We start from the raw sequence: 288,358 nt of genomic DNA on the forward strand, positions 1-288,358 counted from the left end.
GTAGGGCGTTTTTACGCCTGATTGGTAGGGTGGTTCTATCCACCTGATTGATTGATTGTTTGTATTGAAAATCGGTATTTGTATACCGAAATTGTTGGTATTGGTTCATTTAGCTTTGAGGGCTACTTGACATATTGGTTCTCTTCTGAGAACGAGACATTCTCTGTTTTCAAACAGCGGCGAATAGGAACGTCGTCCCTCTTTGCAGATAGAGAAGGGTAGGTAATGTAGACTTTTTGTCCCCGGTATTAATCCGTCATGCCTACTTTTCTCCCCACTGAATTGTTTGAAGTCGATTGATAATCGATTGTTGTTCTTTAAGAATTGTTGAAGTCGATTAATAATCGATTGTTGTTCTTTTAGAATTGTTTGAAGTCGGTTGATAGTCGATTGTTGTTCTTTGAGATCTTCCCTGTCTACAAACTGAGACGAGTAGAAATATTCTGTCTTCCTTTTTGGATAGCGAAGGGCAGGTAATGCAGACATTTGTCCCCGTTGTAATCCGTCATGCCTGTTTTTCTCCCCACTGATTGGTTGGTTGCCTGGACATTGTTGTTCCAGGAATTGTTTCGTTTGAGGTATTTTCTGCCTGCAAACAACGTGGAATAGAAATATTCTATCTAGTCTTTGCAAGTAGTAAAGGGTAGGTTATGCCCCTTTGTGAATTCGTCAGTCCTACCCACTCCCCACTGTTTGGGGGGTAGCTCGCATGGTCCGCCCAGGAGACTACCCTTATGGAGGACATATGCTCCCCGCTCATGGGCCATTTAGTGGAGGTAGACCATCTGGTCCGTCCAGGAGGCTACCCTAATAGATGGAAATACATCGCTCGGTCTGTCCAGGATGATACCCCAATGAAGGAATATATGTCCCCCTTTTTTTTGATCGATAATCTCGTTCCACCCCGGACCATTTATTGGAGGGAACTCGTCTGGTCCGCCCAGAAGTACCCCCTAGTGAAAAGGACACATAAAAATATGAGGTGATCACCGTTCCCTACTAACAGAAAGCCTTGGCTCGAAACACGCTAAGGAAGAGAAAGAAAACTAAAAAGAAATCAGGCTAAGTCAGTAACCCCCTGATGAGCTTTTGACTTCACTAAAAATAAGAAACATTAGAAATAGTTCATAATAAGAAATATAAAATGGCGAAAAGTTTGGCAGCAAAGATAGCCACGAGGTAGCTAGGCTTCAACGCCTGTTCCTGCTCCCAACATGCCTGCCTCATTGCCCGCCACGCCCAAATAACGATCACATGAAATAGAAACAATCCGATAGGTACCTACCCTCATTCCGGAAGCTCCCAAAATGCAACAGGTCCGCGGTTACGCCCATCCGGAAGGTGAGGCCTCGAGGCACGAGGGGCTCGCCTGACCACGGTCGGGAGGAGATGATGTTGGGCAGGCGGTCCAAAGAATGGCAGAGTCCTCTCCTTCTCTCCTCTTCCGCTGCCCTGCAGGCCACGGGGGGGGGCTGTCTTGCTTCAGCCACCGACCACCCCCCCCCCCTTCTGTCTCTCGCCTGGTCCGACCCACGAAGAAGGCAGAAGCCGAAGGCGAGAATGGCGGCGAATCAAGTAGTCCCGCCACATGTCAAATTCCCTGGATAGTTACAGGTAGTGCTGCCACATGTCGACGCCTGGACAGTTCCAGATAGTCCCGCCACATGTCAAGGGAAAGGGGGGGCTGTCTTGCCTCAGCCGCCGACCACCCCCCCCATCTTCAATAGCCAGCACGGCCAATATCGAGACGACGGAGCCGAGTAACGGCGCGGGGTCGCTGGAAGGGGGAGGTGACGCGAACGAGCCTCCCCCACCTCCCTCCAGGTGGAGGCTTCCAGCGACACCCCAATGCTCTTACTTAAAGAGGGTCAACATCATAAAGTGGTCTTCTGCCCAGGATGGGCACACGCTCCACGCCTTCTCCCCTCAACCTTGAAGATTCTATAAGAGCCGGGGGGCACCTCGATCCCTCCGCATGGGTGCCCCCGCCCCCTTCACTGGGAACCACGACACCGGTGCAACTCCTGTCGGCACCAGCCTCGGATTGGAAATGGCTAAAATGAAGTCACGGCACGGGCTTGTTCAGTTCCGGAGGAACGCCAGGATGACCCGGTAGGAAAATTATTGCCGCCCTTCCCACTCTTTTGACTCATGGTCCACATTTGCTAAACTATTAACAACATAGCGCAAACATTTTTGAACTACCAACGGAAAATTCTGGGCCAACAACGCGAGACTAGAGACTCTCTGACTGTACTAGAACTTGCCTGACCCCACCTAAAAATGGCGCCGCCGCAAAATGAAAAGTACTTTGAATAAACTTTGTTGCACCCAGGTTGCGCAGCTTGTTGTCCCGAGATCTATGTGCAGTTTTTGGGATAATGAAAGTAGATATGAAGGGCGTTGAGTATGTGCTTGGATAATGAATTGACTTAGGGTGGGTACTGATTATGATTTGGAAAACGAATTGGTGTAACTTAGATAACGAATGAGTATTGGATAAATGAATTTTTGAATTAATTAAAATGAATTCTTGACATACATCATGTTTGCTCTGTAAGGAAATTTTAATACGATTTTATTTGCACTGCTGCACTTTATGCAATGAACTGCCACCAATTTCGTTTATTAAAAATATTTTGAAGAAGAAAGCATGGTCGTAGCAGTTGCATTAATGAGTTTTGGATGCCTTACTACTGTGAGCGAAGAGTAAGTATGATGAAGGATGTAGATCAAAGGGGATCAGACATTTAGCAGCCACCTTATGTGCCACAAGCAGCCGGAAAAGTGTTTCAGATACCCTTAAAATGATACCATAGAAAATGCCACCTGACCATCACCCTTGCACCCGATAAAGAGGGTTACGACCAAGTAGCTCATGTAGATACTCAGGTCGTCAATGATTATCTATCTGACACCACTGGTCCCGCTGGGCTGAAATGCCGAGATGGCAAGGGAATGCAGTACGAGGAGATCGGGCGAGTATGTGGTAGGTAAAAAGATTTTCAAACTACTGCATGATGATGTGCTTTGAATGCTGCCCCCCACCCCTTCTTTTCCTCCCTTCTGCAGGTCACGTCAGAACGTCGGCTGAGGTGTGGAAGAGCGACGGCTGGACCACCGACGAAAAAGGGAAAGGGGGAACATGTGTTTATTCGTTGTAACGATAAGTTTTTAAAAGACGTAGGCTTAACATGACTGTTCCTCCTTAGGACATAACGACTGAGAGGATGGACTGACATAGAAATTGGACAGGTACTGAATGACGAAAAAATTGACTAGAAATGACGTGTTAAAATAATGTAACTGGACGTTTGACTACGTAGGGAAAGGACAAAGAAAAATTACACGGGCAAGGGTTGCCACAGCACCACCCGTCTAGGAAGTTCGAAATGTTGCTGATGATCAAAATGCGCTACCCCCCTTTTCTCACACTCTTATAGATATAGCCAAGCTGTCCGACTGTTTCCCCGATCAATACTAGCCGTTGCCTCAGCCTGAAGAACTTCCCACCAAAGGAGGAAAAAGAAAGATGGCTTAAGATCCTACCATGGGTAACTAGCACGACCAGGTTAATTACTGATCGACCAACCGAGGTGTGAGTATTGGTAATAGGGAACGCTCGCAGGCGTGACAAGCGAGAAGGGAAAAGGGGGGGAAGGGTAGAAAGAGCTAGGCACGTAAATAAATAGGATAGTAAAAATACGTGGGATATATATATATATATATAAACAGATCTTGTAGGCTAACAATTGTTTCCTGTCTTATCGTGAATGTTTTATATATGTGTAATACATGTGCCGTCTTCCCTGTCTGAGTTTGTGTATAATGTACGGATTTATGTCTCCCCTCTGTTTGTATCTGCACGTTACCTAACCTTTGCTGTCCTGTGTTGTGAGCGCACTAAATGACCTATTTTTGTACACGTCTCTCTCTCCCTACATGTCATACGTGTACCGAATGGCTCGTTTAGATTGCGGACGACTCTCACTCTCTATGAGAGTCTCCCTATTCTCTCTCCCTCATTGGTAAAATTGTGCCCCACCGGCACCAGTCTGATTTGATACATATTGAACGCGAAGGTGTTCAGCGAAATTGGCCGAAACTAAAATGATTGTATCTCGCCATATTACTGCCTCTCCTTTCTGCAAAAATGAATGAACTTGAATTGGCTGAGAAGGAAAGGACAGGTAAGACGACTAAAGTCCCCCAAATCTGGCCATTTATAGGGGAACTGTATGTCAATGGCACCTTATGTCTGTTTTTCAGAGACGAACGTCAACGTCCCGATTGAACACCCAACGCCCGGATTGCCCCACCCCCTTTCGCACCCAAGCGCAAGCGCCCGAAGCATCCCCGCCCCATTTTTGATAAACCCCAATTGCTGTCCCGAATATAAACTTGATGCACATGAGTAGCTGTTGACCCTCAAAACCCTGTTTTGCCTGACTCTCGATAATGGTACCCCCGCCCTGTTCGAAAAGGTTAGCCAGTCCTGATGGGAAATGCTCTGTAAAATGCTGAATATGATGTAGTGCACAGTTGATGGGAACCTCACTTGATTTATAAATAAGACGATGAATAGACCTGCCATGAACCCAGTAGGAATACTGACGCATGCACTGCTTGGTAATGGACCTCTGACTGTGACCAATGAGCGTATCTCCCAAATGCGTAGAGTTGAGGGAGGAATTCACATGCATAGATATCTTCTTTTGCCATTACACTGAAACTTTGTCTTGTACCTATTCAAAGATTCACGATCACCGAAGGAGATGGGTCAGAAGTGACGTACAGCCTGGCTGCGGATCTTGGGACTCGTGTGACCTCGACCAAAGGTGGAGCCGCAGGACAACAGGATACGGGACGAGACCGCAACTTCAACGTGGAAAATGAAAAACGGCGGGCCACCTTGAAGCCACCCGCCTGCTAAACCCACGTGTGCCTGGAGTCTCCGTCCCCCTTCCTTGAGCCCGATGGATGGGCCTGCCTGCTTGTTATCCTTTGCTCCCTTGGTCCCTTTTGTGTGTCCCAGGAACTCTGACCCAACTCCACCCTCTCCCCTATCGACTATTTGGACCACACTCACCCTCTTTTCCACGTGACTTTTTGCCAAAGGAACGAACAGCATCCCACTGGGAATAGGGTGCTGCCATAGAACTATGGGTGCCGAGCATGAGGCGCCACCCACCGGATTGTTTCGGGAACAGGACTGTGGTCTAACAGCAGAGGACTGACCGCACCCTGCAACGCGAAAGGATAGAACAGAGCTGGACCTATAGCTCCACCGCCGGTGCTCAACAGCGCCAACGAAAGTACTCGGATTAGAGCCTACCAGTGATGGCTCACTGACAAAAAGACACTGGGACGAAGAAATATTGTATATTGAACTGAATTCCGCTCTCAACTACCTGGTCAAAACTGTTCATTGGTTACATTTTTTTAATCAGAAACATTTATGCTATGTAGTGCTTTGAAATGGTAGGAACTCGACAAATGCAATATCCTATGTGCCGTATTCTACCAAACACATCAACTGTCCATGATTATATACCATATGCTAATATTGACAATGCTAATTCTGCGACCGTGCCTGTTTATGTGTACCATCATCGATCACGAAAATGAACTTTTGCTATGTAAAAAGGGGCGACTGTAGAAAATTAGAAATATTGATGTACATAAGCAACGTTCATTCCCTTTTCCCACTCCTCTCCCTGCGCGTACCATGAATACCGTAAAGCATTAACTACATCCTACTGCCAGCAAAGGCCTGTACCCATGTATACATGACAGCCATTTTAGACACCCTGGCCCTTTTGCCCGCCTAAGATTAGAATCACCGGCTCCCCTTCTGCGTGTACACTACCCTGCCCTGAAAGGCAGCCCCTTTTGCTCGACCCACGCAAACCCCCCATTCCCTCTTGAAGAGGCATCCTTCGCCTTAGCGGACATAGCCCTCCCCAGCTGCACCCGACTGCCCCCGCTCTCTCATGTACGGGTCATAAGATCTCTCTCTCTCTCTCTCTCTCTGTGTGACTCTGACCCTGTGTCCACCCTGGCTCCCCCCCTCCCTTCTCCTCACACAGGCAAGTCATAAACCTTCTTTTGCAAGACCCTGTCCTTGAGAGTCGCGGCCGCGCCTGACCAACACCTCCTTCCCTTCCATGAATGCCCCTCTGTTGACAAGCCTTCCCTCCGCGCTCGATTGTCCACGCGGCATGAATACCACTCCTTTGATGACCCTTTCCCCCGAGTCCGGCTGACCACACATGTCCGAGGCCATCGCCTGGGCCAGGAGATACCATTTACTGCCCTTATTGTACTAAGTCACTCCTCTTCAAAGGATCCTCTATTGGTCTTAGCCACCCCACCCCCCGGGCTATGATCCGGCGTACACATCCTACAAAACACCCAGCTGCATGATTGCCCTCCCCTCTTATCAGCAGGTCAAGGGTCCCCATTGTGAATGTATATGGGTAGGATCACCACGAGGATTATAGAGATGTCCTCCTTTTGCGTCATACAGTCCTGATTGTGTTATCAAGTGTTCTGTAGAGTATAAAAGCCAGAGTCTCAGCTCACTTGTTAGAGCACCTCCCGAAAGACACTGTGTTTCGTGTCCGAAATGACATGCTCTCCTCATGAGAAATAAACTCTGCTCTTGATTCCTGCTTCCAGCGCCCGTCTCTTTATTTTGGTAACTGATCAACATGGGAACTAAGAGGCGGTTTGCGCCAGCGGCCTGGGCATCGATAGGATTATGGGCTCGTGTTCCACACTACGGCACCTCCTCTTCCTGGGTTGTCGACTTCTCTACCTATACCTGTGTCGCTTACACCTACTGTTCCACACGCTATCTTCCTCGATACTCCTACTGTCCCGCTATCTGTTCCAACTGCTACTGTGTTCTCTGCATCTGCCAGTATGTTGACTCCGCTTTCTGTTCGTCGAAGAATCACTGATTCTGTCTCTAACATTCTGTCTCCTTTCTACAAATCTTTAATTAAGACTCCTACTTCTGACTCTGTACAAAGACGTAGTCAGCTCCCAAGTACTGAGGAACGGGGAATATTAGATTCCACGGCTCTCAGATGGATTTAGAAAAGTAGGAGATATAGCACGAGAGATGTACTAGATACATTTATGCAGTGGAATGAACCAACGCAACGATATGTCTTTGACGAGATGTGCTCTCTTTTACGTGAGGAACTAGAAGAAGATGACTCTGAATCGAATTTAGAAGACTTAATTAAGGTTCAGAAAGAGTTTGCTGCAGGAATGATAGTAGGTCAAAATATAAAAGAAGCGATGGAACTGATTTTAAGTTATAGGAATGATCCATCACTTCGTTCACCGAGAGACTTAGAGAAAGGTAGTACGAAACAGAACCGCCAATATCCAATGAGGGAGGTTCCTCCAATTTGGCGCGAAGCTGTGCAAGCTGATGCCATTAATGGTATTGCAGCCGCTCCGGCGCAATTCCAGAGAGTGTGGATACACATTCCGTGGAAGCGAGCCGAAGTGTTAGCAGTGAAGCAGGCCTTGCCAGACCCGCGTAAGAATCCTGCTGGATATTATAAAGAATTAGCGCAAACAGTTGAGGCATGTGTAATGAATCTAGCGGACATTGACATGTTATTTGGGAATGTAGTTCCGCAACCAATTTGGGCTAAAATTCGTAAAGAGAATCATCCAGTTGCCCTAGGTGGTGATTGGGCAGCTATCATTGCAGCGGATGGTCAGCAAATAGGTGGTTCCAAACCCGAACCTCTAATTGCTAATCTTCCAGGTAGGATAATAGACTTAATGAAGACTCTGATGCCCGCATTGCGTGTTAATTGGGACAAGTTGTCCGCATGCAGGCAAAAGAAAGACGAAAGTGTCTCCGACTTTTTCACGAGGTTGGAAGAGACTTTTGTAGATCATAGTGGTCAGGATATGAGCACAGAAGGAGGACAGAGACTGTTTGTCGATAAATTCGTACATAATTTGTTACCTGAGCTATGCAATAAATTAAAAGATTCCGAGAGTGCGTGGGCTGTTTCTACAACTGCGCAAATACTTGCAACTGCACAGTATTATGAAAATAGGGATAAAGAAGAGAAAGAGAAATCAGATAAAAAGACGAAAGACTTAAAGACTAAAGTTCTTTTGCAGCAGGCATATCCGCCTCGCATGAATCAGACTAATACGCAGCAAGGTTCGTATCAAAGGACAGATTATAGTTCACCGAGACCTCAATATCAGTGGAACCAGTGTGCGTACTGTAAGAAAGAAGGTCATTATAAAAATGAGTGTCCAGTCCTAGCGCAAAATAACGCAGCAGCAGCTCAGAGAGGTCGTGGTGGTTTTGTGCAGAATTCTAGAGGTCGAGGACGAGGTGCTATGCCTCCACAGACAAATGATCGCCCTTCCAATCACTTTGATCAACGAAATGGACAGTCTGCCCAACAAAATAGATCTCAACAGTATCATGTTGAAGACTATTGTGAAGTGGATGAGGGATTTCAACAAAATGGGTACTAGGACAGCCATGGACAGAGAGAGGGAGTAGTATCAGTTCCAGTGGATCAGAGTGGGCCTTATGTCGCAGTAGCAACATCAGGTGTAGTCAAACCGTTTCTGTTGGATACTGGTGCCGCAAAAAGTTCTATCATACATGCGAAACTCCCTGGCGCACCTTTGTCCGGCTTAACAAATGTTTCTGTAGGTTTTTCAGGCGCCCCTGTTTACAACCCGGTATCTGGTCCTTTGTCTATTTCTGTTGGACCGTGTCAATTGAAAGCACCCCTGATTTTGACGACAGGTTGTAATGAAAATCTGCTTGGTTTAGACTTGTTAAAACGACTATATGCGACATTGTACTGTTCTCCGGAAGGAGTACAGCTTACGTTGGGTAAAAGAATCACCTCTCCGATGTACTTGTCCATGGATGCACTCCCGCCAGAGCTGCGTTCACTCCCTGATACTCTTTGGGCGACTGGTCCTAACGATTTAGGCCTTTTGGAAATACCACCATATGTAGTCACTTTGAAAGCAAATGTCAAATTTCCACGAATTCCTCAATACAAAATATCTAGTGAAGGTGAACGTGCACTTTTATTGATTGTACAAGATTTGATTAAGAAAGGTGTGGTTGAAGAAACTAGAGGAAATGTCTGTAACAGTCCTGTATTACCGATTTTGAAACAAACTGATCCTACAAAGCCTCCAGTATATAGGTTTGTCATTGATCTCAGGGAAGTTAATAAGATTGTGGTCCCGCAGTTTCCTGTAGTTCCAGACATTACTGCCTTGTTAACATTGATTCCTGCTACAGCCACATGGTTTTCAGTCATCGACTTGAAAAATGCCTTTTTCAGCATTCCGATAGCCGAGGAAAGCAGAGATATTTTCGGCTTCTGTCTAGGAGGTCGAAGCTTCAGATTTAAACGCGCTCCACAAGGCTATTGTGAGAGCCCATCAATTTACAGTCAGGCATTAAAAAGTCAGTTAGATTCTTTTGTACTTCCTCAAGGTTCTGCTCTAGTACAGTATGTAGATGATCTTCTAGTGGCTGCCGATGACAAGGAAACTTGCAAAGCAGCTACGATTTCGTTATTGCATCATTTGTCCAATTTGAATCATAAAGTGTCACCTTCGAAAATGCAATATTGCTGCCAAGAAGTGACCTACCTAGGTCATCTCTTGTCAAAGGAGGGAAGGAAGTTGACCCCAGAGAGAATAAAAGCAATTACGCAAATGAGTGTTCCTCGCACACAGAGAGAAGTACGTGCCTTTGTTGACCCCAGAGAGAATAAAAGCAATTACGCAAATGAGTGTTCCTCGCACACAGAGAGAAGTACGTGCCTTTTTAGGTATTACCTCTTACTGTAGGCAGTGGATCCCAAATTTTTCTCTTTTAGCAAAACCATTGGTAGCTTTGACTGGGAAAAATGTTCCGAGTCCGGTGCCATGGTCTGCTGAATGTCAGGAGAGTTTTTCTGAGTTACGGAATGCACTTTGTTCAGCTCCTGTATTGGGTACACCCGATTACAGCAAGCCATTCACGCTCTATGTTCACGAGAGAGAAGGTTGCGCGTTGAGTGTTCTGACACAGAAATTTGGTGATAAACAACGCCCTTGTGCGTATTTTTCATCAACATTAGATCCGGTAGCTAGAGCGCTACCTAGTTGTTTGAGAGCTACAGCGGCAGCTGCGGCTTCCATTCGACAATCTGCTGGTTTGGTGATGAATAACATGCTAGTGGTTATGGTTCCTCATGCTGTGGATACACTCATGAACAGAACCAAGACACAACACCTTACCAGTGCTAGATTATCTGGCTACGAGCTGACACTGCTAGCGAGTCATATTCAGATCAAAAGATGCAATGTATTGAATCCAGCAACACTGTTGCCGGCTAATCAAGAGTCGAGTGATTCCGAACCTCATGATTGTTGTTTCAGAACCGAGGAAGAGACAAAAGGACGTATTGATTTAAAAGACACTCCATTGTCAGATCCCGATGGCACGTTGTATGTTGATGGGTCATGCTTTAAATTGGAGAATGGTGACGTGACTGCTGCTTATGCAGTAACGACTTTGAGTACGATTGTGGAGACTGCAAGAGTGAGTCAGAATTCTGCCCAAGCTGCAGAATTAATAGCTCTAACAAGAGCGTGTGTTTTAGCTAAGGGAAAGAGAGTGAATGTGTTCACAGATAGTCAGTACGCGTTTGGCGTGGCCCATAATTTTGGCCGTTTGTGGAAAGAAAGAGGTTTCATTACGTCCCATGGGACTAAGATTCAACATGGTCAGTTAGTTAACGACTTGTTGGAATCTCTAACCTTGAAGTTGCGATTGTGAAATGCAGTGCGCATAAAGCAATCACGGATGATGTTGGTCGTGGGAATGCTTTTGCTGATGAGACTGCTAAACAGACAGCTAGGAATATGATGAGTAGAATGTATGTTGCAACATCTGCAAGATGGATTTCCGAGTCTGGAATGTGTGAGGATACAGTGGAAAGTGTGAAAGAGATTCAGAAAGAGGCAACTGAGGAGGAAAAACGTGCATGGAAAGAGAGTACGGGTAAATTGGACTTGGGTGGGTGTTGGATTGACTTGTCGGAACAACAGCGTTGGATGTTGCCTGATGCGTATGTGCTTGCAGTGGTGACAATGGCGCATGGAGTAGCGCACATAAGTTCTAAAGGAATCTGTAAAATGTTGGCGCCGGTCTGGAAGAATGATGGGATTAGTAAATGTGCAGAGAGAGTGGTGAAAAATTGTATGGTATGCCTGATGCATAATCCTGGCAAGGGAACCCCAACTCCTGCTGGTCACTTCGCTCCTCCTTCCTGCCCCTTTGAGGTAATTCAACTAGATTTCATACACATGGATCGTTGTAATAATCTAAAATACGTCCTGGTGGTAGTTTGTGCTTTCTCCAGATGGATCGAAGCATATCCACTAAAGGACAATACTGCCCTATCAACTGCCAAAATTCTTCTCAAAGAATATTTCCCTAGGTATGGAATGCCACGGATTGTATGGTCAGATAACGGAAGTGAGTTTATAGGGAAAGTTATGCAGAGTGTGTGTGCCGGTTTGGGCATTAAACAGAAGTTTCACAGTGCAAACCATCCCCAGTCTGCTGGTTTGGTTGAGGGTTACAATGGCACCCTCAAACTAAAACTTGCTAAAATACAGACATCCACGGGTTTATCCTGGCCAGACGCACTACCCTTGGCTTTGTTATCGACGAGAGCGACTGTACATTCTAGAGTAGGGCTTAGTCCTTACGAAATAGTTTTTGGTCGTCCCGCTAATGTTTGGGGAGTGCCTAGGCCGAAAGAATTTTGTTCTCTAGAATATCCAATGTTGATTGATTACGTTTACGACTTGACTGCTAAATTGAGTCTTATTTACCAACAGGTTTTCGATGCATTGCCAAAGCCTCCGGAGAGTCCAGGTCATCAGCTGAAACCCGGCGACCACGTTGTGGTCCGAAATTTTACGAGGACAAAGAACCTTCAGCCCAAGTTTGTCGGCCCCTTCCAGGTGCTGCTTGCAACGAGAACTGCCGTTCGTGTGGCTGGACGTAAGCACTGGATACACGCAACTCATGTCAAACGTGTACCTTTGCCACTTCCTTACGACGACTGGGTGAAGAAGGGAATTGGTGCCTCTGAATGCGAGCAAACACCCAAGTTTATCCCTTTCAGCGATGCCGAATTGATAACTGACACTCCGAACTCTGACTCTCCTCCTGAAAAGACTCCTTTGAACTCTGAACATTTGTCCTCTGCATCAGAAAAAACTCTGTCATCTGCGAACCTGAACACTGCAACAGCTACTAAGATACAACTTACGATCTCGTAATATGGACAAATAAAGCAGGAAACTGCCTATTGTGATATTTGAAATTTTGAACTTTTGCCTTCAGCCAGGAAGTTTGCTATTGTTTTATTGTTTTTAAAATTGCCTTGCCGTCTGGGTAGCCGTAGGGTCGTGGCTGTGTACCTAGTTGAATCTGCGGGGGTCTGACACAAGGTCGATCTTTCTGTTGGTTCTGGGAACTCCCAGGGCTGATAGAGGCATTTTCATCTACGTACACATCATCAGTGGTCGCGAGCGGATTGTAGAAGATGGAGCTTCCTGCGCTGCAACGAGAAAATATGATTTATGTTCGCAGAAACAGACTTTACAGAATTCTTCACAGCAAATGCTTTCTGATACAATGTGCCATTACATTCTTGATTGTTTTGATAACGTTGGTGGGTGGAATCGTCTTTGGTATGAGTTTAATCTTTGTGCCAGTCACTACAGTACCTCCCCTTGATCCTGCTTCTTCTACTGTGTCTTCCATACACTCTTTTCACTCGCTTCCTGAACATGAGCAAGCTCGACGCTCAGAATTCATTAATAACACTTTTGTACAGCTCTTGCACCAACACCAACTAGTAGTTAACACTACAGACTGCTGGGTGTGTGGCTTGATACCCCACACTATGGATAAAGGCATTCCTTACCTGGTTTTGCCTTTCAGCTATAATGGATCATTTCAGGCCCTTCAAACCACCTTTGCTTATGCCCTTGAAACCTATCCTCCGCGTCCACCACGTTCCACTAAATATAACTCTGCCAACAAAGCTTTAGTCCAGGGAAATATTGACATGATCAAGGACGTCAATAATACTCCATCTTACCCTAGAGACGAATTACGAGTATATTTGAGTTGGAATTCTTCAGAGTATCGCCTTAGTTTGGGAGAAAGCAAACGGAAAAGCTCCACTCCAATCTGGGTCGTACCTCACCGAGGTCAGGTCTGTTTGCAAGGTAATGGGAGAAATCCGAGAGCTCAGCTAGGGAGGAGTGAGTGCGTAGAGACTTACGTGTTTCCGTCTAACTCTTCCCCTGCCTTCCTTACTGCTAGGGGTACCTACTTCATCTGTCAAGACAGAGCGTATACATGGTTGCCTGCTGACTTTTCAGGTTCATGTTATATTGCTCGACTATTGCCTCCAACATACACTGCTTCATCTGATTATCACAAAACCAGAGTAGCAAGAGGTGTTTTCAGCAAGGAAGACACCGCTGGTCAGGAAGCTGGAGACTTCTTCAAAGGTTTCCTTCCGTTCTGAGGGCCTATGGCCAATAGTAGAAACATACGTCAGCTAACACGGGTAGTTGAATCTACTATTACCGAAACTGCTGGTGCCCTTAGCAATTTGACAGCTGAGCTTCAGGCGGATAGACTCATGACGTTGCAGAACCGTATGGTTCTAGACGTAATACTTGCAGATCGAGGTGGGGTATGCAGAATGATCCAATCGAGCTGCTGTGTCTTTATTCCCAATAATGCTCCAACAGTCTATGAGGCGATCTCTAAGCTACACAAGATTTCCGACTCTATACACGTAGACAAGGGAAACTGGTCCTTCATGGAGTGGTTTTGGACTCTGATATCAGCGTGGGGATGGAAGGTTCTGATGGTCATTGGTGTCATCTTAGTATTTCTATTCTCATGCTGCCTGATTATCCAGTGTGGTCCTGCTGTGTAGTCTTTGTTCTGCAACCTGTTTTAGGAAACCACCTGCGTTTGGAGAAAAGGCGCGAGAAAGGATGATGATACAACAACATGTCACTGACCTGATGAGCATAGAATTAGACTCTGACATAGACTGAGTAATTGCCTATGTAAGGGCAAAAGGAGGGTCTGAGGTTCCGTGACGATTTGAACCCGTGTTTTCAATATTGTCGGAAATACATAATATTGGTATCAGCGAACCGCAAATGATCCATTTAGCATATCCTGGTGTTTTCGCTACGCTACGAGCAAGAGTACTCCTGTAACAAACACATTTGTGATCTATCCATGGCATCCATCTTAGATCATGGCAGCCATTTTGTGTTTCTTGCCCTCACATACGCAATAACCTCTGATCACTTCATTTCAATTAAGGACACGTAGCCTTAGCCGGAGATTCACCTCTCTAGTGACACGTGCACCTTAGACCAGAACACGCTGTAGCTGCATGACTCGACAAAGGCTGCCTCCTCTGCCCGAGGCCAGTCCTGCTGAACTGGTCCTTGTGTCCGTTGGCCTGATCACGATTAGGCGGCCGAAGCCGGTAGCCTTGCCCATTTACAACCCACAAACATCCCTTATCCTACTTTCCTATCTTCCACACCTGGCTCCGTTCCTTTCTTTCCAAATCTTTATTAGGGGGAGGTAACGAAATTTACGATGAGGCGGTCCGGCTCTTGAATGCAATATTGACAAGGGATTGTGATGAACTAGTGGGAACCCCTCTTCGTAATGTTTGGCATCAGATATTATCGACGGTTCCTGTGTAACGCCAAATATTTATTGTTTAAGACACAAAGGTTCTGGGAATGTATTACATGTAAAGAATTTGCCTCAAGCTCAAATTTTAGTATATAAGGAGCAACCCTCTTTGTACAAATCGAACAGGCTCCTAGACACTGCCCATGCGTAGTTTCTGTGACTTCTGTGTCCCTGCAGTAATAAACCTTTGGTCTTTGACGCCACCATCGAGAAGCCCGTGTTTCTGTTTATTTGTGCACCAAGACAGGTGGAACTCCGGGGTCTTCGGGTGTTGTTCCCTGACACCTCTGGACGGAACCAAAAAGTCCAGAACTCCACCTTGTACCCCCCACCCTTGTCCCCCGTGTCCCCCAATCCAAAATCTGGGGGGGGATATTTCCCCAGCGTCCCCCACACTTCCTACGCCCATGGGCATTATGCTAATGTGGGCCGATTTTTTTATGCGTTCCCGGGCCGATTTTTAATCCCAATCCAATCCTGTGCCCCACTGCTGTATTTCGTTTACTCCAGGTATTACAAAAGCCCATTTGTAGCACTCTAACATTGTCCCACGAAGTGCGTCTCTTGCATACATCTGCAGACGCTTTGTACAGTACTCTGAAACTGCTTCATGACGTGTGTGCTATTACACCTCTGCCGTGTCAACCTCAAACAAACCATTATTCCCGATTTGCTAATGTTATTCCTCTCACTGACTCTGGTCAATGACTTCTCCTTCTGTTATTACATTGGTGTCCACATACTCTGTAACTATCACGGTACACTTCGACGGCCTTGTTATGTTATGTTATGTTATGTTATGTTATTCAGAATTTGTTAAGCGCACGGGCACCCAGAGGTTTCATGGCGCTCAGGTGAGGAAAGATGACAAATAATTAACTAACCGTGAGCTTGCTTGAATAACCAGGTCTTCAGTGCGCCCCTGAATTCCATAAGATTAGTGCAACTACGGAGTGACAAGGGAAAAGAGTTCCAGATCTTTGGGGCCAGATAAGCAAAACGACATCCTCCAAGACGTTTCCTTTTGAAGGAGGGCAAAGTGAGGAGGGATAGGTAGGCGGAGCGGAGATTGCGAGTCGGTTCATGTTTGGTTATAAGGTTGTTAATAAACTTAGGGCTTTTTCCGTGGAGAGCCTTGAAGACCAAGCAGCCTGCCTTGAAAGTTACCCGTTGGGCTATGGGTGGCCAGTGCAGAGTGGCCAACAGTGGTTCCGCCGAACTCCTGCCGCTGCTTTTGAAAATTAGTTAGGCCGCCTGATTTTGCACGATTTGCAGGCGTTTAGACAGAACCAGGGGGAGACCTAAATAGATGGAATTAGAGAAATCTAATCGGGAAAGGACCAAGGCGATAATCACCTGAATGAGGGCAGGGTGCGTAAGTAGAGGAGCAATTTTCTTAATCTTACATAGCTGGAAAAAACTAGACGAGATCACCGCTCCCACCTGACTTTTCAGAGAGAGATCGGAGTTGATGGTGATCCCGAGGCTTTTCACCGAGAGAGAGAGGGAGACGGAGAAGATCCCATTGATGATGGCCAGAAATGAGGGCCCCAGCTGGTTGAACTTTTACCTGGGAGTACCAGCTCGGTCTTTCCGGGGTTAAGTTTTAGGTGGTTTAGCTCCATCCACCCTTGAATGTGCAGCATGGTAGCCTGAAATTCCTCGACAGAGTCTGTTGAGTTTAGTGGGAAAATAAGCTGCAGGTCGTCCGCATAGTTGTAGATAATAACCTTCCTGTTTTTTAAAGAGTGTAATAATGGTTTAAGGTACAGATTGAACAGGAGGGGGGACAGTGATGAGCCTTGCGGGACGCCGCAGGTGGTGGGCAGTTTGGGCGCTGTGAAGTTCTCAAGCTTGACTGCCTGGGATCGGTCGCTCAGGAAGGACTTCACCCAGCCGAAGGCCGCGCCTCGTAGGCCGGCTTGTTCGACACGGTGTAATAAGATGGTATGGTCCACCATGCCGAACGCTGCCGACAAGTCCAGGAGCACCAGGGCCTGATGTATGCCCTTATCGGCATTAGACCTCATTGTATCCAGGACAGCGAGGATCACTGCCTCGGTAGAGTGCGCCTGGCGGAATCCGGCTTGGTTGGACTCCAGGTAGTCAGATGTCTCTATGAAGTTAAAGATACAGCTAGCCACATGGGCTTCTAGAATCTTTGCACCAAAAGGGAGGAGGGATATGGGCCAGTAGTTCAACAGATTAGATGAATCGGCACCTGTTTTTTTAATTAATGGGACCTACATAGCGTTTTTAAACGAGTTGGGAACTATTCCCTGCGATAGAGACTCATTCAAGAGAGGGAGTATGCCTAGCGCGAGTGCAGAATAGACTTCCTTTAGTACATGCGGGGGGCAGGGGTCATTGGGAGACCCAGACTTCACACGGTTCATCAATTCAGCTAACCTGGATTGATCTGTCGGAGGGACAACCTCGAATTCGGACGGGTTTCTGCAGATATCTGCTCTGTCTGCCGTGGTAGAGCTGATCGGAATGCTTTCTTTTATAATGGCAATCTTATCCTTGAAAAAATTATTGAGCTGATTACACAGCTTTTGAGTGGGGGGTTGAGAGGGGGAGGTTCTGGCATCATTACATAGGTCATTCACGACCCTGAAGATTTCTCTGGATTTGTTTTGGGCATTCAAATTTTTTTCGGAGAAGAAAGCTGTCTTAGCAGCTAGGAAGGAGTTCTTATAATTCCTGCGGGCAGTTATGTATGATGATCTGTCTTCGTCAGAGTACCCGTGTCTCCATTTTCTCTCCAATTGGCGCAATTCTAATTTTTGTTTTTTTAGATCTGCTGTAAACCACCTATGGGCGTCCATGCGGGGAGCAAGTGAGAACTTGGTGAGAGGGACATGCTCGTTACAGGCCGCCAAGAGCCAGTCAAGTGAGATCTTTTTCCATGAGGTTAATGTCTGGGGAGGGTGCTTGGTTGTTTAATGAACTCCATTTCCTTACTAGCCCCCCAGCGGAAACAGGGGCCTTTATATGGCCGTGAAGAGTATAGGAGAATTGTAGTAGATGATGATCAGACCATATGCAAGGCGTTGTCGTCAGGGTGGACAATGGGACATTGTATGACCAAATCTGGTCCAAAATGTGTCCTTTTATATGGGTGGGAGTCAGGACTGATTGAGAAAAGTTTATATGGGAGAGGAGCTCAAAGAGTTCTATGGCCTGAGGTCCTGCTTCGGGGTCCTTGTACCAGTAATTTAAGTCCCCAATCAGCATTACCTTGTCATAATTGACAGCTAAGCTGGTCATTTGCTCGGTCAGAGAGACTGGGAATGTAGGCATAGTTTTAGGTGGACGGTAGATTAATACCAAAACCATAGTTCCCTTGTCTGTGTCAGATTTAATTACAAGGTTTTCAGTGTCTGGTAGATCCAAGGAGGGTAAGGTATTGAACTTGTGATCTTTATGGATGATGGCGGTGACGCCACCCCCAGGCTTTCCTCGTTCTCTGTTCACTGATAATATGTAGTAGTCTGCCGGGAGATTTACAAGGATATCCGGTAGAGAGTCCTCGGTGAGCCAGGTTTCAGAAATAAGTAGCATGTCCGGTCTATCCGAGTTAAGTAGTAAGAAGATGTCTAATTGATGTTTTACCAGAGATCTGGTGTTGAGGTATAGGCAGCGAAGTGTAAGGGCATTAGGCCTTAAAGTAGGACTGGTAGAGTAGGAGCCTTGGGGCGTGGTCACAGAGGTATCCTGGATTAAGTGGGGAGGGTAGATGTTGTTAGCCGTTAGGCAGGCGCACTTGGCGGGGTCGAGGCAGGGGAGGCAAGAATGTTGTAATAAACAGAGTTCAAGGGAGGTATAGCTGTAATTTTCCCCATTCTGCCTAGTCCCTAGGCCCGACCTGGCGCGGACGGGCGCAGACGGGCTTGCCTTACACGCACAAACGACGTGCCCGCTGCGCTCGTCCGCTGTGCGTCCTCGCAATGCACATGGTTATAGGGGGAGGGGGGTGTGGCCTGGCGATAGTAGGCTTGGCTTGAGCGTGGCCCGGGGAGATGGCGGCAAAGAGAAATAAGACCCGCTGCAGCGCTAGAATCCGCTGCGTGGGAAAGCCCAGATCGTGCCCTGTCACAGATTCACATATCAGGGGGGATGGTGAGTTAAAACACACAATATCACAAGAAAAGGTTAAAAACAATGGCCGCGATTCTCCCGGCTTCCGCCTCAGGAGTGTAGTTCACAGCCACACTTCATCTGGTGTACTCTGTGCTATAGACAACAAGCCAGGGACTGGTGTGCGCAAGCCGTAAGAAATGCAGCTGCCATCGAAACCTGATACAGAACAGATGGCACCCTGCGCGCTCCCGAGACACCTAGGCCATGTTTTGAGGAGAGGCGGGACAAGCACCTATCTTTGACCAGAAAGCTTGGATAAGGTCAATGCACATCCTCCCCGGTTAGGTAGCCTCCGTGTAGCGCATTTATCGTTTGCGGACGACGTGGTAATGCTGAGCCAGGCAAAAATTGGCCTTCAACGCCTATTGCATGACATGTCCGATTATACAAAAAAGAATTTGCTAACAATAAACATCAGGAAAACAAAGATAATGCTCATAACGCGACGACACAAAACTCCACCAACCCTCCGAATAAACAATGACCAGCTGGAAGTGGTAAACAGCTATAAATACCTGGGGGTACATTTAGACAAGCGCCTTAACTTCCAAGTGCATTTTAAGGACATGGAAAAAAAAGGGTCTACTTTATTGCACGCCTTCACTAGTTTGGCAACCAAGCTAAAAGGTCCTCTTGTCTCCCCCTTGCTAACCAAAATGAAAGCAAAACTATTACCCACATTAGCATACAGGAGTGTAATACATCATGGGAAAAGCGCTACTCTCATAGACAAAATACAAACTAAAGTCTATAAACGGGTCTTTTCCTTACCGAACAGTTCCTCACCAGTGCAAGTAAGACTTGAATTCGGATTACAATCTCAAGTACTACTGAAAAAATATGAGGCCATCAAATTCTGGTACAACGTTTGGAGGAACTAGGAGAACTAAATATATGGGGCATTGTGGGAAGCAATCCACACAAGCCCGAACTCCGAGTACGCAAAGTACCTAAAACTCTCACTAGATACAACTGAGCTGGGAACATTGTGGGAAACAAAATTGCTGGTTTCTTCGTTCAAACAAGTGGTTATGAGGATCGCCAAGAAACACTCGTTCCTCAATGACAAAATAACCTTCAGCGCCCGGATGACGATCAAATCATACATAAAGCCCATACCAGCAGCTTATTTAGATATTGCATTCTCATTGTTCATCAAACGTAAATTTCTCCAATTAAGGCTGGGCAATCTTCCGACAAGATTTGACCAACCAAAATGGAAACCACAAGAAACAACAGAATGTGACCTTTGCGATACAGGCAAACAAGATATTATTCACATAGTTTGCATCTGTCCAGCTATGTACCAAGGTCGGCGGCATTGGCTAAAGGACAAGTTCAATGTGCAAGGAGTACGCACCTGCCGGACTGCGATAGTCCAAATCCTATGTACTGTGGATCCACAACTGATTTGCAGATCAGTTAAGTTCCTGGACAGTTTTGTGAAAAAACGAGGCCTATTGTCATTGGCCTGACCTTTATCTTGACTCAAGAACCTTGTTATTAAAGACAATCTGTGTTCTGAATAAGTTTATTGAAACTCACGATAGACTCTCGGTCACACTTTTACGCAGCATTAAAAGCTTGTTTTAAACATTGTGGAATATTATACATTGTAATGGTTTTAATTAACCAACAATAAAGAATTACTTACTTACTTACTTACTCACTAGTATTCCAAACGCACTACGCAGCACACTCTTGCACAACACATGGTGTCAGCACATAACCACTGTGGGCTCCCAGACGTCGGATAGGTTGTGCTATGTCTGCTCGCTGATACCTACGCCGTTGGCATAGACAGTTTTTACTTATCCCAAGTTATAGCCCCAAAAAAAGCTGAATATCTCATCCATTTGAACTTACGTAGGATTAAGGCCGAGTTACAACCCAATAGAGTAGTGGTAAACAACTGCCACATGAAACCAACCCCACCACACTATACCTTCTCACCAAACCTAGCGATATTCAGACTGAACGAAACAGGATGTAGGAGTAGGACACTGTATTCCAGGGTGGAGTTTGTGGATTTCCCCTATGCGGAACTCCGCGAAGTGACAAAAAAAACTCAGCAAAGTTCAGCAAGTGGCGGAGTGCAGCGTGCATTGCCATTCGCGATGATCTTTCTGCTGCTCAAGTAGAAATTCTATCCAAGCAGCAGCTTACCCTCGCCAATTTACCGTTGGTGACCACCAGTGGGGAAAAAACTCCTCTGCACTACGCGGAGTGGAATTTTATGCCCTCTGCAAGCTCTACGGAACACCAAGGCATAGGACACTGTTTGGCTCCAAGATTTTCCAGAATGAAGGTTCTTGGATGTAGCCACCACACCAGTGCATTAAATAAGCCACTACGGACTCTGTTTGTCATCCCAAGTTGGCCCTTAGCGCTTCAGGGGCAGTCTTCCCGAATAAAAAATGGACCCCAGGCATGAAGTTCCAGTGTAGGGAAAATGAGTCTAGAAGGAAAGGGTTAAATGCCAGCTTAAATACCCCATATCAGGAAATCTGGGATACTGAAATAGATAGCTACATGTGGATAGAAGTGAAAGGGCAACCCCTAATTGTATGGAAACTTACACTGTATTCCTTGTGTTCAGAGGCAAAGAAATGATCCTGCTTGGCATAAATGAGAATTGTGGAGCAATACTGCATGTACCAGACATACAATGGCGCTCCTCCGTGCTAATGGATACCTACTGGCAATGTGGGGAGTTTACCTATGCTCACATCGTCCCCGGATAGGGGGCCTCTGCAGCCTTGTAGCCATACACACCCCTACCCTGGACATCCCTGGAGAAAACCTGTCCAGTTGTTTAAACATGCGCTACAAAAGAAAACACATCTATTGCATCTGGCTCGAGAAAAAATAACTACTGATTATTTTGGCTGGGCTCAGTACAAGGCCATAACAGATGAATTTAGGCTGGCTTCTGACTCTTGGCTGGGGCGCTAACTCTTACCATCCAAGAATTACATTGTCTTCAAGCTAACTTGAAGAAAGAGGGAGGTGTCCCTGAGCAGAACTGGTTTGTCGATTTGTTTTCCTGTCTCCCCCGGTGGGTGACTAGATTATGTACATAATTGCTCTCGATTATCATTTTAGTGCTGTTTTTGAGTGGTTTCCTACTAGTGGGGGGGGGGGAATGCTAGTGTTGGTTTCAGTGTAATTGTAAGGGGTGTGGGAGAGGTACCAGCACAAGCACTGTAGAAATGTGCGGATATTTATTTATTTATTTATTTATTTTTTACATTTGTAGAGCGCTCTGTTACCCAGAGGTGTCCTGGCGCTTAGGATAGGCTCCATTTGACTAGACTGATATCTGGCTACAGATGGATTTGGCCACACTCATACTGAATAGAGGGTATACAAAGGTACAACAATACATAACTTTTGAAACATTGCAGGTCTTTATTTCCAGAGGAGACATCAGTAGTCTTCTGGAAATCGGGTGATCGGGGGGTTTCTTTTGCTTTCATGAAAGTGTTAAAAAGAGTTTGTTTGCAAACACAGTCTGTGGTCTTTGGCTTGCACACTTGGGCCTGGTTGGGAATCTTAAAGTCGTCTCTGCAGAGGTGGTGGACCACTGTAAAGGTTGCACACTTTTGGCTTGACAGCAGATCTGTAAGATAAGAGCTGTTGTTTGTAGATTAATTTAGAAAAACAGGCATCTTTATGTATCGTCCTAAATCAACTTTGTGGTTTCCTGTGCCATTCCTTTTCAGTGTTTTGCTCTCTTTTTAAATTTTATCCATGCAATTTTAGTGGTATACCAGAAGATGGCCCCAATTGGGGAATTTTTTTAGAAATTCAGTGGTGAATGGTTGGGTTTTTTACTCATGACTCATTGCCTCTCTCCTCTCACCACAGCAGGAAGGGACGTTTCAGTATGTGGATGAACTTGTCTATTTAGACACTTGTTGTGGGCATCGTCAGTCTTCTAGCCTCCGAGCTTTCTTAATGTGCCAGGAGGTAGATTTATTCATGCGGGTGGAGTCTTTTGGCCTATGCGTGTGCAGGGTGATGTAGACGAGGGATTAGCAATTGAGTGTTTGTTAATGCTCTCACCGTGCCACGAGGTCATGTGTCTGGCCCTCTGACTCCAGCATGCGGCATACAGGATGAGTCTCCCTAGTAGCACCAGGAGTTCTGGTTACACCTTTTTTCTAGAGACTTTTTTGGGGCTGATTTTGTGCTTCTTTTTTGCAGGTTTTTTTGGCGCTTCTCTAGGTTTTCATGTGATTTGGTTACTCCCATTGTCATTTAACGGAGGGGGCTGGAGAGCTGTCCTGCTGCTCCCAGGTGTTTCTGCTGCGGCAGTGTCCGAGATTGGGCTTACTTGCTCCACTAGACATTAGTGTCAATTGTGCACTTGCAGCCAACGTTCCCCCCTCAAGGGTGGTCTTTTTCAATATGTGTTGGACTAGCTTAGCCATGTGTCGTTTGGCTTGCTACTGCCTCTTCCCAATGAGTCTGTTTGGTAGCCTAACCTTTTCAGGCCTGGAGTCCCTTCCGAGGTGGTTGGTAGGGACATTTCTTTGGGGTGGTCTTCTATTTGCTCAATGTGCCAAATTTCCTACGGTGGTTACGCACCTGGGTACCGCATTTGGCAGCCAGAAAGGGACTCAAGTCGTGTGGAATGCAACACATAGTGCCAAGGAATCACGTCTGCGCCACTGTTTTAAGCAAGGGCTGCGGTGGCGATATGAGCTAAGCTAGGTGTTCTTCTCGGGGCGCTCTGGCAGTTGCCGACATTCCCCCTATTACCCATGGCCATGCTTCCCACCCAGTCTCAGAGGCCCGAGCAGGCATGCGTGTGTCAAGGTCCATAATCCCTTCCTTCCTACATACTCTGTTTCTGGGGCTCCCTCGAGTCTCCTTGGCTGACGAGCCGTTGGCGATGCACCTCCGCGCCCGAGAGGCAACGAAGCCTGGATTGTTTGCAGCCTCTTAACCACCCCGGATTTATCTCTACTGATGACAGATATTATCCAGAAACGCGAGCCATGTCTCGCGTCTAGAGACAACAGAGACTAGCACCTGCTTGCACCAACTTGGTGTTATACCCACGAATTTTATCCTGAGGTATACGAACTGCATTGACCACAATGCGATGGGGCGACCCGGTTAAGAGGTCAGGAGTGTGCTCCCTCCCTGTTTCCTGTTTCTGGGGCTCCCTCGAGTCTCCTTGGCTGACGAGCCGTTGGCGATGCACCTCCGCGCCCGAGAGGCAACGAAGCCTGGATTGTTTGCAGCCTCTTAACCACCCCGGATTTATCTCTACTGATGACGGATTTTATCCAGAAACGCGAGCCATGTCTCGCGTCTAGAGACAACAGAGACTAGCACCTGCTTGCACCAACTTGGTGTTATACCCACGAATTTTATCCTGAGGTATACGAACTGCATTGACCACAATGCGATGGGGCGACCCGGTTAAGAGGTCAGGAGTGTGCTCCCTCCCTGTTTCCTGTTTCTGGGGCTCCCTCGAGTCTCCTTGGCTGACGAGCAGTTGGCGATGCACCTCCGCGCCCAAAAGGCAACGAAGCCTGGATTGTTTGCAGCCTCTTAACCACCCCGGATTTATCTCTACTGATGACGGATATTATCCAGAAACGCGAGCCATGTCTCGCGTCTAGAGACAACAGAGACTAGCACCTGCTTGCACCAACTTGGTGTTATACCCACGAAATTTATCCTGAGGTATACGAACCGCATTGACCCCAATGCGATGGGGCGACCCGGTTAAGAGAGGTCAGGAGTGTGCTCCCTCCCTGTTTCCTGTTTCTGGGGCTCCCTCGAGTCTCCTTGGCTGACGAGCCGTTGGCGATGCACCTCCGCGCCCGAGAGGCAACGAAGCCTGGATTGTTTGCAGCCTCTTAACCACCCCGGATTTATCTCTACTGATGACGGATATTATCCAGAAACGCGAGCCATGTCTCGCGTCTAGAGACAACAGAGACTAGCACATGCTTGCACCAACTTGGTGTTATACCCACAAATTTTATCCTGAGGTATACGAACTGCATTGACCACAATGCGATGGGGCGACCCGGTTAAGAGGTCAGGAGTGTGCTCCCTCCCTGTTTCCTGTTTCTGGGGCTCCCTCGAGTCTCCTTGGCTGACGAGCGGTTGGCGATGCACCTCCGCGCCCGAGAGGCAACGAAGCCTGGATTGTTTGCAGCCTCTTAACCACCCCGGATTTATCTCTACTGATGACGGATATTATCCAGAAACGCGAGCCATGTCTCGCGTCTAGAGACAACAGAGACTAGCACCTGCTTGCACCAACTTGGTGTTATACCCACAAATTTTATCCTGAGGTATACGAACTGCATTGACCACAATGCGATGGGGCGACCCGGTTAAGAGGTCAGGAGTGTGCTCCCTCCCTGTTTCCATACTCTGTTGGTTATCCAGGGTGAGGAACCAAAATATAAATTAGGCCTAATGAGTAGGTCGTAAACTCACGGTCATGTTTAGAAATTAGCGTGATGTATCTATTTAGTTCAGTATAAGTACTAACACACTGGAGGGTGTCACATAACTCGATATTTAGTGGTTGCCATTTTTTCTTCTGTCAGTAACTACCTTTTGCCGGGCATTATAACTTAACCCGACCAGCGCCATTTTGTGGCCTAGCCTGACTGTAGCATTAGCGAAACCCATCCCGTCTTAGTTGGTGAGGTTCGCTCTTTCAAGAAACAGTATAACAGTTGCAACAAACTGCTGCTCCTGCATGTTAGCCCTGTCAAGGTTATAGGTGGGGGTAGGCAGGATAAGCACATTCCAGGAGGCGCTGTGCGAACCCTCCTGAACGATAGGCAGAAGGGAGTCACCCTCAACGACCTTGCTATAACGAGCTGAGCTGAACTGAGACTGCTTTGTATCCCATATATGGTTCTTCCTTTTCAGTCAATCTGTATCAACTTGTATTTTTCCTTCTTAGGTAACGGTTTCGATATGTAACAGTATATATGTAACCACTTGATAATGTGTCTTCAGTCTTCTCGGCGGACCTCGAGGGGTTAGGTCGCGAGAGGCTCCTCTGGCAGAGTCTTTGCATAATAAATGATTGAACCTTGGTAATTGGTATTGTAGGCTATTAGTAAGTATAGCTCCATATAGTAATATTTATTTTCGGTACTTCAAGGACACCCTTATGATAAACACTGGGAAGGCTTGTGTGATGTCTGATGCATTCCTCAGACAATCTGAAACACACATGAAAGCTTGTTATAATATTTTCAGGAGCCCATTTGACCTTAAGGATGTTAATACATCTATACTACTAACGACCCCAACCCATGCCATTACAGTACACCGGGACTATAGGAGAGTTTGCACTGTACAAAACATTTGTGGACAGTTTGTTAACATCAGGGTACTTTGAATGTAGTCAACCTATAGAACAGGAAACAGATTTTATGCGCGCCACCAACCCAAAGCACTTGAAACTGTATCACAGTAAGAGGTACTCACCATGGACACCATTGCTGAGTGAGGTAACATGAATAAAGAGGGGGCCAAAATGTACGCTTTAAGAATAAAATGCTGTACAAATGACTTGTATTTTACTAATTCAGCCCCCTTTCGACTTTCCATGAAGCCCCAAATGACTGACCCGGACACGCAATCGGCAGGTGAGTAAATTTGGCAGCCAGAGACCACATAACTTACACAACGGCTCAAAAGAAGGGCAGCTGCAGAGAACGGGATAAGCAGTTTCATATCGTACAAGGAAGGGTAAATATATTTTGAACACATATTGTATTTCTCAGTTTAAATAAACAGGGGCACCAAAACTGCTGTGGCAATACAATAAAGGTAACAAGTATTGGCATAGTCAGTAGGTCTTGCCTTTGGGAGCATATAAGTGCTTAGCCAAAGCTAATGGCTTTGGCAACATCTTTAAGCTATTTTGTAGTGCATTGTGGCTGCTGTGCAGCATGTTGAATAGTTCAAATGAAAAAGTGTTAAAAGCATGTTTGTTCCCTTATATAACACCAAGAAGAAATTATGTACAATTGAACGACCCTATTAACAAAGAATTAACTTAAAAATGTCATCAGATTTTTGTTCTATCAATGTTCGCAACTTCTTCCTAATGCTTGTTTATATAGCTTTTTTGTTGTTGTTGCTATTTTGGGGGGGCATAAACAATGGGAGGGTAGAGGTTGGTAAATAGTACCTGAGTTACAACACGAGCAGCGGGTGGGCACTAGTGGAGATTCAACAGATGCTGTATTCTGAAGGCAGGGGGTGGTGATGCTGAGTGATGCTGAGCTGGCGCTAAGGTGGTGGTGTGATGCTCAGGTGCTGCTGAATGATACTCAGATGGTGCTGAGGGATGCTGAGAGCTATTTGCATTGTAAATGGCAATGTTTTTACCTATGTGTTTGGAATGTATGTATGTGGTGTGTAGTAGAATTATGTGGGTTGGATTGGAATTGTTGATGTTGCGTAATTGTGTGGATAGTAATTATATGTTTTTGAGTGCCCGAGAATTACGTGCAGTGGTGTCGTATGTTTTTGAATGACATTATGTGGAATTCTATTTTGTGTTGTGGAGTTTGTTTGTGGAGTGGAGAGTTTAATTTTGTGGTGTGCTGTTGAATTTTGCGCATTGCTGTGGGATTCTGTGGCGTGGCTTTGGTGTGTGATGTGTTGTGTAATTGTGTTGTTGAATTAAAATATGCGGTTTGGTGTTGAATTTTGTGGTGTGGATTGGGAATATGTGGAATTGAATTGTGTGGAGTGTAACTGTATGGATAGCTTTGACTATTTGGTGAAGAAAAAAACAAATAATTGAGAGCTAAGCTCAAGATGTGATTGTCTTTCGGTATTAACAAAAAAAGACCTGCTATCAAACGGTAAGTAATGGGAGTGCTTCAACCCTTTTCTGTATACAATACCCCTTGCAGCAACAGCGCATTCGTGTGCTGTCAGGCAAGATCTAAAAAAAAGGGGGTGCATAGGCACAAAATGGTATATATTTTGAAAAAATACTGGCAATGAAAAGAATTGCTTTACATTGTTTTAGCACTAGACCCCAACAATTAATGGCTGGGTGTGGGATCTGATGGAATTGGTTGCAGCAGAGGAAATCCTCATCAAGTAAGGGGGTATGATAAACTTGTTTAAGACCTAATGAAATGGGTTGAGTTGATCTGCTATTTATCTGACCCATCGTAAACTGGACCCAATGGATGGTTGAAAGGAATCTTGGGGTAATATATCATAGTTCAAGATAAATGTACTGGAAATAGGGAGGGCCATGGATGAGAGGGTGCATAATTACATATGGAAGTTGGTCGCTGAATATTATGACATAATTACCAGTTGATAGAGTTTCTTCCAATGATAATGATAACAGTAATAGTGAGGCCCTTACTGACCACTTACCGCAGTAGTATGTTGTCCCCACTGATGAACTTATGGTCATTAGTATCATTATTATCCCTCTACTCCAACAGGAGGTTGAATTTCTTTCATCTGAGTTGTGACGGGATCTGTACAAGGGAAACCTTAAAATTGCTACTAGTTCCCTAAGAACATTCCTTTTAATCCATGATTAAAAAGGGAACCATTGCCATCTAGAGACCCCCAGTTCTAACATTGGTGGTCAGCGGTGAGGATTTGGACTTGCATTTGTGACTCATATAAAGTAATTGGTGTACACTACTAGTGAGTGCAGACCAAACGCGACCACATACTTTTCTTGGTACCATTTTTTCCTTGGACTGTTATTTTTTCCTGAAAAACTCCCAATTCTTACTGCCATGAGTAGACCAGCATCTGTTGCATCTATGGATCTAGATTTTTAGGAAGTGAGGTTGGAAACCTACACTTTGAAACAGCTCAAGCATCTCTGCACGTAATTGAAAGTTGCTACACCAGGCATTTCTAAAAAGGATGACTACCAAAAGGCGCTGAGGGCCTGGGTAGAAGCAAGAAATGCCCCTGAGTTGGTGGTGGAGCCAGCTGGGGATGCAGATGGCAACTGGATAGGCCAGTGTTTCCAGCCAGGGGAGGGGTACCGTCCCCGCCTGGCAGTAGTATCTCTTCCAAAGACCTGTCCCCTAGAGAGTTGGAAGACAGGGAGAGAAACAGGGCACACAAGCTGGAGATTGGATATATACCCTGCCTGCTGGAGATTGCTAAGCTTAAGATGGAGGGTCAGAGGGAAATAGAGAATAACAACTTGTCCTAGGAGAGAGAGAGGGTGAGAATTGAACATGAGAGAATGTTGAGGGAGTTAGAGATCAAGGCAAAGGGCTTAGAGATCAATCCCTCTGGTTGCAGCAGGCAGTGTATATATCCCCAAAGATTTCCATAAGCATGAAGATATTGGGCAGTGGTTTGCAGCCTATGAGATAGCACTGTTGGCCCACCGGTCCCTGAGAAGGATTGGGGAGCTGGGCTGTGGGGCTGCTTTGTGAGTGAGGGGAAGAACACTTTGTTAGAACTACCCAGTGAAAATAGGATGTCTTATGCCCCCATGAAGGAAACCCTGATGACAAGGTATGGTTTGAACCCAGAGTTCTATAGACAGAGGTTAGGAAATTGTAAGAAGCTGGAGGCAACCACTTGGGTAGAATATGTATCTTTCTTTTGCAGAGCTATGGATGGTTGGGTGAAGGGTAGCAAAGTGGATACTTTTGAAGCGCTCTATGATTTGATTTGATTGCAAGGGAGCACTTGTCTGCTAATTGTTTTCTAGAGCTACGCCAGCACCTTATTCATAGCAAGTTGACTAACCTTAGGAAGCTTGCTGAGGAGGCGGACCGCTGGGTCAGTACCCGGCTCCACAAGGGCCATGTGGGAGACTCCGCCAAAGGTGCGCAGGGTGCCCAGCAGAAGAGTGGGGGGGACAAGGGTAAACAGAGGGAGTTCCAGAAAGAGCCCCAAAGTAATTCCCAAGAGAACCAAGGTAAGGGTTCCCAGCCTCCCCTTGAGAAAAAGTCAGAGCCCCCGACAGATAAACCTATTTGCAGGGGGCCAGCTACCTGCTTTCAGTGTAAGCAGGTGGGACACAGTGTCTCCAACAGGGTCAGTATTTAGCACCCCGTGCACCACCCCGTCCGATGGCCAGTGTAGCCCTGGGTGGGGAGGAGATGGGTGCCCAAGGCGGGTGGGGTCCAGCAGAAATGTCCCTTGTCTCATTAGGAGACTTTGAGATGGTCCCTAAAACTCAGCTGCCTGATAACCCTAAAAAGTACAGGCAGTGGGTGACCATCAATGGCCATAGATTGGAGGCTCTGAGAGACACTGGGGCTGGTGTGACAGCTGTCAGTTGTCGGTTGGTGTCCTAAGAGGAGGTTATCCCTCATGCATTCTTCCCTGTAGTTGCAGTCGACTACTCACAGAGCCAGGGTGAGGTGGCTCAAGTTCCCTTTGAGTGGGGTGCGGTCTCTGGTACTCTTCAAGTAGCTGGGAGGTCAGCCATGCCTGTGGATTGTCTATCGGGCAATAATTTAGAGAACTCCCCTTGTGCTAAGGTGGAAAAGAAGGCTCATTTAGAGATGTTGGGTCTGCCTGAGTGGGCGTGTGTGACCACTCGGTCTATGGCAGCCAAGGGTGTTCAAGAGATCCTGGAGCCTGAAAGTATGGCCCAGGAACCTGCCTTAAAGAGAAGAGGTAGGGGGCCTGTGAAACCAGCCCCCATTGTTCCCAAAGTCCAATAGAAGGCAGACCTTGAGGGGGATGCCCTGGAACCTACAGAGGAACAAATGGCTGAACTGGGGGACCTACCTGTGCTGACCCATTGGCAGCAAGAAGGAGGATCCTGAAGGGAGGAATTTTGTGCAGAGCAGAAGAAGTTCCCTTTTCTTGTCGATATGCGGTAACAGGACACAAACCAGGCAGCAGGTGATCAGTCTGGATCACATAGGATGTACTGGGAAAACGATTTCCTGTATAGGGAGCCTAAGGTTGCTGCACCTGGGTCAGCCCGTGTGCTGGTGGTACCCCAGCGCTTCAGAGCCTTCCTATTGGGGTTGGCTCATGATATTCCTTTAGCTGGATATCTGGGGCAGGACAAGACCTTTGAAAGGCTTGTCACCAACTTTTATTGGCCCCAGATGCGGAAGAGTTCAGATACTCATTGTAGGACTTGTCAAACTTACCAGACAAGTGGGAAAAGTAGAAGAACCACAAGGCTCCGCTCCAACCTTTCCCTGTAGTCAGTACCCCTATGGAACAGGTGGACATTGACATTGTGGGGCCACTTGCCCCAAAGACAGCCATTTGCAAAAGGTTTATCCTGGTCTTGGTGGACCATGCTACCTGGTACCCGGACGCCATCCTGCTCAGGACAGTGACGGCCCCTGTGGTGGGATATGCACTGATGATGATTTTCTCCTGTGTGGGGTTCCCCAGAGAGGTGGTGTCTGACCGAGGAACAAACTTCATTTCCAGTTATATGAAGTCTCTGTGGAAGGAGTGTGGTGTTACATACAAGTTCACCACTCCTTACCACCCCAAGGTAATGAGCTGGTTTCAACCGGACCCTTAAAGGCATCATTATGGGTCTTTAGGAACCTATGAGGTGTAAGTGGGACGTACACTTGCATGCCTTCTTTTTGCTTACCATGAGGTGCCACAAAGTCCCTAGGGTTCAGCCCCTTTGAACTGTTGTATGGACACCCGGTAAGAGGACCTTTGAGTCTGGTCAAGGAAGGCTGGGAGCAATCTCCCAGGAACCCTCCCCAGGATGTATATAGTTACATACTGGCCTTCAGGAACCAGACTCGGAGATTCAGACAACTCGCTCAGGCAAATCTGGAAGCCAGCCAAGAGGACATGAAGCAGTGGTACTATCAGAATGCCACTCTGATTGAGCTTCAGCCTGGACAGAAAGTATGGGTCAAGGCCCCTGTAGAGCCTTGCGCGCTCCAGGACAGGTGGACCGAACCATTTGAGTTGGTAGAGCGCAAGAGTGATGTCACCTATTTGGTGAATTTGCGGTCTCCTAGGAACCCTTTGTGGGTCCTGCATGTTAACCGCCTGAAGCCCCACTTAGAAAGGTCCGAAGTGGGCATGCTCCTAGTGACAGATGATGGAATGGAGTAGGAGACCGAGCCTCTTCCTAACCTCCTGTCTGCAACAGAGCAAGATGGGTCAGTGTATGGTGCCAGCCTCTCTGTCACACTGACCCTTCATCAGCAGCAAGATTGTCGCCAACTGTTGGGGCAATTCTCTGATCTATCTTCCTTGATTCCTGGTATCAAAGAGTGATGCGTTCATGATGTGTACACTGGGGACAGTCCTCCTGTATAGCACAAGGATTACAGAGTTACTGACAAGGTCAGAGCACACATCAAGGAGGAAGTCTCCAAGATGTTTCCCTTAGGGGTGATCGAGTCCTCTAACAGTCCTTGGGCCAGCCCAGTAGTTCTGGTCCCAAAGGCTGCCGCGCCTGGTGCCGCACCCAAACTCCGATACTGTGTGGGCTACCGAGGACTCAATTCAGTCACCAGGACTGACGCGCACCCCATCCCCAGAGCTGATGAGCTCATTGATCGGTTAGGGGCTGCACGGTACCTCAGCATGTTTGATTTGACATCTGGGTACTGGCAGATCGCCTTGACATGAAGATATTGGGCAGTGGTTTGCAGCCTATGAGATAGCACTGTTGGCCCACCGGTCCCTGAGAAGGATTGGGGAGCTGGGCTGTGGGGCTGCTTTGTGAGTGAGGGGAAGAATACTTTGTTAGAACTACCCAGTGAAAATAGGATGTCTTATGCCCCCATGAAGGAAACCCTGATGACAAGGTATGGTTTGAACCCAGAGTTCTATAGACAGAGGTTAGGAAATTGTAAGAAGCTGGAGGCAACCACTTGGGTAGAATATGTATCTTTCTTTTGCAGAGCTATGGATGGTTGGGTGAAGGGTAGCAAAGTGGATACTTTTGAAGCGCTCTATGATTTGATTTGATTGCAAGGGAGCACTTGTCTGCTAATTGTTTTCTAGAGCTACGCCAGCACCTTATTGATAGCAAGTTGACTAACCTTAGGAAGCTTGCTGAGGAGGCGGACCGCTGGGTCAGTACCCGGCTCCACAAGGGCCATGTGGGAGACTCCGCCAAAGGTGCGCAGGGTGCCCAGCAGAAGAGTGGGGGGGACAAGGGTAAACAGAGGGAGTTCCAGAAAGAGCCCCAAAGTAATTCCCAAGAGAACCAAGGTAAGGGTTCCCAGCCTCCCCTTGAGAAAAAGTCAGAGCCCCCGACAGATAAACCTATTTGCAGGGGGCCAGCTACCTGCTTTCAGTGTAAGCAGGTGGGACACAGTGTCTCCAACAGGGTCAGTATTTAGCACCCCATGCACCACCCCGTCTGATGGCCAGTGTAGCCCTGGGTGGGGAGGAGATGGGTGCCCAAGGCGGGTGGGGTCCCGCAGAAATGTCCCTTGTCTCATTAGGAGACTTTGAGATGGTCCCTAAAACTCAGCTGCCTGATAACCCTAAAAAGTACAGGCAGTGGGTGACCATCAATGGCCATAGATTGGAGGCTCTGAGAGACACTGGGGCTGGTGTGACAGCTGTCAGTTGTCGGTTGGTGTCCTAAGAGGAGGTTATCCCTCATGCATTCTTCCCTGTAGTTGCAGTCGACTACTCACAGAGCCAGGGTGAGGTGGCTCAAGTTCCCTTTGAGTGGGGTGCGGTCTCTGGTACTCTTCAAGTAGCTGGGAGGTCAGCCATGCCTGTGGATTGTCTATTGGGCAATAATTTAGAGAACTCCCCTTGTGCTAAGGTGGAAAAGAAGGCTCATTTAGAGATGTTGGGTCTGCCTGAGTGGGCGTGTGTGACCACTCGGTCTATGGCAGCCAAGGGTGTTCAAGAGATCCTGGAGCCTGAAAGTATGGCCCAGGAACCTGCCTTAAAGAGAAGAGGTAGGGGGCCTGTGAAACCAGCCCCCATTGTTCCCAAAGTCCAATAGAAGGCAGACCTTGAGGGGGATGCCCTGGAACCTACAGAGGAACAAATGGCTGAACTGGGGGACCTACCTGTGCTGACCCATTGGCAGCAAGAAGGAGGATCCTGAAGGGAGGAATTTTGTGCAGAGCAGAAGAAGTTCCCTTTTCTTGTCGATATGCGGTAACAGGACACAAACCAGGCAGCAGGTGATCAGTCTGGATCACATAGGATCTACTGGGAAAACGATTTCCTGTATAGGGAGCCTAAGGTTGCTGCACCTGGGTCAGCCCGTGTGCTGGTGGTACCCCAGCGCTTCAGAGCCTTCCTATTGGGGTTGGCTCATGATATTCCTTTAGCTGGACATCTGGGGCAGGACAAGACCTTTGAAAGGCTTGTCACCAACTTTTATTGGCCCCAGATGCGGAAGAGTTCAGATACTCATTGTAGGACTTGTCAAACTTACCAGACAAGTGGGAAAAGTAGAAGAACCACAAGGCTCCGCTCCAACCTTTCCCTGTAGTCAGTACCCCTATGGAACAGGTGGACATTGACATTGTGGGGCCACTTGCCCCAAAGACAGCCATTTGCAACAGGTTTATCCTGGTCTTGGTGGACCATGCTACCTGGTACCCGGACGCCATCCTGCTCAGGACAGTGACGGCCCCTGTGGTGGGATATGCACTGATGATGATTTTCTCCTGTGTGGGGTTCCCCAGAGAGGTGGTGTCTGACCGAGAAACAAACTTCATTTCCAGTTATATGAAGTCTCTGTGGAAGGAGTGTGGTGTTACATACAAGTTCACCACTCCTTACCACCCCAAGGTAATGAGCTGGTTTCAACCGGACCCTTAAAGGCATCATTATGGGTCTTTAGGAACCTATGAGGTGTAAGTGGGACGTACACTTGCATGCCTTCTTTTTGCTTACCATGAGGTGCCACAAAGTCCCTAGGGTTCAGCCCCTTTGAACTGTTGTATGGACACCCGGTAAGAGGACCTTTGAGTCTGGTCAAGGAAGGCTGGGAGCAATCTCCCAGGAACCCTCCCCAGGATGTATATAGTTACATACTGGCCTTCAGGAACCAGACTCGGAGATTCAGACAACTCGCTCAGGCAAATCTGGAAGCCAGCCAAGAGGACATGAAGCAGTGGTACTATCAGAATGCCACTCTGATTGAGCTTCAGCCTGGACAGAAAGTATGGGTCAAGGCCCCTGTAGAGCCTTGCGCGCTCCAGGACAGGTGGACCGAACCAATTGAAGTGGTAGAGCGCAAGAGTGATGTCACCTATTTGGTGAATTTGCGGTCTCCTAGGAACCCTTTGTGGGTCCTGCATGTTAACCGCCTGAAGCCCCACTTAGAAAGGTCCGAAGTGGGCATGCTCCTAGTGACAGATGATGGAATGGAGTAGGAGACCGAGCCTCTTCCTAACCTCCTGTCTGCAACAGAGCAAGATGGGTCAGTGTATGGTGCCAGCCTCTCTGTCACACTGACCCTTCATCAGCAGCAAGATTGTCGCCAACTGTTGGGGCAATTCTCTGATCTATCTTCCTTGATTCCTGGTATCAAAGAGTGATGCGTTCATGATGTGTACACTGGGGACAGTCCTCCTGTATAGCACAAGGATTACAGAGTTACTGACAAGGTCAGAGCACACATCAAGGAGGAAGTCTCCAAGATGTTTGCCTTAGGGGTGATCGAGTCCTCTAACAGTCCTTGGGCCAGCCCAGTAGTTCTGGTCCCAAAGGCTGCCGCGCCTGGTGCCGCACCCAAACTCCGGTACTGTGTGGGCTACCGAGGACTCAATTCAGTCACCAGGACTGACGCGCACCCCATCCCCAGAGCTGATGAGCTCATTGATCGGTTAGGGGCTGCACGGTACCTCAGCATGTTTGATTTGACATCTGGGTACTGGCAGATCGCCTTGACTGATGGGGCCAAAGAGAGCAAAGAGAGGTCAGCATTCTCCACACCAGATGGGCACTACCAATTCCAGGTTATACCCTTTGGGATGAAGAATGCTCCTGCCACCTTTCAGAGGTTAGTCATCCAGGTGTTGGCTGGACTGGAGGATTTCAGTCCTGCCTACCTGGATGACATTGCAGTGTTCAGCGCCAGTTGGGAAGAACATCTACGCCACCTCTGGAAAGTGTTGATGGCACTGCCCAAGGCAGGCCTCACTATCAAGGTGATTACATGCCAGATCGAGGAGGGTTCAGTGGGGTACTTGGGGCACCGGGTAGGGAGCAGCCACGTGGCGCCCTGCAACCCAAGATTGAAACCATACTGACATGGGAACCCCCAAAGACTCAGGTTCAGCCTTTTTAGGACTCACGGGGTATTACAGAAGGTTTGTCAAGGGGTATGGCAACATTGCTTCACCCTTGACTGAGCTGACTTTCAGGAAGCAGCCCAAGAAAGTGAACTGGACTGACACTTGTCAGAAGGCTTTTGATGCCCCGAAGATTGCCATGTGCACAGCACCCGTGCTTCAGGCGCCCAACTTCTCAAAGGAATTCATTGTGCAAACAGACCCTTTAGAGCATGGTGTGGGGCCTTTTCTAACACAGATCAACGAGGAGGGCCTAGACCAACCTGTAGCCTTCATCAGTAGACGGTTACTTCCACAGGAACAGAGGTAGAGTGCAATTGAGCGTGAGGCATCTGCTGTGGTCTGGGCCCTGAAGAAGTTGAGGCCATACTTGTTTGGGACTCACTTCCTGGTTCAGACCGACCACAGACCCCTCAGATGGTTAATGCAGATGTGGGGTGAGAACCCAAAGTTGTTGAGGTGGTCCATTTCCCTGCAGGGGATGGAGTTTATGGTGGAACACCGCCCTGGTACAGAACACGCCAATGCTGATGGTCTGTCTAGATTTTTCCGCCTTAGTGATGAGAACTCCCAAGGGGAAGGGTAGTTCTCCCCACATTTCAGCTGTAGGGGACACGTGTTAGACCTGGTATTATTGGCGTGAGTCTCCCTTCCATTTTTTACTGATTGCATCCTCTGTTTTTGATCTGTTTTGCTGGTTATATGCTTTGGGCACCGTGACACTGCTATTCAGTGCCACAGTGCAAGTGCTCCCTATGTTAAATTGATGTATTAATTAGTGACTCCATGATTGGGTTATTTGATTTACTTGTCAGACCCTAGTACAGTGCACCATGTGTCCCCAAGGTTCGTAAATCAAATGCTGATGGTGGGCTTACAGCACTGGTTGTGCTACCCACAGAAGCAGCTTGTAAAGTGTGTCTCAGGCCTGCCATTGCAGAGCCTATGTGAAGTCTAGTACTGCACTCATACAATCAAACTGTACTGGCATAGCAATCGTGGACAAGTTGGCTACACTCCCTGCAGCAATGGATAACCTCCTCTCAGGCATCAGGGAGGCTGTAAAAAACAGTTCATCAACTGGACAACTTGAGAGGAAAAACAGTGCACAGCAAACAAACAACAAGGGAATTCTGACATTAACTGAGGGGCTCCTACCCCAAGTACAAAAAGAACAGCGGGCAAGGGAAAAGGAGCATACAACACTATCAAGAGCAAACGGACATCCCAGGGAAGAAGATCACCTATCGCCAACAAATAGTGACCCAGTAGCTACACGGGAACCCCCTAAAAGGATGACCCACGGGAACATGGGCGCCCCTAAAGCAGGGCAGAAAAGAAAGAAGGAAGGGCCGCAAGCAAAAGCTAAACACCCCGGCTGAAGGTAAAGTCAAGAACAACCAAGCCAGCGTTTTGTTTCCAGACCCAATGCTTGACAAGTTGGCCCTAATGAGCTGCGAAACAGACACAGATCTGGACTCATGCCCCTTCCCCAACCAGGATCAGTGGTACACGATCCAAAGGAAAAAGAATCGGAAAATAAATATTTCCAACATGGCGACTCCAAAAAAGTAGACGGCCCTGCCCTGAGGAGTAGGGCAAAAGTCATAAAATCTAACGCCAACGAGGGTTCGAACGAACGTGGAGAAAAAAATATTATCAACTTGAGCCCCACAAGAAATAAAAAACCTCCCCGCAATGTAGGCATTGGGGCACAATCAGACCACCCCCCAGAGGCCACATTAATAGAAAGTTCCGCAAACCAGGTTTCAATAGGAGCAGATGAATCAAAGGCCCCTGACCAGAGAATGCCAGCAGAGGAACCCACCAGGGTCGAGACCATCCCAACAACCTCACAGAGCGGCCCTTACAGGAAAAAGGTGCATTTAGGTAACCCCACAATTTTATTAATCCCGGAATACACATCAAGGGGTGCTTTTGACATCCTAAATAGGGGCAACATACTACGCTTGCTAAACTCTATTGACAGCTTAACAAACATATCCACCAATGATCTGGAGTCAGTGGAATTCACAGTGTCACTGGAACATCCAGGGGTGGAAGTTACCAAAACAGTATGGGCCACAACGGAGTTGGCTGAAAGAGTGCTCAATGAATAAGCGAAGCTCATTAGCTGGGGCATAAATCTTCGCCCATTTGTAAAACCTAGATACCCAGATCCTTTGGCATGTGACTTCCTACAACGGAACACACAAAACCGGGCCAACCAGGACCCTCAGTCGCTCTTTGTACTGCGAGGGGCTCGCAGCAACGCCCTTGACAGTTTAGAACGAAAAGAACAAGGCTTTAGAAAGCAATACGCTGTGAAAGAGGCAACTAACCTAGACTGGACATGGTTGTCCAGGACCTTAAACAACAAGTTGGAAAAACACTGACAAAACAAGTCCCTTACTGGGAAATCTTTTAAAAACCCCAAATTCTGCTCCTGGAACATCAATGGCCTTGGGGATAAGCTTATGGACACGGAACTAAAACTTTACATGCAAAGCTTCGACCTCATAGCATTTCAAGAAACTTGGTCACACTCTCCTTCACCACTCCCAGGCTTTACCCTGGTTTCATCTCTCCAATTCAGTCCGCAAGATTTGGCCACAAAAAAGGAGGCCTTGTTACATACAGTTCATTAAGAAGCATGTGTACAGTAGTGCCGCAGCCGCTACCATACAAACTAGACTCTCCGAACGCAATGCAAGTACTATGAATCTCCATTCGAGAACAGGGAAAGATAGAGGAGATAATTCTAATAAACCTTTATCTACATCCCCAAGGCAAGAAGCAAGGAGCCCAGCAATTGAAAGAAGAGCTCATAAAGCTATTAACCGCAGAGAATACAAACAGTCTGATTATCAGTGGCGACTTTAATCACAACATGCTCAGCAATTCGGCCACAGGAGTCAGCACCGATGAGGACCCATTTGCATCGGAAAAATACTCTCAAGATAACTCTTCAGGAGGAAGAAGCATTAAATCAGAGCAGCGACTTCTAGCGACACTTGAAGAACTAGGTCTTCGAGCACTTAATGGGAGATACCCAGGGGATCGTCCCCAAGTGGCAACATTCCATAGTACAACGACCAGTTCAACAATTGATTTTACCTTCCTCTCTGGTAATCTGTTTCAATCGACAACTGATTTCCACATCGGTTCATTAGACTTTAGTGATCACTTACCACAAGAAGTGACACTAGAGGCCTTTACAATACTAAAACCAGCATGCGCCATTGGGCATGAACTAGTTTACACAGCAAACGATAGGCGGTTAAATTGTAGAACAGATGATCATCCGGGTCTCCTGCTCTACGCCAAGCAAGTACTTGGCGAAGCCCAAAATGAAACAACAGACCTAATTGTCAGCTGGGAGAAATTTGCAGAAACATTACGCAATAATATGGGAAAAACACAGAGGAAAAACCAGCTTGAAGGAGGGGGCAATGCTGTGAACCAAACGCGGTATCATAATCACACTTTCATAAACAATGTTCATCTAAAAACTCTCATCGGCCAAAAGTTACGAAGGGTAAGGACAGACCCTGCTGCCAAGGAAGAACTGTGGTTGCTAAAGAGCAACCGCAGGAGGCTGGTCTGGCAACTTAAGCGAGAAGCAGAAGAGTCCCTGTGGGCCAAACTTTTACACAACCCCAAATCTAACAACAGCACCCAATTTTGGCGAAAGATCAACAATTTGTCCATGATGCGGAGTCAAGGCATTAATTCTCATGTCCCAGAAGATGACTGGATAACCTTTCTTAGCACGCACTTCAATTGTACTGACAATAACATCCAAGGAATGTCTAAACTCACAAAAGACACCGAGGATCGACTAACGCTCTGCAGTGAACGCTACGACCCTCAGCAGCTAGATCAGACATTTGTAATTAAGTGTGCACTGATCTGTGACAGAATCTCAAAGGGAAGACGCGAGGGGGCCCCGGGACCAAATTGGATTCCCCCCAAACTGTTCAAGCAAGATCCGGATTACTGGGCCGATGCACTCAAACCAATGTTCGACAAGATTCTGCAGACATCATTAATTCCATCATCATGGAGGGGAGCCATTATTTCACCTATCTTCAAAAAGGGAGACCAAAACGATCCAAAAAATTACCGGCTAGTGGCCCTGCTCGACAATGAGGCAAAATATTTTGCGGGTCTGCTTCTAGAGGAACTGTCATCTTGGGCAGCTGATGTTTCAGCAATCCCATACAATCAAACAGGTTTTTGCAATGGTATGGGTACCTCTACTAATATCCTAGCACTTTCTTTATTAATTAATGCAGCCCTAGAAGCGAACCATCCACTCTACCTGTGCTATATTGACTATAGCTCAGCTTTCGATCATGTCAAGAGAAACCATCTGTGGGAAAAGTTACACAAGCTGAACATTCCCCTGTTGCTTTTAAACCAACTAATCCTCCTACACAGCGAGACATGGGTGCAAGTTAGGCTGGTCACGGGCGATTACCTAACAAGGAAAATTTTCCAATAAACACAGGAGTAATACAGGGCTGTGTACTTGCCCCAATACTTTTTAATCTTTTTATGGGAGAGCTATCTACATTGTTGAATGAATGCAACTCGCACACACCAAAGCTAGGGGGCTCACAGATATCAAATTTATTCAATGCAGATGACTTGTTACTCATCAGCCGGACCCCTGTTGGCCTCCAGCGGCTGCTGGACATTACCTCAAGATATTCCGCTGCTAACAGGCTTACCATCAACCGTGAAAAATCTAAATTTATGTGCATTAACCTTTCTAAAAAGAAAGCAACACGAAACTGGCTCTTGTCATAAAGAAAGCTAAAAATGGTCGGCAAATATCGATATCTGGGGGTCATCATAGACCGCAAAGGCAATTTCACGCCGCAATGTGAAGCCATAAAAAGGAGAGGGTTAACCATTGCGGCGGCACTTAGAAACTTAAAAAAACACGGTTTCTGGCCCAAGCTTACTTCCTCTTATAAAGGTGATACAGGCAAAGTTAATCCCAGCCATCACTTACGGCAGCGAATCTATGAGAGGGAGGGACGCTTCTTTAGTAGACAGAACGGTAGCAAAGGTATGATCTTCGGCCTTCCAAGGTATACATCGCCTGCCCAAATCAGATTAGAATTCGGGTTACAAAAAGAAGAGCTGGCACGCAAGGGAGACTACATAAAAACCTGGCATAAAGTAAGCAGGGGAGACCCGAAAACCCTAAATGCTCTCCTGTGGAAGGACCTTCAAAATAAAGAAACCTGTCCGGCAAGGCGGTATTTGGAGGCCGCCATCGAGGACCTTGGCTTACAGCAACTTTGGGGTCTTCAAAAAGGTGGTCAAAAAGACAGTCCGGAAGGAATCACTGCTGCAGGACAAAGCCGCCCTATCAGAGCGGGCTCACAGCTGGCTTATAGTTCAATCGTATACCATGCCCTCGCCTCAAACCTATCTGCAGATAGGCTTTACTAAAAAAATAAAAGTGAAGTTCCTGAAATTTCGCCTAGGGCTACTGCCGTCAGCGGCCCACTTACCTCCATGGTTACGGCCACACCTACCAACAACATGCCGACTTGCAAGGAAAACACAGTCCATTTGATCACTATCTGTAGCAAACTCATCCAAGAACGAAGCGTCTTCTTGCGACCACTTTTTAACATCCGTAAGATACGGACCTGCAGGCAAGCAGTGCTCGCCTCCTTCAAAGAAGATGATATCCAACTGAGTTGCTGAATGGTAAAATTCCTTGAAACAGCTGAGGCCCGCTTCAAAACCTTGAAGGAAACGAACAAAATCTAGTAGTACCGTAAAAGGACTAAAGGATGAGCCCTACGGTACCCCTGAAGACCAACCTTTAGCGCGACACCATGACTCTCCCTTACATCGATTATCACTGACTATACAACAGGGACATCCCGAACTGTTATAATAATTTAACCATTCTCTCTTGCACACTGGCACTTTATTATATTTCTCCTTGGCCGGCATTGAGGAAGAATCTATTGCTTAACTTTTTATGATAAACAGGCCATTTAACATGATGTTAAGCTTATTTTAATTGTGTTGCTGCTATCTCACCACGTATTTTTGTTTTTTGTTTTATGGATGGAACCTTCGTTTTAACGCGCTTAAATTTGACTCATGTTTTATTAACTGAATTTCCTTTCTCCTATATTGTAAAGGTTTTAAATAACCATGCACAATAAAGTATCTCTCTTAGTACCTCCATGCTGACTTGACAAATGCACCCTCTTGCCAGTCCCTAAACCTTCCCTTTTCTTCATATCAGACCCCCTATGGTAGGCCCAATGGCAGGGTGCATTGTAAGGATAAGGTAGGACATGCCCTGGTGTGTGTGGCATCTCCTAATAGTGAATTACAGCCATTTTTGTTGTTCGCTATTGCAAGGCTACCTGTTCTCCATAGGCTAGAATGGGCAGTTTGATTATTACATCTTATAATCCTAACTAATTCAGGGAACATGGTAGCAATTTGAGTTTAGTATGCCTGAACTCGGAATGATAAAATACATCTTTTAGTAAAGTTAGTTTTAACATTCTGTGTTTGAAAATACCACTTTTAGAAAGTAGGTATTTTCTTGCCTTACTATCCAAGCCTGCCTCTGCTAGGTTGTGTATTCCTTGTCTGGAGTTTCAGTGACAGATGCTGGGGGTTTCCAGGAGAGAGGGTGAGTCAGCACAGTGCTGAATAGAGAGACCTGCATGGGTAGGAGGAGTTGCACCTGGGACCTGAATAGGGCTGTGCCTTCCCTCCACAATGCTGGCTCCACCTCCTGTGGTGTGTCTGATGTCCCTGGCCTGCACTGTCAAAGGAAGAGAAGGAGTCCTGTAAACAAAGTGCTCCAGGAATGACCAGAACTGGTTTGGACTAGGCAAAGGCCTCTCTGCCTTCAGAGAACAAAGAGAAAAGTAGTATAAATATTGGGAACCAGACCCTAGAACTTTAGATAACTTCTGGGAACAAGACAAACCTTTTGCCAAGTCGAAGAACCAAGGAAGCTGCATGAGTTTGGACTGCCCCTCTGCCAGTGTGCTGTTTGGTGGGTGGGCGTGCAGTGGTTTCTTTATTGCCAAGGAAAGGAGTAGGAACTTTTACAGAACTTTCATCGTCTTTCAGAATATTACTCCAAAGGGTAAACACCCTTTACAACGAAACTTTTACAACGCACTACCGTTACAACGCGGTCATTACAACGCAAACCATTACAACGCATTGCGCTGGGGGGTGCTCTAGGATAGGGAATAAGTTTAATTTTCTATCCAACACCTTCCCTAGTGTCCACGGGGACTGGAGTTGGATTAGAAAATTAAACTTTTCACTATCCAGCACCTCTAAGCGCTATGCGTTGTAAAGGTATGCGATGTAAAAACCGCGTTGTAAAGGCAGGCGTTGTAATAGCCTGCGTTGTAACGTCATACATCCCTCCAAAGGCTTGAACTTGTGCTTGCCTCCTGCTGAAGTCTCAGAGACAAAAGACTTCACCTTCAGCTCCCCTCAAAGTTTCCTTGCTAGGAATTCTGTCTGCAGAAGGCTGAGTGTCGCTGGGAGCTGGAAGCGCGACGCATCGAGAGAAGCGTGTCTCAGTCGCAATTGTTGCCATCGCATCGCCGGTGAAGCGTGTTGCCGCCACAGAGGTGGCCGCCGCATCACCAGAGAAGCTTGCCTTTGTCAAAGCTGTTACCCGACGCATCACCGAAAAAGCGTGTCGCCGCCGCAAGGTCGCCGTCGCATCACCGGAGAAGCGTGTCGCAGGGCCTGTGGCAGTTCCAAAGCTACAGAGCTTGCCGCGCGACCGCCGGGCGTGCCCGCACCGACCTCACGTCATTGCATCATAGCTGACAAGGTTTCAGATTGCCATGTGTGACATTTTCATAATTTCAGTGAAATTATGAGTGACATTGCAACAACTATGAGTGACACTTTCTCGCGAGCTAAAATCATCCAATGAAGATGAGGGAAACTTCTAAATATTAGAAATTAGAGCCATATGAGCAACAAGAATCTCCAAGAAGTTCTTGAAACTGTTGCAGAGCACCAGAAATTGAAGGGCATTAACCCTAGTGCTCCCTCCTGTAACATGACTGTACTGTAAGGAATAGGTAAGACCTCTGGCTCCTCCTTCCTAATGATGCTGCAGTTGGAGCATGGTCATGCATCATCACTTCAGGGCCTCTCTCTCATGTGGTGGGAGTTGACCCACCAGCTTAAACAGGATGTGAGAGAGGCTGGGCAGGCTGAACCGAAAGCGTACCTGCCTGGCTGGCCATCTGCGTTGTCCTGGTGTGGGCAGGTAGGGCCTCTCCTCCTCCCTTTAAATGATCATGCGGCCGGGCTATTGCTTGACCCCAAGGCCTCTCTCATGTGGTGTCTGAGACCGTCCATGCCCCAGGATGTGTGAGCAGAGGAGCCCGAATAAAGTCAAAACAGGTGTCACTGCTTAGCAACAAGATGGGGACCCCTGCCCTGGGCCTCGAAGAGTCTGAGTCATCATAGGCAAGCGGCTACAATAAGAAGTTAACAGCTCTGAGCTCCTAAGTTGCGGAGTGTCTCTTTTCTCTTCTAACACACTGGTTGCTACCTCCTACAAATTGTTTGCTTAAGACACTTGCACCAGTGCCACCATTGCCTACGTAACGTTTGTTCTTGTGGTTTGAGCGTCTGCCATTTATTGCAGCATTATAGGCTCTACTTGTTACTTTGTACGCTTTATAACTTGTACATATGCCACTTTTTCATCCTGTAATGCACCGTTTGCTATCTCTTGTATTTTGTTTTCTCACAATTGTCACTTTTGCCTCATGTAACTTAACGTTTGTTTTTTTGTAATTTGTTGTCTCATAAATATTTTCTCCTCATGTATCAGTACTGTCTGTTCCTATTGAGAAGCGCTCTGACACCCCGGGGTAACTGTTGGCGTGACGCATAACATAATTAAAACCTAGTGACACCGGCCGGCTTCGCGTGCGCAGCGTGGACACTGACAGTGACTGACACTTACTTGTTAGCGAAGTGACGACCTGGTGCTGCCTGCGGATGCCTATGATGACCCGGCGGCCCACGATGTGCACTGGCCCTGACTCTCTGACACTCTGCCAGTGGTGCCTGTCTTCATCCAGGAGGCTGCTCAGCTCTGTCCACTCCAGTCGACGCGCCCATGACGGACTGCACTCCTCGGCCGCCGCTGGCCGGGTACCGGGGCCCAGCGCGGCCGCGCTCACAGTCTCCTGGTGGCCAGAGACTGACTCGCGGGCTCAGCTGAGCTGCCAGTAGGTGACAAGGTGCAGCTGGCTGCAGCCTGCCACAGCTGCAGTGTTTTAGCGGGACCGGGCGCAGGCGGCCGCGGCGGGGGGCCATGGCTGAGAGAGACAGCGTCTGCAGCCGGCACTCTCTAATGCCCCCGCCACTTCTGCACTTCTTCCTGTTCCTCCGGATGTGACGGCACTACCGAGGCCGGCACATCCGGATTTAATCCAGGCTCCCTGGTGCGCTACACGGTGATTGACAGCTCTGAGCTGCACTAATAATCGACTCCTAGAGGGCAGCCTGGCCACCCTGCAGATGGGGAGTGAGTAGCCGCGCGCTTTGCACCATTCTTACGCATTCTAGTTTCCAGGGCAACAGGAGTCGGACAGCAGGCAGCTCCAGGCTGGCGGAGACTGATACATTGTAGCGCACCGCTCTCAGCCACTACAGAGCTGAGAGCTGCAGCAGTCCGATTAACTGTTTAGGCACTCGGCCCGGGCTGAGCAGCCCCTCTCTCAGCGGTACAAAAGGGGTGGTGATGGACGGAGCATCTAAATCAATCAAACACTCACAACCAGTCAAAAGATCTGGGTTTAATCCATCACCGTTCTTTAACCCACTCTGCCACCCCAGTTCAGACATGGCTATATGCAAATCAGTCTGACCCTGTGCCTCATGGGAACAGTCCAGCCCGAACTGCCAAGCCATGTCTTCCCTGGACCGGAAACAAGCTTCCGAGGAGCGGTTTCTGGCATTCCTGCCATCTTCAGCCCGGCTTGCTTGAATCTAGTGGCAAAGTGAGCAAGAGACTCATGTCTGAGCATACCCTGCCACACTTATGGCGGCCAAAAGCGGTACAAAAGGGGGTGGTGATGGACGGAGCATCTGAATCAATCAAACACTCACACCCAGTCAAAAGATCTGGGTTTAATCCATCACCGTTCTTTAGCCCACTCTGCCACCCCAGTTCAGACATGGCTATATGCAAATCAGTCAGAACAGCAGAGAGAGGCTGAAAGCCCGGGCACAGGAGCGCCCTGGCACAGGTGGAAAATGCGTGACAATGCATTTCAGTGCGGTGATGCGGATCACCGCACTGAAATGCGTGAGCGTCACACCTGTTGCGTGACGCTTGTCAGGACTGGATGCTCTGCTGACGCAGTTGCCTACACTCGGCATCGGGGGGTGGGGTGGTGGGGTGGGGTCTTCCACTGGGGTAGTCCCCCATTGATACGGCTATGGACCCATATCTAGGACCTCATCGCGAACCATATGGGGCAATGTTACACAGAGGGAGGGGGGGGGCGGTTGCAACTCGCGCTTTTCTGGGGGTATTGATTTAAGAGCATGCTTTAAATAAACATTTTAAAGCCCCTCCCAGATACCTGGGGGGCTTACAGTCTGGACGAGGGGTTTTTAACCTCAATTATCTTGTTACTCTACATTGTAGCACAGGAGCCGAGTAATACTAGAACTTACTCTGCATACAGGAGGGATTAGTTCTAACAAAAGATACTAACTGTGGTACAGGGACCTTACAGTGTTGTTCTAAATATCATCGACCATTGAACAACATACCTATATATTACGGTATGTCTTTTTGTCATCGTTCACTTTTGGGAACCTTTTGCCTTAGAGGATGTATCTTGCTAAACATTCTTATTCTGGGCTTTCTATACTCACAGGGCATCTGAGTCTGAAATAAAAAAAATAAAAAAAATAAAAATATTTCTTTGTATCCTTTGTTTCTCTCTTACCTATCTTTGTACCATGTTAATATGTCACTTAACTGTGCAAAAATATTTCTTATTGGTTGGTCGCGTGCCGAGACTGTCCTTGGGAGAGATGTGGCGCCGCCGCTAGGGCGACTGACCCTGGAATCTGGGGATCAGATTAGCCCAGCGCCATGTGACTATGGGCAATAGCTTTCTTAATCTTCCAGACGGAGCCTGGAGACCCTTACGGGTGATTGTTTGCACTTTAAAAATGTGGATTATATTGCCTTTTATATGTAAATTGTTTATATGTGAACTTTTTTATGTGTGAATGTTTATGGGAATATTTTTATGTGTCTCTTACAATAATTTTTTATGTGGTATTTTTCGTTCTTAACCGTTGTTGTATTTTTATGTATTATTGCCAATATTTTATTTTTTGTATTATACACTAAATGCTTTGTATGTTCTACAGCCCTGAGGAACTCCATGGAAGTTGGATGAATCCCGTTGGCTGTTTGGCTGTTTTAACTAAAATCTTTAAGTAAAGAATAATGACATTTTGTGATACAAACATTGGATGGACTTAATCACTTTGGATTTTGGAAATGGTGATGCAATCCACATTTGCGATTAATTTAACATTGGTCTTGGTGACTGCTTTCTGGAAACAGCGGGAGTGGTGGAGGTGCACACAGTAGAAGTATAATACTCGACACATTGGACTCTTGGTGGGGGATTCTTGCTTTGGGGGAAGTGTGTCAGATGTACATTGCTTTGTAGATGTTCTGGCTTGCTGTTTCACTTTGGTACTGAAAGCCTGGGTAGGACTTATACAATGTAAGGTACCAGAGTTGGAACTTTGTTTGAGTATTGAGTGAAATTTGAGTGGTTCCACCTTCCAATGCACGAGGGTCACACCCTTACATCCATTCCACGTAGAGTTTGTATAAATATCTTCAAGTGAATCTTCATCCAAGAAAGGCAATTTTCAATCTCTGTGGTTAACAGGTGTCTTTTCGATTTCTTGGTACATGCTTTATTGACAGAATTAGATATCTCTAAGCAGGCTCAGTATCCAGAGGGTACAGGATAACTCCAATCACATTTATCAAGAGCACATGCTTTGGTGCAACACAGGCCTCTGACTCTTCTTCTAAGATAAGAACAAACACATCCCTGCTGAGCCTCAGTGGTGAAGAGCCAGTGGGCACTTTAGCTCATATAAACTTCCCAAAGGTGTAGGTGGCCTGAAATCCCTTCATGTTCCATGAATCATCACTGTGGACCTGGAGTAGAAGGGAGCTCCCGGTGGAGGTCACTGGTGGGATTAGCCTGGATCCGCAGGGAGGCGGTCTGGGCACCATCGAAAATAGACAATTAGTCCTAGGCACATTCTAGATGTGATTCAACGGCAAAAGATGTGAATATCAATGAGACCTGCAGGGTGTAAATAAGAAGTATGTGTTAGTCCTTAAAGAGTACCTTGATCATGCCAGCAGGAGGCAGTGTGCCATAAGAAAAAACCAATGTGGTAGCCGGTCTTAACCACCACTGTCCTGCCAGTAGGGGGCAGTGTGAGGTAAAGAAGGAAACATATGCTCTAAACCTTATTTGCCATCACTGTCCTGCCAGGAAGAGGTGGTGTGGAACAAGGAAGGAAAAGTATGCCCCAGCAGTGGGTAGTATGACTAAAGAAGAAGTGTGCATTGGCCCTTATTTACCATCACTGTCCTACCAGTAGGGGACAGTGTGAGATAAGGAAGAAGAAGTATGTGCTTGCCCTTATTTGCCATCACTGTCCTGCTAGCAGGGTGGCAGTGTGAGATAAGGAAGAAGAAGTATATATCTCTGTGCTGGTTTATCATCAATTTACCACCAGTAGGGGACTTTTTAGTTTTTCTATATACTGGTCAGCGCCTAGACACCTTCATCAACCAGAAGTGAAATGTGATCATCTGGGTGGAATGGCAGGCTCGGCCAGTTTGCTTTAACTTTGCCCTGATGTCCCTGTTTGAAATATCATGATGCCGTAACACCCTCTCTGGCAGACAGTCTTGAGGGTTCTTAATGATTCCAGGTCCTAAAAGTATTTCAGTACCTGAGTGACAATGCGTAGCTCCGGCACTTACCTGGTATTCAGCTGGAGCGAGGAGGTAGAAGCCGCAGTCCGTGTTGGCACGGTAATTGTTAGGAGAGTAGGGAGATGAGACGGTGCCAGCAGAGCTGGTGAATATGCCGCCACAGTTTACTGTCAAACAGAAAAAAAAAACATCTTAAGTAAACTGCATTATTGAGTGCTGGTCACAAGTGTATAATGTCCACATGCACAAAATAGGGCCAAAACGGAGCCAGGAGTAGGATTCTGTCTGAGGCCCCTGCTTACTGTTTCTGCCTCTGCTCACATGTCCCCAAAATAGTGGTCCATGGCAAGTAATTGAAGATATTAGTGCTCATCTGGGAACCAGCTGCGAAATGTCTTGGGGTCCCAGTCAGAGAGTAAAATGTTTCTGTCAGAAATGTGAATAATAGAGTTTATGTCAAGGGAGCAGGTCTAGAAAAAGAACGTGGGGTGCGTGAGGAGCACTCTCTTTTTAGTAAAACTGAACCTACTTATGGGTTGGTGCTATGATTGTAAGGGTTGTCTCTCCCGGATTCAACTGTAGTTAAGACTAGCCTGAGGGATAGTCCAATTAAGCACTGTTCACTCGGTGTTTTCCCACACCTATTCTGTTTCGAAATTCAAATCAATTCTTAATACCATCAGCATTCATACTTTTTAATTGTCTAAGTTTTCACCATAATTCATATTATGCACTGTGAATCATTAATTCATCATGATCATCTCAAAACTGTAAATTACATATACATTTACATTTGTACATAACATTGTTTTCCTTAATTCATGTCACAATCAATCAGCATTGACATTTAACACGCCCGAATGTGTGTATTATTCATGAGCCCATGGTAGCTGATTAGGTGTATGTGTCCTGATGATTTACTCATACCTTATTACGGATGGTATCTGCGATGTCTCCCTACAAAAAGTGGAAAGATATCTGTATGTTATGTGTATTCTCACAATTCCATAGTGAGTTTGAACACTGTCAACGTTTGTGTCTTACCTAGAAGTGCTGTTTGCTGAAACTATTGCTGCAATAAAGACCATAGGTATAATAGGTTAAAACCATACCTCTGAATACTTCGGCAACTTTGTGAACGAATACTATGCAATGAACTTGCATGCCTACCTGTATGTGACGCTAACTGGTACGGGAACCTATTGATAATATTAAAGGAAACATGCGAGATGTCGTTAATACTCTCATTAGTCAATACAAAGTCGCCACTTCAACTTCCATTGTAAAGGGTCCTACCTGAAACGATGATCTACGTGTATCTGTAAAAAAACAGACACGAACATATTGCGGCCGTTAGTCTACAGTGTACTGAAACGTGGTAAACAGCCCATCGATAGCGCAGTGCTATTCAATTAGTAACATACCGTATATAAATGTTTGCTCGACTTCTCTCACGGACGCCAAAGATCCCGGGACGGTATCTTCGATGTAGTTTCCTGTGTTTATACCAGTCTCTGTTCTCAAACACTAAAAACGGACTAAATATTACCAGTGCCGGGCACCATCTTAGAGTGGAGTTTAACTCGCCGAATCACTAAGATCTAGTGATAAAATTGCATCGCAGTGCGTTATTTGTTAAAAATTTGAAAGAACTCTTGAAACATCCAAAACCACAAGATGAAACAACTGTTTTCAAAGGAACAAGACGTTGCCAAAATTGTATACAGTATAGAGGAGTGCAAATACTTAGCCATTTGGCAAAACTTTAACCCCATATCTGCAGATGCCCTTCTCAAGTGCATCCGTGAAACAAAGCCCTCCAACCATCATCTGGACCCCATCCCCAGTGCCATTGCCATTGACTTTTATACCCTTTCCCTCTCCTACTGGACCACTCTGGTCAACCTCTCCCTCTATCAAGGCTCCCTTCCTGTCTCCTTCAAAACTGGGCAGGTCACCCCACTTCTTAAAAAACCAACTGCTGATGCGTCTGACCTCAACAACTTCCGCCCCATCACTAACTTACCCTTTCTTGCGAAGATTACAGAAAGATGTGTAGCGAAACAACTCTCTCGTCATATTAAGGACAATGATCTTCTTGACAATTTCCAGTCTGGCTTCATTCAAAACTGCAGCACTGAAACAGCCCTACTGCAAGTGGTTGATGACGCCCTGAGGATCCTCGACTCAGGGGGGGTCCTGTGTTCTAATTCTCCTTGACCTTTCTGCAGCCTTCGACACCGTCAATCACAACACCCTTCTCAAAATTCTTAAACAGAGAATGGGCATGGAGGGCACTGTGCTTAAATGGTTTGCCTCCTTCCTCTCTGATAGATCAGAAATGATCAAAATAGCGAACAGTCTTTCATCTCCTGTGGCGGTAGGTCAAGGTGTTCCTCAAGGCTCTATACTTGCACCCACATTGTTCAACCTCTATTTAGAACCACTAGGAAATCTCCTAAGTAAATCCAGTATCTACTATCATCTCTATGCTGACGACACTCAAATCTTGCAGGTACTCTCCCATGTCACTTACTGTTTGTGTTCCCATATACTTTGTGCACAGTGTGAGCTATGCCGACCCCGATCATCAGTGGGCAAGATTTCACAGGCCGAGCGATCAGAAACAAAGCACCGCTAATGCATGTACCACCCCTCACCCCCTTCTCCAGACTCAAGGGGATTTTGTCAGTGTACTGGCCCACAACATCTCCTTATATTCCATTGTTAGACCTCTATTGATTCTGGGAAACAAGCACTTTCTGCAGTAAACTCCAATTGACTGCACTCTCAAGAACCACAGGTTGGCCCTCTTCCTGCCCCCTCACCTGTGACCTCCTCTCATATTCCTCCCCCCTCACAATATGCCCCCTCCCACTTCACTTCAGCCTCACCGCTAGCTAATGCGCTCCTCATTCAATCTGCACCATCCCGGTACTCCAATCTCTTCTCCTCCCCCATTTTCCTTCCAGTCAACCCCTTTTTAGTCCACCTCTCCTCCAACCTTCTCCCCCAGTGAACTTTCCCTATGCTCCCCTTATCCCTTCTTCCATACCTCCTGTCCACCTCCCCCTCCCCTCGCTATTCACCCGTATTTCGCCTCAATCCTACTGCATCTCTCTCCTCCCTCCAACTCCTCCAGCAATGCTATGCTACTCCCTTTCCCCCCCTGGTAACCCTGTCCATTTCCCTCCCTTGGGTCCTACAGTAACACTTCCTTTCCCCAACTTCCCTTTCTCTCAACACCCCCCCACTCTGCCAGATGCCCGTTCCCTCACAGCCTCCTCTCCTACCTGACATGCCCTCCACAACCACCTCACCTCTTTTCCCCCCAAACCTCCTTCATTCCCATGACTCCACACAGTCCTCCCCTCTCCTTCTTCCCTACCGCTGTGTTCTGCACCCATCTCCCCCTAAAGTTATCCCTAATTTCTCTCCTTCTAGCAACACCAACAAAGGCAACTCTCCCTTAACCTCCGATTCATTAACTACCGCTCTCAACCTCCACCTTTCCCCACTTTTGAACCTTACACCCCAACTCACCTCCTGTCCCCCACCTCTCCCTGCCTTCCACCACCAATTCCACCCCCACCTGTTTCCATCGATCCACCCAACCTTCCGTGCTCTGCGTTACTCTCGCTGGAAAATAAGCTAGGTTCCCTTATCACCTCCATCTCCCAGCTTACAGCTGCAATTTCACTTCTAAGCTCTAAGATTTCCACCTTTCCTTGTACCCCCTCTCCTTCCCAACTTCCCACGAGATGCACCTTGTAATTGTAATTGTAATTGTAAGCACATTTATAGAGCGCAGCTGTCACCCAGAGGGTATCCGGGCGCTTTGACCATAAACATTACCTAAAAGATGTTGACACTATGCTGCTCTCGGAAAGAGATGACTTTTGAGATCCTTTTTAAAAGACAAAAGGTCCTGTTTGCACCTTAGGGACATCGGTAAGGAATTCCATAGTTTGGCGGCCGCAAAGCTGAAAGAGCGGCCGCCCATCCTTACCCTTTTTATCCTGGGGACTGTAACCAGGAATGCCGAAGAAGATCTCAAAGGTCTGGCGGTAGAGTACCAGGAGAATAGATCTTGCAACATCACTGGACCCAACCTGTGCAGAGCTCTGAAAACCAGACAAGAAGATTTAAAGCAGATCCGTTTTTGGATGGGGAGCCAGTGAAGATCCGAGAGCGCAAGAGAGGAAGAGGCAGACCGCGGTCGTGAAAGGGCCAATTTAGCTGCCATATTCTGCACCCGTTGCAACTTCGCGACCAAGGTGTTGGGAGCCCCCAGAAGCAGTGCGTTGCAGTAGTCTAATCTACTGAGGATGATACTACGCACTGCTTCAGTCCTTGCCGCGGGGGGGAGTAACAGAAGAATTTTCCATAACATGCGGAGTAGTATCATGCAAGTCGCCGTGGTTTTATTGACGAAGGCATCCAGCTGGAGGCTAGGCCCGAACAGGACGCCTAGGTTGCGGGCGGATTCTGCCGCCGCTACGGTGCCTAGAGTAGAAAAAGGCCAGAATCGGGTAAAGGAGGGGGCATTCGGTCCAGTGAGCAATGGAGAACTTCGGTCTTTGCTCCGTTGAACTGGAGCAAATTCTGACACAACCAGTCCGCCGTTACAGTCATGCAATGGTGAAAGGATTCCATGGAAAACGCTTCTCTGCCCTCAAAGGAAAAAATAAGTTGAGTGTCATCAGCATAATTGATGACAGAGATGCCAAATGACTTAATCAAACTTGTTAGAGGGCGAAGATATAAATTAAGAAGAATCGGGCTGATTGCAGAGCCCTGCGGCACACCCTGATTTACATATTTTACAGCTGATCGAAAAGGCGACAGGGCCACAGATTGCTGCCTGTTACAGAGGTATGAGGCCAGCCAGTCCAGGGCCAAGCCGGTCACCCCGGACTCCCGGAGCATGCCCAGTAACACCGCATGGTCAACCGTATCAAACGCGGCCGACATGTCGAGCAGCGCCAAAAATGCTGCTCCTCCCATGTCGACACGCGAGCGCAGGTCGTCCAGAACGGCCACTAAAGCAGACTCCGTTGCGTGGGCCGGCCTGAATCCAAACTGGGCCACGTCCAAAAGATCGTTGGTTTCAAGGAAGCTGGACAGGACCCTAGTGACCAATTTCTCTAAGATTTTTATCGAGAAAGACAAGAGCAAAATGGGCCTATAATTGGCCGGGCACAACGGGTCCAAGGTGGCCTTCTTTAGCAGAGGAGTAACCACTGCCAGTTTCCAGCTATCAGGGACCGTGGCCGTGGCAAGGGACTGGCAGCAGATGGAATGGAGCGGCAGAAAGAGCTCCCCCTGAAACAGCTTCCAGAACTTATGTGGCAGTGGGTCTAAAGGGGAGCCAGATGAAACACTATTAGCCAGTAGGCAGAAATCCTCCAGAGAAGGAGTGGGAAAGCAGATCAGCCGAGGCTTTACTGCTTCCTCTTCAAGAGCCTCCCGAGACGCTATACTGACTGGTTCCACAGAACAGGGGGTGAGGGGGTTGGTCAGATTGTAGGCCGAGAGTCCGTTCAGGATAATTTTTATTTTATCCTCAAACGCCAAGGCTAGGGAGTCACATAGCTCCTGAGAAGCCGGGATGGTGGATGAAGAGCAGGCAGTATTGGAGAGGTTCTTGACTAATTTGAATAGGGTTTGGGACCTATTACCTGCTTTAGCCAAGGTGTCCTCTAGGAACTTGGCTTTATCCGCCCTAATCTGTACTTTGTAGTCCTGGAGGGATTTTTTATAGAGCATCTTATCTGCTTCCAGATAGTGCCTTCTCCAGACCCGTTCCGCCTGTTTACAGGAAAGTCTTTGCTGGAGCAGATCACTAGAAAACCAGGGAGTGGCTTAACGGCTTGTCTTTCACCCTGCGCAGTGGGATCACCTTGTCAAGCGACTAAAGGATATGCTGGCAGAGAGTGGAGTAGCTTTCCTCCACATTCTGACCCAAGGAGAAGACCCCAAACAGTAACATGGGTAAGTTAGAGCCCTTCGATAGCCGAGACCATTGCCTGCTAAGTTTAGGCCTGCCCGGAACACTATTACTCAGCGAACCTGCTGGTAAAAGGATGGAAAAATGGATCAATGCATGATCTGTCCAGCATTGAGCCGCTACCTCCTTAATCGAGACTAGCGATTCAACCGCAAAGATCATATCCAGAGTGTGACCTTTTGCATGAGTAGAGGCGGACACAAGCTGCGTGAAATGAAGATTATTTATGCTTGACAGAGTTCCCGATATGCAAGATCATAAGGACCACCGGGCCATAAATTAAAGTCGCCCAAGATTAAAAACCTGGCATGAGAGTTAGATAGGTCATAGATCAGATCTATCAGATCTTGAAGAGATGATGTCACACTGGCACCTCGCCCCCTCACCTCAATTTAGCCAAGCTCAATCAGTCGTCTGCAAACTTTGTTAACTCACACAAGCCTTTGAATGTCGCCCTACCTCAACCTGCACACCCTAGCAACCCTACTATCTACACTATTCCAACCATCTCCTCTGTCAGAACCAAACATCCACCTAAACCCTCCCGAGCACCCCCACATAAGCACAACATCCCGATCACCTTTCAGAGCCCAACTGCCCCATCACCAAAACTGTCCTGACAGAGCTGCGCTGTATGCTCCACAACTGCAGATCTGCAGTAAAACACAAACTTGAAATCTCAGATACCATCACCTACCACAATATTGACATGCTCTTCCACACAGAGACCTGGTTCAAAGATACCTCGCATTCTACGTTTGATCTCCTATTACCTACAGGCTATTCTATACTTAGGAATGACAGAACTGACAACACGGGGGGAGGTGTTGCAGTCATCTTTAGAAACTCCCTTCAACCTAAGGCCTCTCCTATCAGCTCCTTCCAAACCTTTGAATGCCTTTCTTTTGAGCTACAAGTGCACCACCGTTCACCCCTTAGATTCCATGTCATTTACCGCCCGCCTCGTAGTGGCCCTTCGTTTTTGGAGGAACTCACTGCCTTCATCAGTGACCAATACTCGCAAAGTGACATTCAGACCTTCGTGGGTGACTTCAACCTTCACTGGGGCTCACCGCAAGACTCCTCCGCAAACTCCCTGGCCACCTTCCTCTCTCTTAACGATCTCATCCAACATTGCACAGAATCAACACACTCTAAGGGCTCAATCCTGGACCTTGTTATTTCTAAAGCAGGCATGCTTTCCATCACTACCCCTATTCACGAAGACTGGTCTGACTACCTCCTCATCCCATTCTCTATTCAACTATCACACGCTATAACACTTGGCAAACCCAAGAGGGCTATCTCCTGGTTCCGTGATGTTAAAAATGTTGATGTCAGTCCCCTCTGTGAATCAGCTTCGTTATCACTTCCAAGGCTAGACCCGAACCTAGATGTTGCTGATCTCACCTCTCAATGCCTCACAGTTCTTGCAGATGAAATTAACAACTTCGCTCCACTCAAAAGCAAAAGGTTAAGGCCCACCCCCTCAGCACCTTGGTTCAACAAATCTCTCTATGAAGAAAGGAAGCAGCTAAGATTCCTGGAGAAACAATGGAGGCAAGTGCCCTCCACCGATAACTTGTCCACGCTTCGCTCCGCAAGATCCAAGTACCACAAACACATCTTCCTTGGGAAAGTGGCGCACTTCAAAACCCTCCTTGACTCAGCCAAAAATAGACCCAAAAACTATTTGATCTCATCAAGAGTCCCGACTGCTCTCCCCCTTCCTCCAAGCTGGAGGATTCTGCAAAGAGAGCTGCGGATTTCGCTATATTCTTCGACAAAAAAGTGAAATCACTTGTGGATCAGGTCGCTTATCCTACCCCTCCAGAGGAGTGCAAATCCTTAGCCATGTGGCAAAACTTTGATCCCATATCTGCAGATGCCCTTCTCAAGTGCATCCGTGAAACAAAGCCCTCCAACCATCATCTGGACCCCATCCCCAGTGCCATTGCCATTGACTTTTATACCCTTTCCCTCTCCTACTGGACCACTCTGGTCAACAACTCCCTCTATCAAGGCTCCCTTCCTGTCTCCTTCAAAACTGGGCAGGTCACCCCACTTCTTAAAAAACCAACTGCTGATGCGTCTGACCTCAACAACTTCCGCCCCATCACTAACTTACCCTTTCTTGCGAACATTACAGAAAGATGTGTAGCGAAACAACTCTCTCGTCATATCAAGGACAATGATCTTCTTGACAATTTCCAGTCTGGCTTCATTCAAAACTGCAGCACTGAAACAGCCCTACTGCAAGTGGTTGATGACGCGCTGAGGATCCTCGACTCGGAGGGGTCCTGTCTTCTAATTCTCCTTGACCTTTCTGCAGCCTTTGACACCGTCAATCACAACACCCTTCTCAACATTCTTTAACAGAGAATGGGCATGGAGGGAACTGTGCTTAAATGGTTTGCCTCCTTCCTCTCTGATAGATCACAAATGATCAAAATAGCGAACAGTCTTTCATCTCCTGTGGCGGTAGGTCAAGGTATTCCTCAAGGCTCTATACTTGCACCCACATTGTTCAACGTCTATTTAGAACCACTAGGAAATCTCCTAAGTAAATCCGGGATCCACTATCATCTCGATGCTGACGAACCTCAAATCTACCTCAAGGTTGCCTCCACTCACGATCTCTCTATCCTAAGCTCTACTCTCGACTCCATTCATAACTGGATGTTTACTCATCAACTTATTCTGAATCCCTCCAAAACCGAATTCCTCCTCTTCTCCTCTTCAATCTCTCCTCCCTCGGTGCAATCATGGATGGATCAGTTGAATCTACTGAACACTAAACCCATCATTGCAGACAGCGCAAAATCCCTGTGTGTCGTTCTCGACAAAAAACTCAATCTAACCCCCCACATCAATTCCATTGCAAAGTCTGCTCGATACCATTTGCGCCTTCTTTGGGGGATCCGTCGCTTCTTCCCGGAGCAGGACCTTATAGCCCTGGTGCAATCGCTGGTCCTCTCCAGACTTGACTACTGCAATTCTCTTCTTACTGGCCTCCCCAAATCCCACCTGTCCCCCCTCAAATCTGTTTTCCATTCAGCAGCTCGTTTCATTTATGGGGCCAAAACAAACCGCATCACACCGATGTTATCCACCCTCCGCTGGCTTCCAATCGAGGCTAGAGCTATCTACAAGACTGCTTGTATCACCCACAAAGCCTTGCACTCCTCCTCTCCCCGCTACCTGGCGAATAAACTGAAACTCTCTGGAGGCTCTAGACCATCACGTAATGCGGAAAATCTTCTGCTTGAACCTCCCATTTTCAAGAAGGAAAGAACGATGGCACAACCCTTCTCAGGCAACGCGGTGAAAATCTGGAACTCCCTTCCGCCGCAGCTCCGGACCACCACCTCCTCCCAGGCCTTCAAAGTTCTCCTCCTTCAAAGACACTTCCAAATGTAATCCTTGCCCTCTCTATTATCTGAAGGGAGCCCTTCCATTATAGAAAAATCTACTGTACATGTCTATGGAAGTGTCTTCCCAGTGTATTCTTGTGGTTTGAGAGTCTGCCATTTATTGCGGTATTATCTTTCTACCTGTGTTTGGTACTCGTGTGTAACATGCACCCGTCACTTTCTCTTGTAACACACTGTTTTCTACCTCTTACATTTGTTTATTTTCGATACCCGCACAAGTGCCACCATGGCCTACGTAACGTCTGTTCTTGTGCTTGAGAGCCCTCCATACATTGCAGTATTATACCTCTGTTTACTTTGTGCGCTTTTGTAACCTGCACACGTCACTTTTTCCTCCTGTAATGCACCTTTTGCTACCTCTTGTATTTTGTTGGTTCACGATTGTCACTTTTGTAATGCACCTTTTGCTACCTCTTGTATTTTGTTGGCTCACGATTGCCATTATTGCTTCATTTAATGTAACGTTTGCTTATGTATTTTGTTCACTTGTAATGTTCTCATGTATCAGTTCTGTTCCTATTGTGAAGCGCTCTGACACCTTCGGGTAAAGTCCGCGCTATATAAAAACGCACAAATAAATAAATAAATAAATAAATAAACCTCATGCTAACATGCCCAGATATCCTGGAAGAACAGGTCACTGGGTCCCAAGAAGAGGCCTTTGTGCCCTCTCTCTCCCATTGCTGCAGGAGGCCTATGCTTCCTCCCTCCCCCGTCTGAGAGCGGCCTGACACCAAGGACCATTGCTGTAGGAAGCTTTGCTGTTTCACCTCATCGGTCTGAGAGCAGCCGAATACCAAGGACTGTACCGATGCAGTAGGAGGACTTTGCAACCCACGCTCTTAACTGAGAGTGGCCTGACCACAAAAGCTGTACCATTGCTTCAGGAGGCCTTGCCATCCCACCTCCTCTGACCCAACACCAAGGGCCAAACCATTGCTAGTATGGTAGTAGGTCTTAAAGTTCACTGCCTTGTCCGAAAGTGATATGACACCAAGGTCCTCCATATTGCTGTATAAGTCGTGGCTTCCTCCCTCCCATTTCGGAGACCGCCCCCGCCATCAAGGACTGAACCATTGTTGTAGAAGGTCTTTGTAACCTCCCTCACTGACTGAGAGCGTCCCAACACCAAGGGCCATACCGTTGCTATAGGAGGTCTTTGCAACTTCCCTTCACTGACACAAAGTGTCATCTACATTCCTCCTCCCTGTTTGAGAGCAGCCTGACACCAAGGACCGTACCACTGCTGTAGGAGGCCTTGAACCCACTGGCCGTGATGGAACCGTCCGTCACAAACTCCAGCAACATCTCATTTCCGGAAGAGGTGAATGGCTGGAGCTGTTGGGTCCCACATGCTTTACTGAGTAAGACTGGGACTGTCTTATTGTTGCCATCATAAATTGTGAGATAGTGAGAAGTGCAGTGTGGGGATGATTGGAAATCGAAGGCATCAAACAGCAGAAGAATCTGAGAAGAAAGTTCAGTAAAATAGACATGCAATCTCCAGAGTGTCTAGAACTTTCTATCCATAATTTCTTATAAAATATCCTATTTTCACTTTTTGAAAGTTCTCCACAGACTAGATTCAGTCGGGGATTTTGTATTGACTCTTGGACATTACCTGCACCACTTCACCTCGGCTCTTAAATTCAGTGACTGCTTCTCTTTACGGCCTCCCTCAGCACCTTCCTTCCAGTTCAGTTGTGTGTTGAAAGACACATGGCACCCTTATGTTGTCCCTGCACCTCCTATCTTCTCTTGTGGTGTCTCTCCTTGTAACCAAACCTCTGCTGAAGCTCAGGTATGTCTTGTGAAAATGTACACAGTATGGGGCCTCTTTATGAAAATTGTGGCATTGGGTAGCGCAACAAGGCGTATTGCTGCACTGCCCTGCTTCACAGGGAGAGGGCAGCAATGGTCCGTATTTACCCACTATAGCGCATTCCTGTCCTCTTTCCCTGGGCTGGCGCCATTTTGGCAGCCTAGTGCCAACACAGGAACCCTTGCACCATGGTGCAAGGTTGCCTGTGTTGTAGGCAGGATTGTGTTTATGCAGGCAGGGGTGCCTTCCTGCACAAAAGCAATCCTGAGAGGCGTTATCCTCTTTTAATGTATGCTATGGAATACAGCGCACATAGAACGAGGAGAAAATGAGGAGGAATAAAGATATTTTTCCCCGTTATACCTTCCCTGGGAAGAGGTTAAATGCTGGCGCATTCCCAGGTTTAAAAGTCCTTGTAAATCTGGGAATTCTTAAAAATCAATGGAAGTTGAGTGGGAACACCCACCGCAACACCCATGGGATACCCACCTAGGGCAGAGTGAGGCATCACAGGAATTTGCGCTGCATTCCCCTACTCCAGATTTATGATGCCACTCAGGGCCACACAAAGTGGCTGAGCGTGGCTTCTTGAATCTGTCATAGAGGATTGTGTTGTGCATTTGCCATATTGCGCAGTGCAAGCATGACACAAACTTCTCATAAATATGCCACTGGGTTCTTGATTGCCTGTGCTGAGCTGCGGTCTTCCACCGAGACTATGTACTTAAAGGAGTATTCGGGAAGGTAAGCTTCGACACACATGATAATGTTGGCTCTTCATTAGTGTAGGCCCTAGACCTCTGGGGCAATGCCTCTGGATTATCAATAACCTGTGTCATGAGTGATGCCCAACAGCAAACCAATGAAATGAAGAAGACTGCAGCCCTTCATAGTAAATCTCACAAAGGATTTCCACACTGGGAACAGAATCTCTTGCTTTGTGCAAGGGTTCACCGTTAGAATATAGAGCAGAGAAATATCACGTACAAAAACATGGTAGCCCGAATATTAACTATTGCAACATCCTGAGTATGTATAGCTAACTATAGGGCCAGATTTGATTTAATTCAATACACACTAGACATTGCGGAATATACATCGGTATTTACCATATTCAAGATGACTGGTACATTTCTAAACTTATGAGGTTAGGTACGAGTGTGACTCAATTGTAAATAGGAATGCAATAGAGTTCATCAGGCGCTATACGGACTGATGAGATACTACGTTTGGGCTCGGAACTTCGTTTACAACGTTTCTCACGAAATACAGTGGAGGAATAATAAAACATCCGGTGACATATTGCTTATAACATCCTAAGGTCTTACTGGTTACTCTCAGACTTAGGTGCACACCTTGGAATTGGTGCACCTTTGCTAAATATTTACTCATATTTGGATTAATACTGACCTTACTGCACAATCGATATATTCTCTTTTAGCCTACTTCCTAGCCCAGCTATATGTCCATCCTGGAGGATCGCAATACTTCAAAGACCTTCAATTGCTCTGACATCATAATATTGCAAAACCGAACCCGATTATCTGGTCTTCAATACATGACTGCAGACACAGCATTATAAGTTTACTGCTTATTCTTTGCCCTGAAGAAGTCCTTTCCAGGACGAAACGCGTCGGCTGTTCGTTTTTCTACTGTTGACAAATAAATCAATCAATCAAACCACATCTCTGGACGTCACTATTTGTGCCTGTACAATTATTGTGTTGTGTTTGCACTTTTCAGTTTATGGTGCACCTGTGCTTCTTTTCATTCAATAATGAGGATTTTCTGTTCCCGGGCACACACACAACCGCACCCGGGTACTTCACAGGTCTTTAAAAGACCATTCGCATCACTTGTTAGCGAGGCTTTGTTGTTTTTTTCTCACTCCTGCGACTGGAACAATTAGCCCCCTCCCCACCGAAAAAATGTATTGCGCCTCTGCCCAGAAGTGATACGGGGAGAGCATGCCGGATGGGTAAGACTACCACAGGCTCCCCCCAGGGGTCCTGATCAATGACCTGTGAAGGGAGAGTGCCAAATGCAGCGCTAAAAGTCCGCCCTCTTAGTAGGGCGCCTTTCATGTGCAGCGAGCAACCTGCAAAGCACTTTGTCAGTATTTTTCCGTTTATATTTATAAATACAGACGAAAGACTAAAAGTTTTCAATCTGCATTTATAAGTAAAAATCAGTTTAAACGGAAAACCGAGAGCCTTATTCATATAATACAAAAAACAAAAGAGCGACATGGTGACGGTACCGGACAGTCTTTAGCTACGGAGTCCTTCGTATTATCAGAGTTGTAGCGATGCAGATTGTCTGTTTTCCTGTTCCGATTGGTCCTTTCGATTCCCTAGGTTGCGGTTGAGGAACAAGATTTTGAGTTGGCTTTCGAATTTTACAAAAGAGGTAGTGGTTCTGATGTGTGGGGGGATAGAGTTCCAGATTTTTGGAGCGTTTCCGGCGAAGGATCGATTCGCAGTGCTTTGTTTTTGAGTTTTTGGTGGGATGAGTAGGAGGGAGTTTGAGCTTCTGAGGTTCCTGGCCTGACCGGCTTCTTTGAGTTTTTTTGCCAGACATTCAGGTTTGACGGTATGTAGGGCTTTATGCACGAGGCAGGCTGTTCTGAAGCTGATCCGCATTTCGACTAGAAGCCACTTGAGTTCCCTGAGTGCAGGGGAAATGTGGTCGAATTTCTTGATGCCGGTGATCATTCTGGCTGCCGCATGCAGAGTTGTTTTGATGGGAGCCAGATGGGATTTTGGTATTCCTGAGAGGACTGCATTCCAGGAGTCCAGTCTTAACAATATCCGGGTTTGGGTGACCTGTTTGAGGTCATTTGGCGGAATGAAAGGTTTTATTGTTGTAATCTTTCCCACTTGGAACAATCCGTTCCCCCGTCTCCTGCACCTCCTATTGGTCTTTCCCTCCTGTGTTTGTGAACATTCCACAGCGTCCTTCAGGAGCTGCCTGGAACCTGTGGTGGAGAGAAAACTAATAAAGAAGAGTTCCATCCTTACCTGTCTTTAGTCTTCGTTATAACATTGGCGACGATTCACCGGGTGGGGACGGTTCACCACCACCCCCAACGCTTACTCCAGGTCAGCAGTTATATTCTACAACATACAAGTGAGTAATCCTCCTCACTTCCTCATCCTGCTCTATTTACCTCGTCTCTTCGTCCAGCTTCGCTGTGCCTTGGAGCATGCGTGGTAACTGACGCACTCCCTCAGCTGTTACTGGCGCAGCTGACATTTCTTCAGTTGAGGAGATTTTTGTGCGGCTCCTCTCTTTCTCCACTAGGTGGCTGTGTGACTCCTCTGTTTCTGGCTACCGTCAGGATTCTTACAATACCGAAGATAGCAGATTTAATCCCCGATCTCTGCACAGTTTTCAGCTGTCATGTTGGTTTATCACCTCACTCCTGTGGCTAACAACTTGGCACGTTGTGTTCAACACCCCTTTCTTCATTGGAGCCAAGCTTTGCTCAGTGGCTCACAACTCCACCAGGTAATTTCCCTTGTGTGAGCCTCCTATGTGAAATTTGCTTCCTTTCTGCCTGCCTACTTTCATCCACGCTGATAGGCACAGCTTTCCACGCACAACCAGCATTTCATAATCTACCCAACCTGCCAGTTTTACATACTGCCCGTCATTTCACGCTGAGGGGCACAGCTTTACATTGTTTCAGTCACACTGATGAGCACAGGTATTTTCACCACTGTTCTTGCCTGTCTTTTCACGCTGACAGGCTCAGCTCTTCATCATTTCGCTGTTTTATCAGCGCTGTTCATCTACATTTGCTGTCTGTACAATGTTATTTGTGTGCTTTGTGGGCTTGTCATGTAATTTTTAGTAATTACTTTATACATACGGCACATATTCAAAGTGTGTATTACTAATAGTCTTTCCCTGTGTGCTGCTTTTCATACAAATGTACATTTTAACCTGTCTGTAACTCGTTTTCAACAGTTGATAGCATGGCAGCTGCTAACCTGTCGCGACCTCCGCCCTTCCTTAACCAAGGGGGAGAACCTGTACTGCCTTGGGAGCAATAGTGTGGTTTCCTAGAGTCCTACCTAATTGCTATCGGTGGGGAGAAATTTTCAAATTTACGTAAACTACACACCCTATTACACAACTTGGGCATTGAGGGACGTAAAGTTTACAATGATATTACGGTTAATACCGAGGGAGAAAGTGACAGTGATGATGATGAGAATGTGTACTTGTTGGCTGTAAACAAATTAGAAAAACACTTCAGCAAGAAAATAAATGTAGTGTTAGAAAGGCATAAGTTCTTTTCAAGGACACAGGAGAAATGTGAAAAGGTAAAGCTATTCATTGCTGCATTAAAGGGTCTAGCTAACACATGTGAGTTTGAGTCTCTTCAAGATTCCCTGATTAGGGACCAGTTGGTTAGTTGCACCAACAATCCCAAGATACAGGAGAGGCTTCTTGTGGCCAACCCTGACCTCAAGGAAGCCATAGACATAGCGGTGGGGATTGAGCACCCAGCAGATTGCATGGTGGCAATGAAAGATGAAGGGGGTAAATCCACGGAGGTCAATGCCATAAGTAAACCTGATACTGTTAAAGGTAACAAAAATAAGCTGGCTAACACGTTACCTCCGGGAACCAAACTCAAGTGTTATAGATGTGGGAGCCCAACCCACCTTGCCAACAACCCCATAAACCAAGCACGTTTTTTCATCTGCAACAAATGTGGGAAAATAGGACATTTGTCCAGGGTTCGTCATGATCAGCGCTCCATATCTGTGTTGTTGATCGTACCAGAATCGTCTCCTGATCCTAAGTTGATCTTCCAACTTAAAGATACTAATGATACCGACAACTTTCCATCTTGCAACACAACCCTAGACAACAAACCTGTAACTGTCTTTGCAGATTCATGTTCCCCATACACTCTTGTTGATGCCAATGTATTCTCCCAACTTTTTCCTACATGGCAAACCGTACAGCCCCCTGACATCCAACCAGAAGGTTAAAATGGGGACCCTATACCCTTATTGGGCTGACCATCCAGGAGATAGGCTTTAAAGGAAGGAACACTGTAGGCAAGATCTACATCACCCAAAAGTGATCCAATGTATTGGGGTGAAAACATCAAAGGGAACTTGGGATCTAGTTAGATCCAAATAGTGCAGATTAGGTTCTTTTGGTAGATCCCTTAGTTGGGGGGGGGACATCCTTTACCACGCGGATTTTACTCCGCAGTACCTTTACAACGTGTCTTTCACAACACAAGTCGTAACCACGACTTGCGCTGGAGGGCGCTACAGGACAAGGAATAATTTAATTTACTATCCAACACCTTCCCTACTGTATGTAGGCTGGTGCTGGAATAGTAAATAAAAAAATTCCTAACTCTGCACCCCTCCAACGCAAGTCGTGGTAACGACTTGCGTTGTAAAAAACGCGTTGTAAAGTACGCGTGGTAAAACCATGCGTGGTAACGTCGTACATCCGTTGGGAAGATGGAGGTTTGTAACGATTTTCCTAAGTTATTTTCTGGATGATTTAGGTTTATCTAAGGATTACCAACACTCCATTAAGTTAAAATCCAATGCTAAGCCAACAGCACACAAGGCCAGACCCATACCACATTTAATGCATGCTCCTCTTCGCTTGGAATTACACAGATTATTGTCTTTGGGGGTGATCAAACCTATTGAGGGTTCACAATGGTTGGCCCCCATTGTTCTTACCACAAAAGCATCCAGTAAGGACATCAGGCTATGTGTGGACCTCAGGGACCTTAATGAGAACATCTGGGTAGACAGGCACCCTCGTCCATGGATTCACGAGGTCCTTACCCTTATCAAAGGTGAGAGTTGCTTCAGCCTTCTTGACCTATCCTCAGCCTTTCACCAGGTAAAGCTTCACCCTAACTCACACCATCTCACCTCTTTTGTGGCACCTCTGGGAGCATTTCAATACCTTTGCATGCCTTTTGGGTTGGCATCTGCTGCGGCTGCCTTCCAAAGGATCATGCAGCATGTTCTGAAAGACCTTCCCAGAACTCTATGTTATCAAGATGATATACTAATCTACGGGAAGGATCTGAAGGAGCACAATATCAGCCTCTGATTGGTGTTGAGCAACTTGGAAAAAGTTGTTCTCACTCTAAAAAAAGAGAAATGTTGCATTGGAGTGGGATCGGTTGAGTACCTTTGGCACACCATTTCTCAAGATGGTATTAAACCTAAAATGGACTTGGTGGAAGCAATTCGCGACACTGTGGCTCCTAAATGCGTCCAAGATCAAACACTTTCGTTTTTTTCTGTCAGGCATTCAGTTTACTGTAAAGACAGACCACAAACCACTTATGTTTGCTTTCACCACTAAAGGGGCAAATAAAACCACCCCAGAATTGCCAGGTGGATCCTGGGACTTGAAGGCTACAATTTCAGTGTACAGTATGTGCCAGGTTCTCAAAACACGGTTGCACACATTTTATCCCGTCCTCCATCGGAGAGCGGAAGCAGTTCTGTTAGTTGTGAATGTGATGAGGCGATACTGCAACTTACTTGCTCGAATGAGGAGGAATGCGACGAGAGTATGCAAACTGATGCAGAAATAAGTTCTATCAAAGTGTTCATCAAAAATGGTTGGCCTGATGATAAAAGTAACATTCCAACAACCTTATGTAAGTTCTTGGACGTAAGACATGAATTAAATATACAAGGAAACTTGGTTTGCAGAGGTGAAAAAGTGATTCCACCAGAGAACTTGAGAGAGAAGATTGTGGGACTAGCACACATAGGACATTTAGGGCGCAGCCTTACCAAGAACAAAATCAGATTGTAATATTGGTGGCCAGGCATGGATATCATGACTGAAAATGTAGTGAAAACTTGTTTGGACTGTAGCCGCAGTGACAAAAGTCACCAAACCCATAAACCTCCTCTTTCTCCTATCGAAGTGCCTGATCGACCATGGTAAAAGTTAGCCTTGGACATTATAGGTCCACCCAACCTGAAAAAATTTAATGAACTATTTATTTTGGTACTAGTGGACTATCACACACATTGGGTGGTCTACAAATGTGTCCATCAAATCGACACAAGAGTTCCCTTACAGTTCTTAGAAAGTGTGTTCTTTGACGAAGGATTACCTGACACCCTCATAACAGACAAAGGAGTGCAGTTCACTTCGGACAGTATGAAAGAGTTTCTCTTTCACAGGGGCATCACTCTTCACAAATCTGCATTATATTGTCCCCGTGCAAATGGATTAGTAGAGCGGATCAACCGTTTGTTCAAAGAGTGTCTGCAGAGGGCAGAAGTAATGGGGACACCAGCAAGTTCAGTTTTAATGGACACTATTTGGGCCTATCGCACCTCTCCCAATAATGTAACTGGATATTCCCCGTTCACTTCTCTCAAAGGGAGGATCCCGAAAACAAAACGTACACCACCTGTATTGCCAAGGAATGACACGTGTAGTAAATCGTAATGAAATCTCTAGAAGAGTAGGAGAACATCAAGTCAAATACAAAGTGAGATATGATCAAACCAAACATGTCAAAAACCAAATGTTTAAAGAAGGAGAAAGGGTCCGTGAGGACTTACCCAAAACACGCAGGAAAGAAGCGTCTAGATTTTCAAATCCGTGCAGAATATCAAGGGTTGGTAAAAATGTAATCCATCTTGATAACGGCCAAACATGGAGCATGGACAGAATCATCCCTCATGAACAAGGTGGTGATCTCGGCAACGGTAGGAATCTAGAGAGAGAATGAGAGACTCTCGGTCCCAGGAGATCTCCAAGAACATGAAGCTCACCCGTGTGGGCCAGAGACTGTTGTGTAAAGTGAGAGACACTGTTTCTTTGTCTTCCTGTAATCCCTTGCAGGCCTTGTTATTAAATTCGCATGGATCTTGTAATACTTGTTTTGACCTTTTCTCTGTTTTCCTGTTGCTGCTCTTCATCTCTCTGCTTCCTCCTCTTCCTCCTTCCCCTCTCCTCCTTCCTCTATACCGCCCTTTCTTCCTTCGCCCTATGCAGGGAGGTGTGCTGGAATCTTTCCCACTTGGTACCTTCCGTTCCACCCTCTCCTGCACCTCCTATTGGTCTTTCCCTCCTGTGTTTGCGAACATTCCACAGAGCCCTCTGGGAGCTGCCTAGAACCTGTGGTAGTGAGAAGACTAATAAAGAAGAGTTCCATCCCTACATGTCTTTAGTCTTCATGATAATATTTATCTTGTTCAGAAGTTTGAGATTAAGGAAGGTGCTCTTGGCCAAGTTCTTGATGTGTCCGGTCATGCTCAGTTTCGGGTCTAGAGTGATGCCTATTGATTTGACAGAGTCTGCCAGTGTGAGGTTCCCTTTGAGCGCATTTGCGGCCTTTAGCCATTCAGCAATTTGGGGCTTTTCTTCTTTATTCAAAATGAGGAGAGTCTCGGTCTTGTCAGGGTTTAGTTTGAAGTGGTTGCATGACAGCAGTGTTGTACATCTCTCAGTACTTCATTGAGTCTTTGAATGTCTCTGAGGGAGGTGGTTTCCAGATATATCTGAGTGTCGACAGCATAGAGATGGAAACGAATGTTGGCTGTTATGAGTAGTTTAGTGAGAGGTTCCATGTAGATGTTAAAGAGTTGCGGGGATAGCACTGAGCCTTGAGGTACTCCCTTGTTGACTGGATGGAGGTCAGAGGCAAAGGTTTTTATTTTTATTTTTTGAGTGCGATTGTGCAGGAAGGAGGAGAACCATTGGAGGACTGCCTCGCCAAGACCGTCTCTTCCTTGGAGCGCCCTGAGGAGAAGATTGTGATCTGCCGTATCGAATGCTGCATAGAGGTCGAGGAGAATGAGGAGGCAGCATTGGTCAGAGTCAAGTGATTTATGGATATCGTCAATGATGTTGATGTTGAGGATTGCGGTTTCAGTGCTACAGCCTTTTCTGAATCCAGATTGATGGGAGTCCAGGAGGTTGATGTTGTCCAGGTGTTGGGTTAGTTGTTGGAGTATGCATTTTTCTAAGAGTTTGGACAGAAGGGGGAGGTTAGAGGCAGGTCTGTAGTTATCCAGCTCCGTTGTGCAAGGGAAGTTGAAGTTGAAGTAAAGGGTTTTGTAAAGCGCTCGATCACCATGCGGTTTCTTGGTGCTGCTGACGGACGGCACAGAGGGGGGCCGTAGGGCTACTGCAATGTGAATGCTTGGGAAAAGAGGTGAGTTTTAAGAGCTTTGCGAAAATCCATGTAGATGGGGATGGACCTGATAGCGAAGGGGAGGGCATTCCAGAAGGAGGGGGCGAGGGTGGAAAACCTCATGCCTCCAATTTTTTTCCTCCTAAAGCTAGGAACACTTAGGAGAAACTGTGTGGAGGAACGCAGATCTCTGTTGGGGACGTAAGCTCAGATCTTGGAGTGGATGAAGGCTGAAGCAGTACCAGCCAGAGCCAAGAAGATCAAGCAGCCCATCTTGAATAAAGAACGCTCCAAGATGGGTAGCCAGTGGAGAGTTTTTAGTAGGGGGGGTAACATGATGAGACTTGGGAAGTCTATGGATTAGGCGAGCTGCCTGGTTTTGAATTAATTGCAGGCGCCGAAGTTCGTAGGCAGGGATACCTACGTACAGGCCAATGCCATAATCGAGGCGGGATAAGATCATGGCAAGAAGAATACGTTTGAGGGCTGAAAAGGAAAAGAAACGAGAAATTTTGCGTATGGTTCTGAGGGACAAGAAACAGTATGAGACCACTGTGCTGATCTGGGGGTGCATAGTAAGATCCTTACTGACCTTGATACCTAGAGTTTTCACAAACTCAGAGGGTAGGGGAAGGGGGCCGAGGGAGGAGGGCCAGAAGGCAGAAGTGCAGGGGCTGAGGGAGCCGCCAGTGAGGACCAACTCTGTCTTGTCAGGATTTAGCTTTAAATGATTACCGTTCATTCAATCACTGATAAACGTCAGGATAGATTGGAAATTGAAGACTGAGTCGGGAGAAGAAGAGAGGTTAAAGATGAGCTGGAGGTCATGGGCATAATTAAATACTGTGACCTCCATTTTTTGCAGTGCAGATATGAGAAGATAGATATAAAGATTGAAAAGAAGAGGGGGGAGTGACTTGCCCCACTTTAAGGCAGTCTTGAATGACTCCATTTTTCAAGGAGCTATTTATGATTGTGCACCAAAGCGGTGTTTGGGAGCGCAACAAGTTTTTTAGTCAGTAGGGGTGGAATGGGATCTAGAATATGGGCTGAGGGTTTGGAGGTGGCGATCAGTGTGATCATCTCCGATTCTTGCATGGGGCAGAAGCTTAGCCATGAGTTGGTAAAGGGACAGGGAGAGTTATCGAGCGTCCCAGACTTGATGCTCTTAATAGGGTGCATATTGATGATGTCAAGTGAGAGTTCGATTTTCTTGATTTTATCATTGAAGAAGTTGGCGAATTTGTCGCATAGTTCTTTGGATGCCTGTATAGAAGAGGTCACAGGCTTGGAGGTTTGTTGCCTTAAGATATTATAGAGCTCTTTGGGTCTAATGTTTGCACTGTCCAACGCAGAGCGGAAGAAGGAAGATTTCTTGTTTTTGATGTGGTTATCGTACTTCCTGCGAGCTGATTTGAGTTTTTCGAGGAGGATGGAGGTAGGGTTATTCCTCCAGCTTCTTTCTTTGGCTCTTAGTTTTCTCCTTTCATTATTGAGGTCAGAGTTGAATGACCTGGACGGGATGACTCGTTTTTTTTTCCGGCTTTGAAGGCCATAGCTAATCAAGCATCACCAATAGCTTTGCATTGTAGTGCTCGGTGAGTTCGCTTGTGGAGAGGTGGTCGTTGGAGCTGGGAAGAAGCAAACGTATCCTTTCGTCAAGGACTGCTATGGGAACCTAGGAGAGGTTTCTGGTCCATTTGGGGGGGTTTTGCGTAGGTGTTTAAGATAGAATTTGTTGGTTGATATCAAATAAGATCACGTGGTGGTCTGACCAGTCCACGGGGAATATGTGGTTGATTGTAACTGCGTCTCTTTGAGCGATGATGGCATCCAGGATCACTCCTTTGTAGTGCGTCTCCTCTGTGCAATGTTGGGTTAAATTGTTGTCACAAAGGAGATTGGATAGCGTTTGAATAAGTGGGTTATTGGTTTCATTCCACCATAGGTTAAGGTACCCAAGAATTAGATTGTTGGCATCTCCTAGTGCACAGTGAGAGATCAGGTTAGATAAGTGTTCCCTAAATGCTGAAGTGTTGCCTGGTGGATGATAAAGAAGGTGACAGAGCGTAGTTCCATTATATTTGGTCCTCTTGTTGGCTGTAAGACATTCAAAGGAGTTGTATTTGCAAGATTCTATTTCCTTGATGGGAATGTTGTCTTTATGAATGATAGCTACTTCTCCCCCTTGTTGGTCTTTTCTTTCTTTGTTAATAATAGAAAAGCCTGGTGGCACAAGCATGTCTAGACAAGGGGAGGAGAGTTTGTTGAGCCAGGTCTCCCTGATGAAAGCAATGCCAATGTTTTGCGAGAGTATGGCTTCTGCTAATTCAGTTGCATGCATAGACGCCGACCTGCAGTTGATGAGCAAGCAGTTTGTGGAGAGCTCTTTGGTGTTTGTGTTCTTTATTTCCTTGGTCACCCTAGGTAGGAAGGTGAGGAAGGGCGTTCTAGGGGATTTTGTGCAAGGAATATCTTTCCGGAAGCCAGTAATCAATTGGATCTTGGATTTAGGGGAGTCAGTGGGAGGTGCATCATATGAGGAGGCTAGATTGGCTGCTTCTTTGTCAGACACTGCCGCTATGGGTCTGGTGGGTTTTGAGGACAGAGGCTCAATATTCGTATTTTAGCGTCTTTGGGCCCTAGTGGGTAGGTCTGTGTTTCCTTTGGAATATAGAGGTCGGGCTTCCATATCCGTTCTTGAGAGTCTCTGTACCCGGGTCACGGGGGATGCTATGGGCCGGGTAGGGCACTTATGGTGGTTGGTGTTTGGGGGGACGGCATCCAGTGCGAGGATTGTTTAGGTCTGCGGATCTTATCTAGATTGGAGAGGATTTCGGTCAAGCCCTGGGCAATCAAGTTAATCTGGCTTTCAAGAGAAGCGAGACGCTGCGCCATGCAGTCAAGAGTACGGGTGGAGGAACCTTGGAAGGAGTAACCCTGAGTGGTACAGGTCGAGTTTATGAGTTTATTGCTCTGTGTGAGGGACCTATGGTCATCTTTTGTGATCTTGGGGGGTGTATTGGGAAATAAAATGAATTCGAATTTCTGAGATCAGGGTGAGAGCTAGTGTGATTAAATGTTGGCAGAGCGTGGTTGTTGGAATGAGGTGGGTAATTCCAATTAGGACGTGGATTTAAGTTTTCCTTATAGAGATGGAGGGCACGCTTTGTGGAGGTACTGTATTGAGAGGTGACTTCTGGGAGGGGTGGCGGGTGAGGGGTGGGATGTAGGTAGTTTATGTTTCCTGTTGGGGCCGGTTGGCTGTAACTGGGAGGTGGGATGGGTCAGATCGAGGCAGGTAGGGGAGAGCAGAATGGAGTGTGGGGAAGTGGGAGTCGAAAGCCTCAAGGTTCTCGCTGTTAGCTTGAATAAGGAAAGTGCTGTTTGTGTAGATGGTTACGGATGTGATCCCTCTCGTTGGCGAACAATTAGGGAGCGAGGAAGTTAGTTTACAGCTATGCAGGGTGGTTGTGGTTTTGGAGATGTAGAGTTGTGATCTGAGAGTGGTGATCCAGTCTTCTGGTCTCTCAGTGTGAAAGATTAAGTCCATCTTAATCAGACATTTGGAGGAGCAATGTTATATGTCCGTAAATACGTTTTTTCTATAATGTCGGGTCAGTTTTCTGCTTGAAATTCCGTCTCGCTTTGGGAGAGAGGTTGGGAGGAAGTTGATAGTGTATGCGTTCGCGCTGTGAGGTTTCATGTGGGTCGGTAGAGTTTGGTTGAGTGGAGCTGGCATGTCTGGAGCCATTGTGAGAGTTCAACAGGGAGGGGGACTGTGCGACTGGGGAATGTTAAGGAAGTTGGTGAGATACGACAGGTTACTATCACTATCTTCAATTCGTTAGGGTCAGTAGGCCCTAGGTATCCCATTAAAGGGAGACCTTGTCGCTGTTCTCTGGCACAGATGGGAGCCTCTTCTCAGTGGTTCGTTGTTAGATCTCTCTCCAAGATATCATTTTTCATATGATTGCTTATTTTGCAGCCATGAAAATTAAGTCTGCGAAGATGTCAGAAGTTCTTGGGAGCAAACCTCTTATACAGCCGGAATTCCTATGTCATGTCAAAAGTCTTGGTAAGTTCTCCTCTACTTTGTTGTTTCTCTTCTTTTCTAGGTCCAACCTGGTGGGAGCGATGTAGTATAGGTCAGGCCACCATTTTGATGGCAGGCATCAATGTCGTGACTGGGTGTACCCAATTATGGACACAGCCTGCCTGTTGAGCTTTGGATCCGGCTCTGCTTGCCTTTTATTATCCATTGGCTTTTATTCAGGATCTTGAGCTCCGTAGTGGGCATCGATTAGGGTGGATTTTGCAGGTATTCGACCAGTGGGGGAATGATTGCGTGGGTCCGGCCGCCATTTTGGTGTCAGGCGTCAGGCAGCTAGAACGGTGTTCCCACTGCCGAGAAGCCAGCCTGTTTCGTTTTAGTCCTGACTCCACTTGGGTTTTGTTTCCGGTCTGGTGATCCGTGGAGTGGGCCACTTTATATCGATTTTGTGGGTCTCGCCTCGAAGGAGAATGCTAGTGCGGGACCGGCCGCCATTTTGGTGTTAGGCTTCAGGTAGTGGGGCTGGGGCTCCGATTGTTCATTTCGGATCCGTTTGGTAATCCGATTCCAGGGGGTTTGAGAATTAGGATCCGATGCAGTGAGTGGATTTAATCCGCTTGTTTGCACGGCAGCTCACTCGGTGCGATAAGGATTGCTGCCATTTCGGAGTCAGGCATGGAGACTGTGGCTCCGGTTGCTGGAACAGCGCCTCTGTTGTGTCTAGTTCCAGATTCCTCGTGGGTTCATCTGAGGGCTCCTTCACGGCTCCCATGTACTGGTGAGTGGTCCACTTCTATATGTTTCAGGGGAGTTGCTCCCCGATCCTGGTGGGAGTGCGGATGCCTCTGATGGGTGGGGCATCTCACTCCGTTTTGTATGGAGTTTTGCAGCATTAGTTTTATCAGGCAGGGCTGTCTATCATGCCTTTCTGGCGCCGGGTGTTGGGCACTTGTTGGACTCTTGCGGGTCCAAGTGTGGATATCCCAGACCTTCGGTCGTTCTCCCCCTCCGTAGGCGAGGGTACAGAGTAGCGAATCTACGATCCTGGTGACGGTATCTTAGCGTGGTTTATGAGATATCCTCTTGGCAATGTTGCATCGGTGAGTCCGTTGATCTCCAAAGCGATCGTGGGAGGGGGGTCCAGGATTCACACTAGAAGTGATCCTTTGCCCCAAGAGCTCGCTCTCAGACCTCTCCCCCAGCGGCCATCTTCTGACCTCACCATCTGTTCAAACTCACTTCTCACCAGCGCACACTGCCTCTCAACCTTAAAGCCCACAGTTCAATGTGAACATGCTCCCTTGTGTGCATTATACCTTTACCTCTGCAGTGCTTACAAGTAATGATGGGATGTGAAAGCCCTATCAAGATTCTATATCTAAACACCCTGGCAGACACTGGATTACTGTGTGCAACCCGAAAGAATTACATAAATGCATAAATATATTGTTTAATATACATTGAAGTATTAAATGTATTTCAACCAATCTATTGTGTTCTATTTGATTATTCCAGTGATTAAACTCTGTATTTAGGTCTCGCCTACGCAGCGCACATGGGCTACAAAGGCAAAAAGACCTTTTGAGATCACTTTGGCTTTTCAGCCAAACACATGCACACGTTCTATTGCCTTCAATGGCAAAGCGTGCACCTCTGGAGATTCACTTGTGGGAGCGAGCGCCGCCATATGGTAGCAATTATCGCTCCCGCAAGTAAATCGCGCAGGCCACCCCCCCTGCTGCTGCGCAAGGTCTTGTTTATTAATCCCTCTGCAGCAAGCCTGGCATTGGAGAGATGTTCGAGGCCCACCAGGGGCCGTGACTGGCACCAGCAGTCAGATAGCGCCGGGGCCCGTTGACTTCTCGCATCTCTTCTTTATCTCCTCCTTCGACTGGACCGTCAAGCTGTGAACGACAAAGATGAGGCGTCCAGGGCCGAAAGCTCGCAGAGTGGACATTAGTCTTTCATTACCGCAAACGTGAACGTTCAGGTGTAATCGGAGCCAGATTTGTTAAAATTTTTAGTCGCTTCAGATGTTATGTGCTGACCGGAGAGCTTTGAAGCCGTAAAAACGTTGTTTCCATTCTAGGCCCAGTTACATTTTTCACCAGTCGCAAAATTTACATAGTGAGGGCAGGAGTATTATTTTAACACCGCATTCTGAAGAGCACGGGACGAAAAGTCGGGGTTCATTTTTTAAGAAGTGATATATATCCTGTCTGGGTGAGTTAAATAAAAGATGCTGTTAAATGGTATACATGGACACATGAACACAAAAAAATACACAATCATTGGCCCCGGTTTGGCTTTGTATAATGAGGGTGTGTGCGCTGTTTTAGCTTCGTAGACCAGCTGAGGCGGTGAGCGGTTCCTGCTGGGCACAGCACGCCGGGAAGCCAACTGGGCTGTGCTCTGACACTGCAGCTGCAGGCAGTGCTCGCACAGAGGGTGTGCTCCTGTCTTCGGTCCCCACGAGCCCGATAGACTCCTCCAGGCTGTTGTAGGCCCGCTCGTGGTGGATTGTGGTCCCTGTAGTTTCTCCTTACTCAGCTCGTATTTTTTAATCAGTGCCATAGCAACAATGATGCAAGCTCATATTCACCAGCTGACCCCCGCTCCATGTACCTTCCCTCCCTGACTTTGCCTGTCCTCAGCCCTGCCGACGCCAAAACGCTTCGACTGGACCATCTGTGGTGATGTGGTGCACAGGGGCACAGTCCGGAAGTGGGGTGGGGGAGCGAGGCGTGCAACTGTGGATTATGTTGTTCACTGGAGATGCAGTTAGGCGTGCAGCATCTCACACCGCCACGCTAGCGGAGGCTGCCCACGTTGTCTCCATCGCCTCCCCCTTCTCCTGTTCCCACGACTTTCTTCATCTGCCTGTCTTCTGTTGTAGTGTTTATAAAGCCGCCAATCTTTTTGCTTGTTTCTCTGTCTTATGCTTTTCTGTTGCTTTTTATTTAGACCCCTCTCCCCTCACCCGTTGCTCTCTTGATCCACTGTCCGCCCCCCCCCACACTTCCTTCTTAGTGTCAGTGCCTCAATGTGTCTGTCTCTTCGGTATAAATCTGTACTTCTTTCTTCCTAACTTGGCATTTCTCTCACAAGTACCTCTTTATCTCTCTTTCTTCCTTGCTTCACGTCTACAAATATGGTTCAGTAGCGGTACACCTACTCCTCCCCCCTCGCCCCTCCCCCACCCAGTCTTTTTCACCGGCCTGCCTAGAAATATTCCTTGGTCGTTTTCAATTGAGGTACCAGTTTTACCGAGCCCTGCCGGGCAGGCACTGACGGGCTCGGAAACCATGGATGCTCCTACTAGCTCCCCCCTCCACCACCACCCCCTCCTTCATCCTCCGCAAATAACTTTATTGGCTGCATGTGACGCGCCTGACTAGTTGTTACGGGTACCGCCTTGTTACAGTACTCATGAGGAAGAGAACAGCCATTCTTAACCCACCTTCCCCCTCCCCAGCCGCAGCCGCTTTATTAAAATCCATGTAGGTCACCCCAAAGTGTGTGGAGAATAGGATCCGAATTAGGCGAGATGTATACCAGAGGGATTGCTGAAAACAGTACTGCAAGTAGTAGCAAGCAGAGGGCCACCTTGTGGCCCTGACCCCTCCCCTGGTTCATGGCCATCATTCTGTGTACCCAAATACGGAGCTGTGTTTTAGATGTTTGGAGTCAGGCTGGAATACATCCCCTTGCAAGCTCGATTGAATGATGGATACGTTGTCTTAAATCACCCCACACCCTATACCCTTCTATATATTGACTTGAATCTTCAGCGCATCTCCTTTAGTGGTGTCTTGCTACTTAAGTCCCATGACCACGACCAGCCTGGATCTCCTCTTCCCATGTCTTTTGTCATTGAAGTTTATATCCTTCTCCATGTTTTTAAGGTCAAGGCTACTTGGAGCATTTGCATTCACACAAATAAACTATTTGTTCATTTGTGTGAAGCACTCCATTAGAGTTCATGTGTTTTCAGGCCATCTCTCTCCGGTACATAGCTACTCTTTCACGCTATGTCTCTCTCTGTTGACCAGCTGCGTCTTGGCTTCCCCTTTTGCCTCTCCATTGCTTCTCCCACCTGCGCCCTCCGTGTTGCTTTCTCCAACCCATGTTCCTTCTGCTCTCGCCCTTCCCCCGTTGCTTTACTGTGCACTCCAGCTATCCCCCAGTTGCTCTTGCTTTTCCTCCCTTGTTGCTTTGGCATTCCCCCTAACCTCCTGGTGTTACTTCACTGTTCACGTCCTCGCCTTTCCTGTGTTGCTTTGCTCCCCCCCCCACCCTCACAATGTTGTTTCTGCTCCTCGCCTGCCCAGCTTAAAAAAAAAAAACTTGTGTCCTTTTTAGATCTCGACCTGAGCTGGCGCATGCGCTGGTCTCGGCTGAGACATTTCGTAGGGCTCTGGGAAATGCTACTTTGCTGGTGATCATCTTGTTAGAACGCGTACAAGAGCACCCATGCGCGTCATAGCAAAATGGTCGCCGACAAAGTAGCACTTACGGTGATGCGCGTGCGCACCAAGCTCGTCACACTCACGTTTTTTTTTTCATTTCATTTCACGGCCGCCAATGCTTGTTTATCTGTGCTCCCCAAACTTCACTGCTGCCCGTCGAAAAGCGCATTCAGTTTAAGGCGCTGTGCATTTCACACAAGATATTAACACACCAGGCCCCATCAGGGCTATCCTGTTTGTTGATGCTCTATGTGCCTGGGCGTTCGCTGAGATCTGCTGACCTCAAGCTTGTCTGCGCACCTCGAGTCTGGAGAGCGAGGGCCGGGGGACGCTCTTTCCGCTTTTTGGCGGCAAAACTTTGGAACTCGCTCCCGGCTCACATTAGAGTCATCCCGAACCTTCTGGTGTTTCTTAAGGCCATAAAGACTTGGCTTTTCCCTACATCTGATGTTTAATCTCCAGGTTGTTCTCTCATGCTCTTGTCTCCCGTCTCTCTTTGCGCTGGGACCCTCGTCGCTGAGGCTGCAATGCGCATTACAAATCCGCTAATAAATAAATAAATAAATCTGCCCTTTGGGTGTCGTGACTTAGCAGTTCAATCTAGAATTCGCCATTTTTGATGAGCCAAGTCTGATTTCCTCAATGGTGGTTCCTCTTTGTACTAGCATGTGTGAGTTCAATCTTTCGTGCTTTATCACTGTCAGAAAGCAAACATGCACACTAACCCCGGCTTTCCCTATGAGCACATTTTGTGATCCTGAGCAAACCGCGCGGTACCCCTACCCCTAAGTGCCCTAATCTGCAAAATCTGGCCTTAGAAACTGGTTTAAGACGGGTAGTAAGTGCTTACCAAAAATGGATGTATCCAAGTGCCATGTTACTGGCCCGGCCCTAGATCTTCGGGCCTTTCAGGGGAGCAGTCTGTCGAGCTCAGTTTGCAAATTACAAGCTTAAAGCAAAAACAAACCTTTGCTAAAGGTGCAAACACCCCACGGAGCCACTTTAAATAATCACAGATAAACAAAATACGCTACACTGCAAAAGTATATGAATGCATATTCAGTACACTTAGAAAGACTTGGCTTTACATAAATACATTGTCTGTAGTCTCAAAACGAACGCGGTTTCCATAGTGTTTTAGTGGCGAACTACATGTTTAAAGGGTCAGAAATGGGCGCACGATTAGTAAATGAAGACTCCACAAAACGAGCTGCACTGAGATCAAAAATAAGACGCAACGTCAAGATTTTTTGGGGGCTGAAATTTCAAAAGATATCATTGCTTTTGAGTGATGAACTCACTTTTATAGTAGGTTAATTTGGTTATTACCATAGGCGGAGTTCTTGTCTAGTGTGGAAGTGGGTGTCTGCGATGAAAAAAATCTCAAATGTAATGTTTGCAAGTTTAGTGAGTGGGATGGGTACGGGGAGGTTAATTTACGCAGCCAGCGCATTCTCAGCAGCTCTCTAATTCAAACCAGCGAATGCCTTTGTCATGAACCACCTGCAGTGGATGGAGAATTTCTTCAGATAAGGGTGGCTTTCTGTGCTGGCAGCTTGGATAAATAAAAGGCGGCCATCTTTTATTCTACTCTTTAAATACATACATGGCAAGAACTGATATTATTTTTTTTAGTGGATCAAGCAGATCATAGACAAATGGCGGGGCATATTATCAACAACTAGCGATATTTATCGCTAAATAAGCTTAGCGATTTTTTTTTTTCGCTATTAGCAACGTTTATCTCCAAAGCGATAAAATATCCGGTGATAGCGGCGAAATGCGTGAATATCGTTGGAAATCCAGTGATATTCAGGCATTATCGCTAATAGGGACTTAGCCTGAATATCCACCTCCCATTGGATATACAGGCTAAGAACTGGTCTGAGCAGGCGTTAGGTTTTGGCGATATTCACCCTTATCGCAAATTTTTTCGTCGCTACGCCTGCATTGATAATAGGCGAAAGCGATGTTAGTGACTGCTTTCAGTCGCTAACAGGTTGGGTACACCCACTTTGCATGTCATTAGCGATAAAAATCGCTGACATGCAAAGCGGTCCCCAAACCGCTCGCTATCGCCTACAAGCTGTCGCTAACTGATGTTAGCAACAGCTTGCTAATAGGGCGATAAAATTATCGCCGCTTTGCGGCCAAAAACGGCCGCTAAAGCGGCGATAATCTCATATTGCCCGCCTTGATAATATGCCCCGGCATTTTCAGAATCTCACGGCATACAGTTTCGGTGCCTCTTTGAGTGTAACCAACCGCCCACTGCACGGAGAACACCCAAAATCTGCTGTGTTCGTACAAGCCTTTGGCAGCTATTAAGTGGAATAACAGAGATTCGGCCTGGATTGTCGGACCCGGCCCATGTTTTCTTGTACAGACCCTGATGCACTTTTTAAAGAGGCGTCTACACAGAACCCTCCCTCCTGGCTTTATTTAGGATTGCCCGCAGTTTCTAAAAACCTTGCACAACCTACCTCGCCCAACTATATCTCATAACATAGAGTTTATGTGACTCAAAGCGCTCTGTGGGTGGCGGTGAAGCTTCGCAGCACTTTAAAAACAACTCTAAAAACACCTCACCATCATTTAAAGACTGTCAAGTATTCGTTCTTTTTGCCCTCTAAGGCTGTAAAATTAATCTGGCCAACTTGACAAAAGCGCGTAATCTTGGGACCATCAATCCATGTCCTTAGGTAGTGCTTAGACACAGGGCAACTGTCAATGTAATCTCTATATGACAGATGTTTTTATAACTTGAGAACATTGTGTGTTCCTGAGCAAGTATTTTATTCTACCAGACGTGAAATATCATTTGATATTTCTCGTGCCAAATTTAGAGTCCTGTCAAGCTTGTGTCAAATGAACGTGTCAAATGTGAGAAGATTGTGTGATCCGGGGAAGTTACTTCATCATCATGAAATTTGGCATGTTTCTCTTCTTTTTTCAAAAATAGGTCATGTATGTACTAAAATCCACGTTTTGGTCCCCCAAGATTACACTGTCTTGAGGTGTTTTACGAAGGTTCAGGTTCCAATCAAGGTTAAGCTTTATGTGCAACTTCTTAGCAGTCTCAGAAAATCCTATGGTTTTAACACTTTTTAATATGCCGAAGATAAACAGCTTTTATTGAAATCTGACCAACGATCCACAACATCCAGCATCAATTACTTTGTAGGAATTCAGGACTGATGATCTGTGCCTATTTAAACCCAAACACAGACAAGATATATGTGTTGATCGTGGGTGGGAATGTTAACTGTGGGAGACCAGACTTCTGGCCAGAACACAAGGGAGACACTCCTTCCATATTTTTTTATTTATGCTTTTTTACACAGAACAGAAGCAAAAACATTATGCAGTACATCTTGACACATTCTATAGCATGGACCTTCGTGGCACACATACACCATACAGTTGCTATTCATATGTGCCATCAATTGCCTTCCCAATGTCCCTCTAGTTCCGCCATAAAATCTCTGATGACCAGTCCTCCAAGTCATCGGCCAAATACTTGTCAGTACAGACCATTTTCATGGCTATTTCCTCTGCAATGGCCCATTTCATCAAGTCCCTCTGCCAAGGTTTTATATCTTGTCCTGTCACCTTCAACCACCTGATTGCTATTCACATTTTTGGCCAGCACCAGCCCAAATAATGCGAACCTGTGCTGAATTCACTTCCCTTTAGGCGGTGACCCAGTATCAAGTAAGCAGTATCGAGGGGCCCTTTAAAAGTGCTTAGGAAAAGCCATTGTTTCCCCCCCTTTGGAGAGGTTTAGTCAAGTGGTGGCCGTTTTTCTCCTTTTCCACATTGATCACTGTAATGCAATATACCTGGACCTGCCTAAGAATGCCTTAGAAAATTTGCAGCACAACATGGTGGTGAATGATGACATGACTGAGAAAACAAGCATTGGCATAGCCAATAGATCTCGCTTTTGGGACCTTATAAGTATTTCGTTATGCAGCACCATATTCTTTGTGCAACAACATTAACTGCTACATGGTTAAACACTTATAAGACCCCAAAGGCGAGACCTATTGGCTATGCCAATGCTTGTTTTGTTTGCTCTGACTTCTTAAAATGCTGATTAAAATCATGTATAACTGAAGATTAAATGAATTTCACAAGTCAGTGCTTTTTCTCTACCAGAGGCGCTCTCCATCCTGCGGTCTAACGGCTCTGCATTGTGACCTCAGTAAGAGGCTTGTAAGGGGGGAGTTGAGAGCGGTGCTAAGGGTGGAAATATTTCTCTCTTCTGTCAGATTACATGGATCTATCAGCTTTCTTATTGGGACCTAAGAATCCACATTTTAAAAGATTCATTTAACCCCGCGATTCTGCGCCTGTGCGGCACATTCCGATCGCGGCTGCGGTCATGACGGCCGGGAGCCGTCTTCAGCACACGAGCTGTAGTGTAGTTCTTATTTTCCCTATAGGCCCTGCGCATTGGAATAACATAAATAGCAGTGTAGACGTAGGGCTGTGGTCTTCTAGGTCTCTACTGACTATGTTAGACTTAATTTAGGTTTGCGCCAGCTAGCTCAGAGGTCACTGGAAACTTTCTTGACTGAATAGGAAGTGATCAGCTTCCCTGGCTCAGACAAGAAGGGATTCAGCTTCCGACAACCGCATAAACATGACAACTTTGCTCCTCAGAATAAGAGTCAATCTCTAGAGTCGTGTGAAACAATAGACAGCTATTTCACTCAGTCAGTTGTGCAGATTTACTTTCACCAGAGTGCAGAGAATGGAGAGACGGGCGTTTTCAATAAAAGATATTATTTATTGAGCAGTCTTCCTTCTCATGCAAGAGAAATAAATTGCCACAATTGCAAGACTTGTTATTATGAAAAGTGCATACAGTAAAAGGAGTATTACGAAATAATACTGTAAAAGCATTGATATGGTTTCTTAGCCATAAGATGGTTAAAATGAATAAAATATATACATTCATATATACATTGGCTAACGACCTCAACTGGTGCTTCTAACTACGCCTACCCCGGTGTACCTGACCTAAGCCTAATACATGGGAGGGAGTAAGTAAGTAGAAGTTTAAGTTAAGTTGGTTTTGCCAAGAGTTTTTTTCAAGAATTCTCTCTAAGGGTTTAGTCAGCACCGTACCTCTGGAATTGAATGCAGGAGGTCTGGTATCTCCTTCTTAGGACCCGATATCCCAGTCACCCGCAAGGGTAGGCTGGAAACGCCGGAGCTGGATTTTCATGGCATGAGAAAAGAAAGCGTCTTTCTCAGCGCGTCAAGGAGGAGGGGCAGCGTCCGTGGGCTTCTCGCATCTGCTGGGCTCTCTGCAAGGGGACAGCTGTTCTGCTTCAGTATTCACTGCCACCGTGTGCTTGCTTAAGGCAACGTTGGTATATTTATACCTGAAAGGTGTCGAGTTTTGACTTAAGTTTTTGGACATAAGACGTCAATAAAGATGTCACTAAGAACTGGTCGTTCTTACAGTGGTCGCAGGAGTTCTATTACTAATCAAAACAAAGCAAGCGGGGCTTTCCCAGGTTGCTGGGGGTTTGGTATGTCGAAGGAACTCGGTGTGCTATCTAGGAATCTAAGGAAGTGGCTTCTGCTGTGTCATGGACTGTCATGGACTGCAGAGGCGAGTTACTGAAATATAGCTCTAATTATCATGCCATTTACAGGGATATGTATTGATTATAGCCGTATAGGGGCATGAGCTCACAATATTGATCGGGGTCCTAGATAAAACACATCACCCACTCCACTAATTTATGTCCATCAAATTACTAAAAACTAAAGCAATAAGAAGCACGTGTATTCATACCCACCACAAAATACATTTTGCATTTGAAATGGTGTACATGAAATACATGAAAATGAATAGGTACTGTACGTCATCAAGCATAGTAATCATTCAAAAAATATTGCATATGCATTCAGTTGAACGATTTTGCGAAGAATTACACATGAAAAGCCTCTAAATACAGAAAAGAAGGGCGAGACTATTTCATCACATATAAATACAATTGCTGTAAAATGTGCTAGAGGCTGAGGTAATATTTTGTCTCTAGATCTACTAAAAATAGAAGCTCTGTTCTTTATGAATAGTTCTACTTTAAGCAAAGTACGTGTGCCAGAAAAAAGGTAAATATTTTTGAAATTTTTGAAAAAATAATTTCATGGTAAGCAGGAAAAAAATAGTTCAAAACGCTTTTCAGTAGCTTTTGTTTATCAAAGCTGAAGGCCGAATTCAGAGTTCATGGGAACGCTGTGTGCCGGATTGTTTTCCAAAAGTTATTGCTTCTGTTCAGGGGAGAACATCATTTCAGACAGGCTCGCAAAGAATTGGTCTACATATTCAGGTGACAGTTCGACCAAGTTCGATAATGCTGTAACTTGGCAGTTGTGAGAATGATTGCTATCATCGATTTCAGGATCAGCAATGCTCATAGAAGGTCGTACCTGGGTGATGTTGCTTTCATTTCTAGCTTCACTGCCACCACCTAGTCGTAGCGCAGGAGTCTCAACGAATGCCGTCATCAGGATTGGCAACCTCTAGGGACAAGACGATGCGTGAGCCGTTACTGGACTTAGCAAAGTATCGACGTCCATTGGTATTGCTGATGGTAGTGCAAGACAGGTGTCTAACACACATTCCTCTCCGCATAGCATACATCGAAGCACAGGTAAGATGCAGGTCTGCCATATAGGTCTGAATGAAAGAAACCAGGTCATATTCAGATCTCGTAGCCGGGCTATCCCAAGGACTTTAGTTATGCGGTCCCAGTAGCGTATTGCTAGGATCGTTTCTTCCATCCGTGCCGGAGTCATGTCTGCGTTTTGGTTTGCCATATCGGAGCAGGAGGGTCAAAAATAAAATACCTGCTACAAGTCCCAAAAGTAGTGGTAGGCCGCCAAAGATCGAATGTACAAAATTTGGAAAGATACCCAGGACTGCTTCAAATGGTGTTAACAGCCCCGAAAAATTGTCTTAAATACACTCGAGATACCACTGGCATTCGACATATTTAGGATTTGGCTAAGCATTTCTGTGAAATGCAACGGGCAATTTGTTGATAAAAGTGTATGTATCTGTGCCGCCGTCCTTGCAACTTGGAGATCATACGTCTCTTTTGATGACGAGATGGGCACTGTTGTCTGCAAAAGCACAGACTTCATTCTGCTTAAAGTATCAATTTGTATAGAAGAGATATTCAAACTAGGCCAAATAGGAGCCACTGAGTCTCCAGGGCCATTCGGATACAATGCTTGCATACAGCAAGTGACCATGGAACTCACGCTTAAGAGATATGCTTTCCCTGGCACCAAGCCACAACAGCTGTGATCCGTTATTAGAACGTAACTCAGTTAGAAAGTTGCCTAAAGAATGGCTCTATTTGTGCTGCAGGTGTGCCATGCTGGTGGCATGAAAGGTTGTTTGAAGTACCCTCACAGCCCCCATGTAAGTTAATACCTTGGCACAAAAGTATACCGCTTAGTAAATGTTTACACTTATTACCACTAAGAAATACATTTTTGTTGTTGTCACTATAACATGTGTGTGTATAAGGTAATTTCCATGATGATTCAATGTATTCTTTACCCAACTTTTCATACTGGCCTGCCGGTATACACTGAAGGCAATTTTTAAATTGGAAAGTTGTTATCGGAATTGTGATAATCCCGTGTATTATCCATTCAATGACAGGTCTTTCTGACATTGTCAATGGTAATCTCTCAAGTTTTTCGATGCTCAGGATTGTATAGTCTGCTCCTTTCTGTGCCAAACTGATTTGTTTATCAGTAAGGTTAAAGATGGAAAACAATGACGTTGTGTTGATTAAACGCCATGGCACATTACCCGAACGGAGATTTTGCAACGTCCAGCCTAGCTGTACAATAGAACGCAATTGGGACTGGCCATGTTGTAACATTAGTAAGTTCTGGTCTATTATATCAATTGCAGATGATACAATACTGTCCAGTGAATATATTCTGGAGGACAGAGTCATTAACCCATTGTCCACAACAGAAAGTGATTTTTCCAAATTAATACGATCAATTTCTCGTATTTTCTCGGCTGTTTCTAGTTGAGTTTCTTTCCATGCCTCGTTGTATGCAGCATATATGCTGGCCGCTATGAAAAGTTTTTGACGCTGTTTGCGTGGTCCCATAATGAAATCGCGCAATCAGCACCATCTTTAAGTAAAGACAAGTGTTGCTTAATTTGTGCCAGTGTGGATGTTTGTAGCCATTCAAGGCATAGTTTCCCTACCACTTTTTCCAATCAGGATGTGTTCTGTTTTTATTTAAAATTTGGGATACGTCTATTTCAATATCTGTGGTTGCATTATCAGGTATTGGCTTTGGAATAGACGGTTTGTTAAGGTCTTTAATCTTGGCTAGTTCAAGACAGGTTGTTTGTTGAATTGTGTCATTCAAGAACATTATTTGTTCTGGGATCATGCAGGCTCGAAATAATGCTTCTAGGCCTTGTACCTGCCAATCTTTTGTACCCCAGATGGTTTTTGTTTCAATGTTATTTTTCCAGAAATCAAAGCCAAATGTAATCATTTTTTCATAAAATGCTACTGAATATATCATTTTAGTATTTGTCAGCATGGTTTTCGTCCCTGTTTAATCCCACAGTTTATAATAAAATGTTTCTGCATTACTTGTGTTAAACCCTGAGAAGTATTGGAATTTCTCATAGAATGTTTTTGAACTGCTTTTAGGTGGAGTAGCACAATGTTCCCATTGGTTATATTTAAAAACATTTCTAGGTTGAGCAGATTTATGTAAATAGTGGTCTGCGTAATGTGTGAAACAGTACATCTGTTCATAATTAGATGAACCTTGCAAATAATCATGTTCTGTAAATTTTGCTGACAACACTAAATCCGACATCATATCATTTATACTTTTAAAGTCCCAATCATAAGAGAATGTACTTGGGTTTACAATGTCACTTAATGAAATCTTAAATTGGTGAGGATATTTCAAGAGCTCGACCGGGCCATATATTTCATAGTCTGTCTTGTCCCAAACTTCCCCGCCGGGTATTGGAATGGCTGTGACATTTACTGATGATAGTTCTCTTTTCTCGATGTGAGTTGATTTGTGAGGCTTCAGAACTAAGTTGATGTTCTGACTTGCTGTGTCCATTGAACTGTAATAAATTTTCCTAAAATTAAAACTAAAATTAGGCATAGTAGGAGTATAAGCACCCCAGATACAATCCAATGCTCAATCAATGGTGCATTTAGATATGCTTCTTTGACTTGTTGAAAGAGTTCTGTTGCTTTTTCTTTAAAAGTCTTTGTTTCTGGCGTTACATCAGGGTCGCTTTGATCTTGAGAAAAGTTGTCGAAATTGATGAAGTAGCCAAATGCAGTTCTTTCGATTGTTGGAATTGTTTTTCCCATTTGGCTTTCATTAGCACATTCTAATGCCACATCATTGTAGACTGGTATTTCATGACGAACTGTTTCAATTTGTGTTTCAAGAGGCACAAGTTCCATGGCATTTCTGCATAGTCCTTTTTTATTCACTGCAGGTTTATCAAATGTGATTAGTCTTTCAGTTTGAACCTCTTGGATACTTGCAAATTTAGGTATTCTGTTACTTCTTGGGAGTCCACTGGGCCTACTATTTATTATAGGCCACATGATTGTGGTTTTACCAGGTCGATGGATACAACTCTGTTCTCCTTTTTACCAGCAAGGGGCGGTAGTACTACTGATCTTGTTCCGTTGATTGCTAAGACAGGTACTGCTTTTCTGTAAGAAGGCTCAAATTCCTTCTTCACCGCTATTTTCTCTCTGACCAGATCCCCAATCTTTGGAATCCAGACAGGTCTTGCTGGGACAGGTGGTGTGTCTTCAGTGGTGGTTGGCTGTTGTTTTAACTTTATGTTGCTCAGGGCTTTTCTTGTTTCATTGAAGTCCTGTAAAACAGCCAAACGATCTTTGATGTCAAAGTCTTTTTTCTTATCTTCTACCCCTGAAGCAAGACTATCTAAGTCCTGAACATACATTCTAGTTCCGAACAATAGTTCGTACGGGCTGAAACCTTTTAGAGAATTTCTTGGCAAGTTGTTAAGACTACGTTGGACACTTATTAAATGCTTGACCCACCCATCACCCGGACCTAATACCTTTGCCGTTATAGATTGCTTTATGTCTCGGTTTTTTCTTTCCACTACCCCGTTTCCCTCAGGATGGAAGGGACAAGAGAATCGCAATCCAATGCCCATGCTGGTCATGGCCTCCTTATAAGCTCGAGAGCTAAAAGCAGGACCCTGATCAGAATGAAGCATGGCAATTGCGTATGTGCCGATAAAGACTCGCAAATCTTTTATAACAGTTCTGGCGTCAGCCGAGCGCTGGGGCCATATTTTTTAAGTGAATGTAGTCTTAAACAATTAATAGGACACTGGATTGCATGTGTAGATAGCTCTATGCTACCTTCAGAAATGTCCATGGCATTACTCCGCTTGACTCTTTACTGCGGTCTCTGTCGCAGTCTGGACAGTTCTTTACAAATTTATAATGGTGCAGGCTCATCCCCGGCCACCAGTATGCTGATTGTAATTCAGTCAGAGATGCCTTCATCTGTTTGTGCCTTGGACCTTCACCCATGTGTGCGTCTGCTATTAATAAGATTCTCCGATTCGTGTTTGGAATTACCCTATCCCCCACTCCAGGGATTCGAGCAAAAGGAATGGAGTTTGCATCTATTATGTACGTATAATTGAGTGGATAGTTCACAGGTAGTGCTGCACAGTTGCCTTTTGAAGACGTTTTTACTGCCAGCATGGTTTCCCGTCTATATATTTTTCTGAACGCTTTTTTGTGGCTGCGGATGCCGGTTTAGTTGCTTACGTTGTGGCTGAACTAGCCAATGAATTCCCTGCAATGTGAACGCCATCACGTTGATGACTCAGAGTGTATATCACGTGAGTCTTCTGTAGTTCTTTCTGAAAAAGAACTACCTGTTTCCAGAGCATTTTATGCTTGATTGTGGCACCTGTGTCATCTTTGTAATCATTTTGAACCCAGTTCTGCAAATCATTATTGTAAGAATTGACGCTAAAATGCGAATCGCACACGATTAGTGTCGGGAATTCACGTTCGGCATTTTCAAGCGCCATCTTTAAAGATCTGATTTCAGCTCGCAGAGCCGAACATTTTCTCAGTGATTCAGTTTTTGTTATTTTCGGTCTGAATTTACCGCAGAGCCAGCGAACTTTAACAATCGCGCAGGCTGCATTTTAGGATTAATCTTCTACATTGTAATGCTGTACAAATCTGACTGTATAGATTATACAGGAGTACTGTTCTAGAGGGAGAATTTCGATTGGCAGAGGATATTCTTTTTCATATTTTAAATCATTCAGTTTTTTTATGTGCGGGGCGAAATAGTATTTCACGTCTTCTGCAGCAAGAGAGTTTTCCCACTGTATCCATTTTGGATCTAGTGACACTGTAGGCAGGTTTACTGGGCTGAATAGTGCCTCGAAGGCTGATTCTGCTGTGAGAACAGTGATTCTTTTGCCTTGTGCTAGTGCTCGTTCTCTCGCTATAGCAGTTTGCACTGCCTTTACAGTATTTTCTGTGAGACTGAATGTTTTTTTGCTTGTGTGTACAAATGTGATTTGTAAGCTATTGGTACCGTTTCTCCCTCATTAGAGGTCAGGTACGTGAATCCGCATCTTCCTGGGATGACCCGGATTACAAGGTTGCGTGTATTGTCACGTATTTCTAATTTTGTTTTAGCTAACATGTCTGTTTGCAGTGATCTCAAAATGTCTGTGTGTTGTTGAGTCCAGTTGATTGGTTTAAAATCAGGTTTTATTAATTCGTAGAGAGGTTTAATCCTTTTTGCATAGTTTAAAATGTAAGTTCTTCCGAAATTCAGGAAGCCTAGAATCGATTGTAAGTTCTTCGGCGTTTTTGGTGCTTGGAGTACAGCGCACTTCTCTAAGAAGTTGTCCGCTAGGCTTTTTCCTTCACTTGATAATTCGTATCCTAAGAATAAGACTGTTAGATGGGCAATTCTTGACTTTTTTAAGTTGAATTTGTAACCCTCTGCTGCAAACCCAAGTATTATGGTGTTCACTCTTTTCAAGTGAGTATCCAAGTCGTCGTCTGTGAGATAGATGTCATCGACATAAGATAAAGCCTCATCATCATATATTTGTAGTAACTCTGTTACTCTGGCTGAGAATAGTCCTGGGCCGTTCTTGAATCCCTGTGGGAGCCTACAGAAATTTTTCTGTGACCCCATTATTGAGAAAGCGGTTAAGTACCTACTTTCTGGTGCAATATTTTGGCAAAAGAACCTATTAGATATGTCTAATGTCGTTTTGTACTTTTTGCGAACTATGTTATTCATTAGTGCAGCACTATGCGAATTTTGTACTGCAAATGTTTTGCAACATGAGTTAAGGTGTCTGTAGTCCAAGACTAGACGGTACGATTCGTCCGGTTTGGAGACAGGAAACAAAGGATTGTTCATTTGAGAGGTGCATGTTTCAAATACCCCCTGGTATTCAAGTTGATCTAAAATTTCCCTAACTTGTTTTTTTGCTTCTTGCTTAATTGGGTACTGCCTTTGTGCAGTTGGTTGACTTTTTAACTGGATTTTGTGAGGAGGAGAGTCCTCATCCCATCCTACATGATTCTTATATAATGCTGGTGCCTGGGCTACTGCCCATTTCCTTGCATATATATATTTAGTGTGAATTGGAATGTGATTTGAGAAGGCAGGCATAATCATTTCTTCGCCATGAGGGCACTCCCTGACAAACTCTGGGGGCCAATCTTTCTCGGCTAACAGGATGTCATAGCCTTTTGAGAGGTTATCCCAAAATAGACCCCTTATTTTTCTAGTCTTATCTCCCTCTATACGCAGTGTTATTTCGTATATCTTATGAGGTTCGCTAACTCTGGTGTCTGCAGTTTCTACCTGAATGTATTCATTCGTGTCCACCGTCTCCAGATGACTCATCAGGATCTTGCGAGCTATGCTGATTTCTGCTGCACTGTCTAGCATTGTCTGTGCCCACTCTCCGTTTTTCAGCTGTGTCCTCAGTATTCTTGGCATGTTCGATTACTCTAATACTGGCTACCTTCTTCCTTGGGAATTGTAATTTTTTACTTTGAGCAGGTTCCTTGTCTTTGGACTTGGTGTGCTCTTCCCTTGGGTCTGACCGTCCTCTTCTTTCCGATTTCTGCGAAAAAGATTGAGAGGGACGTGTATCAATACTTTGATATCTATCAGGCTTTTTCAAGTTATCCCTATTTCTAAGGTTATATCTTTTCTCAGAGTGTTCCATCTGGGGAGACTGGTGTTCTCGAGTCAGAGTTCTTTCCCTCCGCCGAGGAGACCTTCCTCTGGACTGGAAAACTTTTTCCTTGGGAGTGGATTGTTTATTTTCTTCCCAGCTCTTTTTAGGAGTGTTTAGATAATTTTAAATAAATAATTTTTCAGGATTTTCGAGTAGTTGGGGTTTTACAGGTTTCCCACCCAAACTATCTCTACCTAATTCTTCATAGCATTTTTCTATAATTCTGGCCAGCTCAATTGGTTGATCTGTTATATCTGTTTCTTTCAATTTCTGGCGGATCGCCACAGATGCTGCTTCTCCTTTTATGTTGGCTAGTAATATAGCCGAGACCTGCTTGAAGTCTTTCAGTAATTTCATACCAAGAGTAAAAGCAGGTTCTGGACTGTATTCATTCTGAATTTGTTTTAGCACATCCGGTATTACCGCCATGGACGGAACACCATGTGTTTTTGTGTAAATGGAAGCAAAGACTGTACCCCAAGTGTCACAGTCCTCCACATGTGGTGTGACCCCCATTGGAAGGCAGATAGTCAGAATTCTGTGTTTCTCAATAGGGGTAGTATTCGGGAATACTGCCTCTATTTGAGTAATTTTCTGTGCTAACCAGAATGGGATTTGTTCCCGTTTTCCTGGAGTTTTTCCAAGACATGATTGTATGTTCTGTGGTGTAATTTTATTTGTGTTCCCCTGATGAGGGGTCAGCTGTGGGATATTAACAGCTGTTTGGACTGTTGCAGTCCGCATTACATATTGGACTAACTGTCTGTGTATTTTAATTAGTAATTTTAGCTGTGCTAAAAGTTCTTCTTTTGACATTTTATCAATGTCTGGATGTGGTGTGTAGCTGGCTAGAACCGGCCACGTTGCTCCTGGTCTACCTAGTGGACCGAGCCTGGTATTGTGATCATTATGTTTTAGGGCGCCTTTAAACCAGAGCAGGTGCTCTTGGTATTTTAATGGGATTTCAATCTCCTCGAAAGGAGCGTATTCATCCGGTGGTTCCTCTATTTTATAATAGTGGAACTTGTGTGTTGTAGCGTTTGCCGCTGGAAAGTTTATCCAAGAATAGAATACCTCTGTCTGCCGATATTTGTGTGCCTCTATCACGAAAATGACTGTACCACCTCGTGATGTCAGTACGTTTTCTATAAGTTTTGAAGTTATAGATTTTCTTATGTTTGCCGGGATGATATTCGCACCCGGTTCATTAATCCCTGTAGCATCGGGACACTGTTGATTCGCGTCTGCTGCGACTACATTCATTCCGTTGTTATTGCCATTTACTGACATTGTATTAATGAAGGTTTGCAGAGCAGGTTTCCAAGGAAACAAAGATTAGGTGCACAATATTTTGGAACACTGTATCCTTCAACGTTGACTAAATCAGAAACTCTACATAGGAATTTCTTTCTACTAAGTTCCGGCAGATTTTAACCTTTCACCCACTCCAGACGTCTATTGGAGTTTTTACAGGAGAAAGGGTCTGTGTGAAAAAGCACGACTGAGTTACTCTAACGTCTTGCGTTAGTTTTATCACCTTACCAAACGTTGGGCGCCATGTAGTGTAGTTCCTATTTTCCCTATAGGCCCTGCACATTGGAATAACATAAACAGCAGTGTAGACGTAGGACTGTGGTCTTCTAGGTCTAGACTTAATTTAGGTTTGCGCCAGCCAGCTCAGAGGTCACTGGAAACTTTCTTGACTGAATAGGAAGTGATCAGCTTCCCTGGCTCATACAAGAAGGGATTCAGCTTCCGACAACCGCATAGACATGACAACTTTGCTCCTCAGAATAAGAGTCAATCTCTAGAGTCGTGTGAAACAATAGAAAGCTATTTCACTCAGTCAGTTGTGCAGATTTACTATCACCAGAGTGCAGAGAATGGAGAGACGGGCGTTTTCAATAAAAGATATTATTTATTCAGCAGTCTTCCTTCTCATGCAAGAGAAATGAATTGCCACAATTGCAAGACTTGTTATTATGAAAAGTGCGTACAGTAAAAGGAGTATTACGAAATAATACTGTAAAAGCATTGATATGGTTTCTTAGCCATAAGATGGTTAAAATGAATAAAATATATACATTCATATATACATTGGCTAACGACCTTAACTGGTGCTTCTAACTACGCCTACCCCAGTGTACCTGACCTAAGCCTAATACATGGGAGGGAGTAAGTAAGTAGCAGTTTAAGTTAAGTTGGTTTTGCCAAGAGTTTGTTTCAAGAATTCTCTCTAAGGGTTTAGTCAGCACCGTACCTCTGGAATAGAATGCAGGAGGTCTGGTATCTCCTTCTTAGGACCCGATATCCCAGTCACCCGCAAGGGTAGGCTGGAAAACGCCGGAGCTGGATTTTCTCGGCAGGAGAAAAGACAGCGTCTTTCTCAGCGTGTCAAGGAGGAGTGGCAGCGTCCGTGGGCTTCTTGCATCTGCTGGGCTCTCTGCAAGGGGACAGCTGTTCTGCTCCAGTATTCACCACCACCGTGTGCTTGCTTAAGGCAACGTTGGTATATTTATACCTGAAAGCTGCAGAGTTTTGACGTAAGTTTTTGGACATAAGACGTCAATAAAGATGTCACTAAGAACTGGTCGTTCTTACAGTGCTCGCAGGAGTTCTATTACTAATCAAAACAAAGCAAGCGGGGCTTTCCCAGGTTGCTGGGGGTTTGGTATGTCGAAAGAACTCGGTGTGCTATGTAGGAATCTAAGGAAGTGGCTTCTGATGTGTCATGGACTGTCATGGACTGCAGAGGCGAGTTACTGAAATATGGCTCTAAATATTATGCCGTTTATAGGGATATGTATTGATTATAGCCGTATATGGTCATGAGGTCACAATATTGATCGGGGTCCTAGATAAAACACATCAGAGCCCTGTGTGCCATGACGGCTCCCGGCCGTCATCAGCATGGAAGGGGTTAAGCCACTTACAAAGAAACTGGTCACACTTAGTAGCTGCTGCACGGTTAAGACAAATTGATCAAGATGATTTGCATAAAGTACTTGCTGTTGTGGATAATAGTATTAATATGCTGTTTTCTCGCATTTACAGCTTGAATAATATTGTGTCATCTGTTGCTGATATTATTCAAAATATGATCTTCATTATACTAAGGGCAAAGTCAGCTTAGATCTATTATGAAATTTAGTTGGACACTTCAGGTATTGAAATCTGGCTAAGTGCTATGGCGTTTTTTACATTCAATTTACCTATTCTCAGCGGTGGTTCTTCCGTGGGAGCAAAGGAGCGTCCCCACCCCCATCTCCCCACTGCTGGGCTAAAAGCTTCAAAAATGATATGGTAATAATATGATTTTTAAAGTTTTATCATTCCATTTTGAACGAGCAGACACATAGGTATTCCTTACTGGAAATTATTGCTATTCTTCTGTTGGCCACTCACTTGCTTCTAAACATATTACCATCACGGAGCAAGTAACACTACGGCAGCTAATTTGGCCTGTTTCCTGAAGGAAACCCAACCCCTACAATTCTTCCCCAAACTATTTTCTTTTCCAATGCAAGTTATTTAATGTTAGTTGACCAAGATTGCTGTGGTAGGAGAGCCAGTATTCCGTATGTCCTTCCTGTTTCACAGATGGTGACTTGCTGTAATGACATTCTTTTTCTCCAACACACGAGATTTCAAAGCCTTACTGTTACAAAAAGATATGGCCTCAGCAGCAGTTCCTCCTTTTAGGTTTAGGAGCATCGCCCGCCTGTGAATGTAGTAGTTGTGGCAAACATAATTTAAAAGATAATTTAATAAAATGTTAAATGCACACCATGTCTCGGCTTGGGGTGAAACCATTCCTGCTGCTGATTGGCAGCAGGAGTGACTTGTCCAAAGTGTGCATGTTGGATTGGCCGGCTGTCTTGGGACAGCCAACCCGACATGTGAACTTTAGCCAGCACCAATATAGCTGTACAACAGCTGAGTGGACAGCTGGCACAGGTTCCTAGTCTGCAAAGGAGAACTGTATCTGCCTGCTCTGACCAATCATTTTTTTTTAAAACTCTTTATTCCTGACTGCATAAAAACCTGCTCTTATCACAAGGAAATGTAGTTTACATCACAGTCAGTATTTTCAATTATCACCCTTATATCACATATGGCAAAGTCTACCTCTTGAGCCATCTATCAGCAAACAAAGAAAAGAAAAGCATTTGTCCCAATTTTCTGAGGCCTATTTCATACATAGACTATGTAACTTTGATCATCCATATGTACATCATTATCTTCTCAAAACTTAATAACTCCCCCCCCCCCCAACATTCCCCCACCCCAACCCCTTCCCTCTCCTGGTCGCTTCATTATCATCCAGGGGACTTACTCTGGGCAAACAATAAAGACTGTCAATCTGCAGCGTCAGGGAGTAAGTGACATGCACTCTTTCTCGTGGACTCCTATAGAGCAGGCTAATTATTGAGACCCTGTTTCCTGAGAGGGAACCAAGTCTAGCCCCTCCAATTCCACCAACATGGCATCCCACTCCATCGCTATGGGTTGTTTCCGCTGACCCCTGTCCTCCTCTCTCCTTAGTGCTCCACTCTCCGCCCGACCCCATTGCACTAGATCTGTCTGCCATTTGATTAGCCTAGAGGGCCTGGGGGACTTCCATCTCATTGTTAGGACCCTGACTGCCAGAAGAAGAGCCAGGTCTAAGAATTTCAATTTAGCTTTCAATGCCGTAGATATTTTACGGAACCCTACCAGGCAATACAAAGCTTCCACCGGTACCGGCAAGTGTGTCACTGTATGAAGCACCTGGCATATTTCAGCCCAGTAGCTCCCTAATCGTGGGCAGGACCACAACATGTGGATGAAGTCCACATCATCCCCTTTACAATGGAGACAGCAATGTGGGGAATCCGGAAACATACAATGTATCCGCTTGGGAGTCAAGTATGCCCTATGGAGCACCATCGCCTGAATAAATTTAAATTTAGCATTACGCGATACTCTTTTTAGATGCTCTAATATAAGCTGCCATGCCTTATCTTTTAATTCCAAGTCGGAGTCCTGAGCCCAGGTCGTCCTAAGGGTCATGAGCGAGATTGCTGCATGTTCCCTAACTCCGGTGTATAGCCAGCGTATAAGGTGTCCCCCCGCTCCCATATAGTACAATAAATGAACCGGTTTGTGTTGTGTAGGCTTGAGCCGTTGTGGCACCCATGTATTCCTAATGTAATGTGTCACTGTGGCATGCAATAGGCACAATCTAGGAGGAGCACCAGCGATCTGCATGAAGGTTTCGTGGTCCAACAAAGTCTCATCACCAAAAAAGGCACCTAGTTCTTCTATTCCGTTTTCCGTCCAGTGACGCAACGTATGTCGTGTAAGCCTTCCCTGCGGTGTCGGAATGCCCAACAAAGGAATATTCGCTGCCTATGGCGTTACTAAGGAAGTATATGACAGGGCCTTCTTCCAGCACAACAAGGCCGTGCGCAGAAGAGGGGAACAGTGCGGGAGAATCCGACCCCTCGGTAGTAACAAGGAGTGGAGTTTGCCACGATCAAGTCATTCCGTCGTAAAATCAATCTCATGTAGGTTTCTGCCCGCGATCCAATATGAAAGCCATTGAAGTTGACTGGCATAATAATATCCCCGAAAGTCCGGGACACCAAGGCCCCCGACCTAGCCCCTAACTGAAGTTTACGAAGACTAATTCGTTTTTTTTGACCAGTACCCCAAAGAAGACTAATCAAGAGAGTATTTATCGGATTAAAAATATGTTGAGGAGGGATCACTGGAAAATTCACAAAATAATACAAAAGGCGGGGAAGCATAATAATTTTGGAGATTGCAATTCTGCCCATGAAGGATAAGGGTAATGAAGTCCAGAAGCCTACGCTACTGTGGAGCCGTGTAATGGCTTGTTTGATGTTACCATCTATTTGGTCCTCTGGTGACCTATACACCTGTATGCCCAAGTATTTGAATGAGGTCTGGGCCACCGGAATCGGATACATACCAAAACGTATGTGGGAAGAGTGTGGTCCCTCCCTAAAAAAGAAGCCAATCAATTTTTCCGGATTAATTGCTAGGCCTGACACTAGTTCAAATTGATTACATAGGTACAGCAGGATATCATCCACATAGATGGATATCAAGAGCTCTGACCAATCATGGTGTTACTCTCATGCTGAAAATGGCATGAGAGCAGCTCCAGGACTGGCTAGGTTTTATTGGCCCTTCACTTACAAGTTAGGCTCGGTGGTTTGAACAGTGCCTTCCTTCTCTGAAGACACTGCTATGAAGACGTCAATTGAAAGTTGAGTTGTGCTCTATACCCACAAGTGCTCTCCATGCTTAAGGTGCCATCACCTGACCCCATGCCACACTGGAAGCAGTCGGTGCAACTATCTTCCCAAATGTAGCTTAGCTGCAATATATCCCCTAGAAGTCAAGTCAAGTCAAAGAATTTATATAGCGCACTACATACCCGGAGGGTCTCAAGGCGCTTAGGGAGGGGAGGAGGATTACTTGTCAAATATCCACGTTTTAAGTTGCTTTCTGAATGCTAGGTGGTTCTGGGTAAGGCGAAGGTAAGTGGGGAGTGAGTTCCATGTTTTAGCAGCCAGGTATGAGAAAGATCTGCCTCCCATTGTGGTCTTGTTGATGCGAGGTACAGTGGCGAGGGCTTGGCTGGAAGAACGTAGTTGGCGGGCGGGGTGTAGAAGGACAGTCGTGAGTTGAGGCATTCTGGTCCGATGTCGTAGAGTGATTTGTGTGCGTGGGTTAGCAGTCGGAAAGTGATCCTCTTATTGACGGGTAGCCAGTGGAGGTCTTTCAGGTGACCAGAGATGTGTTCGTTGCGCGGGATGTCTAATATGATCCTGGCTGAGGCGTTTTGGATTCGTTGGAGTTTCTTCTGGAGTTTAGCGGTAGTGCCTGCGTAGAGGGTGTTTCCGTAGTCCAGTCGGCTCGTGACCAGAGCATGGGTGACTGTTTTTCTGGTTTCGGTGGGGATCCAGCGAAATGTTTTTTTGAGCATGCGAAGAATGTTGAAGCATGATGAGGATACGGCGTTGACTTGTCTGTTCATTGAGAGTGAGGAATCCAGGATAACTCCTAGGTTCCGTGCGTGGTCTGTCGGGATGGGTGCTTTTCCAAGAGCTTTCGGCCACCAAGAGTCGTCCCATGCAGAGGGGGAAGTACCTAAGATGAGGACTTCTGTTTTATCTGAGTTCAGTTTCAGACGGCTGTGTTTCATCCATTCGGCAACTTCTTTCATTCCTTCGTGTAGGTTAGTTTTGGCGGTACTGGGGTCATTGGTGAGAGAAAGGATCAGTTGAGTGTCATCCGCGTAAGAGATGATGTTGAGGTTGTGTTGGCGGGCGATGGTCGCGAGGGGGCTCATGTATACGTTGAAGAGGGTGGGACTGAGTGAGGATCCTTGTGGTACGCCACAGATGACTTCAGTGGCCTCAGACTTGAATGGTGGAAGGCGGACTCTCTGTGTTCTACCGGTGAGGAACGAGGTGATCCATTCAAGTGCTTTTCCTTGTATTCCGATATTTCTGAGGCGTTGTAAAAGGGTGCTGTGGCAGACTGTGTTGAAGGCTGCAGAGAGGTCGAGGAGGATGAGGGCGACTGTGTCTCCATTGTCCAGTAGAGTTCGAATGTCGTCTGTTGCTGCGATGAGGGCGGTCTCAGTGCTGTGTTTTGCTCGGAAGCCGGACTGTGAGGAGTCGAGGGATTTGTTGGCTTCGAGAAAAGCGGCGAGCTGGTTATTGACAGCTTTCTCGATTACTTTGGCCGGGAATGGAAGGAGCGAAATGGGGCGGTAATTTTTGAGTTCGGTGGGGTCCGCTGTGGGTTTTTTCAGAAGGGCGGTGAGTTCAGCGTGTTTCCATTTTTCCGGGAAGGTGGCGGAGTTGAAGGAGCAGTTGATGACGTCTCGGAGGTGTGGTGCTATGACGGAGTCTGCTTTGTTGAAGATGTGGTGAGGACATGGGTCTGTGGGGGATCCTGAGTGGATGGAGTTCATCAGGCGGATGGTGTCCTCAGTGGAGATTGGGTTCCAGTCGTTAAGGGTGTTCAAGGGGGGAGAATGTTCAGCATATGGTTCGGTGGGTTGGTCTCCGGGTTGGTTGTCGAAGCTGTTGTGGATGTCTGCAATTTTGTTGTGGAAGAATGAGGCTAGGGAGTTGCAGAGGGTTTGAGAGGGGGTGATGTCGTTGGAGTTGGCCGAGGGATTGGTAAACTCCTTGACGATGTTGAAAAGTTCCTTGCTGTTGTGGGCGTTGTTGTCAAGTCGATCCTTGAATGCTGTTTTCTTGGCCTTTTCGGATTAATTGGTGGTGTGTGCGGGTGGCGTTTTTGAAGGCGTCCTTGGTGCTAGTGGTTGGGTCTTTTTTCCAGGCCTTTTCGAGGGAGCGGCAGAGTTTCTTGGATTTCTTAAGATCATCGTTGAACCATGAGGCCTTCTTGCTGCCAAGTTTGATTTGTCGTTTTTTCAGTGGTGCTAAGGTGTCGGCGGTGTTGGATAACCAAAGGGTGAAGTTGGCGGCGGCTTGGTTTGGGTTAGAAGAGTGGGCTGGGTGTTTAGAAGGAGCGATGAGGAGATCTGGTCGATGGTGATTTTGTTCCAGTTTCTTTGCAGAGTTGGTTGGAGGTGGTTGGTGGGTTTTGGCTTGTTGTAGGTGAAGTGAACGCAGCTGTGGTCGGTCCAGAGGAGATCCGTAGTGTGGTTGAAGGAGACATGTTTGCTGGAGGTGAAGATGGGGTCGAGTGTGTGGCCTGCGATGTGGGTGGGGGAAGTGACCAGTTGTTTAAGTCCTAGGTTGGCGAGGTTGTCCAAGAGGGTGGTGGTGTTGCGGTCGTTGATCTTTTCAAGGTGAAAGTTGAGGTCTCCCAGAAGGATGTAGTCTTTGGAGGGGAGCGCGTGTGGAGTGATGAAGTCCGTGATTTCTTCACTGAATTTTGCGCGGGGTCCTGGTGGTCTGTAGAGGAGGGTGCCTCTGAGTGTGGTCTTGGGGTCGATGTGGATCTGGAAGTGAAGGTGTTCGGAGTTGGCGAGGTTGGTGTCAGAGCTGGTTGAGATGCGGATTGATTTTTTATGGACGATAGCGATTCCTCCTCCTGTGTGGCCGGTGCGGTCTTTGCGTGTGATCTTATAATCTTCAGGGATGGCATTGGTGATGTCTGGGGCGGAGGAAGCGTTCATCCATGTTTCTGTTAGGAAGGCGACGTCTGGAGAGATGGTGTCTAGTAGATTCCATAGGTCAATGGCGTGCCTGTGGATCGATCGGGTGTTGAGAAGGATGCATTGTAGGTGATTGGGGTCGGGAATCTGTGGTGTGGTCGTAGCGGTGATGTTGTCGGTGCCGCTGAATTTGCAGGAGTAGCAAGAGAAAGGTCCATGGGTGTGTCCGGGAGCGGCTTGGACGCAGTAGGGGGCGCGACCGGGGTTAAGGGCTAGGAGGGTGGTGGAATCGTAGGTAATGCGGGAGGGCTGGGCAGCGCGAGGGGCAGGGGGTCTGGCGCTGGGCGAGGTCCAGGCGCGGACGGGCGTAGACGGGCTTACCTTTGGCGCACCTTCGGCGCACAAGGGGCGCGATCGCTGCGCGTGAACGCTGCGCGCGGGAACGGCTGTCATATAAGGAGGGTGGGGGGGAGGGGCGAGGGCGGCTCAGCTGGGAGGCGGGGCGGGCTAAGTATGAGGACAACAGCAACAAAATGGAGGGCGCTTGGGGGAATACGCTAAAAGAGCAGGAAAGTCGCGCTGGCAATCTTAATAATGAAATATACAAAGCGGCATACAAAGCGCACAGCAGGCAATTAATTTCACACAGTTTCCAGCAAAAAGCGCTACACAATGATACCGGAGCCAAAGGGAGCGACCACTCAGCTGAGAAGCGTAGAGTGAGTCACAGCGCTTCCAGGTAACGGAGCGCTGTTGTAGTCTGTGGGAGGGCGGCTCAGCTGGGAGGCGGGGCAGGCTAAGTATGAGGACAACAACAACAAAATGGAGGGCGCTTGGGGGAATACGCTAAAAGAGCAGGAAAGTCGCGCTGGCAATCTTAATAATGAAATATACAAAGCGGCATACAAAGCGCACAGCAGGCAATTAATTTCACACAGTTTCCAGCAAAAAGCGCTACACAACGATACCGGAGCCAAAGGGAGCGACCACTCAGCTGGGAAGCAGTCACCGGAGAAATCACACAAAAGCTTGTCATCTACATGAAATGGCCTGTTAAGCTATGAATAGGATCACAGAACACTGATGGACTAATTATACACTGGACCCACAGCCAGTGCAGGTGCCTTGGCAAGGCGCTCGTACAGAGGAAACAAACATCTATGTGCCTGTGGAGAAAGGGGTAGCAGAAAAGAGTGGGCTTAGTAGACGGCTGCATTACATGGCAGACAAAGACACTACAAATCAATGTACAGGAGAAGCAAGACACCAACCAGCCGGCAATGTCGATCTGCCCGCCATCTCAACCTGATTTACCCCCGCCATATTATATGTGGTCGGATCACTATCTGGTGAAATTCCAGATCACTCGTCTGGACAGAATATCTTCGAGTGCGCACGGCTGTCTATCTCCACCGAGTATCCTCTGACACGCTGGCCCAGGCCTTGTTATCCTATCCTTTTATTATTATTATTATTATGTTTCTTATATAGCGCCTGAATCGACCCCCGAAGGGGTATCTCCGCGCTTGCCTTGGGAACCCGTCCTGGCTTTTCCCTGTGAGATAGCCCCTACAGGGCATCCCCAAGGTGAAAGCCAGGCATCCCGCCGCGGGGTGGCCGTTGTGGAGATTAAGCAAGCTTAATGCCCAGAGTTGCAGAGTGTGAACCCATGATTAGGTCAGGCACCGAAGCGAGAATTGTCGAGTCCATGGACATTTGAGCTCAAGACCCTGCCGCGTCGGGAATTGAACCCTGGTCCTGGGTCTGACCTCTGCTCCAGGGTCTGCCTGCTCTAACCAGTGAGCCACACTTCTCCACTCCACTCCACTCTAATCGGCCTCAAGATTGCCCGACAACTTGCCAGTTGTCGGGCAATCTTGAGGCCGATTTGGACCTCCTGCAAATATGGTTCGGCCAGCGCCTGGACGAATTAGCCCCTCCCTAGGCTGCCCGAAAAAATTCTCTCCGGGCTTCAGCCCCTTGGTTTACACCAGCTTTGACCGATAGGCGACGGCACTGTAAGAAAGCAGAAAGGTTATGGCGCCGTCATTATGATTCATTATCCAAAGAGGCTTATAGGGGACCTATTAAGATGTATCACAGAGATATCACCCTAGAAAAAAAGTCTTACTTTGCTAGAAGAATTGAGGCAGCTAATAACACCAGCAAAGACATTTTCTCCATATTAAGGGAATTTACCTCTCCCTCATCGAGCACACCCAAATCGTTCCACTCTGAATTATGGGTCACTCAATTAGCCGATTTCTTTGCTAGCAAAATCGAAAATATACAGGCATCTTTTCTGCCTTCTGGGGCTGTCACGGTCTCTTGTGTTTCCCCCCCGTACCCCACTTGGCTGTCGAAGGCCTCACCCTCTCGAGTTTTCCTTCTCTCTCTCTCTCAGTTTCTTTGGATCTTCTCACTAAATTAAAGTCAGGCTCCCCTCTGGATCCCTGCCCGGCCAAATGTTTTGCATAAACAGCGCAAGTGATTAATCCTCTAATCAACCAAGTGCTTAATCTATCTCTCAGTACTGGAGTGGAACCTCAGGCTAGGTAGCAGGCCCTTATTCTACCACTATTAAAAAAGCCCAACCTTGATCCTATGGTTCATGCCAATTACAGGCCCATTTCTCTTCTTCCAGCCTTTGCTAAGGTTGTAGAGTAAAATGTTCACTCTTCTCTCTCCGATTTCCTGGAGGCTAATGACATCTTGCACTACACCAAGTCTGGATTTCTCGCAAATATGAGCACGGAGACTGCACTGCTGGAAGTGACAGAGGCAATCAAGGAGGTTTTGGACTCTGGGGGAAAGGTGATGCTGGTGATGCTAGATCTCTCGGCGGCTTTTGACACCGTTCCCCACAGCCGTCCCCTCTCAAGACTCCGTGAGATCGGTCTGAGGGGGACTGTGTATAGCTGGTTTGAGTCCTTTCTGGCGAACTGTCAACAACGGTCTGGGCCCCCCCGTACTCAGCCTTAGTGCCGCCATTGGAGGTAGGAGTTCCTTAGGGCTCAATTTTGAGCCCTACTCTTTTTAACATCTATATGGCCCCTCTGGCGGCGCTGGCTGAGTCCTACGATGCCCAGATCGTTTCATATGCGGATGATACCCAGCTCCTCTCTTCCTGTGATAAGAACTTAGACTTCAATGGAGAGAGTATCAGAAGATGTCTTGAGGCTGTTTTTAGCTGGTTTCAACTTAACAGCCTCAAATGCAACTCAGACAAGTCGGAGGTGCTTTTCTTCGGTTGCCCTCCCGAAGTGGGCTGGAAGTTCTGGTGGCCAGCGGCCATGTTTCCACCCGCTGCCGCTACTTCTGCAGCCAAGAATCTGGGAGTGAAGGTAGACAACGGTCTTACCCTAAAGCCCCAGATCCTCGGTCTGGTGGGAAAATGTTTCGGTATCCTAAAAATGCTCAGGAAGTTCTTGCCACTATTATCTTTTGCTCACAGAAGAATCACTGTTCAAGCGCTGATAGGCTCATGCTTGGACTACGCTAACGTATTGTATCTTGGCCTTCCTGAATTTCTGTTATCGCGTTTACAAATGGTGCAAAACTCTGCTGCTCGAGCGATCTTCGGTCTTCATCAGAGATCCAGTGCGAGAGATCTTCTGAAAGCCCTCCACTGGCTTCCAATACGCAAACGTATCATCTTCAAAGCTCTTACTTTGGCCTTTAAGGCACTCCATGCCACAGGTGCCAAATACATTAGGAAAAGACTTGATTTCTATTTGCCATCTCGATCGCTTAGGTCGTCCTCTCTGGCCTTGGCTTCTGTCCTGGCAATTAGACGAGCTCGGATCGGAGGTCGCTCCTTCAAACGCTTGGCGCCACAACTATGGAATGCCTTGCCTTTGTCCTTAAGGAAGAATGTCAATCTCTTAGCCTTTAGGAAAGACCTCAAATCGTGGCTTTTTGTACAGTAAATTTGACAATCTCTCCTGCTCTGCACCTCCTTGGGTTTTTAGTGCCGGGACATTCTTCGGAGTAGCTGAGCGCTATACAAAACTTATATTAACATAACATAACACATGGCAGGGGGTATCGCGGTGGACGCAAAGTGCGTCTGCCGCTTTTCTGCCGGTCAGCAATCGTTCCGATTGCCGGCCGGGTGGACTGGAGCCTTAATGTTGTGGCTGTGCCTAGCAGGCACCACCATCCATATTAGGATGTGTGTTTTCAAAGGCGGAAAGGCAGGTGGGGAATTGCTTTGGGGGCCTGTTGGGGGGCCCCGGGGGTGGGGGGCTGCACTTGGAGGGTACCTATGGTACCCCCCGCATTGCCATGCACAAGGTGGCAGGCACCGCGCTGTGCCTGCCACGTTGTGTATGGCAATGTGCAACATGCCATTTTGGCATTGCGGAGGGTGCTGCTTACAGCAGCACCCGCCGCAATGTCAAGTTTGTGGAATGCGCGGTCACATCCTAATCAGTGGTGCGGGACCGCCGCATGTCTGGCGGGCGGTCCCTGCACCGCTAGGATGGCGGGCAGACAAAAGTCTGCCCACCATCCTAATAACTCCCTAAGTATTTATTGCAGCTGGAAAATCAGTGATGAGTCTGATGGGGGTAATGTCTACATCACATAGACAGACATAGCAGTGGTAAAAATGTTCACAATATATAGCTATAACAATGTACTAGATCTCCTGCCCTTCTGTTGGAAGGCAACAGCGGTGCATGTTGCAGGACCTTGATGGCAAGACCTGGAGGGGATCAGGACTCCCTGCCCCAGATTTATTAAGATATTGTGCTGCGTTGAGTCAAATGGAGTGAGCAGGAATGCTCCATATCTACAAATATATGGTGCATTCCTTCTGGTGCACAATGTGCTGCCTAGCACCAACACAGTCACCCTTGCTCCAAGGTACAATGGTGCCTGCATTACAGCTAGAATAGTTTTTGTGCAGGAAGGAACACCTTCCAGAACAAAAACATTTTCCTCTATGCATGCTGCAGAATGCAGCACTTGTAGAAAGAGAAAATAATGAGGAGAAATACAGACATTTCTCTTTGTTACGCCTCTGTTGGGATGGCGTAGCATTTTGACCCAATACCAGGTTTACATGTCATAGTAAATCTTGAAATGTGCCAAAAACTGTGGGTGGGTGCATGGGAACACCCACATTCCAACCATTGACCACCTTCCCAACACAGAGGAACATAAGGAGTGGCTTGTGCTAGAGCTATGCAATGTGACTTTGCATGGCTTAGTAAACCTAGCTTGTGGGCTTGCGTCACCTTGTCTGACACAATGGAGATGTGTAAATCTGGGCCGCTGTGTCTACTACCAGATATGCACTGTGCCTCTTGCAGGAGATTCCCTAAATCAATTGCAAGAGCATGTCAATGCCCCATACAATAGAGGCCTACTGGAAGAGCTGCTCACTGCCTACTGAAAGATATGCCCAGCGTCTATTCCAGTGACTGTGCATAGCCTGGTGAAAAACCTGCCTAGTGCAGATTGCAGGAGCAGCACACTGCCTACTGTAAGATATCTCACAAAAAAATGCATTCTTAATACAACTCTCACAGTCAGTCAGTCAGTCAGTCAAAATACTTTATTTTCGATAAATTAATATCATAAATAGACATAGGCAAAAATACAATCTTATACAAACAACAACACATAATTATACATGATCAAATCTTAATTAATTTACATTCTCTAGTTTTATACAAAAGGAAAAAGATAAGAAACACATTATCATATAACAGACTCAAATTTTTTTAAAAAAAAGTATTAAAAAGAGGTCAGTAAGTTAAAACCATATATACATATTGCATTTCAGGATATTAATTCATATTGTAAAACATTTTCCTATGACCAGTATTTGATTTCATCACTTATGGGGTCATATTTGTTATATTATCGGGCAACATCCTTTTCTTGATCCTAACAGCCCCTACTAAAAAACTCGCAACATGGAACATAATCCTGGGGGTCTGTAATAACTGTAGGAACAGGAGCGCCGGCCTAACCTGCATAAAACCTGCCTCCTTTAAGATAGGGATCAAGTATTTCCTTCTTGGTGCCGTGTAGTGATCACAGAACATTAAGAAATGTAGAGTGTTCTGGATTGAAAAATTGTCACAGGTACACGGCTTAGCATTTTCGGGAGTACTCCAAGTTGAGAAATGTCCGAGAGTTAAATGTATCAAATTGAACCGAAAACGCGTCAAAAGAAAACGATGAAAAGGTTGATTTACAGTAATTAGGTATGATTCTGGTCCAGCATGAGTGCTCAGAATAATACTAGTCCGCACTGTTGGTTTTTCGAGCTCTACTTGTTCCCTTTCCATCCTTAAAGCTTCTCCCATCAGGCCTTTAATAAGCTCAATATCTTTAACAGTTATAGAGGCCGGGAAAGAAAAGAAGTCTGGTCTCCCCACTTTAACAAGACAGTTCTTAATGTAGGCTAGCCACTGGATTTTATTTACTCTGTCCAATTGCAAGCAGTCTTTTAGAATAGTATGATAAAGGGGAATTTCTTGGTTCAGCCATGTCTTTAACCAAGCCAGAACAGGAGCCACTTTAATCAGGTCTGAGATATAACCTAAACCAAGTTCAGTGTGAACTATATATGTTGAGGAGGACTGTGGTACAGAGAGAACAGCTCTTAAAAATTTGTTCTCAGTAATCTGTAAATTTTCCATGGAACAATAGCCCCATATAGCGCTTCCATATGTAGCAACGGAAAGACATTTAGCTTTATACATTTTTAAAAGAGTTGCTACTGGCCTTGCTCCCAGTTTTTTTGAAAAGCCCTGCAATGCAGAAGAAGATCTGGCAAAGGAGATGTTCCTATTTTTGATCTGGGGGCCCATGTGCCTCTGTCATCAAAAGTGATACCTAGATAAGGGAAAGTGGCAACCCTGCAAAGTTCTTGTTTGCCACAAGTAAATGTTTTTGTGAGCTTATGTTTTGTACCCTTACCCAGTATCATTATTTGAGACTTTTTTACATTCTAATTTTTAGGTCCAATGACCCCATGAAGTCCTCAAAGGCATCTAGGAGTCTTTGGAGACCGACACCAGTGCGCGAGAGCAGGACGGCGTCATCCGCGTATAGGAGAACCGGGATTCCCAGTTCTCCTATACGTGGGATGTCAATAGATGCCTCTCTGAGTGCTGGTTCCAGGGCATTTATGTAGACTGTAAATAAAAGAGGGGCCAAAATACACCCCTGCCTAAACCCCCTTTCTGATTTAAAGTGGCTCGTGCAACGCCCCTCCTGGGTAACTCTGACCGAGGCTATTAGGTCAGTGTGTAAATCTGCTAAAAGGCAAACAAGTGCCCTATCTAATCCTATCTCAAGCAGAATTCTCCATAATTTAGCGCGGTTTACCAGATCAAAGGCTGACAAGAGATCCATGAAACCTAAGTACATGGACCCCTCTTTAGCCCTTGTATACTTTTCTACCAACAAGTGCAAATTAAGGCCTTGATCTATTGTGCTCCTTTTTGATCTAAACCCATACTGAACGTTTGATGGGACCCTATTTTCTATTAACCAATCATTCAGTTTTGATAAAATAACCCGGCCCAGTATTTTCACCGATGAATCTATCAATGAAATGGGTCTGCAACAGGATGGGTCTTGCCTGTTACCTTTTTTAAAGACCGGTATAATGATGGATTTTTTCCAGGAATCCGGGATTTTGTCAGATGAAAGAGCATTAAAAACATTACATAAGACCTTAGACCAAAATTTCGGGGCACTTTTAAAGACATCCCCTGGGGTGTATTTTCTTCATCCGAAAAGAGTGGCTGGTTTATAATTTTCCAAAAAAGGCCACTATCTTTTAAAGTTTCTGGTTCAAGAAGTTGGGCCAAAGCGTTGTCTTTTAGGACCCTCTTCCTTTCCAGGATAGTTTTTTTATAAGCAATCCTAGCATTAGCGATATCTGCGCGGTTCTTAGGGATGGCTTTCAGAGTTTTTAATAGCACGCCATGCGCTTTTGAGCATTTCCTATCAAACCATCTTTTTCCCTGTAGCGGGGGCTGCCTCGATTTTTTCTGCAGACTTTGGTTAATTTCAATACAGATATTATCAAATGCTGCTATAACATCCTTACATTCTATTCTATTCGCTAAGCATATTGCAACTTCATCCTTCACTTTGGACAAAACCTCTTGAAGAAATGTTTCAGGGACTATTTTTGTCCATTTCAGCCTATGGTTTTGATCTTTTACAATAACATTTTGTCCCCCTCTAACTTTTACTGATTTTAAAGAAATGTTTACTTTGTTTAATAATGCATAATGTTACATATATGTGGTGAACGTTTCTCCATGTAAAAAGAGCTGAATATTTAGAAAAAACTGTGAAAACTCTGACCATTTTTTCTGTACTGTACTTAGCGACCCAGGTCCTTGAGTTGTTTTGGGTTTACCCCGTCCTAACTCAATACTCAACCTCTCAGCAGCATACAACACCTTATCCCACCACACCCTCAGCAGAAGACTCCACCACATCAGTGTCCAGGGATACACCCTCAAATGGATCATCTCCTTCTGCACATGAGGAACCTGGAGAATCTGCCTACTGCCCTTCACCTCCAACCCTGAGAGCATCATATGCAATGTTCACCAAGGTTCCTCTCTCACTCTCACCTTGTTCAAATCCTATATGACACTACTAGCCAACATCGTCTGCACCCATGGACTCAACATCATCTCCTATGCAGATGACACCCAACTCATACTCTCTCTCATGGAATACCCTGCCACCAGCAGAATCGACTTCCAGGACGCCATGAGAAGTGTCTCCGACTGGAAGAGGTCCAACTGCCTGTAGCTCAAAATGGACAAGACGGAAGCCCTTATCTTTGGGAGGAACACCTTACTGTGGGACACCAGGTCGCCCCCCAAAATCAGGCCCACACCTGCCCCACGGACCACTCCTGCAACCTTGGCATCATCCAGGACAGCAAACTCAGTAGGAAGTACCAGGTCAATGCAGTATCCTCCTCCTGCTTCCATACCCTCTGCATGCTTCAAAAGATCTTCAAATGGATTCCTGTCAACCACAGAAAAACAGGCACACAAGCTCTTGTCATCAGTGGACTGGACAACAGTAACACACTCTTTGCTGGCACCACCACCCATCTCCACGAGAAATTTCAGATCATATAGAATGCTGTAGCCAGACTCATCCTCATCCTCCCCAAATGGACCAGCATCACCTGCCGCCTTAGAAGCCTCCACTGGCTCCCTGTCCAGAAGAGATGTCAGTTCAAGATGCTAACTCACGCCTACAAAGTCCTACACAACCAGTTATCGGCCTACATCAACCACCACCTGAACTTCCATCAATCCGCCAGACAACTACACTTCGCCTCCCTCGCCCTCATTCCCCGCATCCACCGAAGCCTCAGCGGAGGTCGTTCCATCTCCTACCTAGCCGCCAAGTCCTGAACCTACTTCCCCCTGTACCTGCGAACTTCACCTTCACTTGCAGACTTCGAAAGGGTCTCAAGACCTGGCTCTTCGACGAAAGACCTGCAGGACCTCAGACCCTGGATACCCCAAGAGGTGATTAGCTATGCTCTATAAGTAGTGCTTTACTGATTGATATTGGAATCTCAAGGTTTGAATGGCTTTAAAAGGAGACAACCTACAATGTCTCAACTGCGCACTGGCAATTCTCTCTTTAGATATATGCGCTTCTCATTGTAAGCAAATCCTTAAGGGGTGCTGCTTTATGGCCAAAATGGAGAATTAATTTTGAGTAGTATTTGATCGGACTTTCACTGGAGTTTTATATAGCGCGCACTTGACCCGAACTGAATCAGGTATCAGAGCGCTTTACATAGCACCAGTTACGTTACATGAGGACACACATCCATTTTTGTTAGGCACGGGGAGATTAAGTGATTTGCCCAGAATCACAGGATGTTTGGCGTGGTTACCAAGACTCGAACCCAGATCCCCAGGTTCGAGGTCGAGCGCCTTAGCCGTGAGACGTTATTTTCTGTAGATGGCACTGCCACTATGGAATATAGCATGCTACAATGCATGCCGTTACATGTTTTGTAACAACGCAATGCCATTACAACGCAAGTCATTACATCGACTTGCAGTAGATGGTGCTGTAACATTAGGAATGTATAATTTACTTTTCCACCTCCAGCCTACGCAAAAGTAGGGAAGGTGTTGGAATAGTAAATTATACTATTCCTTATGTTAGACCACCATCTACTGCAAGTCGATGTAATGACTTGCGTAGTAATGGCATCGTGTGTAACAACACGGTCGTTGTACCGACTGTGTTAAAAAGGCATCGCGGTCTAATGACCGCGATGTAAAGGTTGTTTCCCGCCACAATGGCTTTCAAAATTTTCATTTTCATTTCATTACCTTTAGTACTTAAATAGTGCCATGATAATCCACCCCAATCGCCTCAAACTAGCATTGTCAATACTTTGATCAACCTCTCGTCATGTTCAGCACATTACTAACAAATACTAAGATGTGATCTTGAAAGTATATTACACCAGACAAATCCTGGAACATCAACATCAATTCTCTGAAAATCTAGGAAGCTGGTGCCAGACTGAATTCATTCATATGTAGAGAAATGCTTCCAGAAGAGTGACAAAAGAGATAAGGTGTCTGTTTTCTTTACTTAAAACTATTTGGAGTGTTAGAAATCATACCCCCTTTCAAGTTACAGAGCATCTCATTTATATTAGGCAGAGGTTCACAATCCACCCAAAGATTATGATTGAGATCATGTAAATCAACACACACCCTCAGCAATTGATTAGCTTTGTGGGTAAGAACTATAGGTGCTAATTACTCAGACCCTTCACTTGTTCTATGATGTCAAGTTGACACAACTGCTTCAACTCACTTTGCAACTCCCCCCGTAAAGATAGAGTTTTCTTGCAAACATTATAGACCACAGGCTTAACTCCATCTTTGGGCACAATCTTGTGCTAAAATCCAGTCAGTTTCCCCAGTTTGGCTGCCAAAATGTAATGGAATTTCTGTATACCTCGATCATTGGAAGACACACTCAAACAGTCCTTGCATTGAACAAACGAGATTTGAATATAATACAATCAGGATTATTAGGATCTAAAATGAAGTCCAATTCACTCTAATCATCCCATCCCAACAGTTTGGATCCATAATTCAGTACACAAACTACAAATAACATAGTCTTATTATCAAATTCAAGCTGTGCCTCAAATTCATTCTCAACCTTCGTGCCACATTAGGCAAACATCTTGGCATTGGAGGGTTTCAATGTGAGAGGTTGAATTGTCCCTCACATCTGTAAGCCAAATAAACTAAATGGTGACCACAAATATGCCATCACTGGAACACACGTTCTATTGAGAGGGATGGCACAGATGGGAGATTCCCTCTAATATGACCTGCAAAATTCATGCAATATCTGCACTCCTATTTATCCAGGTTTCCATGTTCACTCTTCCATGTATTTCTACACGTTATAATGAGCGCCATATCATTGTGGTCCCAATCCCTGCCACAATATTCCAACTTGGACACCAAAGACTTTTATGACATGCGACATACTCCAGCAAAGTGCCCTTTTAGTTACATTTGAAACATGTCTGGGATAGGGCTGGAGCAGCATGATTTTTGCAGCCACACCTATAGCTCATTTATACTTTTCTCATACAAGTATTACCACAGTGATCATCACGTTTCGCAAAACACTTATCATCTTCTGTTGTATCCTTACGATTAAATATTTCACTGCACTGTACTGCATTTTTAGAAGATGACATCTCCTGTAAGTAAGCATCAGAATTCTCCATGGCTCTAGCAATGCCTTCTGAGGTATCCAAATCCAGATTGTCATTCAAAAGCAAGCACTGTTGAATTTTCCTGAGCTCATTGTGCACATCATGATAATTGCACGTGATGCCAGGGTACTTAAGGCTGAAAAAAAGTTGTCAACAGGTTGTTGAGACCACTGTAAAAATGTATTTCTTTACAAATAGCATTCCTGCATGGAGAGAAATACTTATCTCATGCCTCTAGAACAGTGGCATACTCATCTACCACATAAGTAAAATTTCAGCTTCCTATTGGGACTTGCCACTCTTATCTCTAATGATGAGTTGACACGAAAGGTTGAATAGGAGATTATCAAGGTCGGGGTGTCACTGTTCCTAAGAAAAGGGTGTAGGTCTTAGACAGATCAGAAGGATCAGTCAACAAGACATACCCAAAGATACCATACTTTTATATATTACCCTGAATACATAAAGGGATCCATCCTCCACCCGGAAGACCTATTGTCTCCTGCATCGGATCCCTTTTGGAATCACTTAGCCAATTCTGTATTTACTTTCTTTGACCTTTGGTCCAAATTATACCCTCATTCCTAAAAGACATTAGAGATGTCATCATCATTTGATCGCCAATGTGGACAACCTGGAGAAGATCAACATCTTGATGACCCTCGATGTAGGAGCTCTGTACACAAATATTCCCCAGGATGCAACAATTGAGGTTATAGACACCTGCCCCAGAGCAGCAAACTGACTACCTCAACACTGGTTGAAATTTCCATGGAATACGCCACAATTGCCTTGAAAAACAACTACTTTAAGTACAAATCTAAATTGTACTACTATATATAAGGCACTTCAATGGGCAGTACCTTTGCCCTGAGCCTGGCCTGTTTGTACGTAGCCCATTTCGAAACTCATCATATACTCACAACATCCAACCCCTGCCAGATTAATATTATCACCTGGAAACAAAACATTGATGATAATCTAATTTTCTGGAAAGGTTTTGAGGCCAGATGTCATGAATTTAGTGAATAGGTCAATACCATGTACCCCTTCCTCAAGTTAAGCAGGTCCCACTCTGCCGAAGAGATACCATTTCTGGACCTTGTGATCTCCATCAACCAAGGAGAACTTCTCACAAGAACTTACAAGAAGAATACCGACTGCAAGAGTCTGCTTACTTTTGATAGCCACCATCCAATCACTCTACGTGAGAATCTACATTTCTGTCAATTCTTACGTATACAGAGGAATTGGAGTACCTTGGGAAATTATGACATGCAAGCCAAAACCCTGAGTAACAACCGCCTGGCAAGGAATTATACATTAATAGTGATCAGACAAGCATGGAAAAGAGCACACAATAATAACTGTGAGGCCTTTTTAGAAAATACCTCACGACCAACTAAAAATGTTATCACGTGCATGACCACCTTTACTCCACAGTCTAACAAAATAAAGAAATGTCATTATGAAACACTGAAACATTTTGAATGCAGGCTGCATGAACTTAGTAGGACCATGGTCCACATACAAGGGAACCCAGAACCTGAAAGACCAACTGAAACATACAAGACCATAATCCAGTAAAGATGCAAGACAACCCACTTTATGGTCACTTCCCCATGTGGCTCTTGTAGTGCATGTACTTTCACCCTACACTCAAAATAACTCAGTCTGGGCAATGCCTTTACATCGACACAAAGACAATACACCAATTGTAACACCAAGAACTGCGTGTATCTCATTACTTGCCCATACAACCATTACTATGTATGGATGAAGCCATTAAGAACAGGATAGGGGAACATAGAAGTACCATCAGAGGTGGAGGCAGCACAACTAAGATGAGAAAACATTTCCAGGAGCTCACCAGAGGATCTAAGATGGACAATCCTGGAAGCCAACCCTGGGGCCCATTAGGATGTCGGGCGGATTGCCCCCGCCAGGCTGGCGGTAGCCACCGGCAGTCTGGCGGGGGCAATCCGCCCGACATCCTTCAGTGTATTCCCCCCGCCATATTAGAATGGCGGGGGAGACCACGGCGGAGCAAAACACCGCCCGCCACTTTTCCGCCCCGGTCGCCTTGCGGCCAGGGCGGAAAAGGAATAATATGGTGGCGGTGTCTATCAGACACCGCCAGCCATATTATTATGGGCATTTTACAATGCCTTTGGAAAGGCAGGCGGACTTCACTCTGGGGCCCCCTGCGGGCCCGCAGAGTGAAGCACAGGAGGGGGTGCACCTGCATTTGCATAATGAAAGCGGCAGGCACCGCGCGGTGCCTGCCGCTTTCATTAGCAAATGCTGCAATGCATTTTTCGCATTGTGGCAGGGGGTGCAGAGAGCACCGCCTGCCACATTGCTAAAAGTACAGGATGTGCCCGCCACTGTGGCAGGCACATCCTAATGCCACCCCCGGGACCCCCGCCCTTAAGGCGGACGGTCCCGTTTTCTTCTAGGATAGCCCGCCCGCCATCCTAATGAGGCCCCTAGTGTGCAACACAACATCGTTTCTCAAAAGAGAACAACGCTGGATTCTCCGTCTTGTCCATGTAAGTAGGGTCTGAATGAGGAGATACCCTGGGTCGAACTGGTGCACAGTAAAAATATTGATTCCTAAATTTCGACTTACAGTAATATTGAGTTGGAAATATCGAAGGTGGAGAATATCGAGGTCAAGAATATCGTTGGACAGAATATCGACTCTAAGGTAAGTAATATCGAATTTTTTTATATCGATGTAATATCTAAGTTAGTAATATCGACATCAAATATATCGATGTTACTAATTTCGATGTTACTAATATCAATATTTGTTTATTGTTATGTATTTTATATGTCTGTGTTATATGTTTTTTGTTAAGTATTTTATTTGTTTTAAATTATATGTGTACTATTTTTTATATATTAATAATGTTAATTTTAAGTAAATTTTATGTTTTAGTACTGGAGCGGGTTGTGGGTTTATAGGGCAATAGGATGGGAAGTAATTTAATTATAGTAAATTAATTATTAAGTTTTAGTAATTGTAAATTAATTGTAATTCATTTTTGTGTTGAAGTTCTGTAGTGGGATGTGGGTTTATAGGGGAATTGGGTAGGAAGTCATTTAATTGTAATTAGGTAATCATTTTTTTTATTGGAATAGATTTTTGTTTTATTTGTAAATAATAATTAATTGTTAATTAATTATATTAATTGGTAATTAATTTTTTTATTGGTAATTAATATTTGTAATTGGTAATTGCATGTTTTAATTGGCAAATCATTTTTCAATTGGTAATTAATTATTTTAATTGCTAATTCAGATTTTTAATTGTTATTTACTTTTTATTTATTGGAAATATATGTTTATTATTTTGGTAATTATTGTTTCATTTAAAATATTTTTTGATTTAAAAAATAAATGTATTGTTTACTATATATTTTTTTTTTTTCAAAACCGTATTTATTGAGAGTTCAAGCAAGATTTGGTACAGCCCTCCATAGTCAGGAGGAGCCTGTCAACAACAGACATGTAAAAGGCATAGCAGTGAACCCAGAGTTGTAGAAAAACAGACCCTAATCCCCTCCCATCCCGCCCATCCCCAAAAACGCCCTTCAACACCCCCCCAACTACCCACCCCTTATCCCACCCTAACCCAGTGCACGTGTTCACAATGTAGCAACATTACTATATTTTAATTGGTAATTAATTTGTAATTATGAATATGTTTTTTTGATTGGAAAAATATTTTAGTGTTCAATATTTATTATTTGTTAACTAATATTTCTTGGTATATATTATTAATTTATTGTTAATTGTTAATTAATTATTCAATTCTAATTATGTTTTTAATAATTATTAATGGGTATTTGCAAATGATGTAGAGTTTTTAAAAATGTAATTATTAATTATTTTATTTACAACAAATATTTATAAGATTGTTATATTTAACTTCTACGCTATCCAACAATTTCCCTACTGTTGCACTCTCTGGAGTTGGAATAGTAATTTTTACCCCTACGCTATCCAACGCTTTCCCTACTGTTGCACTCTCTGCAGTTAGAATAGTAATTTTTACCCCTACGCTATCCAGCGCTTTCCCTACTGTTGCACTCTCCGGAGTGGGAATAGTAAGTTTTACCCCTACGCTATCCAATGCTTTCCCTACTGTTGCACTCTCTGGAGTGGGAATAGTAATTTTTACCCCTACGCTATCCAACGATTTCCCTACTGTGTCACTCTCTGGAGTTGGAATAGTATCCAATGCTTTCCCTACTGTTGCACTCTCTGGAGTTAGAATAGTAATTTTTACCGCTACGCTATTCAACGCTTTCCCTACTGTTGCAGTCTCTGGAGTGGGAGTAGTAATTTTTACCCCTACGCTATACAACGCTTTCCCTACTGTCCCACTCTCTGGAGTAGGAATAGTAATTTTTACCCCCACGCTATCCAACGCTTTCCCTACTGTTGCACTCTCTGGAGTGGGAATAGTCATTTTTATTCCTACGCTATCCAATGTTTTTCCTACTGTTGCACTCTCTGGAGTTGGAATAGTAATTTTTACCCCTACGCTATCCAACGCTTTACCTACTATTTCACTTTTTGGAGTTGGAATAGTAATTTTTACCCGTACGCTATCCAAGGCTTTCTCTACTGGTGCACTCTCTGGAGTTGGAATAGTAAGTTTTTACCCCTACGCTATCCAACGCTTTCCCTACTGTTGTGCTCTCTGGAGTTGGAATAGTAATTTTAACTCTACGCTATCCAATGGTTTCTCCACTGTTGCGCTCTCTGGAGTGGGAATGGTAATTTTAAATTCTATGCTATAGAAGGTTTTTATTACTTTATTTTTTTAGTTATGGGTTTTGAATAGTATTTTTATTTATTTAGCTATTTGATATTTTTTGTATAATTTTAGATAATGTAGTATATTATTAATTTTAAAAATATTAAAAGTATTTCTAATTTTTTTAATTTATTAATAATAATTATTTACTTTTTATTTATGTTTTTGTTTTATGTTTGTAAATGTATTTGTAATTTATAATATTTGTTAATTTATAAATGATTAAAATAATGATTAAAACGTATTGTTAAGTACGTATATATTATATATTGTTTGTATATGTTTAATTAGTATTATTATTATATATGTATTATTTATTAATTTTAAACATTATTAGATATTTTTAACTATGTTTATTTTATTTATTAGTGTTATTTATTTTATTTTACATTTATATTTTTACAGGAAAGAAAACGATATTTTTAACATCGATATTTTTAACATCTATATTTTTTTCTCAATATTTTTGTACTTAAGTCATATCAAGTCAAGTCAGAATGTATATAGCGCACATACATACCCAGAGGGTCTCAAGGCGCTTGAGGAAGGGGGGGGAGGTTTACTTATCGAATATCCAGGTTTTAAGCTTACCATTTGTAGATGGGATGTCGATATTCTTGCCTTCGATATTTCAGCATCGATGTTCCTGTAGGTCGATATTTTGAAGGTCGATATTTTGTCAGTTATCCTGTCGAACTGTGACAGAATGTTTATACAAAATACACTCCAGGTACTCCTAATGCACTCACAACCACAGGGAACCATATACCACTGCTAGTCAATATCCCCAATTTGACTATATATTTTTTACTACCCTCTTATTAAGAAAAACACCTATTGTGCATTGCTTTCTAAAATATAGAACTCCTTCTAGATGTGAGGTTGATCTAATACTCATCTACAGAGGTTCCATCTTAATGCAAGGTTGATGAAAAATAAGTCCTGCCTGTTACTTTCTTCACAGGTCACAATAAAGTGATGTCAGTCCTATATACAGGAATTGTTTAACCTTGGGAATTTTCCCCTCCTTTGATCAACAATAGAGAATACTGCCATCACTTTATGGGAGCAAGATGGAGCAAAATCTGTCTCCACACCACTACAATATGGCCGCCAGACATGCGCTGTGACCGTTCTCTTGGTAACTCCACGGGAAACGTCCCTGCCAAGAAAAACAAACCACCCTCTCGACCATCCTTGACCCAGGCAAGCAGAGGAGCAGGGTAGGTGCACCAAAGAGGGAGTGCGTCAATAAAGTGAGTACTGCATCACACAAACTCCATCAGGATAATGGAGGTCACCAATGATACTCGACCCTCCTTTGCTCCTAACTCACGGAAGGCATATCTCTCCTCTCCTCCGTGTCTCTCTCCCTTCTTGCAACAGTGTGCTTCCTCTGCCCTGACCGATAAGGCATAGCTATCCGTCCACAAGGTAAGGCTATGCTTTTGGGCCATAGACGAGCACAATGCAGAGCCGGCGCTGAGGTTTCATAGATGCCGCCGTGCGCGCTCGCTGGCTGGTACAGCAGAATCAGACAGCATTAAAATGCGTGATAATGCATTTCAGTGCGGTGATGCGAGCACCACACTGAAATGCGTTTGCATCCCACCTGATGCGTGATACTTTGCAGACCTGATCACGTCTTATTTGTAATGTTTTGTTGCATCATGTTATGAATTTACAGAGCATATGAGGCATATGCAAATATCACCAAGGGCACCTTTGTTATTACGAATTGATAAAGGATGCAAGAATGTCATGAGGATTCATGACACACATTTTAACCTGATAGGGGAGTCAACATGATAAAGGTATATCCGACATCCCCAAGTAAGTTTTAGCTCACTATCAACACACCTCACTTATCACCCAAATTCGGACACCCCAGCACTCATCAGACGGCAGCCATACCAAAAGTTCTCTCCAAAAGTAACCCTTCGGGGGACCCGTAGGATATTGCAGCACTGGCTGATGAGGATCACCTGCCCGATGATGAAGCATGACATCCCTAAGGATGTGTAAGGGCAACAAGAAACAGCCTTGTTGACTGTCCCCCTTTCGATTTGACTAAGCCCTAAGCCCTAAACCCTTTTCTTAGGAACAGTGACCCCCAACCTTGATTTGAATTTAGTTTTGGAGCACAGGCCCTGGACCTTCATCCGATCCCAGTATCCCCCCTCTTTTTTTGATAGTTGAGGACTTACACTTTCAAATCCAATATTGTAAGGATGCACTTGTGAAGACAATCACTGGCAGATGGTAAATTATCAACACTAGCTGCAAGAAAAAGGTGGAGGGAAATGTCACTGAGAAAATGTTGAAACAGCACTGAAATATGAAAATACCTGAGTTAATTATGGTGTCAGAGTACAAAACAGATTCAGAAAAGGGGGTGGTGATGAACAGAGTGTCTGAATTAAGCAGACCACTCTTACCCAGTCCAAAGATCAGGGCTTGATCCATCACCGTTTTTTAGCTCACTGCACCATCCCAGCTCAGAACTTGGCTATATGTAAATTAGTCTGACCCTGGCCCAGTGCATCATGGGAAAAGGGCAGACCAAACTACCAAGCCAATTCTTATACTGGGAAGGAAACAAGCTACCGGGGACCGGTTTCTGGCATTTCAGCCATCTTCGGCCCGGCTTGCTTGAATCCTGATGGTGCAATGAGCTAGGGACTCACATCTGAGTATACCCTTCCACGCTTATAGTGGACAAAAATGATTCAGAAAAGGGGGTGGTGATGAACAGAGTGTCTGAATTAAGCAGACCACTCTTACCCAGTCCAAAGATCAGGGCTTGATCCATCACCGTTTTTTAGCTCACTGCACCATCCCAGCTCAGAACTTGGCTATATGCAAATTAGTCTGACCCTGGCCCAGTGCATCATGGGAACAGGGCAGACCAAACTACCAAGCTAATTCTTATACTGGGAAGGAAACAAGCTACCGGGGACCGGTTTCTGGCATTTCAGCCGTCTTCGGCCCGGCTTGCTTGAATCCTGATGGTGCAATGAGCTAGGGACTCACATCTGAGTATACCCTTCCACGCTTATGGTGGACAAAAATGATTCAGAAAAGGGGGTGGTGATGAACAGAGTGTCTGAATTAAGCAGACCACTCTTACCCAGTCCAAAGATCAGGGCTTGATCCATCACCGTTTTTTAGCTCACTGCACCATCCCAGCTCAGAACTTTGCTATATGCAAATTAGTCTGACCCTGGCCCAGTGCATCATGGGAACAGGGCAGACCAAACTTGTAAAGGCCTGCGCTACATTATACCTGTGTCGGGTATAATGTCTGCAGGCTGGGTGTTCCAATGCAATAAAGGGTAATAGAAGTGAAGCAGTGAAATCTTTGAGATTTCAATGCGACACTTCTAGGATGCTACTGCGTCAATATCTTTAACAACAAGGGGTGGTGATGGACAGAGTCTCTGAATTAAGCAGAATACTCTCACCCAGTCAAGAGATCAGGGCTAGATCCACCACCGTTTTTTAGCTCACTGCACCATCCCAGCTCAGAACCTGGCTATATGCAAATTAGTCTGTTCCTGTCCCAGTGCCTGATGGGAACAGGGCAAACCAAACTACCAAGCCAATTCTTATACTGGGAAGGAAACAAGCTACCGGGGACAGGTTTCTGGCATTTCAACCGTCTTCGGCCCGGCTTGCTTGAATCCTGATGGTGCAATGAGCTAGGGACTCACATCTGAGTATACCCTTCCACGCTTATGGTGGACAAAAATGATTCAGAAAAGGGGGTGGTGATGAACAGAGTGTCTGAATTAAGCAGACCACTCTTACCCAGTGGAGAAGTGTGGCTCAGGGGTTAGAGGCGGCAGACCCGGAAGCTGAGATCGGCCCTGGACCAGGGTTCAATTCCCCGCCTTGGCGGGTCTTGGGCTCAAAAATTCCACGGACTCGATAATTCTCGCTCCGGTGCCTTCTCAACTCACGGGTTCACACTCTGCGACTCTGGGCAATAGCTTGCTTAATCTCCACAACGGCCCCTCGCGGCGGGATGCCTGGCTTTCACCTTGTGGATACCCTGCCGGGGTTATCTCACAGGGGAATACCAGGACGGGTTCCCTAAGCAAGCGCCGGGAAACCCTTTGTGGGTAGCTGTGCGCTATATAAGCTCAAATACATTTACATTTACCCAGTCCAAAGATCAGGGCTTGATCCATCACCGTTTTTTAGCTCACTGCCCTTTTCTGAATCGTTTTTGGCCACTATAGGTGTGGCAGGGTATACTCAGACATGAGTCCCTTTCTCACTGCACCATCAGGATTCAAGCAAGCCGGGCCGAAGACGGCTGAAATGCCAGAAACCGGTCCCCGGTAGCTTGTCCCCTTTCTGGTGAAGAATTGGCTTGGTAGTTTAGTCTGCCCTGTTCCCATGATGCACTGGGCCAGGGACAGACTGATTTGCATATAGCCTGGTTCTGAGCTGGGATGGTGCAGTGAGATAAATAACGGTGATGGATCAAGCCCTGATCTTTGGACTGGGTAAGAGTGGTCTTCTCAATTCAGACACTCTGTTCATCACCACCCCCTTTTCTGAAGAGTACAAAACAGCCAATGTCCAAAAGAGTTGCCTGGTTCCAATATGGCTGACACCTGCTGCCTATATGGTGGTCAACTAATGCTGTCAGGTAAAGTCACAAAATTTGCCTGACCTCATGATGGTATGACGTGTCATGCGGCTCCGCATAAGTACGTAAGCGTTATTGCCAATGATAACTTCTTATATCTAAGATTAAGGTCCCCGTACACTGAAGAAGTGTGCTGCGACTATTGGGTGAAGCTCTGTAGAGGCGTCGTTACCAGCATAATGAAGACGTTGGTATGTTGCTGTACCAGTCAATAAAGGCACCGTTGATAAATTACACAGGAGCACACTGGCCCAGCAAAATGCAGTGGCAGGCTACCGGTTGCAACAGAATGACAAAACCGCAGGTCTTGATGCCCACTTTTTACCAGTGAAATGAGGATTCAGCCACAACCTGATGTGAGTTTTCCTTTTGTTCATTCAGTAGTAGAAGAGATGCAGTGACCACCAGCACCTCAGCACAACTACCACAATGGCCACCACTTCCTCAAATCCCCATCACATTCCAAAGGCCATGGAAAACCCAGAGTTCAACAGCAGCCCTCAAAAGTGTGATCCAATCAGACACGCACAAAGGTCAGCTAAGGGATCGTTTTGCTGTGCTGATCCTCCTGATTGGATGCGTGGAACAAAGAGGCGGGACACGGTCCCTGATGACAGGAGACTTTAAAAGAATACTTACAAGTGGTCCCCAGTGCTCATTTCATATGTGTGATTTATTTGAGGCTTGATGTGATAAGGGAATATTTGCAGTAATGTGTTAATCCAACACCAGATGAGTGATACTTGGCAGGACCGCCACTGTACTCATATAATAGTGGTTCTATGTTACATGATCCATAAAAAGAGTCAAGACTTTATTTTATGTATTTATTTCACTTCATATCAGCACAATATTTCACACTTAGTGTAATTCTTCATTGGATTTATCTGAGGCGAACTAGGGGTCAGGCAGGTTGCAAACTCTTGATTTACAATTGGCAACCATTGCTGGTGACCCTCTTCTTAATATATAAGGGCATTACATTTTCTGCCTACAACAAGAAACAGAACAAATGACACAAGTTCAACAAGTGAGAGAAACTGAGACTCAGAGAGAAACAAATGCAGTACTTAAATCATCCTCCCATTCTTCATGTGGAACAGATGTGCTTCCGGAGTCATGAACTTCTAGGGAGATGTGGCTTATCAGCTTCTTTTGTCTTAGGCGTTTACTGCAAGTAATCATTGGAAAACACAAATAAGTTGTTGAAGTGTGAGAAGACTTGTCCATCACTGAATAGCAAAATTCACTCAGGTTTCGTGATACGTAATCAATAAGTACAATGCAAATTTACTTTGATGACTATTTGCATATTATTTGATCATTCTAAAATATCAATGAATTTTAATATTTTTGTAAATAGTCGAGCCCAGCTCCATGATAGAGTTGGTCAGTAGCATTTTGACGTCATTTAGAACCCAGCAGTCTGTGCATGGAGGCTGCTGGGGCTTCAGAGGTCAGAGGTGCCGTCTCCACCCATGCCACGGCTGAACACCTATTCTAATTAGATGTAACTGTTGCAGCAGATTTTTTTTTTGCTTCTAACAAACAAGCCCCCAAAGCAGAGATGTATTTCCAATAAAAAACAAACAAAACCAGTGTCCCTGACATGCAGGGTGTTTGCCCCCAGACATGGAGACCACTGTTGTTTTTCCCGGTCCGGTTTCGCCGTGTCTCCCATGGTAGACACAGGCAGGGCAGATCTGCTTAGGGAGGCCCATCCTAAACAGAGTGGGGCACATTTATAAGCCCCTTGCGCTGCAAGTGCGTCACTTTTTGTGATGCACCGTTGTGCATTTTGCTGCCCTTATTTACAAGGAAAGGAGTTAGGTAGAAAGTTGAGGCTTAAAGCCTTCTTCTTTAATCAACCGATGTCTGAAAACAATGAACCTACTGGGCTTAGAAATAAATCTAGATTTGTTCCACATCAAAATATCCCGAAACAGATTCAGGCTTTTGAACAAATCTTAATATCATTGATTAATAAAATGGAAAGAACTAAGAAATACTTGCCCCCCAATATCAGTAAAGGACAATTGCGGGCAAAACAAAGTCTCAAAGAAGACCCCTCCCTGGTCATAAAACAGGCAGACAAGGGGGGAGCGGTTGTGATTTGGCCCCGCGACAAATATGTCGCTGAGGGCCTCAAACAAGTGAACAACACTACATGGTACCGACCTCTAAAAGAAGACCCAACGAGGCAAATCCAAGGGCAAATCGTTGAAGTGTTGACGCTAGGAAAAGAAGAAGGTTTTTTGGGCAAGAAAGAATTTGACTTTTTAAATAAACAATTCCCACGAATACCGGTTTTGTATCTCTTGCCCAAAATACATAAAAACCTAGCCGAACCACCAGGGCGCCCGATTGTATCGGGCTGCGACTCCTGTTTGGAGCCAATATCCAAATACGTGGATCTTTTCTTAAAACCCTTCTTGAAGGAATTAAAATCGTATCTTAAAGATACCACAGACTTTTTAACAAAAGTCGAAGGAACAAGATTTGATCCATTAAAGCAGAGAATGGTGACGATGGACGTAACGTCCCTATATACACAAATTCCCCAAGAGGAAGCTCTTGAGGTAATTGAGCTATATTTGGAGAAAAGGGAAAAGCCGCACAGGGTGCCGACTGTGGTATTGGGTTCCCAAGGCCTACATGCTCCGCAGAAATACCCACTTACACCAAAAGAACTGTTGGCACGGAAACTGAAAAGTACAAAAGACAAGTTTATTAAGACCCCATGGGGTGGTGGTACATTCCTACAGCACCCTTTGGCAATGCAAGAAGTATCACACCAAACGTTGGTGCGAGTCCTTCTTTTATACAATTTACAGGTAATAAAAAGGTAGGCGGTACAAGGTTACAGAGTTTAGGTACATATATGGTCATTTTTGGATCACGGCCAACTCGTAGGAGGGGTTACAACTCCACTGGTCAGTTTTGGCGGAACATTCCTGAGGGGTGACTGGTCAGTTGGAACTGCGCATGTACAGGCTTGACCGTTACTAAAAATAGCCTGTTGCTGGGCAAACTCGAGTGGTCAGCGGCACGGACAAAGGACTACAGGGCATGCTGACCACGAGGCCGCTCATTCCTTAAGATGGCCGTCATAGTATACAAAATGGCGTTTTCGAATAAGGCCAAGTTAAGGGAAATAACGTGTAGCAAAGCTAAGCGCTAACCCGGCCATTGTCAAATTACGACAGACGACCCTTTTAGCGTTTAGCTGAAGCTACCTCATAGTGGACGTAGTCGGGATACTCATCTTCAATGTCAATTGACATTATTTGAGCTACTTCTTTATGAAGCATCAATTCCTTTTGGGCAAGAGCTCGTCTATATGGAATACAAACTGATAGACACATAGAACATAAGGCAGGGCCACATTGTATACATAAACACACAAAGAATAGTATCCCAACTATGATACATAAAATCGTCAGTAGCTTCCAGCCCCAAGTACTAAGCATAGACCAGAACCACCCTGAAAGGGTCCATGTACCATTGTCCGGGTGTATTTCAGCAGCGATTTTGTGGAGTTTGGAAATTGCATCATATACAGATGGCGAGTTATCAGGCACGTAAACGCAACAGCTACTTCCGATAATTCTACATGCCCCCCCTCGATCAGCTAGAACCACATCAAGAACCATTCGGTTCTGAATTTGAATTTGAATTTAAAATTATTTATAAAGCGCACGTACACCAGCGGTTTCATGGCGCTAAAGTAACAAAAGATCTGGGCAAGAAGGACCGGAGCTGGGGGAAGGAGAGACAAACTGCAAGTGGATCAGTTGAAGGAATTAGTGAAAAGATGAGCATTGAGCTGCTTTCGGAATTGTGGGTATAGGGTTAAGGCTCTGAGCTCGAGAGGCAGGGAGTTCCAGAGGAGGGGGGCAAGGGTCGCGAATTTCGAGCCTCCCCATTTCTTTCTCCGGAACCGAGGGATTGTAAGAAGGGACAGGGCGGAAGAACGTAGTTCCCTGGTGGGAACGTAGGGGGTGATCTCAGATGAGATGAAGGCCGGTGCCGTGCCCAGTCGAGCTTGAAAGGTAATGGAAGCAAGCTTAAACTGGACACGGGCATGAATAGGGAGCCAATGAAGAGACTTAAGGAGGGGAGTGGTGTGGTGGGACTTCGGAAGTTTGAACACCAGGCGCGCCGCCTGGTTTTGGATTTGCTGCAGACGCCGTAAACTATATGCAGGTATACCTGCATATAGGGCGTTGCCGTAATCCAGGCGGGAAACGACCATAGCCAGGGTGATCAATTTGAGGGCAGCAAAAGAGAAAAAACGGGACACCCGGCGTATAGTACGTAGTGCAAGAAAAGAAGAGGAAACCACAGAGCTAACCTGGGAGTGGAGGGTGAGTTGAGAATTAAGTTTAATGCCTAATGTTTTGACTGAGGTAGAGGGGATAGGAGGAGGGCCTAGGGAGGGGGGCCAAAATAAAGAAGACCAGGGGCTGGATGAACCACCCGTCAACACCAGCTCAGTCTTGTCTGGGTTGAGTTTCGGATGGTTGTGGTTCATCCAGTCCCGGATGTCAATCATAATAGATTGGAAGTTAAGAACAGAAGAAGGAGAAGAAGAGAGATTAAAGACAAGCTGGAGGTCGTCCGCATAATTAAACACGGCGACCTCCATTTGTTGCAGTGAGAAAATAAGAGGGGCAATGTAAAGGTTAAACAAAAGAGGGGAAAGGGAAGAGCCTTGGGGGACCCCGCACTGAACTTTCAGAACGTCCGCAGTAAAGTCACCCAGGCGAACTGCCTGGGTGCGGTCCCTCAGGAAGGAGGATAACCAGACCAGTGCAGTGCCCCCGATCCCCGCCGCCTTGACACGGGAAAGCAAGATGGTATGATCCACCGTGTCAAAAGCGGCTGAGAGATCCAGGAGGACCAAGGCCTGGTGCTGATTGGTGTCCATTCCCTCCCTGAGGTTGTCCAGGACCGAGAGGACTACGGACTCAGTAGAGTGTGCGGGGCGGAATCTGAAGCGTAACAATTCTGGATATTTGAAGTTCTTCCGTTATATTTCCTAATGCAAAAGCAGTATCATTAGCTACAGCCTCAACAACACGGGTCAGTCGTCGTATTTTCCGACTGTTCAAAGCAGCCCCCACAAAGGAAAACAATCCCAAATTAAAATCTACATATTGCTGTAAGGCAGTATCGGTCTGGTCAATGTCATCCAAGACCACAGCACGTCTAACTCTATTTAACACAAAATCATGATATAACACGTAATCATTATGATACATTGGAGGGGCAATGAATACAGGGGACAATACGAAAGAGATATAGCATGTACCTAGCCATCCTAACGGGAGCTGATGATAGCCTTTATTACCACAAATGAAGTATGTATTTCGGGATGCCACAAATGATATGCCATTCGGACTGTCAAATGTAAGTGTGGTGTTACATTCACTTTTCCCAACCGGGATTGTACCTTTATTACGTATACAAAGATCAGCCCTAGTATCTATAACATTAATGACATGGGAACTGGACATATTAATGTTCCTTTGATTGCTGTAAATTCGGGGTGCAGACACATTATCGGGGCGGTACTCTTCCCATTCGAATCGAGTACCCTCAGCTCGTGGATAGCCATCCCGGTCATGATAACATATCTTGTTTAAACGGAAAAGCACCCCCCTTTTTGTTGGCCATCGTAGAGTGAATAAAAGAGTATACCAGGCATTGCAGGAACCATTATGGGAAAACGGGAGTGGGATGAGCGGGGTGCCCCCTTTCTTCTGATGCCCAGGCAACATCCCACACACCCAACAGTTAGAAGTGTTCGTCATATCATGAGTATGATGCAAAATTTGAATAAAGCTATTGTTCAAATAAGTCTGTCGGTGCCCTTTCTTCATGGTAGGGTAAGGTGAAGTGAAAATGTTCAGATGGAGCCGGGGTAGTCGGCAGCAAATGTTCTCGTACAGGCACCACAAGTTCTACTACCCAGGCTATCACTGCTATCACCACAATTGTCAATACAAACAAGATGGCGCCAAGAATTCTCTTGTCTCGTGATGCAGAAGACGCCATAGTTCAAGAGTTCACAATGTCTCTAATACACAACTACAAAAAATAAAAACGTTGGTGCTGAGCTCCAAGGTAGCCGTTGTTTTCTTCTCCGGGGTCAAGACGGGTGTCGCTACTCTTGGCAGAACTGATCCCCCCCCCTTGAGATTCCCGGCTTCCGTTTCACAAACCCCAGAGCGGTAACCAACCAGTCTCGCACAAAACAAGAAATCTTCTTCCTATCTTGGCCGCAGATCGTAGCGCTGTCGTCTAGAAACGGTGTGGTCCGGGAAGGCTCCCTCAGATTCGGCCGACGTCACAGCTGGGCTCTTTTCTTTATCCAAGATCTCTTTGTAGTCAGACAACACAGTAGGATTCACCAGGTCCGGAGAGACACGACGGCAGTGAGTTGAATGCACCCACCGCTTTCTGTTGGTCACTCGTACAGCCGTTCGAGTCGCCAAAAGGACTTGCTCGGGGCCACGCCACCTCGGTTCCAAGCTGTTCGCTCTCTCAAACGACTTCACCATGACATAATCTCCAGGACGGAGATTATGGGCCTCTCCAATGGAATTATCAGGTAGCGCTTCTCGAACCTGTTGATGAATAGAAAGCAAATCATTTGTTAATCGTGCCAAATGGTGGTAGGGCATCCGGCCACTTCAATGACGTGGACGCCACAATCTTAGCCAACTTCAATTTCAACATGGCATTGTACCGTTCGACAAGACCTGCTGACTGAGGGTGAAACACAGCATGAAACTTCTGCTGGATCCCCTGTCCCTTTAGCACATCCTCCACAATTTTCCCAACAAAATGAGGACCATTATCGCTCCACAAAAATTTGCAAATTCCAAATCGAGGGAAGTACTCTTTGAGCAAAACCTTAGCTGTTGTCAAAGCTGTATTATCTTTCGTGGGGAAGGCCTCAACCCATTTGCTAAAAGCACACACCACCACTAAGACATACTTAAGGTTATTGCAACGCTCAAGCTGGATGTAATCCATTTGAAGTACCTCGAATGGTGCAGAAGGTGGAACGAACCCTCCTTTCGGAGTATGCGTCCCTTTTGCAGGATTGTGCTGTAAACATATCAAACAGGTCTGCACTACTCTCTTAGCAGTATTGGCAATCTCAGGATGCTCCCAAACTCGTGTTAACAATCGAGTGATTGCAAGAGCTCCAACATGTGCCAATCCGTGTGTCATCTGGACCATCGCTTGCAAGTAAGCTGCAGGCAATTTCCATCTCTCCATGTCCTTACTCCTCCAACAACTCTCGTCATCCAGTACCCCTTCTGCTGCCCATGCTACAAGTTCCGCTTCAGTCGCTGATTTTTGGATGTCTAGTATCTCTGCTCTAGCATCATGCCATCGCTCGGCCTGCGACTTCGCTACATACATGGGGGAGTCATTTCGAGACATAGCTGTTTGTTTTGCTATACTGTCTGCAAAGGCATTGCCTTGTCCCACTTTATCAATGACCTTTTTATGTGCACTGCACTTAATTATCGCTACTTTCTTTGGGCAAAGCAACGCGTTTAGGAGATCACGCACTAGTTCTCCATGCATAATGTGTACTCCATGAGAGGTCAAAAACCCACGCTCTCTCCAGAGTAAGCCGAAATCATGCGCTACTCCGAAGGCGTACCGGCTGTCTGTGTAGATGTTCACACATAGGCCAGCACTCAGTTCGCAGGCTCTTGTCAAGGCTATCAGCTCCGCTGCTTGAGCCGATTTCTGAGGTATTCGTGCTGTTTCTACCACCGTCTTAAGTGTCGTGATCGCATATGCTGCAGAAGTCGTGCCATCTGGCAGCCTCAAACACGATCCATCAACCCACAGTTCCCCATCCACATCTGGAAGTGGCATATCCTGTAAGTCGACACGACCCTTTGTTTGTTCCTCAGTCAAGAAAACACAATCGTGATGTTTTTCCTCCTGACCCTCTTCGACCGGATAAGGCAATAAAGTGGCAGGGTTCAAGTTAGCACATCTTTTCAGTGTGATGTGTGATGCCAAGAGTGTAAGCTCATATCCTGTTAAACGTGCACTCGTAAGATATTGAGTCTTTGTTTGATTTAACAGGGCATCTACTGCATGGGGAACTAGCACCAACAGTTATGCGATAACACTATTCCCTCACTCTGCCGTATAGCTACTGCTGTTGCTGCCACTGCTCGGAAACACCCAGGTAACCTTCGTGCTACAGGATCAAGAATAGCTGAGAAGTACGCGCATGGCCTCTGCTTGTCCCCGTGTGCTTGCACTAACACTGATAACGCGCACCCATCTTTCTTGTGCACGTACAATGTGAAAATCTTTGTGTAATCTGGTGTACCTAACACGGGTGCAGAGCAAAGGGCCTGTCTTAATTGTTCAAAAGCATTCTGACATTCATCTGTCCATTCAAGGGGCATTGGTGTAGTTTTGGACAGTAACGCTAACAAAGGTTTGATAATGTGCGAAAACCCCATAATCCACTGTCTACAAAAGGACGTTAATCCTATGAAGGCGCGTACATCTCTCTGAGTGCGGGGGACTGGTGTGTCTAAAATCGCCTGAATTTGATCTGATGTTAATGCACGCCCCTCCTTAGACAAAAGATGACCGAGGTAGGTCACCTTGGGTCTACAGTATTGTAGCTTTTTCTTAGAGACTTTTTGGTTGTTCTGAGCCAAAAAGGAAAGCAAAGCAAGCGTACTCTCCTCACATTGTGCATAAGTGTCTGCAGCCAACAGAAGGTCGTCGACATACTGTATAAGGGCTACTCCGGATTGCAGTTCAAAAGAGTCAAGCTGTCTTTTCAAAGCCTGGCTATAGATGCTAGGACTTTCAGTGTAACCTTGGGGAACACTACAAAATCTATACAATTTATTATTTAATGTGAAGCCAAATAAGTATCTGCTGCCGGGATGGATGGGAATGGAAAAGAATGCGTTTTTAAGATCAATGACAGAAAAGGTCGTCGCTGTTGGAGGGACCAATGTAAGCAATGTCGTGATATCAGACACCACCGGGTATTGAGGGATGACAATTTTGTTAATTTCTCTCAAATCAATAATAAATCGATAGACTTTGTCGTCAGTGTCTTTCTTAAGGATCGGAAGAATAGGGCTATTACAGACATTGTAAGGAACTTCTTCCACTACTCCTGCAACGATCAAATCCTGAACGATGTGCGTCAGGGCAATTTCACCTTCCGTAGAAATCTTATACTGTGGTACACGTGGCAAAAGTACTCCCTCCTTGACAGTAATTCGAATAGGTGGAATAAGCATCTGTCCCACATCCGTATCTGAGGTCGCCCACAACGTGTGCGGGAGAGAGGCTAGCGCTTCAATTTCTTTCATCGTACAAAATCTGTCCGAATCTGGGTAATTGTCATTCAAAATAACCCGCACTCCTTCAGGAGCGCAGCGTATCGTTGCTCGAAAATATTTGAGCAAATCAATGCCCATAATGTTATCTGGAGTGTGAGGTGACAACAAAAATGGACAAAAGCTGAAAAATTTGTCAATGCAAAGTGCAAGAGGTTGTGATAGTGGGCTGGGAGAGGGTGTGCCATCAAACCCTATACATGTTATCGTTTCGCCAGACAGGGGAGCCCTTGGAACCAAGTTTTTGGACAAAGCACTACGAGTAGCTCCTGTGTCAACTAAAAACTGATCAGTAGAACCCAAAATGCCTGCTGATACATATGGACCTCTTTGATCTACTGGCACTTCAACTGATTCCGTACCCCATCCTACGCAGTCCTATGCATGTACATAATCCTGATGCTCCACATTCTCACTCTCCGAGATCTGATATTGATTTCGTCTATCAAAAGTATTTCGTTCATCCTGACCACGGCCCCTCATTTCAAACCTACCACGATCACTTCCGCCACCTCTCGCTCCTGAATAATTATTCCTCGACCTTCCACCTCCTCGACCACGCTGACTACGCTGCTCACGAAGTACCGGACAATCTTCAGCCCAATGCCCAAACTCTTTACAATATGCACATTGGTCCTCCGCAATGTCAGTACGACCGTACGACGCATTGCTCCCTCCTCGCCTACCTCTATCATTCCCTCTAGATTGCGCCCCGCGAACCTGCGCCAACATCACCTTCATTTTCAATTCCTTTGTTTTCTTATCTACACTTTCTTTAGCCTCTAATTCCTGCCGCTCGTAATACTGAGCCATTGTTAACAAAGACGCAGGGGTCGCCGTGGTCCAGGAACTTTCACTCGTTTTTAACCGCTTTGCAATCTCCGGAAGGAGATTAGCCACATACTTATCAACGAACAGATGCCTACCCGTATCATCTGTTAACGATTGACCACTGTAATCATGAAACGCTTCTTCGAAACGTGTAAAGAAATCTGATACCGATTCATCTGGCTTTTGTTTGCATGAAGCTAGCATAGTCCAATCGATCTTTTTAGCAGGAACAAGCGTTTTTAGTTTGGTCAAAATAGCTGCTGGGAGGTCTAATATTAGGTCACACGGTTTGCATGCAGGTTCCCTGTCTAAGTCAGCCTGGCTTATCTCCTTCCAAGTTGCCCCAAACGTTGTTTGATCATTAGTTTTACGAATTGACCTCCACATATCAGGCGGAAGAATTAACCCAAAAAAGAGATCTATATCAACAAGAGTCATAACACAAGAGGAAATGGCCCCTTCCACCCCTTCATAAAAGGCGGCTGGATTTTTACGAAGATCAGGTAAAGCGTTTTTTAGTGCCATAACATCTGCTCTATTCCAAGGCGTATACACCCAATTATATATAAAATACCCCTTTGCATTTGCCGATGTTTTATCATCATCCGTACCGGCCCCTTTAGGCGGGACATACAATGGTGCAGCTTCACGCATAGGCATAACATGCACTTTAGAATTCTTATCTGAACCCAGGATAGAACACTGTTTGGACTGCTCCGTCGACCCCGGCACGGACTCCTTATCTTTTTTTTCTTCTTCCCGCAACCTGGACGCCTCCTCCCGTAGCTGGAGCAGTTGTTTAAAAAGAGCATCGACATCTGCAAGAACAAATAAACCTTTATCCAAATTCTCACGATGAACCGACACAGCCTTAGGTTCTAAAGTCTCTGAGTATTTACGAAATCGAGTAACAACTTCATCTGCAAAAGTATTCAAAAAACACATCAATTCTCGTTCTGTCCATTTACTCCTTTCGGTTACAACATCTGACACAGTTATATGATTCAAATTTAATTTTCTAGCATAACTACGCAAGTCCGCGGCACTCTCCGCAGATAACCTGACACTTGACTTATCCGTCTTATCCGACTTATCCTGTTCTTCATCACCAGAATCTTCAGTCGGAGCTGTAGGAGGAACGTACGGAGGCCGAGATCGATCTAATAACGAAAAATCATCAATTTCATTATTAAGGACAGGATAAAGCGGTCGTCGAATAGGAAATTGACCGGTCGTTTGCAAATTACGTTCCCGTGCCTCCCTCTCTTTCTTTTCCTGGGCCTCCTTTTCCTCAAGCTGTAAAGCCTTATCTCGAGCAGCCTTGCGCTGCTCTTTGTCCGCCAAGGCAACTTCACGCTTCATACGTTCACGCACCGCTTTCTCCCACATTCGCACACAATCAAGCATATCCTGTCTAGACCTGCGCTGAAACAAAAAATTGCTCCACAAACTGAACCTTTCGTAAATCAAACGACCCATGTAGTGGCCATTGCAACTCGGGATCAGTTCTAGTGTATTTATGCCATATTTTACTGTACAGTATAGGGGGAAGGCCGAATTTCACATACATCTCACGATTGGGAGTTCCCTCTCGAGGAGCCGGCTGAGATTCCGTTAACCTAATTGTGGTACCATTTCCAAGACAGCACATCCCTCGGAGTGTGCTTAAAACAGGCATGTTCAAAAAGTACCACGAAAGCGTGATACCATAAAACATGGAACTTACAGTACTTCACACAAATGTGCCGCTCAGGGTACAAACAAAATTAGAGAAACATCTCTACATGCCTGCCTATGTGGAGTGCACTACACATATATATTCAAAGTTCACAAAGACAAAATGTTAGCTAACTCAAATCATAGTCACAATCATAGAACTTCAGTAAGCGTCCGTAGACTACCTTACCGATCACAAATCTTATCCAATCTCAAATATCCAGATTCCAACTGCCAAGGTCTTTAACCGAATCAGCCAAACGGGCACTGTACAGCAACGCAGACGATCAGGATTTCAGTCGGAGACCGGGGCCACCTGGAAGGTCAGATCAGAAGGAAAGGAAGAAAACACCGTGAGTGCCAAGACTCGGGTCACTCAGTGGCAGCGTACGCGTCCATGGCGAGTTTCCAATCCTTCGTCACGACCTCTCCTTCGGGCATCCGAGTCGCCGATGAGTCCCTTCGTGGTCGCCAATTTGTGGTATTGGGTTCCCAAGGCCTACATGCTCCGCAGAAATACCCACTTACACCAAAAGAACTGTTGGCACGGAAACTGAAAAGTACAAAAGACAAGTTTATTAAGACCCCATGGGGTGGTGGTACATTCCTACAGCACCCTTCGGCAATGCAAGAAGTATCACACCAAACGTTGGTGCGAGTGCTTCTTTTATACAATTTACAGGTAATAAAAAGGTAGGCGGTACAAGGTTACAGAGTTTAGGTACATATATGGTCATTTTTGGATCACGGCCAACTCGTAGGAGGGGTTACAACTCCACTGGTCAGTTTTGGCGGAACATTCCTGAGGGGTGACTGGTCAGTTGGAACTGCGCATGTACAGGCTTGACCGTTACTAAAAATAGCCTGTTGCTGGGCAAACTCGAGTGGTCAGCGGCACGGACAAAGGACTACAGGGCATGCTGACCACGAGGCCGCTCATTCCTTAAGATGGCCGTCATAGTATACAAAATGGCGTTTTCGAATAAGGCCAAGTTAAGGGAAATAACGTGTAGCAAAGCTAAGCGCTAACCCGGCCATTGTCAAATTACGACACCGACCTCATTCATTTTGAAACTTGAAGAGATAGCTCTAATAAAAAACTACTTCCTATTTAACGACCAGTTGTACATGCCCCAGAAATGGCGGTGTTCTACATGGCTCAGTATGAGACCATGTTCGTGGAGAATAATAACCCATACACCAAAAGTATTATCCAGTGGTGGCGCTATATAGATGACGTCTTGCTCCTGTGGGAGGGGAGCCAGACCGAACTATTGGCGTTCCACGACTGGATCAATACTAGGCATGGAGACATTAAGTTCTCCATGGAGGAAAGTACCACGAGAATGACCTTCCTGGACGTAGAGTTGACCTGTGTAGATGGAGCACTAAAAACATCGCTATATAAGAAATCCACAGATAAGAATACCATCTTGCACCATAAAAGCTATCATCCCAGAAGCCTTAAGGCAAATCTGCCATATGGCCAAATGTTGCGCATTAGGGTAAATTGTACGGAAATACAGGACTATGACCATCATGCCCAGGCGTTCTGTAGCGAGATGACTAATAGAGGATATCCTAAGAAGCTCTTGAAGCATTTTTATAAGAGAGCAAGATGCACTCCACGTGAGGTATTACTACAACCAAAAGAAAAGAAAGAGTTAGACCGAGTAGTATGTGTGACCACCTTTGGGCCGGACACACATAAACTCAGACAGGCTGTGCTTAAAAATTGGCACCTCTTGGAGGACTTAGAGTGTCCTTTCCCATGTCCCATCTTCGCATACAAGAAGAACCAGAGCTTGGGTCAACAACTTGTCAGAGCTGATCTTTCAAAGCCGCAACCTAAACGTGACCTTCTTGCTCTGTGGGACATGAAACCCATTGAAGGCCATCATAAATGTGGCAATTGTGTCTCATGTGCGAGTACAATTGAAGGAGTTGAGTTTGAACACCAGGGAGTAAGATGGAGACACACTGGTTTTTCGAATTGTAAAACTCATAACGTAGTCTATGTGATAATTTGCCCTTGTCGCAATATCTACATAGGCAAGACAAATCAGCAGGTCAACCTACGAATACGGCAGCACAGGTCTAGAATAAAAAGGAAAATACTGACTGCTCCGATGGTGGAACATTATGTGGAAATGTCCCACAACGAAAATGACTTTAAATGGTCGGTCCTTTTCTCAATGAATAATGTACAGCGCCCTCGTGATGTTGAAAGTAAACTGTTGGAAAAGGAAGCATATTTGATTCTCAAATTTAATTGTATAATGACCGGATTAAATAGCATGTCGGAATTGTCAAGGCTTTGAGGTTTGGCGCCCTATTACCTGTCACGGGTCACAATGGCGATTGTGATATTCTGTATCAATCGCATGAGATAAACGGCGCCTATAAAACCATGGAAATGAATACAATAATAACCCTGCGTAGAATGCCTTCATTTTTATATAAAATTGCTCTTCACCCCCCATCTTTGAATTCCTCATTTTTGGACACTCGAATGACCTTTTGGTTTCAAGAGCGTTTTTGCACTAATACGGGCATTATTGGGAAATAAACCCTGCCCTGCACAAACTACTGATCCCACAATGCACTAAAAAGAAAAACCGGGTCTTGCCAGCGATTCGAAGCAAGTGCCGGTTTCATATGCAGCCTGTTTAGGCGGCGCCAGTACCGACTTGGAGTAGCGGCAATACGGACTAGGCGAAGCGGAGCAGAACTGCAGTGCAGGTAACGGTGAACATCCAGGCGCGGGTCACTGCTCGCGCGTTGTAATCTTAAAGTCGTAAAGACGCGAATGCTTAACTTTCCGCGGCTTTTCTGTTTACAGCGTGACTAATACAGATGTCCCCGGCGTGCAGCTAACGATGAGGAGCAGAGAGATTTGCCCTCCTTTTTTGAGCATTCTGCCCCGGACCGGGCACAAGACAACAACTTTGGCAGGTACAAGTGGAAGATTGATTCTTCAATTTTTAATAACCCATAGAGTGATATGCCTTAACGGAACGGCATCGTTTTTTATAGGCGGCAGCCACGAAGACTTGGAAGCAGGCGGCGCAGTCTAGCTATAACAGGGAATTGCATCAAGATTAAGGTAGGAGACACGTCGCGTTTGTATGTAAGGTATAAATGCCTAGTGCTACGATGAATGGGACTAAAAGCCCCACGTTTGTCTTTTTGTCATGTAGGTAAAAAAGCAAAGGGACACAGATACTCCTCCGCCCCTCCCCACAGCACCATTTCGCGTAGATAGAGGTATGAAATTCTCTATTTTAATTCACCTCCACCTAGTCCATGACTAGTTTAACAAAAACAGAACCTACACACAGTAGTATTTTGTCATTACTCTTTTAGAATATAAAGTGCACCAGCTGCTACTTGAAGAAAAGAGTTACACTTATCGACGGAAGTTATTAATGGTCACCCGCTTAAGAAAACACAGGTACATAAACTATGCGGTCCAAATAGTTAGACAGTTAGAAAAGAGGCTAAAAGGGTTGTTATTAAAACCTCGTTTTTCTACATCCTATACAGATCAGTAACAGAGCCCTGATGAGGGTTGGGGGAGTAATAACTCTAACCGGAAACGCGTTGGCGAATTAAACAAGAGCTAATCATTTCATCCAGTGATTTTGATTAGGAGATAAAGGCGTTGTTGCTCTTGTTAGAACTTTTGTCTTTATAGGAATGTGAATAATGGAATAACCTAATGTGTTTTTTTGAATTTCTGAAATATATTCTTGTACATGTTTGTTTGGATGTAATTTGATTCATTTGTTCATGTTTTTTCTTTAAGTGTTGTCATGATGTTCTTTCTGAGCTTGAAATGTTTTTTACTAATTGAATAAGATCGAATTGTGTATTCCTGGTTCTGGCCTTCAAAAATTTCAGGAGTCAAATAGTTTCTATCAAAACATGAGTAAAAGGTATAAATAAATGTACCAGACCAGATTCAATGAATTCTTTTATTTGGTCTTTGTTCTAAATCATATTGTGCGTAGTATGAGAAGGGGGCATTTTCTGTGTGTGTTCCTTATTTACACGGAAGCGCAAAGCCACACTGCGTGGCTTTTCGCATGCTTCTAAAAACAGCCCCTTTTCACTCAGCACTTTCCGTGAAAGGGGCCTGCATGGGTGTTGCTGTGGGTGTTCCTAGGCAACACCCATGGCGTCTGCCACATTCTAAGATTTGCAACCTTTCCTAAACCTGGGAATGAAGCTGAATGCAGCGCCTCCCTGGGGGGAGGGCGGGGGGGGAGGGGTCGCGTAGGGATGCTCAAGGAGGAGAAATGTTTTCATTTCTTCTCGTTCTTTCCTCTTTTTCTCATGATTGTTTTTGTGCAGGTAGTGCACTGCACGCCGCCTCTTCACAACGTGCTGCGTGTTTTGGGCCTAAACATGCACGCTTCCTCTTCTTCTCCCATAGAGGCATGGACCGTTTAAACATATGCATCATATTGTTCTGTAAAGCGTGGCGTTGCAACACTGCACGTGCACCAAACAATGCTTCTCTGTAACCCACCCAATCGTTTACAAGCATATGATTTTGCTTTAAATGCACAGACTCTCCTCTTTCCCCAGAGGGACCGTTTAATACCATGGATCTCTTTGTGCTATAAGCAGCAATTTCAGCATTTATTTAGCGCATCCATCATTCGGCGCTGCACTGTAGCCCACCCAACCATGCACTAGCTCGGACTACAAAGGACCACACAATTACGCTATTAACCAAAAAAACTACAAAAGCGTATTATTTCTTCCATTTCCATTCTCTCCCACAGCAGCACTAATACCGGTCACAAACACCCAACTTACTCTATGCTATTCAAACCAGCAACTGCGCCGTGCCATTTGAGCAACATCACAACGCAAATGATGAGTCTCATGGCAACTAAAAGACTGGAAGAAGATGATGCTGCCACAAGCACCCCACTGAGGGGGCTAACAAACAAAGGAAAACGTTTCACATGGACCAAAGAGCACCACAAAGAGTTGAAAGAGATCAGATTTGCTATGACGGCCAAGGACGACCCAGCACATGCTGACCGGAGGCTGCACAGAGAGCCAAATTCAGATGGCAACGAAATGGAACTGGTAGCAAAGGTGACACAACACAACAAGGAAAAGATCACCGAAGACAGGTGGTGGCACAAGAAAGCAGAAATGGAACAGCGATGAGGGAATCAAGAAGAATGAGACTATCACACACAAGAAGGGTAAAAAGAGTGGAACAAGAAGACACTGCTGCAAGAGATCAAACAGCCAACGCAACAACAAAGGCCCATGAAAAGAAAGGAAGACAGGCGACAAAACGAAAAAGAAAGAAACGAGGCATCGCAATGGTCAAAGAAGGACAAGCGAGGAAATGTGGTAACGAGATCCCCGGAGGCAAGTTGAAGATGACAAAAGCAAAAGAACGGATGGCAAAGGCGGCAGTTTGGCCAGTGTCACGTCACAGGGCACCTTTCGCATGTCAGCAAGGCAGAAGCAAGAGAAGCGGAAAGGTCAAAGCAAGAACTGTAGAAAGACACACAAAAGGAAGAAGCTCAAGCGGATATCAGAAAACAGTGATCAAGAAGGAAACAGATGGAACCAAAGAGACTAATTGAAGAGGTGTAAATGAAGGGGCCTATGGGCCATCGCACATCATCAACTCTCTCTCTCTCTCACTCTCTCTCTCTCTCTCTCTCTTTCTTTCTTCAAAAAAAAAAAATGTTTGTTTTGCAACAAGGGGGGAGATGTCCTGTCCAGGACAAGGGCACTAGGACCCTGGGACAGCGCAGGGGCGAGGGGACACCGGACACCACATCCGGTCAAGGGGTGGGGAGGGAAAACATTCTGCAGCTGGACCTCGAGGAAGGAGGTCATGATCCATGCATGCTGTAACCCAATAAATAAAAGAATACTTGCAAAAATCCACATCGTGTCCTGTGTGAGTTCCTGGGTTGCAGGACATGACAGCGTGCACCTGGCAAACATGAGCGGGTATTTAAACGCCATACGCCCTATACGGCCAACATCGACGAGATTCCGATGCAGGCTGCACAGGTTTGGAAACCGGTCTCAGATCTTGATGAAGTAAGTGGGTATGCGGGGAGGACAGAGGAGTGGGGGGGAGGAGGGGTACCTATTACATGCTGACCGCGGAGACGTTCTCATGGCTCAAGGACTTTCGCACCAGTTATGTTTTGTTTGTTTTTCTGTCCCCTCAACCACACCAGTGTGGGACTAAAGGTCGGGCCCTCTCCAGGAACTCATGGGGCTTATCACTATAAATTATAAAGTAAGAGAATGTTTCCCTAAACTTTGGCACTTTCGTCCTTCTGGCTAATTCATGCTTTGCACGCTATTGACGTTTCTGCACAGTAGCGCAGAATCTCTAACGTTTTTGAACCAGTTACCGTCACGATTCGTTTACCACCTTTGCTCTTTTCACGAGCACGGACACAACGGCATTCAGTCACATTAAATTCATGTGCCTTCTTGAAGCTATTCACGATTCTGTGTGTGTTTGTTTGTCTTGTTTTTACCCACAACAGGAATAAGCTGCTAGAGGAACCATCCTCTTACATATAGCGCACCTTAGCGAGTGCGTCACATATCTGGTCTTAACACTCACCTAGACCATCACCTTTTAACTTTCACTCACATAAGGACCTGAAGAAAGCCGGTTTTAATTTAAGGCACTGGCTGAAACATGTTGACCACATAGGATATGAGAGTTTTTAATCACCTCCACAGAAATATCCACCGCCTTTTTTTTAATACTGCCTAAGGCCCACTATTAAAATAGTCCTTTGGATACTTGGGACCCTAAGGACAGTCTTTAACCTACACTCTTCACATCAGCACTGCACACTCATCTAACAAAACACGCTCCGCTGTAGTCAGGCGTCGCAGCACACCCAAGGTACACTCGGTGCCTAAGGTGGGATCTGATGATGAAGCATTACACCAAGTAGGTTGGTGTGTGAGGGTCTTTATAAAAAATAAAATGCTTTTTCCTCCCTATTAACAAACACTAGCAGCTTCTTTAGTAGCTAGTACTGATTGATTTATGCAATTTATTAATTGCTTTTTATTAATTGGCATTAGAGCTCCATGACATATGTCACTACTACCAGAGGTGAGGCTATTTATCAATTGGCACTCGTGCCCTTTGACACATATCACTACTGCAAAAGTTAGATGGTGGGAGACAGGACTGTATATTAATTGGCACTAGTGCCCTTTGAAACACGTCACTACTACCAAATTAGATGCTGGGAGATGCAGCTATTTATTAATTGGCGCTAGTGTCCTTTGACGCATGTCACTACCACCAAAGTTAGATGGTGGGAGATGAGGTATATCTTAATGGATCTATGTCGTTACAACGCGTTATTTTACAACGCAGACCGTTACAACGCGATTTTTACAACGCAGGTACCATTACAATGCATGCCATTACAACGCATGGCATTACATAGCAGATACTTTTACAACGCATGCCATTACATCGTAAGTATAGGTAAGTATATCTTTTTTTTAAAAATGTAATAAAGTTAATTAAATTAATTTAAATTAATAAATATAATTTAAAAATTTTAAAACAGTAATTAATTTAATTATAGTAATGTAATTAATATTAAAATTGAAATTAATTTAATATATTTAAAGTAATATAATTAATGAAATATAATACATTTATAAATAGTAAATAATATAATGTAATGTATTACAATAAATATAATTTAATTAGATTGTAAATAATACTTAATATAATTAAATGTAATATAATTAAAAGAATTTAATTAATTAAAAATTTTTAAATAATATAATTTAATTATAATAGTTATTTAATTCAATTAAATTAATAATTGTAAATATTGTAATTAATTGTATTTAATTTAATTAAATTAATTTAATTAATTTAATTTATATAAGGTCGTAATACCCCTGTACCCCAAAAACCAAACCCAGCCCTAAAACCTAAAAATACCCCTGTACCCCTAAACCCAAACCCAGCCCTAAAACCTAAAAATACCCCTGTACCCCAAAAACCAAACCCAGCCCTAAAACCTAAAAATACCCCTGTACCCCAAAAACCAAACCCAGCCCTAAAACCTAAAAATACCCCTGTACCCCAAAAACCAAACCCAGCCCTAAAACCTAAAAATACCCCTGTACCCCAAAACCCAAACCCAGCCCTAAAACCTAAAAATACCCATGTACCCCAAAACCCAAACCTAGCCCTAAAACCTAAAAATACCCCTGTACCCCAAAACCCAAACCCAGCCCTAAAACCTAAAAATACCCCTGTACCCCAAAAACCAAACCCAGCCCTAAAACCTAAAAATACCCCTGTACCCCAAAAACCAAACCCAGCCCTAAAACCTAAAAATACCCCTGTCCCCCAAAAACCAAACCCAGCCCTAAAACCTAAAATACCCCTGTACCCCAAAAACCAAACCCAGCCCTAAAACCTAAAAATACCCCTGTACCCCAAAAACGAAACCTAGCCCTAAAACCTAAAAATGCCCCTGTACCCCAAAAACCAAACCCAGCCCTAAAACCTAAAAATACCCCTGTACCCCAAAAACCAAACCCAGCCCTAAAACCTAAAAATACCCCTGTACCCCAAAAACCAAACCCAGCCCTAAAACCTAAAATACCCCTAAATTACTTAACATAATATTTTAATATTTTATTTTAATTTTAATATTAATTAAATTAATAAAATAATGTTAAATAAAATTAAATAAAAATTATATACATACCTATACTTACGATGTAATGGCATGCGTTGTAATAGTATCTGCTATGTAATGACATGCGTTGTAATGGCATGCATTGTAATGGTTTTTGCATTGTAAAAGTTGCGATGTAGTGGTAGTGCGTTGTAAAAGTTGCGTTGTAACGGTGCATTACCATCTTAATTAACACTAGTGCCCTTTAACACATGTTGCTACTACCAGAGTTAGATAGTGGATGATGAGGCTATTTATTAATTAGTACTTGTGCCCTTGACACTTGTCACTAGTACCAAAGTTAGATGGTGGAAGATAAGGCTATTTTTAATTGGCATTATTGCCCTTTGACACAAGTCGCTACTACCCGAGTTAATAGTGGGAGACAAGGCTATTTAATAATTGGCACTAGAGTGCTTCGTTATGGGCATCATCAGGAGATGTGAAAGTGTCTGCAGTGGCCACATCTGTACCTGAAAGTGTATTTGAATCCCACACACTGACTTCAGGATTGAGTGGAAAACTATTTTAGAGCTTTAATGAATTTAAGAATGTCATTTTTTATAAAGAAACTGTATAGGTGTATGTTAACCCTTTTCTGCTGCTACCACACCAAACTCATTACATGTAATGGGGTAACCCTGTAACCCTCAGAACCTGGGTGGGTAATAGACAAAATAATAATGGTTCTGTCGGACAAAAATACACACTGCTTTAGTATTTCAATGTTTCCTTTTGCAGGTCTCGTTCCTAACCAGGATATCAAGACAGGTGTACTAATACATTCACAAACGAACACACTGACCACAAAGAAAAATGAAAGCAAATTTTTACTCAAATACTTTCACATGTGAAGACAAATTACTTCAATCACTGTCCCAAAACGAATATTTAAAACATATATGGCACAAAACCTTTGTGCTAAAGCATAATACAAACTAAAAACAACAAGTAAAATGTGTTACTTCATATACGTTTTGGAATCAACAACTATATATATACAATAATCCTGTAGGTACATCAATTCAATCTTGGATCCTACAGGGTTTTGAATAGTTTGTTCACGCCAAAAGCAGGGATTGCGTCGACGTTTCGACCCTGGGGGGCGATGCAGTGTTTTCACGCATCAGGGGCGGGTCTTAGTCAGGCCGGCTAGATGTTGAATGAACCTCTGTATCATAAGATAAGATAAGAGATATTGACACAAACGGAAGGTGAAGGACGCGATCCAGGAGAGTTAGAAATGCAAAGGAGCAACCTTTCAACCATCTGTATAGACTAAATCATTACAGAGGTTCATTCAACATCTAGCCGGCCTGACTAAGACGGACCGACAATAGGATTCAGAAAGAGACCAGGACTCCATGCAGAGCTAGGTCTGCAAGAGGCTGTCCCACATATATATACAGTCCTGATGAAGACCCGCCCCTGATGCGTGAAAACACTGCATCGCCCCCCAGGGTCGAAACGTCGACGCAATCCCGCTTTTGGCGTGAACAAACTATTCAAAACCCTGTAGGATCCAAGATTGAATTGATGTACCTACAGGATTATTGTATATATATAGTTGTTGATTCCAAAACGTATATGAAGTAACACATTTTACTTGTTGTTTTTAGTGTGTATTATGCTTTAGCACAAAGGTTTTGTGCCATATATGTTTTAAATATTCGTTTTGGGACAGTGATTGAAGTAATTTGTCTTCACATGTGAAAGTATTTGAGTAAAAATTTGCTTTCATTTTTCTTTGTGGTCAGTGTGTTCGTTTGTGAATGTATTAGTACACCTGTCTTGATATCCTGGTTAGGAACGAGACCTGCAAAAGGAAACATTGAAATACTAAAGCAGTGTGTATTTTTGTCCGACAGAACCATTATTATTTTGTCTACCACACCAAACTCAAGCACTTACTTAGTAGTGCTCATAGGTGAAACCACGTCAAGCTTCCATATCTTGACCTTAAATGCTGACCATTTAAGTTCAATTTGTCCTTGCAGATTATATTTTCTCGCGCCTGCTCCCCTATTTATTGAGTCTTGCTCTCTGATCTAAATTGCACAACCTTGCACAAATTGACATCACATGTGAAAGCCAAGGTAGGACTTATGCAATTTAAGGTACGAGGTATTAGAACTTTTTTATGCATTGGTGGAGATGTGAGTGTCTCGGCCTTCCAGTGCACCAGGGTCACACACTTACATCCATTCTATGTATAATTTGTATAAATATCTTCCATTGACTCTTTAGCCAAGAAAGGCACTTTCATGATGCCTGTGGTTAATGGGTTGACTACAGGGCTATTATGTGGTCTTTGTATACACTTTAATGTTGACAGTGAATTGGGTATCTATGCATGCACAGTACCCGAAGGGTACAGGCTAACCCCATGCACAGTAAACTATAGCACATGCCTTGGTGCTTCACAGGCCTCTGACTAAGCATGAGCTTAAAATCCGTTCTGCTCGCGGATTTTGCGAATTTTCGGTAAATTCGCGATCCGCGAACTCCCGCGAATTTACCGAGAATTCGCAAATCCGCGAGCGGCGGATCCGGGGGCAAAAGTTGAAGCCTGGCCTGTTGTAACTATTTTACGATGGCGCCGGCAAGCTGCCAGCGGCATCCTAAAATGGTTACTAAGTTAGCTTCAACAGGAAGCTCTGATAGATAAAATAAAGCAGGTGCTCGATTTTATCTATTAGAGCTTCCTGTTGAAGCTAATTTAGTAACTATTTTAGGATGGCGCTGGCAGCTTGCCGGCGCCATCGTAAAATAGTTACAACAGGCCAGGCTGGTGTGCTTTTTTTCCCAAATGTACCGTGGAAAATCAGCTGTGATGCTGGATAGAGGCTTTTGCATCCTTGACTTTCACGAGCGCAATACCTGTGCTGTTCCTGTGACCAGGAGCTTTTTCTCTTCATCTGCTGAACTGATCTTTCTCTGACCTTTTATGCACACAAGAGGCATGTGAGCTCGCATGGAAGCCCCGCACGTTTGGCCCCACCCACACACTCGCGGTTTGCACCGTCTTCCCGCCATTCACCTACTATGATGGACAGCTCACTCAAGGGACCCCTGCGCCCTTCGGGGCGATTGCATAGTAACACACACATGGTCGCTCGAACTAGTTGATGCTCAAATTCAGTGACTCATTCATTAGCCCAAAAACAATCGTGAGCGTCGTCGAGGCTGGACAGGTGTGCCTTTTTTCCCAACTCTACCGTGGAAAATCAGCTGTGATGCTGTATAGAGGCCTTTGCATCCTTGACTTTCACGAGCACAATACCAGTGCTGTTCTTGTGACCAGGGGCGTCTTTCTCTTCATCTGCTGAACTGATCTTTCTCTGACCTTTTATGCACACAAGAGGCATGTGCACTCGCATGGAAGCCCCGCCCCAAATCCGCGGATCCGCAAATCCGCAAAATCCGCGGATTTTGCGGATCCACGATCCGCAAATCCGCAAAATCCGCCCATGCTTACCTCTGACACTTCTTCTCAGATAAGAACAAACACCTCCCTGCTGAGCCTCAGTGGTGAAGAGCCAGTATGCCACTTTATCGCAGATAAACTTACCAAAGGTGTAGGTGGCCTGGAAACCCTGCATGTTCACTGAATCATCACTTTGGAACTGGAGCAGAAGGGACGTCCCAGTGGACTTCACTGGTGGAACTAGATTGGATCCACAATATTTGCCAATAAGCGGAGAGGTGGTCTGGACACCATCGAAAATAGACAGGGAGTCATAGGAGCACCTTGAATTAAATTCAATGGCAAAAGATGTGAATGTCAATGAGACCTGCAGGATGTAAAAGAAGTATATGTTAGTCCTTAAATGATACCTCTGTCATGCCAGAAGGAGGTAGTCTTTCATAAGATAGAAAACTATGTGACAGTCGTTTCTGACCACCTCTATCATGCCAGTAGGGGGCAGTGTGAGATAATAAAAGAGAAATGTGTGTGGGTCCTTATTTCCCATCACTGTACTGCCAGTAGGAGGCAGCGTGACATAAGGAAGAAGAAGTATGCTCTGCCCCATATTTACCATCACTGTACCACCAGCAGGGGGGTTCTTGATATATACAGTTCAGTGCCTAGACACCTTCACCCAAAAGCGACATATGATCACCCTGAGTGGAATGGCAAACTAGGTAAATTTTTAAAAAATGGCTCTGATTCTCTGTTCTGGAAAATCATGATGCCATACTGCCATCTCTGTCAGAAAACCTAAGAGGTTCTTCATGATTCCAGGGCCTACTAGGCTCTCATTATCAGTATTATCAGTACTAGAGTGACATTGTGTAGCTCCGGCACTTACCTTGTATCCAGCTGGAGCTATGATGTAGAAGCCGCAGTCCATGTTGGCTTGGTAAGGGTTGGGGAAGTAAGGGGATGAGACGGTGCCAGGCGAGCTGATGAAAGTACCGCCGCAATTTACTGTCAACAGAAGAAAAAACCATCTTATGTGCTCCACAGCATAGAGTACTGGTCATCAGTATATAATATCCACACACACAAAACACAGAACAGCTCAGCTTCAGCCCTTCAACAACAACTGTCAGTAGGATTCTGCCTGAGGCCCCCTGCACGCTGTTTGCACCTCAGATCACATGGCCCCAAAATAGTGGTACATGGCAAGTAATTGAGGATATTAGTGCACATCTGGAAACCAGCTGCGTAATGTCATGTGGTCCCAGTCAGAAAGTAAACATTTTCTGTCAGGGTAGAGAATAATAGAGCTCATGTCAAGGGAGCTGTTCTGCCACTAGAGGAGTCCCTCTATCAGACAGCCTTGTCGGTACTCTCCCACATCACTAACCATATGTGTTCCCATATATTTTGTGCAAAGGGTGATCTTTGCCAACCCTGATCACCACTGGACAAGATTCCACAGGCAGAGAAATCAGAAACAAAACACTGCTAATCCATGTACCACCCCAGCTCCTTTTCCAGAGTCAAGGGGATTGGGAGCACAGCTCACTGGGTCCCAACAAGAGGCATTTGCTTCCTCCTTCCCTGTCTGAGAGTGGCCCGACATCAAGGACCATATCATTGCTGTAGGACCTCCCCCTCCTGACTGAGAGCGCCCCAACACCAAGGACCATACCATTGCCATAGGAGGCCTCTGCAACCTACCTCCCTCCTCTGACTGAGAGCGCCCAACACTAAGGAGCGTACCATTATTGTAGGAACCCTTGCCATTCCACCTCCTCTATCTGAAAGTGCCAGACACCAAGGCCTGTACCATACAACCCACTCCCTTTTTGAGAGCGCCCTGACACCAAGATCCATTCCATGCTTTAGGAAGACTTTAAACCCACTCCCTTAACTGAGAGCGGCCTGATTCCAAGGACCGTACCATTGCTGTAGGAGGACTTTGTGACCTGCTTCCTCTTTCTGAGAGCACCTAGACACCAATGATTGTACCATTGCTGTTAGAAGCCTTTACATCCGACTCCCTTAACTGAGAGCGGCCTGAGACCAAGGACTGTACCATTGCTGTCGGAGGCCTTTGCAATCTCCCTTGCCTGACTGAGTCCGCACTGACACTTGCCATCCTACCTCCTCTGTCTGTGAGAGCGTCACACCAAGGGCCCTATCATTGCTGTAGAAGACCTTTACAACTCACTCCCTCGACTAAGAGTGGTCTGCCACCAAGGACCTTAGTATTGCTGTAGAAGTCCTTGCTTCGTCTCTCCCATTTCAGAGACCGCCCCACCATCAATCCGCACCGAAGGTGCGCCAAAGGTAAGCCCGTCTACGCCCGTCCGCGCCCTCGAGCTGCCCAGCCCTCCCGCATTACCTACGATGCCGCCACCCTCCTAGCCCTCAACCCCGGCCGTCCCCCCAACTGCGTCCAAGCCGCTCCTGGACACACCCATGGACCTTTCTCCTGCTACTCCTGCAAATTTAGCAGCACCTACAACATCTCCGCTACGACCACAACACAGATTCTCGACCCCAACCACCTACAATGCATCCTTCTCAACACCCGCTCAGTCCACAGGCACGCCATTGACCTTTGGAACCTACTAGACACCATCTCTCCTGACGTCGCCTTCCTAACAGAAACATGGATGAACGCTTCCTCCGCCCCCGACATCGCCATCGCTATCCCTGATGACTATAAGATCACACGCAAGGACCGCACCGACCATACAGGAGGTGGAATCGCTATCGTCCATAAGAAATCAATCCGCATCTCAACCAGCTCGGACGCCAACCTCGCCAACTCCGAACACCTTCACTTCCAGATCCACATCGACCCCAAAACCACACTCAGAGGCACCCTCCTCTACAGACCACCAGGACCCCGCGCAAAATTCAGTGAAGACATCACGGACTTCATCACCCCACACGCACTCCCCTCCAAAGACTACATCCTCCTGGGAGACCTCAACTTCCACCTTGAAACGATCAACGACCGCAACACCACCACCCTCTTGGACAACCTCACCAACCTCGGACTTAAACAACTGGTCACTTCCCCCACCCACATCGCAGGCCACACACTCGACCCCATCTTCACCTCCAGCAATCATGTCTCCTTCAGCCACACTACGAATCTCCTCTGGACTGACCACAGCTGCGTTCACTTCACCTACAACAAGCCGAAACCCATCATCCACCCCCAACCAACTCTACAACGAAACTGGAACAAAATCACCACGGAGCAGATATCCACATCGCTCCTTCAAACCTCCCCAGCCCTCTCTTCTAACGCCAACGAAGCCGCCTCCAACCTCACCCTCTGGTTATCCAACACCGCCGACACCTTAGCACCACTGAAAATACGTCAACACAAACTTGGCATCAAGAAGGCCTCATGGTTCAACGATGATCTCAAGAAGTCCAAGAAACTGTGCCGCTCCCTTGAAAAGGCCTGGAAAAAAGACCCATCCACCAGCAACAAGGACGCCTTCAAAAGCGCCATCCGTACTCACCACCAACTGATCCGAAAAGCCAAGAAAACAGCATTCAAGGATCGACTGGACAACAACGCCCACAACAGCAAGGAACTTTTCAACATCGTCAAGGAATTTTCCAACCCCTCGGCCAACTCCAACGACATCACCCCCTCTCAAACCCTCTGCGACTCCCTAGCTTCGTTTTTCCACAACAAGATTGCTGACATCCACAACAGCTTCGACAACCAACCCGGAAGCCAACCCACCCTACCATCAGCTGACCATCTTCCCCCCGTTAACACCCTTAACGCCTGGAACCCAATCTCCACTGAGGACACCATCCGCCTGATGAATTCCATCCACTCTGGATCCCCCACAGACCCATGCCCTCACCACATCTTCAACAAAGCAGACTCCGTCATAGCTCCGCACCTCCGAGACGTCATCAACTGCTCCTTCAACTCCGCTACCTTCCCAGAAGACTGGATACACGCTGAACTCACCGCCCTTCTGAAAAAACCAACAGCAGACCCCACCGAACTCAAAAACTACCGCCCCATCTCGCTTCTTCCATTCCCGGCCAAAGTCATCGAGAAAGCTGTCAACAACCAGCTCGCCGCCTTCCTCGAAGCCAACAAATCACTCGACCCCTCACAATCTGGCTTCCGAGCCAAACACAGCACTGAGACCGCCCTCATCGCAGCAACAGACGACATTCGAACTCTACTGGACAATGGAGACACAGTCGCCCTCATCCTCCTCGACCTCTCTGCAGCCTTCGACACAGTCTGCCACAGCACCCTTTTACAACGCCTCAGAAACATCGGAATCCAAGGAAAGGCACTGGAATGGATCACCTCGTTCCTCACCGGAAGAACCCAGAGAGTCCGCCTCCCACCATTCAAGTCCGAAGCCTCTGAAATCATCTGCGGCGTACCACAAGGATCCTCACTCAGTCCCACCCTCTTCAACGTATACATGAGCCCCCTTGCGGCCATCGCCCGCCAACACAACCTCAACATCATCTCTTACGCGGATGACACTCAACTGATCCTTTCTCTCACCAATGACCCCAGCACCGCCAAAACTAACCTACACGAAGGAATGAAAGAAGTCGCCGAATGGATGAAACAAAGCCGTCTGAAACTGAACTCAGACAAAACAGAAGTCCTCATCTTAGGTAAATCCCCCTCTGCATGGGACGACTCCTGGTGGCCGGAAGCCCTCGGAAATGCACCCATCCCGACCAACCACGCACGGAACCTTGGCGTCATCCTGGATTCTTCACTCTCAATGAACAGACAAGTCAGCGCCGTATCCTCTTCCTGCTTTAACATTCTTCGCATGCTCAGAAAAACATTTCGCTGGATCCCCACCGAAACAAGAAAAACAGTCACCCACGCTCTAGTCACGAGCCGACTGGACTACGGAAACACCCTCTACGCAGGCACCACCGCTAAACTCCAGAAGAAACTACAACGAATCCAAAACGCCTCAGCCAGAATCATATTAGACATCCCACGCAACGAACACATCTCTGGTCACCTTAAAGACCTCCACTGGCTACCCGTCAATAAGAGGATTACTTTCCGACTGCTTACCCACGCACACAAATCACTCTACGACATCGGACCAGATTGCCTCAACTCTCGACTGTCCTTCTACACCCCCTCCCGCCAACTTCGCTCTTCCAGCCAAGCCTTCGCCACTGTACCTCGCATCAACAAGACCACCATGGGAGGCAGATCCTTCTCATACCTAGCTGCCAAAACATGGAACTCACTCCCAGCTTACCTTCGCCTCACCCAGAATCACCTAACGTTCAGAAAGCAGCTTAAAACGTGGATATTTGACAAGTAATCCTCCTCCCCCTCCTTAGCGCCTTGAAACCCTCTGGGTATGTAGTGCGCTATATAAATTGTTTGACTTGACTTGACTTGACTACCATTGCCATAGGAGGCCTTTGCGACCTCCCTTCCTTGACTGAGAGTGTCCCCGACATAAAGAACCATACAAGTGCTGTAAGAGGCCTCTGTATTCCTCCTCCCTGCATGAGAGCAGCCTGAAATAAAGGACCATACTATTGCTGTAGGGGGCCTCTGCATTCCTTCTCCCAGTCTGACAGTAACCTGACACCAAGGACTGTACCATTGCTGTAGGAGGCCCGGAACCCACTGGCGGTGATGGAGCCGTCCGTCACAAACTCCAGCAGCATTTCATTTCCAGAAGAGGTGACTGACTGGAGCTGTCGGGTCCCACACACGTTGCTGAGTAATACTGGGGCTGCCTTACTGTTGCCATCATAAATTTTGAGGTAGTCCGAGGCACAGTTTGGGGATGATTGGAGATCGAAGGCATCAAACTGCAGAAGAACCTGAGAAGAAAGAGCAATAAATTAGACATACAATTTCTAGAGTGTCTAGAACTTTCTAGCCTTTATCAGTTTTTGAAAGATATCCCAGCGTAGACTCAGCCAGTGATTTTGCATTGACTCTCAGAAAATACCTGCGTTCCTTTACCTCGACTCTTTAAGTCAGTGACTGCTTCTGTTTATACCCTCCTTTTTCCCCACATTCCCTCCACTCCTGTTGTGTGTTCAAAGAGACATGACACCCTTATGTTGTCCCTGCACCTCCTGTCTTCTCTCATTGTGCCTCTTCTTGGAACCAAACCTCTGCTGAAGCTCAGGTCTGTGATGTGAGGAAGTTACACACAAGGGGCCATATTTAAGAAGATTGTGGCACAGGGCAGCGCAACAAGTCAAGTTGCTGCACTGCCCTGAATCACAGGGAGCGGGCAGGAATGTGCTGTATTTATCCAATATTCAATACACCAAAAGATTGCCTCTTTCACCTACATTCATAACCACACTTGCGGAAAAGTTGAGCACGCTATTAATCGTATTCAACAAGGTATATTTATTTTTACCAAATCAATTCTGGAATTAATCAAAATTCAAAACAACATATTTTCACACACATAAAGACACATAGGTACATTAATTATTTACACCATAAATATCAAATTCATACAAAAATACAAATATGATCCTGATTCTGTTTGACAAAACCATTAAGAACAGAAATAAGTGAAAATTCTAAAACAAACAGAACATTTCAAACATGTGTAACATACAAAGGAACATTTTCAACTGTGGGGGACGAATAAAGCAAAAAAGTAATGAAAAAAGAGAAAAGGGAAGGTAGAAAAGAAGCAAAGTTAATTTGTGAATTTTGCAACAGCAAAGGTGCTGCTGTCTCGAAATAAATCAAAGCAACTCCTTTCTAACTGGCCGACGCGTTTCGATTCCAGTAAAAGATTTCTGGAATCTCATCAGGGCACAAAAAGTTCTGTCAGATTGTAGGAATTGTAGAAATGCACATAGTTTCTGGTTGTGCAACGTGAGGCCTCTTAGGCATATAGTCAAACAGTGGACAGGGGGTCACCGTCAAAAGGCGAATGTCTGAATCCCGCCTACCGGCGCTATGTCACCGTTGTACTCTCAATGAGGAGAAGGGCAGAGCGTGGAGTTTTCGCGCTTTATTTTTTTAAAGCGCCGCTTGCCGCTTCGTGGCAGGCTATCTTGAATTTCCCATCATGGCTTCGACATTAAGGAGGCATCCGCTGTGTCCTCGTAGATCTCTGCCTTCTGGCGTTCTGTGCCGGTAGGCGGGATTCAGACATTCGCCTTTTGACGGTGACCCCCAGTCCACTGTTTGACTATATGCCTAAGAAGCCTCACGTTGCACAACCAGAAACTATGTGCATTTCTACAATTCCTACAATCTGACAGAACTTTTTGTGCCCTGATGAGATTCCAGAAATCTTTTACTGGAATCGAAACGCGTCGGCCAGTTAGAAAGGAGTTGCTTTGATTTATTTCGAGACAGCAGCACCTTTGCTGTTGCAAAATTCACAAATTAACTTTGCTTCTTTTCTACCTTCCCTTTTCTCTTTTTTCATTACTTTTTTGCTTTATTCGTCCCCCACAGTTGAAAATGTTCCTTTGTATGTTACACATGTTTGAAATGTTCTGTTTGTTTTAGAATTTTCACTTATTTCTGTTCTAAATGGTTTTGTCAAACAGAATCAGGATCATATTTGTATTTTTGTATGAATTTGATATTTATGGTGTAAATAATTAATCTACCTATGTGTCTTTATGTGTGTGAAAATATGTTGTTTTGAATTTTGATTAATTCCAGAATTGATTTGGTAAAAATAAATATACCTTGTTGAATACGATTAATAGCGTGCTCAACTTTTCCGCAAGTGTGGTTATAAATGTAGGTGAAAGAGGCAATCTTTTGGTGTATTGAGTATAATAGGGTCCAGCCTCTTCATCTGTCCATTAGGGCCTGGCTCCTTTCGTTTTCCGTATTTATCCAATATGGCACATTCCTGTCCTCTTCCCCTGTGCGGGCGCCAGTTTGGCAGCCTAGCACCAACACAGGCACCCTTGCTCGATGGTGCAAGGGTGCCTGTGTTGTAGGCACGGTTATTTTGTGCAGACAGGAGCGTCTTCCTGCACAAAAATAATCCTGAGAGATGTTTTCCTCTTTTTATGTGTGCTACGGAATGCAGCCGACATAGAATGAGGGAAAAACAAAAAGGTATAGAGGTATTTGTTCTTGTTATGCCTTCCATGGGAGGCGTACGATTTTGGCACACTTCCAGGTTTAACAGTCCTAGTAAATCTGGGAATGCATCCACATCATTGGGAGTTGTGTGGGAACACCCACTGCAACATCCATGGAACGCCCACGCGGGGTAGAGTCAGGCATCACAGCCATTTGTGCTGCATTGCCATACTCCAGATTTATAAAGCCAATTTGAGCCACGTAAATCTGCCGTAGAGGATTGCGTTGTGCATGTGCGATGTTGCGTTGTATAAGCATTGCACAATCCTCTCAGACCCCTGGAATCTTGATTGTCCATGCTAAGCTGTACCTCCCAAGACCACGTACTTAAAGGAGTCTCTGCGAGAGCTAGGCTGGTGTAAGCTTCAAGACACTTAGTACAGTTGGCTCCTCATTGGGCTCCTAGACCTCTCGGGCACTGCCTCTGGATTATCAATAGCTGCGTCCAACCTTTGAATGAGCAGAAGACCAACGAAACAAAGAAGGCTGCTGACCTTCAGATGAAATCTCATGAGGGATTTCCATATTGAGATGGGAAGATCCTGCTTTGTGCAAGGGTTGTACGTTAGAATATCGAGCAGAGAAATATCACGAATAAAAACATTGCAGCCAGAATCTCAACTATCGCAACATCCTGAGTATGTATAGCTTAGTATAGATTAACTACTCTCCACATCACCTTACCTTAAAGCCATATATCCATATATTGTCAAGATAAATGTGAAATTAAGTATTGTATGTCTATACTTACCTATACCTATATTGACCTTAACCATATTTCGGTAGCTGATGTTTTTGCTATAATTTTTTTGTAGCGATATATTCAAGACTCAATATTCTTGTCCCATACACTCAGAGGATACCTGTCGCTGTGCACCCCAGAATTCTGTTCTGCTACACTGTCCATTAATAGATTTAGCCTTACATGTCCATATCCTTTGGGGAACTCCTCTGGGATTCTCTCTCACCTTTGTTTACTACTCCCATGTGGCATTTTTTTAAAGCCCAATTTGAACTTTATTAAAGTCTAACTTAGTTGCCCCATGCAGACCCACTCTTGAAGGTTTATTCCATCTACTCTGCTATAGCAGCACTACTGTAAGTTTCAACAATGCCTTCTGATTGGTTCTTCTTCAAAGCTCTTTGGTTATAGTACTAACATCGTTGGAGAGAACATTCCAAGGACAGATTCTTCTCCACGTTGATTCTCCACTCTAACCATAGTGACCTGTCTCAGCAGCTGCCTCTGCCACCAATCAGTCAGGTCCTAACCCAGTGCACTACTCTAAGCTCCACCTCCAGACAGCTAGGACTCTTGGAGGAGGAAAGCGAGACTGACTTCATTACCTTATCACTATCGGAAGGCACTCGGATCAAGTAGACACAGTGGACGTTGTTAGGGTACGAGGAAGGGTTATTGGGTGATGTCAGGCTGCCGGTTGGGTCTGTGAGAAGAGTGCTGCACAAATCTGAAACCAAATATAAAAATTAGATGTCTTGAAACTGCACAATGACCCTGACAGATAAAGCTTTAACAACTCCTAACCTGAATTTCACAGTTATGTTCACTGGTATTCAAGAAGGCATCTTGTACCTCCACCAAGAAGAAGTCCTTGATCTAAGCAATGATCTTTGTGGCTGGTGCAGGTCTTCACAATGATATGGAAGTAGGCGAAAGATCATAAGTAGGTACCAAAAACTACACAAGGCACAATGAGATTCAACTCAAACTGCCGGGTGCAGATAAAATGGTCGTAGGGGGAGGATAGGTTTTCAGAGACATAGATAAAAAAGAAACTCTGAAAAAGCAAATAATTTCGCACCAAGAACAAAATCTTTTTATTACTCCACTTTCTCTGTACTTGTCTTTAGTGAGTTGTGTATTCAGATCAAAAGGAACATACATGGTGTATATAGCTATAAATCCACTTCACTACTAATGCAAACTCCATAAAGGGAACAAACAGGGGCTTTGCAGAACTCTAACATTAAAACCATCTGAAACACCAACATAAGAGGAACATTTTTCCATTACAAATGAATTATTTCTCTGATCTCATCAGGTTAAGAATGGTGAGATTCAGTCAGAGGATAAATTATGGCATTTCTTCAGAAATTTAAAAATGGGATCCCACTAGTGGATGGATGGTAGGATCCCATCAGTGAATTGATACTGGGATCGCTCCATGATATGTATTCCAGGATGTCTTTTAAGGGAGAAGAATGTTGGATTTCCAACAAGGTATGAATGCGTGGATAAAATCAGTAGATAAATGCTCGGATTCAAAAAAGCTCTATGATGGGGTCTCATTGGTGGCTGTAGGCAGGATGCTGTGAGTCTAAGAATGCAGGGATTCCATCATGTGTCAGTTGTTCAATCAAATTAAGGCACCAGTAATGGGTCCTACTAGGAAATATGTCCTGGTATCTTCTCAGTAAGGTCAGTAAGGATCCTGTCAGTAGACTAATACTGAAACCATAGCCAGAATGAAATAGTTGGATCCTGTTTACATATGAATGCTGGGATCCAATTAGTAGCAATTTTCCGGATCCACTCAATCTATGCTGGGAGTTGAATACTGGGATCCATAAGTAATTTAACAATGGGATACCATCATGGAATGAATGCTGGCATCTCACTAGGGATGAATGCTAGGATCCAATAAGAAAATAACTGCTGGAATCCAATCAGGGAATAAATGTCTGAAGCCAATCAGGGAATAATGGCTGTAATCCAATCAGGGAATAAATAATGGGATCCAATCATGGAATAAATGCTTAAATCCAATCAGGAAATACATGCTGGAATCCAATCAGGGAATAAATGCTGAAATCCAATTGAGATAAATGTTGGGTTCTTATCAGGGGATCAACACTGGGATCCCATCAGGAGATAAATGCTGGCATCAAGTCATGTGATAAATGTTGTGGTCCAATCTGCAATCCCATCGAGGAACAAGTGCTGAGATCCTATCAGAGAATAAATGCTCGGATTACATCACGAGAATACAAAGGCTGTCATTCAGCCAGGGTATAAATACTGGGATCTTATCAACAGATAAATGCTGAGATTTCATCCTATCAGCAGGAAGAACAGAGAGTGGCAATTGGAGTAGGTTTTAAGTCTGAGCAGGACAATAGCACAGTTTTAGTTGCCTGCCTTTGCTAAAGATGGTGAACCATCTTTATCTTGGCTGATACTGTTAGATGTATCAGTCACATACCACACATTGGACTATGAGCTACTGCTTGACCAGCTCAGAAAGGCACTGTGTTGGATGAAGTGCTAGAATGGTTCTGATAATTACCTGACAGGACATACACAAAATGTCAGGTCAGGACATTCAGGACAGCAGGGAGGAAAGTTGAATGTGGGGACCCCAGGGTTCACAATTTCTTCCCCTGTCTCTTGCATTTCAAGCTAGTATTTTCTATCATCAGAGCCAGAGACCTGAATATATTGTGTATTTGCTTATGACATACTCATCCATCTGCATGTGTGGGGCCTGATCAACGGGTTATTTGCCCTTAAACAAGGTCTAAATTATGTGGCCATGTGGATGAATAGAAGTGGGCCCACGTTTAGTGAGCACAAACTGAGATGCTCTGCTTAGGCTCATGTCACAAACACTTGAATAAACTTGCTTTGCCCGCTGACTTTATTTGAGATCCCATGCACCTTCATTAAGAAATCTAACAGGTTGGGGGTCATCTGGGGAACAGAATTTGAGGCTCACATCAGCAATGTAGTGCTATAGGTTTATTCAGCTTAAGACAACTGCAACAGGCATTGCCCTACATCCAAAACAAATATCACAAAGTCATGTCTGGTTCACTGACTGATTTAATCCTGGATTAAACAAATTCCTTTATGAGTGAGCATCCAAAAATCTAATTACTAAGATGCAACATTTGCAAGACATAGTGACATGACTTGTTTTAAAACTAGGAATACATTGTCATTCATCAGCAGGCTAGACTTTATTGGTACCCATCCAAAAGCCCTATCCAAACAGTCATCATCTTCAAAACAGAATTCCTTGTTTTGAAGTCCAACATGGAAACAGCACCAGACTGTCTGTTGGGTAAAACCACTAGACATCTTCCCTCCTGCAACTAAGGCTCTTGTGGCTTATATCTTCTTCATGTTGCAAGAACTGAACTTCAGTGGAAGGGAGACTGCAGATTCTTGCTGGTGTGTCCAAAGATTTTGAATGTAGTGCTAATGGATATTAAGAATAGACATTCTCTGCTTACCTTTAGGAAAGCCTTAAAACATTCATGTGTGTTCTTTTTTGGGGCACTTACATTTATATAGTATGTTATGCTATTTATTTAGAGATCCTGCCACCTAAACATAATAATTTACTTCATAGTGTGAGCTCTACAAATAAACAAAAACAATGAACCATGAAGGATGATTTTAGTTTAAATTGAACTGGAATCATTAAAACATAATATAACCAGCCAAAATAAGGGCATGAATGCAAGGACTCAATGAATAGATTAATGCACAGATCTTATAAAAGGTCAATGATGACATCTCATCGTTGGAGCCAGGTTACTATGATCCTATGCATCCTGGGATTCCATTGTGTATCAGTCAAATTAAGGCATCAATACTGAGAACCTATTAGGAAATATGTCCTGGTATCATATCAGGAGATCATTGATCATTAAGGATCCTGTCAGTAGACCAAAGCTGACATTGAAGCCAGAAATAAATAGTGGGATCCTATTTACATAACTAGGCTGGGATCCGATTCGTAGTAAAATACAGGATACACTGAATCTATGCCGGGAGATTAATGCTGGGATCTCATTAGGGAAAAAATGTTGGAATACTCTCTTCAACTGAATACTGACATTGCACCAAGGATAAATGCTGGGATCCAGTCAGGGGATAAATGCTGGATCCAGTCAGGGGATAAATGCTGGAATCCAATCAGGGGATACATTCTTGAATCCAAACAGGGAATAAATGCTGGAATCAAATAAGGGTATAAATGCTGGAATCCAAACAGTGGATAAATGGTGGAATCCAAAGCTGTAGATAAATGCAGTTAGGGGATACATGTTGGAATCTAGTCAGGTGATAACATTGGGGGATAAATGCTGGTATCCAGATACATGCAGGAACCCATTGAGGCAATACAATTCCGGATTTTAGTGGCCAATAATTGCTGGGCCAATAAGTGATAAATGCTGGGATCCTATCATAGGACAAATACTGAGATCTGATCAAGTGAATAAATGCTGGCATCATGGTATATGATGAAGGCTACGATACACCCCCCAAAAAATATGGGATCCCACTGGGGACAAGGGCTGTGATCCTAACTAAGAGAGGATTAATGCTGGGATCGCATCAGGATGAGACAAAAGGCTGGAATTCATGAAAGGGATTAATACTGGGATCTCATCAGGAGATAGCTGCTGAGATTTCCTAATAGCAGGCAAAACAAAGAGGGACTATCGGTTGCATTTTTAGTACTCAGCAGAGCAATAAGACAGTGCTAGATTCATGACTTAGCTGATGAAGGTGACATTTCTTTATATTGACTAATATTGTTAGATCCTTCTTCTTGACCAGCTCTGAACCATGCCTACTGTGTCAGATACAGCTATAGAATGATTCCGATAATTTTCTAAGAGGACAGACAGAAAGTGTCAGACTTGAGTCCTTTGAATCATCAGAGTAAAGGCTGAATGTGGCGTGCCCCAGGATTCATCCTTTCTTCCTCATTTTCTTGTTTTTCAAGCTGCTATTTTGTATCATTAATCCCAGAGTCCTGAAATAATGCATATTTGTTGATGACATACCGATCTATGTGCACGTGTCAGTCCCGTGGGCCATGGGATCAATATAATTGGGCTCATGATAAATATAGCAAAAGCTGAGCTGTTCTCCATAGCCTCAAGTCACAGTCTCCTGAATTACCTCGCTTAGCCTCCAGTGTTATTTGATCTACCATCGACCTTCAAAAAGAAAGCTAAAAAAGCTGAGGGTCATCTGGAATGCAGAACTGAACTTGAGGCTCTGTAGTGTGTACAGGTTGATTCATCATAAGACAACTTAAATAGATATTGCCTACAGCCAAAACAAATATCACAAAATCATATCTCGTTCACTGACACTGACTGATTCAATCCTGGATTAAACTTTATGAGTGGGATTCCAAAAATCAAACTGCTAAAATGGGACATGCTCAAGACTTGGTAGAGATGACGTTTTAAAACTATGGATATATTGTAGTATATCAACAAACAAGACTTCATTTGTGCCCATCCTAAAGCCTTATCCAAAAGGTCATTATTTTCAGCAAAGCATTCCTTATTTTCAAGTACATCAAGGAAACAGCATCAGTCTGTCTGACATACAGGGAAAAGGAAACTGCAAATTCTTGCTAACGGGCCAAAAGATTTTGCATGTACTGCCTCTGTATATTAACAATAGACATACTAAAGTACGTTTGGTTCCCTCTGCTGCAGAGCTGCCCCACTGACTTGGTAGAGTCGGCCGGTTGTGAGGTCAGCAAGCTGCCACGATGGGAAGAGTGGACAGGGCACAGCCAAAGCTATCATTTGAACAGAAGATGTCTAAGTCCAGTGACGCGTCTACTGAGGAAGCCTCCAGAATACACGCCCAGTCTTCGGAGGACCGCGGACCAGATATCCAGGGAATACTAGTCGCTATGGAGAAAAGCCTGCAGAGTGGTATCACTAACCTCACAACGAACATGGATGCACTATCCTATAGAATGGACCACATGGCTGAGAGGTTGGATAAACATGCTGAGAGGCTGGGCATGTCCAAATAGAGGCTCACGGAGGTCGAGGAAGTGCACACCACCCTCGACTCTGACCACAAACAATTAGGAAGAGTGCTGCGGGTCCTACAGGACAAGACTGAAGACTTAGAAGCACGTTCCCGGCGCTGCAACCTTATAGTAACGGGACTTCCGGAGAACACACATACTGGCAATATGTAGCAATTCACAGAGAAGCTGCTGAAGACCTTGCTGGGGGAAGACTCGTTCTCAAATATGTTTGTGGTAGAAAGAGCGCACCGTTCATTGGGGCCTTGGCCGCCCCCAGGGGCACCACCCCACCCCATAAACTACTCAACTACCCAGATCAAGATGTCACGTTGAAGTTGTCTAGGGAGAAGCAGCCATTGGGATATGAAGGTTCCGTGATCTCGTTGTTCCCTGATTTTACGATAAGAGTCCAGGAGGCGTGATGACAGTTTGCCCCGATGAAAAAACAACTTTGCAAACTCGGACTGGACTACGCCATGCTATACCATGCAATGCTACTTGTCAACAGGCAGGGACAAACTCACATCTTCACAGACCCGAAGGCCCTGCAGAAGGCGCTGAAAGACTGGTAGAGAGAACTATGTTCAAGTCCGGAGCAGCAGCTGCTAGACGAGGCGGCAGGAGGGCGGCTGGAGGAGCAAGATTGACCTGTAGCTGGTGGCAGAGTGCGATAAGTATGGTCTTTGCCCAGTGATAAAGTTGGACGTGATGTTTGAAAGTGGGGGACAGAGGGGTGGGGGAAGCATAAAGTATATGCTTAATTACATACCCGGGTCCCACGCACGGAAAGAACCAGCTCACTGAGGGCCACTGAGGATACTGACGGAGCTAAGGCTCTGAACATAAGTGGGGTATATTTGACTTGGACTGAGATGCATGGCTCGGCGGACACGGTCTGGAGGGGGTACCTTTCAAGGCGCCCTGAACTTTGCCACATGGACAGTGGAAAGGGAGCGGGTGGGGGGATTACTATATAACTGGCAGTTGCACAAGATGTTGTAGACGGTACCTTGAGAGAGGCTACATGGAGGCCGGATAGTACGCCTTGCTGGATGAGCAACCTCTGCCCACGCGTGAAACACACCTGGGACTGTTCCTTGTACTCGGGGATGGAAAGGGAGGGGGAGAAGAGGGAGAGGGGAAATGTTTGCAGCCATGTTGGGGGAGGTCAGCTGTGGGAGGGGGGTGGGTGGGAGTTCAGAAGCAAACGGATGTCCTTCCAAAGAGATGTTTTAACTATGCACATGCATGATGTAAGTGAATGTTGTCGATAGTCAAATTGCGAGATGAGACCAAACAAGTGGGATGGGGGCACCTAGTAGCAACTGCACTAACATGCCAGTCGAAGCGCTCACGTGGAATGTCAGGGGCTTAAATGACCACAGAAAACTCCGTAAGTTTATACACCATCAACGCAATCATGCTATAGACGTAGCCTTGCTACAAGAGATGCAGCTACCAAACGATAGCCCCCTCCTATGCAGCAGAGGTGTGCGTGACAATATACACGCCTCAGGTTTTACTACACATGCCAGGGGGGGGGGTAATCACATGGACCAACCCTAAATCTCCGTACCCTCTAACACCACTAGACATGGACAGGGACGGAAGATATACAATATCTAGATGTCAGGGGAGGGGGATGTACTTGTCCGTGTGAACATTTACGGTCCAAACTACGACTGCCCTGACTTCTTTGAGGCTCAGGGGACTGTAGCCACGAAATAGATGGACAGTAGGTTCCTCTGGGGAGGGACCCTAAATCTGGTTCAGAACCCTGAAGTGGATAGGTCTGGGGCCTGGAGAGACGCCCCACAGCTGCCGCTAAGGCGCTGGAATGCAAATTGCTTCGCTTAGATATGCGCAATGTGTGGCGCTTGCGGTTGCCACTTAAAGGGGGGTATACGCATTACTCTGCTTATTATAATCTCCATTCCAGGATAGACTATTGGCTGGATCCACTCCCCTGTACGAAGAAGTGAGGGAATACAGGGTACTTCCCCGTACATTGTCGGACCATTCCCCCCTGTTGACAGCGATCACTACCTCCAAGAAAGGTATACCACCGTTCACATGGCGATTTCCCCCATACTCGCTGTTAGACTCAGCCTTTAAAGCTTACATTTGGGGCATAGCTATGGCTAAGCACTCGGGAGTTCTCTGAGACATTCGCAAGCACCTGGACGACCTAAAGAAGAAACTGGGCGAGCTGGAGCGGCATCAACTGTTAAGTGTGGATGATGCAGTGGCCTCGGAAATTCAGACACTTTTGGAGGAATACCATGACATAGCGGATCTGAACTTAAACATTTAGGCAAATATGCCACGGCTTGTGCGTATGGGGAGGGGGAGAGACCGAGAGCAGTCCTGGCACAGTTACTACGGAGGCGCCGCAGTAAAGTACTAGTTTCGGAACTCAAATCGGCGGAAGGTGAGGTGCTGACAGAGGAGATAGATATAGCGGAGCGCTTTAGAAGTTACTACGCAGAATTGTATTCCACATGTTCTATTGGGTCTGAAGAAGAAATCACGGATTATCTCTCCTACATTAAATTGCCTTTCCTCACGAATACACATCAGGAATTCCTGATGAGACCAGTGGAAAGGGACGAGATAGTCCTAGCCCTGACCGGAATGCGAGCTGGCAGTGCACCTGGGACGGACAGCCTCACAGTGTCCTTCTACAGAGCATTCATTGATATTCTCCTATCGCATCTGTCTGCCCTCTTTGACGACATGTGTCAAACTGGCGAAATGCCGTCCACAATGAGGGAGGCAGTGATAGTGGCTATACCTAAACCCGGGAAGCAGCCGGAGGAGTGTGTGTCCTACCGACCGCTCTCCTTGCTAAATGTAGATACAAAAATCTTTGCAAAAATCCTTGCCCCTGAGCCGGCTGGGTTTGTCCTGGATAGGAACCTCACTTAGAATTTACGTACTGTCTTGGGGGCTCTACAGCACACCAGGCAAGACACTAAGACAGTTGCAGTCTTTTTGGATATGGAGAAGGCCTTCAACTCAGTCGAGTGGACCATCTTGCATCAAGTCTTCAGTAGGATGGGTTTGCGACCAGTATTTCTGCACCTGATAGGCGTTCTGTATAAACAACTTTCTGCCAGAGTTCGAATTGGCAATTTGGTGACGAAACCTTTTAACATCACTCGTTGGACGAGGCAGGGTTGTCCACTGTCCCCACTACTCTAGTACTCTAGCTTTAGTGGCGGAGCCGCTGGGCTGTGCACTCAGAGAATACCACAGCTGCAGAGGCATCAGATTGTCGAAACTTGAATTGATAGTGTCAATGTACACTGATGACACATTATTATATATATGCGATCCCTAAAATAATCTCTCCTCAGTCTTACGTGAGGTGGTGCGCTTAGGCGCTCTATCTGGGCTAAGAGTCAATTGGCAAAAGTCAGTTATTTTCATTCTCAGGCCTGCTACTAAACAGCATGAACCAGAGTTTCAATTGCAGTGGTCTACGTACTCTATCAGATACTTGGGAATTCAGGTGCACCCTGATTCGGAAGTCATCTTCAGGGACAACTATGGCGTTGCCGTCAGTCGGTTAGAAGAAGATGTGGAGACGTGGATTAGGCTGCCACTGTCCCTGATGGGCAGAGTCGGCATAATGAAGATGGTGGTGCTACCACGGTTTTTGTTTTTATTCATGAATATCCCCATGATATTACCTGCATCCTTTTTTAGCTGGGTCACGGCGTCATTGATAAAATTAGCCTGGGCAGCCAAGCACGCTAGGATAAGATGGCATACACTAACCTTGCCATACCACATGGGGGGCCTAGGAGCCCCGGACGTACATTTATATTACAGAGCCGCGCAGTGCGCACATGCATATTATTGGATACACGGTCCTCCGGAAGCTCCCCACCTATGCCTTTAGGCGATAGTGGCGGAACCATTACTACTCCCGACCTTACTAATGGAGGAACCTGATCGCAGGACAGGGATACTTGACTTGATCAATGCTACGCGGCATGCCTGGCATTTTTTATTGCAGATGCAGGTGGGAGCTTTGTTATATTCTCCAGACATGCCACTCGAGTGGGCCCGCTTGTTGCACCCCTGCAGAGAACGAGGGGTGATATATGCCTTAAAACATTGTACCTGCAGACGGCTGGTGATCTTTTCCACAACGGTGTGGTTAACCAATGGGAGGACTTGGGGCAGTGGGAGGCCCCCACAGCCTGCTGTAGCGCTTCCAACTCCACAGAACTCGGCACGCGCTGCGTGGTATATTGGGTGATGACCTATAAGAGCCAACCCGAGGTCGCAGAACTCACATATGTCATCAAAGCACAATCGCCACGTAAGATTGTATCCAACGTATATAAAATGGCCATGTCACACAGGGCAAATCAATACTTTAAGGCCTGGCTAGATTGGCAGCGTGACCTACAGCAGCGGATAGATGATGCCATGTGGGCATACTGCTGCACTAGTACACACCGAATCTCATTAAATGGTAGGCACCGACTAATCCACTTCAAGTACCTCATTAGGGCATATTATACGCCAGAGAGATTACACAGCTATGGGCTGTGGGTTCCGCACATCTATCGCAGGCTGACGTTTAGCCTGCGATAGATGTGCGGAACCCACGGCTGATTTTATGCATCTGGCCTGGTCTTGCCGAAAAATACACAAATTTTGGGAAACAATTTTCAATGAGATAGCGGAAATAATAGATGCAGCACTAATCCCGGACCCAGCCCTGGCTCTACTGGGCTATTCCCAAAAAGTTGCGCGAGGGAAACGCAGACTGGTATACATGGGCCTACTATTGGCGAAAAGGACTGTAGCAATACATTGGATGCGTGGCCCTACCCCAACTATGGCACAATGGTCCCACGATATGCTTTATTGTTGTACGCAGACAGAGAATTTCAGTGAACTATTACCTCCCAGGAGCAGCCCTAAAAACTTCTGGGGACTCTACATGACATACGTATTAACTAGGGCACAGGACCAAACTGGGGCTGAGGGTGATAAGCTGCCGCAAGTCCACACACCGCTTGCGGTTTGAACTCGCTGGGGACTAGGTCAGGCGGGTATAACAAGTGCAGAACCAGGGCTATCCGCCTATGGGGAATTCACACAATCGGCTACGGTACAGCTCAGAACATCAATACTGTGGACGTCAGTGCCCACAATGGTACTTATTCATAATGATGTGCTGTGATTTGATTGATCTGTATGTATAGTAATTGATTACATTCAATAGTGTTTCGTGCATGCGCCTCCCTGGGGGCAGGATGACGAAATTTGCTTCTTGTTTGATTTGTAAATCTTTGAGAAATAAAGGAATAAAAAGAAAACAATAGACATACTCTGCTTACCTTAAGGAAAACCTTAAAACATTTTACTCTGATTCTTTTTTGCAGCATTTACATGCATTTGCTATTTTATAATATTTATTTAACAACCGTAGCCCCTAAACACAATAATTAATTTCATAGGTTGTGTTCTACAAAAAAACCTGAAAATGTCCCATCATGGATTATATTGTTGGAAATTGATCTGGAATCATTAAAAACATAACATAACAGTCTAGGAGGAAAACATGCTGTAACTGCTATGAAATTTCAGAATCTATCTGCAGGCATGCACTTCTTACTGCACTGGTAGAGGGTGTTGATTTTGGAAACATCTAGGTTGCTAAGCCCATCCCTCTGTCCAATGGGTGTATCAGGATTTGGCTTGGGGACGATGCTCGGCTGTCCAGATGTGTTACTGTAAGCATAACTGGGGAACAGAAGACATCACAGATGAAGCCCACTATGTGGGTGCCCTCCAGATTCATTATTCACCAAAAAAACTCTACAGCGAGTCCAGAGTCTACTGCGGGAACAGGTGAGGGTGAAATATTTGGTGTTTGATTATAGCATTGCTTGTCTAATGCTTTTACTGAACAAGCTCCCACAGATCCTGCCCAGCTCAATCTAATACTTCTTAGTTCTCCTTTTCATGAGCCTTGAGCCATTGCTGGCAGTACACGCTCACCTTACACCCCCACTCACACTCAGCATCTCAGATCCTAAAAAGCACTGGTTTGAAAAAATCCTCTTTTCGAGTCTCACAACATCTCTGCTTACGACAGAGACGTCAGCATTGAGGAGTCATCCTCATTCATCAAAAATGGCCCTTCTACGCTAAACTGAGTATGTTCACCAACTCAGAGAGCATTTACCTGCCCTTCTGCACCCAATGGCTTTCCACTCTATGGTAACATGTTCACAGACATAGTCACAACTCAACTTCACTTTCTTTGCTTCATCATCTATGGCAGTTCCATACTGTAGCGCCCATGTGTACCCGCCCAGTTATCTTTCCATACCCTGCTTCACATATAAAGCTTCATTCTTAACCAATCATGTTCACCAACACGGCCATCATTCTGTACTCCTCTTCACATACAGATCATCAATCCTGACCAATCATGTTCACCAACGCAGCCATCATTCCACACCCCACTTTGCATACAGATCATCAATCCTAACCAATCATGTTCACTAACACAGCATTCATTCCTTACCCCGCTTCACATACAGAGCAACAATCCTAACCAATCATGTTCACCAACACGGCCATCATTCTGTACTCCTCTTCACATACAGATCATCAATCCTGACCAATCATGTTCACCAACGCAGCCATCATTCCACACCCCACTTTGCATACAGATCATCAATCCTAACCAATCATGTTCACCAACACAGCATTCATTCCTTACCCCGCTTCACATACAGTGCATCAATCCTAACCAATCACGTTCACCAACACAGCATTCATTCCTTACCCCGCTTCACATACAGAGCAACAATCCTAACCAATCATGTTCACCAACACAGCCATGGTGGCACTTCTCTTCCTCATCCACAGACCTTTGGCTTTGAGGGAGCATGTTCACTGACACAGCCATGAGTCTATTGCCCTTTCTCACTTTCACCGCCTATGGAGCTTCCAAATGCTGGCATTCATGCCACCAGAAAAGCCATCTTTCCATTGCCCCTCTTCCCCTAATAAACACAGCCACCATTCTGGTGCTCTTCTTCACATATAGAGATTCCAATATGCACCAAGCTCCGCTCCTTGTATCCACTCCATCAGCAAAGGTGAAATAAACATCACCCTCTACTTCCCATTTCCCGCAATCTCAGTGCTGATTAAAGAGATCACATCAGAATGTGATCAGAATCACTGGGTATGATTTAGGGTGTGATGAAGGAAGGATTAAGGGGGTGGAGAAGGACATTACGAATGCCTTCCAGATGGTACTCCATCCGCCAAATTAGACATGACCTCAGCCCAGCAGTCATCTCTACACAATTAAAGGAACCATGATCACTGTAGTTCCTTTCAATTACTAAAGGTTTTCACCCAGGTTGTGGGAGTCATTATCATAATCTTCCTGTCGCTCATTGCTAGGTTTTTCCTGGTGGTGATGGTCAGGAAACAAAATTTAGCTATTACCCCATTCACCCTAAATGGGGCTGGCATTGTAATGTCATTCCACAGATGGCCGCTGCTCCATCCGCTATCAGAGGAAGTATTCCATCAGGAGAGCCAACAGGGGCTTGGTTGACAGAATAAAGGTCCACCCATCTTTAAATGAAGCAGGTGGTTCTAGTGTTTGGTTGATATGTGAATACGTCATGTTTGCAATGAAGTACACTGTCCGCCAAATTCTAAATTAGGTCACTGTCTATATGTTAAAGCCTTTAATGAGAGTTTTAAACAGAAAATCTCACCTTAGCTGAGCATCGGAGACTTACCTCCCATAATGCATTACTGAGGCATAGTCGTATGGCAGGCCAAGGTTGTTGGTGTTCTCTTTGTTAAAGTTGCTGAGGTCCTCTGTTAAGAATAGCAGACAGTAAAGATGAGTTAGTGACGACTGAGTCTGATAGGGCACATTCTAATAAAGAGAAGATTCCAGACACTAGGGGGCAGTGCTGCTTCTGCTATATCAGGGTTTAGAAACAGTCTATTGGCTAAGGTGTCAAATTCGGAACAATGGTGGGAAGATTCAAATCTCGGTTTTGGCACAATATCGAAAAGCATGTGATTTGAGGTCATTCACTTAATTGCATCAGCACGTGAAATTAAATTGTGTAATTCTAAATTTAAAGCTTAACTGATGAAGAGCAACATCTTGCTCCATAGCGAGGTTCACACCAAGTAAATATCAGTGCTTACATACATCAGGGAGGGGTGCACTGGGATTTCGGCTAAGGCTTAAGATTACTCACTGTTGGCTTTTTGAAGGGAAAATCATCAGGGGGCCAATTCACAGAACTTATCTGAGACAAAATCCTAAACGTACTACTTTTGGTACTCACAGAAGGCATTTAGTCGTTTTAAGTTATGTTTATGTCTTAAATTTGGATTTTGTCTTAAATTAAGATTTTGTCTTAAATTAGGATTTTGTCTTAAATTAAAGTTAAGTTTGTTTTAGAACAAAATCCTAATTTAAGACAAAATCCTAATTTAAGAATACTAAATGCCTTCTCTGAATACCAAAAGTAGGGCCATATTATCAAGAACGGCTATAACATTATCGCTGTTTTAGCGGCAGAAAACTGCTGCTAAAACGGCGATAAGGGCCTTGATAATATGCCCTTGTGAATTCCCTTAGAAGCCCAGGTTAACACCAGAATCTGGGCTTCTATGGAAATTCACAAGGGCATATTATCAAGCCCCATATCGCCTTTCTTGATAATATGGCCCGTAGTAGCTTTAGGAATTGTCTTAGATTAGTTCTGTGAATCGGCCCCCAGGTTTTTTCCTCATGAAAACTTTTTTGCCTCATAAAGTGTTACAATTCCCTTGATGATCTTCAAAGTATGTCCGTCACCCATCAGATTGTATTGTAGTTACAGCTACATAGCGCTTACTGTCCCTGACAGGGCACTAAAGCACTTATTTTTTTTTGCAGAGTTTTATACAGCACAAACTTGACCAGAGTCGGGTATCAGAGCGCTTTACATAGCACCAGTTACGTTACATGAGGACATACATTCATTTTTGTTAGGCACGGGGAGATTAAGTGATTTGCCCAGAATGACAGGATGTTTGGCGTCGTTATCGCGACTCGAACCCAGTTCCCCAGGTCCGAGGTTGAGCGCCCTAGCCGTTAGGCCAACTCCCCGGAGAGCACACTGCTCTGGGCACCCAAGGTTTAGTATCAGTCTGGTGATCTCAAGAAAACCTTTCCATTCATTTACTCCAGTTTCTAGGAGGAAGAGTACATTATTAGGAGTTAGTGGTGATTATTTGGGAAGTGGAGGGAGTATGTGAGTTCTACTAGATGATTTGTGGGATTAATATATGAAAGAGGAGATTAGTTTACAGGAATTACTTTAAAAGCAAAGTTGATTTATTTGAAAATTTGGAATAAAATGAAGAAATGTTAAGTAAAATAATAATAAAGATTATGGCAAACATGCCTGTGACTTAAAGTAGACTGTGCTTAGAGAGAGGAGAAATGCAAAGAATGATAAATAGGGAGATTGCCTTTGAATGAAGAGGGAGAGGGGAATTGTTCATGCAGAGGTTTGGGGTACAGAGGAGGTTTTTTGAGATGCAGTGCAATCAAAAGATGAAAACACTGGAGAAAGACACACACCATTATTTGTATATGAGATAGTGGAGTGAGAAAGAGTGATGCTGAAGGCGCTGTACAACTCATCTGGGTCCAGGTGAAAAACACATGCTTTGTGTCAGGTTTATGTTACTTTTCTAATGCAAGCCTGATGGAAAGTGTTCACTTGGGATTCAGTATTCAAAGCAAATCACAAATTGCATTGGCTTGTAAACCAAAGTTTCTAATGCAGGGTTGTTCTGCCTTTTGATTACTTTGTATCGAGGGGGAGTTCGATGGGTGGTGCATGGGCATTCCTATGCAACCACCCATGGTGTAGACATAAATCCCTATCTACAAAAAATTGTAAACAGGGATTTGGGTCAAAATCTTGAGCATCCTCAAGAGAAGTGTATGAGGTGAAATGTTTTCATTTCTTCTTGTTTTCCTACTTTGCATCTGAGCTGCATTGTTTAGCACACAAACAAAATGAGAGAAGTCTCAAAGCGCCGTTTATGTATTTAAAGGAACCGTTTTCAGCACAAAAACTATGTTTCAGGCAACTCAGACACTCCAGCCCGATGGCATAAGGGTCTCTTCATTGGTGCATGTCTGCCTAAAGTCTGCCACCAGCACTGGGGGAGAGCAGAACAGCACCACATCTTAGTATTGCATTTCTGTAATGCAGCACAGCAAATTAACTTGCTGCACTACATTGTGTGACGTCTGTGTAAATCTGGGCCGTCACTCTGAAGCAGGGCACTGTAGTTGGCATTCACTGATCCTCAATATCAACATCAGGACATGGGCATTTTAAATACAGGTCACAATGTATCCTGTGCCAGGAGTTTTTATGTAGGCAGACAACAATGGTTTCAAATGAAGAATTGCTCCAGTTAATGCCCTCAGCAGTGGTTACTTTTGTGAAAAGGACACCAGCCTGCTGTGACAGTAACAAATATTGATCGCTCTAACCAATGGTCGGATTGGTAGACAGGGTGTGTTGGTGGATTTTATGATAACACTTAAGCTGAACAAATCACGGGTCTAAATCACTGCCCAGGTGAGACCATCAGGAACCTGAGCCGTACTCTGGGGCATATTATCAAGGCGGGTGATAAGAGATTATCGCCGAGCGGCGATAATTCTATCGCCCTATTAGCAAGCTGTCGCTATCAGCCGTTAGCAACAGCTTGTAGGCGATAGCGATCGGTTTGGGGCCCGCTTTGCATATCAGCGTTATTTATCGCTAATGACATGCAAAGTGGGCGTACCCAACCTGTTAGCGACTGAAAGCAGTCGCTAACATCGCTATCGCCTATTATCAACGCAGGGGTAGCGATGGAAATATTCGCGCTAAGCGCGAATATCTCCAAAACCTAGCGCCTGCTGAGACCAGTTCTTAGCCTGGATATCCAATGGGAGGTGGATATTCAGGCTAAGTCCCTGTGAGCGATAATGCCTGAATATCGCTGGATTTACATCGATATTCATGCATTTTGCCGCTATCACCGGAAATTCTATCGCTTCAGAGATAAACGTTGCTTATAGCACGTTATCTCTGCGATAAAATCCGGTGATTCTTGGCAATAAAAAAATGTCGCTAAGCCTATTTCGCGATAAATATCGCTATTTGTTGATGATATGCCCCTCTGTTTTTTCACTGACCAGGCGAGATGTACTGTGTCATGATGGTCACATGGTCGTCGCGGTCGCTGCGGACATGCTCGTGGTAGAAGCCCAGGGCATGGTCCAGCTCATGCTGGATGGTTCCTCTAGACATACAATCCCCGGAGAGGGATAACTGCTGACCTCCCCCTGTCTTCCCAACGTACGACCAGCACCTAGGGGAGAAGATGGATCCATAAATCACTGCAACAACACTTACAGAGAAAGAATATTATAATGTTACTCCATACAAGGCATCGACCTGTGTCTCTCCGCTCTGACTGTCTTTATCTGCAAGGGAGGAGGGATTCTAGGAAAGTGACAATGTGCACTCTAGGTTGTGATAAAAGACATTGCATGCAAAGTAAAGCTGTGTCATCCTGCACAACCTGACTAATTTCTGGCCTTTCCTGTGACAGTGTTTGTCCCAGTGGAATCCACATCTGTGAGTATTATCTGTCTGGGAGGGCAGATTTACCAGCTGTCGGTGGGTAAATCTGTTCAGTCCCCCATAGCTAGAATCCATACTCCAATGCATTCAGTGTTCCAGTTGTATGTGGCAAGTTACATGTGTGTAGTGCAGCTAAGAAACCATATACATTGCGTGTGGTGTCCTGAAATGATGGGTCCCTTTAGGATGTCTTACCCTTCATAGACTTATTTCTGCCTCTGGAATCTTGGCAAGGAGACCTAATGGATCTATAGGTGGGTCTTTCCTTTTAGACTCAACATTTCTGTTCAGCAAAATGACCTGAGATCCACTCCTGTCCCGTGTTGTGATGAGCATCACCTAGAGAAACCTGTCCAGTCAAACACCAGGCATATCCTAGCCATGCTCATACGTTGTAGTACTTTGTCTGACAACTTTGCTCCAATAAACCGGAGAATTATATACACCACCATAATAAAAGAGTTTCTGGCTGTAGCGGAGAACAGCATAACATCTCCCTATAGGATAACACTATGCATTGGTGTTGTAATTTTGCAGCGATTAGGTTAAGCATTATCAGAAGACATCTTGTATTTAGAGACTATCTTGTCCGTTTTGATCCATTTTGTATTTCTATCGGCCATTTTGTTTGCCATGTGCTCGCCATGTGCTCTGTCCTACCTTCATGTTAACTGTTCTTGAAATCTGCCTAGAGACTAGATATATTTAGCCTCTTCTGCTTTGCACATACTAAGTTAAGCTTACAGCTGTCCCCAACTTGTAACTGTCAGGATGTGTCCACAAGAATTAGCTAACTGTCAGCCCCTCCCACTTGTTGCTAGCACACTCTCTGTATGACCTTATATGTATTTAAAACCAGCATTCTGTACCTTGTACCGCCTTCATTTGAGCCCCTGTGTGGGTATAAAAGGACCAAGCTCATTCCAGTCAGTGTGCTACCTCATACACTACCGAAGGGTGTTGTGTGAATGTAGTTCCACCTCATGAGGTTTAATAAACTTTGTCTTTTATATTCCAGTTTCTGTACCAACTTCTTCCTATTGGTCTGAGGACTCTGTGTAGAGAAGGGAGAACCCCTAGCACTGGGAGGCCTTGCTGAGGCTCACCACCACATTGGCTACAACTGCACTGATGTACTAGAAGCATGTTAGGGTATTGATTGAGGTTGTATCTTGAGCAATCAAGACCTTCTGTGTTTTAGGTGTTCTCTATGTTAACTCCCTTGCTTTCCTTTGTGTAAATGCAAAGCACAATCACAATTAACAAATAGCCTTTCCAGGAATTTTTGGTAATCATATTTCATCGTACTGTGAATTCCAAACCCTCAACCACCTCATGGAGCAATTCTCAGCTACTCACCCTTGCTGCTCTTAAGCAGTCATATGTATAACAGGAGTAACTTAGTGTTAGACCTAGCATCCCCTAACTTTTTGCCTTCCAACCACCTGCTTTGAATGACTTCGTTTTTGCTGCCCAAAGTATTCGGCGCACTTTGACACTGCTAACTAGGGCTAAAGTGGTTATGGTCTTTACCTAAGTCATGTAACATTGGTATATCAACAGTTGGCATATTTAATTGGCTTATAAATCTCCAGTAACATGCACAAATTTGGTCAAGGCCTGTAAATTAAATGCCACTAGTGGGTCTGCCTCCCTGATTGAGCCTCCCACTTAAGTAGCCCTATAAATATATCTGAAGCTGCCATTGCAGAGCCTGTGTGTACAGTTTTAAAAAGTCCATGTCGACCTGGCAAGTTAAACCTCTTGCCAGCCCACATCTTCCTTTTTAATTCCTTCAAGTTACCCCTAGGGTAGGCTCGGGCAGCCCAAAGGGCAGGGTGAAAAGTATTTAAAAACAGGACATGTACTTTTAAGTTTTACATGTCCTGGTAGAGAAAGATTCTTACATTTCTACTGCAAGGCATATATCTTCCATATTATAACAGTGGAATTACCTTATTCCATTCTATAAGCGAAGATATACCTACTTTGGTGTCCCTGGAATCATAATTTAAAATGCTAATTTATGGTGAAATTGGATTTTACAATTCTAAAAATGACACTGCTAGAAAGTGGGAATATTCTCGCCTTAGCCATTTGGGACCTGCAGCCTGTCTCTGATCACATGTTTGGGGTGGGCGACAACCAAGCTTTGTGTATTCCACCCAGACAGCCACACACGATGGGACCTGATGGACTATCCGGACAGGATGGGAGGGAGGAACTGGGCACAGCCTCAATAACACTTGACTAGGCTAAGTCGTGTCCTCACATAAAGGGTTTCATACCCCCCTGTTGTGAGTCTGGTGCCAGGGAAGAATGAAAGGGCATCTGCCTACTTCAAAGACATCTCTTTGAAGTCTCTCCTCTTCAAAGGTACTACTGGGTATAAGAACTGAACCTCACGGGGCGTGGCGGAAGCCAAGGAAAATGGCCTCCCTTGAATTGCGCATGGGCTCAGTATCAATGGAGGTCTCCTTCTTAAAAGCGGATCTGCGGAAAATGGACATCAGGTTCAAAGAAGTCGTAGACACAATACACACGCTTGTGGCAGATACTTCAGCTCTTAAGAAACAAGTTAATGAATTACAGGTCACCAGTAAACTACTCGTAGCCCAACTGGACTACTAGGGAGGCAGGTCTAGATGGAACAATGTCTGCATTCTAGGTGTCCCTGAAAGAGCGGAGGGACCAGCAACAGAACTTTTTGTGGAAGACTTGATCTTAAAATATCTAAAACCTCGAAATCTCCCAATTATTTCTTAGTAGAAAGGGCACACAAAGTACTGGGAGGGAAACCTAAACCGGGCGCGCCACCAAGACCAATATTGGCCAGGGTCTTCAACTTTAGAGAGAGAGATATCATATTGCAGACCACCCGCAGTGCCACGCCAGTCAAATACAAGAACAACACCATCACGTAACCTTCTTTCCAGACTTCACCATGAAGGTGGAAAAACAGGGATGAAGTTTCCTTGACGTCAAAAAGGCCCTCGGAGACAAATAACTTAAATATGCTATGCTGTTTCCTGCCAAGCTGAGGTTAGAGGTGGAGGGCAAAACACGGTTCTTCAATACTCCGGAGGACGTGTGGAAATGGCTGGACAAATGGCGGAAAGTCAGTGACTCAGGTGCCCCTGACAGGCGGATGCGGTGACTCTGGAAGCCACATAAGTGAGTAGACCCACACCCGGAAGAGGTACAGCCCACAGAGGATGGAACGCCTTCGGGCCTGAAGAGCATCTAAGCTCGGCAACATCAGCATCATAGTGACACTATCAGTAAAAAAATTGCTTAAGCCTGGTTCATCTATCCACACTTGCAACAGTCACAGTCTGTAGGGACTAGTACTCCAGGATGTTGTCCTACCGTGATCGGCCACCTATCCAAGTATCCGACCACTCTGATGAGAGACATATATAATGAGAAGGTAAAAGGAACGAACACTGTAACGTATTCGCATCATGTCTTGTTATTATATATTTATATATTTTTGGGGATTGCAGGGTGGAATGAGTAGGTTCACATCCCATCTATCAAAGGGAGGGGAGGGCAACAGCCGCTCTGCAATGTTGGGGAGGTGAGTAGTTCAGTTCAGACACCGTCATGCAGGGAGGTAGGGTGGGGTACTCTCAGGTTGTTAGGAATAGTAATAGTTACCTTTGTACTAGAAGGAGTCACGACAGGGAGCTTTTCTTCACAAACTTCACACATTGCATCACTTGACTTATCGTTACTCACTGACTGGCAGAAACAGTCAAATCAAAAAAACTTGAGAGCTAGGCAGTTCAAATTCTTCTGGCACGCAATACCAATACTCAGTCACTTCCACTATGACCCCTGCAAGGCCACAAATGTAGGATAGCTACTCCCCTGGAATGTTAACGGGTTAGGAGACAAACTCAAATGAAGTTTGTGCTCCAATATATAAACACACGCACCCGATGTTGTCCTTCTCCAGAAAACCCCATTTAGTCGGGAACAGACGCAAAGAGCTCAACAGATGAGGGTACAGATTATTTGCACACTCTGCTTCACATCGGGGTCCAGAGGAACAGGTGTACTCCTGCAAATGCATTCCCCTTTATGGTGGGTCAGACCCACTTAGACAAACAGGGTTACTTCGAGGCCATAACAGGCAGCTGGGAAGGAAGATGTTTCAACATTATATCAGCATATGCACCACCAGCACTTCACAGGACTGTGCTCCTAGACTTGAACAAAATGATAATATACATACCAGATGGCGACATGATGATAGGAGGAGACTCAAACATGATATTTTGCGATCAGAAAGATTGCCTCTCACCAAGAACCTCCCCTCGCACCAGATTCAACCTGGGCTGACTGTATGGCATCCTTTGGACTCGTGGATGTGTGGCGCAGGATCAACCCTTTTGCATTGCAATACACGTTCCACTCCAGAGCTCATAACAGTCTTTCCCGAATAGATCACATTATAGCACTGGGCGACAAACTGCTATGCTTCAAAGACGTACAGCATTTAGCAAGGGGTATTTCGGATCACTCCCCGATTTGGGCACGATACTCCTTAGAGACACCACCGACGCGCAGGACAATTTCACCCAACCATTGATACCTGAAGGTCCCCCATATTTGGACTCATCAAATCCACTGACTATTATTTGAAAGCAAATGTTCGGTCTGTGGATTCACCCCAGATTCTTTGTGAGATTTTCAAGACAGTACTGTAGGTACAAGCATTCTTGCTTATAACAGGTCACCAAAAAAAATAGGAAATAGCTGGAGCAGCTTGAGAAAGACAATCCTGTGAACTACAGCTTACACTTGCCCCAGATGGGACAGCCAAACATACACTAGACATAAAGGGATAGGAAAATAATAACTTACTAACGGAGGTAGCCAGGGCAAAACATTTAGCAACACAACACAAATGATATGAGGGAATTCACATTTTTTGCAAGATAATGCTGCTCCTTGGTCCTGGGGGACCATAACATGCAGCCTGCCTGTTTTTGTGGCGCTCAGCTGACCACGTCACCACCAATCACCAGGAGGCGCTTCAAAGGCAGCCGCAGGCACCCGCAGTGCGGACCCCGCTTATCCTTGCTGCCCACTCCTTGCCTGCTTCTCCTTGGTCCTGGGGGAGCACAATGTCCAGCCTGCCTATTTTTGGGGCGCTTGGCCGCTCACGTCACCACCAAGCGCAAGGAGGCGCTTCAAAGGCGGCTGTGGGCTCTCCCAGTGTGGGTCCCACTCATCTTTGCTGCCCGCACCTTGCCCGCTGCTCCTTTGTCCTGAGGGACCACAATGTCCAGCCTGCCTGTTTTCACGGCGCTCGGCTGCCCACGTCACCACCAAGCGCCAGGAGGCACTTCAAAGGTGGCCGCAGGCTCCCACAGCGTGGGTCCCGCTCATCCTTGCTGCCTGCTCCTTGCCTGCTTCTCCTTGGTCCTGGGGAACCACAACGTCCAGCCTGCCTGTTTTTGCGGCGCTCAGCCACCTCCGTCACCACCAAAGGTGGCAGCGGGCTCCCGCAGCACCGGACACATGCGGGTGTGCCCGGGCTGTGCCTGGGCTAAGCCTGGGCCAGGGCAGGCCCATCTGCACCCGTCAGCGCCAGGAGGAGACAGGCCAGGGCTACCCCCTTGACATTTTGTCCCCTAGCAGAGCCCTGCAGCCTTAAAGGTACTTTGTTGTTTACCTCTTTGGTATGGAAACTGAGACAATACATTTATATTGGGAGTCATTCTGCGCTGACCAGTTGATATTGAAGTCTGAGGAGTGTTAATCTCCCCAGTTGTAGGCACCCAGTCACGCTATACTGTTCAGCTTGTACATTTTCTTACTCTTGCTCTATTGTTATTTCTTGTGTTTGGTTCTTGGTATTTTGTATTAAGTCTCATGGGCAAAAGAATAGCTGCAGGCGGCCTTGTAGGGGGCACTTGGGACAGGGCAAGAAGGCCAAAAAGTCATCCAAACAGCCAATCCTAAACAGCAAGAACAGCGTTATGAGTCGCATTGACAGCCTGATGAATGACTGTCATGAGATACTATCTGCTTCTGTGGACCCTGATAGCTCCTCCAATGCTGAGAGTTACCCTCTCCTCCCCACTCCTCCTAGTGGAGCTAATCAATTCCAGATATGTTAAATAAATCCTTACCAAAACGGCCCATAGTATCCCCACAATTAGGTACTTCGATTGGTGATCCTAAAATGCTTTGTTCCAACATAGTTGACAAAAGCCAAGCAGATTATGAAATTGAATGCACTAATAGATTTCTCCCGCTAGTGGAACTGAATGAGAAACCATGAGCCTCTAAGGATACTGAAGAAATAGGAGGTGTTGTCAAAAGTGCCACTTTTATCTGCCCCTGTAAGTCTTTGTGTATTGACCGACCAGTCCATTGGTGAGTTAGTGTGATTAAAATAATCAGATTAGAACCCTCTCAGATGAAAGTGAGTATGCTTAAGGGTATGATTGATGTGCTCTCTACCTCACTGAAGTCCTACACTAGTCATATAAACATACAGAGGAATATACAGTCTAAGAACTCTCACCCAATCCCAGCACTCAGACTAAGGTCGGTACAGGTACAACAAATAGTGATTGTGACACCATAGGGCAACACACTCTAAGTGAGAAGAGAACACACTTTGGTCCGTAAATTCTACAATCTTCCACCATCAATACTCCTGTTGCATACAGAGGTACCTGCTCGTACAACACAGGACCCAGAAGGGAACAATGCATTATTCCTCGACCTGGTCAACCCATCAGAGCTCTTGCAACCGAGAGATTTGCTAGCTACGAGAGACCCATTGACTGGTTTCATAAAACGGAAAACATTTTTGACCAACGTCCCTAAAATTACCTCCAGTTCAACCAGAGAAGATAGACAATCTCTAATTAACAAATGTACGCAATGGTTAAGTCACATAAGAAAGTGCCGAGCTATAATTAGAGAAGATATATCTTCTGCTAGAAGGTTCACACCCTTGGGTCATCACATTGACTATGTTTGCCTTACAATCGTATCCGCGGATATGGTAGAGAACCTAGTGGCCTTTGAATTGAGGGCATCACATGTGAACTCAACAAATATTAGGATGAAACTTAATCTTGCTGTTAGTCCTGTCACCCAATTGACTAGTAATTTAACCACAACCCATACTGAGGCTTCGACCTTCTAAAGTACAGATTGATGCCAAAGGAATTCCTTCCTACCACCCCAAACAGAGGAATTAGTTGACTGAGCATCTAATGAAGTGGTAGACAGGAGCAGTTTTACTCTGCCGTCATTAGTAGAACCAGAGGGCTTGAGTTAGCTGATAGGCCCTTAGGTATCAAACTGATTTTGCAGGTTGATCCCTTGTGCTCCTTAGAAAATTACGAATGCAAAAACAACAGTTGATGGACAGAATGCAGAACAGTGTCATACATTCACCCCAGTACAGAGATCTGGGCCAGAAATACATTGTTGTTTTGCTCACCATGCCATTCCAGTTTGAACCCAGCCATATGCAAATCAGTCTTGACCCTGTGCCTCATGGGAACAGTCCAGCCCGAACTGCCAAGCCAAGTCCTCCCTGGACTAGAAACAAGCATCCTAGGACCGGTTTTGGGGTTTCACCCCTCTTCAGCCAGGATAGCTTGACTCCAGTGGCATGGAGAACACGGGACGCACGTCTGGGCATGGTCGTACCACTCAGGGTGACAAATGCAAAAACAACAGTTGATGGACAGAATGCAGAACAATGTCATACATTCACCCCAGTACGGAGATCTGGGCCTAAATCCATCGTTTTTTTGCTCACCATGCCATTCAGTTTGAACCCAGCCATATGCAAATCAGTCTTGACCCTGTGCCTCATGGGAACAGTCCAGCCCGAACTGCCAAGCCAGGTCCTCCCTGGACTGGAAACAAGCATCCTAGGACCGTTTTCGGGGTTTCACCCCTCTTCAGCCAGGACAGCTTGATTCCAGTGGCATGGGCAGTTACCCCAGGCTAAGACAAATTGCACGCAGATTGATCCCTGTTGCCCAACCACTAACAAGGATTTCACACACCTAGCATTAGCTTCATGGAATATAGCGGGCTTGCCATCCAAGATTTCATCATAGGATTGGATAGCCTTCGTAGAGGCCCAGGATTTACTGGCTTTTCAGGAAACCTGAGCACTCAACCCAGTCTACCATCATGGTTATCTTAACTTATCAAAACTGGAATCTGGTGGGTGCAAAGGCAGACCCTCAGGTGGGATTACCATCTGGGCTAGACAATGTATCTGTTCCAAAATTGAGGAGATCCCGATTCATCATCCTGGTATTCTGGTGGTCCTCCTAAACTTGAAACAACCCCCCCACCTAATGGTGAATAATGTGTATGCGAGAGGTAACGCGGTAGGTAGAATGTCCACGACAATTCCACACTTGATAGCTTTATAGCAAAAAACAGAGGCACAAACAATTTGGCCATAGTAGGTTACTTTAATACCACCTTTGAGCCCCTCGACTATGGGGATAGTAACCCCAGTGTCGAAGAAGACGAGCAGTGGGCTATGCCTCCACTGGAGTTGCCTCCAATTAGGAAATGGACAGAGGCTGCTCTCAAGCTCAAAGCCCTGAGCTTGGAGAAGGGCATACGGGCTGTGGATGGGAGAACATCCTCAAAACCCCAGGGCTTACAAACATACTGCAATGGTCTGAGAAGTAGTCGTATAGATTATATCTTTATAAACCTTGAGAACTGGTCCTCTCTAATTGATATGAAGGAATGTATTATAAACGAAAGCAATCACAATCGACTCCTGGTAATGATGACAGTTCCAGGTTATGCAACTGCACAACCTCAAAATCCTGAAACGACGTCTGCGGATGATATCATGTGTAATAATATGAGGAGGGCTAAATGGACAAGGGTTGTCGGAAATTAAAACTCTCTTGCCCAGATGAAGGATGTAGTAGAGAGCACATAAGTTGATCTTCAAAGATTCTCTATGCAGGCTGAACTGAATGCTAGCATCACCCAAGCCCATGAGGACATGTTTGGTAAGATCAAGAGCTTTTTTACTAAACCCTATAAAACTTGTAACAGTCCCCCCTATAGCTTGATCATTTGTATAATAAGTCATGCAGAGATGCGTATAAGCAACTGGCATTAGCTATTAGATCCAAAGATCTAGGAAACATCAAAATCAAACGGAAGTTGTAGAAACACACTCAAATGGTCGCAAAAAGGTCCTGGGATGAGCGAAGATGGTTAGAACTTCTGGAAGCCAGTAATGCAAAAACTATATAAAAGATTCTGACGGTTAGTTAAGTGGAGCAGAGGGGGAATGGGTCATGCACCTCAAAACCATGTTGCCCCAGATAAGTGGGTTTCCTTCTTCGAGGAGCAATTTGCTGTTGGGGTTAGTAACGCTGGTGATGAATTGTTCCAACTACCACAGCCAGATTCAATATTGTTTTTTACAAAGAGCGAGGTGGAAATATCCTTGAATGCAGTACCACGGGGAAGGGACCCCGGCCCGACGGCATCCCGGTGGACTTGTTCACTCATAACAAAGATAATTGATTACAGTTTATCCAGCTGCTCGTGAATGCGATTGCTAGTGGAGCAAAAATACCTGATTCCTGGCGTGGAGCTGAAATGTTACCAATTAATAAAAAGGGGGATCGCTCTAGCTCCAGTAATTATAGGCCTATCAGCTCAATCGATTCTACACAAAAAATCATGACCAGGGTACTGCTAAATAGAATCCAGTTGTCAATCATTCAATCAATCAATCAGGGATTTATAAAGCGGTTTACTCACCCGTGAGGGTCTCAAGGCGCGATCAATGAAAACAACACATCTCCCTTTCAGGCAGGATTTAGGACTCATGTAAATACCATTGACCAGCTCTTTTTATTTTATTTTAATCTATTGGCATGTCGTAATCTTAGCTGGCGGCGCTATTTATGCCGCCTTCATTGATTTAAAATCAGCATTCGACATGGTCCCACATAATAAGCTCTAGTCAGTTCTGAAAAACCTAGGCATGTCCCTGGAACTTTTATTACTTACAGTCATATTGCAAGAAGCTAATTTTGCACAGGTACGATGGGGTGCCCAGGGCAATACCACTCCCAGGTTTTCAATTTTAAAAGGGGAACGACAAGGGTGTGTTTTGGCCTCCACTTTATTTTCTTTGTTTATTAATGGGGTTGTTAATTATTTCTTAGCACATCCTACTGATGCTCCGTCATTAGATGGCTCAAAGGTCTAAATACTCATGTTTGCTGACGATACCCTAATAATATCAAAAAATCAAATGGGGTTGCAGCAAGCACTTGGACGCTTTGAAGTATTCTGCAGAGACCATGAGTTGAAGGTGAATGTGGATAAAACCAAGTTCGTGGTTCTGCATAAGCACAAGGCGGTTAAGGGGAGGGATAATATGAATGAGGTACCATTGGAACAAATTGATGTGTTCACCTACCTGGGGATCACATTGGGCAGAAAGCTAGATTGTAAGCCCCAGATAGACCTATTGGCATGTAAGCACTCACAAATGACAGTAGCACTATTAAGTGAGCATAGGGGTACACCAAGTCAATAGGCCCTGTTCTAAAGATTTACAATACAAAGGTCTTGGGGCCAGATGTAGGTGAAATAGATTTACCGATTTTAAATTACCAAATTTTACCGATTCGGTAATTAAAAATCGGTAAATCTATGGGGTCGACATGTAGGTATTCCTGATGTGCTGGAATACAGAATCGGATGAATTCGGTATTTACCGATTTGGTAAATACCGAATCGGTAATGCCCATTCATTCCTATGGGCTTTGAAATAAATAAAATTAAATACCGATTTTCACAAGGGTGCAGAGGGTGTCACTTTGACACCCTCTGGCACCCCCAAAACAGGCTCGGGTGCCATGTGGCAGGCATACATGCCCTAAGGGCAGGTCTGCCTGTCACATGGCATAGGTGTGCATGCACACATGTACATGCACACCGGAATCTGTATTTTACCATCAAATTGGATTTGATGGTAAAATACCGATTCGGTAAGGCTCCTGGGACTCTGAAGAGTCCCACCTACATATGGGTGGCTCAGATTCGGTACATTTACCGATTTTTTATTTTACCGAATGGGTAAAATTACTGAATCGGTAATTTTACTGATTAGGTAAAATAATGCCCCCTACATGCCAATCACCTATTTACCGATCAGTAACGGCCGAAAATACCGATTTTCGGCCGTTACCGACCGACCTACATCGGGCCCTTGGTCTCTACTCTTTATGGTGCAGAACTTTGGGGCTCTTTGAACGTCTCACCACTCACTTTAGCTCAGAATAAATTTGTGAGGAGTCTAACTGGCCTTTTCCAGAATACACTCCTTAAACCCCTATATTACGATTTGGGATGAAACACGCTGGTAGAGGTGGTAAGATTTAGACCTCTTGCTTTTTTGAGAAGATTATGGTCAACCCCGGAGTTGATACACTATGCAAACTCGCTCAAAGATTCTCAGAGATGCAGATACATCACATAAGATCATTTGGCTGCAAAAGATAAAATGTTCCTTAGTGAATATGGGCATGTCCCATTCATGGGAAGATCCAGGTGGAAATATGTTTCCCTCAAACAAAGTTTTTAAAGAGGTCTATTGGTCTATGGTTAAAGAAAATAACATGTGATCCACTAGCAAACAAATACTGACCAGTACCTTTTTTTAACACAAGCCGGAGCCCTTGTTTGAACATTTTTGGGACTTTATCGCCAGACCTGGCAATAGGATTTTTTTTTAATCAATTTCGAGTAGGCATCTTACCAATTAAATCTTTCACTGCCAAATGGAAACATATCCCAGAGAGTAAATGTGTATTCTCTCAGGACCAGGATGAAATGATACCACACATACAGTTTGTATGCCCAGCTTATAATTTGCCACAAAGTGAGTGGTTAAAATCAATTTATCTTAACATGGGCACTAGGTCATGTGCAACTGCTCTAAGAATACTGAAGATCAGTGCTTAAGAGTCCATTGTGATAGCCCTAGCGAAATTCATGAGCTGGATGGTGAGAATAGGTTCTAATCTTTTAAAAGCAACCGCTGCTATAGACTAGTTTTAACTTACTGTGGCTGCTATTGTTGTTGGGCTACTTTTGAGTACGATGTGTGAACGCAATGCATACAGCTAAACTATTCATGGTGTTGGTATACTATCCTATGAAGTTGGGAGTTTTATAATGATTTAAGTGTTTTTTTTTTAATTTACAGTTTTTACCATCTTATTATACCAATGTGCTGTTATTTATTCTGATGCACTATGTTTTATCATAGTGATCATGTCCTCATCTAAGATTTTCTATTGTGGTATTGTATACTTTTATGTGTCTTTTATAATCTGAACGATGGAAATAAAGACTACATTGAATTGAATTGAATACAAGCACTCTGGCTTAAAACAGCTCACAAAAAAGAAAAGAGGAAATAGCTTTAGGAGGTATAGAAAGACTCACTATCCTGTGAACTAAATCTTGCACTTCCCCAGACGGGACATCCACACATACACTAGACATAAAGCGATAGGAATATAATAACTTACTAACAGAGGTGGCCAGGGCAAAACACTTAGCAACACAACACAAAATATATGAGCGAGTGCACATTTTTTGCAAGATAATGCACACTTGTGCGCACATGTGCAGTTCTAGCAAGATGTACGGTGAGGAGGACGAGGGCAGCCAGAGGACGCGGCAGTACAGGTAAGTGACTTTATTTCTTTTTAAATTACTTTTAAAATATTTTTTATTAGGGGGTGGAGGCGGGAAGCAAATTTCGCAGGGGTGCTGGCTAACTCCACTCCACTGCGGAGTCAGAGTTTTTCCCTATACTCCGTGTTCTCAGCGAAGCGCGGAGTAGGTAAATCTCCGCAGATTCCGCTGGCGGAGTGGAGTTCTCTGCCCGATTTTAATCACAACACTAGGGAATAAACAAAGTAGTCATCAGAACCAATCGGGAATGAACAAAGCATACAGAATCCAACATTCAGCACCTCTAAGCTTTTTATAGTCCAGCAGAGGCTCAGCATTGAGAGCTTAAAATGGTTAGTAGAAATGCATGGAACATCGGCTCGACCACACAGAATCAACAGACCCTTACTGTACACTTTCACTAAGAAGTCAAAACCATTTGTTATTATTTCTCACAGAAAGGTGAAAACCCATGGAAGTTTCATCATTGAGTCCATAACACCTGGAAAGCCTTTCACTGATAGTCCACTGCCCATGAAATGTCTTTAACCTAAGTTTACTACCCATTGAGGGGCATCTTCTACTGAGAATTTCCAGTCATTGAGGGTCATATCTCAGTAGTGGATTTATAACTAAGACTCCAAAGAGAATGGAAGGTCCTTTGATAAGTTCATGCACCTCATGCATGACCATCTCCCATTGATAATCCACAGTTCATCGAAGGTCTATCATTTTAAATCCTCAATATATGAGAGTCTTTCACTGTGACTCCACAACACAAAGAGGGTCATCACAGACAGTCCTCAACCCATGGAGGGTCATTCACGTAGATTACACATATCCATAGGGATACCTCAGTGAGACTTCACAGAACTGGATGGTCATTCACTGAGACACCAAAAACCATGGAGGGTCTCTAAGTGATTGTCAGCAGGCCACAGGTGATCTTTAACTGAGCGTTTTCAGACCACATAAGGTCATTACTCATTTAGGGTGTTGTATCATGTTATAACATTTTTTTTATATTGACCTGCAATGATATAGAGTATAGATCAATCAATCAATCAGGATTTATAAAGCGCAGCTAATCACCCAAGAGGGTATCCTAGTGCTTGCAGGTCCGGTGGCTTATTTGAACAACCAGGACTTGAGGGCCATTTGGAATTCCAAAAGTGAGGTGATGGTCCGTAGGTGCCTGGGGAGGCTGAGTCAGGTATTTTCTGCAATAAGAGAGAAGGAGCGTCCTCCACTTCTTCTTTGGTAGGTGCGGGAAATGTGGGCAAGTGAAAAGGAGGTGGAGCGTAGTCTTCTCGATGGTTGTTGGAAGTTCAGGCAATGGTTAACGAAGGTGGGTCCTTGGTTGTGTAGAGCCTTGTATGAGTGGGTCAGCCGGTTGAATTGGCAACTCTTCTGTAGAAAGAGCCAGTGGAGTTGCCTGAGGTGGGGTGTGATGTGGGTTCATCGGGGAAGTCTGAGGATGAGTTTGGCTGTGGTGCTCTGTATGGTCTGTAGTCTCTGTAGGAGGTGTGCTGTGATTTCTACCTAGAGTGCATTGCTGTAGTACAGTGGGATGGTGATGGGGCATGTGTAATGGTGCATCTTGTGTGTTGGGGTATCCACTTGAAGATCTTATGTAGCAGTGAGTAAGGAAGCAGGCAGAGGAGACAGCGTTGTACTGTGATTTCATGGTGAACATTTTGTCAATGATGGTTCCAAGTTTTCTGGCATGGTTGGAGATAGTGGGTGCAGGTCCTAAGTCTCATGGCCACCAGGAGTCCTTCCATGTGTTGCTGCTGCTGATGATAAAGATCAGTACTTCTGTCTTGTCTGTGTTCAGCTGCAGGCAGTAGTTCTTCATCCAGTCGGCGAAGTTTGTTATGGATTAATGGAAGTTAGTTCTGCTGGTGGGTGAGTAAGAGGACGAGTTGGGTGTCTTCTGCATAGGAAATTATGTTAAGACAGTGGGATCTGACGTTGTTGGCCTACTGGGTCATATATGCGTTGAAGAGGGTGGAGCTGGAGGATGAGCCCTTGGGGATACCCCAGGGGATCTTCTTGGGTTCAGAGGTAAAAGGTAGGGTGTGGATCCTCTGGGTTTGTCCAGTGAGGAAGGGGGTGATCCATCTGAGCATGCCCCTTTGGATATGGTGGAGCCTATTGATCAATGTGTGGTTGGATGCAGTATCAAAGGCTGGCGAGAGGTCGAGGAGGATCAAAGTTGCTGTTTCTCCTTGGTTGACGAATGTTTGGATATCGTCTGTGGTTGCAATCAGCGCCGTTACTGTGCTGAGATTGCTGCAGAAGCCATATTTGACGGTGTTGAGTAGCTGGTTCTGCTCCAGGTCTGTAATAAGTTGATTATTGATCATCTTTTCCATTAACTTTTCTACTAATGGGAGAAGGCAGATAGGCCAGTAGTTTTTGACTTAGCTGGGGTTGTCGGAGATTTTTTAATGGTCTGACTTTAGCATGTTTCCAGGCGTCGAGAAATGTTGCATTGGTGATAGAGGTGTTGAGTAGGGTGGTGAGTTCCTGCCCAATCCTTAGATTTCTGAGGTTGAAGATGTGGTGTGGGCATTGGTCTGTGGGGGCTCCTGAGTGGATGGATTTCATGGTAGAGGTAGTGTCCTGGGTGGAGAGGATTTTCCAGGGGGTCAGTGTGTCATTCATTTCAGTTACGGCAGTGGCATATCTGTCGAGGAAGTCCTTAGGTGTGGTTTAAAAGCTTCTGTATATGGCTGCAATCTTGTCGTGGAAGAAGTGGGTGAGGTTATCACACAGCTCCTGTGAGGATGTGTTAATGTTTTCACTAGCAGCTGGGTTGGATAATTCCTTAACGAGGTTGAAAATGTACTTGGTGTTGTTGGCACTGGTTTTGATGCTTCCACAAGGGATGTCTTCTTTGTTGCTTTCAGCAGGCGATGGTGAAGGTTGAGGGAGGTCTTGAAGGCTGCCCTGTCGGAAGTGTCCATGCTGGTGCGCCATTTCCTCTACAAATGTCTGCTCTCTTGTTTCGCTGTTCTGAGTTCTTGGGTGTACCAGTCGGCCTTTTTGGAGGCTTTCCTCTGTATATTGCTCTTGATGGGGATTGTGTCTTTTGAGCAATTGCTGATCTTGGCGCCCTTCCTGCAAAAATCAATCCTCCTTACAACACAGGCACACCTTGTACCATAGTGCAAGGGTTCCTGAATTGGTGCTAGGCTGCTGCAACTGCATCAGTGCAGGCGGGAAGGACATGAATGGGCCTTATTGCTTAAATACGGAACATTCTTGCCTTTTCGCAGTGACACATGGCAACGCAGCCAAAGTGACTTGCTGCGCTGCCCTGCGCCACTATTTTCATAAATATGCCCAAGGTTTTCTACCTTCGGTCCAATGTGAGAAAATTGACAGGACGGCTGTTCTCTTCCTTGACTCTCGAGGGTCAAGTCAACTGAAGAGTAGGAAACCCACAGCCAAGTGGTATAACCAAGAATGTAGAGGGGCTAAATCTAAATTGATAAGTGCTATCAAAACCCGTGATGCAGCCGAGGTTCGCCTAGCCCGAGCCGCGTACAGGCGAACACTATTGGCGGCAAAGAGGGCTTGGGATGATTCCCACTGGGAAGAGCTGAAGCTGGATAGCCAGTCTAAAAATGGTGAGCGGTTTTGGGCTTTAGTTAGAAGAGCAAAAGATGGTGGTACCGAACCATTACCCAATCATATTACGGACAGGGACTGGTTTGAACATTTCAGGAGGCTGTATGAAGGGTCAGGGGTACCTGATAGCAGTGAGCCCTCTTTATATTGTACACAACTCCTGTCTGACACCGCGACCCTCATTGATCCCGTAGGGCAGATAGAGGTCGAGTCAGCCATTAATAAAATTGTCCAAGGTAAGGCACCAGGCCAGGATGGCATTCCTTGCGATCTCTTCCGTGCCAACCCTAAGCAGTGGGCCAAGTTCTTCTCCCTTTTGATCAACGCCCTTCTCCATGGGTCTCCAGTCCCAAGTTCATGGAAGGGGGCTGAGGTGATCCCTATCTATAGAAAGGGGCTGAGAATTGACCCTGCCAACTATCGTCCAATCAGCCTGATTGATGCTGGTCAGGAGGTGGTTGGCAGGGTCTTTTTGGAAAGGATTCTCTCCTGGGCGGAGGAGAATAACATCATCTCCCATTTTCAGGCAGGCTTTAGGGCCTGCACAGGGACTGTCGACAGGCATTTAGGCTGGTACTACTCCACTGGAAGACAGTATCCATTGGTAAAGGCGGTCTGTACTTGGCCTTCATTGACCTGAAGACCGCGTTCGATCTGGTCCTTCGAGAGCGCCTGTGTGTGGTTTTGCAGGAGATGGGGTTTCCTTTGCCCATTCTGAACCTGTTTGCCCGTATGCACGACGGAACGTATGCATGCATCAGGTGGGGCACGCAGGAGCAGAAAACGGCCCAAATCTCGGTAAACAGAGATGTTCGTCAAGGATGCGTCTTGGCGCCGACCCTTTTTCTTTGTTTGTAAATGGGGTTGTCTCCTTTCTATCTGACATCGATGCAGATGCCCCCAGCCTGGCCGGTGTCAAAGTCCCCGCTATGCTTTTTGCCGACGGTACGTTATTGGTTTCTAAAACGCCCATGGGGCTCCAAAAGCTCTTGGATCGGTTTTGTATTTTTTGTAATTTAAGGGGCTTGGTTATTAACACCTCCAAAACAAACTCCTTTATTTTAACCGCAGTAGGAAAGCCAATCATACGCTCACACTTAATGAGGAGCCACTAGAGCGTGTTAAAATGTTTGACTACTTAGGGATTAGGATATCCGACCAACTCAAATGGTACCCACATATGGAAAAAATGGCCCTAAACCACAAACGTGTCGTGGGCGTCATCGGCAGGGAGCACAGATCCTCATTATCCAGACCCATAGCCCCTGCACTGGAGATCTATTCCGCAAAAGCTATAGGCAGCGCACTGTACGGAGCGGCGCTCTGGGGATTTAATAATGTCGATTTCCTGGTCATGGCTGAAAATAATTTCTTTAGGGAGCTTCTGTCCCTACCCAGGAGCACCCCTAATAAACCTCTGCAATACGACCTTGGTAGCAGATCTATTAAAGACTTATAATCCTGCGTCCTCTTCTCTACTGGGCTCGTCTGTGGCGTACACCTGAGCTAGTTAGCTACGCAGATGGCCTTAGGGAAGTTATGAACATGCAGGGGTCTCATAAAATCGTTTGGCTATCAAAGGTTAAGATGCTGTTAACGGCTATTGGTTTTAGTGTTGCATGGGAGACCGGGACATCGGTTTCTAAACTGGAGGTCAAGCGAGCATATTGGTCGTGGGTCAATGCCCAAGATTCTAGAGCTGAAAATCTGGGTAGACTTACAAACGAGTTTCGTCTGCACAAGACAGTGCACTCTCTCGAACCCTATATGGACTTCATCAGAAAACCCAAAGATAGGGCCTTATACATTCAGTTTAGATTGGGAACCCTACCGGTTCGTGAACGCACTTCCTAGTGGAAACCCCCTCACCAAACACTTGCTACTTGTCCGTTCTGTAATGGTCCACTAGAAACTATTCCACACCTTTTTTTTGTCTGTAGCGCCTATAACAAACCCCGATCGAAATGGCTCAAACCTGTTTGTCGGCAGCTCGAGACTAGGAGCTATGTCTCTGCTTTAAAAATCCTACAGACAGATCCTAATACTACATTGGCCTGTGGGGTAGCTACATTTCTTAGCTGGGCATGGGTGATTAGACTTAAAGTCTTATTATAAACTTTATTAGGTGACTCTTTTTTTTAAATCATGTTCAAAGCTGTAAATGGTTTAATGTCTTTTTTATCCTTGTCTTTTAACTATTTATGAAGTGTTTTATTAATCAAAAACATGTATTGTATTTTAATTGTTATGTGCTTTTTAGATATTTTTATATCGAAATAAAGCTTTGATTGCAATGGCCTATGTGAGCTAGAGATCATGCACGTTAATTTGCCTTGTCCTGTTACAATCACAAAAGATTACACAGAGTCCATGTGATTTACTCCTGCCTGGTGTGATGCTGACTGTAGCATCAGTCCTCAGGGTGCCATTTCCTCTTACCCATCCACAGGCTGGATCTGGAGGTAATGAGTCTATCTGATGGAGCTGTAGCTGGTGTGATGCTGACTGTAGCATCAGTCCTCAGGGTGCCATTTCCTCTTACCCATACACAGGAAGGGTCTGGAGGTAATGTATCTATCTGAGGAAGCCCTACCTGGTGTGATGCTGAATGTAGGGTCAGTCCTTAGGGTATCCTGTGCTCTTAGCCATTCACAGGCAGGGTCTGGAGGTAATGAGTATATCTGATGGAGCCATACCTGGTGTGATGCTGAATGTAGGGTCAGTCCTTAGGGTATCCTGTGCTCTTAGCCATTCACAGGCAGGGTCTGGAGGTAATGAGTATATCTGATGGAGCCATACCTGGTGTGATGCTGAATGTAGGGTCAGTCCTTAGGGTGTCCTGTGCTTTTACCCATACACATTGAGGATCTGGAGGTAATGAGTCTATCTGATGGAGCTCTATTTGGTGTGATGCTAAATGTAGTATAAATCCTTACAGTGTCCTGTGTTCTTCTCTATCCGCAAACAGGGTCTGGAGGTAATGAGTCTATCTGAAGGAGGCATATCTTATGTGATGCTGAATGTTGTATCAGTCCTTAGTGTTCCCTGTACTCTTCCCCATCCACAGGTAGGGCTTGGAGGTAATGAGTCTCTCTGATGGAGCAGTATCTGGTGTGATGCTGAATGTGGGGTCAGTCCTTAGGGTGTCCTATGCTCTTACCCATCCGCAGGCAAGATCTGGATGTAATCTCGTTCCGCCGTGCGGGGCACAAAGCGGATGCAGGTCACTGTTGTAAACTCTCTTATGGCATCTGTGATGGCATCCACATCTTCGGCATCTGAGGAACAACAGAGGAAAGGAGATGATGACATTAGCTGAAGCAAATTGAAAGGTATTTATGAAAGACAAAGTTGAGCCTTTCTTTAAAAGTGAACTCACTGAAATTGGAGCTGAGCGTGTAGGGCACAGGGACGGTCCCATCACTGGATTTAGGCCAGTAGCAGCTGTTGTTTGTACATATCCTGGCACTGCGGCCTGGTTGTACAACAATGTCCCCCTCATGCACCAGCTGAGAGCTGCCTACAAAAGTAAAGCACAGAGATAGTAGTCAGTGTCTATTGAAAGAACAAGGGTATGCAGTTCCTCATGTGGTGGAGGATGATGGGAGTCCAGGTGTCAAGAAAAGAAGGACAAATAGGAAGTTACTCCTTGAGGAGCAAGGGCCCTCACACACCCCAAGGGGAGTCATGCTTCATCATTGGGCAGCTGCTCGTTGGGCCGGCGCTGCAATGCCAAACAGGTCCCATAAGGGGGCTCTTTGATGGAGGAATTTTCTTTTTGCCGATGTGAGATGGTATGGGTGGGGGCATGTGGTTAGAAGAGGTATGAGTAGAGGTGGAGAAAAACGGTGTGTGCAAGATATAAATAGGTACAGGAATCACACAGGGTTCTTTATTAGCCGGGTCCTTATGCTATGGTTAAAGCAGGAAACTAAAGAGTCGTTGCTAGAGAAGTCTAGTCTGGGCCTCTCAAGCTCAAAATAATGTATGTGAAGTGAAAGGGGGAAAATGTTTCATGCCTTTCATAGAAAGGGATGTTGGCATTTCGTCAGGCTCAGGAGATCCTTGTCTACTCATGTAGGGACGGTGAAAGTGTGTGTCTGTGTGGTACTGTGCCCTAAGATATTGGACTTGTAGTGTCATATCATTTATATACAGTATATGTTCTGGATAAACCTGTCGTTATGGCTAGTATGGGCACACACTGGCATACCTAGGGGCAGTAGGTGATGCTCCGTATGGTAGGAAACCTACCCTGCGACCTGCGGTTAAGGCCATTAGCCGACACCATTAGGTTCATCCAAAAGCTATACTGTATGTCTATCTAACTTATATGACACTACATGTTCAATATCTTTGGGCACAATGCTTCAGGGTGTATACTAGTGTGGCCAATCATATGATTTGATGTTCTGTGAGGATGACATGATACATATCTGTATATTGTTACCAGATGTTTCTATTCTATGAATTTGAAATGTGTTTGGGGAGGACTTTATGTCCCAGAACGCATATGTTTTTAAGTGTGTTATACCATTCCTCCATATGTTTTTTAATGGATGGTATCTGTTCCCAGATATGCTATATTTGTAAATATGAGCCAATGGTTATGTATTGAGACCAGGTCAAGATGGCTGCTTCAATCTACACTACATCTGCAGTGGCAAACCTGAGACATGTTTGAAAGCCTACTTTAGTTGGTAGCCACAGGAGTGCTGCTGCCTAGTAGTAGAGTTTAATGTACACTCCCTGGGTCCACCTAGGTCCATATACTAGGGACTTACAAATATGAATTGTGCCAAATAGGTGTAAGCCAATGTTACCATGTTTTAGGGAGAGAGCAGACGCAATTTACCACTGGAAAGTAAGGAACAAGTCCTAAAAGCCAACTAAAACGAGTTCACAAAATGACGGCAGAGGAAGGCACAAATCTGGGGTGACCCTGCAGAAAACGCCATGTCCAACTTTGGTGATGTTGGTGAAGACACCTTGGTTCAGGCGCACAGCTGACTATCTTGCAACAGAGTGTAGCGCCAAGAGGCATGAAGTTTTCTCTTACTTTGGTCCTTTTTGTTGACGATCTCGAATATGTCTGGGACAGGGTCACAGCTCACTATTGTTTAACAGAGTCTAGAGCCCAGAGGTCACGAGGTTTGCTCCTGTCTTGGTTCTATTTTGATCTCAAAGGTGCTTGGTATTAATATCACAACTGACTATCTTGTAGCGAAGTTTAGCGCCCAGAAGGCAAGGTTTACTCTTATCCTGGTTCTCGGTGGTGATGATCTTGAAGACGTCTGGGCTCAGGGTCACGTGTAACAAAGTCTAGCCCCCAGAAGTCCTTGGTTTCTTTCTCTTACCGTGGTTCGCTTTGGTGATGATCTCGAAGATGTCTGGTCTCAGGGGCTCCTCTGAATCCCGGGTGTCTGAAAGAGAAGACACATTCCCAGCTTCACATCAGCTGCGCGTGCACAGAAATAGGCGGATTCAGAAAGCAATCATAGAAGATGAAATGTTCACTGGATCCAAATGTGCATCTGTGTCTTCTTTACGCAAACTGTTGGGCACATTTACAAGCCCCATGCGCCACTTTTGAGCCACTTTTAAATGGGAAAAGTGACGCAAAAGTGGCGCATGGGGCTTGTAAATCTGCCCCAGTGTATTCCTGCCAACTCTCAAATATATTGATGCATATTGTGTGGGATGGGGTGAAATGCGCAGAGCCCTAGGATATATGTGGCAAACAAGGATACATGCGCAGGCCCAGCTTCCTTATGGGTCGGATGCTCTTAAAAGGCGTGAATTTCTAAATCCTTTCACAAATACCTGTTGCAAATACACAATGGAGCGGTTCGATCAATAAACCGCTTAATTTCAGTCAACCAGCCAATGGTTTTAAGGTTTTTGGTCCACTGTCGGTGTTCCTCTCATTCTCACTTTCCTATCTTTGCAACTTCTTTTTGCATTTGCAGTCGGTGGTGTTAATGCTCCTCCTTTCATCCTCACACCTTGGGACTCATGCCAGCATTCTGTTCATGCACATCATACTCTTTATTCCATTGCAGATCCACAAAAAGCGATTTAAACGCATTAAGTAAATAGTACGCAATGCAGCCGCACCCCGGGTACAGCGCTTCGTTATGTACAGGAGCTATGCTCAAATTTAAGATATCCTGATTTAAAAAGTACTTACGACTTTTCTCCAGATCATGGACATTCTGCAAAAGAGAACAATTGCATTTTAATCACTTAATGTAAGTATGAGGATTTTAGAACCCTCAAGTCATGACATAAGATGTAGGTTGGGCTGTATGTCAAAGTATCGAAACAACAAACCTCGACCTGCAACGGTGTGGGTTGCAGGACATCCCCTTGCACAGTATCATCAAGGTAGGAGTATATTGGGGAGTGGAGATTTCCTGTTCCGATGCCTCCTTGTTGACTTTCCTTGTTGATACTGTGCAGCTGATATCTTGCTGGCAATCTTGCTGCGGGTCGATATTGAAACTCTCATATGGTGGTAAAACCCAGTGCCTCCTGGCCTGGTTTGACCCCTTGTTTCAAGCACTCACGGTTGCACAGATGTCAAGGTGTCGTCCGTGGTTCATGTATCTATTTGGATACTGACAACTGCTGAAGGAACCTTTTGGAGGACGTTCTGTATAATGTAACAGAAGACTCTATGGCGTGGTCCGAGGTACCTCAGCTAGAACCATCTGATGGGCGCACTAATTCTGATTTGGGTGCAGACTCCTCATTGGGCCACATGCATCAACCTTTTTTTCCAGTCGCAAACGGGCCGATTTGCAGAATCGGCCGGTTTGCAAATGGAAAAAGGCCTTTTCTGATGCATGAACCCATTTCCATTCACAAATTAGGTAATAGCAATTTTTGGCGATTGCCTAATTTGCAAATGCATTCTGGGAATCTCAATTTGCGATTCCCTTAAGGCGATGTAACAAGCCTTTCCTGAATTCAAACTGTGCATTTAGGAAACGCTAATTACCATCAACTTCAAGTTGATGGTAATTTACGCGTTCTTTGAAAAATCCACAAAAGTGCATTTTTCAAAGTGACATGTGGTGCACAATCATGTCCTTAGGGCATATGTGTGCGCCACATGTGCACACTTACCAATTTGGGGGGAAGGGGTGCATCAGGGGGGCCCTTTTGGCCCCTGGCACCCTTGGAATTGCATTCGCAATTTGCGATTACCAATTTGGTACTCACAATTTGTAAATGCATTCCCATTCATTCCTATGGGCCGCTGGCTCAGTGGAGCACACCTGAGAGGAGTTACATGTACACCGGGCTATGTGATGCTGTCACTTATATATTCTCCTGTACAGGTGCACTCTCTATGAAACAAACCTGCGAGGTGTCACATGTGGACAGGACTGTCCAATACTCTCACTGATATGCTCTTCTGTAGAGGTGCTGTTACAGCGAAGCACACCTGAGAGGCATTACACGGGCACAGGGCTATGAGACACTGTCGCTCATATACTCTCCTGTACTGGTGCACTGCAGACCTATATATTATGGTTACTGTGGTTCATGGCTCTGCAGATTCCCTCCCAGTCAGGTGCGGTACATTAGGGAGGCTTTATGTGTACATAGGTCTACCTAACACTGTTACTGCACCTCTCATCTGCATAGGTGTTCTTACAGTGATGTCTACACTTACACATATGTTAAACAAAGAAGGGGGGACCAAGGAGCTATAAAGGTCCAGTGTCCATGCTCCTAATAAATCTATTTATCAACAGGAGGACAATTGCTGCAGTTTGCCGCCTGTATTTTCTTTCAGCAAGCGTCTGGTCGAGTCAGGGGTAGGTGCACAAGAGGCAGCACCCACATACAATTGTGTTACCCAGGAGCGGCTTCCATGTAGCAGCTGTAACCACTTTGAGGGTATACAGACCCGCCCTGGCTGAGTTAAGAGGGTTCTCATTTTAATCTTTACTTATTATAGCACGTGCACTACACTGTTTATTATTGTGGTCCTGAAGAAGCGCCAATGACCTACGGGCAACAGAGGCGTGAAACATGTTGGCCATGACTTTTGTCACCTAGGCCGAATGGGCCCTTTTAGGGTCAGTCATTTTTTACACTATCACGCGCACATAATTTGATTCACCCTCCTTTTACCCAATCCCCACACACCCGCCTGCAACATCCGGCAATCCTCAAAAAAGATCTCCGATAAAGTGACCCTTCGGGGGACCCGTTGGGAATTGCAGCGCTGGCCCTACGAGGAGCAAACGCCAGATGATGAAGGATGACATCCCCCGGGGTGTGTGAGGGCAGCAGAGGATGTAGAATTATTTTCCATATCACATTAGGACACTTTTAAACCTAGGATTACTTTAGTCTACCTTCTTTCTTAATTTTTCTTTGTTCTAAAATATGGGTGACTGTCAGCACCCCGATACATGGGTGACTTTTGCACCCTTGTTGGTGACTTTTTGCACCTTGACACATGGGAGACTTTTGCACCCTTGTTGGTGACTGTTTGCACCTTGATCTATGGGTGACTTTTGCACCCTGATCTAGGAACTTTGTCCTCCTGTTGATAAATACACTTACACATAACCATATATAACACTGTTACTGCAGCCCTCACCTGCACAGGTGTACTTATAGCCTTGCACACCTCAGAGTTTACAACTGCACAAAAGCATATATAACACTGTTACTGCAGCTCTCACCTGTACCTGCACTCAGCTCTATAAACCATTTGTAAAGGGCCCTCACCTGTACAGGTAAGCTCCAGCAGGTGCTCACCAGGCACACTGCGACCAGGGCCCATCCTCTGCTGTCCATCCTCGGGTTCTGGGGCAGTGCTCAGGTTATCAGAGGACAATGTATCTTCCTCCTGGGAGATGTTTTGTTGACCCCAGACCCAGTCCTTTATATACCCAGAAGAGGCTGCGCATCCTCCAATCAGCGTTCAGCCTCAAGGATGACACCTCTTTCTGCACAGGTCACAAGGTGTGTCTGTCCTGGAGAGAATACATTAGGTTCGCCTTTGAGGTGCCATAACCAAGATAATAAGCCGCTTTTAAGTGTGGCAAACTTGGTTTGTGACAGATCCTGCACCGTGATATATTATCGTTTGAAAGTATTTCACTCTGTTTTCTTTCTTGTAAGAGGGTGAATTTGTTATTGGACACAGACGCAGCTCCCGGGGTTTGGCTGCTCAAACAACAACAAAGTCCTCGAGACACCGAAAGACCCGGATTGGAGAAGATCACAGGAGACACAGAAAGTGCATCTGATGAGCTGGACTTGCGTCGGAAGAGTAGATTTGATTTTTCAAGCAAAGTTAAGTAGCTTTGTGAATGGATCAGAGTTAAATAGTTGTTGAAGGAAGGCAGGGTGGGAGGATGAAAGGAAGAGAATAAGAACGAAAGGCAGAGTAGGAGGATGAAAGGAAGAGTTGTAGGATGAAGGCAAAGTTTTAGGATGAAGGCAGAGTAGTAGGATGAAAGGCAGAGCGGGAGGATGATAGGAAGGTGGGAGAATGACAGGAAGAGCGAGGGAACGAAAGGAGAGTAGGAGGATGAAAGGCAGAGTGGTGGGATGAAAGTCAGGAGATGAAAGGCAGAGAGGTGGGATGAAACTAAGAGTGGAAGTATGAAAGGCAGGTTTGGAGGATGAAAAGATGGGTGGAAAGGTCGATGAAAAACATAGTAGGAGGTTGAACGAAAGGCTAAACTTGGAGGCTATGTAGGTTAAGTGTTTGTGCGCACACCCAGCAACAACACCCAAGGCCCACCGCAAAGGAAACTCCACACAAGGTTATAGATAAAAATAGCCTTTGTATTATACCACAACACATTAGATAAGAACACACACTTTACAATGTGCCAACAGGCACGGGCAGAATTTACAGGGGATATGTACAAGACAGGGCCACCTGGACCACTGTCAGGAATCAGCACTTTCAGAACTTAGAATACAATACTTGTAGGCCTAGAACTTAGAACATAGAGCCTATCGGACAGTACCTTCCGTCCTGGTTGCGTGGGATAATGCGAGTGATCTCCTTAGTAGGCTTGAGCGGGCGGACAGCTAGCTACAAGCGTCTGTCTGGGGCGACCAATGTGTGCGGCTCCGAGGAGGAGTGGGAGGCAGGATGCGGGCGGCCCAGCGAAGTGGCGTGGCTCAGGGGAGAGCGGCGCCGCTCGAGGCTTGGACGGGCGGCCGGGCATGAGCTGCCGAGGGGAGTGAGCGAGGCACATTTCAGCAAGGCCCCAGTGGCCCAGGGAGATCAGACAAGTCCCAGCAATTTGTCAGGGAAGGCACAATAGAGACCACTGGTCCTGGGACTCTGGTCAGTATCAAGCCCTTGGAGATAGTTAAACACCAAATAATCATGTAGCACACAACCAGTAACTACTGGTAACCGGTAAGTACCACCTACGCAATCCTAACCACCTTAGGAACAGGTCATGCAGGGAACCAGGACCTCACTAGCACCACCTGTACTAGTAAGAACAACCACCTAAGTATCACAATAGAAGTAGGGGCATAGGCACATTACACATGATGCATCACAACACATTCAGAGGTGCAGGGAAGGAAAACACATGATGCATAAACACACATTCAGAGGTGTAAGGAACAAGGCACATGATGCATCTACAACACCTTCAGAGGTGCAGCACAGGAGAACACATGATGTATAACCAACACATTCAGAGGTGTAGAAAGAACAATTGCGCCAAACTCACATAAGTCACCACCTGTGCCTGTCCCTAGGCCCTCTGGCCTTGTTGGGGCTAGGACGCCCTGTGTCCCAATGTCAGGGTCCTAAACGGAGCAGCTGCCCACAAAGTGCTGTACAAAAGGGGGTGGTGATGGACAGAGCATCTGTATCAATCAAACACTCACACCCAGTCAAAAGATCTGGGTTTAATCCATCACCGTTCTTTAGCCCACTCTGCCACCCCAGTTCAGACATGGCTATATGCAAATCAGTCTGACCCTGTGCCTCATGGGAACAGTCCAGCCCGAACTGCCAAGCCATATCTTCTCTGGACCGGAAACAAGCTGCAGAGGACCGGTTTCTGGCATTCCAGCCGTCTTCAGCCCGGCTTGCTTGAATCCAGTGGCAAAGTGAGCAAGGGACTCACGTCTGAGCATACCCTGCCACACTTATGGCGGCCAAAAGCTGTACAAAAGGGGGTGGTGATGGACGGAGCATCTGAATCAATCAAACACTCACACCCAGTCAAAAGATCTGGGTTTAATCCATCACTGTTCTTTAGCCCACTCTGCCACCCCAGTTCAGACATGGCTATATGCAAATCAGTCTGACCCTGTGCCTCATGGGAACAGTCCCAGGCTCTCCACACCACTGGAGGCAAGCTATCCAGGCTGATGAAGGCTGATAGCCAGAAACCTGTCCTTGGATGCTTGATTCCGGCCTGGGAAAGACATGGCTTGGTAGTTCGGACTGGACTGTTCCCATGAGGCACAGGGTCAGAGCTGATTTGCATATAGCCAGTGTCTAACCCAGGGTGGTGTGGAGTGCAAAAAAACGATGGATTTACGGCCAGATCCTTGTACTGGGGTGAATGTATGACATTGTTCTACATTCTGTCCATCAACTGTGTTTTTTGCAATTTTCACCCCAAGTGTGCTGGGTATACTCAGACGTGAGTCCCAGGCTCTCCACACCACTGGAGTCAAGCTATCCAGGCTGATGAAGGCTGATAGCCAGAAACCGGTCCTTGGATGCTTGATTCAGGTCTGGGAAAGACATGGCTTGGCAGTTCGGACTGGACTGTTCCCATGAGGCACAGGGTCAGAGCAGATTTGCATATAGCCAGTGTCTAACTCAGGGTGGTGTGGAGTGCAAAAATAGATGGATTTAGGCACAGATACTTGTACTGGGGTGAATGTATGACATTGTTCTATATTCTGTCCATCAACTGTGTTTTTTGCAATTTTCACCCCAAGTGTGCTGGGTATACTCAGACGTGAGTCCCAGGCTCTCCACACCACTGGAGTCAAGCTATCCAGGCTGATGAAGGCTGATAGCCAGAAACCGGTCCTTGGATGCTTGATTCCGGTCTGGGAAAGACATGGCTTGGTAGTTCGAACTGGACTGTTCCCATGAGGCACAGGGTCAGAGTTGATTTGCATATAGCCAGTGTCTAACCCAGAGTGGTGTGGAGTGCAAAAAAACAATGGATTTAGGCCCAGATCCTTGTACTGGGGTGAATGTATGAAATTGTTCTACATTGTGTCCATCAACTGTGTTTTTTGCAATTTTCACCACGAAGTGCTGGGCAGCTGTGAAGACAATGGGGCCAACTTGGGAGCCTTGCTGGGCTCTGAACAAATATGCAAATGGGGGAGCCTCTCTGGCTCGAGAACAAAGCTGCTGGGGCTGTGAGCCTCTCTGGGCTCAGAAGACAAATGCCAGCGGGGGAGCCTCTCAGGGCTCGAGAAACACAGGGCGCCTTGAGCCTCTTGTGGGTTCTTAAAGCAAATGCGGCGCTGGAAGCCTCTCGGGGCTCTAGAGCAAAGTGGGGCCTTCGTTGGAGTCCCTCCCGGGGGACTCAGAAACAACTGGGGCCCAGGGGAGCCTCTAGGACTCGTGACTTCCAGGTAGGGGTAGGCGGAGTCCCTCTCGGGGGACTCGGCATCGCTTGAGGCCTCACGGGCCTCTCTGCACCAGGAGACTCGCTCTGGAGGGGAGGGGCGGGCACCGGCAATGTGCCCCGACGCCCCTCCTCCCCTCAATGCAGTCACCGGCTCTTCCTGCGGCGGCTGCTTCTCCTTCTCGGCGGCGGTAGCGGGGCTCTTCCAACCCCTGGGAGCCCCGCCCGACATCGCCTATGTTCACCCGGTCCCCCATCTCGGGACCGGGACTCAGGGTGAGGCGGCCCCGGGGCTCTCCCAAGCTCACGGGAGCCCCGGGCCGCGGGAGGACTCTGCTTCCTCTTCCAGATAGGCGGGCAGCCAATCACGGCACAGCAGCGGGCGGGACTTCCGGTTCGTTGTTTCGGGGCCGCGCTGCGATTGGCCGGCCGGCCCAACATTTCTGGGTCGCCGCGGGCAGCGCGGCGGCCTGTTTCAGGCACTTGTAGGCTGGGGGATAATTAACCGAGGGGTGGGCTCCCTCGAGTAAAAATATAAAAATAGCGGCAAGGTGGCAAATAAGCAAGGTGGGCACTCGCTAGGGCAACCATAAGCAGGGTGGGCACCTGCAAAGCAAATAAAGCGCTCCCAGCGCTAGAGCAAAGGAAAAGCGCTTCCAGGCGCTTAGGGAAGGAACCAGGCACTAGAGGCTACAAGTCAAGCGCTCCCAGCGCTACCAGACAAGATAAAGGGCTTCCAGGAGCTTCAGGGGAACACAAGTCCAGCAAAAGTCCTTCAGGGGTCCAGGGGCTGGGCAGGGCCCAGGGAGGCAAGCCCCAGCCCCAGGCCCCAGCAGCAGCATGCCCCTGGTAGGATTCAAGTTGGGAACAAGAACATTTTAGAAGAGGTCACAGCCTCTTTTTATACATGAAATTCCCTTGTCTAAAGGTGCAGGGTGGGGGAAAAACCAGGCGCAGCTGGTTTGTGAGCACTGTGATGGGCTCAGCCCTTCACTCTATTCACTGGCAGGGCTAGGGTCGTTAGACGCACCACAGGGGGCGGAGCCAGCATTGTGTGGGGAAAGCCCAGCCCTATTCAGGAACCAGGTGCACTCCTCCCAGCCAGAGTAGTGTGGCTCACTGGTTAGAGGCGGCAGACCCGGAAGCAGAGGACGGCCCTGGACCAGGGTTCAATTCCCGACGTGGCAGGGTCGTGGACCAGGGTCAGCGGACTCGATAATTCTCGCCTCGGTGCCTACTCTAACCAGGGATCACACTCTGCAACTCTGGGCATTAGCTTGCCTCATCTCCACAACGGCCCCCCACATGCGCCGGGGATGCCTGGTTTCACCTTGGAGATACCCAGTAGGGACCATCTCACAGGGAAAGCCAGGACGGGTTCCCCAGCGGTCTACAGCGTGGAGATACCCCATGTGGGGTGATTCAGGCGCTTTACAAGACATCATTACAAGACAAGACATCATTCCATCAGCATGCTAATCTCAACCCTCACCACTGGGCAGACCCATCCAGACATCCTGGAGCCAGGCTCCAGCCAATCACGTGTCAGCACACTCACTACACATGCACACCCATGTCTAGTAGTGGCACTTCCACACTAGACACGTACACGCCGCATACATCATTTCGCAGCATTCAATCACACGAGTCCGCACATACCAGACTCGAGCCTGTACACCACACGCATCAGGAACTACCAGGGACACATACATTCCCCATGCATTCCTATGGGAGGGCAGGCCTATCTCACCACATGCACTCAGAGTGCGCACGCACTTTCCACTGGGACACAGTGAAAGTGCGCAGAAACCAAAAATCACTACCACCAGGTCACCATTAAAAGCAAAAAGTTTAGGGGTGAACCTGCCAGAAGGGCCAAGTCCAACACAACCCCCTTCCAGCCAAAACGCAGGGGAGACCAATCACCACCATGATGGACTTACCTGCTTGGGGCGATAGAACACGGACGTGGGCCGGCACTGCAGGGACACCCTCCGGTTCTACGCCACGTTGATCCATAAGACAAGCACATACTTTAAAAAAAACAGGCCCAACCAGGCTACCCCACTGGTACTCCTTAGTTGTCCATGGCTAGGACCAGGCCCTAGGCCACCCAGATACCACTGGTCCATGCCCATCCACAGAGTGGGGGGGGTAGTAACCCCTGGCCTACCCTAGCCACTCTCCACTCCCTTTCTCAGTGTAGTTTAAAACTACCACTGATCCTTCAACCTAGGGTCCGCACCCTCAGGCTGACCAGAGGTCACGGGCAAGAATGCCCCACCCTACCTCTACTTCTGGGGTTGCGCACTCTCCCAGGAGAAGCACCCTCCAGAACACAACTCTCACACCAGTTAAGGAACTCTCTCCCTCCACTGGCCTACCACCTGGGATCCAAATTCACCGGATGCACAGGGGTCAGACTTTCTCTGACCCCCTTCTAGAGTGCTGCACCCTCCCAACTGGAGTGGTACCCCTAGAAGACAAACCGGCCAAGACACTGGCTACAGTCGCCCTGCCGTCCAGGACAGGCAAACACCTGAACCTGGCTCCCTAACCTAGGGACGCTACCCTTTGGTTATATGCCCGGCGCACCAGGACTTCTACAAGTTGAAAACAAAAATCTAAGACTTTTTCTCCTCCTTCAGCAGCAAGGCAACCACTGCAGGTCAATCCCCCATACAGCTTACCCGGTTCCTTCTCTTCAGGCAGGAGTTCCTTCTTGTAACTCCAGGACACTACGTACATTTGCCCTTACGTCCAGATCCGGACACACCGGCAACTGGCTTCCCAACAGAGGGACGTACCCCTTTGGTCAGATGCATGGCGCACCAGGACTTCCTTGAGGGTGACACAACTAATGTGTCTTGTACAAGTCTGCCTGACACTCAGGACAGAAGTGGCATCACCATGGTCACTCCCTGGCGACACAACCCTTCTGGCTGGCCCCTGACCCACTGGCTCTTTCACTGGGGAACCTAACCCCCTCGCACCCCTCCATCTGGACTTCTGCACCCTCCCAACTGGAGCGGTACTGCCACACACCAGAACTACTGAAACCCCGTTCACTGATGTTCTACATTCTTCAAACACTCTGGCAGATCCTCCTCAAATGACCTATTGGTACAGCCTAGGCCCCCGACCTGACGTTCCCTTCAGAAACATTCCAGGCCCTGACACTGGGTTTCGGGCACCTGGAGACATGCAGTCCCACCCACTCCTTCTCCTCTTGAGACAGGACGTGAGCCCCTACACCGAGACCTAGCTGGGCTACACTGAACCTCTTCCACCACACTGGGCTGGAAGACACCTCAGCCACTCCTTTTGGAATCACTCCATCCCCTATGTCTCCCTCCTTCCAGAACATTACCAACTCCAAAATTCTGTCTCTAAATAGACCACAGAAATCAAAAGCAGGCTCCACTGTCTGCAGACGTTCTTGGGTAAAGTTTAACACACAGAACCTAGGTATCTGAGCAAAACAAGAGTACACAAGCATTCAGCAAGCTCCCTATCCCAGAGAACTCACACCACTTGTCCAGTGCAACACACGATTCATCCACACACACCCCTCCCCAGACTGGTAAGACCGTTTCTACCACCCCTGATTTCTCAACCTGACCACCACGTGACACAGGTACCATTACTCCAGGACAGGGACGGGGGACACATGCACTGGACATACTTATGCTGCCACCACTGGATCCCACCCTTCCTGGGGAATCCAGAAAACACTGCACTTAGGGGGATCATCTACCCTCCCGAGCTAGGGACACCTAACTCACAGTGCACAAGAGACACATTTCCACAGAAATTTCATTTTTAGCAACTTAAAACAATAATCCCCAAAATGTGGTCATCTAAAATGCAGAGTTTTGTAGTGCGGCCAGTTGCCACTGTGGTACAGCGCAAACACAAATCCGGATCCCAACGCTGCCAGCCAATGTTAGAAATGGGATCCCTGGCTGGCCAGGGCTTGCGCCAAAGTCAGTCAGAGACCACCACACCTAAGTCAGGGCAAGGGAGTTACACGCCAAGATAACCCCTGCTCACCCTCTAGGTAATGTGGCGCGAGCAGCAAGGCTAAACTTGGAGGCTATGTAGGTTAAGTGTTTGCGCGCGCACCCAGCAACAACACCCAAGGCCCACCACAAAGGAAACTCCACACAAGGTTATATATAAAAATTGCCTTTGTATTATACCACAACACATTAGATAAGAACACACACTTTACAATGTGCCAACAGGCACGGGCAGAATTTACACGGGATATGTACAAGACAGGGCCACTTGGACCACTGTCAGGAATCAGCACTTTTAGAACTTAGAATAGAGTCAGAGTCAAAGTCACTTTATTCGATTATTTTAAAATCATAAAAGTATGCTATACCTATACATAGAATTTTTCAAATTTATATAAAATAATTAAAAAACGCTTTGATAAAAACAATACAGTACATGAGTATAAAAAACAACGGGCTATATAGATGATTCTATGGAGAAATTTTCCAGAAGTATACATTATCTCATATCAATTATTACTGCGTTATTAATTCATTATATACATGGTAATAGTTGAAAGCTGTGGCAATTAAACATTATGCGGTTCCAATGATGTAATGTCCCTTATTCTGTTCCGTCTAGCATGGATAGAAGCTATCAGAAAGTTTGCAACCCCAAACATCACTACTGGGGACTCCATAAGCTGTAGATATAGCAATGCAGGTTTTACCTGTGTAAACCCCTTATCCCTTAGCAGTGGTACAATATACTTTTTCCGTCCTTCCACTAAAAAAGGGCAAAAAAACATAAAATGTATAAGATCTTGGTCAGAGAAACTATCACATTTGCATGGTTCATTTTCCATTGGTCTACACCACTTCACATAATTGCCCAGTAAAAAATGGGCCTGATTGAAACGAAATTTTGTTAAAAGCCACCAATGGTATGGTCTTGTGACAATAGTCAAATAAGCTTGTATAGACATTGTCGTAATCAGAGAATATTGTACCCTTACTGTTGGCTTAACAATTTCTCGAGCTTCAAGCTCTAATACTCTTTTACCCACAAAATGTTTCTTTACCCATGCAATATCTTCCTTGCATAGGTTTTCGGGGTTAATATATAATTCAGGCCGACCTAGTTGCTTTGCTGTTGTTTTTATAAATGACAGCCATTGAATATCCATTGCTCTATCACGTCCCATACAGTCCTTAATGATCTTATGATTTAGTGTAAGGTTTGGGTTCAGCCATGTTTTGATCCAAAACAAAAGTGGTGCCATGTTAAGGGAATCCTCAATGTAACCCAACCCCAGTTCCATATGTACTGCAAATGATGATGTGGAGTGGGGTAGCCCTAGAAGTGAACGCAGGAATTTGTTTTCCTCTCTCTGTATTTGGGCAGAGTCTTTATAGCCCCATATCGCTGCTCCATACCTTGCTATGGCTATAGTTTTAGATCTGTATATGGCCTGTATGGCCTCTGCTGGTTTTCCGCCCAATCTTTTTGCGAACCCCAAAATTGCAGCCGAGGATCTTCTCATGGCCGCCACTTTGTTAGAGATTTGGGGTCCCCAGGAGCCTGTGTCATCAAACACCACTCCAAGGTAGGTGAAGACTTTAACTTTTGTTAGTACAACACCCTTACAGGTGAGTGTTTTTGTATTATTTTTCCCTTTCCCCAGGGACATAACATGGGATTTCTCCATATTTACCACAAGATCTATTTTGTGCATAAAAGCCCCAAAGGAGTTAAGAAGATGTTGTAGGCCGATGGGGGTCCTTGAATTCAGGACTGTATCATCAGCATACAGTAAAACAGGCAATGGGACCCTCCCCCCCCATATATGGGACATCAGTGGTAGCTGTAGCCAAGGTGTTTCCTAATGAATTAATATAGATAGAAAATAACATTGGGGCCAAAATGCACCCCTGACGTACACCTCTACCCGACTTAAATCCAGCAGTACACTTCCCTTCCTGTGTCATGCGTATTGACGCCTTCAGGTCTCAGGAAATCCACAAGGGCCCGATCCAAACCCAGATCCAAGAGCATTGTCCACAGCTTTGACCTATTAACTAGGTCAAAGGCTGTGGACAAGTCCATAAAAGCCAGGTGGATTGACCCCTTAGACGCCACTGTATATTTATTAATTATTAGCTGCAAATTTAGACACTGGTCTTCTGTGCCTCTCCCCGAACTTAGAATACAATACTTGTAGGCCTAGAACTTAGAACATAGAGCCTATCAGACAGTACCTTCCGTCCTGGTTGCGCGGGATAATGAGAGTGATCTCCTTAGTAGGGTTGAGCGGGCGGCCGGCTAGCTACAAGCGTCTGTCTGGGGCGACCAATGTGTGCGGCTCAGAGGAGGGGGAGGCAGGATGCGAGCGGCCCAGCGACGCGGCGTGGCTCAGGGGAGAGCGGCGCGGCTCGAGGCTTGGACGGGCGACCGGGCACGAGCTGCCGAGCGGAGTGAGGGGAGTGAGCGAGGCACACTTCAGCGAGGCCCCAGTGGCCCAGGGAAATCAGACAAGTCCCAGCAATTTGTCAGGGAAGGCACAATATAGTCCACTGGTCCTGGGACTCTGGTCAGGGGGCGAGCTCAGTATCAAGCCCTTGGAGATAGTTAAACACCAAATAATCATGTACCTCACAACCAGTAACTACTGGTAACCGGTAAGTACCACCTACCACCTTAGGAACAGGTCACGCAGGGAACTAGGACCTCCCTAGCACCACCTGTACTAGTAAGAACAACCACCTAAGTATCACAATAGAAGTAGGGGCATAGGCACATTACACATGATGCATCACAACACATTCAGAGGTGCAGGGAAGGAAAACACATGATGCATAAACACACATTCAGAGGTGTAAGAAACAAGGCACATGATGCATCTACAACACCTTCAGAGGTGCAGCACAGGAGAACACATGATGTATAACCAACACATTCAGAGGTGTAGTAAGAACAATTGCGCCAAACTCACATAAGTCACCACCTGTGACTGTCCCTAGGCCCTCTGGCCTTGTTGGGGCAAGGACGCCCTGTGTCCCAATGTCAGGGTCCTAAACGGAGCAGCTGCCCAACAAGTGCTGGGCAGCTGTGAAGACAATGGGGCCAACGTGGGAGCCTCCCTGGGCTTGGAACAAATATGCAAATGGGGGAGCCTCTCTGGCTCGAGAACAAAGATGCTGGGGCTGGGAGCCTCTCTGGGCTCAGAAGACAAATGCCAGCAGGGGAGCCTCTCAGGGCTCGAGAAACACAGGGCGCCTTGAGCCTCTCGTGGGCTCTTAAAGCAAATGCAGCACTGGAAGGTAGTTGGCCGGAGCGGATTTGGCGCGAGTACCGTGGAAACGCCGACTGGGGACATTGAATGGGACCCCTACAGGTAACTACCTGAATGTGACTACTTCGCTAGAGTCGATTAGGGATCTACGAATCCGAACAAGTGACAGTGAATAATACGAACCTTCCATACACTTTAAGGTTATTATCCAGCAATAAATTGCACAGCCTATTGTCACTAATGATGAAGAAATGAAAAAATAAGAAACAATAGAAAAAATAGAAAAAACAGCAGGAAGGCTTTCACAAGGAGCATTCCTTTTGGAAGATACAAGGCAACTATCTTTCTGATATTGACATCTGGTGACCTCATTTACTCACCAACATCCAGACATAGGATACAGATATTTACGGCAATTTGTGATCCCGGCTCAGAAAATCTCTACACTCGTCAACTACCATCACTGCCCTGAAGAAGTTCCGCTTGAGGGAACGAAACGCGTTGGCTGGCTTTTCAATTGGAATATTAAAGGAACCCTGAACACTTGCTTGCAATTTTGGACTCAGCGTTCTCTTATTTGGATTATTTCTTTTTGAACATAGACTCCTTCACCGACACATGGTGTACCTGACCTAAGCCTAATATGTGGGAGGGAGTAAGTAAGTAGCAGTTTAAGTTAAGTTGGTTTTGCCAAGAGTTTGATTCAAGAATTCTCTCTAAGGGTTTAGTCAGCACCGTACCTCTGGAATAGAATGTAGGAGGTCTGGTATCTCCCTCTCAGGACCCGATATCCCAGTCACCCGCAAAGGTAGACTGGAAACGCCGGAGCTGGATTTTCTCGGCAGGAGAAAAGACAGCGTCTTTCTCAGCGCGTCAAAGAGGAGGGGCAGCGTCCGTGGGCTTCTCGCATCTGCTGGGCTCTCTGCAGGGGGACAACTGTTCTGCTCCCGTATTCACCTCCACCGTGTGTTTGCTTAAGGCAACGTTGGTATATTTATACCTGAAAGGTGCCGAGTTTGACGTAAGTTTTTGAACATAAGCCGTCATAAAAGATATCACTAAGAACTGGTCGTTCTTACAGTGCTCGCAGGAGTTCTATTACTAATCAAAACAAAGCAAGCGGGGCTTTCCCAGGTTGCTGGGGGTTTGGTGTGTCGAAAGAACTCGGTGTGCTCTCTAGGAATCTAAGGAAGTAGCTTCTGCTGTGTTATGGACTGCAGAGAAGAGTTACTGAAATATGGCTCTGATTATTATGCCATTATAGGGATATTTATTGATTATAGCCGTATAGGGGCATAAGGTCACAATATTGATCGGGTTCCTAGATAAAACACATCACCCGCTCCACAATTTTATGTCCATCAATTACTAAAAACTTAAGCAATAAAGATGCATGTGTATTCCTACCCACCCCAAAATACATTCTGCATGTGAAATGGTGTATACGAAATACATGAAAATGATAATAGGTACTGTACGTTTTAAGCAGAGTAATCATTCCCAAAAATTTTTGCATATATATTCAGTTGAACGATTTGCGAAAAATTACACATGAAATGTCTCTCAATGCAGAAAAAGAAGGGCGAGACTATTTCATCACATATAAATACAATTGCTGTAAAATGTGCTAGAGGCTGAGGTAATATTTTGTCTCTAGATTTACTAAAAATAGAAGCTCTGTTCTTTATGATTAGTTCTACTTTAAGCAAAGTACGTGTGCCAGAAAAACGTAAATATTTTGGAATTTCGGAAAAAATTATTTCATGATGAGCGGGGGAAAAAATAGTTCCAAACCCTTCTCAGTAGCTTTTGTTTATCAAAGCCGAAGGCCGAATTCAGAGTTCATGGGAACGCTGTGTGCCGGATTGTTTTCCAAAAGGTTATTGTTTCTGTTCAGGGGAGAACATCATTTCAGACACACTAGCAAAGAATTGGTCTACATATTCAGGTGACAGTTCGACCAAGTTCGATAATGCTGTAACTTGGCAGTTGTGAGAATGATTGCTATCATCGATTTCAGGATCAGCAATGCTCACAGAGGGTCGTACCTGGGTGATGTTGCTTTCATTTCTTGCTTCACTGCCACCACCTAGTCGTAGCGCAGGAGTCTCAACGAATGCCGTCATCAGGATTGGTAACCGCTGGGGACAACACGATGCATGAGCCGTTACTGGACTTAGCAAAGTATCGATATCCATTGGTACTGCTGATTGTAGTGCAAGACAGGTGTCTAACATGCATTCCTCTCCGCATAGCATACATCGAAGCACAGGTAAGATGCAGGTCTGCCATATAGGTCTGAATGAAAGAAACCAGGTCATATTCAGATCTCTTAGCCGGGCTAATCCAAAGACTTTAGTTATGCGGTCCCGGTAGCGTATTGCTAGGATCGTTTCTTCCATCCTTGCCGGAGTCATGTCTGCGTTTTGGCTTGCCATATCGGAGCAGGAGGGTCAAAAATAAAATCCCTGCTACGAGTCCCAAAAGTAGTGGTAGGCCGCCAAAGACCGAATGGACAAAATTGGGAAAGATGCCCAGGACTGCTTCGAAGGGTGTTAACAGTCCTGAAAAAATTGTCTTAAATAAATTCGAGATACCACTGGCATTCGACATATTTAGGATTTGGCCTAACATTTCTACGAAATGTACGGGGCAATTTGTTGATAAATGTGTATGTATCTCTGCAGTTGTCCTTGCAACTTGGAGATCATACATCTCTTTTGATGACGTGATGGGCACTGTTGTCTGTAAAAGCACAGACTTCATTCTGCTTAAAGTATCAAGTCGTATAGAGGAGATATTCAACGGAGGCAAAATCGGAGCCTCTGAGTCTCCAGGGCCATTTCGATACAATGCTTGCATACAGCAAGTGACCATGGAACTGACGCTTAAGAGATATGCTTTCCCTGGCACCAAGCCACAACAGCTGTGATCCGTTATTAGAACGTAACTCCTGTTAGAAAGTTGTCTAAAGAATGGCTCTATCTGTGTTGCAGGTGTGCCGTGCTGGTGGCATGAAAGGTTATTTGAAGTCCCATCACAGGCCCCATGCAAGTTAATACCTTGGCACAAAAGTATAACGCTTAGTGATTGTTTACACTCATTACCGCTAAGAAATAAATTTTTGTTGTTGTCACTATAACATGTGTGTGTATAAGGTAATTTCCATGATGACTTAATGTATCCTTTACCCAACCTTTCATACTGGCCTCTGGTATATACTTTAGGCAATTTTTAAATTGGAAAGTTGTTATCGGAATTGTGATTATTCCGTGTATTATCCATTCAATGACAGGTCTTTCTGACATTGTCAATAGTAATCTCTCAAGTTTTTCGATGCTCAGGATTGTATAGTCTGCTCCTTTCTGTGCCAAACTGATTTGTTTATCAGTAAGGTTAAAGATAGAGAACAATGACGTTGTGTTGATTAAACGCCATGGCACATAGCCTGAACGCAGGTTTTGCAACGTCCAGCCTAGCTGTACAATAGAACGTAATTGGGACTGGCCATGTTGTAACATTAGCAAGTCCTAGTCTATTATATCTATGGCAGATGATACAATACTGTCCAGTGAATATATTCTAGAGGACAGAGTCATTAACCCATTGTCCACAACAGAAAGTGATTTTTCCAAATTAATACGATCAATTTCTCGTATTTTCTCTGCTGTCTCAATTTGAGTCACTTTCCATGCCTCGTTGTAAGCAGCATATATACTGGCCGCTATGAAATGTTTTTGACGCTGTTTGCGTGGTCCCATTATGAAATCGCGCAAGTCAGCACCATCTTTAAGTAAAGATAAGTGTTGCTTAATTTGTGCCAGTGTGGATGTTTGTAGCCATTCAAGGCATAGTTTCCCTACACTGTGTGTTGTTACTATCCCTGGATGTTGTCTCTGGGAGTATCTAGGGTCTGGTCTGAACATTTTTAACCCCTGTATTTTGTTCAGGAATCTATCTTGACAGTTATTTGTGTCTGTAGGCCAGATTAACCACTTTTTCCAATCAGGATGTGTTCTGTTTTCATTTAAGATTTGGGATATGTCTACCTCAATATCTGTGGTTGTGTTATCAGGTATTGGCTTTGGAATAGACGGTTGGTTTAAGTCTTTGATTTTGGCTAGGCCAAAACAGGTAGTTTGTTGAATGGTGTCATTCAAGAACATTATTTGTTCTGGGATCATGCAGGCTCAAAATAATGCTTCTAGGCCTTGTACCTGCCAATCTTTTGTACCCCAGATGGTTTTTGTTTCAATGTTATTTTTCCTGAAATCAAAACCAAATGTAATTATTTTTTCATAAAATGCTTCTGAATATATCAATTTAGTATTTGTCAGCATGGTTTTGTCCCTTTTTTATCTAACAGTTTATAATAAAATGTTTCTGCATCACTTGTGTTAAACCCTGAGAAGTATTGAAATTTCTCATAGAATGTTTTTGAACTGCTTTTAGGTGGAGTAGCACAATGTTCCCATTGGTTATATTTAAAAACATTTCTAGGTTGAGCAGATTTATGTAAGTAGTGGTCTGCATAATGAGTAAAACAGTACATCTGTTCATAATTCGATGAACCTTGCAAATAACCATGTTCTGTAAATTTTCCTGACAAAACTAAATCCGACATCATATTATTTATACTTTTAAAGTCCCAATCATCAGAGAATGTACTTGGTTTTACGAAGTCACTTAATGAAACCTTAAACTGATGAGGATATTTCCAGAGTTCGACCGGGCCATATATTTCGTAATCTGTTTTGTCCCAAACTACCCCGCCGGGTATTGATATGGCTGTGACATTCACTGATGATAGTTCTCTTTTCTCGATGTTAGATGATTTGTGAGGCTTCAGAACTAAGTTGATGTTCTGACTTGCTGTGTCCATTGTACTGTATTTTCCCTCAATGAATTTTCCCATACAAAGTACCATGATGAGCCAAAGCAGGAGGAAAAATACACCTAGCACAATCCAAAATTCTAACCATGGAGAAATGAGATAGTTTTTTTTGAGTTGATGAAAGAGTTCTGTTGCTTTTTCTTTAAAAGTCTTTGTTGCTGGCGTTTCTTCTTGTTCACTTGGATGTTCAGAAAAGGTATCGAAATTGATAAAGTATCCAGATGCAGTTCTGTCGATTGTTGGAATTGTTTCTCCATTTGGCTTTCATTAGCACATTCAGATGCCACATCATTGTAGACTGGTGTTTCATGACGAACTGTTTCAATTTGGGTTTCAAGAGGCACAAGTTCCGTAGTATTTTTGCATAGTCCTTTTTTATTAACTGCAGGTTTATCAAATGTGATTAGTCTTTCCGTTTGAACCTCTTGGATACTAGCAAATTTGGGTATTCTGTTACTTCTTGGGAGTCCACTGGGCCTACTATTTATTATAGGCCACATGATTGTGGTTTCACCAAGTCTAAGGATACAACTCGGTTCTCCTTTTTACCAGCAAGGGGCAGTAGTACTACTGATCTTGTTCCGTTGATTGCTAAGAAAGGTACTGCTTTTCTGTAAGAAGGCCCAAATTCCTTCTTCACCGCTATTTTCTCTCTGACTAGATCCCCAATATTTGGAATCTAGACAGGTCTTGCTGGGACAGGTGGTGTGTCTTTAGTGGTTGTTGGCTGTTGCTTTAACTTTATGTTGCTCAGGGCTTTTCTTGTTTCATTTAAGTCCTGTAAAACAGCCAAACGATCTTCGATGTCAAAGCATTTTATCTTATCTTCTACCACTGAATCATGACTATCTAAGTCCTGAACATACATTCTAGTTCCGAACAATAGTTCGTACGGGCTGAAACCTTTTAGAGAATTTCTTGGCAAGTTGTTAAGACTACGTTGGACACTTGTTAAATGTTGGACCCACCCATCACCCGAACCTAATACCTTTGCCGTTATAGATTGCTTTATGTCTCGGTTTTTTCTTTCCACTACCCCGTTTCCCTCAGGATGGAAGGGACAAGAGAACCGCAATCCAATGCCCATGCTGGTCATGGCCTCCTTATGAGCTCGAGAGCTAAAAGCAGGACCCTGGTCAGAATGAAGCATGGCAATTGCGTATGTGCCGATAAAGACTCGCAAATCTTTTATAACAGTTCTGGCGTCAGCCGAGCGCTGGGGCCACATTTTAAGTGAATATAGTCTTAAAAAAGAAATTAATAGGACGCTGGATTTCATGGCCATGGCATCACTCCGGTTGACTCGTTATTGCGGTCTCTGTTGCAGTCTGGACAGCTCTTTGGAAATTTAAAATGTTGCAGGCTCATCCCCGGTCACCAGTATTCTGACTGTAATTCTGTCAGAGATTCCTTCATCTGTTTGTGCCTTGGACCTTCACCCATGTGTGCATCTGCTATTAATAAGAATCTCCGGTTCGTGTTTGGAATTACCCTATCCCCACTCCAGGGATTCGAGCAAAAGGAACGGAGTTTGCATCAATTACGTATGTATAATTGAGTGGATAGTTCACAGGTAGTGCTGCACAGTTGCCTTTTGAAGACGTTTTTACCGCCAGCATGGTTTCCCCGTCTATGTATTTTTCTGAACGCCTTTTAGGAGTGTTTTTCTATCATCTTTTACTGACGCACTAACAGCTTGTAGTATATCGCTGTCTATTTTTGTTTTTGACCAGGTGATAGCATCTACGGAAGCCGTTTGCACAGCTGCCTTCGCGGCTTTATCAGCCAATGAATTCCCTGCAACGTGAACGCCATCACGTTGATGACTCAGAGTATGTATCACGTGAGTCTTTTGTAGTTCCTTCTGTAAAAGAACTACTTGTTCCCAAAGCATTTTATGCTTGATTGTGCCACCTTTTGCATCTTTGAACCCGTTTTCAACCCAATTCTGCAAGTATTCATTATAAGATTAAACGCAATATTATGAATCGCACACTATAAGTGTGGGGAATTCGCGATCGGTATTTTCAAGCGCCATCTTAAATGCTAGTAGTTCAGCTCGCTGAGCTGTACAATCTCCTAGCGATTGCGTTTTAGTGACCAGTGGTCTAAATTTTCCTTTGTGCCAACGACCTTTAACAATCGCGCACGCAGCACTGTAAGCTTGTTTACCCCCAACTGCGGGTTGTGCTGATCCGTCTGTATATATGATACTTCCATATTGTTCTAGAGGGAGAATTTCAATTGGCTGAGGACATTCATATTCATATTGTAAAAATTCCTGTGTCTTTAGGTTAGGATCAAATTCATATACTACGTCTGTTGCAGCAAGAGAATTAACCCATTGGATCCATCTTGGATGCAGAGCTTTAGCATTTGGAATGCTCGCTTTTGTTACCGCTTCTAGGGCAGGTATAGGTGTAACAATTATTATTCGTTTACCTTGTGCTAGGGCCCTTTCTTTTGCTACAGCAGTCTGTACCGCAGTTAGAATTTTTTCCGTTGAACTGAATTTTATTTCAGCTTTTGTGTACAGATGTGATTTGTAAGCTATTGGTACCGTTTCTCCCTCATTAGAGGTCAGGTACGTGAATCCGCATCTTCCTGGGATGACTCGGATTACAAGGTTTCGTGTATTGTCACGTGTTTCTAGTTTTGTTTTAGCTAACATGTCTGTTTGCAGTGATCTCAAAATTTCTGTGTGTTTTTGAGTCCAGTTGATTGGTCTAAAATCAGGTTTTATTAATTCGTAGAGAGGTTTAATCCTCTCTGCATAATTTAGAATGTAAGTTCTTCCGAAATTCAGGAAGCCTAGAATCGATTGTAAGTTCTACAGCGTTTTTGGTGCTTGGAGTACAGCGCACTTCTCTAAGAAGTTGTCTGCTAGGCTTTTGCCTTCACTTGATAATTCGTAACCTAAAAATAGGACTGTTAGATGGGCAATTTGTGACTTTTTAAAGTTGAATTTGTAACCCTCTGCTGCAAACCCAAGTATTATGGTGTTCACTCTTTTCAAGTGAGTATCCAAATCGTCGTCTGTGAGATAGATATCATCGACATAAGATAATGCCTCATCATCATACATTTGTAGTAACTCTGTTACTCTGGCTGAGAATAGTCCTGGGCTGTTCTTGAATCCCTGTGGGAGCCTACAGAAATTTTTCTGTGACCCCATTATTGAGAAAGCGGTCAAGTACCTGCTTTCTGGTGCAATATTTTGACAAAAGAACCCATTAGATATGTCTAATGTTGTTTTGTATTTTTTGCGAACTATGTTATTCATTAGTGCTGCACTGTGCGAATTTTGTACCGCAAATGTTTTGCAACATGAGTTAAGGTGTCTGTAGTCCAAGACTAGACGATACGAATCGTCTGGTTTGGAGACAGGAAACAAAGGATTGTTCATTTGAGAGGTGCATGTTTCAATCACCCCTTGGTATTCAAGTTGATCTAAAATCTCCCTGACCTGTTTTTTAGCTTCTCGCTTAATTGGGTACTGCCTTTGTGCAGTTGGTTGACATTTTAACTGGATTTTGTGAGGAGGAGAGTCCTCATCCCATCCTACATGATTCTTGTATAGTGCAGGTGCTTGGGCTACTGCCCATTTCCTTGCATATATATATTTAGTGTGAATTGGAATATGATTTGAGAAGGCAGGCATAATCATTTCTTCGCCATGAGGGCACTCCCTGACAAACTCTGGGGGCCAATCTTTCTCGGCTAACAGGATGTCGTAGCCTTTTGAGAGGTTATCCCAAAATAGACCCCTTATTTTCCTAGTCTTATCTCCCTCTATACACAGTGTTATTTTGTATATCTTATGAGGTTCGCTAACTCTGGTATCTGCAGTTTCTACTTGAATTTATTCATTTGTGTCCACTGTCTCCAGATGACTCATCAGGGTCTTGCGAGCTATGCTGATTTCTGCTGCGCTGTCTAGCATTGTCTGTGCTCACTCTCCGTTTTTCAGCTGTGTCCTCAGTATTCTCAGCATGTTCGATTACTCTAATACTGGCTACCTTCTTTCTTGGAAATTGTAATTTTTTACTTTGAGCAGGTTCCTTGTCTTTGGACTTGGTGTGCTCTTCCCTTGGATCTGACCGTCCTCTTCTTTCCGATTTCTGCGAAAAAGATCGAGAGGGACGTGTAAAATTACTTTGATCTCTTTCAGGCTTTTTTAAGTTATCCCTATTTCTAAGGTTATAACTTTTCTCAGAGGACTCCCTCTGGGGAGACTGGTGTTCTCAATTCGGAGTTCTTTCTCTACGCCGAGGAGACCTTCCTCTGGACTGGAAAACTTTTTCTTTGGAAGTGGATTGTTTATTTCCATCCCAGCTCTTTTTAGGAGTGTTTAGATTATTTTTAATAAATAATTTTTCAGGATTTTTAAGTAGTTGGGATTTTACTGGTTTCCCACCCAAACTATCTCTACCTAATTCTTCATAGCATTTTTCTATGATTCTGGCAAGCTCAATTGGTTGATCTGTTATATCTGTTTCTTTCAATTTCTGACGGATAGCCACGGATGCTGCTTCTCCTTTTATGTTGGCTAATATTATATCAGAGACCTGCTTGAAGTCTTTCATTAATTTCATACCAAGAGTTAAAGCAGGTTCTGGACCGTATTCATTCTGAATTTGTTTTAGCACATCTGGTATTACCGCCATGGACGGAACACCATGTGTTTTTGTGTAAATGGAAGCAAAGACTGTACCCCAAGTGTCACAGTCCTCCACATGTTGGGCGACCCCCATTGGAAGGCAGATGGTCAGAATTCTGTGTTTCTCAATAGGGGTAGTATTCGGGAATACTGCCTCTATTTGAGTTATTTTCTGTGCTAGCCAGAATGGAATTTGTTCCCGTTTTGCGGGTGTGTTTCCAAGACATGATTGTATGTTCTGTGGTTAATTTTTATTTGTGTTGCCCTGATGAAGGGTCAGCTGTGGAATATTGACAGCTGTTTGGACTGTTGCAGTCCGCATTACATATTGGACTAACTGTCTGTGTATTTTAATTAATAGTTTTAGCTGTGCTAAAAGTTCTTCTCTTGACATTTTATCAATGTCTGGATGTGGTGTGTAGCTGGCTAGAACCGGCCACGTTGCTCCTGGTCTATCTAGTGGACCGAGCCTGGTAATGTGATCATTATGTTTTAGGGCGCCTTTAAACCAGAGCAGGTGCTCTTGGTATTTTAATGGGATTTCAATCTCCTCGAAAGGAGCATATTCTTCCGGTGGTTCCTCTATTTTATAATAGTGGAACTCGTGTATTGTAGCGTTTGCCGCTGGAAAGTTTATCCATGAATAGAATACCTCTGTCTGCCGATATTCGTGTGCCTCTATCACGAAAATGACTGTACCCCCTCGTGATGACAGTCCGTTTTCTATAAGTTTTAAAGTTATAGTTTTTCCTATGTTTGCCGGGATGATAATTGCACCCAGTTCATTCTGTAGGAGACTCGTGTCATCCTCCCTTGGTTGGGCTGCTAATCTAGCTGCATCCCTTTCCTCATCACTATCTGGCATTTTACTGTCAGAGAGGTTTTTTGTTGCAGATCAGGTTTTCAAGGAAACAAAAGATTAGGTGCACAATATTTTGGAATACTGTATCCTTCAACGTTGACTAAACCAGAAACTCTACATAGGAATCTCTTCCTACTAAGTTCCGGCGGATTTTAACCTTTCACCCACTCCAGACGTCTATTGGAGTATTTACGGGAGAAAGGGTCTGTGTGAAAAAGCACGACTGAGTTACTCTAACGTCTTGCGTTAGTTTTATCGCCTTACCAAACCTTGGGCGCCATGTAGTGTAGTACCTATTTTCCCTATAGGCCCTGCGCATTGGAATAACATAAACAGCAGTGTAGACGTAGGACTGTGGTCTTCTAGGTCTCTACTGACTATGTTAGACTTAATTTAGGTTTGCGCCAGCTAGCTCAGAGGTCACTGGAAACTTTCTTGACTGAATAGGAAGTGATCAGCTTCCCTGGCTCAGACAAGAAGGGATTCAGCTTCCGACAACCGCATAAACATGACAACTTTGCTCCCCAGAATAAGAGTCAATCTCTAGAGTCGTGTGAAACAATAGACAGCTATTTCACTCAGTCAGACGTGCGTTCTTAGTGTCACCAGAGTGCAGAGAAGAGAGACGGGCATTTTCAATAATAGATATTATTTATTGAGCAGTCTTCCTTCTCGTGCAAGAGAAATGAATTGCCACAATTGCAAGACTGTTATAATGAAAAGTGCGTACAGTAAAAGGAGTATTACGAAATAATACTGTAAAAGCATTGATATAGTTTCTTAGCCATAAGATAGTTAAAATGAATAAAATATATACATTCATATATACATTGGCTAACGACCTCAACTGGTGCTTCTAACTACGCCTACCCCGGTGTACCTGACCTAAGCCTAATACGTGGGAGGGAGTAAGTAAGTAGCAGTTTAAGTTAAGTTGGTTTTGCCAAGAGTTTGATTCAAGAATTCTCTCTAAGAGTTTAGTCAGCACCGTACCTCTGGAATAGAATGTAGGAGGTCTGGTATCTCCCTCTCAGGACCCGATATCCCAGTCACCCGCAAGGGTAGGCTGGAAACACCGGAGCTAGATTTTCTCGGCAGGAGAAAAGACAGCGTCTTTCTCAGCACGTCAAAGAGGAGGGGCAGCATCCGTGGGCTTCTCGCATCTGCTGGGCTCTCTGCAGTGGGACAGCTGTTCTGCTCCAGTATTCACCACCACCGTGTGTTTGCTTAAGGCAACGTTGGTATATTTATACCTGAAAGGTGCTGAGTTTGACGTACATTTTTGGACATAAGACGTCAATAAAGATGTCACTAAGAACTGGTCGTTCTTACAGTGCTCGCAGGAGTTCTATTACTAATCAAAACAAAGCAAGCAGGGCTTTCCCAGGTAGCTGGGGGTTTGGTGTGTCGAAAGTACTCGGTGTGCTCTCTAGGAATCTAAGGAAGTAGCTTCTGCTGTGTCATGGACTGCAGAGGCGAGTTACTGAAATATGGCTCTGATTATTATGCCATTATAGGGATATTTATTGATTACAGCCTTATAGGGGCATAAGGTCACAATATTGATCGGGTTCTTAGATAAAACACATCAGCACAAGGAGACTCGCTCTGGAGGGGAGGGGCGGGCACCGGCAATGTGCCCCGATGCCCCTCCTCCCCTCAATGCACTCACCGGCTGCGGCGGCTGCTTCTCCTTCTCGGCGGCGGTAGCGGGGCTCTCCCAACCCCTGGGAGCCCCGCCCGACAGTGCCTATGTTCACCCGGTCCCCCATCTCGGGAACAGGACTCAGGGTGAGGCAGCCTAGCTCACGGGAGCTCCGGGCCGTGGGAGGACTCTGCTTCCCCTTCCAGATAGGCGGGCAGCCAATCATGGTATCACGGTAAAAATATCCGTTTTCACTTATCACCACTCACTCACTCATTGCCACTTTTTGTAGTTAACCATGCGTCTCTGTTCACAGACCATCACCGCCCTCTAAACTGAAGTCCGGTCCCGAGCCCACGCTACAGGCCAGGCTCTCCCGGTAAAGTGGGTTTTTACTTTCATTTGCATAAAATTGTCACCGTGACATCACTGCAGCATTTATAATTTCGGACTATAATACCCTCATTCCAGGTCATGAATAAATTTGATTGATGTTGGCCGGGTTCTCACCCTCCTTTCGGTACCTAAGAATCATCACCTGGTAATTGTGAATTCTTACATTAGAACAGGCAGTGTTTATAATTCACCTGCCACATACGAATTTTAACCATAACAAATCCCCTCAGGTATCAACATTAATTGGAACCGATCGGAAGCTTGTTTCTCCCACAACTGGACCACCCAGCCCAGCTCGTGGTAATTATCTGCCGCTAATTCACCCCCATCACCACGATACTCCACCACGAATATCACATATTCCCCGCCACTTAGCACCATTGCCACCTAAAAGTACGCGGTATGCCTTGTTCGTTTGTTCTGTTGTCATGCATCCCAAACACGAGCACAATGAGTTCCGTGCCCTTTGGAAACACCCGACTGCATATGCACATGTTGCACCTTGCATGGAAAATGGCGGTTGACTAGCACATTAGTCTTTTAGCGCTCACACTGTAAATAATGGATACAGAAAAAATCTTTCTTTTTCCTTCTTTTTCCCTCCTGTTTATACCCTACAGGCTCACTTGTTAACTCAGGCAAAATCAATTCTAGTCCTGAAGATGATCCCAGTACATCATTGGAGATAGGGATCGAAACGTTCGTCGACTGTTTGCAGTACTGCCCGTTATATGAATTGTAATTTCCCGGCAGTTACTGTGGGTTTGTGCTTACTCAAGAATTTCTTGCATTGTTTTTTAAGCCACCCTGTTCTCCTCGTTTGCCTGTGAATTCTTTGTCTTTCCTTCCTGTATTGTCTCCCCCTGACTTGGTACAGGCTTGTGCCCAGTTATTAATGTGCGAAATGTTTTCGCTTTATGTTGTCTATTTTCATTATCTTGAAAATAAATACTTTTAGGTCCGGCTGGACACTAAAGCAAAAAAACACAGTCTTTATTTTTAGCCTGTGGAAAATTAATCTTCTAGATATCATGATAAACCTAGGACCTTTGTAATATAAAATTAGTAGCCTAACCCATGGTCCTTGGCCATTACTTTGGGTTCCCTTGTCTATTCAACCTACAGTTAGCGCAATCACTAGATTGCAAGGGTTTCTATTGCCTTGCCCACCTCTCCTTGGGGGCGGGTCAGTCCTGACACCTTGTCTTCCCTATCACTTAACACTAGTAATCCCCTTCCCACACTTATTTCTCTAATATGTCAGTCAACACACCCCTCTATACAGACGACTATTTGAAACAACTATGCTCACGCCCATCGCTATTGTCAGAGACCCCAGAGGCCCCAATTTCAGTAAATGACTCTATTCCAGAACAATTAGAAAAATTGAAAAAGAAACAAGTTAGGCTGGAACTCATGATTCTGATGTTGACAGATTATTTAAAAGCCAACGTAATCCCGCTAGGTTTACAAGTTCGAAATATCCCGGGTATCTTCACTGATAACCCTAAATACATCCAAAACTTCAGCTTTATAGGTACAACCTGCTCACGCCATTGGTTAGCCCTTGGCATAGATATTGCGAGTGAAACCCTCAAATCGCTGGAAACAGAAATCGCAGACCTCCTCAAACAATTAACAGACTCTGACCCTAGTGCAGATGCAAAAAAACTCCTTGAGCAAATTGACAAAACTGTGGCAGAGTTCCACAGGATTGAACAAAATAAAAAATCAAATAAAATCAAAAAGGACGTGAAACTTTACAATATTGAGAATACTTACCCATACTTGCAGAAAGATTTTTACACTAACAAAGCCTATCCCCGTTACCAAAATAGCCGCCCTTGGGGCCGCTACAACAGATGCCAGAATTTGGTGGGATTCTCAGACACCTCTGCCGATTCTTCCGACAGTTCTGACCCAGGGGAAGGCGGCAGTGGGGTAAGAAGAGGTGGCCTAAATCAGAATTCTTTTTTGGCCAGAGGCGGACAAGACCCGCCACAACGGGGGAAGGTAAAAAAACCCCAACGATGGAACTATCCCCCTGGCGAGCGCAGGACTCGCAACAACTATTACCAATGGTGAGCGGAACACCGATTCCGCCCCAGGGCACTGACAGCATCCCTATCTTTAATCTCTCTAAATACACTCTTGCACAAGAAGAACTATCATTACTTATGAAAGGGCTTTCTTTTGTGCCTACTATCCCACCCAACTACATGGATTTACAAGCAGAATTAATGAGATTTTTTAGACGCATACGTCTACAGGCATTCTTTCAGTTGCATCCCACACCTGAAAAGGTTACTAATACCCCCTTTCGCCCACCATCTATTTTCTCACCATCTGCAAGTATGATTCCCACAGAGGTGGTTACTTTTGAGAAGGTAATTTTGAAGGAATTGCAAAAACTCCAAAATAAAAAAATGTTTATACCCTATAACATCTCCAGGGAAGAGAAAAATGCCATTTCCCAACTTAAGATTAATGATAACCTCATAATCAAAAGTGCCGACAAGGGTGGAGGCATCGTATTGCAAGAAAAAGCCGCATATGTTGCAGAAATATTGCGACAACTTGACAACAAGGAACACTACAAGAAACTTAGTCATAATCCTACTAAAGAAATTCAGAACCTAATACAGAAAATCACTAAAGAGGGACTCGAGGCGGGTTTCTTATCGAAAAAAGAGTACAATTTTCTGAATGTAAAATCACCTAGAACACCGGTGATATATACGCTACCCAAAATACACAAAGATCAAAAAAAACCTCCAGGCCGTCCGATTGTTTCGGCATGCGGCTCCATCTTGGAACCATTGGGTTCCTACGTAGACTTTTTTATTAAAGACTTTGTCCCCTCTACACAATGCTATATAAAGGACTCAATGCACATGATTAACATGATCGAGCATCATCCATACAATCCTGCGACTGAAACTCTGGTAACCATGGACATTGAGTCCCTATATACTAATATCCCACAGACTACAGCATTGCTAGTCATTAAAAAAATCTTGGACTCACGACCTCGGCCTCATGCTGTACCCAGCATGTTCATCCTCCAACTCCTAGAGATGTGCCTAACGAGGAATTTCTTCCTCTTTAATGGCACCTTCTATGAACAGATCAAGGGGACCGCCATGGGCGCAATTTTTGCTCTGAATCTGGCGATTCTGTTTATGGACGAAATAGAGACTAATGTCATTAACAATCCCACCAACCCCTTCTTGTCAGGCGTTGGGTTTTGGCGTAGGTATATCGATGACATTTTCGTCATTTGGATTGGAAGTGATGATTGCCTGCGCCAATTCCTACACTGGTTAAACAATAACTGTTTGGGCCTCACCTTCACCATCAGCACTGACCATGACTCCATCTCCTTTTTGGACCTGTCCATTTATCATAGCGAAGGCTCCCTATTGACACGTCTGTACCGGAAGCCCACTGAAAAAAACACTCTTCTGGCTTACAACAGTAACCACCCGAGAGCATTACGCGACTCACTTCCATATTCGCAATTCTTGCGTATCAGGCGTAATTGCTCCTGTAAAGAGGATTACTTCCGAGAAGCCAACATGTTGGCAACCAAACTAAAAGATAGGGGGTATCCCAAGAAATTAGTCAAAAACGCTACCAAGCGTGCATGGTATTGCCCGAGGGAAGTCTTACTTACACCAAAGGAAAAGACTGCCTCCAAACGCATCCCCTGTATATCCACTTTCTCACCCATTTCAAATCAACTGAGAAAAAGTATTCTTAAACATTGGCCCATACTAAATACAGGTGTCCTCTGCATGGAGAAACCTGTATTTGCCTTCAAAAAGAGTAGAAACCTTAGGGATCACCTTGTAAGAGCTGCTCTACCCGCTCCTCTACCATCATCTACACTTGAAAATGTATGGGGTCTGTCCCCCATTGTTGGGCATGCAAAATGTGGCGGATGTAATAACTGTGACACCACGATAGAAGGAAAAAGTTTTACTTTTAATAACATCACTATTCAATGTCGTTCCTTCTCTAATTGCAACACTTGCAATGTTATTTACCTTATCTTGTGCCCATGTCAGAAAGTGTATATAGGGCAGACCAGCCAGAAGGTAAAAATTCGCATTGGACAACACAGGAGCCGCATCAGGTGCGGTACCCCGAATGCACCATTGGTGGAACATTTTGCAGCTCAAAAACACGCTGAGAATGAATTGAAATGGACAGTGCTGAAGGTATTGAAACTCCCTCCGAGAGGTGGAAATATGGGACAATTACTAAATAAAGAAGAACTGAAGTCCATCATACAGTTCAACTCCATCCAGGATGGCCTTAACAGGACTGAGGACTGGACAAGCCTTATATAAACTCTGATCATTTGATCCCCTCGAAGCATGAGCACATAAAATGATTGTCTGTTTTTAAGAATGTAACAACACTTGAAATGTCAGTCCGTTTTATAATTGTAATTGAACAGAACGAGCTTTAGACCGTGGGCACTGCGATTCACTTGATGGCAACCTCACTCCCCCCCGTATTCACTTCCACCTTGCCTCACCACTCCAAAATGGCGCCCACTTTGTCACACCCCACAGTTTGTTGTCCATCACCATCACGGGGCACGCCTGTTAGTCTAGCCAGTAATTAATTCAGTTAAATCGATTCTCCTTGTTGGTATACCCAACATAGGCCTGCACATTGGTCACCCCGCATTTTCTGACTTCAAACATTTCACCGTTCCAATATGGCGACCGATACTAGCCAAACGACTGTAGTCCATTTTCGCTTTCTACTCTGGTCGCAACACAACATATGGACGCCTTCGTATGCAGACGCTCATCATTCGGCCATCGTGCTGCACTGACGGGACCCCATTGCGGCCCCTCTACGAGTGATTCAAGGTAAGCTCCTGTTTGAATCATGGCACCCTTATGGCTCCAATCTACTCCGGTATCCCCCACGACATGATCCATGTGTGGTTTTATTACAGGCTCGCACGGAAGGCTCCATTGAACGCCTTACTAGTTGACCGATTCCCGGTTACGGTAAAAATATCCGTTTTCACTTATCACCACTCACTCACTCATTGCCACTTTTTGTAGTTAACCATGCGTCTCTGTTCACAGACCATCACCGCCCTCTAAACTGAAGTCCGGTCCCGAGCCCACGCGACAGGCCAGGCTCTCCCGGTAAAGTGGGTTTTTACTTTCATTTGCATAAAATTGTCACCGTGACATCACTGCAGCATTTATAATTTCGGACTATAATACCCTCATTCCAGGTCATGAATAAATTTGATTGATGTTGGCCGGGTTCTCACCCTCCTTTCGGTACCTAAGAATCATCACCTGGTAATTGTGAATTCTTACATTAGAACAGGCAGTGTTTATAATTCACCTGCCACATACGAATTTTAACCATAACAAATCCCCTCAGGTATCAACATTAATTGGAACCGATCGGAAGCTTGTTTCTCCCACAACTGGCCCACCCAGCCCAGCTCGTGGTAATTATCTGCCGCTAATTCACCCCCATCACCACGATACTCCACCACGAATATCACATATTCCCCGCCACTTAGCACCATTGCCACCTAAAAGTACGCGGTATGCCTTGTTCGTTTGTTCTGTTGTCATGCATCCCAAACACGAGCACAATGAGTTCCGTGCCCTTTGGAAACACCCGACTGCATATGCACATGTTGCACCTTGCATGGAAAATGGCGGTTGACTAGCACATTAGTCTTTTAGCGCTCACACTGTAAATAATGGATACAGAAAAAATCTTTCTTTTTCCTTCTTTTTCCCTCCTGTTTATACCCTACAGGCTCACTTGTTAACTCAGGCAAAATCAATTCTAGTCCTGAAGATGATCCCAGTACATCATTGGAGATAGGGATCGAAACGTTCGTCGACTGTTTGCAGTACTGTGTCAGGATCCCTTCCAGTAAAGGTCCAGTTAGGGTTTCCAAAACGAAAAGACAGGATTGGAGTTTCATTCCTACTTGGGCCAGAGCATGGAATTCACGGAATTCCAAGATGGCGGCCAGAGCAGGAGAGTTGCCGGTCTAGTCTCTTTGGACTTTCAATGCGGAGTTCAGGTGAGGCGCGCGCTCTATCTGAGCTGCGCACTTCACCGAGAATTCTGCCCCAGTTAGTCGCGTTCTTAGGGAGTTAGAAACGTTAGTGATAAAGTTATTTCAGAGTCCAAGAGTCTGTAGGGATTTGGTATAGAGACGTTTTAGGGTTGACATTGCTGAAGAATTCACCGGCATTTCCAAGAACGTCACGCTGGCAAGGAAAGCGGTGGCGGAGACGGCATTTCCAAGAACCTCACGCTGACAGGAAAAGCGGCGGCGGAGACGGCATTTTAAGAACCTCGCGCTGACAGGAAAAGCGGCGGCGGGGATTCTCTGTCACATTTATCTTCAAGGCGGCAGTACCGCTTCAGGAAGCTTCCTCTTCAACAGGGCGGTGAAGACAAGAGCTAAGTTATTTGATGTTTAATTCAAGAAGCGCTCCTAAACGTTAGCGCAACAAGTCAGAAATAACCCAGTGTAATTTAGTAAAGTAAACTGTGATAACAACCTTCGAAATTAGAATTAGTAGCGCTGAAGCACAGGAAGCGCATTCACGTTAAGAGTTATAAGTTAATATTTAAACTACTAGCAGTACTACCTGAAGTTGAATGACTTGTCACTGGACTGGCAGACAGAATTCCTAAAAGAGATAAGAAGAGTTACACAGAATCCATGTTAAGAAGATGTCAGCAGACATTCACTGGTAGGTCAAAAGATAATGGGAGATAAGGGTCATTTTCTAGGAATCAGAGGATAAACAATTTATTGTTTTCTAGATGAGGTTCGCATCAATAAAACATCCAATAAGAAAATAGGAAAGAAGACCAGGAACTGCATATAGTGGTAGGTTAAATAGCTAAAAACATAATATAGCTGAGAATTGCAGAGAGGAATATTAATAGCAATCTTTTGATTACAGTAAAGAAAACACAGACACGCAGTCCAGATAAAGAACCTCACAGGAGAAGGAAGAGTTGCAGGTCCACACAAGCCCTTGGGTATGTGAGAGTAACATAGTTTGGGTAGAAGACAGAGTAGGAAGTTAAGGAGAATAAAATATTGTTGTATGTGTTTAGTATTTACAGGAGTCAATATCAGGCTGATTAACGGCCGGTAGAAGATTCGTCGAAGTACCAAGGAATCCGGACCAGTCTCTTCTGTGCCTTTATTTTATTATGGTTATTTTCTCCACTTTTCCCCTTCCCTTTTTCTGATTGTTTGGAGTCAAGATTTCATTCTTGCTCCTGAGGAAATATAAATTTTTTGGTCATGTTATGTTCCCTAGCGCGTACCCCACCGACTCCATGTACCAGCTTAAAGTGCATGTAACTTCCCTCCTGTGCCAGCTATGAAGACGCAAATACATTTGCGTCCAACGTTAACTTGTCCTCTTCCAGATCCACCCTGAATGGATTATATAGTCCGTTCCTAAGTATGCTATGCCAACGTCTTTTTGTAGTGTACTTTACATGTTTTTCCTGCTCTGACAGAGTAGGCCCTGAATTTCTGCCATCGAGCCTCTTTTCTGGCTTCGGACTATGGCAGCCTCAGCCCAGGTTGCATCTGTACCCGTGAACTCTGACTTACTTTCAGCGCGGCCCCTCGCGCTCAGCTCAGCCTGCTTTCTGCCAAGACTGACTATAACCTTCGAGTTATCTGTTCCGCTCCACGAAAATGCATTCCTGCCTACTAGCTTCAGTAAACATCCTCCCCAGCTGCAGAGCCAAAGGGCCGACCTGTCCCAGTGCAAGTAATTCATAGTCTCTGTTACCATGCTTCCATGGAAGGCCCCGTGCCCCCACGTTTCTCATGTAGACACTTAGGCGCTTATACACGCATCCACAGTTAGCATAGAATAGCTTCTGCCCTAGAGACCTTTCCGTCCAGATAATATGGTTCCTAAACATCAGATATCAGATATGATAGAAGTACAAGTTGATCTGACATGCCAGACTTCTGTCTCTTTCCGTCAGTGTAAATGTCAAGTCCCCTGCACCACGTCAATCAAACGTCATGCAGCTGCATGCGCATCCAAGCTTCCGATTTCTGCTGACATTGCAACAATTCTGTTAGCACCACCCCTTGGTGCCACCCACTTGCGTCACCTATCTGTGACGTTTCTAGCACACACCTCCAGTTCACGCCTCTTGACTACGTACTAGTACCACGTGTATACTGTTATCTTGTCTTCTCTCAACTGTTACGCCTCCTGCACTATTACTTATGATGTGAATTAAGTATATAAGCTATGTATTGTTAATAAACTGGAGCGCGCTCATCTATCCCTTCTGACACCCCTGTGGTGTTCAGAATCCGATATCTTGGTCTTGACCATTCCTTTATGAGGAATAAAACCCTTAGAAACTCTAACACCACGGACTCTGTCTTTTTTCATCCGATCTGAGTTATTATTGATTAAGTACTTACCTGCATAGAAATTAAGAGAGTAAATTAATTATTTACGTCATTTTGGCGCCCGAATAGGGACCCCTCCCCCACCTCACGCGCCGGTTGGTGCGTTGCAAGCTCTGTCCCCTGCCATCAGTTAGACGGAACCTACGCGTACTGGCAGGATTTCCTGCATCTCCCTCTGGCCCACGGAGGTGACGAAGACTGCGATCAGTGCCCAGACGAGGCGGTGAGGAGTGCGGAGGATCCCGACCAGAGCCTAGCCGAAAGAAGCAAGGTCCGAGGTGTCAAGAGGCCCACCAGGTTTTCCGAAGTTTTCCGAAGTTTTCCGAAGTTTCCCGAAGTCGAGCCGAGTCGAGTCCAGTCCAATCGAGTTTTCCGAGGCCTTCAGTTTCCGTGCTTCCCGGTGAGTACCATTGCTGGGACGTATCTAGACGGGTTTGGGTACACAAGTCCGGTCTGCACTGTTTTTAGGCAGTGTATCTGTACTGTTTAGCAGTATATCTAGTATTCTGAATTTCTGCACTGTTACACCAGTGTATCTGTACTGTTGAGCAGTACATCCAGTATAGGGGGTAGTCATCTATGTCTCAAAAATGTCTTTTCATGTGATTAATGTCGTGGTATGAATGTGACCGTTTAATGTGCATTTTTGTGTTTCTTGTATAAGGTAGCTGTAACCAGTATTAAGTAGTAAGGATCGAGTATTCAGTAATAAGTAAACAAAATGCCGTTTTTCAACAAGTTAAAGCAGATAGGAACTAGGAAAGGGATACTGGAGGAAGAAATTCCTATTCCCCCTAGGGACACTCCAGGTAACTTTATGTATCATAAACATGGCATAGATGCCATATTGTATCTGGACTTATGGGCCGATTACACCAAGCACCTAGACGAAAGACACAGATGGCCTGTTACCGGAACATGGGATGCCGAGTGCATCATGAAGGTAGAAGAAGCATTATGGAAAAAGAAAGCTAGACAATCACAGAAAGACGCCATAGAATTTTGGCGTAAGGAATCACATAAGCGTGCTGAGAAAGCACTCCGTAGAGAAGACAGACTTAAAGAATCAGACAAGGCCCAAGAAAACGAGTTAGTTATTGAAGGGATCCGAGTAAAAACAGAACAAATAGACCGTGCCCGAAACAATATTGTAAACGGTATGTATCTTGCAGCCGAGGGCACACCTGAGGCCCTATCAGAAATACCGAAAAACTTACCGCCACCATTAGTTCCAACTAAAGTAATGCATAAGACTACTAAAGACATATTCCTAAATTCTTATCTAGAGGATGTAGCACCAGCTTACACCAATCTGCCTGTTCGTGCCCTGCCTACTGACAGGGACGGGGGTGGCACTACGCCCCCAGATCATGTTCCGCCAGCTCCGCCACTTCCCGCACTAAAAACTGACCTACCGAAACCACTCCGACCTGATCCTACCAAACGACAAATTCAAGTTCAGGTACAGACTCCACAGGAAGATAATGCTCGAGCATCCGCTTCAGGAGGTGCGACTGCGGGTCTTCGGACCCCGCCATTAACACGCAGATTCAATTTCAGGGACACGCAGAGTCCTCTCACGTTCCAGTCACCCCGACTTGACGCATTTAAAGAAAACATTTCCGTTTGCAGATATGATCCAGTACCCGGTAAAAACGATTTAATGATATTGGCATCACTACGGTTAAGATCTGCTACTGATATCTTGCTATGCTATGTAGGAATGAAGGACCGTCTAGATAGAATATATGAGTTTGTCCAGACAGGGAAAGATCCTGACAGTATCAGGGATGCCATGGAGAAACAGAAAGTTGACATTCAAGCACAAATACTACGATTTTTTATAAACTGCCTAATAAGAGAACGAGACAGGCCCGGAACAGATCAGAGTGAATTAGATGCACTAAACAAGTGGGGTCAAAATATAGCCGAAGGAAAACATGACAAGGGTGCTTGCATAGCCAGTATGTACAAGAAAATCAGAAAAGCAGTGATAACAGCACACCAGAAAGAAAAAGCTTCCTCCGAGGAGGAAGAAGAACCTGAAGAACCAGGAAGGACTACAGATACTATAGCGTATGTAGGTAAGGGAAACTACCTTAGGAAAGGCATCCGTCCAGAAAGCAAGAGAGTTTTTCTCTCTGCTCTAACAAACCCGAATTCTTCTGAACACCTGTTCCAGGAAACTGATAAAAGACTACGAGACCGAATGGGGTACCATTTACTCAATTCAATGGATGAACAAGAACTAGCCCGGTCAGCCATATTATGGGCTGAAAATCCAGACATATATAATGATGATACCTTAGCGCAGACATTCTTGAACCTTTCCCCAGACGAACAGAAATTAGCAGGTGTATACATGATTCAGCACCTCCTCACGAAATACAGAAATAAACATTCCGATCCAGGTCCCTTACATGAAACATTAGAAGCACTACTCATGGATAGATGGAGAGGTTTCAGTACCAAGTTAATACAAATAATTCTAGAACAACGACATAAATATAACACTTTCATAAGCTCCGAATATGTTCCCGCTCTGCCCCCAGAAAGGAAAACGTATCACATGCAATGCCTGAGTGGCATTGAAAGTCAGAACCCCTTACGAGAAGTACACCCAGTTATGGGTGAGGATCATGCCTTGAAACGTGTATATGTGCACACACCACTGACTAAGTTAGAACTGTTAGAAATGAAGAAACTAGTTCCGTGTCATGATAAAGACCCTGCAGGTTTTCACAGAGAGCTTAAAGACATGTTGTTAATGGGGGATTACACGTATGATGATATCATGAAAATGTTAAAAGTACTGTTGCCCACGGGCATTTACGAGAAATTAAAGGAAAAAGAATGGGAGGTGGGGGACACAAAGATTGCATGGGCAGAAATAGAAGACGAAGAAAGCAAACGGGTCCCAGGAGTAGGCCTTGGGGACAAGACTAAAGCATTACCCGGTTTAATAGTACAGGTTTTGCCAAGATTATTGACAACTAGAAAGGAAGATTGGGACGCGATCTCGTCCTGTAAACAGAAACATGATGAAGATACTAGTGACTTCTATTCAAGATTCGAGAAATGTTTCATTATAAATAGTGGCCTACAACCAAGTAGCGAGTCATATCCACACCTTTTTGTATCAAAACTAGTCGAGAACTCCCTACCATTAGTTAAAAATAGAGTGTACAAAGTTGAAAGTACTTGGCAGGCAAATACGCCATCCCAGATGTTACAAATGTTACAATATCATCAGAACAGAATTAGAGAAGAACAAGATCAGGAACAGAAACGTATGAAAGATACCAAGATGAAAATGTTAGTAGCTCAGACGGTCCCAGCCGACGGTCAGAGAAAAGGTGGGACCCAGACAAGTCATAATACAGCTCCCGTTAAGGGGACATGTAATTACTGTAAACAGCCAGGTCATTATGTACATGAATGCCCAGTCCTGAAACATAACATCTCAACAGGTAAAACTAAAGAAAGACCGCATCCGCCTAGACAAGATCAGGTCCAGCAACAGACCTCACAAAATGTACAGCCAATGCAGAATACACAGCCTATGCATGCTCCATCTCATACAGCACAGACAGTAGCAGTACCACAGCCACAGCCCATTGCCGCGACTCAGCAAGTTTCGCAACAGATGTACCAGTATGCCCAATCTGCATATCCAGATTACCCCCGATATACATGAAACAGCCTAGAGAGGGAAGGTGGTTTGCCTCTTATTGAAATTCCTGTAGATCAAGAAGGTCCTTATGTACACAGTCACGTATTGGGAAAAGACAGAAAGTTTTTAATTGACACAGGGGCAAGCCGCACCACAATCAGTCATAATGAAGTCCCAGGGGCACCCCTCTCAGGCTCGCAGAATGTTTCCCTTGGTTTTTCAGGACAGCCTATTGTAAATGAAGTATCGGAACCAGTACCCTTGGCTGTGGGCCCATTATCACGAGTTACAGATTTGTTACTTACGAACTCATGTCCAGAAAATCTGTTAGGAATTAAAACTCTGAAGGCTCTAGGAGCTATAATATGCTGTTCCCCTGAGGGAGTTAGACTCTTTCTACGGGATTTCAAGGGTCATTATGTTTTACGAGATTTTGATGTCAGATTGAAAAATGTACCAGATCACCTATGGGCAAAAGGCCCAGCTGACGTAGGTTGTATGCATATCACTCCATACCGTGTTACACTCAAGACAGGAGTTGTTCTACCCAGAATCAGACAATACAAGTTACCACCCGATGCTGTAGTGGCTTTACTGAAAATCATTGAAGAGCTTATTGCCCAGGGAGTGGTCGTAGAGACCGACTCCAATATCTGTAATTCACCCATCATTCCAATTCTTAAACGTACAGACCCCAATGCACCGCCAGTATATCGGCTGGTGATTGATCTTCGAGAACTGAACAAATGCATTGTACCACAGTACCCTGTGGTCCCCGATATCTCTTCCCTATTAACTGCCATTGATTCAGAAGCAACGTTCTTTACTGTAATCGATCTCAAGAACGCTTTCTTCAGTGTACCTATTGATCCGGAGAGCCAATATCTCTTCGGATTCAGTTTAAATGGACGAAGTTTCAAATTTTCCCGCGCACCTCAAGGATTCACAGAAAGCCCCAGCATCTATAGTCAAGCACTGAAAAGACAACTAGATTGTATTCAAATGCCAGTTAACACAGCCTTACTACAATACGTCGATGATCTACTGATCACCGCACGAAGTGAGCCCGAATGTGAACAAGCATCACTGACAGTTTTACATTTCCTGGCAGACAAGGGACACAAGGTGTCTCCTTCGAAGCTACAATTCTGTGTTCAGCAAGTTGTATACTTGGGTCACTTACTGTCCAAAGTGGGGAGACAGCTCACTCCCGATCGCATTCAGTTAATTGTAAACATGCCACAACCCCAGACACAAAAGGAAGTGCGGGCCTTCATAGGCCTCACCTCGTACTGCAGACAATGGATTCCTCAATATGCATTTCTAGCTAAACCACTCATCCAGTTAACGACGCAGGAGGCAGCAACTTCGATTGTCCTCCCTTGGACTCAGGAACATACACAAGCCTTTGAGGAATTAAAGAAAGCATTATGCCAAGCACCAGTTTTAGCGACACCATGTTACAGCAAACCGTTTACACTTTTTGTTACAGAACGTGACGGTACAGCATTGTCTGTCCTCACTCAAGATCAAGCAGGTTCACATAAGCCTTGTGCTTATTTTTCAAGTACATTGGATTCAGTAGCCCAGGCACTCCCTGCGTGCTTAAAGTCAGTAGCAGCAACAGCGTTAGCAATAAGACAGAGTGATTCAATTATTTTAGGCCATCAGTTAACAGTACAAGTTCCACACTCTGTAGAGGTTCTTTTAAACAGAACTCAAACTCAACACTTGACTATAGCACGACTGACAGGTTACGAATTGACACTATTCCAGCCACACATAGAAATCAGACGCTGCAGTATCCTGAACCCAGCAACACTGTTACCTACAGTTATGACAGATCCAGCCCCGCATGATTGTATAGAAATCATTAATGCAGTAACAAAGCCCCGACGAGACTTAACGGATGTTCCACTGACAAATCCGGACCTGACACTTTATGTGGATGGTTCATGTATGAGAACAAGTACAGGAGAATTAGTGGCCGCGTATGCCGTGACCACTGAAACTGAAGTTAAAGAAACACATCGTATTGACACACTGTCTGCTCAAGCGGCAGAGCTCATCGCTCTGACCCGAGCCTGTATTCTAGCCAAGAACAGAAATGTCAATGTATACACTGATTCCCGTTATGCGTTCGGAGTTGTACACGACTTCGGCATGCTATGGCAAGAACGAGGTTTCTTGACCTCTCATGGTGCCAAGATTCAACATGGTCCCCTCATTCAAGCACTGTTAGAAGCAATACATCTGCCTTCAGGCATATCAGTCATGAAGTGTAAAGCACATACTAAAGTCACAGATTCTGTTTCCCAGGGTAACGACCTAGCAGACCAGACAGCAAAACATACAGCATTGACTAACATTCAGACAACTGACATGACAAAGACAATAGGACCGACAAATTGCATGACAGTCAGGGATCCCGCACTAGATGTTATCGACATTCAGACACACGCTACTCCAGAAGAAATAAAGAAATGGATTGAACAAGGAGGGGTCCAAACAGACCAAGGTTGGGTGACGAAGGGAAAATCTACATGGTTTCTCCCTGACTCTATGGTTCAAGTCATGATAAATACAGCACATAGCCCAGCACACCTAGGAGAGAAAGCGATGTTAGACAGTTTACAAAATCTCTGGAACAATAAACACTTACGAGCAGCAGCGAAACAGAAAGTGCGCACTTGCATGATCTGTTGTCAGTTCAATCCAGGTAAAAGTGTCCCTGTAGAGCAAGGTGGATTCCATCCTCCCGATCACCCTTTTGAAGTCCTCCAGATGGATTATATCCAGATGGACCGTTGTCGAGGATTTAAATATGTTCTCGTAGTCGTCTGTGCTCTGTCCCGCTGGACCGAAGCATACCCAGTCCCAGATTACACTGCTCCGACCACTGCCAAGCAGCTGGTTCGTGAATTCTTCCCACGATACGGCATGCCTCGTGTCGTGTACTCAGATAACGGTCAGCCATTCTCATCTGCATTAATGAAAGAAGTTTCTTTATTACTGGGATACCAGTGGAAATTCCATTGTGTCCGACATCCCGAAGCCGCAGGCCTTGTAGAGAGGCATAACCAGACACTAAAGATCCGCCTTGCCAAAATATGTCAGGAGAAAGGGGTCGACTGGATAGTCGCCCTGCCAAAGGCACTATTCTACATGAGAATGGTTGCCCATTCGAGATCAGGGCTATCTCCGTACGAGGTGGTCTTTGGCAGACCACCGAATATGTGGGGGACGCCCATTCCGAAAAAGATTACTGATGTTGATTGTAATATGTTGACAGATTACCTTGCCTCCTTGATGTCTGCACTCCAATCATGTCGTTCACAGGTTGCCGCAGCCTTCCCTGACAACACTGATGTAAAGCCGCACGACGTCCGTCCTGGGGACATTGTACTAGTGCGCAATTTTGATAGAAAGAGTCCGTTGGAGCCCCGCTGGAAGTCCCCGAAGACCGTCCTTCTCACCACGAGGACCGCCGTGAAGATCGAAGGGAGAAAGGGGTGGGTTCACACGAGTCATGTGAAAAAAATTTTGGGACTGAAACCTGATCGAGACTCGTCCACCCCCACCAAAGACTGTGTTGAGCCTAAAGACTTTACAGAATCTGAACGAGAAAAGACTCCCCAAGAAGATTATCGCATGAAACTCCGATCTAGCAAGTCAGACAGTTTAATTGTTTAAGTCCTCCCCTAGGTGAATCGGTTAAATAGTTTCTGACATGTATCCCCTAGATCGAGATAGAGAGAGAGAGAGAGAAGCCAAGAAACGTACATACTGTAAATCACTTCGTAGTCACTGTATAGTGACACTATTAATCATGTTTATTCTGAGTATCTTAATTATTGTTGCGAGCATCGTTTTACCTATCTACTACCCTATTTTCAAGCGTGAACAATCTGTTTATAATGTATCTGCTGAACACACTTTTAGTGAGTTACCTCCACACGAGCTTTCCTACAGACTTGCGCTGCGCAACAACACATTCATTAGTATGCTACACCATTCTCATCGAACTAACAATGCTACAAATTGCTGGATATGTGGCCGACTCCCTCCCTACCAGAACTACAAGGGAGCTCTGCCCCTCTTTCCGTACCCATTCACTCACAATGGCTCCTGCGGAGCATGGTTTAAAATAATTAATTCCTTAGATCCTGATATTGCTGTTTTCGATGGGGGCTGGGTTTGGGGAAACCTGAACTTAGTCCTGCTTGACGTCTGTTACCCTGATAAGGAGGGACTCCCCACTAGAATAGGAACAGATCTAGAAAATGAAGTGTATGGATTAGGTAATTACACAATTAGCCTTATGATTCTTACTGTTGAATCCGAAGACACGCCAATTATACCCACTATGTCAGTATTGCCAGTTACTGGTGCATTATGTATCAAGAAGAAAGGTTCAGTACACTTAGGTCATAGTAAATGCCCTACTGTGGTCGAATTCAGTGATCATGGTAAATCGTCCTTTAAAGCTATTAGTCATTCTTACTTTGTTTGTGGTCATACCGCATACATACGTCTACCTCCAGATTGGGATGGTACCTGTTACATTGCATTCCTTCTGCCACCTGTTTTCCTAGCTCCCCCTGATTACCATAGAAATACTAATCTAGTGAAGAATAGACCCAGAAGAGATATCCCACTTGTCGACTACACAGAAACAGCATGGGAACAGTACACCGATTTTAATAAAGGATTCTTTTTCTTTTTAGGACCTGTTCAGAATAGTAAATTAATACGTAGATTAACTAGAACACTTGAAGCAGTAGTAAATGAAACTGCCTCCGCCTTAGGTAACTTAACAGAAGAGCAGTCCGCCATGCGGGTTGTTGTCCTTCAGAACCGTCTTGTTATTGACGTCATCTTGGCAGATAGAGGCGGAGCCTGTAAGGTCATCGGGTCAAGTTGCTGTGTTTTCATACCACAAAACGCACCATCTGTATATCAAGCTATTACACGTCTCCATAAAATTGCAAACCAGATACATCAGGATCCAGGCACCTGGACTTGGTCCGGTTGGTTCTGGACAACGTTAACAGCGTGGGGATGGAAGATCCTATCCTTCCTAGGCATTGGCCTAGTCCTAGTATTCAGTTGCTGCCTGTGCCTGCAGTGTGGGCCAGCGATTTGTGGACTGTGTGCCACTGCTTGTATTGAACATTCCAGTTTTTTCTCAAAACGTAAACGAAAGAAAGAAGAACAAATGATGTTACAAGAACAAACTGATCGATTTATGAGGATCGATATATCATGAAGGGTCCGTAGGGAACAAGGAGGGAATGAGGAAATATAAATTTTTTGGTCATGTTATGTTCCCTAGCGCGTACCCCACCGACTCCATGTACCAGCTTAAAGTGCATGTAACTTCCCTCCTGTGCCAGCTATGAAGACGCAAATACATTTGCGTCCAACGTTAACTTGTCCTCTTCCAGATCCACCCTGAATGGATTATATAGTCCGTTCCTAAGTATGCTATGCCAACGTCTTTTTGTAGTGTACTTTACATGTTTTTCCTGCTCTGACAGAGTAGGCCCTGAATTTCTGCCATCGAGCCTCTTTTCTGGCTTCGGACTATGGCAGCCTCAGCCCAGGTTGCATCTGTACCCGTGAACTCTGACTTACTTTCAGCGCGGCCCCTCGCGCTCAGCTCAGCCTGCTTTCTGCCAAGACTGACTATAACCTTCGAGTTATCTGTTCCGCTCCACGAAAATGCATTCCTGCCTACTAGCTTCAGTAAACATCCTCCCCAGCTGCAGAGCCAAAGGGCCGACCTGTCCCAGTGCAAGTAATTCATAGTCTCTGTTACCATGCTTCCATGGAAGGCCCCGTGCCCCCACGTTTCTCATGTAGACACTTAGGCGCTTATACACGCATCCACAGTTAGCATAGAATAGCTTCTGCCCTAGAGACCTTTCCGTCCAGATAATATGGTTCCTAAACATCAGATATCAGATATGATAGAAGTACAAGTTGATCTGACATGCCAGACTTCTGTCTCTTTCCGTCAGTGTAAATGTCAAGTCCCCTGCACCACGTCAATCAAACGTCATGCAGCTGCGTGCGCATCCAAGCTTCCGATTTCTGCTGACATTGCAACAATTCTGTTAGCACCACCCCTTGGTGCCACCCACTTGCGTCACCTATCTGTGACGTTTCTAGCACACACCTCCAGTTCACGCCTCTTGACTACGTACTAGTACCACGTGTATACTGTTATCTTGTCTTCTCTCAACTGTTACGCCTCCTGCACTATTACTTATGATGTGAATTAAGTATATAAGCTATGTATTGTTAATAAACTGGAGCGCGCTCATCTATCCCTTCTGACACCCCTGTGGTGTTCAGAATCCGATATCTTGGTCTTGACCATTCCTTTATGAGGAATAAAACCCTTAGAAACTCTAACACCACGGACTCTGTCTTTTTTCATCCGATCTGAGTTATTATTGATTAAGTACTTACCTGCATAGAAATTAAGAGAGTAAATTAATTATTTACGTCACTCCGACCGATTGGGAAGAGGGAGTTGGAAAGTTAGCATCTTCTGTTCCTGTGCAAGTCAACATAAAGATTAAAATTGGAAGTTCGTGGAGCCCTGACAGAGTGAAGTGCACACGTTGTAAATTTGCACCTGAACAGAATGGTTGAAGGGGTTAATTTGCAGACCTTGGGAGCGGTGTTAGATGCTATACAGAAGGAGCTAGTGACAGTAAAGGAAGAGAATCGAGGGCTGAGGCAGGAGGTAATAAATGCTAGAAAAGAGACAGCCGAGTTAGCGCAGAGGATCAGGCAACCATCTTCAGGCACTGGAGAAACTCCAACCACCTCCTCTGGGGAAATCAATAGGTTAACAACACAGGTGATACATTCCTTATCACCAGTCATTCCCTTAGCTGCACCTGAGAGATTTAGTGGGGACCCGCAGAAGGCACAGGTGTTGATCACACAATGCTCTTTACACTTCATGTGTCGTCCTTCTATCTTCCCCGACGCACAATCCAAAGTAGCATTCATCCTGTCTTATTTAAGTGGAGATGCAGCCGCCTGGTCAATGCCCATCGTGACTCGAGACGATCCTCTCCTGCAGAACTATGATGAATTCAAAAAGGAATTTTTGCGCATTTTTGATCGAAGGCGAATATCTCAGGCTGTGGATAATGAGCTTCTGGAATTAAAGCAGGGAAACCGAGACTTGGTGGCGTATTTGGCTCACTTTAATAAATTGATAATGGAAACAGATTGGCCGGAAAGTAAAAGAACAGCGATTTTCTATCGCGGTCTACGGGATGAATTAAAAGATGGACTGGCGCAAATTCCAAATCGACCTACGGAGATATCAGCCCTCATAGACTTGGTCCTGGAGTTGGATTTCCGGCAAGGTGAAAGGCGAGGCGAAAGGAGACGAGAGTTTCGAAGCACTGTGCCTCGTTTTGACAGAGCACGGACCGACGTAGGAAGAGTTTCAGAAGGGTCCAACAGTCAGGAGCCAATGCAGATAGGAGCAATAAGGGGTCCACTTACTAAAGAAGAAAAAGAGAAGAGACGAGCCAATAATCTGTGCATGTATTGTGGTTCAGGCGGACATTTTGTGAGAAATTGCCCAAAGAAACCCAAAGGAATGTACAAGCCGAAGGAAAACTAGTTGCACCACCTGTAGAAGGAGTTGTACAGGTGGATGCGAGTCAAGATTCAACTCCACAAGAACATCAAGAACACCGATTGGCCAACACTCTGCAATCATCTTCTCCACATCTCATATTATCCATGACTATAACATTTCGTCAGGAGATTCGGAAAGGAGTGACAGTAATGGTGGACTCCGGAGCAACAGGAAACTTTTGTGACCAAAGATTTGCGACCAAGATAGGTTTGAAGGCAATACTCAAGGAAAAGAGTGAACCAGTTAGAGCGATTGACGGAACCAATCTATCTTCGGGACCCCATAATTAGTCATACCGAAATGGTGCGATTGACAAGAGAAGATGGTCATCAAGAAGACATCCAGTTCAATCTAATCGATGCTCCTCAATTTCAGCTAATTTTAGGACTCCCTTGGCTCACCGAGCATAATCCCACAATAGATTGGGCAGCAAGAACGATAGAGATGACCTCGGACTACTGCAAGCATCATTGCTTTGGAAATCAAGGAGAAAATAACCAAGAAAACCCAGCTCAGGCCTTGTGTTCAGCGAATGCAGTGGTGTGCGTAATAAGTACACAGACCATACCCGAACAATATCAAGAATTTAAAGATGTGTTTGATGAGCAGGAAGCAGAACAATTACCACCCCATCGAGTATACGACTGCAAAATCGACTTTGAACCAGGAGCGAATATGCCATGTAGTCGGGTTTATGCTTTAACTGAAAAAGAGCATGATCATTTAAAAGAATACATCAATAAGTACCTGGCTAATGGATTCATTCGCCCCTCCCAATCACCAGTATCTTCACCTCTATTTTTCGTGCCAAAGAAAGAAGAGGGTGAGTTGAGAACCTGCATCGATTATCGTGCAATCAATCGAATAACCAAGAAGAATAGGTATCCTCTTCCTCTCATTTCAGTCTTGTTGGACCAGGTGAAAGGGGCCCAAATATTTACCAAATTGGACTTGAGAGGGGCCTACCATCTCATTCGAGTAAGAGCTGGCGATGAATGGAAGACAGCTTTCAGAACTCGTTTTGGATTATTTGAATACCAAGTGATGCCCTATGGGCTGTGTAACGCCCCAGCTGCCTTTCAGCACTTTATCAATGACGTCCTCAGTGAATTTATAGACCAATGTGCAATTGTGTACATAGATGATATCTTGATCTACTCAGTCAACACACAGGAACATCAAGGTCAAGTGAGAAGAATTCTACAGAAACTGAGAGAAAATAAACTGTTCGTTAAGTTGGAGAAATGTGCCTTTGACGTCACTGAAGTAGAATTATTGGGGTTTGTAATCTCGCCAGCTGGGATCCTCATGGATAAGCGGAAGATTCAGGCAGTCTTGGAGTGGAAATCCCCTTCCAGTGTGAAAGAGGTACAAGCATTTATTGGGTTCGCCAATTTCTATCGGCGGTTTATCAGCGAATTTTCTCGACGAATTCTTCCACTCACACGACTATTGAGAAAGGGAGTGCGATTTGAGTGGACGGAAGAAGCAGAGTCAGCATTCAAGGCATTGAAGGAAGAATTCACCTCAGCTCCAATTCTTCTTCATGCAGACCCAGCAGAACCCTTTTACGTAGAAACGGATGCCTCAGATTTGGCGGTGGGTGGAGTACTTTCTCAGAGAAATAAGGAGACAGGACAGTTGCATCCGGTTGCCTATCATTCAAGGAAATTGTCACCTGCAGAAATCAGTTATACAATTACGGAGAAGGAGCTGTTAGCCATCAAAGATGCCTTTAAGGAGTGGAGACATTACTTAATGGGAGCACATCATGTTGTTACAGTTTACACGGACCATCGAAATTTAAAGTTTTTAAAGTCAGCTAGAACTTTAACCCCGAGACAGCTTCGTTGGTCCTTATACTTTGCTGATTATGACTTTGTCATCACCTACAGACCAGGAGCGCAGAATGGCAAGGCGGACGCCTTGTCCCGTATGGGAACCGAAGAAGAAAAGAATCAAATCAAAACGCAAGCGATAATTCCAGATTCCAAAATCATAGGTGTCATAGAAACCCAGAGTGTGAAGGAACAGATTTCTCGAGCCTTGTCACCAGCGAGTATGTTAGAGTGGACCCAACAGGAAGTTGGGAGAGAAATACTTGATGGTCTACCTTATCATTCTGGAGCCTTGTACTTACCAACGACTACACTACAGAAACAAGTCATGAAAGAATGCCATGATCAGCTTCTAGCAGGGCATAAGGGAGAGCGGAAGACAATGGATTTAGTGAAAAGAAGTTACTGGTGGCCACAAATGAATAAGGACATTGAACAATATGTAAAAACTTGTGAGATTTGTGCGCAGGGGAAGTCAGAACGACAGGCACCAAAAGGGTTATTACAACCTCTACCCACTCCTCCATATCCTTGGCACACTATCACCTTAGACTTAATCACTGATCTTCCTTCTTGTCAAGGGTACAATACCATTTTGGTAGTAGTTGATGCATACACCAAGATGGCGCATTATGTAGCCCTGAAGGGAATCCCAACGGCAAAACAATTAACTACCCATTTTAGTGCACAAGTTGTACGGTTACATGGTATTCCTAAGGTAATCATCTCAGATCGTGGGACCCAATTTGTGTCTCATTTCTGGAGAGTCTTCATGAAGGCACTTGGAGTTGAGACACGTTTCTCTACCAGCTTCCACCCAGAAACAGATGGGCAAACAGAACGGGTGAACCAGGAGTTAGAACAGTATTTGCGATTATTCACCTTAAAGCAGGGTGGAGAGTGGTTGGACTATTTGTGGGCTGCTGAGTTCGCTCATAACAACGCCACAAATGTGTCCACCGGTTACTCTCCGTTTTATTTGAATTATGGCAAACATCCAAATGCTACTCTGTCGGATGTTTCACTTCCAGTTCCAGCAGTTCAGGATCTAGTCACCCACTTGAGTCAGGTACACAATTCAGCATCAGAACATTTAGAACAGGCGAAGCTTAAGTATAAAGAATACGCAGATAAGAAGAGAAGAGATTCACCACACTTAGAAGTAGGAAGTGAGGTTTGGCTAAACACCAAGAACTTACGCATGAAAGGGAATCGGAAGTTCCAGCCTCGATTTATAGGCCCTTATCCTGTTGAAGAACAGGTTAATCCTGTAACCTACAAATTGACTCTCCCTACCAAACTCAAAATTCATCCAGTTTTTCATATTTCCTTGTTAAAGAAAGCAGTTCCAGGATTAAGACGAGAGAGTGTTCCACCACCAGTTCAGTTGGAAACAGGTGTGGAATTTGAAGTAAAAGACATTTTGGACTCAAAGCTAGTGAAGAGCAAACTGTACTATTTGGTGGATTGGAAAGGCTATGGGCCAGAGGAACGTTCTTGGGAATTAGAGTCTGATGTGCATGCTCCTAGACTTGTAAGACTTTTTCATCAGCGGAATCCAACCAAACCCAGACCGGGAGGGCCTTCTTTGGTGGGGGGTACTGTCAGGATCCCTTCCAGTAAAGGTCCAGTTAGGGTTTCCAAAACGAAAAGACAGGATTGGAGTTTCATTCCTACTTGGGCCAGAGCATGGAATTCACGGAATTCCAAGATGGCGGCCAGAGCAGGAGAGTTGCCGGTCTAGTCTCTTTGGACTTTCAATGCGGAGTTCAGGTGAGGCGCGCGCTCTATCTGAGCTGCGCACTTCACCGAGAATTCTGCCCCAGTTAGTCGCGTTCTTAGGGAGTTAGAAACGTTAGTGATAAAGTTATTTCAGAGTCCAAGAGTCTGTAGGGATTTGGTATAGAGACGTTTTAGGGTTGACATTGCTGAAGAATTCACCGGCATTTCCAAGAACGTCACGCTGGCAAGGAAAGCGGCGGCGGAGACGGCATTTCCAAGAACCTCACGCTGACAGGAAAAGCGGCGGCGGAGACGGCATTTTAAGAACCTCGCGCTGACAGGAAAAGCGGCGGCGGGGATTCTCTGTCACATTTATCTTCAAGGCGGCAGTACCGCTTCAGGAAGCTTCCTCTTCAACAGGGCGGTGAAGACAAGAGCTAAGTTATTTGATGTTTAATTCAAGAAGCGCTCCTAAACGTTAGCGCAACAAGTCAGAAATAACCCAGTGTAATTTAGTAAAGTAAACTGTGATAACAACCTTCGAAATTAGAATTAGTAGCGCTGAAGCACAGGAAGCGCATTCACGTTAAGAGTTATAAGTTAATATTTAAACTACTAGCAGTACTACCTGAAGTTGAATGACTTGTCACTGGACTGGCAGACAGAATTCCTAAAAGAGATAAGAAGAGTTACACAGAATCCATGTTAAGAAGATGTCAGCAGACATTCACTGGTAGGTCAAAAGATAATGGGAGATAAGGGTCATTTTCTAGGAATCAGAGGATAAACAATTTATTGTTTTCTAGATGAGGTTCGCATCAATAAAACATCCAATAAGAAAATAGGAAAGAAGACCAGGAACTGCATATAGTGGTAGGTTAAATAGCTAAAAACATAATATAGCTGAGAATTGCAGAGAGGAATATTAATAGCAATCTTTTGATTACAGTAAAGAAAACACAGACACGCAGTCCAGATAAAGAACCTCACAGGAGAAGGAAGAGTTGCAGGTCCACACAAGCCCTTGGGTATGTGAGAGTAACATAGTTTGGGTAGAAGACAGAGTAGGAAGTTAAGGAGAATAAAATATTGTTGTATGTGTTTAGTATTTACAGGAGTCAATATCAGGCTGATTAACGGCCGGTAGAAGATTCGTCGAAGTACCAAGGAATCCGGACCAGTCTCTTCTGTGCCTTTATTTTATTATGGTTATTTTCTCCACTTTTCCCCTTCCCTTTTTCTGATTGTTTGGAGTCAAGATTTCATTCTTGCTCCGACCGATTGGGAAGAGGGAGTTGGAAAGTTAGCATCTTCTGTTCCTGTGCAAGTCAACATAAAGATTAAAATTGGAAGTTCGTGGAGCCCTGACATACTGCCCGTTATATGAATTGTAATTTCCCGGCAGTTACTGTGGGTTTGTGCTTACTCAAGAATTTCTTGCATTGTTTTTTAAGCCACCCTGTTCTCCTCGTTTGCCTGTGAATTCTTTGTCTTTCCTTCCTGTATTGTCTCCCCCTGACTTGGTACAGGCTTGTGCCCAGTTATTAATGTGCGAAATGTTTTCGCTTTATGTTGTCTATTTTCATTATCTTGAAAATAAATACTTTTAGGTCCGGCTGGACACTAAAGCAAAAAAACACAGTCTTTATTTTTAGCCTGTGGAAAATTAATCTTCTAGATATCATGATAAACCTAGGACCTTTGTATTATAAAATTAGTAGCCAATCATGGCACAGCAGCGGGCGGGACTTCCGGTTCGTTGTCTCGGGCCGTGCAGCGCGGCGGCCCGTTTCAGGCACTTGTAGGCTGGGGGATAATTAACCGAGGGGTGGGCTCCCTCGAGTTAAAATATAAAAATAGCGGCAAGGTGGCAAATAAGCGAGGTGGGCACTCGCTAGGGCAACCATAAGCAGGGTGGGCACCTGCAAAGCAAATTAAGCTCTCCCAGCACTAGAGCAAAGGAAAAGCGCTTCCAGGCGCTTAGGGAAGGAATCAGGCGCTAGAGGCTACAAGTCAAGCGCTCCCAGGGCTACCAGACAAGATAAAGTGCTTCTAGGTGCTTCAGGGGAACACAAGTCCAGTAAAAGTCCTTCAGGGGTCCAAGGGCTGGGCAGGGCCCAGGGAGGCAAGCTTTCCCCCAGGCCCCAGCAGCAGCATGCCCCTGGTAGGATTCAAGTTGGGAACAAGAACATTTTAGAAGAGGTCACAGCCTCTTTTTATACATGAAATTCCTTTGTCTAAAGGTGCAGGGTGGGGGAAAAACCAGGCGCCGCTGGTTTGTGAGCACTGTGATGGGCTCAGCCCCTCACTCTATTCACTGGCAGGGCTAGGGTCGTTAGACGCACCACAGGGGACGGAGCCAGCATTGTGTGGGGAAAGCCCAGCCCTATTCAGGAACCAGTGCAATCCTCCCAGACATCAGCATGCTAATCTGAACCCTCACCACTGGGCAGACCCATCCAGACATCCTGGAGCCAGTCTCCAGCCAATCACGTGTCAGCACACTCACTACACACGCACACCCATGTCTAGAAGTGGCACTTCCACACTAGACACGTACACGCCGCATACATCATTTCGCAGCATTCAATCACACGAGTCTGCACATACCAGACTCGAGCCTGTACACCCCACGCATCAGGAACTATCAGGGACACATACATTCCCCATGCATTCCTATGGGAGGGCAGGCCTTTCTCACCACATGCACTCAGAGTGCGCACACACTTTCCACTGGGACACAGTGAAAGTGCGCAGAAACCAAAAATCACTACCACTAGGTCACTATTAAAAGCAAAAAGTTTAGGGGTGAACCTGCCAGAAGGGCCAAGTCCAACATAGTGTAATTATAACTAGCGTAATTACTAGTAATCACTGCAAAATTACTGGGAATCATTACATGAAGAGCTTAAAGCAGCATTTACTGCTATAATCTTAATGCAAAATGCACCCTTATGTCCAAAATAGCAATAGCACTACATGCTACAGGACATGAACAGCAGCATCAAGCAGCCATTCACTCTCGCTTAGATCCTTGGCCCTGTGCTCCTGCAGTAGGACTTTTGCCCAAAATTATTCTTAATCTGGAGAAATTGTGTAATTTCAGCAATTTTGCACCACAAGAGTAGTATGCAATTATTGAAATTATTCGAATTACTCTGGGGTCATGAAAATTTTGCCCAGGCCTGGTTTGTTTCATAGTGTATGATATATTGTGGGTTTTTTTCACCGATAATCGAGGTGTCTGTTTTCTGTTTTTTTTCTAGTGTACTATGTTTTCTCCCATAGTGTATAATATCTCTGTTTTCTTTCGTAGTGCATGATTTCTTGTTGTCCTAAATGGTGCATAGAGCCTTTTTCGGTCTTTTTGTAGGTGCTTTGACACCTGGCCTTTCTCTGTTTCCTTACAAGCATCCTGTGCTAGTTGATGCCTATTTTATTCTCCAATCTTTTTCTGCACCGGGAGTCATACAGGGTTTTGCCAGTGCACCTCACCACTGACCACTGACAAGCACACCCTCCAGCTGTTCCAGTACTGGACACACACATAGCTCTGCCTATTCAAATCATCACTGACATACACAACCTCCAGCCGTTCCAGTACATGGTGCGCACATAGCTCTGCAAGTGTACTCCAGCACTGACATGTAAAACATGCACCCATGTCGGATGTTGGGGCAATGGGAGGTCCTGGTACAGAACAACAGGAGGGCCAAACTTAGGGCAGGCTTTCGTGCTATTGATTGTGGATTTGCCGCCCTGGCCAGATATCTGGATATCATGGGAGAACAACTTGACCGCCACAAACACAGACTGGATGCCGCAGATGGGTAGGCTTCAGATCTGAAGGATGGGGCTGCACAAACCACAAATCACTTTGAGAGAATGGAAAAACTGTTGAAATCCAAGGCCATAGAGAACAAAGACTAGGAGGCACATGGTAGGTGCAGTAACCTGCACATCTTAGGAATTACAAAATCCACTAACATGGTACACTTAGATCAGTTTGTTGAGAGACTTTTGTGGTGGAGCAGGCACACAGCTCATTAGACCCCGCCCCACTGGATGCCCCCCGAGGCTGATAATTGCAAGACTGCTTAACTTCAGTGATCGGGATGTGGTCCTATTGCTGGCACGAGAAACTGGTCCATTACAATGGCAGGGTTCCCTCTTTCCTGGCTTCACCATAGTTGTGTATTAAAAATTCTCAGATGTCAAGTCAACACTGCGGAATGCTGGGATTGTGCTATGAAATGCTGTGCCATAGGGTTGATATGGATGGTAAAGCCCAGTTCTTTGATACCCTGACTGCAGCACAGGTCTTCTGCAAACAACACCCTGGAGACCGTGCAACCATCAGTGCATTCCACCGATCTCCTTCAGACTTACATTTCAGTGCCAGTGCGGATCTCTACCATTCAGGCTGATGCTAGCAAGCTACTACCTACCTATGTTATGCAGCATATATGCTCCTTTGATTCAGGTGTACAAGACCGCTTAAACTCTTAATTGCATGCCTTCCCCACTCTTCTCTCCTCGTTACCTCAACTGAGCCATCAAACCCTATCTCCCCCATCCCTCACCACCCTCACTAATAACAAGGAACTGACCAAATCTCCCTGCCCTGAAGACCCTCTCCTCAACTCATGGACATCCTCCATCACTCACTACAATCACACTACCCCTATCATTACTCTCCGTCGCCAAGCACCCACTACGATCACATCTACTGAGCTCACCAGGAACGACAAACTCACAACTAACAATCCGTGCAAGGCTGATCTTGACAGCTTGGTCTCTAACCTTAGCCCTCCTGCGACTGGAATCCCCTCAGAGACTCCAATCCCCACCCCTGATAATCTGAACCCTCCCACACAATCTTCCGGGACCCCCTACACAGTCCCTATTCCCCTGACGTTGACTCCACGCGGGTCTAATGCCAGTTCCAATCCTATGATCTCTCTCCCCACTCCCTCCTCTGCACACTCCCATTCCACTGTTTCACTCCCTCATACTCAACCTACCTCCACCGCTAATCTCTCTGGCATGACCGAACTCTGACGCCCAGCCGAGAATTTCTCTCCCTCCTCACCTGGACTCTAGTCCCACTTCTCCTCCTCTGAACTCCTTGAATGGGAACTTGACTAATCCGGCTCCCTGTGTACAACCTCTCCCCCCTCCTAATCCCAGGGACTCCATCCCATCCCTCTCGCCTGTTAAATATCCCTCATTAGACCCAAGTCAGTCTAGACCCCTGCCTAAAACCCCAAACTTTTTCAGTTCAATAACACAGCAAATGAACAGAATGGAGATGAAAATTAACTCCCTTACTGCTGATTTTCTTCACTTACAGCAAAACCTCATCAACAGAGCCAAGCCACCGTGCTCCCTCCCCCTGGGTATTTCTGCCCCTACCCCACTCAATACGCTTCCCATGGCCCCACTCAATACACCCCCAATGACCCCCAGAGTACCCCTCGACCCCCCCAGTCCAGCAGCGAGTCAGACACTTAGTCCCAACTGGGATTGCCAGCCCTTTTCGTGACCGAAACCAGATGAGATCAATGACTCTTACCTCGCTTCCAAACAGAAGTCTGCCCCTTTCCACATCTCTGATATTACTGGCACAAAAAGATTCCCTAATACTGTCCACTCGCCTAGACTATCTGCTCAATACACCTCTATCCACCTAACTCCCCCCATCTTCGAGGCTCCCCGCCCTCTCTCTCTTATGCTCCTAAACTGCAGGTCAGCAGTACAACATGCTTCTGACATTGCTGAAGCTCTTCTCGCTTAAGAAATTGACATCGCTTTCCTCACTGAATCCTGGCTCAATGTCTACTCTACCCCCATCCTTGACATTCTCACCCCCCCAGGGTACAACAAAATCAGACAAGACAGGCAGATCAAAACGGGGCGGACTAGCCATCATCCACAAAGCTGGAATACAGATTACCAATCTCAAACCTGCAGAATACCTATCGTTTGAATACCTCGGTGTCGAACTCACCACTAAGGGCACCTCATCCATCAAATTCCACACCATCTACCATCCGCCTGGAGAACGTACTCTTTTTCCCAAAGAACTAACAGACCTAATAACGCGGTTCTCCTTGACAGATACCAAAGACTTGTTCCTGGGTGACCTCAATATCCACTGGAAAGACACAAAAGACTCCACTGTCCTGAACCTATCCAACCTTCTGGAAATTCATAACCTCAAACAACTCTGTAATAAGCCAACTCACACCAAAGGTGCAACACTAGATGCGATCATTACCAACAACGAACTGGTCTCTCTGATAGTGATTTCTCCCCTTGACTAGTCCGACCACCACCTCATTTTGTTCAGGATTGACACACCTGTCAGCCACCAACCTATTTGTGACGTCAAACCTAAACTCTTGACCAGAAACATCAAAAAAGTCCCTTTATCCAGACTTGATTCCATGATTCATCCTAATCTTCAACTCCATCCCTCATCAGAGACAGCTGATGACCTCACAACACACTTCAACTCTAAAATGACAGAGGTTTTAGACCAAGTAGCTCCACTCAAACTCAAACCACAGAGGCAAAACAAATCAAAACCCTGGTTTAACGTGGAACTAAACAACGAACGGCGTCAACTCAGACAAGCGGAAAGGGCTTGGATGCTTAACCCCTCGACCTTACACCTAACACAACCTAGATCTGCTCGGCAGGATCCAAAAAACACATTTTCAGTAAAAAGACGTCCTTTTTCTGCAGCCAACTAGATCTGGCGAAAAACAGACTGAGTGAACTCTTCAGCATTGTCAAAAGCCAAACTAACAGCACCCTCTCTCAAAGATATCGAAGCCACAAATGAGCGATGTGAATAAATTGCCTCCTTCTTCACTAATAAAGTCTCTAAAATTGATCAATCCTTCATTCAAACCACAAACACTCCTTCCCTCATAACCTGCCCCCCTTCTACTTCCCCTGACCACGCAGAAATAGTGCTGTATATAGACAATCTGACTGGCCTCCAGCTAAAAAACAATGCACACTGGCCCGACTTTGAGCTAATGGCGGGAAAAGAGGTCTTCAAGATAATTTCTCAGCTTAAACCTTCCTCCCACACCATGGACCCCCTCCCTTCCACAATCATAAAAGAACTCAACTACACCATTTCCCCTTTCTGGACAAAAATCATAAACGCCTCTCTCACCTCAGGCTGTGTCCCAGACTCCCTTCAGCTAGGACAAATCACGCCCATTCCCAAGAATCCAGGAGCCGACCCTAAGGATCTTAACAACCTCAGACCTATCTCAAACCTCCCATTCCTGGCAAAAACATTGGAGTCATGTGTTCTCCACCAACTTAATAAACACATTGATGAGTTCAACCTCCTCGACACCTTTCAATCGGGATTCAGGAAAGGTTGTAGCACTGAAACAGCCATACTCAACGTCTCGGACGACATTCGCAAAGCCTTAGATGATGGTGATGCCTGCCTACTCATCCTCATTGACCTATCTGTGGCAATCAACATGAATAATCATCCAGCTCTTCTGGAGACCTTGTCGAAGCGCTCCGACATAAATGCCACTGTTCTAAAATGGTTCACCTCTTTCCTCCAGCATCGCTCGCAACAAATTAAAATCAACTCCTGTCTCTCGAAGCCAACAAAGGTCACACTTGGGGTACCACAAGGCTCGATCCTCTCCCCGTCCCTCTTCAATCTCTTCATGGAGCCCCTCACAACTATCTTGAAAAAAGCTGGAGTGTGTTACCACCTTTACGCGGATGACACCCAAATCTATTTCAAAATTAAGTCCCCCGATGACATCCAACACCTCAATACCACTCTAATGGAGATCCAAACTTGGTTCAATGTCAACCACTTAAAGCTCAACCCAGATAAAATGGAACTGATCCTATTCTCTCAAAAAAGCAACCATCGTCCTATCCAAGAGTGGCTCAAGAATCTGGTTACCCTAAACTGCCACCTCGTTCTATCCGACTCAGTTAAGTCTCTAGGCATCACTCTTGACAAGAACCTATCAATGGAGGCCCACATCAAAAACTCTGCAAAAAGTGCTCTTTTCTCTCTAAAACACCTCAAGAAATTAAAGCCTTTTCTGCCCCATGAGGACCTCAAGACAGTACTTTAATCCCTGGTTCTCTCTAAAATCGACTACGGGAACGCCATCCTTACAGGGACTCCAAAAGCTCACCTTGCCCCTCTAAGGGCAGTGCTGAACATGGCTACTCGACTTGTGTCTGGAGTAAAAAGATTTGATCACATCACTCCAGCTCTCAACTCCCTCAAATGGTTTCCCATGGAAGGGAGATGTATTTACAAACTGGCCTTCATCTCACACAAAACAAACCCTCCACTCTCCAGCCCCCAACTACCTGAACAACAAACTGGTAAGAGCAGGTCAAACCAGAACCCTGAGAAGATCCTACTCACTCCTTCTCATTCCACAAAAAATGAAAAAGAAAACCACCCATTTCCGATCGTTTTCTGGGATTGCTCCCAGGATATGAAGCACTCCCCCTGGAGTACTCTGATGCAACCCCTCCTTCTCCTGTTTCCAAAGGGACCTCAAACTCCCTCTCCTTTACAAATACTTTCCGGAACAACGTCAACTAACATAGACCTCAATATTCCGAATTGACTCCCATTCAAGGATTGTTGGTGAACGGACTATGCTATTCACCTTGTCTTTTGCACAGTTATTTATTGTTCATGCTGTATTCTTTATCCGTGGTTTGCTTACAGATTGTCAGCCTTCTGGGTAAATCAAGGCCCTTCTGTCTTTCACAAATGTGTATGTGAAGCGCTCTGATACCTACGGGTCTAGCTAGTGCTATACAAAACTTTTAAAATAAATAAAATCAAAATACCACTAGACTAGATTGCGACTGGGCATCTGCCATGGCGTTGCCGTCTTCCAGTGATATACACACCTATGATAACTGTTTTCTTTCTATGTCTTGTTGGGAGTTCTTGTTTTTGGATTCACCACGCCCATGAATGCCTGGTGTGGGTGGGTGGAGGGGGTAAATTCAATTGTTTGCTTTCATGTTCAGTTTTCCTCTAAATCCCAATTCTACCACAAGTCATATACCTTGAACACTTCATAGACTTACAGGTATTTGTACATGAATTGCACACTCCCCCTGGGCCAGGGTTGATAAAACTTTGGTATGTCTTGGAACATCAGAAGCCTCAATAATCCACATAAAGGCAGACAAGTCCAGCAGTACCTGGCACGTCATCAATTGCAGATTTCCTTTCTGCAAAAAAAGTAGCTTCCGTTTGAGACTCAGAACACTATTTTGCCTGTTACAATATTTATTCTAGAGGTTTGCAACCTAATCCATTAAATACATCTATTCCACCACACACAATCCAAGATGGAAGAACAGGGCAGATATGCTTTGATCACATGGATGCTAGCAGATCACTCTGCCTAAAATATATGCCCTGTTACAAGGATTGTGCTAAAAAACAGAAGTATGCTGGGGATCACAGGACTCAGTCACCTTAACACATCAGTACCAATGGCCCCATAACCAGATAGCTCATAGTGCTTTACCTCCTCTCCTAACCTTCCAGAGATACAGGCAACAAAGCACCCCAGAACACAACACTCAGCACTCTCTCAGTAGTTGCACTAACAAGTCATCAAGTTTCTTTTCTAACTTACACATGTCCACAATAATGGGAAAGAGACAAGTGGAAAGCTCACAATATTCATTGACACTAGTCTGATCTATCATGTAAAAACTGTGCTACAATTAAGAGACCTTTGCAAGTCAAAAATGTGTTTAGCACAGCTAATAAACTGCACACAATGAATCGCTGTGTCATAGTGAATGACAAATCAGTCCTAACCTACTCTTGCTTTGTAATTAATATATTATACTAAAGAGGTCTGGGATTATTACCGGACCCCATACCTGAGAGCCATAATGAATTGGCCGACATCTCAGGCTCGTTCGTCTCAGGACCTTTTCTCTGCAGGCCTTATTTTGAATTGCAAATGTTGGTTTATATGGTAAGACTTGCTCTGTTAAACAAACAGCAGCTGGATTTCTCTATTGTGTCTCAATGTTAATGTCCGACCACAGAGAAAAACTGGGCAGAATGTTGTTTGGCCTTGCAAGATGTATAGACTAAATCTTAACAGAAGAATAGCATAATAAAACATATGCATCTTATTTAGAAAATAACAGTGCGGCACAAAAACAAGCGTGTTACTGCATAACATGTGCAAAGTAAAGTGCCTATTATGTATGGACTTGGGCTAACATAAGGCATAACTACAGTGGGCCCTATAGGGGACTCACAACACCATCCCTTTGGTCAGGGAAATAACACTACAGCTAACTAAATAATGAAAAATAAAAAACATGAGATATGCAGACTCGAAGCACTGTTCAATTGGTATTGAATTTAAATGCAATAAAAATAAGAAATGACTCAGAAAACATTTGTTATGTCAAGTTATGCAAAAGTTGCCAAATTTAATATGTGTCATGATGTTACATGGAAAATCATAAGCGAGGGAATGAAAAATAAATACATCTCCACAGACGATGATAAGCTTACAGCCTAGTTCACAAGTACCATAGAACAGACATGATCCTCAGACTCAGCCAATGATGAGAAAGTAGCCAGGCAACCCGCATCCAATTTATTTGAGACATTATTCAGTATTCCATGTTCTATTGCACTGGTCTCCTCAGGAAGGAGTGACTCATAGCTTGCATTCTGAAGAAGCCATAGGGCCAAAGTACAACTTTGAAAATGGGTTGCTAATGGACTCATCAACAGGTCTATGTCCATGGGAGCCAACGTTGGTAGAGCCAGGCAAATATCTAGTGCCTGTTCAAAGGAGCACCAGAGGCAGTGAAACACGGGTTGACAATGACTGATCAAGGTCCAAATCTTGGAGAATGTGGATTCCCAAGAATCGAAGAATACACTCACCGAAAACATGGAGCGGTGGTAGGTAGAGAAGATGTGCCACAAAGTATCCATTGCAGAGGAACAAAAATAGGACCAAAAAGCTGCAAAATTAGGAATAACAGCAGCAGAAATCCTCCAAACATGCTGGAGAAAATAGAATGGATAAAAGCTGGTATTATTCTAAAGATGGTTTGGAATGAACTGACCAAGCAGAACCGACAACATCATAAAAATGGGCAAGGCTGGCTGTATTAGATGCATTCAAAATATGGTTCCCCAATTCCCAAAAATGTAATGGGAGGTTTCTGTTTACAAGGACTATATCACACTGGATTTCCTTGCAACTTGTAATGTAAAGGTTTCTCAGGCAGATGTCTGAGATACTTATTTTTGAAAAAAATAGTGCTTTGAGTCTGCTTAGCTTATTGAAATCTGCCTTCAAAGTGAGAATGGAAAACCACAACAAGCTATCTATGACTCCTTGCGCTGGGGAAAATAGGACTTATTGCAACAGGTGAAGAGCTGGGAAATGGAGAAAATGTAGGGGATTTCAGCTTGCATTCCATAGCAGCCCTTATCCCTAAGCATTACATAACTTCCATTTGGGAGGACGGTAATAAGTGGAAGTATTACAAATCTAGTCGCCCATGTGCTCAACATCCAATTCTAGAACTAGAAAGAGTAGGAGCATTTGCTTCCAGAGATTGAGACAGGTCTGCTAGATGAATTTTGTGAAGGGCTCTTGACATGGTTTTGGTTTTCTCCGAAGGTGGTAGATCTTTTTTTTATTTTTAGGATTTAAACTTAATTAGTTAGTGCTCAGACTATGCTAATAGTAAAGGATCGAGATATACCATCTCCAAATTAGAAAAAATGTGTCAACTATGTGACCAGCTTCAGGAGCTGATGTTAACACCTGTTGAAAAAGGCCAAGGGAAGACATGGTAACTAAAAGTGAGGCTACCTAAGAGTCCGACGGTTTATCCATATAAAGATTGAAGTCACCTAAATCAAACAAATGTGCATACCTGAGGGACCAAGAGGCTGAAACCCAAACCTCCAGCACCTTCCAATTGCTCGAGAGGCAAGGGCTCACATTCAAATTCGCTTTTCTATATTAGTTGCACCCCCTTCTCTGCCTTTTAGGCAATCTTTCCGAAGGATTTTATATGCAATAACAATGGCGGTGGCCGTGGATATTGTCAGATTTGCCAATTCTATAAGCATGCTTCTGTAAGAAACAGGATATCTGTTTTTTTTCTTCATCTAAAAAGTCATAAACGTGCATTTCATGATTTTGCAGTGAGCGGACATTCAATAGGGGAGCCAAGAACTGTGCCGCAAATAGACCTATTATGTGGGTACGGGCTGCTGTCAAACTCTTTGCTGAAGAGTGGGGGATTCAATGGGGATACATCGTTTACCACGCAGTCAATACACCAATGTGCCCTTTCACTGCAGTCAGTACCCCGACTGCAACGTTAACACATGTTACTTTTTATCACGAAAGTCAACTTACTTTAGGGGACACGCTGTTGGACTGGCATTAGATTTTTTCAGTCCAACACCTTCCCTACTGATACGCTGACTGAAGTTGGAATAGTAATTTATACTATTCCAAAGTCCAGTGCCCCTAAGGTAACTCATTGTAACGACTTGCGTGGTCTAGATACGCGTAGTGATGTCACAGTCGGGGTACTGATTGCAGACTAAAGGCATGTGTGGTAAATGCATACAGGGTTCCATCGCACAACTGACTGATTGCCATTGATTGCAAGAAAAATCACCCTTTAGTATATCAGGTGGGAAATGGAGTACGAAAGCCAACTTAGGGTTTAAACCGCTCAAAACAGAGCTATTGTAATTAATGTGTAACCTACCTTCTGGCACATATCGGGCATAGTGGCTGGCAATGGCATCTTCCAGAATGCTGACGGGCATAGATGGGTTTACCTTTGGCGCTCCAGTGGTACGCTCACCGCATTTGTCCGCAGTGCATCCACACAGCACCTCTGCTTAAATAAGGAAAAAGACTAGAGCGCGCACAGCTCAAAATGCTACTTATAGATGTCCCGAAGAGGGAAAAATGGCTGAGAAACGAACAAAGTGCCCACAGTGGTCATTAGCTGTCCCACCTCCCTTTTAAGCTCAGTAACATTTTCAATTTCCCTTTCAAGTTCCTTTTTAATGTGCAAATCAGCAAAATGTGCCAAGAAATTTAAAACACCTAAAACGATCAGCAGGGAGACATAAGGAGGTACAGGTGCAGTCCAGCCCTAACTGCCAAACCAGGTCCTCCCTGCACTGGAACACAAGCTGAGCACAGCAGTTCGGGTTGGACTGTTCCTGTAAGGAAAAGGGTGAAGACTGATTTGCATATGATTGGGTCCAAACTGAGGTGGCGTGGTGAGCAACCGAACAATGGGTTGGAGTGCTACCCCGAGCTCTTACCGGTGGTTAGATTTATTGCAAGCAGCCTCCCATCTCCTTTTGTGTGTTTCATCCTCTTTCACCGAACCTCAGGTTCTGGAGCCAGGCTGAGGTGACCAGTGGATGGTTCTTCCTATGATGCGATGATGCTTGGCCCCTACATTTATCTCCCTCCATAACCTGAAGAATTTGAACACCATAGTGTCAATATTTGGAAGCCCTCCCACCTGACACATGAGCTTAACCAAATGTTTGACTACTGAAAACTGAGAGTCAGATTTATCAATTTTTCAGGCAATGCAGCAAGACGACTTGCTGTGCTGCGGTGCGTGAAAGGGAGAACATGGGAATGCCCATATTTACCAATATATGGTGCATTCCTGCTCTCTATCTGCGCTGGTGCATAGTCTGCTGCACAGAGCCCATGCAGGCACCCTTGCGCCTTGGTTCAAGAGTGCCCTCATTGTAAGCAGGATTGTTTTTGTGTAGGAAGGAACACCTTCCTGTACAAAAACAATCCTGTGAGGCCTCTTTCTAAGTATGATGCAAAATTGAGCACACTCAAAAAGAGGAAACAACGAAGGAAAATTTAGATATTCCTTCTCATTGCACCTACCACTTGAAGGTGCTGCATTCTGAAGCATTCAGAGGTGCACCAGTCTTGGTGAATTTTGGAATGCACCAAAATCCATGGGTTGATGCGTGGGAACACCCATGCTCTACCCGTGGAATGCCTTTTCAGGGCAAGTTAATGCAAGGCAGTGATTTGTGCTGCTTTGCGTTAATGCAGTTTAAGCAAGCGACGAAGGGCCTCAAAAGGTGTCTTTGAATTGCTTGATAAATCTGACCTTAGTATTGCGTTGCCCTTGCAACATCATGCATGACTTACTTATCTTATGAAAGAGAAGTAAGACCCACAGACACTGCAAAGACATCTGTTATACATGGGGTGTTACTCCTATTAATGCTTGACACAAATGACATTGTCCAATTACACCAGCTCACCTCATCGCCCACCGCTGACCACACCCATTATTATTACCGGCACATCAGACGGCAAATGGGGCCCTTTTCCAATATCTGCCTTTCCAGTTATTGAATAAATGATGTATCACATTGTCGTATGGCTTGTATCTCCCTCAGTAAAGCTATCTGTTTGTTTGTTTGTTGTTTGTTTGACAACATAAACGTTAGGATTGTGCCAGACTGATTCTGTGCGTGCCCTCAGGATATGCTGGCCTGTGTCCCTGCTAGCCGCAGTGCACCATCCATACCCCTATACAGGGCAACAAATGTGTGTGCAACGGATCATGACAAGCCTGATTCCCCAAAAAATGGTGCTAACAGATCTAGAACATTTTCTTTTGGATTCTCATGCAGACCCAAAGAAGTACATAAGAAATACTCAGAGAGGCTTTTCAATATTTATTCAAGAGTTGTGATTCTTGCGTAAAATGTGTGCGTAGTGATAATTAAGAAAGGTAATCACGTAAAATGGCAGTGTTTCTTACCGGGCCTAACCTAAGCACGTGACAACATATTCCCTCATACATTCCAATGGAAGCACTTCTTGGAAGTTGGAATTATACACCAAATAGACACAAATAGCCAATAGTATGAGGTGAGAGACATATTGTCCTCGGGGTATATCAAAAGCCCAATCTATGTATTTATTTAAATGGTAATAGTACAATTTGCATACAGCTGCGCCTCCAACCAGTCCGAATAACGAAAATTCATAAATAGATCCGCCTGCTGAGTCGCAGGATGACTCATTCTTGTGCTCAGCTGACACGGTACTTCTGTCCTTAAGAAATGCCCGGGAGCTCCATTAGTCAGGGAAACACCATGACGTGATGATAATAAGCAGCTTTTTAGAGTGATGAATTGGGTTTGCTACAGACCCTACCTTGTGATATATTCCTGATTAAAAAACACACGTTGCATATCCCTTCGGTAAAGAGGGTGAGCCTGTGATTGGACACAGCTCCTCAAGGGCTTCGAGGCACCAAAAGACCCAGATAGGAGAGAACCATGAATGAGACAACAAGCCCTACTAATGAACTGTACTTGCACCTCAAAATGCCAGTTTACACCATAATGCCACATTGTATTAGTGAGACTTTGTGCAAGTAAAACATCTATTGCAGGAGTGTACGACAAACATAAATCAATATGAAAAAGCAACTGTTGTTCGTGTCACTCCCGATTTTATAGGGTTTTCTGCAAAGACTGTGTCCTCCTCACATCATAATTGCGTGCATGGGCACATTTGACTCTAAAAAATTGTGCAAAACTTTCAAGCTCCTATTTCCTGAAATAATGCGTAGTTTTGGGCAATGTTTTGTAAATCTCTCATATTCCACAAAGGAAAGTATACAGATTTTACTGACTCCTAGCATTGAGGGCTCCTGGGGCTTAGGCCCCAAGGATAATTACCGGAGCGTCATAACGTATGCAATTACATGAATTCATCATCATCATCATAAAATCTTTATTTCGGCAATTTGCCTTAAAGATATAAAACAGTAAAATAGAAAATTCATGGTTGTCAATTCAAATCACTATAGCAAGAATACAAAAGTTCCCCAAAAATTCCCCATAGGGTGCAGTATGGCAATAATAAAAGTTAATACAGTAAAAAAACAATGCTATAGACAAGGCTCTAAGAACTGCATGTCATAGTCACAAACAAGTTTTGGGAATTAAATGCCTTTGCTTGTGCCACATTGCTACCAAAAATAGAGAAACAGCAAAAACAATAGGTCTGGATGTGTCTGTTTTTAAGACTCTGAAAGCATACATACAGTGTAAAAAACCCAAATTCTTACAAAGGGGTATGAGCCAATGCTTCCTGTACTTATGGTAAGCGGGACAAAAGAAGAGAACCTGCAGATCATTTTCCCTGTCACAGTTATACCCAGGACAAGACGATGACCACCTGCTAGCAAAGGCTCGCAAAGGTAGAACACTGTATCTCCATTTTATATACAGTTTTCTTGCTAAAGTAGGGTAAATTTCATCCAAAAATTGTTCAAAATGATAAAAATCTTTGACAGTTAAAAAAGAAACAGTTGAAGTGCCGACTAAGGAGTTAGACAAAGCAACAGCATGTTTATGTTCACAATAGATCTTCGTAAGATTTTTTTGAGAAATCATATTGGAACCTTTCTCTGGATCAGACCAGAAGGCGGGTAGTCCCATTCTTGCGGATTCATTCTTTATGAATCTGAGCCAGGGAATTTTCCCTGCTCCAGGGAGGCTTAATACTTCTCTAAGTTCCTGCCTATAGTGTGCAAGTTCCGGAGTCACCTATAGCCTACGCTAAAACCTTAGGGGTTTGAGCGCTAGCTCCTCATTAATGGGCCTAAGTCCCAAGTCAAGCCTTAGTGGCAGGAGTGGTGTGCTGGATAGTAAAGCTAGCAACTGTCCTAGGAATTTGTTTTCTGTCTTAGTTATTTCAGTCCTGCAGGAGTACCCCCAAAGTTCCCCTCAGTACATAATCGCACCGTAGCTTGCATTTTGTATACTTCCAGTGGTGGACCAATCGGTTTAATAGTGGAAGTATTGGATAGCTTCAGGATGCGGCCCACAAGTTGGGCCAGTGTTAGCTGCGACCTGATTTGCTGGGGGCCCCAGGTCAGGTTCTCATTAAGGGTAACCCCCAGGTAATCAAAAGTCGAGACCCTTTCCAACCTTGACATACCTAAACTGGGATTTAGGCGAGTGGTTACGGGGGGGGGTTGAAGATCATAAACTTAATTTTTAACGAGTTTATCTCCAAACCCCTTCCTCTGCAGAATTCCTCAAAACCATCCAGAATGCGCTGTATCCCCATTGGGGACTTAGATAGCAAGGGGGTGTCGTCTGCAAACATAATCGCAGGCACCCTACTGCCTGCCAACTTTGGGGCGTCATTATTCTGTACTCCTTTAAGGTGCAAGATTACCCCGTTGATATAGAGGCAGAACAGGGTAAGTGCGAGCACACAACCCTGACTAACTCCCCTGCCAACGGGGAACCTTGCAGACAGTGCACCATTCTTCCCACATCTGACTGGGGCGAAATTCGCCTCGTGTAACCTCATCAATATGGTCAACAGTGGGATCGGTATGCCCAATTCTAGGAGAACAATCCATAGTTTCCCCCGAGGGACTAGGTCAAAAGCCGCGCGAAGGTCGACGAACACCATATAGAGGCTGCCACCCTCTATACTCACAGTTTTCCAAAACAGTAGTGACAGTCGGAATATTTGGTCCATAGTGGAAGTGTTCTTTCTAGACCCTTCTTGGTATGGGCTAAGGATTGTGTGCTCCTCCATCCAGTCCTGCAAGCGATCCAGGATTAACCTAGCGAAGATCTTCTGCGGGACATCTATAAGGCTGATGGGCCTGTAGTTGGCTGGGAGCAGAGGAGAACCCTTTTTAAAGATAGGGACTATCTCTGTGCCCAGCCAAGTATAGGGCACCGCCATGCCTCCCAATACTGCATTAAAAAGGATCCGAAAATATGGACCCCATATCCTCGGTTCCTGCCTAAATAGATCGCCCGGTAGTTTATCTAGGCCTGGGGCTTTGCCTAGGGCCAACTTGGAAATTGCATTACACACTTCACTAAGCGTGAATTCTGCCTCAACCTCAGAATGTAGACTAAAAGCTGGGTAAGCCAATAAAAGTTCCTGAACATCAGACTGATCCTCGGTACAGTAGAGAGCCCGGAAGTGGTCTTCCCACACTTCCGCTGCTATGTTCGGTTCAGTGGCAGATTTTGGTTCTCCCGTGCCATTATTCATTATTGACCAAAATTTGGGGGAATCTTTGGTTGATAGTGCGGTTGATAAGCTGGCCCATTTCTCATGGTCCCACTCCTCCTTCGCGCATTTTATCAACCATTTATAATACGCTCTCCTGGCTTTGATGTCAGATTTACTGTTGTGTTCCTTAAGAGCCCAGACTAGTTGGGACTTTGCAGCCCTACAAGCTGCATTATACCAGGTGTGTTGTCTGGCCCTTTTATTCCTCTTAGTCCCTTGAGGATAGAGTACCTCCGCCAAATTGGATACTAGGTCCTCATGGAAAGCCTGCATCTTTGTGTAATAGTCAAGGGGTAATGGTTGCGTATTTAGCGTATCAACCTCAGTAAACAGGGGGACAATCCGGCTATAGAGTTTCCAAATTTCTTCCGGGTGTTCCACTAGTTTTTGCCATCTGACTCTACGCCTATCATTGGAGAGAGTTAATCTATCATCAGAATCCCCAGGGGCTGGGATGCTACTCTCACCAACGTTAAGCGGGCCCAGTTCTAAAGTCAGGGAATTATGGTCACTCTCTACTCGTGTAGTTACATAAAAATCAATAACTAGTGGCCATAGCCGAGTTTCTGCAAGGATATAGTCAAGACGTGACATCTGGCCTGGTTTATTAAAGGTACACTTAGCTAAGGTATCAGAGGGAGTGCGCCCGTTACAGGCTCGTAGAGAATATTTTAAAGTAAGAGCTGTAATCTGTATGGCTAGAGGAGACCATGCCCTCGGAGATGGGGCCTGAGTCACAGGTATAGACCAATAGTCATCTTCTGCCGCTAAAACTTCGTCCTTCAGGCCCTCAAAATGACAGTTCAAATCACCACCTACCAAAAGATGAATGTCACTCGGGATGGTATGCAAAAAGTGGGATAGCTCCTCGATGGTCCTAGACACACTGGTTATGGACACTGGGCTGGAGTAAACGTTGATGAGGGCAAGCTTCCACTTGTTGGGCCATATAAGAACCACACATTGGACATCTTGCGAATGGGTGGTTAATGTCGTAGCAGTGCATCCCAAATGGGAGCCAACCCAGATAGTAAGGCCTCCCGACGGGCGACATTTCCCTCTCCAGAATGCTGGGACGTGGAATGTAGCAACCCCCCCCCCCCCCCCGGCACTGTTCTTCACGCGCCCAAATCTCTTGAAAGAGACATACATCATTTGTGTCTACAAAAGATCCCCAGTCAGGGCATGTCATTCTATTAGGCAGACCTGCCACGTTCCATTACAATATCTTGAGTGTGACTCCCTTTCTTCCCGGCTGAGTGCTCAATACAGACTCGTTCTGTCCCCCTACAGGAAGTCAAAAGCCATGCACCTCAGAACCCAATGGACTATCTTCAACTGCTGTGATTGTGTATGGCTCGAGTGGTGTGATTAATGAGGGTTCGATACTGATACAAGCGGGGTTTGTTGGTTAGTTTGAGAGACATGTACCAAACTTCTTCCCATGCTATCATTACTTATAGATGTCAAGAGATTCCCTCTCAGCCTATTTCGTCGTTTCACCCTCTCTGTCCCTAGGATTGACCCCATGGGATCCTCGTAATTATGCTCCAGTCAATCCACCATATCTAGACAGCTGTATCTGTTTTGTGTGTGAATGTCGAAGGGTGGAGGGACTACTCCATACCTGCCCCTATTTATCCCCACCCCTCCACAAGACCCAACTCTCTTCCAGTCTCGATCAATAGCTGGCGTGTAACACATGGGGCCTGGGGGATAAAAATACGACAGTGGTAGGGATTGTATAACTGAGCCGGAATTGGGCTGCATCCAATCGCATATGTGAGATACAGCCCGTACATCCCTAAAATTTAGCAAAACACAATCTCCCAAGATGTTCTTTGTCGTATGACCAACCCAAGATACCCTTCGCACATGCAAAATTTCACTACTAGCATGACCCGGGAGGGGTATATTTCTGCTCAGCCAATCTATAACTTTATTTTTCAAGGACAAATAGGATTCCTCCATAGCATTTGGCTGTTCGGGTACCCCAGCCAAAACCACCACATACTGACTTGATTCTGGTGAAAGATCAATTCTAATTGGTCTATTTACACCTTTTCACTCAAGGTGCTGGTGTGCGGTACTGGTGTTCTCATTATTGACACCTGTAGGGAGACTACCCGATGTGACAACAAGAGCTGGCTGGGTTGGGCCTGCCACATGTGCAGGAGGCAAATCAGAAGGTACTACAAGGTTTTTTGGGCTTAAACCCCGCTGACCATTTTTAACTTGATTTTGGGCAGAAGTCACCTTTTTAGACTTTCCATAGTCCAAAGTCCCTGTTGCAACTTTTTCAATGTTTGTCAGTCGCTGCTCTATTAGTGAGAGTCTCAATTCAAGCGATTGAAACGATAAGTGAAAAAGGAGACCCAATTTTTCCAGAAGCGGGTCCTCAGTTGTTTCTGTTGAAATCAGTGAGGTTGACCCTTCTAGGGTGGATACTGTTGTCAATAGCATTGGCAATGGCCTACTGTCTATGTCCTTTGGGGTCTGCGGGGTCCGGGCCAGAGTCGTTGACGCACTATCATCAGTGCGCTTTGCAATCTTGGAATTTCTGTCACAAGAAGCTACGCCGTCGCGCTTTCTTTTTGATATAGCGCCTTCAGTTCTCCCCTGTAACTGGCGCGTACTATTATCAACCAATCCACCTAGTGCCTGATTGGGTGCAAGGGTGACAGGTGGATTGATCTTAACTAGTAACTGTGGCTGTGTTTCCACGATTGGAGGTAATTTCCCCAATGCATGGATGGGATCAGAGGTTATGCTAGTGTCCGTCCCGTCCACAACTTTTGTTAACCCCTTCGATGCTCATGACGAGCTCAGCTGAGCTCGTCATGAACAATGGGATTTCCAACAAGTCCAGCACCGGAGGAAAATCTCTCTGGCAGCGATGGTGTTAAGGAATTTTGTTCCTGTGTACGAGCGTTCGCAAGAAGGCCCAGCAAAGATCTTTTAGCAAAGGTGATATCTTGGGAGAGCCGACGCTCAACCAGAGTTATTTCATGGTCCAGTAATGAGTTGGCCCTCAGGATAAAATTGTCCAGGGTCCCTACAACATGCCCTACTGTTGTCAGCTTCTTACTCCTGCTTTTACGACCCGCCATTTCCCTGGTCAAAGTAATACAACAGGTACTTACAGGTGCAGGGTGGGGTTCAAAATCAGATGCAGACTTTAGAGAGGTGGTCCAGTCCGATCTCCTCCGGGCTAAAATGGGCCTGCCTTGGCTTCGCGCAGCGGGTGCTGCGAGGAGCTAAGTAGGTGGCGGGAAGGAGCTGGTACTCTCTGCATTGTGGGTCCTGTAGTCCTGTACACTCGCGCCTTCCCGCAATGCTCTCTGTCTCTGTGGCAAAAGTCTCCCACTGCAAATAATCAAGTGGTCTGGTCCCTTTAAGTCTTCTAAGCAGACCCAAAAGAATGTACACAAAACCTCCTTTTAAATCAAATATTATGCCAAGACCTTATGGGCCTTATTTATGAAGGCCTTGCGCCGCCAGTGCGTCACTTTTAACATGGGAAAAAGTGACGCACCGGCGGCGCAAGGCCTTCATAAATAAGGCCCTAAGTCTTTTGATTGTTTCACTGAACATTCCAAACGTGGAAGTCTATCACAGGGTATTATAAAGATTTAAGTTTTTACCGGTATTTCTTTACTTATGTAAACGCTTTGCCGTTCTAGTGAGGCATTGCTTGGCAACTCTTTGTTAATTGTCTTTTCTTTCTTGGTGTCCGGGGAAAGATTTGGAGCCAGAAATGCAGAAGCCTGAATGAGCGCCGGAAAACAACTTCGGGCACTGCAGAGGACGTCGGGTGAAGACAGGGTGAAGACAGTTAAGGAAGCCGGTGGAGCGGTGAAGAGCCTCGGAGGGCTTGGAGGATTCGCCTTACCGATCCGGTGTCAGGTAAGTGTTCAGTCACGAAACCAATAGCGGGGCAAAGGATCAGAAGGCCGCCACGAATCAAGCCCCATCTGCCATAGCCGCGAGCCAAAAGAAAGCGGCAGCCCACATGTCCGAATCCACATGGAAAACTTCAGCAGAGGCGCTGTGCCGCACTCACGCGGCTTTCACCAAACACCAGTTAGCTGCATAGCGCCATTGCTAGGGGGGACGTGGCAAATCATAAATTGGAATGCATGCATTCTCATCGGTGGCACCATGGAACATTTTTTCTTTATAAAAATCCATTGTTTATGGGCAGCTATGCATCTGCATGCATGCATGTGTCATAACGTGTTTCTTTTCACTCACTGGCAGGAGTTGTAGAATATTAATGCCAATGAAAAAAGCATCAGCAAAACTAATAACTCTATGCCTGATTTAGTTCTTGGCGGATAGGTTATCAGTGACGGATATCCCATCCGATCTAATGGGATTTATATTTCGCAGATGAAGTTGAAGTTGAAGTTGAAGGAATTTATTGAGCGCACTAACACCAGGCGGTTTCATGGCGCTATGACTTGACCTAGAGAAGGAAACGTGAAAGTGAGAAGGAAAATGAGGTGCGGGAAGTTATTGCAGAGGAAAGGCTAAGTTTTCCGATTTGTGCCTGGGTGGAGGGGCTGATGCACCAATCATCCTGGCAGGCCTGAAGTTGGGCAGATGAATAGGATATGATTTGGGCAGAGTGGCAGGCCCCAGGCCCCAGCCGGTCGCGGACGGGCGCAGACAGGCTTGCCTTAGGCACGCCTTAGGCACACCTTTGGCGCGCCCGCTGCACGCTTCCGCTGCGCGGCCGGGAGGGAGGAGGCATATTATGCTGCAGGGAGATTAGAGGGTCTACCAACTGCACCGCCAACCCACGATTGCCTCCCTCCAAGATGGCGTCTGTTCTCGCTGTACCCGATCCCCTGCTGCAGCCCCAAATCGGCTGTGCAGGGAAGCGGAGCGACGTGAGGAGGGGTGAAGGAAAGAGGGCAAGTGAATAAACAAAGTTTAAAAAGCACAAGTTAAAAAGAGTGACCTACTCCCGGCTTTCCGACTCAGGAGTTGTGGCATCTAAGTCTAGATGGGATGTCCCTCACCGTTGTGACGGAGTAACACATCTGCCAAGATCTAAATCAGGCCCTCGTCCTTGTAGAGCGGAGAGGTATTGGTTTTGACTATACTTGTTTTAAAAGGAGGAACATGAATTGCCTGAAACATTCAACGCTTTGCAGAGCAGGTAAATAGACTAGGGTGTAATCTGCATATGAAATCATGGCTTGTAAGCCATGTATTAGCATGCCTATATAATATACAATGAAAATTGTTACACATGACTGCAAAGAAGGATATCAAAAATTTGGTTCACAAACACAATATCATGGAAAGATACCACTGACAAAAATATTGTGTCAAAAATATTGTTTATCACATATCATGCCCCTATATTTATAATGGTAAGTACGAAAATAATGAAAAGAAAATAACGTTGACACTAATATTGCCCAAAATTATACAAAAATATCAATTTTTTAACGTGAATAAAGTTTAGTTAATATTAAATATTTTAATATATAAATTTAGTATAATTTATAAATATATACATAAATAAACACACAAACACATATATATGTGTTATGTGTCTTGGGCCCACAAAGAATCAATACCATCTTTCATCATGAACACGTTTCTTAAGTTTGCTTCTCTTTCACACAATAATCTTTACACACATTTACATGTGTGACAATGTTGGAGTAGTTTCCCTGAACCTTTTTTTTGGGGAGAATTTAGCAAAGAATCGTCAAACAACGGCAAAGTTATTAGCAAATCAAAAAATGCTTTTCCTATGGAAACTAGGTTGTAACTATAACTAACAACTGGCGACCGCCAGTAGGTAATATATACCAAAAAAGCTTCAATAATTCACGCTCTCCAGTTCCATGAAAAGTAAAGAGTAAAGTGGAAAGTAAAGATTTATTGCTCAATAAATCTTTACTTTCCACGGAACCTGAGAGCGTGAATTATTGAAGCTTTTCTGGTATGTTAATGCTGGGTTAGCTCCTCCGGCACCTCGCGCCACATAACCATGGGCGGATTTTCCAGGAGGAGCTCTTGGGACTGTGATTTTTTTTTTTAAATAAAAAAATAAATAAATAAATAAAAAAAAATAATATATATATATATATATATATATATATATATATATATATATATATATATATATATATATATATATATATATATATGTATATCCAACAAAAGAGGTTATCTCATATAGAATTGCCACAAAAGGTAGGTTTGTATTCCTTTATGATAAGTAAAGAGTGCATACAGTTCCTGTCACTCATCATCAAAGTTCCTGCCAGACGCTTTTCGGGTCCTCCTGACCCTTAATCATTGGCAATGGCGTGTACAGACTGACAGGAAGCTGCCTACTTAAGTATATCAAATACCACCCCAGGGGCGCGGTCACTCCCGTGGCCTCTTGGTACTTGAAGTTGGCAATTATAAAATCTTGAGTGAGTCCAATATGTCTGTACATGCTGTTTTGTTCTTTAACTCCACAGTGGGTTGATGCTCGAATTTCAGGAAACCTGCTGCATCGTAGCTCCTTTGCCTAGGACTACCTCCCATCGTAAAAACTGCCTGGTCTCACGCGGGAATGCCGCACTCACAGCGGGGTATCTTCCGTGACCTGGGACGGCCGCTATAAATCCGGTCACCAGTAGGTAGTTATAGTTAAAATCTAGTTTCCATAGGAAAAGTATTTTTTGATTTGCTAATAACTTTTGCGTCGTTTGACGAATCGTTGCGAAATTTACCCCAAAAAAAGTCTATCTGGGTCTGCTCCTATCCTGAAAGTTTGGGGGTGAATCGTAAAGCAGGGGCTGAAGGGGGGTCCCACAAAGTGTTTCCCCATGTTAATTTCCGAAGGCAACTTTGTGACGAGCTACAGCCCGAACTGCTGAACGGAATTACCACAAATTTGGGAAAAAGTTAGAGCTTGGTTCAAAAAGTGACCTTTTAAGCAATCATGGCCAAGCATGGCTTAACCAGTTGTATTTGTGTTAAGAAAGAAAAGTCAGGGCACTGGGTGATCCTAGAAGCCGCATTAGTGAAGCATTATATACTATTTGTTCCTTTTATGGATCAAATGTGGATGATCCCACTAGTCTTGATTTTTTTAACATTGAGCTTGCTCTGTGGCCCCCTCGGATAATCTTGTGTGGGGATTTCAACATTCATTTAAATGCTAATTTTAGCCTGTTCAGCAATGCCCCCTATCTTGGTAGGAAGGTTAAGATCTTTAAGTACTTGCAGGGGTTATGTCAGGAATATGGTTTGGTTGAAATTTGGCAGATTCAGTGGGCGGCTGATTCTGGATACACATTCTACTCGGCACCTCATAGTCGGTTTGTCCGTCTGGCCTATTTCTTCGTGTCCAACTTAATAACCGGGGTAACCCATTGCGAGCTTTCACCTAGAATAATCTCGGATTATAGCCCGTTATCAATCCAACTCCCAATTGCAAATTTACCTCAAGCATTGGCAACCTGGTCATTTGACAGGAAACTTCTGCTTGACTTAGAATACTGCATGTACATGTCAAATTGGATCAGGGAATTCTTTGAGAGGATTAAGGGCACTGCCTCTGAGGTAGTTGTCTGGGATGCTTTCAAGGCAGCAGTGTGGGGGGGAAACCCTTAGCTTTTCTTTGTACCAGCAAAAGAAAATAAAAGACATGATTAATAACTGGGTGGAACAACTTCGAGGTGCAGAGGAAGAGCTTATTCGTTGGGTTGGGAGGAAAAGAGAGGAAAGACAAAGAAAGATTGCTATAATTAGAACCAAAATATATCAGCATTTCATAGACGGATTGGCTATTAAATATCAGCAACACCGAGAAGACACTTATGAATTCGGGGAGAATACAGGCAGACTGTTAGCAAAGAGGGTTCAGCAAAAAGCGGCTATGAATAGAATCTGCCGAATAGAAGATCAAAGGGGACAGATCCAGGATCTTCCCAGTAACATTTTAGAAGTCTTTCAGGAGTTTTATCAAAGGTTGTATACTACCGAACAGGATAGGTCAATGATATCCGGGGAGGATTTTCTTTCTGATTATGCAACATCTCAGATAACCACTGGACAGAGGAACTTCTTATCTATTCCATTCTCGCTGGAAGAAATTGAGTCCGCTATAACTCTTTTGGCAGCAGGCAAGGCAGTAGGCCCGAATGCTATTCCATTGGAATTCTTTTGCACTTTTAGACACATTTTAAGGGGGGAGCTTGAATCATTATTTTTGGGAGCACAAAAGGGTCATATGGCTGAGATACCCGCCACCCCCTCTCAACACAATCCCCAAGGATGGGAAACCGGAATCGGTTCTGAACTTTTGGAAGGCGGGAGGGAGTGACCCTCCCGGCCGTATTTATTAAAATATGAAACAAAATCAAAACATTAAAATATCAGTTTCATATTATGTACAATTTCATTTCCACATTACGATGTTTGGCTAACCTTAACAGATCTCTAATACAAAGGTTCTCCTAGCCGAACTAACATCCTACAAAACATTTGACTTGAAATTGTACATCCTAACGTTAAGGGCCAACGGCAAGGTCGTAACCGGTGTCAGATCCCTAAACCAGAAATACCACCCTCACTTGTGAGGGGACCAACCGCACAGAGGCGTACCTCAAGTGCATCTACCAATTTCCCTTGAACTTGACGGGGGCCCCAATGAACTCGACGCCATTTAACGGTCGTCCGAGGACTCGTGTGAGGTGTCTAAAAGGTAGCGTAAACCCCCTCCCGAACCCCACACAACTTACCCATCTGCCGTCGCAGATGTCCTGGCCCCGGGAAATTCCCCAGGAGGGCCCGTAGCCCCTCCTATCCAGGAAGGGGCCTTGACCACCTTTCCTTTCCTTCCGGCGGCCTATCCTTAGACGGGACCGCCTCCCCGTTGAGGGGCCAATGGCCACCTCCCCCGAGCGCTCCCATCCGTAATGGGTGACGCCCCCCCCATAGGGATCTTCCAATTACTGCTCACCGATCATGACCTTACCGCCCGACAATAAATACGACAAATCTACCTAAATTACTAAATTTCAAAAAACAATTATAACTTATTACAAGCATGATTACTGATCAACACTAGTGCAAAATACTTTATTTGCAACACATTCTGAAAGTGACCATCTTTATTGCATATTCAAAAATATCACGACAATCATCACAACCTGCAAGAAATAGAGTTACCACATCAAAACTTTATTCAAAACAACTAGCTGTCCTCAGGGGCTGGTGGGTGGGTCAAAATTGGCTCTTCGTTCCGTCTCGAGCTCACGTGCAGCGGGGAGGTGCAGCTTCAGAGCACAGGAACAAGAGGATGCTTTCTTGGCTTGTTGCTCCTTTTATCCGTCTTCAGGGCGGGCGTAAACCCGCCCCCGCCTGCCTCCGAGGGCGTGGCCGGTCGCGTCAGTGTCTAGGACAACCCACTCCAGGGCGGGAAAAGGCGCGCCCCGGCTACGCCGCTTCGGGCATACCAGCCGAGACTCGCCTCCCGCCCAAGATGGCTTCCCGGGGGATCGTGGTACTCCACCATACGTTCGGGGGGACCGAATGGTCGCCCCTTTCCATATGGCTGAGATACCCGCCACCCCCTCTCAACACAATCCCCAAGGATGGGAAACCGGAATCGGTTCTGAACTTTTGGAAGGCGGGAGGGAGTGACCCTCCCGGCCGTATTTATTAAAATATGAAACAAAATCAAAACATTAAAATAACAGTTTCATATTATGTACAATTTCATTTCCACATTACGATGTTTGGCTAACCTTAACAGATCTCTAATACAAAGGTTCTCCTAGCCGAACTAACATCCTACAAAACATTTGACTTGAAATTGTACATCCTAACGTTAAGGGCCAACGGCAAGGTCGTAACCGGTGTCAGATCCCTAAACCAGAAATACCACCCTCACTTGTGAGGGGACCAACCGCACAGAGGCGTACCTCAAGTGCATCTACCAATTTCCCTTGAACTTGACGGGGGCCCCAATGAACTCGACGCCATTTAACGGTCGTCCGAGGACTCGTGTGAAGTGTCTAAAAGGTAGCGTAAACCCCCTCCCGAACCCCACACAACTTACCCATCTGCCGTCGCAGATGTCCTGGCCCCGGGAAATTCCCCAGGAGGGCCCGTAGCCCCTCCTATCCAGGAAGGGGCCTTGACCACCTTTCCTTTCCTTCCGGCGGCCTATCCTTAGACGGGACCGCCTCCCCGTTGAGGGGCCAATGGCCACCTCCCCCGAGCGCTCCCATCCGTAATGGGTGACGCCCCCCCCATAGGGATCTTCCAATTACTGCTCACCGATCATGACCTTACCGCCACAGGCCGGATAGTTGACCGGCTATCCGGACCCCCCACAACCACTCCTGCCTAAAAGTCATGTTATAAACTCTTTAACCAAGCTATGAGGTCTCCTATGAGTAACTCATTCCCCTCCCGGGACAAATGAACACCATCCCCCAAATACATACTGTCCCCTTTGATACAACCATGCGAAACAGAATGCAGTGTACTTGAACAAAACAATCTACTCACTTTGTTATTTATTTTCCTTACTGAATGATTCAGAGCAGAAACCAAAATAGCCCCCGCCACACTTTTCGTGGGATCATATGGGACCATGCAATTGTGCACCCTGGAACTCTTCTTGCCAACCAACTTACTGTGGAAAGCATTGCCTCAAGAAGAAGTCGTCTACCAGTGGCCACCAAATCGTTGCCCCCAAGATGGACTATTATTATAGACGGCGGAGACCTTGTCCGCCCTAACAAACCCTCGAAAAAGGATTGAAACTGGTCAATACAGAGCCCGCCCTTTCCGTAGAAGGACACACTGTACCCGTATTCCCCAGCCACGTGAATCATGTCACCTGCTTTGAATACGTCCGCGGCACGCCTCACGTATGAGTGGCCCACGACCCACACCTCCTTTTTCACAGCCGGTGATGTCTGACCGCTGGTCCCCAGGTGTCGGGTCGACTGCACAGTCCGCCCCGCCTCGTAGGCTTGCGCAACTGAAAACCAAACAAAAACAAGAAGCGTGAGTACATCATTACAGCTTCACAACATGTGCAACCGCACATACCTTTTATAACAATTCGAGGACCAACGCCCCACACGTTTTACTTCTTCTACACTCAGACCCCTGGCTGTAGCCTCTGTAGCAGCCCCTATCCGAAAGGAATGGGTCCCAAACTCGCCGGGGTTCAAGCCCGCGGCCGAAATCGACATCGCAAGCACCCGCTGGAAATGAAACCTCGTCAGTGGGGTGGCGTCAGCGTGTCTCAACAAGGTCCCCCACCATGATGCCACCCTCTGCGCTAAATATTTCTCTACGCAAGCCACAGGGCACATGGAAGACCCGGGATTCCTCTGTATGATTATGCAGTCCCCAATCGCACCCTGATCGGTTTTGGACCTGACCAACGAGACAGTCATCGTCTCCCCCTTGACCTGAATGTGTTCTCGGCACAGTCCCCCCATCGTATCCTGCTTGTTCTTCGCCACTAGTTCGCTTACCCGCATAGCTCCATGGAATGCCAGCGCAAAAGCGGCTCGGAATAACACTGTTTCATACTGGGATGAACACGTTGCAGGGAGTACGGATAATAACATGGCCAACCTATCCAGACCTATCGGGTGCCTCTCATCTGCTCTGCGACCCTCAAGGCCTTGCCACCCACGTAGCGCTTTCTGTACCACGAAAGACGCTGTCGGGTCCTGGATCCCATGAGCCTTTGCCATAAAGGAAATGGCAGCCCGATGCCTCTGGGCCGTAGCTACTGATTTGCCTGCCTGATGTAAAGACAGCAAAAATTTTACGACAAGCTCTTCCTGGCCCCATAACTCTCCCCTAGCAGAACCCAAAAAGGACCAATAGGAACGGAACGCCCCTTCATATGCTTTCCTCGTCCTGGGTGCTAAACTCTCTCCCACGAGGTTTTGTAGTTCGGGGCACCGAGAGACCAGAGAGCTTCGGGAAAGGGTGCCGCCACCGGGTCCGCTGTGGGCAGAAAACCCCAAAAGGCCTGCATACGGAAACGAGAAAGCGCATCAGCCGCTTGGTTCAGTACCCCCGGGACATGTCTTGCCCTAAAGAGCACATTCAATTGCATGCACAATAACACAATTTCTTTAAGCAGTCTCAGCATCCATTTGCAACGTGCTGCCTGACTATTGATACACTCAACCACGGTCATGTTGTCAGACCAAAACACCACAGAGTGATCCCGGAACCCCTCAGGCCAAGTTTTCAGGGCCACCAAAATAGGGAAAAGTTCGAGAAAAGCAATGTTACTCGTCAGACCGCACTCGTGCCACCATGACGGCCATTTTTGAGCCGACCATTGTGTGCCGAATATGGCGCCAAAACCTATACTCCCCGCCGAATCTGTCCACAGCCCCAGCTCCTCAGAGGACACCGCCGGTTTGTTCCAGACAATTCGACCATTAAAATCCGCCAGAAATGCCAACCAAATGCGCATGTCCTGGCGAACCTCTGCCGAGAGCCTCGTGCGGTGATGACCCTCCTTCAGGCCGACCATGGCTTGTGCAATCGAGCGGGAAAAGGGGCGGGCCATCGGCATTACTCTCAGGGCAAAATTCAACTGGCCCACCACTTGTTGTAATTGGTGCAGTTTTACCTTAGTCTCACTAATACATGTTTCAAGGGATGCCCTGAATTTCAACACCTTTTCTCTTGGTAATCGAAACAACCTTCTACCGAGTCGAGCTCGATCCCCAGAAAGTCGAGGGACCCACGGTCTTACCTGGCGCCAATGGCACACAAAATTGGTTAATTAAGACACAAAATTCATTTAAAGCCTGTCCACATTCTGGATCCCCGGCTGCCCCCAGGAACAGAAAGTCATCGAGATAATGCATAACATGTTGAAAACCCGTCTTCTTTGTGAAGACCCATTGTAGAAAACAACGGAACTTTTCAAAATAGGCACAAGATGTAGAACATCCCATTGGCATACATCTGTCCATGTAATAGCGACCCTGAAACCTGAAACCAAGGAGACGCTGATCGTCTGGGTGTACCGGGAGCAACCGGAACGCTGACTCGATGTCTGATTTTGCCATCAGCGCCCCGGGCCCCAGGCGATTCAACATGGCGACGGCCTCATCGAAAGATGCGTACCGCACCGAACACACTTCCGGGTCTATCGCATCATTCACGGAAAGACCACGTGGGGCTGACAAGTTATGTATCAGCCGAAACTCACCCGGGTCCTTCTTGGGGACCACCCCTAGAGGGGAACAAACAAAGTTAGCAACCGGTGGCAAATCAAATGGACCGGCGACACGACCTCGAGTCACCTCTTTCCCAATCTTTACCTGTACCACAGCCGTATGCTGCAAGACCGATAGTTGATTCTTACAGTTTGCGACACCCTGAAAATCCCCCACTGGGATGCGGAAACCATATGAAAACCCTTTTCGCAACACCCCAGCGGAAGCATGATCCGGGTATTCGCTGAGCCAAGGAATCATTGCCATGGTATCAATCGGAGTAGGTAAAGGCGCCCCTCGGACTATTTCAGACCTGTTTGGCGCTTCCCTTACCACCGTTATCACCCGTTTTGGCTCTGCACATGGACTCAGGATGGGATGGCTGCCCACACCCCCCACATTCATGTCTGAACTTGCATGACCCCTGGGGCCTCGTACATTTACCTCTGTTAAAATTCCAACAAATCCCCCTTTTACCTGCATTGCCACTCGGCTTCGAGTGGTACTCGTTACCTGCACCCGTCCGAAAGGGTGTCCCGGAGTATTGGCGGGAAGATTCACCCCCGTTACTCCCTGACAATGGCACTTTTAACATTCCTGTACTCTCCATTTTTTGCCATGACACGGAGTCGTAACAATCCCAAGTCAGAACTGGGTCGTGTTCCTTAGCTTTTCTGAAAATATTGTCATAGCAGAACCACTGATTGCCCCCATACGCTACGGAATACTCCATGATACGTGATTGATAAATAGGCAACTCGGTCAGCAACTCGGGCCTGCGCTCGCCCATGATGGAGGTAAAAATGCCCCACGCTCTGCCCCAAGTACCAATGTTTTCGTCAACCTTAAAGGCGGCCATTTTTGCGCGCCAAACACTCGGATGCATGAGCTCCTTTTGGCTCTTAACATGCTCCATCTCGTAATGGTCGGTAAGCAAAGAAAAAATATTAACATACTTATTTGCCCAAATCTTTTCCTTAATTTCCAGTGGAACATGCTGAGCCACCTTCTCCCTTCGTGAAGGTACAGACCCCTCCCCCGCGATCGGCAATGGCCGCTTAACTGAACCAGAAGCTGCATTTGCCGCCGAACCTGGGCCTGTTGCATTTTCCACCGCCGGAACCGGCGGGGTAACAGAAGATGGTGCCTTCACAGCCTCCCTAGATTCCCGCAGTTGTCTCATTACTGCCCGGGCGTCGTCAGCCGTGGTGCCCTCGCTATCTTTTCCCAACCACGCTGCCAATTGTGCCGCTAACTCGGGAGGCATATCATCCCCGGTCACGGGGGTGACCACCACGGGGATCGGATTCCCCTCTTTCGGCACCGGGGTTGGCTCCTCAAGTGGGGTATCGGGAACCGGGGTTTCCCCCCCAAGCGCCCCCCTTCTGGACCTCTTGCCTCTCCCACCGGGAACTACTCCCGGCAAAGGCCGTTTCGGTCCTCCCTCCCCGTTCTTAGCCGCCATCTGCTTCTTCAAATCGGCTACCTCCTTCATGAGCATGCGGAGCATCTGATCGGTACCGACCCGCTTTCCGACTTTCTTGGGCATTCTCAGACGGGATACCTGTAAGACAAAAGAAAGATTACAACGCTCAAAATTGGCTCTTTGTTCCGTCTCGAGCTCACGTGCAGCGGGGAGGTGCAGCTTCAGAGCACAGGAACAAGAGGATGCTTTCTTGGCTTGTTGCTCCTTTTATCCGTCTTCAGGGCGGGCGTAAACCCGCCGCCGCCTGCCTCCGAGGGCGTGGCCGGTCGCGTCAGTGTCTAGGACAACCCACTCCAGGGCGGGAAAAGGCGCGCCCTGGCTACGCCGCTTCGGGCATACCAGCCGAGACTCGCCTCCCGCCCAAGATGGCTTCCCGGGGGGATCGTGGTACTCCACCATACGTTCGGGGGGACCGAATGGTCGCCCCTTTCCAGACTCATCCCTCATACCACAAAACGACTATTGTCATTTAAAAAAAAAAAACAAGCCTGAACTGAAGCCGTTTTCTTACCGGCCTATTTCTTTAATATATGCGGATAGTACAATCTATTCTAAGATAATAGCATTAAGACTTGGAAATGTGATTGCTCCGTTAGTATCAACCCGGCAACACAGTTTTATTCTGGGGCGTGATACATCTGATCATGTCAGGAGGGCAATAGCACTATTAGACAGGGCTCAGGTGTCTAAATCTCCCCTGGGTATGATCTTGTTGGATGCTGAAAAAGTATTCAACAGGGTCTCCTGGGGTTTTTTATGGCTAATGTTAAAAATCAAAGGATTTCCCCCACAATTTATTACTGCAATACAGGCTTTGTACATCTCTCCTGAGGCTTTGTTTGAATCTCTGGGCAAGAATCTAACTCATTGTCCATAAGCAGAGGTACCCGACAAGGGTGTCCCTGCTCACCACTCCTATTTTCTATTTATTAAGTAAGATTGACTTGGATCCACGGATTGCTGCTGTAGAAGTTAATGGAGTTGGTTACAAGACATTGGCTTCTGCTGACGGTGTCGCTATTTTTACATCTAACATTAGATCTGCTCTTCCAGCAGTATTTGACATTGCTAATTCATACAGTGCGGTCTCAGGATATAAATTAAATGCAGAGAAGACACCGATTATTCACTCCGAGACCTCAAGACCACAAGATATTATGACTGTAGCGACAGCAACATATTTAGGTATTAAGATCACTGCTGCGGTGGAGCAGATACAGGAGTTGAATATTAATCCAATCATAAAAACTGCAGATCAACATAATTAAGATGCTTAATTTTCTGAAGTTTCTATATTTGTTCAGGACAATTCCATCAGAATTTCCGGTTACCTCCATTTCTAAGGCAGAAGCTGTGTGCACAAGATTTCTCTAGGGGTATCACAAGGCAAGTAGGGCAGCTAAAAGGATGATTCACCTGAGGCTAAGGGGGGGCTGGGGCTTGCTGCCGTTGAGACTTTATCAATGGGTGGCATTGCTACAGCAAATGGGGATAATGCTGGCTGGGAGTAAAGTAATAGTCCCTGTACCAGTAAGACCTACCATCTATGAAATATTATTAGGAGAGGATGAGCAATATTGTTAAACTAAAGTAATAGAACTAAGCTACTATAAGAAAACCAAATTTAGGATAATCCAATCAGCATTTTCAATTTGGAAATAAATACGGAAGCGGCTTGGGATTTCAAATATTAATACTCATACCCCGTTTTCTGCTCACAGCCTACCCCCTTCGATCTTTTGTGATCAGATAACAAAAGGGTGGGAAGCTCAAGGACTAACAATGTTGGGTGACCTCTTTTATAAGGGCCAAATCTTATCTATCGTAGAACTACAGGCAAATACGAGCTCCCCACCAGACATTTTTTTAAGTACTTGCAGATAAGGAGTTTTCTAGACAAAAGAATTACACAAGGTAGGGGTAATTTTGGTAGAGTACCATTGGTTGATAGTATATTGACTAGGTCCAGGATTGAAAAATTGTACCAAATGTTATTATCTACTTTTCCCGATGACCTAGCCTCTCAGAACTACACTTGGGATAGGAAGCTAATACAAGTCGGTACGGATTTAGAATTTTCTGTGGAAATGGCGAATCGGATACTAATAACGTGTAGTCTGAAAGCTCAACATTTTATGTCTGTCTTTCAATTGTGTTATACACCTGGAAAAATAACTACGTCGACAGGATCCCATGGGAGCTCCTGCAGTCGGTGTGGTACACTAGCTGCAGACACAGTTCATATGTTTTATGAATGCCCTAAACTTATGAAATTGTTTCATGACCTTGAGTACTCTCTGGGTCAGATTCTTGGTAAGTCAATATCAATATCTTGGTAATCTTGGGGATAGATCAGACTCAGAGAAAAAAGTAACATGAATTGAACTAGCTGGGAAACCAGTTTGGTTTTTATTGCAATAGCAATCGTCAAGGGCAATATCACATCACAATGGATTAGTCCAGACCCACCAACGTTTATTAACTGGAGGGCTAAGATACTGGCTATATATAGTATGGAAGCAGCAGTGTATAGGCTTAAAGGTCGCAGGAGGCAGGCCATGGGAAAGAAACTTTGGGCCCCAGTAGCCAGCTGGTTGGAGAGAGATAGACTTGTATTTTTATCAAACTACTTTATTCACCTTGGAAAGTGCATTAATGGTAAGGTCTTGTTGTATTTTCTCGTATATTATTATTGTTGATGTAATGAACTTGCTTTAAAAGTGTATGTTTTGTCATAACTATTTTGGAATGAAAAAAAGAAAACAACCTTTTTTTAAAATGGTGTAAATCCGTTCAGAAGTTTTTGAGAAATTCAAAAAATAAGAGACAAAAAATCAATTTCCCATTGGAAACTTTGGGCAATGCTACAGCCAAAACTACTGAACGGAACTACCCCAAATTTGACAAAAAGGTAGTGTTTGGATCAGAATGCAACCTTTTCTTCAAATGGGGTAAATCCATTCAGTAGTTGCTGAGAAATTAGAAAAATTAAAGTTTCAATATGTGGGCGGAGCTTAAGTCCCGAGCACCATCTTCACTGAGATTGGCTGCCAACACTCCAAACCAGGAAGTGTTGGCAGCCATCTTGTGACTTGGTAGAAGCGAGTCACCAGAAAACAGAGAAACAAAGATATAAAACAAGAGAAGGGGGCAGAGAGAAACTCCTTGATCCTCTAGGTCTGCTCAAAGGGTCCCAGAAGGACCCCCAAGGCCCAAAAAAGTGTTTAAAAAATAATAATATTTCAGCGCAATTCACGCTGGGGTCGCGGGTTCTCAAGTTTTATTTTAATGAGGACTCTGGGTGGACTAGGTTCCGGGGCATTTCCTAAAAAATAATAGCAGGGTCTCGCTGGAGTTCGGGGGCCCACTGGGGCCCCTGCAGGGGCTTCACTCATGTTAGTAGGGGGTTGTGCGGTTCCACTCCTGGAGCCATCCATGTGCTTGTAACTTTGGCGTCGTTTGACAAATCTTTACGCAATTTATGAAAAAAATTCTCTTTTTTGATCAGCTCTTATCTTGAAAGTTTGGGGTTGATTGGTCAAGGGGAACCTGAGAAAAAAGCGGGGTCCCAAAACGTGTTTTCTCAATGCATTTTTCATGGAAAAACTTTAGACAAGGCTACAGATCAAACTGCTGAATGGAATTATGCCAAATTTGGCACAGGGGAAAGGTCTTGGTCCAGAAAGCACTCTTTTGTTTAAATGGTGTAAACCCATTCAGTAGTTTTTGAGAAATATCAAATTTGACAGATATTGATATTTGGAAATTCTGAAATCTGATTGGCTGAGGGGTTACAAGCACGAGCTTGCGGCTGATTGGCTGTGAACGGTTGAAACTAGATAGTGTTGCTAGCTATTTTGTAATTCAGTCTGTCAGCTCGCATTTCTCCCTCTACAAGCCATCGGGTCTGTAGTTCTACTTCTGCTAGGTTTGTAAAGATAAGGGTACCCCGAGGGTAGTTCCTAAATCAGGGTGCATCAGCTATTTGAGATCAAAGAAAATTTAGGGACATAGAAAATACTATAGTGGGCCTGAAGAGCATACACAAATTAGCATACATGCACCATTTATTACAAAAATATATATTTTTTATTTTTCTTATTTTATAAACTGATCATATTTAAGAGAAAGAAATACATTCAAGGTAATGATGTCAAATAATACACATTTTTTACAAAAGTAGGTACTTCAATTGTTTTGCAACAGAGGGTACAATAATTAGGTTTCTTTTCTAAAATTCATTAAACATTTACAAGATCATGTACAAAGTGCAAATTGATACTGAGATGAGAACAAATTGATCTTGGGCATGGCTTTTATACACTTTAATTCCTATGCATGTTTCGGCTTGGAGCCTTCCTCAGGACGCCATGTACATATATCAATTGAAACCTAAAATAGGTACATGTAGACAAGAACACATATCAGTGTTGCAATTTGGTCCTATATACAAAGTTTTTATGAAAATTTATTTTTTAACCATAATACTGTCATTTTTAGAAGAAAAGGAAAACACTAGTCACTAGAAGGAGTTCCAAGTAAAGACAAAGAAAGCTTGTGAATATGTACAAACTGACATTATTTTTCTGTGACATAAAGCACCTCTTAACCATCACCAATGTGGACTGTCGGTCATAGAAACCGCCAGAAAAGGAGAAAGATGTGACAAAGGATCAAAGATCAGGCCTCACATTTATGTGCACACTATGTTGTCGAGACCAGATATAATAGGTACTTGAACTTCTAGGTTACTTCAACTGCAGATGTTTGTACCAATATTCAATTCCTACATGCACTTCTGTGGATTATTAAACCACATGGAATGATATTTTATCTATCCTAATGCATGTGGCAGAAATTATAAGTAGTTGATCTTGCATCTCCCACTATCACCTCGAAAGGAACGTAACGGATCAAATGTAATTTATGTTATTAGCCGTTAGCTACAGTGACTATCTATGAAAAAGAAAAATGGATAAACTCAAGAATTATATGAAATTCTTTAGTCAAGAGAAAGTTTATCCATATTTAGCGGAACATTTTTACCAACCAGAACCCAATGGCGACACCTTAGATCAGTTCAACTACAACAGACCTCCTAGAAAGGTGATCACAATTTCTGATAGCTCAGACTCTAAAAATGAAGCATATAATCAGTATACAGAACAAGGTCCAGGCAGGATGATATCAGGAACTATTAGAGTTGAGCGTCCTTTTTTATCCCAGCGAGGGAACCAACACACTCGCTGGTACACCTGATACCAACCCAGGTTCAGGGACAATTTCCAACAGCCACAGAATCAGCAATACCCTCCACCTCAGCAATACCTCCCACCTCAAAATTACCAACAAGCACCGAATACCTGTGCCAATCAAGATCGGTACTTGGTAACGAGGCATGCACAGTACTCGCAAGATTAAAGGAAATCCCGATCTTCAATCTGAGTCAACAGACCCTAGACGATGCTACAGAATCTTTACTCACTAAAGGTCAATCTTTTGTTCCGCACAACTTCATAAATACATTTGAGATTTTCAAAGATTTGATGGTCTTTTTTAGAAAGATTAGACTTCAACATTTCTTTGATGGAAACAATGACCAAACACAACACATAGAGAATAAGTCAGGACTTAGACCAGTATCTACTTTTCTCCCCAAGTTATATCAAATAGAACCTGAAATATCAACTTTTGAACATCTGATCACGTGAAGAACATCTAGCACTACAATCTTGAAGTTCAAACAACAGCTTAACCACAAAGTGTTGTGATAAAGGGGGAGGAACGGTGGTACTAGACAGGGAGCAATACATCTCCAAAATGAAAGAAATGTTGAACAATAAACTCAATTATGTTGTCATTCAAAAAGATCCCACAAAAAGAGTACAAAAAACCATACTACAGATAACCACTCAAGCATTGAGATTCAACTGGATCTGTGAGAAAGAATGGGAATTTTTAAATGTCCAGCAACCCAAAATGGCTGCTATCTACAGAATACGAAAATCCACAAAGACAGTGATAATCCTCCATACAGACCCATAGTCACTACTATTGGGTCTGTTACAGAGCCTCTATCCAAATACGTGGATACCCTCTTGAGACCTTATGTCCCACAAATTCCATCGTATGTAAGGGACACACGAGACATCATAAATAAGGTAGAAAATCTTCACTTTAATGCCAATAGACACACCATGGTAACAATGGATATAGAAGCTCTATATTCGATCATCCCGCAGAAAGGAGCTTTATAAGCAGTCACTTGGTTTATAGATACATTCGATATCGACTGTCCTAGATCTTTTGTCCTCAAATGTTTACACGTAGTGCTTACCGAAAATACCTTCGAATTTAATGGGGCAATATACAAACAAACCAAGGGTGTTAGCATGGGGGCTTCCTGTGCACTCACAGTGGCTTACATCTTCATGGCCCTTTATGAAAAGTGATACATCTATAACAAAATTGCTCCCTTCAGCGGATCTATTCATCTATGGTCTAAACACATAGATGATGTCTTTTTCATCTGGCTAGATGATAGTGAAGGCATCACAGAATTTGTATCGTGGCTCAACCTAAGCGATGAGAACTTCTTTTTCACAGCCAATGTGAGTAACCCAAAAGTGGAATTTCTAGACATATGGATTCAAAACAAAGAAGACCACCTTGAAGTGGGTCTTTACGTAAAGTCTACAGCTCGGAATACCCTGCTTCATTTCGACAGCTATCATCCACTAATCCAACATGCTTGATTTTGATATTCGAGCTGAAGAAATTAAAGCAAAATATCTAGCCCGAGATTATCCGAAACACTTAGTACGCGACTCATACAAACATGCGCGTTTTATGATAGGCAACATTTGTTGACACCACAATCCAAACAAACCAATTCTAGGATGGTGTTTGTAACTAGACATTCAAAGTTGAATGAGAAGATCCGGCATATCATAAATTCGAAATGGCACATTCTTAATGCCACCAAATCAAAGGGTAATGAAATCCCCAAACCATTGTATGCGTACAGAAAAAACAAGAATTTAAAAGGTCACATAGTTCGATCCTGCATGCCAGCTAAGCCCAAAAATACCATTCAAACATCAATTACTGGTTTAACAACCCTTAGAGGTAATTTCAAGTGCCTCTGGTGTGTGGCCTGCCAGTTTGCCATTGAAACTTCAGACTTTATGTTCAATAAAGTCCACCTACAATCTAGGACTTTAACAAATTGCAAAACATCCAACATAATCTATTTACTTTTATGCCCATGCAATAAAGGCTATGTGGGTGAAACTGCACGTACAATGTCGACACGTTTAACAGAACATAGGTCAGCCATCCACATGAAGAAAAGTCAAGCTCCATTAGTACAACACTATTTGGCAGCACAACACAATGCAGATGAAATAAGATGGCTAATTCTAGAGAACATTCAAACTAATGCTAGCATTTTGAGCACAAATATTCACAAGTGCTGGGAGGTCTATTGGATTTCTGTTTTTAAATACATACCAAAACGGTATGAACAACAAAATTCCATGGGATCAGGTGTTAAAATACAACTGTAACTGAATTATTTTCTCTATTTAGATCATTAGCAGGGCTCTATAGACATGTATGGACAGCAATTGTATATCATTAGGATCTTTGCAGTCTAAATAAAGAAACAGTACAACCTTGGGGCTGTATGTTCAAGCCTAGGGAATTCTGCTATTAGGTTTGTGGGCTATGACGTTTATTTATAAAAACCTCCAAAACAATTAAATGTTTTAAGAGAGGAAAGTAATCTGCAAGATTGCATTAGACATAGATTTGGACTCAATGAATAAAAATGACAAAAATCTACCAATCTCTTTCCATGTAGGATTAAAGCATAATTACGTCTCTATAACTAAGTTACAACTTTAAAAATATTCTTTTCATCTTAAGGTATCAGGATATAACTGTTCATTCCTATATTCTATGGATATTAGTATACGAAATCTAACCTTTATATTTACATCATGAACTGGTTAAATAAGTTTCAAACACGCCTTTGTTGATTTATGTCACATTTATTATTATTCCTTTTTCCATCCCCTTTTATTTGGGATGCGCATTATATCGCACATCCATTTAAAATTAACTACAAGATGGCCGCCATGGTAGTATAACACTTCAGTTCAACATACGCCCAGTTCTATCGACATCATTTAACTTTCGGGTGTTGGTTATTAGTTCCGGTAGTCTTGGCGCATTTTTTAATTACGTTTGGCCTATTTAAAAGCAACTTAAGACGCTTCACATCATGGTCGGTTTAGCGATACCAAAGGGGATGATAGACGGAGCGTTTGAGCAAATCAAAAACTCACCCCCAGTCAACTGATCTGGGTTTACTCTATCACCATTCTTTAGCTCACTCCACCACCCCAGGTCAGACATGGCCCTATGCAAATCAGTTTGACCCTGTGCCTCCTGGGAACAGTCCAGCCCGAACTGCCAAGCCATGTCTTCCATAGACCAGAAACAAGCATCCTGGGACCAGTTACAGGTTCATAACCCTCATCAGCCTGGCTACCTTGTATCCAGTGGCAAAGTGAGCAAGGGACCCACGTCTGGGCATACCCTGCCAAGTTAGGGCGAACAAAGCAATACCAAAGGGGATGATGGACGGAGCGTTTGAGCAAATCAAACACTCTCCCCCAGTCAACTGATCTGGGTTTAATCCATCACCATTCTTTAGCTCACTCACCACCCCAGTTCAGACATGGCCATATGCAAATCAGTCAGACCCCGTGCCTCATGGGAACAGTCCAGCCTGAACTGCCAAGTAATGTCTTCCCTGGACCGGAAACAATCATCCTGGGACCGGTTTCGGGTTCATAACACTCATCAGCCAGGCTATCTTGAATCCAGTGGCAAAGTGAGTAAAGGACCCTCATCTCAGCATACCCTGCCAACTTAGGGAGAACAAAGCGATATCAAAGGGGATGATGGTCGGTTTTCCAACTCATGGCATCCATCTGGCGAGATGTCTGTATTTCGGGACTACAATCTATCGGCGGTTTATACGTACCAGAATTCACAATTTTGGACACTGGAGTCATAGAAACCGTAGTAGCATTGAGGTGATGATAGTTTTGAAATTTAGATTATGAGACATTTGGCCTCTGCTTTGGTTTTGGGGGGAACGTAGAGTCATTTCATCATACTCTTCTATTTTCTCTTCTTTCTAAATAAACGTATGTCTCCATATAAAGCGGTGGTTGCCATCTTCAAATATATCAGAATTGTGGCAATCTACACAACAAACACTTTTGTGCTAGGGGTGGGCAAAATTTGCGAAATTTGCATTCAAAAACTATCGCAAAAATGTCAAAAATCTCCGCGATCACACAAAAATATCTCGAAGACGTGGGAGTTTTTTCCCCGCCCGTTCGCAATATTTTCTGCGTGATCGCGTTGAAAAATGCCTTGCCAACTTACCCATGCGGTCGCTCATGAGCGAGGCCATGTTGTTTTCACTTGTCCGGCCCGCTCGTGATGCTTACTTCCTGTTCCGGGTCGCGCAATGCAAGCTCGCGCCCGTTCGCGGTACGTATTTCCTGTTCGGGGAAGCTTTTACTTGTTCGCGCCGCTTTTTGCGTGCTCGGGGAGAAAATATTGTGCGAACTTGCGCACGTGGTCGCAATGGGTGCGGCCATCTTGTTTTTCACTCTATTGCATGGTTCTGGGGCCTGATTTTGAATCCTCCTTGTATCTTTGCAATCCTTTGTTTCCAGCCACATTTTTTTAAACTTTTTTATTTATTATCTCTCTAACTATTTTCCTGCTTCTATGTTTTTGGTTTTTGTCTTTTTATTTGGAGTTTTTTTCAATTCCCTGCTATTTCCTTTACTTACTTTTTAAATTGTATTACCTTTTCTTTCCCGCCCCGTCTCTCTCTCCCCACAACCATGCCAAAGGGTAGGGCTCGCCGCAGCCAGAGTTGCGACAGCCTAACTTGTGGAAGGCAGCGCCCACAAGGGGTGCAGGCACGGGCCTTATTTGGGGAGGTGGAGTTGGCTGCACTTATCTTCTTTGTGCAGCATAAGCATGGGCGGAAAATCCGTTCCGCTCGCGGATTTTGCGGATTTTCGGTAAATTCGAGATCCGCGAACGCTCGCGAATTTACCGAAAATCCGCAAATTCGCACGCAGCGGATTTTTTTTTCTTGGTGATACAATTTTGCGGCGTGCGGCGTAAGTTCGCAATTGCGAACATGTAGGTGCGGCGGGCAGCAACAATCTCGCACTCGCGAAATAACAAAATTTGCAATTCTGCACATGAAATCCACAAGCAAACAGCATAGACCTTCTGAAAATGATGATTTTTATCAGAATAACTCCTCAGGTTGACATTTGCCTGCCCTTTTTTGGATTTGAGGCCTTTTGACTTTCTTTGGATCACTTTTGGATTAGAAATCAACTTTCACAAGTAAGTTTGTTTGGGGCATTACATTTGCTGTT

General features: G+C 45.2%; 1 protein-coding gene across 1 annotated transcript; it reads right to left on the reverse strand.

The window, feature by feature from the left end:
- Nucleotides 1–40,999: 40,999 nt before the first annotated feature.
- Nucleotides 41,000–198,073, reverse strand: LOC147663869 (embryonic protein UVS.2-like). Its single transcript, XM_086950139.1, has 17 exons — nt 197,950–198,073; nt 195,386–195,410; nt 194,553–194,618; nt 192,575–192,715; nt 192,356–192,473; nt 172,368–172,543; nt 168,892–168,973; nt 166,734–166,861; nt 155,619–155,740; nt 151,780–152,005; nt 147,042–147,160; nt 146,300–146,522; nt 119,572–119,644; nt 112,416–112,669; nt 49,340–49,458; nt 41,763–42,002; nt 41,000–41,008 (listed from the first exon to the last, which is right to left on the reverse strand). Exons 1-17 carry the CDS (start codon nt 198,016–198,018, stop codon nt 41,000–41,002), a joined length of 2,190 nt encoding a protein of 729 aa, XP_086806265.1. The 5' UTR covers nt 198,019–198,073.
- Between the last annotated feature and the right edge of the window lie 90,285 nt (nt 198,074–288,358).

The sequence above is a fragment of the Lissotriton vulgaris genome, unplaced genomic scaffold (genome assembly GCF_964263255.1).
Source record: "Lissotriton vulgaris unplaced genomic scaffold, aLisVul1.2 SCAFFOLD_613, whole genome shotgun sequence".
NCBI classification, from domain to species: domain Eukaryota; kingdom Metazoa; phylum Chordata; class Amphibia; order Caudata; family Salamandridae; genus Lissotriton; species Lissotriton vulgaris.

Excerpts from the sequence above, each read along its gene's own strand:
- LOC147663869 (XM_086950139.1), bottom strand. The coding sequence starts at position 198,018 with ATGGACAGCAGAGGATGGGCCCTGGTCGCAGTGTGCCTGGTGAGCACC. Across the intron at positions 147,161-151,779 it reads CCGGGCCTCCTACAGCAATG|TAAATTGCGGCGGTACTTTC; the intron begins GTACAGTCCTTG and ends TTCTGTTGACAG. Across the intron at positions 119,645-146,299 it reads CCAGGCCACCTACACCTTTG|CTAGTGTTGATAATTTACCA; the intron begins GTAAGTTTATCT and ends TTTTTCTTGCAG.